The sequence below is a fragment of the Myodes glareolus genome, chromosome 2, assembly GCF_982192425.1.
Source record: "Myodes glareolus chromosome 2, mMyoGla1.1, whole genome shotgun sequence".
Lineage (NCBI taxonomy): Eukaryota > Metazoa > Chordata > Mammalia > Rodentia > Cricetidae > Myodes > Myodes glareolus.
In genome coordinates this window covers 80,570,022-80,840,016 of record NC_142027.1, presented here as the reverse complement: position 1 = coordinate 80,840,016, position 269,995 = coordinate 80,570,022, and the positions used below count along the sequence as shown (strand labels likewise).

The 269,995-nt window shown below is 43.6% G+C and overlaps 6 protein-coding genes and 2 pseudogenes across 8 annotated transcripts; 5 read left to right on the top strand and 3 right to left on the bottom strand.

Moving 5' to 3' along the window:
• Window positions 1–20,603: 20,603 nt before the first annotated feature.
• On the bottom strand, window positions 20,604–37,986 carry LOC125407545 (uncharacterized). Of its 2 annotated transcripts, XM_048445170.3 has the most exons (5): window positions 37,818–37,986; window positions 30,714–30,889; window positions 24,188–24,314; window positions 23,928–23,988; window positions 20,604–21,989 (listed from the first exon to the last, which is right to left on the bottom strand). In XM_048445170.3, the coding sequence occupies exons 2-5, from the start codon at window positions 30,714–30,716 to the stop codon at window positions 20,849–20,851; spliced, it is 1,332 nt and encodes a 443-aa protein (XP_048301127.3). In that variant the 5' UTR covers window positions 30,717–30,889; window positions 37,818–37,986; the 3' UTR covers window positions 20,604–20,848. The 2 variants fall into 2 exon arrangements, with proteins under 2 accessions (XP_048301127.3, XP_048301128.3); XM_048445171.3 differs by lacking the exon at window positions 30,714–30,889.
• A 15,063-nt stretch (window positions 37,987–53,049) lies between these two features.
• Window positions 53,050–54,897, top strand: LOC148123024 (cytokine-like nuclear factor N-PAC pseudogene; annotated as a pseudogene).
• A 53,407-nt stretch (window positions 54,898–108,304) lies between these two features.
• Window positions 108,305–128,648, top strand: LOC125396946 (uncharacterized). Its single transcript, XM_087902322.1, has 6 exons — window positions 108,305–108,892; window positions 108,985–109,460; window positions 120,006–120,411; window positions 120,499–120,662; window positions 121,065–127,363; window positions 127,480–128,648. Exons 1-5 carry the CDS (start codon window positions 108,530–108,532, stop codon window positions 121,096–121,098), a joined length of 1,443 nt encoding a protein of 480 aa, XP_087758448.1. The 5' UTR covers window positions 108,305–108,529; the 3' UTR covers window positions 121,099–127,363; window positions 127,480–128,648.
• A 20,332-nt stretch (window positions 128,649–148,980) lies between these two features.
• On the top strand, window positions 148,981–149,451 carry LOC148123023 (small ribosomal subunit protein uS8). The gene has a single exon (XM_087902310.1). It carries the CDS (start codon window positions 149,001–149,003, stop codon window positions 149,391–149,393), a length of 393 nt encoding a protein of 130 aa, XP_087758436.1. The 5' UTR covers window positions 148,981–149,000; the 3' UTR covers window positions 149,394–149,451.
• Window positions 149,452–149,557: 106 nt separating this feature from the next.
• Window positions 149,558–180,679, top strand: LOC148123022 (transport and Golgi organization protein 6 homolog). Its single transcript, XM_087897856.1, has 7 exons — window positions 149,558–149,755; window positions 155,717–155,925; window positions 157,611–157,740; window positions 161,496–161,677; window positions 162,347–162,356; window positions 171,313–171,447; window positions 178,393–180,679. Exons 1-7 carry the CDS (start codon window positions 149,558–149,560, stop codon window positions 178,888–178,890), a joined length of 1,362 nt encoding a protein of 453 aa, XP_087753982.1. The 3' UTR covers window positions 178,891–180,679.
• A 3,942-nt stretch (window positions 180,680–184,621) lies between these two features.
• On the bottom strand, window positions 184,622–221,379 carry LOC125397717 (cadherin-3). Its single transcript, XM_087897850.1, is given in 13 exon segments — window positions 184,622–185,828; window positions 188,891–189,115; window positions 189,864–190,473; window positions 192,171–192,356; window positions 193,830–193,958; window positions 194,819–194,972; window positions 197,538–197,592; window positions 197,691–197,835; window positions 197,936–198,091; window positions 198,139–198,213; window positions 198,256–198,381; window positions 199,337–199,419; window positions 221,268–221,379. Coding segments are annotated over 13 exon segments (2,298 nt in total). The 3' UTR covers window positions 184,622–185,586.
• Window positions 221,380–243,866: 22,487 nt separating this feature from the next.
• Window positions 243,867–269,733, bottom strand: LOC148123020 (ubiquitin carboxyl-terminal hydrolase CYLD-like). Of its 2 annotated transcripts, none has more exons than XM_087902306.1 (16): window positions 269,202–269,733; window positions 267,763–268,065; window positions 267,469–267,574; window positions 263,121–263,219; window positions 259,140–259,256; window positions 257,550–258,154; window positions 256,565–256,730; window positions 255,610–255,751; window positions 254,159–254,281; window positions 253,687–253,778; window positions 252,754–252,820; window positions 250,127–250,259; window positions 249,208–249,316; window positions 248,315–248,433; window positions 247,824–248,040; window positions 243,867–246,487 (listed from the first exon to the last, which is right to left on the bottom strand). In XM_087902306.1, exons 1-16 carry the CDS (start codon window positions 269,703–269,705, stop codon window positions 246,303–246,305), a joined length of 3,087 nt encoding a protein of 1,028 aa, XP_087758432.1. In that variant the 5' UTR covers window positions 269,706–269,733; the 3' UTR covers window positions 243,867–246,302. The 2 variants fall into 2 exon arrangements, with proteins under 2 accessions (XP_087758432.1, XP_087758431.1); XM_087902305.1 differs by lacking the exon at window positions 269,202–269,733 and adding an exon at window positions 268,523–268,632.
• LOC148123021 (small ribosomal subunit protein eS7 pseudogene) lies at window positions 260,936–261,487 on the top strand (annotated as a pseudogene).
• Window positions 269,734–269,995: the final 262 nt, after the last annotated feature.

The following is a 269,995-nucleotide window of genomic DNA, read 5'->3' as shown; positions in this document are numbered from 1 at the left end:
CTTTTCTTTTCTTTCTTCTTTTGTTTTGTTTTGTTTTTCGAGACAGGGTTTCTCTGTAGCTTTGGAGCCTATCCTGGAATTAGCTCTGTAGACCAGGCTGGCCTCAGACTCACAGAGATCCACCTGCCTCTGCCTCCCGAGTGCTGGAATTAAAGGTGTGCGCCACCATCTCCCGGCTGAAAGTATAAATCATTTTAAAGATGGAAATTTTACTTGTTTTATGTGTTTGAGCATTTTGCCTGTACATGTGTATACCACTTGTGTGTAGTGCCAGAGGAGGCCAAGAGGTTGTTGTGGCTCCTGGAACTGGAGTTACAGACAACTGTGAGCACAGGTGGGTGCTGGGAATCAAACCAGGTCCTCAGAAGGATCACTCAGTGCTTTGAAACACCGAGCCATCTCTTCAGCCCCCAAAGATGGAAAACTTGAATAGATCTGAGGCCTCTGTTTCAGGAGACCTCACTTCCTTGGCCAGTACTGAGGTGCACTGCAGTGGGAGCCCACTATAACTATCAATGTGCCTTAACAGACACATTGAAGAGATGAAGGCACAGAATGCCTGAAACTCCGAAGACCCACACCACAACAGAAGCCACAGAGGTTCCTGTTAGAAAATGAGTGTAAGGGAGGAGAGACAGCAGCGAGGGAACCCTTCTCTTCAGGGACAGCATAGCCAAGTGGCTCCCAGGGAGAAAATGGCCTTGGAGGCAGAGATCAAACCTCAGCAGAGAGGCCAAGCTACGGGTGCTGAATACCCCCAGTGTACAATTAGGAAAGAAGCCATGACTGGTCTCAAGTAGGCTTGTGTGGGCAGCATGGGATACTAGCATCTAGGATACCTGTGGCAAACATGGCCTTCCCTAATGCTCTAGCACTGAACTTGAAAAGATCCTATCCTGACCATCCCAGAACTTTAAGTAAGAACACTAAATATGTTTACAGTGCGTTTTACTCAGTGTCCGCCATCTGGGAAGCAGGGCAAAATCTGCCTTCAAAGTTTAGTCTTTTCCCTTTGGTCTTGTGTTCCTCCATTATCAAAGCCTCCCCCTCACTGTACAATAGGAGGAAGTGGTGACACCACCAAGTCTTGTATTCCTTCTCAGTGCCAGTTGGAGAATATCTAGGTTAATGTTAACTCGGAGCAAATAACAGTGTGTATGTGGTAAGGTTCTTCCACACTGAGCTCTTAGGACCCACCTGCCTTCTGACTCTTGACCAATGCTGAGGTTAGAGACGTAAACAGCCATGTCCACCACATGGGTGCTGGGGATTGAACTCATGCTTTTAGAGCTTGCATGCTTACCCACTGAATCATCTCCTCGATCCCAAGTGTGGTCTTGTAAAGTACTCCTGATCCTCTCTACAAAGGTCAGTAAAATGCACTCTCACAGAATATGGAGCCAGGGAGATGGCTTAGGGAGTGTCAGTTCCAATGGCCCATGTCAGATCCCTGATACCCACGTGCTAGAAAGAGAGAACTGATTCTCACAAGCTGTCTTCTGACTTCCATATGTGTGCCGTAGTATGTGTGCTTGTTCTCCAATGATAAAAAAAAAATGCTAAGACACCCAAACCTTAATAATACAGAATATACAGTGTCCCTATCATTCCCCACTGTTGTTAGTCTATAGGAGCTGCTGCCGATTCACACAGGATTAACATCTTGCCCCCGAGCGTCCAGACAATTGTTCAGCTCCTTAAACACATTGGGTATCTTGGGCACAACGCTGTGAACATGAGAGCACAGCACATAGAGCAACAGGTAGTTGTGCCAGGGATGGGGAAGTTGGGATGGTTTCCCCACAGCCAGCAATTCTTGGGGCCCAGGAGGTAACAAAGAACAGGTCAGTACCAAAGGAGCCTCCTTCTTCATTATGTCTCAGACAATCTCATGAACTGTTTTGGTTTTTTTTTTTTTTTTTTTTTTCCAACTGAGCCTTGTCTGACAAGTTAACACAGCACATCGCTTTGAATTTTTCCACCCGCAGTTACATGCCAGTAATAACGAACATGTGCTCCTATTTTCCAGGACTGCTCCCCTGCCTTGCCCTAGTTCCTGCCCAGTGCCCCAGGTGCCTGGGATAGGACATTTAAAGCTTTAACAGAGCAGAAAAGGCCATGAAATAAGATCTTGTTATGTATCCCTGCTTGGCCTCAAACTCACAGAGATGAGCCTGTCCTGGCTTCCCAACTCCTGCAGTTCAAAGCCTATGCCATCACACCCTGGAACATTCCACTCAGTGTTTAGAAGTCCAGTCATCAGCAGCATTACAAAGACCACCATAGAGACACGTGTCCTTTATCCTCACAGGTCGGTGGCAAGACTCTGCCCTCTGTGTTCTCACTCCTTGGATCAGGATGCCTTTGGGGGCAGGTACATTGTGAGTCTTCCCAGGCACAGGGATTCTGTGCTCTTCATTGGCACAAAAGAGTAAATCACCTCATCTTACCACACAACAGGAACCACCCACGTGGCTGCCTCAGATGACCCACAGCTGCCACCCCAGAGGTCGCATTACTTCTCCCTATGAGATTTTAGATAATTCTCAACACATCCTGTGAAAAGCAAGGAACTTGCTAATCTCAAGGAAGACATTCCCCATTCACTTCCAGTCATAAGTCCCCAGCTGTGATGTCAGAATTGGCCACAAGCTTTTTAAATGCTGAAATACAGTTTCGTTCTGTGGGCTGAGCAGAGCATAAACTCCCACAAGCACAGTAGAAGGGTCTGCTCAGCAGACATTTAAAACTCTCTTTAAAGGGGATGAAGAGGTGGTTCTTTAGTTAGAAACATTTGCTGCTCTTGCAGAATACCCAAGTTTAGTTCCCAGTATCCACGTGACATCTCACAAGCCCCTGTGACTCCAGTTCTAGGGGACCTGATGCCCTCCTTTGACTTCTGAGGGCTCCTTTCTGAATATGCAGAAAGGATATGCATACATTCTGGCACATACACATAACAAAATACAGGTAAATAAATATTAAAACAGTCAGGTGTGGTGGCGCATGCCTTTATTCCAGCACTCAGGAATGAGATGCATGCCAATTTCTTTGAATCTGAGGTCAATCTGGTCTACAGAGTGAGTGCCAGGTCAGCCAGGGCTACAACATAAGATTCTGCCTCAAAAACAAACAAACAAACAGTCTTTGCCAAGTATGTGTATACATTTTTGTGTCGGTTAAAAGGTATGCCATGGACTAGAGAGATGGCCCAGCAGTTAAGAGCACCTGCTGCTCTTGCAGAGGAACTGAGTTCAGTTTCCAGTACCTACAAGGCAACTCACAACTTTTTGTACCTCCAGGAGATCTGGTGCTCTCTTCTGACCTCTGTGGACTCTTGCACACATGTGGTGTAATATATATACTCAGGAATACACACACATACTACATACATACACCTTTTCAAAGTCAGGAACTAACTGTATAGCTTTTGCTGGCCTGAAACTCACTATGTAGACTAGGCTGCTCTCCAACTTGCAGAGATCCACCTGCAACACTGCACTGACTATAAATATTCTAAAAAGGTATGCCGTTGTCTTAGTTAGGGTTTCTATTGCTGGGAAGAGACACCACGACCGCAGCAACTCCATAAAGGAAAACATTTAACAGGGACTGGCTTAATAGTTTCAGAAGTTTAGTTCATTGTCATGGCAGGAAGCATGGTTCCATGCAGTCAGATGTGGTGCTGGACAAGCTAAGAATTCTGCATCTGGATGAGCAAGCAGCAGGAAAAGCACACGAAACTGGGCCTGGCTTGAGCATCTAAGACCTCAAAACCCATTCCCAGTGACACGCTTCCTCCATCAGTGCCCCAAGGTGTGGAGTAGGTGCCACGCCTCCTAATAGTGTCAGTTCCCATGGGCCTATGGGGGCTATTTTTATTCGAAGTACCGCTGATATTTTTGTTTAGACAACAAGGTGTTGATATGGCTATCCAGTATGAGTCAGCTAAGATATGGCTGAAACCTGACATTCAAGGACCTATATGAATCACCACGAAATGATAGACAGTGGATGTCAGGGGAACTCCAGAGTAAATAGTGATTGGTGTGTGATGTTCTACAACTAATTTTGTCGAAGTATCACTTCTGTGTAGTTAGGTATAAATAGGACCCTGAGGTCAGAAGCCTGGACCTGCCTCTTTCTCCCCACCTCTCTCTTTCTCTCTATCTCTTCCTCCCTCCCCCTTCTATGTGCGTGTGCACGCATGCATGCGTGCATGCATGAGTGTGTGTGTGTGTGTGTTTGTGTAGGCTCGCATACAAGCATATGTGTGCTGGATTATGCCTGAATGCCAGTGGTTTATGTGACAGATTCAGGTCAGAGTGAATAAAATATGTGTTATTTACTGGTGCCTCCTCATAATCCCTTCAATCTCCCATGATCCTCTTCTGTTCCTGACAGTGAAGCATAGGCCTCACAGCATTGTCCTGCTTGGACAAAGCACTGGTTATTAGTAAGAACACAGACATTACTGTATACTTAAAGACAATTTTAAATCTCTGGTTTACTTGGCTGTCCATGAATCTTAAGATGCCTTCTTCATCCGGTGAAGGCTGAACTCCAGCAAATCTTTCTGGTGTCATTAGAAACATTTTCCCCTGGGCGGTGGTGGCGCATAGTTGGGAGGCAGAGGCAGGCGGATCTCTGTGAGTTTGAGGACAGCCTGGTCTACAAGGACTAATTCTAGGACAAGCTACAGAGAAATCCTGTTTCGCAAAACCAAAAAATAAACAAATAAACAAAAAATAAAATAAATAAAAAAATCAGTATTTTCTCACTCAATTGGTGCTCTATCTGGTATGGTATCAGCTCCGCACTGTCACTTTGATTTGGAATAGTTTCTTTGTCACTTTGCAAATGTTATGATCATTTAAGAAAAATCCTCTGAATAGGATATAAGAACCTAGCAGCTGAGAATAGTAACAGCAGAATGTTTGCAGTCTCAGAGCAAACAGGTGCTTACGTGGTTTCTGTGTTTTTAGCCTTTTTCTGTTTTATTAAAGTGTTTTCTCCTTTCTTTTTTGTTGTTTTTTTTTTGTTTGTTTATTTGTTTTTTGAGACAGGGTTTCTCTGTGTAGCCCTGGCCATCCTGGAACTCTCTCTGTAGACCAAGCTGGCCGAAAAGTCAGAGATCCTCCTGCCTCTGCCTCGTGTAACACCATGCCTGGCTGCTTGCACTCTTTCTTAACTCAATCTTTCTTCTACTTTCTTGATAGAGGAACTCCTTATGTAATTCTGGCTGTCTTAGATCTCTCTATATAGACTAGGCTGACTTGAACTCACAGAGATCTGCCTGTCTCTGCCCACCAAGTGTTGGGGCACCACTGCCCAGCTAAAACATATTTTCAGGCAATATATTTTGATCATATTTTTTCTCTCCCCATTTTATTCAATCTGGAACATACATCAATGGGATTGTGTTCAAGGGCACGCTTCCCTCCTTGTCTGAGCATTTCTAGAAACACCCATAGATCCACACCTCTGTGTGTGTGTGCACGTGCGTGCTTGCCAGAACTGAATTATGAATGTCCAAAAAGACTAGAGACATTACTCATGGCAAACAGCACACGCTCCTGCAGAGGAGCCTAGTTTGACACCTGCATTTCAAGTCTTGGAGACTCACATCTGCCTGCAACTTCATCTCCAGTGCATTTGATCTCCTAGTTTGGCTTCAATAGGCACATGGACTCACATGTGAACAGACAGACAGACAGACAGACATGCACACACACACACACACACACAATTAACCATCACAGTTAGAATATTGAAAATACTTCTTTTCACTGAATTGTCTTAGACTTATTGCATTATTAAATCATGCTCTCCATCCTCTTGAAAATAACTTAGTTATTCCTAGGAATAATCGGGATCATTATTACCATAGAAAATACATTTTTCTCAGAATTCTGGATGTTTTCTTCATTTCAAAATTCAGATGTCATATATAATTTTAGTTGTGCTGAATGACAAAGCATTATGTGTGTTTGCTCTTTGGTGTTCCATATTTCTCTGGTACTATGTCTCCTTGACAATAGTCTGAAAATATTAGGAGTAGACATCGGGACCTTGTCTTCGAATAACCCACAGAGCTGCAATCACTCTGTGAAAGCTTCAGGAGCGATTCTACCGACTTTGTGACATGGAGGCTGCCAGGCATGATGACAGTGGCTGCCAAAGTGTAAGGAGCTGTCCTAAGGGTAATGATGCGTCTGATCCTTTTCATGAAGAAGGGTTCTTAGATAGGTAAGCGAAGGTTTATACTGTCATGAAAGGAAAGGAAGGATGCCATCAGTTCCCTCATTTTACAAAGTTGCCAATGCCAGCAAAAGAGCATGAGAACACATCCTGTTCTGACATTGTGGGGGGATTACGTCAGATAAGACTGTAATGGGAAACTATGCATGGATACAAAGTGTGCTCCAGGTAAGGCACACTGCCTATTCCTTTTCTCTTTCTTCTCGTTAGTTTGTCGGACAACCAGGACACCTTGATTATTAGAAATGTTTGATTGCTTGCTTTTTCTTCCTTCCTTCCTTCCTTCCTCCTCCTCCTTCTCTCTCTCTCTCTCTCTCTCTCTCTCTCTCTCTCTATCTCTATCTCTTCTTTCCTCCCTCCTTCCTTTCCCCTCTCCTCCCTCCCTTCCTTTTTCTTTCTTTCTTAGGATCATTAAAAACAATGACTTAACACCGAGGCCTCTGGAGGACAAAGCCATGCTCCACTTTCTAGGAGCTGTATTATTACCGTGCAGTTATTTCTACAATAGCATTATTGACTTCAAGTCTAAACGATGGATACAGTTTTATCAAAAGATTAGCATTAGCAAATGGGTTAAAAGAGAACAGGATTCATAACCACAAATATGTGAAAAATAACAAAAGAGGCTAGAACTCGCTTAATCAATAAAGATTTATATTCTTGACATTCCTTGGCTTGATAATCTTTTCCTTCATTGTTCTCAGTTACCCGAATTGAGATAAAGCTATAATTTAAGAACGTTTATATAAAGATGGCATATTTATGTTTCATCCAGCAGTGATTACAGAACACCCTCCTGACCAAATACCATGAAGCATCACAGTGTCCTACATAACCGACTATTGGAGGATGATGCCTAAAGTTATATCTGGACTTGGCAAGCTAGTTTTCCTGCCTATAATTTTCTCAGGAACTGGGGACCAGAATCCACAGAACTATGTCTGACTTCTCTTTCCCATTTTTCTTCATTATTCTACTGAAAACCTTTATCCAAAACCACTTACAGAATTTAACAAATTTTGTTTCAGCTTTCTGGTTTTGTCCGGAAATAAGAGAATTCTTCAACAAGAGATTGAACACAACCACTATGAACCAAGACAGGAATCTGAAGTGATGCTTTTAGGCTAGCGATTTGACTCGAGCCTTGTGTAAGCACCTTTGAGGTTCCAGTTTGTTCCATTTGAGTGCACCCGTCCTCCTTCCACTTTCTATATTCTAGAAAAATGTTGTTACAAAACATGTCTTCTGTCTTTCCAATCTTACCATATTATATTATAGTTTTTCATGTCTTACATTTATTAAATTTTACATTTTATAACACATTTATTTATTTTATAATAGATTTCATTCCATAGTTCGATTTTACAGTCTCGAATGTGTTCTTGACTCACAGTGGGTCTTTGAAGGATGCAATGTTTGACAGTCTGGCCTCACCTGGCAGCTCAAGTCAGAGTCACTTACATGTGTGTCAGTTGGATCCTGTCATCATTAGTTCCCATTGACACAACGTAATGAGAGAGGAAGTAGTACCAGAAGCAGGATAACTCATTGCTTTCAGTCTTCTGCTCACTTCAGTTTTTCTAAAGTCTCAGTGGTCAGAGTTCATCTCCCATGACCAAGTTTGCAGAGAATGACAGAGGTCCCTTAAAAGAAAACACAAGACCAACTATCTACAAAAGGGGAGGCTCCATCATTCTGGAGAGCCGGTGTTTGGAATGTGTCCTAGCTGACAACTCTAACTCAAGGCAGTCTCAGCATCATTGACATTCTTTACTCACTCCCCTTTAATAGGCTCTTTTGATGACCGTTTTAAAAGACTGTTGTCATAGTTCTTTGATTAAGTAAAAATAACTCGAGAATGATACACTTGGTGCATAGTCTCAGGATAGTCCATCATGTCAGAGACATCATGGTGGTAGGATCTTGAGGAAGCTGATCTCATTGCGTAAAGAAGATGAATGTTTGTACTCAGGTAACTTTTTCAGTTGTTAGGAGTCCAGGGCCCATGCCCAGGGTGGGGTGGATATTACCACTTCTACTACCTAACCATGATAGTACTTCACAGTCAAGGGCAAAAGCTAACCTAAACTAGTCACTCACAGCTGCGCCTAGAACCTTACTTCTTGGTGGTTCCATATTCTGTCAATTTGATATTAACCATCACAGATTTTTATTGCAAAAGTGGCAGGAACTACTTTTTTGTAAAGTTGTCCAAGTTTTTTGTTAAATATTCCTGTTTCTATCATTCGATGCCTAGGAAATTAGTCTTAGGAAACCAAGTTACAGCAGAAATGTTTTAACATCATTTTCTTTATCATACTTAAGGTATTCATGACATAAATATTTCGTGAAAAATCAAGAAAATAGCTTAAAATCATTACCTTTTAAAAATAATTTTATTTATTTATTTCTTATTACATACCAATCCCAGTTCCCCTTCCCTTCTCTCCTCCCACTTTTCCCTTCCCCCACTCCTCCCATCATCTTGTTGAGGCAGGACCAAGGCCCTCCCTGCCATGCCTAGCCTGAGCAATGTATCTCTCTATAGAAATTGGGCTCCGCAAAATCAGTTCATGCATTAGAGTTAGATCCTGGGCCCACTGTCAGTGGCCCCATATACTGCCCAAGCCACACCATTGTCACCTGTATTCAGGGGGCCTAGTTCAGTCCTTAGCAGTTCTCCAGTTGTCAGTCTAGAGTCAGTGATCTCCCACTAGACCCAGAAAGACAAATATAGTATGTACTCACTCATAAGTGGATGCCAGACATAAAGCAAAAAATAACCAGCCTACAGTCCACAATGCAGGAGAAGCTAGAACCCTCTTCCTTAGATATGTTAAATAATTACATTTATAGTACTTGTCCCATCAGTGCTTAGAGGACAAAGAAAGCCATAAGCACTCACAGATATGTAAATGACATATCTAAGAAAGATGAAGCCCTATACATGAATAGAGGACCTTGGTCCTCAAAACATAAGTGATCAAAATTGTTACCATCATTTCAAACATGATCATTGAAGTGTCAAAGGGAACCACCAGATATGTAAGATTCTTTAATTAGCAATAATTGTATCGACCAATTTTCCAGGATTAGATAGCGCTGAGAACAGACCAACAGAGGGCAGCATACATAAACTACACAGAGGCCTAATTTAAACATTCTGCTCTCTTTGCTAGAACGTATAGAAAGAACTTATAGAAAGTCCTTGAGAAACCATCAATTTCTTCATTCCAGGAAAACAGGGCATCTTTGTTTCTTTTCCTGTTAATGTGATATCAAATTGTGGGAAAGCAACTGATGTGAAAGCTTTTTATTATTGTTTTGGTGTTTGTTATTCTTGTTTTTATTCTTCTCCCATACATTACATCCCAACTACAGGTTTCCCTTCCCTCCACTCCGCTCTTCCCCAAACCCACTCCTCCTTAATTTCCCTTAAAAAAAAAAGAGCAGGATTCCAAGGGATATCAACTGAACATGGCATTAGAAATAACAACCAGGCACAAACCCTCATATCAAGGCCAAACAAGGCTTACTGGACTCTCAGTTGAATAACACAGTATATCATGGAAGGAAGTTCTAGGGGCAGAAACTTGATATTGCTCAATAACTCTCCATTCCAGAAGCATAAAACTAGGAATGGCTATGCTCAGATGACTCTCTGAATTCTGTGCAATATAATAAACAAGACCAGAGAAGCAAACTGCATAGTTTTAGGGTATATCATCACACCACAATATCTATGTTGCGATTTCTATCAGAAAATAAATTAGTGCATGGTCTTCAAATTCAGTTTGGCTTTAGTTCTTATGACAATGCTAAACGCACCTGGATTCCTTCCTAGAATATCACACATATAGCACATGGTCTGGTTCCTGATCAGATCTATGGTTTTTTTTGTTTGTTTGTTTTTTTGTTTTTTTTTTTAATGAGCTTGACTTCCAAGGGTCTCTCTGCATTCTTGTTTTCCAAGCTCACACGAAACTAGCCCATGAATTTTTGCTTCCAACACTCTAGGACTTTCTTGCCCAAACTCTCCACCTTCTCTTTAACAACATACAAGATAGTCCCAGGAACTCAAGTCCCACTTGTTTACTTTTACTGTAACAACGGTGTGAGTCTTAGCATCAAGTTTCTGTCAGAGCTGTGGTGATACAATGCTCTAGCATGTTACTCACATGAACACAGATTTATTTGATGATATACGAGAGCAGAGGACATCATTGTGGGGGAAGTTCTGTTGTCAGCAGTCAATGGGGTTGATCAAGTAACTTACTCAGGCAAGAAGCAGAGAACACTGAATGCTGACACCCAGTTAACTTTTTTCTTTTTATGAATTCCAGGAACCATGGGTAAGGCATTGTGAAGCCCAGCTTGGTTGTGGTTCTTCACACCTCAACTCAATCCACATATTCCTCACAGGCATGGGCAGAGCCTGACCTAATTGATATCCTTCCTCACTGTTGTGCATGGAGTCTGGTCTCACAGATGATTCCAGGTACAAGTAAATGAATAATAAAAAATAACCACCACACAGTGAAATTAACAATTGAATAAAATTTTTAGAAAATATCCAAGGCCCTGAAGAGATGGTTCATGTCTAAAGCACTTGAGACAGAAGCATGATAAGATGAAGTCAGATCACCAGAACTTCAGGACAAAACAAATAACAAGAGAATTGAGGACATTGTGGAACAGCATCTCTAAACCAGAAGCACCTACCCAGTGATAGGTGGTAGAGACAGGAGATCATTACAACCTGTGAGTGAGCTATCCTGGCAGCATATGAGACAGACACCCCCTGGCAATGCTTAAGCACGCATGGGCATGCCCATTTACATTGGGTTTTATGGTCTGAGTTGATGAGGACGACTGACCAGGTCTCTTCCTCAAGAAACACGTTCCACTGAGATACAAACTCAGATCCCTGGATTCAGAGTCCAGAGTGTTAACCATTACACCATGGGAGCTGGTACCATATGAAACATAGTGGAGGGGATCAAGTCCAGAGACATTGGTGGACCAGGATTGGGCAAGTGACCTGGGCTGGAGCTGGTGAACTCCACTGGAGCGGGTGCAGGGGAGCAGCTGCTAGACAAGTGAGACAAAGCCAGAGACCCCTGGGGGTTCGGCCGTGAATCAGGGACCTTTGAGGGAGTGGATCTAAGCCAGGACTTCTGTGAGTCTGGGCATGCGTCTGGGACCTCCGAGAAACTGGGCCTGGACCGGGTTCTCTGCAGATCTGGGCATGAATCTGGGATCTCCAAGGGAGTAGGCAGGAATCAGAGATCTCTGTGGGTCCCGAACATGAGTCTGGGACCTTAGAGGTAGTGGGCCTGAGCAGGACCTCTGTGGATCCCAATGTTGGTCTGAGACATCAAAGGGAGTGGGTGGGAACCAGAAGCCTCTGTGGGTCTGAGTATTAGTCTGGGACCTCTCTGAGGGAGTGGACCTGGGCTTGGTCTGGGTGCACCTGAGTCTGGGAACTCAAAAAAAATGGACCAGAGCCCGAGACATTTGTAAGCCAGGGACCCCTGCCGGAGCAGATCTAGACCAAGATTTACAGAACCAGGTCAAAGCTAGTAACCTAGGCTAGAGCAGGCCCTACACAGCAAACTCCAAGGAAATAGAGAAAAGCCCAGGAGGCTGAGTGACCTCCAGGAACACGGAGTGACCAAAGGGGTGACTGGAACCATGGCACTGACTGTACCACGAGGAGCAACCATCTGAGCCTTGGAATATAAATGGACTCAACTCACCGATATATCAAAAGGTACAGGCTAACAGATTGAATGTGGAAACAGACAATGGTCTTGTATTCTTTCACTTGTATTATTTTTAATAAAATGCTGATTGGCCAGTAGCCAGGCAGTAAGTATAGGCGAGGTGACCAGGCAGGAAGTAGAGGTGGGACAATGAGAACAGGAGAATTCTGGGAAGAGGAAAGGCACAGTCTGCAGCTGTCACCCAGATGCAGAGGAAACAAGATGAGAATGTCTCACTGAAAAAGGTACCAAGCCATGTGACTAACATAGGCAAGAATAATGGGCTAATTTAAGATGTAAGAAAGAGTTAATAAGAAGCCTGAGTGAATAGGGCAACCAGTTTGTGATTAATACAGACCTCTGTGTATGTCTCTAGGACCGAATAGCTGCAAGACCAGAGGGACAGAAACCTCAGTCAACACTTTATCGCAAAATGAGGAATGCCCTCCCTATGTACTCACTGTCTTCCTAGAAAGATTCCAAGAGAAACATTTTTAGACATTTAATTTCTGGAGAGAATATACAGTAAAGAAAATATGTTATCAATTTGCTGCATTACTTATATTTCTTCTCCTCACCATCCTCTTCTTCCATTTTTTTTTTGAGACTGAATTTCCCTGTGTAGGCCTGGGTGTTCTAGAACTAGCTCTGTATAATATGCTGGCCTCAAACCCAGAAGCTTTCCTGCCTTTGCCTCCCAAGTGCTAAGATTAAAGGCAAGTGCCACCATGCCTGTGATGTGGGATTCTCCTCTGTATATTGTGAATATGTTTCATTACCATTGGTTAATAAGGAATCTGCTTTGACCTATGGCAGGGCAGAATATAACAAGACAGGAAATCCAAGCAGAAATAGAAGAAGAAAGAAGGTGGAAGCAGGCAAATGCCACGGAGCCACCCAAGAAGCAAGAAGTAAGAAACTGTGAACCTCATGATAAGACATAAAATAATAGAAATAGGTTAATTTAAGATGTAAAAGCTAGCAAGAAATATACCTGAACCATCAGCTGAACAGTGTTGCAATTAACACTGTGTGATTATTTGGGTCCAGGTGACCAGGAAAAGAAAAAGCAGTCTCTGTTTACATAATGGCATCCAACGTTTGGCAAGGTACATCCACATAAAGCCTAAGAAAGCTTTTTAAAAGGGGGGGGTTCTAAGGAGATTAAGAGCACTGATTGCTTTTCTAGAGGTCCTGAGTTCAATTCCCAGCTACAAATGGCTCACAACCATCTAGAATGAGATCTGGTGCCCTCTTCTGGCAAACAGGCATACATTCCAGACAGAATGATGCATACATAATAAATAAAAAATCTATCTATCTATCTATCTATCTATCTATCTATCTATCTATCTATCTTCTATCTATCTATATTAAAAAGGGCTTCTAGACCCACAAAATCAGGAGTCAACTGGAGTTTCTTGGTAGCTGCATTTTTTCAGATAGGCTCTGTTTGCTCACTGTAAGCAGAGGCTCAGCTTCTTTTAAGATACAGCTTCCTGGTTCATACTGGCAGCATGAATAGTTCTGGCTCTTTTGGGAGGTCCTGCTAGAGAGCCCTTAAATGGGTTTTGTGAGCAGAGTGCTACAAGTTGATTAATGGCTACATAGACCTACTGTGTCCTTGGAGCTGGGGCAGTGAGCATGGCTTGTAGAGGCAGAAAACATGCCTCTACTATGTTGGAACTTGAGTTCAAGGTGTAGTAAGTAAATTTAGAACTCCTACAGTATCCCAAAGTTGCTCTTTGACCGAAGCTTGCTTTTGGGATCCATCCCCATCACCACAATCACCCACACTGCCATTATTGGTTCTTGGTCTTAAAGCTGGTTGCTTGTCATTGACACCTGGGTCAGACCCTCTTAGTGAATACTCTGCCAGCCTTCCCCAGACTCAGCTGAGCTTTGGGGCGCTTTTATCTTTGGAGACTTTGATGAGCCCATAATAAATTTAAGTTCTCTCTCCTCACCCTACCTCTCTCCTCTTCCCAGATCCACAGCAAAACCCATAGTGAAACCAGACACTCTGCAAGCCAGGGCTGTGAACCTTACAGATGCCACCACACCCAACTACTCTCTTTCTTTCATATTTTAATGACTATCATTTTTATTTTCTCTCCCAAGCCTACATATATTTTTAAACACACAATAAACTGTTTAGAGATTTTCTTCATCTTTGATTCTATCTGTACTGTATATCTCTCTCTTTCTGATGCTATGAGCCTTTAATTTGCTAAGCGATATGGTTAGGCATAAAGCCATGGCTTTGACTGCTGGATCCATCCCGTTCCTAAGCTTTCTGAGAGTCTAGCCTCATGATGGAGGTACTGGCCGGAGCCATGTTTATTGCCACAACTCTATAGTGTTTCAAGGTCCCTACCACCACCAAGAAGCATGCTATTGGCTACTCATAAACATCATTTAAGTGTTTGGTGCTGGGGCCTCTTAAAAGAATTGCAAGATTTTTGCTTCTAAAGTTGAGTCAGGAAGTCTCTCTTAAATGATGTACACTTGCCTCTGGCAAACAGAGCTCACCTTAGAAAATGCTACCAAGAAGCCATGTTCTTTTCTGTCTAGTATTATTTCCCAAACTCAGGTTTTAAGTGGATTTAACTGTCCATGTTGCCACCAATTATTGGCAGAAGTTTCTGTCCCACCCAGTCCCACAGATGTTCAGCCCCAAAGAAACACACAGAGGTCTATATTAATTATAAACTGATTGGCCTATTAGCTCAGGCTTCTTGAAACTGTTATACTTATATTAGTCCATAATTCTTGTCTGTGTTAGCCATGTGGCTTGGTACCTTTCATCATCTAGTGTGAGGCCTGGGAAAATCCCCACACATGCTGGTCTATCAGTTGATGTTTTCATTCTTTAAGACTCTTAGGCAATCAAGTTGTTGAGATTTTGTGGGTTCAGTTTCCCTCACATAAGAAGACATAATGCCCCATAATCCATCTGACTCTGACTCTTCCCCTCTGATGGAGGAGGGTCTTCTGTCTATGTGTTACTTTCATTGGTTAATAAAGAGACTGCCTTGGCCTTTTTGATAGGTCAGCCCTTAGGTGGGTGGAGTAGACAGAACAGAATTGTGGGAGAAAGAAAGCAGAGGCAGGCAGACACTAGAGCTCTCCTCTCCAAGATGGACACAGGTTAAGATCCTTCCCGGTAAGCCACAACCTCATGGTGCTACACACATTAATAGAAATGGGTTAATCAAGACGTGAGAGTTAGCCAATAAGAGGTTGGAACTAATGGGCCAAGCAGTGTTTAAATGAATACAGTTTCTGTGTAATTATTTCAGGGTAAGCTATCCAGGATCCGGGCGGGAACGCAGCCCGCTCCTTCCTTTTACACTCCTCTAAGAATTCTTTCTGATCTTTAGGTGGAAGGGTCACACTGTGCATGTACCAGGTGGGGTGGGCACTCCATAGTCATGTTTTCTCTGACCACTTATTGATTTCTCTGCATGATAAATCTCTTCATGTACAATGTCTGTTACTTGAAGAGAAAAATGTGAAGTTTTCTGCATTACAAAAAAAGTCCTCAGAGATTTTCTATTCTCTGGGATGTAAAAAAAGAAAGTGTTAACCATTTTATTTACCAAAATTAGTGTTCATGTTCTCATGTTTCTTCCACTTGCTCCTCAAATGCTAAAATCCAGCCATGGTCCTGATCTATGATGGATGTTTATTGTACATCTGTTCACACAAGGCCCTATGCTCATCACAAAAATGAAAGGAGATAATATTCCCACTCTACAAATATTTTCTGAATGAAAAGTATGCTCTTATTTTATTGAATTTTTCATAATATGTTCTGAGTATAATAGTTAGATCATTACAAAATGCCTCTCAGAATAATTTGTCCACAACTAAAAGTTTTGGTTTATTAATTGACTTTACTCTGATAAACAAACACAGACATTGTTCCTGTGGCACTGCAGCGAGGACTTCTGGAGGACTTTGTCTTCTCTTAGATTTGCATTGCTTGGTTTCATCTTGAGATTAAAATATATCTACCTTCCCTTTCCCTCCTCCAAAGCCACATTCTACTCTTTGTTCCCTTTAAATTCATGGATTCATTTTTGTTGTTGTTGTTGTTAATCCTTGTTATGTGTGAGACAGACTGACAAATATACCAAGAGAGACAGAGAGGGATACAAGATATAAAGATACACAGATGATAGTTAGAACCTGCTTCTATTTTGTCCCTGAAACACATCTATGTAGGCATTGGAATATAATTCATAAAGTTGTTAAATGAAGTGATACTGGATAATAAGATTTTTCTTATGAAGTACTTATTGCCCTTGTTAGGTTGCAAAGAGTACACAGGACAAAAATATAAGCAGACTGTGTCCACTTCATTTATAACACTTTTAGCTTGTTTGTTTTGGAACAAGATGCTATTGTTTTTCAGGGAAGCTTTAAAATTTTTGCACTCTTTTCAGAATCCTGTGTACTGGGAAAACAAGCATTAGACAAAACACCTGGCTGATTTTGGTTTTTGTATTGTTGACACAATTGTAAGTTTAGTCAACAGGAAACTATGTATAGAGAAAAAACAAAAAATATGTATAGAGAAAAAAAGACTGCAATCATATTGTTTAAACAGCATGCATTAATTTGTTAAGATCTCTTCTTCATATTAAGGTTTATAACAGCTTCGTGCCACAGGTCTCTAGAGAAATTCTAAGAACCTTTCCGTCATTGTGACACTTTAGGAGCCGAAATTTTTAGCTACATTTCCAAAAACAGCTCAGTTCTCAAGTGCGCATCAGCTGCTGATTGCCCTGCAGGCCAAGTTGTGGTTACTGTGTTCATTCCACAGCTTCCTGTGCCCTAAACATTGAATGCTGCTGTAATATTTGACCTAAACGTAACATCGCAAATGGAAGGAAAGGCAAGAGTTCACTGGGAAAGCAGGGATGACGTAGAAATTGATGAAAAAGGGTTTTACTCAATTCATAAAAAGGGGAAATCCGTATTTTAGTACAGCATCTTGGAGAATTCTTCGGAAGGAGGAACCAAGAGCATGAAGGTGCTGAGATGATCCAGCCTTATAAACTACTCTAGCTAGGACTTGGGACAATCCCTGCACTTTCTCATTACACAGAGACTAGGAAGCAAATGATAAAGCTACCTCTCCCCGGAGTTGACAATTAACCCAAATTTTCCTTCTCAAAATCCCCTAAAGATGTCATTGCCCCCAGACAGCAGAAAATAAATTTAAAATATGAAACTCATTCTCAAAAGGTGGGATGGGTGTTTTCTTGGTCATTCAATGGGTTGATGTGGGGTGTCCTTCTGTATTTGTGTTTCTTTATTGGGTGATGAATAAAGCTATTTTGGCCAATGGCTTAGCAGAGAAAAGCCAGGTGGAAAATTCAAACAGAGATAGAGAGAAAGTAGGCAGAGTCAGGGAGACACCATGTAGCTGCCAAAGGAACCTAATATCAGAACCTTACCCAGTAGGCCACAGCTTCGTGGTGATACACAGAATAATTAATTTAATATGTAAGAGTTAGTTAATAAAAAGCCTAAGCTAATAAGCCATGCAGTATTCTAATTTCATTGGTGTGTGATTATTTGGGTCTGAGCAGCTGGGAAACAAAAGCACAGTCTTTGCGTACAAAATGGCATGCCAACATGGACTAGATCCACATAAAACCTTGGGAAGGAATTCTAGACACACACACACACACACACACACACACCAGAGTTAAGCACAGCTTCATGGTAGCAGCATTTCCTTGGGGCTCTGTTTGCTAGAAGCAAGCAGTGGCATGATTTCTTTAAGAGAAGGCTTCCTGACTCAGCAATAGCAGCAAAACCTGCACAGCTCTGTTAATGACTTCCTGGTTCGTCTTGGTAGCAAGAATGAACTCTGGGTCTTTGGGGAGGTCTTGCACTTAAATGGAATAAATTGGATTTGTGAGCAGTGTGCTACAAGTTGCTTATTGGCAACACAGACCTGCTGTGGCCTTGGAGTTGGGGAAGTAAGCAGGGCTCACAGAGGTGGTGAAGATGCCTCCACCATGTTGGACTGAGAGAAGCAAACAAATCTGAACAGAGACATAGAGTAGGTGGAGTCAAGGAGACACCATGTAACTACCGAAGGACCTCCATGCCAGAACCTTACCCATTAAGGGTATACACAGAATAAAAATGGTTTAATTTAAGATGTAAGTGTTAATAAGAAGCCTGAGCCACTGGTCAAGCAGTGCTGTAATTAATATAGGTTCTGTATGATTATTCGAGTCTGAGAAGCTAGGAAAAGAAACAAAAGAACAATCTCCACTTACAATGAGTTATGGATAATTGTCATTTGGGGGGGTTGGTTATAAGTTGTTATTGGTTACAATCAGAAGAAGAGTTAAATAAAGTTGATTAGATTTAGGGTTCTTGTTTTGAAAAGAAAAAGGTAGGATATAGATATAAGATAACAAGGTAGTGCTATAAAACAAAAATATTATACAGTAATTACTCAGCCTTTTTTTCATGAGGTTAACCCATCAGAGTCAGGGATTCTCTTTTGGAAGAATAAACCAAGATGCAAGGCATGTTGTCATTATTGCCTTCTGAATGAATAAAGTGGATGTTCCTTGCTGTAAGATTTCTCAATGTAGCTATTCCCTTTCTGTACAATCTTGGGATTCCCACAGTTCAGCACTATTTGAGCTATGTGTGAAGACAGTCACTTAGTTTGCTTCTTACTACCAAGTCTTTGCTCCTCTCTCCTATGTAAACACAGATCTGCTGTCATACAATTATCTCTAGTGACAGATATTTGGTCAGCATTCAGGGTCCAGGAAAAAGCATTCTATTTAAGATGTTCGCAAGTATCCAAGGACATAGAATTACTACTTGCAAAAGTTATTAATTCATAATTGCTCACATAGAAACCTTATGAGTGTTCCCCTAGGGGAGTTTCTCAGCAGAGCTGCCATTGTTTCTTTCCTCCATTTCACTAGGGAGGTTCTGATCCACTCCAGAGACAGAAGGTCTTTACCCAAAGTTCACTCAAGAGATTTATCTGGGAGGGAGGAATCCAGGAGAGTGACTGCCTCTGCCAGTGTAGAAAAGAGCAGCTGCTAACTCAGCAATCACAGGGCTTCTATAGAGTTGCTTAGGGCAGAGATTTTCCAGGGATAATATTATCAGGGTAGGAATTGGTCAGACTTCAATTGTTCAGTTAAAACAAGTTCAGAGATTGGCTGGATTTCATGTTCAGGGATTGGTTGGTTTCAAACATATGGAGTGATTGATTTTGTGTTCAAGTGGTCAAAAGTAGAGTGTGATTTTTTTACTGGCTCTGGATTCAGGGGCAAAGCGTGTTTCCTTGGCCCTGGTTTCAAGGTTAAAATGTATTCCTATGGCTAACCTTTTAGCCTATACTCAAGGTATCAAAAATTCATGAATTCACATTTTCTATGAGTTTCACAGTGTACACAATATAAAAACAGACATCATAATCCTTGAAGAGATTGTTGACACTGTCAATTTATTTCTAGAGAAAAATTACTGTTGCTTAACTGATTGTAAGTTGTAGCACAATTTCTAATTAATCTCAGTAATATAAACCTGGACTCAGATATCAGGGTAAATGCTGAAAGATCACAGAAATAAAGGGGCGAGCCATCAGAGATGCCATTTACCTGTACCGAATCCTCAGAACACAGAGTATTTGTAGACCCTGCCTCTATAAATACTCAGTCTTAATGGGCTGATCTCCTTTCTCCTCCTGCCTTATGCTCTTCTCTCTACCAAGTCATTTATCATCCTGGTTCCACCTCCCTCATGCTAGAATTAATGGCACGTGGTTTACAAATTCCAATATTAAATATGTGAGCCACGACTGCCTTGGTGTTTCTCTTTTAGAGTGGTCAATCTAGTGTACCCAAGGTGGCCTCAAAATCACAGAGAACCACATGCCCCTGCCCCTTGACTGCTGGGATTAAAGGTGTGTGTCACCACTGCCTGTGCTCTGTGACTAACTACAGTCTGTCACAGCACTCTGACCTTCAGGTAAGCTTTACATGTTAAAGCACAAACAAAATATCAGCACAGTAAAAATATTGGCTAAAAAGACATCAGCATCCTTTCTAGGTAACAATGACAATTGTAACACACAAAGTCGTTATCAAATTGAATGTACACAAAAATTTTATGGCTGAAAACCTTTTTGAAACTGAGGACATTTATGGACTTTCAAAATTGGATGACTTTTTCTCATGATTTTGAAGACTGCACTGATGAAATCCAAAAGATTTCTCTCAAGTATGTGTTCTTTTATGCATTTGAAGATGACTATCATGATTAAAAAGGTTTAACCACATTGATTAGTTTTTCTCCAGACTGTTCTTTATGCCTTGAATATAACTGTGATCAGTAAAGGCTTCACCACACTGACTGCATTCAGAGTTTCACTCAAGTATGAGTCCTTTTATGCATTTGAAGAAGAATGTAATGGCTTTACCACACTGATAACATTTCGAGGGTTTCTTCCCAGTATTCGTTCTTTTATGCCACTGAAGATGACTGTTATTTGCAAAGACTGTAAGACACACATTACATTACATTCATAGGCTTTGACTCCACTATGTGTTTTTTTATGCATTCCAAGAACACTTTGACATGCAAAGGCTTTACCACATGGACTACATTCATGGGGTTTCTCTCCAGTGTGTGTTCCCTCATGATCTTGAAGAGAACTATGACATGCAAAGGCTTTACCACACTGCTTTCCTCATAATGTTTCTCTCCAGTTATGTGTTCTTTTATGCTTTCGAAGAGAGCTTTGACAAGAAAAGGCTTTAACTTCACTGATTAAATTTATAAGGTTTCTCTCCAGTATGTGTTCTTTCATGACGCTGAAGATGACTAAGACGTCCAAAAGGTTTACCACACAGATTACATTCATAGGGTTTCTTTCCAATATGGGTTCCTTCATGCATTTGAAGATGCCTGTGATAATGAAACATTTTACCACACAGACTACACTCATAGGGTATTTTTCCAATATGTGTTCTTTTATGGACTTTAAGCTTATATGGAACTGAAAAAGCTTTACCACAGAGATTACATTCATGGGGTTTCTCTCCAGTATGTGTTCTCTTATGAATTTTAAGATTAAATTTATATGCAAAGGGTCTACCACACAGATTACATTCATAGTGTTTCTCTCCAGTATGTGTTCTTTCATGACGCTGAAGATAACAAGGACGTCCAAAAGCTTTACCACACAGATGACATTCATAGGGTTTCTCTCCAGTATGTGTTCTTTTATGCCTTCGAAGAGAGCTTTGACAAGAAAGGGTTTTACCACACTGATTACATTCATAGGGTTTCTCTCCAGTATGTGTTCTTTTATGACTCTGAAGATGACTAAGACGTGAAAAGGCTTTACCACACAGATGACATTCATGGGGTTTCTCCCCAGTATGGGTTCTTTCATGTATTCGAAGACGACTGTGATAATGAAACCTTTTACCACACAGACTACAGTCATAGGGTTTTTCTTTAGTATGGATTTCATTATGGATTTTAAGTGTATGTTGAACTGCAAACGCTTTACCACACAGATTACATTTATAGGGTTTTTCTCCAGTATGTGTTCTTTTATGACTTTTAAGAGAATTGTGACGTGCAAAGGCTTTACCACACTGATTACATTCATAGGGTTTCTTTCCACCATGTGTTCTTTCATGACTTTGAAGATTACATTTAATTGCAAAGGCTCTACCACACTGATTACATTCATACGGTTTCTCTCCAGTATGTGTTCTTTCATGGTTTTGAAGATTACTAGGAAATGCAAAGGTTTTACCACACTGATTACATTCATAGGGTTTCTCTCTAGTATGTGGTTTTTCATGCTTTTGAAGATGACAACCATATGGAAAGGCTTCAACACATTGAGTATATTCAGGAGGTTTCTCTCCAGTTTGGTTTCTATAGTTCCTGTAAGGATAATTAGCACATGTAAAAGTTTTACCACATTCCATACAAATGTTGAATCTTTATAGGTATATGAACTAATTTTACAATTTGTTCCAATTTTAAAATAGAAATTAGACATTAAGGTTTTATTACTCTTGAAACTCATGTTGTTTCCCTTCATTAAAGGATGCTTTGAATCTTTAAGGATACCTTTATTACATGGTTCACCTTTAGAGAAACTTTTCCCTACATAAGGGCTATCACACATGTGAAGAGAACTTCAAATTCTCGGTACTGTACTACATTTATAGTTATCCACAAATTTTCTTTTATTCTGAATCATACTACACTTGTTAAGCGAGCTGGGACAACCAGAGGTATTTACACAGTCATAGAACTCATATGGCTTTTATTCAATATGAGCTTGTTGATGGATTAAAAATGAAGCTGGAAAACCAATCACCTGTATACTTGAATGAAATACTGAACGTATGCTCAACGTGAGGACTGCTTGCTACTTATCTTCCAATTGTTCTGTGAGAGAAGAATGTGGTATGGGAGGTCCTTCTGTATATTTGTTGCTTTTATTGATTAATGAATAAAGAATCCGCCTTAGCCTGTGATAGGGCAGAGTTAAGTTAGGTGGGGAAACTAAACTGAATACTTGGAGAAAGCAGGCAGAGTCAGGGAGGTACCGTGGAGATCCCAGAGAGAAAAGTGATGTGGGAGAATTGTCTGTATTCTGTCAGTCACATTTTAATAAAACGCTGATTGGCCAGGCAGGAAGTATAGGTGGGAAAGCCAGACAGGAAATAGAGGTGGAGCAAAGAGACTAGGAGTATTCTGGGAAGCAGGAAGCTCCCTCTGCAGTCCAGCCCAGACTACCAAAGAAGCAACATGTGAGCTGCCCAGCTAGAAAAGATACTGAGCCATGTGGCTAACGTAGATAAGGATAATGGGGTATATGTGTTATAAGAGCTGATAAATAGCCAGAACTAAGGGCCAATCAGTTTATAATCTTATGGAGTCCTCTGTGTGTGATTTTCTTTGGTGCTTGCCGGCTGTGGGGAACCGGCGGGACAGAAACCCCAACAAGCCAGCCCTCATGTTACAGAAAAGATGTAAGCTGCCTACTGGACCTTGCTTGTAGGCCTCACTGTAACAATAAAATATAAAATAATGGAAATGGGCTAGTCCTAGATGTAAGAGGTGGCTAGTAATATGGTTAAGTTATTGGCAAAGCAGTGAATTAAGTCATATTGCTTCTGAGTTATTTTGTGATATGGGGAGCTGGGAAAGAATAAGCAGCCTCCTACTACAGGTAAGAGTCCTCCTACTACAGGTCTTTTACATCTTTGCATATCCCTGTGCTCATATGACATGTATTCAGAGTAACATATGATATAACTGGTAAAGAAAAGATAAAAAAGTAAAAGGTTTACAGATTGAATTTACACAGTTTGACTTTCTGTTCCTCAGAGACTCATAGTGTAGTGATTAAGGTTTCTCTACAACAGCTGCACCTTGACCCTTGATTCTCACTGACCATTTCATTATCATAGCACAGTCACAACTATAAGAGTAACACTAGCTTGACTGTGAAACATTTCCTTATTAGACGGGTTGGAGATATATCTATCTCCGCTTCAATGTGGTATCCTTTGTAACATGAGTAGCCTGAAACAGATGCAATGGGCAGTTCTACAGCACAGCTCTCATGGTACTATGATTTAAACGGTGACATCTATTAAGGCGCTATCCTCTGTCTTCTTTCTTAAAAAATGCCTCGCAGATTCAATTCTCCTACCTAAATGGAGGTATATGGTTTTGCGAGAGTTTATTAATTATCAATGAACTTTAAGCTGTGGTTATTTACACTGTTGCTTTTGCTGAAAACTTCCAGGACACATTACAATTTCTTCAGAGCCACATTTGTATCTGCTTGCACATGAAAATTACCTCTCTTGTCTTCGAGAAATTTGACAATTTTCTTCAGTGTTATGATCTTCCGAGTCATATCCTAAAACATAGTATCAGAAATGTATGTTATACTACAAAAATTGTCTAAAATTTAAGTTACTATCCTCAGTAAACCTTAGAATCATGCCTGATTCATTCACTTCATCCTTCTTCTCTCTCAATCAAATTACAAAAGAACATCAATAATAAAGGAACAGTTGTCCCCTTATTTTAAAACCTGAAGGAAAATCGAGTCTTACCTATACTATTTAGGTTCCTGTAGGTCTCCAGCATCACATCTTTGTAGAGCTCCTTCTGGGAAGGATCCAGCAAAGCCCACTCTTCCCAAGTGAAGTTGATGTGCACATCATCATAGGTCACTGCATTCTAAGATGTAGACATGCATGCTCAGTTTACTAAGTAAACTCAGATCTGCCTTCCTGAAATTATCTTTATCAGCAGACAGTTAATTATTTGGTCAGTGCTTAGGGTAAATACAAGATAACTCCACTTAAGATATTAACAGATAGCCAAAGACACAGAATTACTACTTGACCAGAGTGGCTGAATTATAACTGCTCAGACAGACTGAAGACCCTGGCTGTACCTCACTCAAAAGATACCTAAGGCTTTATGGTCACTCTCACCTCAGATGACTTTAGTTCAGGAAATTTACAGGTTCTGTCTTACTCTCAAGGACAGCAGAAGAGATAATTAACTGTAAATTGGAGAAAAATCCGCAACACCCACGATCAGACTGGCTGATAACAGCCTAGCCCAGAATTAACGATAGAGGTCTGGGTCTCTTCTTTGCTTAGAGCAGTAAGACTAACTCCAAACCTCAGACTGTACAAATTGCAGCATCTTGTGTATGTGCTATCAGATTCAGGAGCCATTAGCTTCCCCATGAACATTTACTTAGGTTGTTTGTTTACTCAATTCTATTCATGCTGGTAGCAGTTACTTTGGGGTCACCTGAAGAAAAAGAGATCACAATTCAGATGCATCACTCACAAGCCAAAAAGATCACTCCAAAAAGATCAATGTGCCTACTGCAACAAAATAGGACACTGGGTCAAAAACTGCCTCAAAGAAGCCCAAACAGAAGAGCAGCTAGGACCAAGACCCTTGTCAGATACTAATATTGCAGAAGGGGCAGAACCGAAAAACAATAGTGATTAGGAGACATGGGATTTAAGCCCCCTCCCAAAACCCAGGGAAACCTTCAATGACTTTATGATAAATACTGGACCCCAACATTCTGTCATGATTCAACCCCAGAAAAAGTTGTCCTCAAAAAATTTTAGATACAGAGAACTACTAAAATAAACCAATACTCTTGGACTACCAAAAGAATGGTAAATGGGTTGGGTATCCCTTTCATTCATTCCAAATTGTCCCATCCCCTGCTAGGGAGTAAGCTCCTCACCAATGTCAGTGCTCAGATAACATTTAACAAAGACAAGGTCACCCTCACTGACCAGACAAGGCAGCCTACCCTAGTTCTCACCTTATAATTAGAAGATGAATACAGACTACATCTAAAACTGCTCAGCACCTCCCTCCCCCCCAGGGCCAGATGGATAAGGGAGTACCCATAAGCCTTTGCTGAGAGAACACATAAGCAGACAAAACACAGGGTACCTGCATTGGTGGAGTTTAAACCTGGCCTCTCCCCATTCTGGGTAACATAGTACCCTATGCCCTAAATAGCCAAGAAAGAGATTACACCCATATTAGGTGATGAGCGAACTTAGGGATTCTGATTCACTGTCAGTCAGTCTGGAATACCCCATGGCTTCCTGTCAAGAAACCTAACTCCACTATGTAGATGACCTTCTGATTGCTGCTGACTCAGAAGAAAAATGCTAGGTGAGTATCAGAGAACTATTTGAAGCTCTAGAAAACCTGGGTTATCAGGTCTCAGCTAAAAAGGCCCAGATTTGCCTAAAGAGAGTGACATACCTTGGCCACATCCTTATACAAGGTCAAAGATGATTCTCAGTGACAAGAAAAAAAGACAGTGATAAAGATTCCTGCCCAACCTTTCAAAGAACAGTCAAGGAATTACTGGGAATGGCAGGAGTCTGTTACTTGTGGATCCCCAGCTTTGCTGAGCATGGTCAAGTCTCTACAAGAAATACTGAACATATGGCTGCCTCCAAATGGGCCATGATCTACTGCCCAGGCCACCAGAAGGCAAACACAGTTGTTGTCCAGGGGAACAGATTAGCAGACCTAAAATCAGAGAAGCTGCTATAGAGACCACCCTCGTACTAATGCTGGCTTTCCAATCCAAGGACACCAATCCTCTCTAAGCACCCAACATAAACCCCTGAAGAACAATATATGATTAACTGGCTGTCCAAAGCCTGGGAGTTGCAGAGACCTGACAGTTGGTAGAGAAGAAACAGTGGATGCCTCATTTTACCCAGCAAGGTGGCAGAGGAACTCCTCCACCACCTTCACCACTCCACTCATCTGGGAACCAGAAAAACTGAATATTTGATCAGATAACCTCACCTAAAGATAGTTAATTTAAGACATGAACCAACAGATTGTTGAAAACGTGTAGCCTACAGGCTTACCAATACTGACAATAAGCTCAAAAGTCCCAAGTGTTGGGGACTCACTGGAAAATGGACTTCACTGAGGTAAAACCTGACAGATACAGACAGAGGTAATTACATATGATTATTGACAGGATGAAGAGAAGCCTACCCTCCTAACAAGAGACTGTTCCAGTCACCACAAAAATGCTGTTAAAAGATATCATTCTAAGGTACCAATCCTTTTGAGTTCAGACAACAGTCCAGCCTTTGTCTCACAGGTAGATTAACTCTTAACAAAAATGGTGTAGGAGGTCCTTCTTATTTGTGTTGATTTCACTGGTTGAATAAAGAAGCTGCCTTGGCCTTTTGATAGGGCAGCCCTTAGGTGGGTGCAGTAGACAGAACAGAATTCTGGGAGGGAGAAGGCAGGCAGAGAGAGCCACCATGGAGACTGGTTAGACTCATGCTGGTAAGCCACGGCCTCGTGGTGAACACAGATTTAATAAAAATGGGTTAAGCAAGATGTGGGAGTTAGGCAATAAGAGGCTAGAAATAATGGGCCAGGCAGTGTTTAAATGAATACAGTTTCTGTGTAATTATTTCAGGGATAAGCTAGCCAGGTGGCGGGACATAGCCTGCTCCTCCTTACAACAGAGTGGTGCCCCAACATGGTAACGAATTCCACGTAAAACCTGAGAGGACTTAAAATGGAATTCTAGACACAAATATAGAGTTTAGCACAGCTGGTGCTGTGCCATAGCTCCTTTAAGAGAGAACTTCCTGACTCAGCAGCCATAACAACAACAACAACAACAAAAAAGCCACGTCATTTTAAAACGCAGCTTCCTGGGCTGTGCTGCCATTAGAAATGCCAGCTATTAAGCATTTCAATGGCTTTTGTGGGACCGGATGTTTATGTGCCCATCTGGGATCAGGAAGAAAGTACTCTGAGACCATGCCAATGGCTCGCCGCTCCCCACCTGGCAGACAGCTGGATCAGGCTTAGGCAAGCAGGACAGCATGGTGGATTCCTACCACCACACACAGAGATGTTTCCAGCTGTGCAGTGCTCTGTGTGGCAGATTTGGTGGCCCCAAAGCTAACAGAAATGGTATGTTCACCATTTTGAAACTGGAGAGAGGTGGAGCCAACATCCAGTGCAGCACACGGCTCAGAGGCACAAGCGGCTCTGCCATGTTGGACTGGGCGGGGCAAGCAGGCAGTACCTGTATTTGACCTGGGATTGAGCAGCTTAGATTCTTAAGAGCTTAGCATTTTAAAAGCTCTTCAAGATAGTAGAGAATTAAAGACAATGCAATAGGTCAGATTCAGACATAAAAGACCTCGAAATGGGTCATAGTGTTAGAAAGACATACATAAGCTTGGGAGAGAGAAAAAAACAGTATTAAAAAGTCATAAAATAAAGTAAATGCTTTTAAAAAAAAGGGTAAAGTCTTTAAGGAGACAGAGTACAGATAGTCACAGATTAAAAAGAATAAAAAAATAAGCCACATAAAAATGGAAAATTCACAGAGAGCCTGGATTCTGTGTATTATTGTATTTTCTTTGAATTTCTTGACTGTGAAGGAGCTAAATCCAGAGAGATATTTCATTGTGTGGTCTGCTAAGCTAATCCAACATGTATATTATAAAGGTATCTTGACTTTAGAATGTGGGTCTAGGGATATGATGCTTTGGAAAAGAGGTTCTTCTTTTGTTTTCACAGAGGATGAGACCCTGTGAGAATTGCTTCTATCCCAATATGGTCTGATAGACCATGCCCTCCTGAAAGGTTACTGTAAACACCCACAAAAAATTACTTCACCCAACTGAAGACTAAGATAAACCTAGTATATAGGATATACACCATTAAGGACCTGATTAACAGCATCCCCATACAGCATGAAGTAGTTTGGAGAGAAAAACCTACACCCATATTCCCAAATATTGTTTATAAATGTTCTTTTACATTTAAAGGGGATATGATATAGATATGAATAATTTGCATTGATATGGATTTTGCTTTAGTGATATAAATTTAGGGTCAATTTTGTTATATGTATATGTATTTCTGATCTTGATTAAGGTATTGTGATTGTGTAGTTCATTGAAAAATGTAATGTATAATTAGGAAATATAGGTTGTTAATGGATAATCATCAATAACAGTCAAGCTTGTAGTAATGCTAGTTAGATTTTCTAGATATATAGAGATATATTTCAGTTAGATAAGTGTTCTTCATATCTTTCAAGGGCTTTTCATGACAACGAGACACGTCAGTTCCTGGTAGCACCAATCTACTTCAAGAGGAAGGTGGGCATCAAAGAGGCTCCTTATGGAGTTTGATAGACATTTGGGCAAGAAACTGCTCTTGCCTGGACTGTTGCATAAACTGGACATGAAGAACCCACAGAGAGAGGACTGCTGAACTTGCCTAAAGGTAAGATGATCCTTCGGGGTTCCCGATTCATGACAGTTTGTGAGACATTCTGCAGGATACAAAAAAAAGTGACTGAACTGTCTTTGAAATTTCTTGCTTCATGGAAATGTCTGCTGGATAATATGGGCCTGAAGGCCAAAGATGGATGCCCCAATGGTACAAAAAAACTTTGGGTGATTGTACAGGCAGCGAGATGTCTCTGTCAATTCTAGAGTTTTGGAAGTTGCTTACTTCTTGTTTACTTAGGTAATATTATATCCTTCTGGAGTCTTTGATGGAGTTGAAGAATAGATAGTTATAGTTATCATTTTCCTTTGTTATGATAAAAGATAAAATAGATATAAATATTGTAACTGTAACTCTTACTTGATAACTGTTACATTATATGTAATTTTACTATGTTAAAATGAAAGCCTTTCTTTTTTGTTTAAACAGAAAAGGGGAAATGGTGTAGGAGGTCCTTCTGTATTTGTGTTGATTTCACTGATTGAATAAAGAAGCTGCCTTGGCCTTTTGATAGGGCAGCCCTTAGGTGGGTGGAGTAGACAGAACAGAATTCTGGGAGGAAGAAGGCAGGCAGAGAGAGCCGCCATGGAGACGCCATGCTTCTCTTGCCTAAGATGGACACTGGTTAGACTCTTGCCGGTAAGCCACGACCTCATGGTGAACACAGACTTAAAAGAAATGGGTTAATCAAGATGTGAGAGTTAGCCAACAAGAGGCTGGAAATAATGGGCCAGGGAATGTTTAAATGAATACAGTTTCTGTGTAAATATTTGGGGGCTAAGCTAGCCTGCTCCTCTGTACTACACAAAAACACTTGGAGAAAATTGAAAATTACATTGTGCATATGACACCAGAGTTCAGAACAAATAAACAAATGAATAGAACTCTAAAAGAGACCCAACTAAATAACCATAGAGACTGCTGGTAACTGGGTGACTCTCCTTCCCCTTGCCCTCTACAGAATCTTTGTTTCCCATGATTGATGGTTGCCTGTAAGATTGTATTTGAGTAAGAAAATCAAAACTTTTTAAAACAAATTACAAGATGTCAGATTTTTAAAAAAAATCAGTGTATACCTAAAGCAACATGTTTTACTATAATTGCTTTATAAGTTACAAGTACTTTGAAAACAAGTTTATTGCTATTTTAGCATATGTTTGAACATGAAAGACAAACACTTCCATATGTATACAGGTGGCAAACAAAAATAGAGGGGCTCAGATGCCCTGAATCTGGAATAGTAGAGAATTATGAGCCTCCCAACTTTAATGTAGGTATCTGAACTCAGGTAATCCCCAAAAAGATCATGTGCCAAGGAACCTGTCAAGCCCCATAATACCTTTCATCCAATAAGCCAAAAAGTATTTCACAGATTAACAACAAAAATAACAAAACTTAGCTAAATAAAGAAGTAAAGGAGTGATCTTTGGAAACATAATGCATAAAAATTAAAATGTTGTATATGCTAAATTTGCACCACGGAATGAATACAATCCAATAATAATGCCCAACAATTTATAACAGGAAAGCTGATTACAAAGCTGCATTCACAGTGGAAACACTCCAAATGCTCAATGGGATAATGACTACACAGATTCAGCTCAAAGAGCAAAGTTATTCAAAGGCCTGGCCCTGGCTGGGTCCAGGAAGTTGCAAGGACCACAGGGGGCTTCACAGGACAGAGAATCTGGCTGCAGGTTCCACTCAGATCCGGGGAGGACTCACCAAACTGGTTCCCAAACCTCCCTATCTGCTCCACCCATCTGGGGATAGCAGGCCCTCACTCACCATGTTGTGGTTTCCCAGCTCGCCAAAGCTCTCCACTCAGCTCCCTGCAGCAGCAATGTCAGCACAGCACCAAACCCGCTGATGCAGGCTCCTCTTCAAAGTCAACCCGGAAGCCTGAGACCAAGAAGGGCCCTTCACCACTTCTGAGTGGCAGGTCGCCTGGAGGGTCTGATTGGCTAGTGAGGCAAGAGTGAATCTCCCATAAGTTTGCAATATGCTTTCTCCACCCCAAAGACCTTTTCTGGATCTACAAAGATATGCCGATTTGGCCGGGTGGTGGTGGTGCCCACCTTTAATCTCAGCACTCGCTTTTAATCTCAGCACAGGGGGCAGAGGCAAGAGGATCTCTGTGAGTTCAAGGCCAGCCTGATCTACAAGTGCTAGTTCCAGGACACAGAGAAACCCTGTCTCGAAAAACCAAAAAAGAAAAAAAAAAGATATGCAGATTTCAGTAGAGTTTGTTCCTGCCTCCAAAAGCCAATCCTGCCATCTTCCTGCACTCTATAGGCTGGAAGCTTGTCCCAGCTAGCTTGTACAGCCTGTACAGCCCTCTGTACTATGTCGGGTGGAGTGATTCCCTGTCACACTGAAGATGCCAGGAATAAATTACAGAAATAAAGGGTCTCGTCCAGGAATAGAGAAATATAAAGTTGTAAGCCCAAACACATTTTAGGAAAATTAAATAAATTAAGCTGGCAGCCACTGTTAAAACCTTTAACAAAGACTTTCTGCCTCAAGAGCAGACATCTTGACATCCTCTGTATACAGAGGTAAACTTTAAACTCTCCTGTCTCTCAGCTTTCCAGCAAGGCAGGTACTGGGGACAATGGTTAGCTTTTGACTATTGCCTCTATAGGACCCTCTGCTTGTGTTCCCTTCATTTTTAACTGTCCCCCTATGTGACTCTACTCTCTGCCTTGCATTCTTTCAGGGACAAGGAAAAACAGCGGTGTCAGCCACAGGCTTTCACAAACATCATAAGTTAACTCCTATGACCAAAAGACGTAAACCTTAAAATGCAATGTGACTTTAAGCATGACCTCAAGGTTGTACTGTTGGACCCTTGGGTCCAATTATGGAGGGGGAGGAGTTGCCCCAAGAGACCATCTTTTATATCATAGCTGATGTAAAAGCATGAGGATTTTATTAATTCTGTCATGACAGGGTCCTCCAGCAGTCGGGAGGCTAGAAGACCCCGAATCGCTGGTACAGGCTATTTTTAAAGCAATAAGCCACAGAAGGAAGGGGGGGGGGTGTCTGGGGGTTGTTCTTTAATTATTATGATTGGCTTATTTAAAAAGGCTATTTATCAGCCAGAGCTGATAAACTTTGTGTGCCCCATTGAGATTTTTTTTTTTTTTTGCAATAAAGTTTGCTTTTGGATTAAAGGACTTTGGTGGTCTGTTCCCCGTCTTTGCACAATACCTGGACCCAGCAACAGAGGTGGAAGGGTGCCAGGATATGAACAACTACAGAGAGATTTAAGGACACAAAGGACATGCTAGTTATGTGTCTTCACACTGAGGTCAGGTGAACTGGAGGTACTATTTCTCTGGTTCTCACAGGACATCAAACAACCAGGAAAGAAAAGCAGGAACTAGATCACACACAAAAAAGTCTTTCTCCCATCAGAGAGTTGAAAGATGGCTCCACTGCTTCAGAAGTTTTATTCCTGAAATTTAGAACAAAATGTTGGCAAATGGATAATAACAATAATAAGAGCAGTCTTCATGAAATGTTGAGTCCTGCGAGAATGATGGGGCTAGGAGGAGTGTCTTTATGAGCACCACAGTTATCCAGCACTTCTTCCTCCCTGGGTAGGAGAAGAAAAAAGACGCAGCTGCAATATTCAAGGCTATCTACATGAGCAGGACTGGCAGAATGACTCTCTCCATATATGTAGAAAGTGATGGATTTATTAGAATGTCTAACAAACTGTGTAGGCAGAGAATGCACATTCTTTTCACAGCCGTCCAGATCCGAGTAATAAGACAAAAACTATATTAATTACAATATTGTTTGACCAATAGCTGGGGCATATTTATAGCTAACTCTTACATTTTGGGCTAACCCATTTCTATTAATCTGTGTACCGCCATGATGCTTTGTCCTACACATAAGGTTCTGGCTGGCAACTGATGTCTGTCTCCTTCAGCTGCTACATGGCGTCTCTCTGACTCTGCCTATTTTCTCTCTATATGTCTGTTCAGATTACACACCTGGCTTTACTCTACTAAGCTGTTGTCCAAAACAGCTTCTTTAATAAGCAATGGTAATAAAACATATTCATAACATACAGAGGGGAATCCTCCATCAAAGGTGTAGTCTAGTGCAACCTGTGCAGCACCCAACTCCAGAGTCCAACTCCTCCTGGTTGGCAATTCATTTCTCTCCATCACTGAACATCTGGATGCCTTCTTTATGGTTTTATTTTGTTTTTATTTTATAATTTTCATTCTTCAAAAAGAAAAATCTCCTCTAACACAGTGGTGGGCTAAATTCCCTTCCTCCCCCAAAAGATGCTCTCATTGAATTCTTTCCTGTGCCTTTTATATAAGCCAGAGCTCTGTCTTCCCCCCCACCGCACCCTCCCGTCCCTCCTTATTCACTAAAGGAAAGATTGACAAAATCCCTTAGAAGATGAGTAAACAAGCGTGTGCTGATATGTCCCTCCCACTCTACCTTCCCAATTGAGAGTGTCCCTGTTAAAACTGCAAGGATCATGACCAATCAATTTGCCTGGAGAGCCCTGGCCACCTAGCCTTCCTCTACATTGACATTTCTCTCCCTTCTTCACTCCAGCTTCCCTACCCCCTCTTCTTTTTCTTTGTTTTAAAGAAAACAATCCTTTTACTATTTATTTATTTATTTTTGGTTTTCAAGACAGGGTTTTTCTGTGTAGCTTTTGTGCTGTTGGGGTTGGAGAGAAAAAACCAAGAACAAAGACAGAAAAATATAGTCAACTTTTAACCAAAAGACTTGACCAAGCAAAAGTGTGATCTTGACCAATGCTATGCAGCTACCCATGATTGTATGTGTATATAACACATAAATAAACACACACTTCAAAGTTCCACAAAATTAATTCAAAATGATCTTTAAAAATGTTGTTTCTGACCCTCCAGCTATTTCTTCCAAAGACATAAACTACATGTTCTAGAGTTCTCAGCAAATGCAGGCTGCTATGACTCTGTAGCCCCTTATGCCTTCTTCTGGTTTCTGTTAAATGCAGTCCCTGATGCCCAATTCCAAAACAACATAGAAGAAAATGAAAATCTGCTTCCTGCCACATGCATGATGGCACAAGATATGAATTCGGCCCTACCTATCTGCCCAACACCATGCACACCTGAGAAACCGCTGCAGATCAGAAACACCTTTTCTCCCCTGGAACTAAACTTCAATGAACCACCCTATTTCACCTGGTGGTAGCAGAAAGTTAAAAGCAATCTAAACCCGTGTTGCTGAAAGATGATCCACATCACTATCTTTCTACCATTTTCTAAACAATTTGTAACATTTCTAAGGCAAACCTGAAAAAGGAATCAATATTCAGAACATCTAGAAAGCAGACCTTCAGTTATCTAATCTGCCCTCCCACTGCACAGCAAAAGCAGTGTCCATGTGTGCACACTGAACAGTGATACTGCAAGCATCGTATCCTCCCGTGCCAGGGCTGCAGAGTCTCCCTCTCCCAAGGAAATTCATAAACAGGGAGATTCAGAGGACAAGGCCATTTCCCAACTCAACACATGCACCAAAGAACCACAGTCTGGATCATGGTTGATCCAAGTCCCAGCGGGAATGACAGCTCAGCAGACCTGCTCTGAGCACACTACACACACCACACCAATAGCAGAGGCAGAGGACAATCCCAGGAAAAACCCACCAGCTTTCTGCCACTAGTATTCCTGATTGCTAAGCCTTCCCAGAATCCTTCATTGGCTAAGCCACCCAGCTGCATCTCAGTATATTAGCAGCTCCCATACTGGGTGATCAGATCAAATGACTCAGACAGCACAGTGCTTCCAGCTCTGCCCTTCCAGCCCAGAAGACAGCACCCTAGTCTAGAAAGTGTGTATGTTAGTAGACATTCTTGCTCTCTCCTAGAGCACACCCTGTTCCTCATGCAAAGTACTGGGCCCTTTGTGTGCACCTTCCACTATACACTCAATGTCCAGTGCAGTCCACCTTTGCCTCAGAGCTGGGAAATCCTGCAGACAAACACAGGTCACATTCACACAGAAACTGTTGTTACTGTGTAGCTGTTGTTAAAGAATTACAGACCATGAACTAGAAAACAATAAGGGATCACCGAGGGCATGGAGGCCGGAAAGAAAATGTGATTATCTTGTAGTTATAATCTCAAAAATTATTTTGAAAAGCTGAAAAAGGCTTTATGATCATGTGCTCCAGAGATTGGGGATTTGTATTAGGGCACACCAAAATTTCTCATAAGTTTTATCTAAGGATGAACATGTTAAAACATAAAAATAACAGTCCTGTTAGGCAGGGCCACAACATTTTACCCAGATCTTCTATTTTGGTTGAACTATTATAACTATAGTAAACTGGTTTGGTTTCACAAGATGGTCAGACTTTGCCCAGATTCTTGATTGCCTTGCTCTGTGGATCACAAGAAATGTCCAAACAGGACATTCATGGAGCACCTAAAATTGATTACCTAATTCCACATTTCTAATCTCAACTACTGTTGAAGGAGGAAAGCTCTCACCCTCCGTCCTGCCTCTCCCTTTCTGGACTGTGACTTCACCAGCTTCAAAGTTGGTCAATGAACTCAATTCTTGCACAGGTGTCTCTTCATCTATAAGTCCCCAATAAAAGCCAGAGTGATTGGAGGTCACTCATTAATTAGTCCATTTTTCCTTCTTACTGACTAGTCAAGGCCCAGCCTGAAATGAATTTCCCAGCACTGGACACCAGAGGCAGGATTAGCTGTTCATAGCAATTCTCAATTACATAGCATAAGACAACCCTATGATATAGGAGATAGTGCTCTCCTCAGAAATCAATAATCAGCATCACTTGGGAGAAAGGAATGAAACTATATTAATGACCTGGAAACTTTGGAAAACAGAAATACAGAGATAAGAGCAATACTGCACTTAAAGAACTTATTTAAAAAAGAATTTAAGTGATTTTTCAAATGATATATATATATATATATATATATATATGATTTAAAAAAACCTTAGCTATGTAACATGAGGGCCTGCTTGAGAGGGTTTCTGTCCTGCCTGGTTCCAGCAGTCATTATATCCCCAAAGAAAATCACACAGAGGTCTCCATAAGATTATAAACTGATTGGCCCATTAGCTTAGGCTTCTTATTAGCTCTTGTAGCTTATATTAACCCATTATTCTTATATATGTTAGCCATATCTCTCAGTACCTTTTTCAGCGGGGCAGATCATCCTGCTTCTTAGGTGGTCTGAGCAGGACTGGGAGGAATGGGCTTCCTCCTTCCTAGAATTCTCCTGTTCTCATTGCCCCACCTCTACTTCCTGTCTTGTTGACCCGCGTATACTTCCTGCTTGGCCAATCAGTGTTTATTTAAAACACGATTGACAGAATTCAGACAATTCTCCCGCACCATATGTAGATTTTGAAAAAGAATAGGTTCTTCCCTAGTAGACGAAATGTCATTAATAAGAGCTAGATTGTGATGTTGTCCATACGCATATGTTGGCTACTGAGATCTGTAGCCTGACACAGAGAGTCACAGTCAGTGGCCTGTTACACAAATCTCTGGAGCTGACATAACAGTGTCGAGCAGGATTAACATGAACGCATAGGATAGTAGCCTAACTGCAAATTCAAAACTCACTGGCTGAAGATAACATTCCAGAAACGTTCACTCACACAATCTGTCCGTGTTCAATCACTTGACATGAATTAAAACATGCAGAGAAATTACAAAATCACCACCCCTACCACAACCAGGTTCTTTGTCACAATGTTGACTCCAGCAGCTGATTGCCTACCCCGTGTCCCCTGCAATGCACAGAGTAAACTCTTCCTTCCATTTTGTCTGAGGACAGAAGCAGTGCTCCACATGCAAACCCTTTTCCTGTGACTGCACTGGATAATCAACGACATGACTCAAATGGATGATTTTCATACTCTGAGGTGGTACAGTCATCTATATAAGAGTTTTTAACATTAATATAGTATAGAGGACAGCAAGGCCATTGCCCTGGAGAGCAACAAACTGAAACCAAGGCCACCTGAGTCAACAGAAGAGACCCTGTCTCAGGAATATTTGTCTACCAGGATCAAAATGTAGCTGCTCAGAACTAATTTGCCTTCCCACTGAGAAATCACTTCACACACTTAGCAGATTACTAGGAAAACTCTCTTTAAGGATGGTACGCATCCATCTCTGGCTAATCTGGCTAGAGGAGCCGCCTTAGACAGGTTCAGCATTCCATATCCTTAAGTGTCTTTTAGGTTTCAGGCTCCACGTTACACTTTGAACAATTTCAACAGAGACAGGCAACTGGCCGGTCTACACACTTAGGCAGATAGAAGAGTTACACAGCAAAGATAGTCCCAGAATAATTTCTAAAATAAGTCAGTGACTTGAAACAGAACGTTGTAAGGTGAAGGTCACAAGGGATGAGAAAGACAGGGCCAGAAGAAGGTAGAAAAGATAAAGCTGGGATGGCGAGGTCTGTTCCATGCAGTTAGCCTTTTTACAACCTGCACAAAATTTAACTATAAATGGATCTTATACTGAAAGGTTAAATGCAAAGTGCTGAACCTCTAGAACGTACTGGAGAAAGTAGGCGTCTCGGAGTTTGGCATCCAGTTATCCATGGAGACACCAAAAGCATGTTGAGTTGATTACAAAGAAGTTTCTACACACGGCTCCCTGATCCCCATGCTCTGAGCAGATTCAAATCAAAGAGCAAAGTTATTCAGAGGCCTGGCCCTGGCTGGATCGAGGAAGTTGTAAGGACCAGGACCACAGGGGGCTTCACAAGACAGGGAATCTGGCTGCAGATTCCCACCCAGATCCGGGGAAGACCCACTAAACTGGCTCCCCAACCTCTCCATCTGCGGATAGCAGGCCCTCACTCACCATGTTGTGGTTTCCCAGCTGGCGAACGCTTTCCGTTCAGCTCTGCAGCAGCAATGTCAGCACAGCACCAAACCCGCTGATGCCGGCTGCTCTTCAAAGTCAACCCGGAAGCCTGGGACCAGGAAGAGCCCTTCACCACTTCTGAGTGGCAGGTCGCCTGGAGGGTCTGATTGGCTAGTGAGGGAACAGTGACAAGAGCACCTCCCATAAGGTTACAGTACACTTAAAGAAGCAGCGCTGTGTTTCCTGGCCTTGCCCTCCACCCCAGACGGAGACATTTTCTGGCTCTGCAAAGATATGCAAAGTTCAGTAGTGCTTGTTCCTGGCTCCGAAAGCCAACCCTGCTATCTTCCTTCACTCCATAGGCAGGAAGCTTCCCAGCTAGCTTGTACAGCCCTGTAGTATGTGGTGTGGAGTGATTCCCTGTCACACTGAAGACGCCAGGAATAAATTACAGAAATAAAGGGTCTCGTCCTGGAATAGAGAAATATAAAGTTGTAACCTCAAACACATTTTGGGGAAATTAAATAAATAAATAAATAAACAAACCCGGCAGCTACAAGTAAAACCTTTAACAAAGACTTTCTGCCTCAAGAGCAGACATCGTGACATTCTCCGTATACAGAGGTAAACTTAAAACTATTGTCTCCTGTCTCTCAGCTTTCCAGCAAGGCAGGTACTGGGGACAATGGTTAGCTTTTAACTATTGCCTCTATAGGACCCTCTGCTTGTGTTCCCTTCATTTTTAACTGTCCCCCTATGTGACTCTACTCTCTGCCTTGCATCTTTCAGGAACAAGAAAAAACAGCCGTGTCAGCCACAGGCTTTCACAAACATCATAAGTTAGCATCCTATAAGCAAAAGATGTAAACCTTAAAATGCAATGTGACTTTAAGCCTGACCTGAAATTTCTACCTGCAACAAGCTTCATGTTTATTGGACACTAAGTAATGGAATAAGTTTCTCTGCCCGACTATTAACAATTCCTTTGTGTAGACAGTTTCTATTCAAAATGTTTCATTTTATGTCCAAGTATAATAATGTAAAGGCCAATGCAGGCAGGACTAACTGAATGTGCAGTGAGACAATAGTCCTCTCAGTATCCACTACCTGAGAATGGACTAGTTACTAACTTATGCATAAATCACATGTATTCTTGGTAGAGACTTGTGTGATAGGCATGGCCTACCAAATTCAATCAAAACCAATCTGAAACATGCATGCATGGTATTGTGTACCCAAGTTCAAAGGAACTCTTCCTTCCTTTTTTTGAACATTTCTAGAATCATCCATGCATCTCTCTCTCTCTCTCTCTCTCTCTCTCTCTCTGTGTGTGTGTGTGTGTGTGTGTGTGTGTGTGCTAGATATGAATTAGGAATGTCCAAAATGGCTGGAAAAAAGCATGGCAGAGAACAGTCAGACCTGCAGAGGAACTGAATTTGACCCCTTCATTTCAATTCGGAGGCTCACATCTGCCTGTATCTTCATCTACAGGGCATTTGATCCCCTAGTTTGGCATAGACAGGCACATGTACTCATATATGAACACCACACACACACACACTATTAGCCATCACAGTGAGCCTAATGATACTTTTCCTTATTATTAAATTGCCATATACTTATTGTATTATTAAATAATGTTCTCCATCCTCTTGACTATAACTTAGTATTTTCAGAAATGATCTAGATCCTATCTTTTCATAGAATGTAAGTTTTTCTCAGAATTCTGGATTTAATAATTTTCTTCATTTCAAAACTCAGAATTCATATGTGATTTTAGCTGTGCTGAATGACAAACATGATGGGTGTTTGCCCTTTGGTGTTCCACATTTCTCTGGAACAATTTCTCCTTGAGAACTTCCTGAAAATATTGGGAGTAGACATCGGGCGCTTGTTGTAGAAAAGCCCACAGAGCCGCAATCACTCTGTGAAAGCTTCAGGAGCGATTCAACCGACTTTGTGATAGGGAGGCTTCCAGGCAAGAGGACAGTGGCTGCCAAAGTGCAGGGATCTTCTTCATGAAGAAGGGGCCCCAAGGATGACCCCAGTTCCCTAATTTCACAGAGTTGCCAATGCTAGTAAGAGAGCATGCGTACACATCCTGTTATGACATTGTGGGGAATTACTGAGACACACTGTAAAGGGAAACTACACCCGCACATGTCGTGTGCTCCGGGGAAAGCCTGTGTGAGGAGCGTGGCACACTCCCTGTTGTCTTTCTTTTTCTTCCCCGGTCCATGAGACAAACAGGACCTGGGGTCTAAGAAATGTTTGCTTGCTGCTTGTTTTTTCCGTTCCTTCTCTCCTTCCTTCCCTTTCTCCTTCCATCCCTCCTTTCTCCTTCCTTCCCTCCCTCCCTTCCTTCCTTCCTTTCTTACTTTCAATCATTAAAAACAATGACTTGACTTAACACCCAGATCTCTGCAGGATGAAGCCATGGCCAATTTTCCAGGATTACATAGCACTGAGGACATACCAACAGAGGGCAGCATACATAAACTACACAGAGGCCTACATTTTGCTCTCTTTGATAGTGTAAGAACCCTATGCACCTTTTGCATTTACTCTAAGTTATATATTCACATCTGAAGATTTAGAGCTAGGAACTGCAGGTGAAAGAAAACAGGTGAGGTTTGTTTTTCTGTGTTCCTGTTTGCTCCCACAATATATTTTTTTCCATTTCCACCCATGTCCCTGAAAAGTTCATGACTTCATTTTTCTTTATACACGAACAGTATTCCATTGTGCATATGTATCACAATTTCATTATGCATTCATCTTTTGAAGGGTATTCCAGTTGCTCTATTTCCCACGTGTGTGTGTAGAGCAACAGTGAACATGGCTAAGCAAGTGTCTGTGGAGTAGAGCCTAAAGTTCCTTGGGCCTATGACAAGGAATTGTACAGCTGGGCCATATGGTAGATTTCTCTTTTTTCAGAATTCTTCCGAGTGGCTTCTCCAGTTTGCATTCCCACCAACAGTAAATGAGTTTCCTTGACTTCCCACACTTTGGCAAGCATGTAATGTCCTTTGCTTTGTTGAAGGTGGCTGTTTTGAGTGGGGTAAGATGAAATCACAAGCTTGTTTTGATTTGCACTTCCAAAATGACAGAGAAGTTGAACACTTTTTGAGATATTTCCTACTCAAAACTATCTTGTTTAAGTCTTCCTTGAAGATTGTATCATAGTGACTTTCATAAACAAAAAGTTAGAAAACTGTACACATAAAAATCTATATGTACGTATATTCATGTTTATACAAACAAATATTTCTCAATAAATACAACTGAAAATAAGCAAAATGAAAACAATGATTTAGTTACATTTAGGGAACTGAGTCTAGAATTTAACATAATGTAACTCTACACATTTTCTTTAAAATGTATCCTGTTGACTCTCCTGTTCACCTCTGTGTATCCTGCTGACCTCTGAATCTCCTGTTGACCTCTGACTCTCCTGTTGACTTTTGACTCTCCAGTCCACCTCTGGGTATCCCGCTGACCTCCTCCTACCCTGCTGACCTATGTTCTGTCAGTGTTTGACCTGTCACAGGAGAAGCCTATTTACTGACATGGATATTCTTTTTTTTTTGTCATAAACCAATTAGCACATTAGCTCGGGCTTCTTATTAAACCTTATAACTTATATTAACCCATTATTCTTATCTATTTTAGCCACATGGCTTGGTACCTTTTGTGGGGGCAATCACATCTTCTTCTGTGGCTGGGACAGGACTGCAGAAGAAACTTCCTTCTTCCCAGAATTCTCGGGTTCTCCTCTACCTGCCTCTACTTCCTGTCTGGTTGTCCCACTTATACTTTCTGCCTGGCTACTGGCCAAACAGCATTTATTTAAAATATAATTGACAGAATACAGACCATTTTCCCACACCACCTCCCCTTCTTTTTTTTTAAAGCAAGAACTCTGAATCTAATATCTCTTGTTTATCTTTTCTCCGATCATTAGCCATAACAATTTGTAACCAACATTCTAAACAAAGGAAAATATCCATAGCCCATTTTTTGGGAATGTGGGCATAGTTTTCCAGGCTACTTCCTGCTGGTTGGGATCATTGATCATCTTATGGGGACCTAAAGGAAATTTAGAATTATGATTAAGTCATAAGTGGAGTATCCTGTGAGGCTTGATCATCTCAGGCAGCAGTCTCGAATCTGTTCTGGATGTAAAACTCAGACATCTGGGCCATCTGTTCCTACCGGAGATCTCAGGTGGTCTTCCTTGTTCCAACTTGATTTTTCTTAACTCAGAATAAATCCAAAACTTCTCATTTTCTGTGGAAACAAAAGCAAAACCTCTTCTCCAAAGTAGCATATCTTTTGACTTCAATTTTGAAGTCAAGGCATTAACAAAATTTTTGTTTTATTAATCTAGCAGCATGTACATTTAAATTTGTTTTAGCAGCTGTTGCTCCTTCCTCAGCTATCAAGCAGTTCAAAGAGAACATAATCACATACAATGTCCAGACACTCTGTGTATTTTTTATCTTTATGTGGCTCTAGTCTAACCTCTATTTCTTTTATTTTTAATTTTTGGCTTTTGGAGACAGGTTTTCTCTATGTATCTTTGCCCTGGAACTCACTCCATAGACCAGGCTGTCCTTGAACTCAGAGATCTGCCTGCCTCTGCCTCCCAAATACTGGGATTGAAGGCATGTGCCACTACACCTTGAACTTGCAGAGGTCTGCCTGACTCTGTCTCCCAAGTATTGAGATAAAGGTGTGTACCACCACACCCAACTACTCTCTTTCTTTCTTTTTTATTTTAAGGACTTTAACCTTTTTCTTATTTCTCCCAATCCTGCATAAATTTTTATCACAGTGTAAATCATTTAGAGTTTTCTTCATCTTTGAATCTCTCTTTACTGTATCTCTCTCTCTCTCTCTCTCTCTCTCTCTCTCTCTCTCTCTCTCTCTTATTTTGACCACATGATTCTTTAATTTGCTAAGCAATATGGGTAGGATTAAAGCCATGACTTTGATGGCTGGATCCAGTCCATTCTTTTGCACTCTGAGATTCCAGCCTCATGGCAGAGGTACCGGCCGGAGCCATGTTTATTGCCACAACTCTACAGCGTTTCAAGGTCCCTGCCACCACCAAAAAGCATGTGGTTAGCTTTTCATCAACACCATTTAAGTTTTTCGTGGCAGGACATTTTAAAAGAGCTGCAAGGTTTTGCAGCTAAAGCTGAGTCAGGAAGCCTCTCTTAAATGAAAGTGCTTGCCTTTAGCAAGCAGAGCCCATCTGAGAAAATGCTGTTCTGAATAAGCCATGCTTAACTCTATTCTTTTCTGTCTAGAATTACTTCCCAAGCTCTGTCAGGCTTTATGTGGATATGGTTGTCCACGTGGGCACCACTTGTTGTCGGAGTTTCTGTTCTGCCTGGTTCTTGTAAATTATATATAAAACTTACGTATATATATATATATATGTAATATATATGTGTGTGTATACATATATATAACTTATATTAACCCATTATTCTTATCTATTTTAGCCACATGTCTCATTATCTTTTTCGTTGAGGCAGTCACATCTGCCTTCTTCTGAGATTGGAACAGGACTGCAGAAGGAACTTCCTTCTTCCCAGAAGTCTCCTGTTCTCAAGATGGAAATTCTGAATGGAAAATTGATAGCTGTGGAAATCAAGAATCAAACCCTGATATTCTATGGACCAGTGGAACTCAGAACAAGCAGTATAAATAAGAAGTGTCACCTGTATCTGTACAGAGGTTTCTTGGTTGGGACTAATAGTCAGTACGTGTTTACATCATACTCCATTTCACTAAAGGCTTCAAAGTGTCAAACTTACTGTGGAACAATTTAACAGGATTTCTCCCTTACGTTTTTACAAATGTTTTGATTTCTTATTGGTTTAACAATCGGTGGATCCTGCCCAGTGCCTGGCAGGAAATAAAATTAAGAATCTACACTAACTGCCATGCTTGACTACACATATCAATAACCAAACATTTCCGGGTGTTATTAGCATAGCAAACTAAAGGTGGTTGCAAAGTGGAGAAGAAACCGATTGCAACCTGGGAGAGAATGTTTGAGAATAAAACTCTGTTGTGGTACATTATTCATACTTCAAAGCAGCTTGTAGATTTAAAAATCCCATAACAAGCTCATGGAAACTGTCTACATGCTCTGAGTATAAAAGAGTATTTATTCCCAGTGCAAAAGCTGTTGGCCCTTGGAAGGAGGAAGCCAAGGCTGGATGGAGGAGAGAATTGCTTCCCTGAACTCTGCTCCCACAGAAATGCTTTAGAATATAGAGAAGTGTTGGAGAGGCCCAGCAGTTCTGAACTGTGACTGGCTCTTACCCTTCCCGGATTCAAACCCTGCCTTTGCTGCATTAGCCATTCTGGCCATTCCTCACCTAAAATGTGAGGCTAATAGAGGTTAACTGATGTTGCTAAAGATTAAATTGAACAAAGGTCATAAAAATTTTAAGTTTCTTAGAAAATAGCAGGTACCTATTTATGCTTTCAGAGAAGAACTAATGTCCTGGACTTTAAAAATAACTGTTGGTTTAGTTATAAGGAAACAGAAAACCTGAGTACTGTATTGAAATTTAAAAAAATTACTGAAATTATTGAAATGGATGTTTCCTCCCTATATATGAAAATGAATATTAATTGAAGTATGTTTCAAATACATAGTATAATCTATACTCCATGTAGATATGAAAAAGTTACTGTCAGAGGCAGGTTGCCCTCAGTGCAGGTTTTAAGGAGTGCCATCTGCCGCTTGCTGAGCTGTAGTGATAGAGGCAAATATGATCTTTGCTTCTTCTGTTAGCACAGATCCCTTGTTTAAGAAACAAATTAACAAAGGTCTTCTTTAATTCTTTTTAAAGTATAAGATAGCCTATAATATAAAATACATCAGCTCTCTGGCATCCCTCTGGATTAGGAACTGTGTGGCCACCGACTTAGTAGGCCCCAGTGAGGCCGGGAAATCAATTCTCTTAGGCTGGCCCATGGAGAACTTCACAGCCACCTTCCGGTAAGAACCAGAACTTGTTCCTTTGTTGGCACTGGCTGTCAGTGGTAGAACAGTATTGACTTCATATTTTGAGGTACACATAGATAATTTAGTGTATAAACTCTCCCAGAACTATAAAACAATGAATCTGTTTTAATCTGATTGTATGAACACTGTCTCTTTGTAACCTGCTGTGTTTGCACCTACTGGCCAACTATTTTCCAAGAGAAGATACAACATCTTTCCAAGTTGGGATGATTCAGTATGAATCACTAGGGAGCATCCTAAGTTAGAGACCATTGGTGTTTTGGTGGATGCTGATTTCCTGGTAGGAGCCTGAAAGGGTGTCAGCTTCTAGGTAAGGAAGTAGAGGGAAGAAGGCTCTGGCTTCTTTTCCAGTATTTTAGATAGAAGATCAGATGTTATCCTATTACATGAATATGTTTGGCTTTTGTTCAGTAATATTAAGTATGCCAGTTAGCATCAAAATTCCCCTGATGCTCCAAAAGAACAGGGTTTTACTGTACAAAATTATAATTCCATCATAAATATTGAGAACCTTGAGTATCTGTGTCAAGTTTACATTTTGGTACTACAGATGAGAGGTGAAGACAGGCATTAGAGTCAGAGGTGACTTGTGCAGACTGGGCTAGGTTCCCATTCTCAGGCTGGCATGAAGATAGAGATTGTTTCTGTATCCTATGGAATTCACAAGTCAAACTAAACTGAAGGACTCAGATCCTGTGGCCACCCTGCTGCTCACGACAGCCACACAGCAGCACGTACACTAGTTATTACACCACGGGTTTATCCATGGGCTCCACCCTGTGCGTCCCCCCCCATTCTTCCCCAGACCTTAAGTCTCCTTGCAGAGTTCCCTCATCTATCACACAGGACTTCATGTTTTGTAACTTTACTAAATGCGGCATCAGCCCAAGCCTCATCCCAGAGTTCTCTCAGCTACACACTGGCCTTTAGCTTTTCTTTTTTCTGTTTTTATTGAGCTACATATTTTTCTCTGTTCCCCTTCCTTCCTCTGCCACCCCTTCTACCCTCTCCCATGATCCCCATGTTCCCAATTTACTCAGCAGACCTTGTCTTTTAAACTTCCCATGTACATTAGATACATGTAAGTCTTTCTTAGTATCTTCTTTGTTGTCTAGGTTCCTGTGATTGCAAATTGCAAGCAGGGTTTCCTTTGCTATGTGCCTATAAGCCACTTATGAGTGAGTACATATAATATTTGTATTTCTAGGTCTGGGTTACCTCACTCAATATTATGTTTTCTAGATTCATACATTTACTCGCAAATTTCTAGATGTCATTTATTTTTTTCACTGTGTAGTACTCCACTGTGTAAATGTACCACATCTTCTATATCCATTCTTTGTTCTTTTGATAAAAAATTTCTTGAGGTCTTACTATATTTTTGAGATCACTCTGTGTGATGCGGGGTTGGTGAAGAGCTTTTCCCATTCTGTAGGCTGCCATTTTGTCTTGTTGATGGTATCCTTTTTTTTTTTTTTTTTTTTTTTTTTTTTTTTTTTTTTTTTTTTTTTTTTTTACAGAGGCTTCTCAGTTAAAGGGAGCCCCATTTGTTACTGTGGCTCTCAGTGTCTGTGCTACAGGGGTTATACTTAGAAGTGGTTTTCTGTTCCAATGCATACAGTTTCTCATTCTTTCATCTCCTCTTGCAGAAGCACATGCAGCTAACATGTTACATTATTCCCTGCTAAAGCAATGTTCTTGTATTCTCATGCTCAATTACATGTGATGAAAATCCATAGAATATCAAGCATGGTGGTGCATCCCTTTAATACCAGTGCTTGGGAAGCAGAGGCAGTCAGATCTCTGTGTGTTCAAGGCCAGCCTGGTCTACATGGTTCCAGGACAGCCAGGACTGTTACACTGATAAACCCTGTCTCAGGGGTCAAAAGAAGAAAAGGAAAACATAAGAATAAAACAAATAAGACAATAATTGAAACTCATGTTTATGGTCAAGTGCAAAAACAACATGAATTTTGATGTGTGTGTTTTATGTAAACACATTTAATAATTCAATGTTTATGCAATGTTTATATACCCATGAACTACTTGTTAATATCAGTTTCCAGGTGTGTTTACTGGCTGTTCTTTTTGTATTTTCTTTGCTAATTCCTACTTTTTCATATGAATTTTTTCCTTAAGGACAAAGTCTCAGTTATTGCTTAATAATGGGTTTGATATGCATTTGGAATTAGATCATGTGATTAAATCCATTTGCCCTGTGTTCTGATCCTGACCATTCAACAAATGATGCCTCGATTGATAAGAGGCTAACGATGACTGAAAGAGACCATGGATGAAGGCCATTTAATTACTCCTTTACTCATGCATTTTAATATGTGTGTGCAGGTGGGCACAGGTGTGTGTCATTCATACGTGGGAATGCATGCAGAGGACAATTTTGTGACTTTGCTCTCCAGGTGTGGAGACAAGCACCTTTTCTTGCTGAGCCATCTCTTCCTACCCTCTTATGCCATTTGCTTGAACATGTGTCCGTCATGTTTTGCTCTGCACACATCTTTCTTTAGGCTGTGAGGGAACTGCTGTGTTTGATTGGCATTGTTGGTAGCAGACATGGGCATGTGTGAGGAATCCAAGCACAACAGAAGAAGATCCAATTGACTTAGTCATTTTAAAAACCACTTTTGTAGCATCATTCTTAATAAGAGATTTTCATTGTGGAAATCCTTGTTGTAACAACATATCTAGTATTTATATTTGAATTTTTCAGAGTGATATGATTAAATCCCTTAGAAACTTCAAAACCATCATTATAAGGTATAATTAATCACTTCTACACATATGTATAATAAAGTAGCTATTTTAAGCCTACATATTTTTTCTGTTTTCTTTTTTTCTTTTTCAAGACAGTGTTTCTCTCAGTAGCTTTGGAGCCTGTCATGGAATTGTTCTGCAGACCATTCTGTCTTCAAACTCAGAGACATTTGCCTGCCTCTTCCCCCTGAGTACTGGGATTAAAGGTGTGTGATACCACTGCCTGACTAAGCATACAGATTTTTCTATTTTATAGTAGATATTTTTACAATGATATCCATAATGAATAATACATGTGTCTTTGTAAGAATGGACTGTTACAGATGAGTCATATGGTTCTCCTTGTGTACACTGACTGATAATATAATGGATGTCATCTTGTTCACATTTGAATATTATTCTGTATAAGTGGATCAGTCTCACCAGCAAGAAAAGCACTATTTTAATGTAAAGAGTCATGATCATTTGGCCACATTTGTATACATGATTTGTGGGATTCCAGTCTCATCTTTATTAGCATGTTCCAGAAAATGATTTTATTCCCTTTTGCTTCCTTTCTGCAACAATTTGGGGGACATCAGTCTCCCCCCTCTCTCTCATGCTCTCTGTATGTGTTTGCGTGTTTATGAGTGCATGTGTGTGTTTCACTTCCTAGTCCTAACTGGGTTGTCATTCTGAAAAACAAAACTGTAGTTTTCCAGGCTATTTCCTTCTGATTGGGGGCACTGATAATCTTATGGGTACCTAAAAAAATTTAGAATTATGGTCAAGTTCTGACTGGGATATTTTGTGAGGCTTGATCATCTCAGACAGCAGTCTTGATGCTGTTCTAGATGTAGAACTTAGACATCTGGGCCATTCACTCCCATCAAAGATATCTCAGGCAGTGTTCCTTGATCAAACCTTATTTTTCTTAATCCAGAATGAATCCACAGCCTTTCATTTCCTGTGGAAGTAAGGCAAAAACCTCTTCTCCAAAGTGACATATTTTTTTATTTCTTTTTTTTTATTCTTTTTTCCCCCTCCCCACCTCCTCCTTCGTACCTCCCCCTCACTCTCTAATCTTAAGAACAGTCAGAGTTCCCTGTCCCATGGGAAGTCCAAGGTCCTCCCCCCTCCATACAAGTCTATAAAGGTGAGCATCCAAACAAACCAGGCTCCCACAAAGTTAGTCCATGCAGTAGAATTAAATCCCAATGCCATTGTCCTTGGCTTCTCAGTCAGTCTTCATTGCCAGCCACGTTCAGAGTGTCTATTTTGATCACATGCTCCATCACTCCCAGCAAAGTGACATATTTTTGACTTAAGCTTAGAAGCCAAGGCATTTTCAAAATACATGTGTTGGATTAATTCAGCTGCACTTACAATCAAATGTCCTTTAGCAGCTGTTGCTCCTTACTCAGCAGTCAAAGAATTAAAGACAACACAATAATACACAGTATCCAGACTCTTCGTGTAATTTCCATCATCACATGACTTTATTTTAGCCTCTAATTCTTTTATTTTTATTTTTAAATTTTGATTTTTTTGAAGCTAGGTTTCTCTGTGTATCTTTGGTTGTCCTGGCACTCACCCTGTAGACCAGACTGTTCTTGAATACACAGGGATCTGCCTGCCTCTTCCTCCCAAATATTGGGAATAAAGATGTGTTCTACCACACCCAACTACTCTCTTTCTTTCACATTTTAATGGATTTATCCTTTTTTGTAACATGCAGGGTCTGTTTGTTGGGGTTTATGTCCTGCCCAGTTCTCCATAGCCAGCAAGCCCCAAAGAAAATCACACAGAGATCTCCAGATGTTATAAAACTGATTGGCCCATTAGGATAGGCTTCTTATTAGCTCTTGTAACTTATGTTAACCCATTATTCTTATCTATGTTAGCCACATGGCTTGGTACCTTTCTCAGCAGGGCAGGTCACATCTTGCCTCTTTGGAGTCTAGGCAGGAGTCTGGAGGAATGGGCTTCCTTCTTTCCAGAATACTCCTGTTCTCCTCACCCCACCTCTACATCCTGTCTGGTTGACCTGCCTATACTTCCTGCCTGGCCAATCAGCATTTATTTAAAACATGATTGACAGAATACAGATAATTCTTCCGCACCACTTTTTCTTTTCTCTTCCAAGCCTACATATGTTTTTGAACACACAGTAAACTGTTTAGAGATTTTCTTCATCTTTGAATCTATCTGTACTGTACATCTCTCTCTTTCTGATGCTATGAGCCTTTAATTTGCTAAGCGATATGGCTAGGCATAAAGACATGTCTTTGACAGCTGGATCCATCCCATTCCTAAGCTTTCTGAGAGTCTAGCCTCATGATGGAGGTACTGGCCGGAGCCATGTTTATTGCCACAACTCTATAGTGTTTCATGGTCCCTGACACCACCAAGAAGCATGCTATTGGCTACTCATAAACATCATTTAAGTGTTTGGTGCTGGGGCCTCTTAAAAGAATTGCAAGATTTTTGCTTCTAAAGTTGAGTCAGGAAGTCTCTCTTAAATGATGTACACTTGCCTCTGGCAAACAGAGCTCACCTTAGAAAATGCTACCAAGAAGCCATGTTCTTTTCTGTCTAGTATTATTTCCCAAACTCTCTCAGGTTTTAAGTGGATTTAACTGTCCACACCCCTACTGCAGTATCCATGGTTATCTGGGTCTTACAATCTTTCCCCCTCTTCTTCTACAATTTCCCATGAGCCTGGGCAGAGGAGTTGTGGTGCAGGTGGATTGCTTGGTTCTGAGCTCGCACAATCAGTTGTTCTTTCCATTGACTAATTAGAAGGCTTCCTGCTCCTGCAGAGGAAGCATCTCTGATGATGCTGAGATCTACACTTCTCTGTGGATGGAGAGACGAATGTTATAATTCAGTTGGAATTAGTTTAGTTTAGGAAATGACAGCAGTATGCTCTCCTCTGGAATTCGTGACCACATTACTGTGGAGTTGGCTAAGTTTTCAGTATCAGGCACATTTTCCCTCATGTTTATCAGACCCTTTTTTCCAATTAGACAACCACTGGGTACCACCATGATCTAAGTACTATTATGGCAGCCGTACAGATATCTCACCATGCTGGTCATCAGTGAGGTTCATAGGTCTTAGGCTGAGTGAACTATTGAATGTAACCCACTACTATAAAAAGTCTAAACCAGTGTATCTCAACATTCCTAATGCTACAACCATTTAGTACAGTTCCTCATGTTGTACTGACTCCAACAATGAATTTATTTTGATTTCTTCTTCCTAACTGTAATTTTTCTACTGCTAAGAATCATAAGGTAAATGTTTCTGATGGTCTTAGACAACTCCTCTGGAAGGGTTATCAACCACCAAAGAGGTCTCAATCCACAGACTAAGAACTACTGGTCTGAATGGAGGATGCTTTCAGGTCAGAAAGAATTCAAATCCTCAGAATTCATTTTCCAAAGTGTAAGGTAGACTCAGCAACAGAAATTAAATTTAACTTCTGGGAAGCATTGTTTATTTAGAATTTTATATGAGTAATGGTTTATATCATTGTCATTCCTTCTCTCTGTCTCCCCAGATGCTTTCCATGTCCCCCCCATTCCTCATAAAACACATTAGCTTTTCTTCTTTAATTATTCTTGCTACATGTATAAGCATACAAACCTCTCTAAACCTATTTAGTGTTGCTCATTTGTGTATTCAATTCACTGACATTGATAACCTCTCAAGAGCTCATCCCTGAAGATCACAGAATCTCCCTCTCTTCACAACCATTCATCGCCTATGGCTCTTCATCTGAGTGAGAGGCCTGGGAAAATCCCCACACATGCTGGTCTGTCAGTTGATGTTCTCATTCTTTAAGACTCATTTAGGCAATCAAGTTGTTGAGATTTCATGGGTTCAGTTTCCATCACATAAGAAGCCATAATATCCCATAATCCATCTGACTCTGACTCTTCCCCTCTAAGGATTCTTTCTGATCTTTAGGTGGAGGGGTTGCACTGTGCATGTACCAGGTGGGGTGGGCACTCCATAGTCATGTTTTCTCTGACCACTTATGGATTTCTCTGCATGATAAATCTCTTCATGTACAATGTCTGTTACTTGAAGAGAAAAATGTGAAGTTTTCTGCATTACAAAAAAGGTCCTCAGAGATTTTCTGTTCTCCAGGATGTAAAAAAGAAGGTGTTAACAAATTCCATTTACCAAATTACTGTTCATGTTCTCCTTACACTTGGTCCTCAAATGCTAAAATCCAGCCATGGTCTTGTTCTATGATGGATGTTTATTGTACATCTGTTCACCCAGGCCCTAGGCTCATCACAAAAATGAAAGGAGATAATATTCCCACTCTACAAATATTTTCTGAATGAAAAACATGCTCTTATTTTATCGAATTTTTCATAATATGGTCTGAGTATAATAGTTAGATCATTACAAAATGCCTCTCAGAATAATTTGTCCACAACTAAAAGTTTTGGTTTATTAATTGACTTCACTCTGATAAACAAACACAGACATTGCTCCTGTGGCACTGCAGTGAGGACTTCTGGAGGACTTTGTCTTCTCTTAGATGTGCATTGCTTGGTTTCATCTTGAGCTTAAAATATATCTACCTTCCCTTTCCCTCCTCCAAAGCCACATTCTACTCTTTGTTCTCTTTAAATTCATGGATTCATTTTTGTTGTTGTTGTTAATCCTTGTTATGTGTGAGACAGACAGACAGATACACCAAGAGAGACAGAGAGGGATACAAGATATAAAGATACACAGATGATAGTTAGAACCTGCTTCTATTTTGTCCCTGAAACACATCTATATGGGCATTGGAATATAATTCATAAAGTTGTTAAATAAAGTGATACTGAATAATAAGATTTTTCTTATGAAGTACTTATTGCCCTTGTTAGGTTGCAAAGAGTACACAGGACAAAAATATAAGCAGACTGTGTCCACTTCATTTATAACACTTTTAGCTTGTTTGTTTTGGAACAAGATGCTACTGTTTTACGGGGAAGCTGACATCATATTAAATAGCATATTAAATTGTTAAGATCTTTTCTTGATATTAAGGTTTGTAAAAGCTTCATGCCACAGATCTCCAGAGAAATCCTATGAACCTTTCAATCGTGCTGACAAGTTAGCAGCCATTTTTAGCTACATTTACCCAAGCACCCTCAGTTCTCAAGTATGCATCAGCTGCTGATTGCCCTGCAGGACAAGTAACTGCTACTGTGTGTTGCGTGAGGAGTGGGCTGTGTCCCCCCCCCCACACCCAGCTAGCTTAACACCCAAAATGACCACACAAAAATTGTATTAATTAGGGTGGTTGCGTGGTAAGATGGCGGCTGTGAGTCTGCAACTTGGCGACTTGGTATGGGGGAAATTGGGCTGGTATCCTCCCTGGCCTGTAAAGATTGTTAATCCCCCCCCAAGGACTTGAAGAAACCACGTGGAAAGAAATGCTTCTTTGTGAAGTTTTTTTTGAACAGAAGATAATGCCTAGATCAAAGTAGAACAGCTAAAGCCTTTTCATGCTCATAAGGAGGAAATGATAAAGATCAACAAGGGCAAACGGTTCCAGCAAGCTGTGGATGCTGTTGAAGAGTTCCTTAGGAGAGCCAAGGGAAAAGACCAGACATCATCCCACACTTCTGCTGATGACAAGAATCGGCGTAATTCCAGTGAGGAGAGAAGTAGGCCAAACTCAGGTGATGAGAAACGCAAGCTTAGTCTGTCTGAAGGGAAGGTGAAGAAGAACTTGGGAGAAGGAAAGAAGAGGGTGACTTCGGGTTCTTCAGAGAGAGGCTCCAAATGCCTTAAAAGAGCCCAAGAGCAAAGTCCCCGGAAGAGGGGTCGGCCCCCAAAGGATGAGAAGGACCTCACCATCCCTGTGTCTAGCACTGTAAAAGGGATGATGGCAGGACCAATGGCCGCATTTAAATGGCAGCCAACTGCGAGTGAGCCAGTCAAAGATGCCGATCCTCCTTTCCATCATTTTCTGCTGAACCAAACAGAGAAGCCTGCTGTCTGTTACCAGGCAATCACAAAGAAGTTGAAAATATGTGAAGAGGAAACTGGTTCCACCTCCATTCAGGCAGCAGACAGCACAGTGGTGAATTGCAGCATCACACCCACCGACAAAAAGATTTTTGGGCCTTGGCTTAAAGGGAAGTGGCAGTATCTCCAATTTGCTAAAAATGGGTCATACAGTGACTGTCTGGAACCGGACTGTGGAGAAATGTGATTTGTTCATCCAGGAGGGGGCCCGCCTAGGAAGAACCCCCGCTGAAGTCGGTTCAACTTGTGACATCACTTTTGCCTGTGTGTCGGATCCAAAGGCAGCCAAGGACCTGGTGCTGGGCCTCAGTGGTGTGCTGTAAGGGATCCTCCCTGGGAAGTGCTATGTGGACATGTCAATGGTGAATGCGGATACAGTCACCGAGCTGGCCCAGGTAATTGTATCCAGAGGGGGGGCGCTTTCTGGAAGCCCCAGTCTCAGGGGATCAACAACTGTCCAATGACGGGATGTTGGTGATCTTAGCAGCCGGAGACAGGGGCTTATATGAGGACTGCAGCAGCTGCTTCCAAGCAATGGGGAAGACTTCCTTCTTTTTAGGTGAAGTTAGCAATGCAGCCAAGATGATGCTGATTGTGAACATGGTCCAAGGGAACTTCATGGCTACCATCACTGAGGGGCTGACGCTGGCCCAGGTGACATGCCAGTCACAGCAAACGCTTTTGGACATCCTCAATCAGGGACAGCTGACCAGCATCTTCCTGGACCAGAAGTGCCAAAATATTCTACAAGGAAACTTTAAACCTGACTTCTACCCGAAATACATTCAGAAGGATCTCCGCCTGGCTATTGCACTGGGCAATGCAGTCAACCACCCTATCCCCATGGCAGCTGCAGCCAATGAGGTATACAAAAGAGCCAAGGCACTGGATCAGTCTGACGATGATATGTCTGCAGTGTACCGAGCCTACAGACACTAAGCCTTGCCCATCCATCCACCCCTCCCATCTTCTCACTGGCCTCTCTCCCCAATGTGGGGTCAGGGTTCTGGGACTTAGCTCTGGACCAGTCACCTGTCTCCATTTCCTTTTATACAGATGTTGAAACTTGCATCAGCACAGTAAACAGCAGCACTCTCCCTCCTTGAGGCCCTGGGCAGAGTTTGGAGGATCTCCACAGGTGACTGTGAAGAACTCCTGAGCTGGGCATTGGCCCTGGAGCAGGAGGCTGTATATTCTCTCTGTTTCTCTTGTGTTCTCTGTCTCTGTCTCTCTGTCTCTCTGTCTCTCTCTCTCTGTCTCTCTCTCTCTCTGTCTCTGTCTCTCTCTCTCTCTCTCTCTCTCTCTCTCTCACACACACACACACACACACACACACACACACACGCACACACTCTTACCCACCCCAGGATAGAAACTGCTACATGGCTGTTCTTCCTCCTAGCTTGTCTTATCTCAGCACCCTTCTGGTCAAGGGACTAGAGGAACTAGGATTGTCAGGGAGCACAGGAACCCTTCTCTCAACTTCCCCAGGAAAGAGGCTGGCAGAGGGTCCATGTCCCCGACTGGGCCCCTGGAAGGAGAGGCCTCTGAGCCATCATGAACCAGCAGACTCCCAAAGGAGGCTCTGTGGGCCTCCTCCTGAGGAGGATTTTCCTGTAGACACTACCATTATGCAGCACCTCCCCAGAACGCCTTTGTGAACTGAAGAGAGACCAGCATGGCCACACAGACAACTTCCGGCTCCATGACTAGACGGCTGGCTCTATGGCTGGAGCCTGCTCCTCCCAGGAGATTTTGTTCGGATTTGCATTCCAACCTGTGGGATGGGGTCTTGAGGGCACTGGGAAGGGTGGAGTGTGGGGGTGGCTCCTTCCTCTTTCCATTAACGGCAGTCTCTTCAGCCAGGCCACCTGTTCAACCTGCTCTACACAAGTTCCCTGCATGCCCCTCTTTCCCTTTTCCTCCCAGGGAGAAAGTATTTCTGTCACTTCCTCTTTTGGCCCAGACCCAGCCTGACTAACACCAATAATAAACTTTTCATAGATGAGCATTTCATAGGTTGGGCTTTTGAAGTGAAACCTCACTTCTGCCAGTTATCAGTGGTTTCAAGTCCTGGGTTTGCTGGGACAAAAGAGAACTGGGCCGCGTTCTGTTAATCTAACTGCTCCTCAGAGATGGAGCCAGTCCTCTGTAGCCCCCAGCATTTCTCCTTGGAGAGGGGACCGGAGAGAGAGGCTTAGATTGTCACATGAGAGGAATCACCTGAGGGGTGTGCCTTCCTCCTCATGAGTTAGGATTTCCAAAGCCACAATTTGACTTTTCCACTGGGAAGAACTTGGGATAAGGATCTCAGGACATAGACATGGAGCAACAAATGCTTTTGGAGTTCAGTACAATTGCTCATTCAATGCTGGGATGCTGAGCCTGTTTCTGTCTGAACACATCCTGTCTTGATCCTGGGGGCTGGGGAAGGGGAAGATGCTGCAAGGAAACCGGTTAGTCAATGTTGTCTTAATATTGTTGACAATTCTGTAAAGTTCCTTTTTTATGACTATTTCTGTTTAAGCTATTTCACCTTTTGTTTTGAAATTCTTCCCTTTTAAGGAGAAAATGTGACATTGTGAAAATGCTTGTAAGAAAGCCCCTTCTCCCCCTTTTTCTTTTAATGGCAAATCTAGGTGATTAAGGTTGTGAATTTTTATCTTCGCTTTGTTTTTAATGAGCATTTGTCTTTCAGAATAGGATTGTGTGATAATGTTTAAATGGCAAAAACAAAACATGATTTTGTGCAATTGACAAAGCTACTACAAGAAAAAAGAAAAATAAAACATTTCTTAGTACCACAGGAAAAAAAATGTATTAATTAAATTACTGCCTGGCCCATTATATCTAGCCTCTTCTTGGCTAACTCTCACATCTTGATCTAACCCATTTCTATTCATCTGTATTCACCATGAGGTCGTGGCTTACCTGGAAAGATCCTAACCAGCGTCTGTCTCAGACTGGAGTTTCATGACGTCTGCCACACTGCCCTTCTTCCCAGCATTTCGTTCTGTCTACTCCGCCTACCTGATTTCTGCCCTATCAAAAGGCCAAGGCAGTTTTTTTATTCACCAAGGAAAGCAGCACAAATACTGAAGAACCTCCTACACCAACTGTGTTTATTCTACAGATCCCTGTGCCCTAACATTGAGTGCTGCTGTAATATTTGACCCAAATGTAACACTGCAAATGGAAGGAAAGGCAAGAGTTCACGGTGAAAGCAGGGATGAAAGAGAAATTGATGTAAAAATCTCTAGGATAGCTTCCCCAGAGTTCTGCCTACCTTTCCACTAATAACATCAGAAAAAGTATCTGGCTCCAAGTACCCTAAGGTTGTCAAGGACTGTACATGGGAGCCTCTACATATGGCTGATTTAAAGGAAATTAAATAAGCAATTGTAGCTTCTGGACTACATTCATCCTTTGTTAGGGAAATGGTCAGAATGTGGGCTTTCAGTAGCAAAGCCACACCTCAAAATTGGTCACAGTTAATCTCAACAGTCCGAGAAAGTGGACTGCAATGATTTTAGAGGTGCTTTTTTAAAGAGGGTGCAAGAATTTTAGAGCTACATGAAAAAGCAAAAGGACTTGAGATTTCCCTAGATCCTCAGGATCAAGCTCTTTATGATGATCACACCTTGTCCCTATGTAGCACATCAGCTTAAAGTCTTGGGCAGTATTCAGGAACAAAGAAAGAAAGTTAAATAATATCTTAGGGTTAAACAGGGTCAGAGAGAACCTTTTAGTGACTTTTGCAAAGACTAACTAGGGCTATACAAATAGGGGTAACTGACCCAGAATCTAGATGTATAATAATTGAATCTTTGGCTTATGAGAATGCCAACATTGAGTGCAAAAGGATACTTGGGCTTTTAAAGATCAGATCAGCACACATGGATTAATGGGTCTTACATACAATGAATGCCAAGACACTTGACTATGGTACTAAAGCTTGGGTAGAAAAAGCAATTTCCAATGGTAAGAAAAGACATCAAAATACAAAATGTTTTAATTGTGGTAGAATGTGACATCTGAGAAGGGATTGTAGACAGTGGATTCCTAGAAATAATGTCTCCTGTGGGAGTGGCAGAAATGGGAGGACTCAGCCTTCAGGTATATATAGGAGATATGGCAAAGGCTGACATTGGGCCAATGAATTCAGGTCAATGAAAAATATAAAAGGCAACCCAATACCATCAGGAAATGCCATGGGGGGCTTCTCACAGGCCCCCATGATGAATGTGATCCAGTCATTTCCAGTTACTGTGGAGAATGTGTCTCACAGAAAAATTAAAATATCCGATGTCTGATGTAAAAAGCAGTACTGATCTGAATGATGGGTTAAATGTGGAGGATGAGTAAAAAACTCCAGTAGGACAGAGGAAATGTATATTCTGGCAGACTTCTATAAATGATCAAAGACCAAAGCTAAGAGTGTGTATAAATAGCATTTTTATTGAAGGCTTACTAGACATGGGTATGGCTGTAAGTATCATTACTCCAGAATCTTGGCATCTGAGTTGGCCTCTTCAAGAGGTAGATGTTCAGTTCCTGGATATTGGAACCCTATCTGGGGTAAAACAAAGCACAAGATGGGTTGAATTAATAGGGTCAGCAGGGCAAATAGAAAGACTAGGGCCATATATATCCATTATATTATAATCATTTATAAGAGTCAAGTTTGTAGTCATGTTAGTAAGATTTTCTAGATATATAGAAGTACATTTCAGGTAGATAGGCATTCTTCATATCTTTCAAAGACTACAGAATATGGCATTAAATATTTTAAAAATTTAGGACTTTTCATGACAGTGAGATATATCTGCCCCTGGCAGCAACAAGGTACTTTGAGAGGAAGATGGGCAATGAAGAGCCTCATTAGCCATTGAGGCAAGAAACTGCTCTTGCCTGGACTGCTTCACTGGACATGCAGAACCCACAGAGAAATGACTGATGAACTTGCCTAAAGGTAAGATGATCCTTCGGGCTTCCTGCTTCATGGAAGAGTGTGCAAGACATTCTGCAGGACACAGAAGAAAGTGACTGGACTGTCTTTGAAATTTCCAGCTTCACGGAAAAGTCTGATGGATATTGTGGGCCTGTAGGCTGAAGATGGAAGGCCCCATAGTACAGATGAACTTTGGGTAAATGTTCAGGCAGCAAGATGTGTCTGTCAATTCTAGAGTTTTGGAAGTTGTTCATAATGTACTTCCTGTTTACTTAGGTAATATTATATCCTTCTGGAATCTTTGATGGAGTTGAAAAATTTATAGTTATAGTTTTCCTTAGTTATGATAAAAGATAAAGTAGATATAAATATTGTAACTGTAATTTTTGCTTGTTAACTCTTTTGTTATATGTAATTTTACTATGTTAAAGCCTTCCTTTTTGTTTAAACAGAAAAGGGGAAATGGTGTAAGAGTTCCTTCTGTTTGTGTTTTGCTTTCATTGATTAATGAATAAAGAAATTGCCTTGGCCTAGTTGATAGGGTGGAACTTAGATAGGCGGAGAAAACAGAACTGAATGCTGGGAGGAAGAAGGGCAGAGTCAGAGAAGACATGGATCCTCCACCAGAGATGGATGCTGGTTGGAATGTCCAGTAAGTCACTGCCACGTGGTGATACACAAATTAATAGAGATGGGTTAAACTAATATGTAAGAGTTAGCCAATAAGAAGTTAGAGCTAATGGCCAAGTAGTGTTTTAATTAATACAGTTTGTGTGTGATTATTTCGGGTATAAGCTAGCGGGGTGTCTCCGGGATAAACAAGCGGCCCTCTCCCTTGCAACAGGTGTCTATCTGAGCAGGTGACTTGGTTTTAAAAGGCAATAACCTATGATTTCTGTATCAGAATCTTAGGAACATTCTCAAGCCAGTGACAATGTGCACTTGGTACGGGAGAGGTTGAAGGCTGGATGAAAGGGATGGCCTTGTTTTTGTTCTTAGCAGAGAAAGGAGGTCCATAGAAGTCAGAGAGACAGAGAAGTGCAGGAAAAGAGGCAGGACAGTGAGCATGTGTGGGTCCCAGGCCTGACAGTCCTACTTTACTGAGCCATGTCAGCACCTTACTTCATTTGGGTGCTGTTCAGGTTCTTCCTGTGCTTTCTGGCAGGGATACAGCATTAGATCTCTATCCTCTTGCTTGGGAAGACAAGGTGTATTTCAGAGTGTTCCCACAGCCAAAGAGAACAGATGCACCAGATAGGATGTGTAGGTACAAGGACCTGAGATCCCTCTATTACACTTTGGCTACCACCATCTGTTTATTCACCAACCCAGACATGACCACAAGAGCAGGGGAGCCCTTCACACCTGAGCAATGGCTCCATCTTTTTGTCAGACTTCTATTCTGAGTCCAAGGCAGTCAGATGGCTCCAGTCCTGCATCCCAAACAATCTCCAAATGGGAGGTTTGCAGCCCTGACCTGAGATGAAGGGGAGCTAGACCTGGGCCTGGGAAGGACAGATAAGGAATTGTCTGCCCTGTGCTTCCCTGAGGCTGTGACTGTCAGGTAGATGGAGACCAAAGCCACACTTATTCCAGTACCTGTGGAATGGAGGCATGATGAAGAGGTGGAAAGGAGTCAGACAGAAGGACCCTCGCCTGCTTGGACCAGTCTGTGATCCAGCAGTGCGATCCCAATGGAAGAGTCCCTGGAAGGTGAATTGGTCTGCAGACCCTGGGAGGAAACCCATAGACATTCAGAGTCAAGCCAGCCTGAGGTTCCTCACCCCTCCCCCATCCCTGCCACACTCCACCGGAAGCACTAGACACGCCTCTAACGTCCAATTCCTGATGTAGACAGGAATATGGTCACGGAGTCCTCGCCAGTGGCTGTTCAGCACACATGGCCTTCAGCATCTGGAAGACGTGGAGCGGAGCCACATCAGATTCGGCAAGTCCACCATGATCCTGGGAAAACAAAGGCCATGCTTAGTGAAACCTGAGAGCCTCATGGCACACCAGCTCCATGAGCTGGGCCAACTGGGTTACCGAACTGAAATCCCGTAAAGAGACTCGGGAGTTTTCAGAACAGCAGATGGGGGCCAGAGTGTGAGCTCAAACCCTGACCCTCGCCTTCTCACTTGAACACATCGGTGTCGAAGACAGCACCAGCAGCCAGTTCCGCCTCGCATAGCTCCTCTGTTCCCAGCACCTTCTTCGGCTAAAGGGCCAGCTTCTGTAGTGTCGCTGACTCCAGTCCTGTGGCTGTCCAGAGTCCAACCTCACAGACTGCGACTGTTCCTGCAGCCTGAATAAAGGTGAGGGATGGGCCCAAGCTGCACAGCGCCTCCTACCGTCCACTTGTTTCCATGCAGGGTCCCTGCAGGTCCCACACAGGCAGTTCCACCATGAGGGCAAGGTCCAGAAGGACGTTTTATAGTTGATCAATTGGGTGGTACTGAGCGCTTAGTGTGCACAGGGCAGTGTGATAGGCGTGGGGATAGTGTGGTGAAAGCGGCACTCAGAGAACCGTGCCTGGCATTCTGGGTTCTTAGTACATGCCTGTTGGATGAGGGGTTTCATGATTGCATGTAGTTATCTCCTCTGCCGAGGGTCCCTAAACAACTTTTGCTTTTATGCGCAGACACATCACTTGGCCCTGGGATGCATAAATTTAGGCCTAAAGGGGAGCTGACCTCATCATTGCACGCAAGTGCCATTGTGGCCAACTGCTCTTGATTCCTATGCTCAGTGGGGTTTTATATTGCACATGCGCATTTCCCTGGTGATAGAGCGATTTTTCCCACTAGGCAGGGGGTGTGGCATGATGACACAGTTTGATGATGTAATTTCCAGGTAGTGTGGCTGGCTGGATAGTGGCACCTGTTTGTGCATATGGGTGGAAACACATAATGATCAGAGGTGAACTCGGCAAGTCACTGAGTTTGTGCTTGTACAAGTATGATTTGGTGTACATGGGTTTGAGTGTAGGGTATGTGCTTGAAAGTATAATAGAGTGGTGTGTGCCTTTAATCATTTGACACAGAATGACTACAGACATGTAACATTGCCATGTATACACACAATCACACAGTCATACCTTTACACATTCTTCATACATCATTGCACATACTTACATACTCTGTGATAGTTGGTTTTTGTCAGCTTAACGCAAACCTAGACTTTAACTGAGAAAAAGAAATCTCAGTGGAGGAGCTGTCTCTGTCAGTTTGGACTGTGGGCACATCTGTGAGCCATTTTCTTAGTTACTGTCAGAGAAGGAGGAACCAACCCACTGTGCACGGTGCTGTTCTAAGCACATGGGCCTGGTCCATGTAAGAAAGGTAGCTGAGCACACCAGGAGAAGCGAGCCAGAGGAAGCAAACCAGTGATCTCCTTTACTCCATGGTTTCTGCTTCCAGGTCCTGCTTTGTGTTCCTCCCTTGGCTTCCCTCACTGGCGGATTAACCTGTGAGCTGAAACACACATTTCCTTCCCAAGTTGCTTTGGTTATGATGTCTATCACTGCAACAAAATGTGAATTGGTCATGATGCTACTCTTACACATTACAAAACACACACTCAATGTACATACTGCTGCTGACACTCGTGTGAACTCAGCCACTCTTGCATACTCTTCTCTCAAGCACAGCACACTTCATTCTGGGCTCACAAACACACATTCTTGCACGGGGTCACAAACTCCTTACATTTTGCACAGCTACTGCACTGACAATTTCACTCGGCATACTTATGTACTTGTCCATTGTACACTGTCACTTCTATGCATTATTTCACTAACACACACACAGGCAATGTGCGCGCGCGCACACACACACACACACACACACACACAAACACACACCACTCTATTACACCTCCAAGCACATACTCAGAGAAAGAAAATTCTATACTCAAATCCTTGTACATCAAATCATATTCCCCTCAGGCCTCAGAGATCTCTGCAGAAGAGGAGGCAGAAAGAGTCTAAGAGCCAGAGGGGATGGAGGACACTAGGAAATAACAGAGTCTTCTGTACACAGCAGAACCAGTGCACATACGAACCCATAGAGACTGTGGCATCAAGCAAAGGGCCTGCACGGGTCAGGGCCAGATGGGGTCCCAGGGCTGTGTGTGAGTGACTGCATCTACATGTGTTTCTTGTGCTTTTTCTTCTCCTTGTGTGTTTTGTCCTGTTGGTTTGTTGGTTTGTACTGCATCTTATTTTGTCTTACTGTATTATTATTTTAGATGCCTGTTTGTAGTGTTATGAGAGAAACACAGGGTGTGGATTTGGGTGGGATGAGAGGACACATGGGACTTCTCCCCATCAGCGTTGTACAGAATGGCACTGATTCCATCCAGAGTTCTTGTCTCAGACTGAGCCTTTAAATCTCATCAGCACCGAAATCTCACAGAATTTTGGCCAAATTGCTGTGAGGCGGAGTTTCTGGCTGGACCCAAACAAAGTAAGTGTGAGCCACTGCTTGTGCTGCTTTCCTTGGCAAGGTCACTACTACGTTTAGATTCACAAAATTTCTGAGGGGAACAATAAACAGCAAAGGGTGGCAAAACCCCCAAAACTCTGTGCTATAAGAATTCCAATTTATTCCCTTTTACTTTTCAGAACTTTATTGATATCATAAAATATAAAATGAGATATTCTCACCAGTGACCTATAAATTTTTTAAGTTAGTCTGTGGTCTGATAATTTTCCTTATGAGGACTGATCTAAAAATACCTTGACTATAGACAGTACCTTCCTCATTTTCTAGGTTAGACCTACTGTTGGCTTAATTAACATTATGAGCTCCTACCAGGCTACAGAGATCCACAAATTCCCCACTGAGCTATTCCTATATTCTAGAAAAAATAGAAACAGAAATGGATAAGATAAATAAGTTTATATTTTTTCAGAACATAAATATTAAAAATTTTTAGATTCTTTCAAAGAACATATCAAATCCACTATACATGTCTGTGTATGCGTTGTGTGTTGTGTATAATTTTAAAGAAAACTTGGTTTTAGAAAAGATATAAGAACTGAGATGTGTGAACTTTTAAGAGAGCCACTTAAGTAGTAGTGAGCTACACCCACTTGTCAGCTTATTAGCTGTAGCATAAGAAATGGTAAATTCTCAAAATCTATTTCATTCCACTAATATCAGCTTAAGAAACAAAGCCATGATTTCTTCCTTTAGCAATCCCTTCTGTGTTTGCTCCGTCTTCATTCCTCATTCCAGGATATGATAAGATAGGAGGAATTCTGGACTGGACAGGAAACTAACACCCAAGCCTCACAGACAAGCAACTAACTGGCCATTCTTCTATGGTGTACTGTAGCATGATTAATAAAAACCCAGTGACAGATATTAGAGAAAGGGGTTCAACCTAAAAGTCAGCAAAGCAAAACAGCCAGCCATTGTCTCTTACCCCTGTCTTTGTCCAAAATGGCAATCAGAATGAGACTGTGTGTGAAAGCTGTCCCCTTCCATCTTACGTTCCTCTCTAAAGCTGGGATTAAAGGTGTGCACAACTACCACCTGGTTTCTATAGCAAACTAGTGTGGCTCCTGGGCTTAAACGTGTGTGTCACCACTGCCTCTTCTGTAAGGCTGACTAGGGTGGCTGTTTTACTCTCTGATCTTCAGGTAGGCCTCATTTATAAAATATAAATGATTTACAGTGTACAGTATTTAGGTCTTGGGCATTTTTTCAGTGGTCATTCATGTCCCCAATGTCTTTATAGTGCTTGCCTAAGAAGCATTTGACAGGATGAGAGATTTCAAAATTTAAGAACAGGGAAATCCAGCTTTAATAATAATGGACCTAAGGGATCTCACAAAGTTACTATGTTTGATCTCTTCTCAACGCCATCAGTACACCTAGGAATCCAGGGCATCTGTGACACCCCAGACACCTCATTGTCTAGGGTCATCAGAACCCAAGAAGCTGCCCACCAGTGAAAGGGAATGTCTGCCCACTAGCAGTAGTTCCTCGGGCCCATATGAGCAAATTTCACATTCGACTAGCGATTATCCTTTCTATATATCACCTGCTATACAAGAAGGAAAAAGAAGATGAAGAGGAAAAAGAGAATTTATCCACTATGTGACAGGCTTTATAAGAATGATTTCAAGAATGTGTTCAGTGAGGCTCAGAGTCTGCTGTCCTCTTTGGGGGCTGATGAGAATAATATAGCTGGACGATTGGCCCTGGGTAGATTTGGAATCAAAGCTCTAAGTAAATGATCCCCTAGAACACTCTGGATGGTGTTAAATAGTGTAGTTGGTTGTTTTTTCAGTTTTTACTCTTTTGGGAATCCACCACTCAGCTCCCAAATGAATACACACGGAAGCTTATTATTACTCATTATCTCCACCCCCCCCGTCAGGTTTATCTTGGATTATTTCTAGCCATCTTTTCTTAACCTACCAATCAGGCATTTTCAATAGGGAAAGTAACACAGCTTCACAGAGTTAAACAAATCCAATATGAAAGAATGCAGCACATCTTTGTATCATTAAACAAATGTGCCACAGCATAAACAAACGTAGCATACCTTAAATTAATACTCGACAACAAGATAGAGTGATAAGTCTTTAAATGTAATGATGGAAGGAAATAATAAATCAGCAGAGATGGAGAACTAAGACTAGAATCCATGTTCCATTAAGGAAAAGGTCACTAGAATCATTGTCTTAAATATCTCTCCCCTTTAAATGCCTGGGTTGAAATATAACCCAATAGAGACTTTATCTGAAATCAGAGTCATTTACATGGAAAAATCTTGAATGGTTAGATGGGTGATCTTACAAAAATATCATTGGAGTTCCTGCTCTTGTTTCCTGTGTCAACAGTGAGAAGATACCATTTGTGAGCCAGTGTGGGCCCCCAACAGACTCTGGATCTTCTCGAATTTCCATTTGGTACTTAGCAGGCTCTATAATTATAAAATTTAGTACCTTTGATTTGTAAGCTTAGAATCTTCGAGTGAAACAAAGGAAGTTGGCTACACCAACAAAAACATAGACAATTGATGGTCTCATAATAAAAAATCCCAAAAAAGACACAAATTAACATCACCATCAATGATAACTAAATTAACAGGAGATAGCAATCACTGGTCATTAATATTTCTTAATATAAATGGACTCAACTATAAAAAGGCACAAGGTAACAGATTGGATATGAAAAGAGAATCCATCCTTCTTCTGCATACAAGAAACACACCTCAAAGACAGACATCGTCTCAGAGTAAAGGATTGGGAAAAAATATACCAATCAAATGAACCTAAGAAACAAGCGGGTGTAGCTATCCTAACATGTAACAAAATAGATGTCAAGCTAAAATCAGTCAAAAGAGACAAAGAAGGTCATTTCATGTTAGTCACAGGAAAAGTCCATCAAGAGGAAATCTCAATACTGAACATCTATGCCCCCAAATAAAAGGGCACCCTCATATGGAGAAGAAACACTTCTAAAGCTGAAATCATACATTAAACCCCAAACACTATAGTGGGAGACTTCAACACTCCCCTCTCACCACTGGACAGGTCAGTCAGACAAAAAATGAATAGAGAAATAAGGAAACTAACAGATGTTATGACTCAAATGGACTTAGCAGACATCTACAGAATATTCCATCCAAACAGAAAAGAATATACCTTCTTCTCAGCACCTCATGGAACCTTCTCAAAAATTGACCACATACTCGGTAGCCAAACAAACCTCAACGAATACAAAAAATTGGAATAACACAATGTACCTTATCATATCACCATGGTTTCAAATTAGAAGTCAACAGCACACAAACCACAATCCCAGAGAACTTAGACAACAATGAGGACACAAAGAGAGACATACATGAATCTATCTACATGAGAAGTAGAAAAAGACAAGATCTCCTGAGTAAATTGAGAGCATAGGGACCTTGGGTGAGGGTAGAAGGGGAAGAGAGAGGCAGGGACGGGGGCAGAAAAATGCAGAGCTCATTAATAATCAATAAAAAATAGTGGGAGAAGTGAGAACATTAGCTAAGTGTCAAGACCATGATGGGTACACCCACGGAAACAGCTTTCCTGAGCTAATGTGAGCTCACCAACTCTGGCTGGACAGGGAAGGAACCAGCATAGGATCAAACTCGGCCCTCAGAATGTGGGTGACAGTCATATGACTGGGACAACCTGGGGGGCCACTCACAGTGACACCAGGATTTAGCCCTACTGCTTGTACTGGCTTTCTGGAACCTATTCTCTTTGGACAGATACCTTGCTCAGCCTAGATATAGTAGGGAGAAAGTTGATCCTTCCTCAAAGTAATGTGCCTCACTCTCTCTGAGGAGTAGATAGTTGTGAAGTGGTGAGGGAGAAGGAGGGTCCGAGAGGAAGGGGTTGTAGGAACTGGTTTTGGTATGTAAAATGAAAAAAAAAGATAGCTTTTTGTTATTTATTAAATAAATAAAAAGTACATAATGTCTTCTTGATTAACTCTTTTCTTGATTGGGATGTTGTGTCCTTCTTTATCTCCTTTGATTTGTCCTAGTTTGAAATAAATTTTGTCAGCTATGAGGATAGCAATGCTTGACTGCTTTCAGGTCCTATTTGCTTGGAACATATTTTTCATTCTTTCACTTTTATAAGATGCCCATCCTTTAGATCTGCGTTTCTTGTAGACAACAGAATGATATATTTTGTTTCTTAATCCATTCAACTAATCTGTATTTTAGGATTGGGAATTCTAGGCCCCTAATATTTAAAGCTATTGTTGAAAAGTGTGTACTGATTTCAGGCATTTTGTTGTTGTTTGTGTGTCTAGACAGTTTGTGTTTCAGCAATTATAGCTTCGTTTTCTTTCCACAGTCTCTTGGCTATATTTATTCCTCTCTTCATTCCAAATTATTGCTTCCAGCAATCTCTGCTGGGCTGGCTTGTTGCTTATGAATTCATGTAACTTTCTGTATCACAGAAGTGTCTTCTATTGTACTCAACTATGATAGGTAGTTTTGCTGAGTATAGTAGTCTAGGTTGGCATTGTGTGTTAGAGTTTGAAGTACACTGCCTCAGTCTTATCTGTCTTCCAAAGTTTTATTTGAGAAATCAGTTGCTTTTCTGATGTGGTTTTTCTTGTGGCTTGTGTTTTTTCTCGTGTAATTTTCAATATTCTTTTTTATGTTGTGTATATTTAGTCTTATAAATATGATACAGCTCAGAGCTTTTTTCATCTTGTCTATATGGTATTCTGTGTCTTTCCTTAATTTGGGGGAAGCTTTCTTCCATGATTTTTTTGAAGATCTGGTCTATGCCATTGACCTGAACCCCTCTCTCACCTATGTTTATAATTCAAGTATTTCATATTTTCATATGTCAGAAAATTTCCTGCATACTCTTTTCTAATATTTATATTTTTTATTATTTTCTTGTATGACTTACTTCCTCTGCTTTGTAACATGATACTCTATTCTCTACATGTAATGTGTTTCCTGGAGTTCTGTTACTGGGAAATTGAGTTTTCAATTCTGCCTTAGCTCTCTTCAGTGTTTGGTTTTCAAATCCTGGATTGCCTTTTTTTTCATTCAGCCTTATATTTGTTTTTTTCTTGGACATCATTCAGTCTTTTATTCTCTTTGAGTTAATTTTCTTTATTTGTGTTTTCTAAAAATTTATCATTTAATTTGATTTAGTGTATAATAGTAATTTTAAAGATCTGTGTCCTGGGGTTTGAACTAAGTAATTCTCACCAGAGAACATTTCCCAAGGACTGGTGGATTTGCGGGTAGAGACATCCTGTTTTGACCTTTTTTTATTGTTTGTGTTTTTGTAAAGAGATTGAGTTATGTGTACTTTTTATTGTTTGTGTGTCTGATGTGGACACAGCAAGCTGGGGCAGGAGAAGGGCTCCTCAGACTGTCTTGGAGTGTGGGGTATGGTACTCTGGTTCCATCTGAAGATTGTGATGAGGGCAGGATTATGACCGTGAACTCAAGTAGCTGGGCTAGACTTCAGGCTAGGGTCAGCTTGGAGGCAGGGTATGACATGGGGAATGACATTATAAGATATGTAGGACAACAGTGAAAACACATATTTCATTTCTAACACACACACACGCACACACACACACACACACACAACCATCTTTCTAAAATCATGGGCAGGGTATTAATAGTAGTTAAAACGGCCTAACTTTTATTTATGGTCAGAATTAATTAAGTTCACGGTATTTAGTCAGTTGATGAAAATTAGCTAGAGGGAAATTTAATTTAGAATCTGCACTCAGTGATGCAAAATCCAATTAAACTGCCTGTGCATTGTTTTTATATTTGTGTAATTAATTTTCGTTAATTTTGGATCCGAGTATACATTCATAGTATTTGTTTATTTTATCTATATGTGTATGGTTCTATTTATCTTCATATATGCCATTTAGGGAGACAGATAAAGAGAGAAAAGAGGCCACCACCAATTTATAATTTAATACGAATTATTAACTTACGTACATATAAACACACTAATTCATTTGGATTTTATATGTATATACATTGGAGCATATTTTGAAATAGTTTTATTATTCTTATTTTGAACTTTTATTGTCCCTATAAGGTTATTGAGAATAATTTTGGTACCTGTCTTGTACATGCTTGAACTTACTTACATTTTCTGCTGCTGGCAATGGTGCAGACACACTTGTCCCTGTCTGTTGTCTTTTCAGTTTGTGAAAACAGTATGATATGTTGTTAGGTTTCTGATTTCTGTCAGTTCCCTTCTCATTTTAAGGATATTATGAAGATGTAAGTTCACAGTTAGTGTTTTTGTATGACACATTAGCAGTCACTCACATTATCACTTCACATCCTGTAAGGGCTGAGGGCCTTGTTTCGTCTCATAACACAGGACTGACAGAGTTCAAGTGTATTTTGCTATATTTGAGTGTGATCAGTGCTGCTTGCCTTGTGGTAGAACTTGGTTTTCCCAGCATGCTGAAAATCATAAGCCTGATTTAATTCATGTGCTCAGAGCACTTTTCTACGCATGCTTAATTTGTCCAACAGCACTTTGTCCTCTATGGAGGCTCCCAAGGCACAGATTGGTGCAGAGGCTCCCAGGAACTTCCCAAAGCCATGGATATCATTGAGTGTCTGACACAGCATCACCTTTTTGTCGGAGACAGACTTTTTAGCTGTAATTTGCTCCTGTGGATGAGACTGGGATTATGCAGAGTACTCAGACAGCTGTGACTGGGAAAATGAGTTCCCACAGGAAAGAGGTGACAGCCCAGCTGTTCCTTCTATGTTGTTTTTTTTTTTTTTTTACTAACTAGGTAAGTTGAGTTTTCCCATTGGTAGTGCCCTCTTCTACATTCCCAGGCCAGGGCTGCCCTGGTGAAGAGCAGGACTTGACTAGCAGTGCAGTGGGAGAGGAGAGGATGGTGCACCCTCCATATAACCCTATCTGGGGCCTCCCTTCACTTCATTCACAGAAAATTCTCAGGCTGCCTAGTGCTTATTTCTCTACTTCATTTGCAGTAAGTGCTTCAGACTGAAGACCTGGGGAGAGGCTGGGAGCAGTAGGATGGTTTCCACTAAAGCAAGAGAGCTGTGTCTGTCCAGGACATGGTCTGTGTGCTCACTGAATCCTAAGTACGTACGATCCACAAACAGAACAATTTCACAAAAGGTGAAAACCATACATTTGTAGTTTTGATAAGGGTTTTTATTTTTTATAACTTTCTTGAAGAATTAGGTTGGATTTATATTTTGACTTTTTGAATATACCTTCACGGTTTGTTGTAGTACAATTTATAAAAATCCAGAGACAGATGTTGGGGTTCAATCTGAAGGTCAGCAAAGCTAAACTGTCAGCCACTGGCTGTTGCCTCTACCTCTGTCCAAAATTAGGATTGACATTTTGGACTGAGATTGGGATAAGAGTCGGTGCTTGGTTGGATTGCTTTCCTGACCTTCACGTTGAACCCTTGTATCTCTTTCTAGGTTTTTATTTTTCATGCTAGTTTGTCTTTTTGTATGTAGGTATTTGCAATTCTTCTAGTAGAATACACCACATCTGACAGAATTCTGTGTACTGTAGTCATATTTTGAAAGTCAGGAAAAACTTAAAATCATTTTAATAAAAATTTCATGTGCACATTCATGGATTGTGTTATGTAATCCTTTCAAATTTTAAGGCTATTTTATTGCATCATTGTAAAAGTAAGATATTCTATTGCTGTCCAATAATTAGATATTGACCTGTGGCCAAAGAAATCTTTTTATTTTACTACATAATGATTATCAAGGTAACTTTTGATGACCATTAAATTATATCTAAATAAGATAATTTGTTATTAAACAATTTTGCAAAGTTTAAATATTTTTAAGAAACTCTGAGTATTTTATACACCAAATGGAACTTATAATACTGATCAGAATATTAATTTGGGTAAGGATTAAACAAATGTGGTAACTTTAATTTCAACCTTTAGACAAGATTACATACATTAGAGAAAACATAATATAGAAATATCTAGAACTTGATTGTTTTTTCACCCCAAATATCGGACTAGGTCCATTTAATAAACATGTATTCACTGGATCATAAGTTAAATTCCAGTTTCTGAGTTATAATGAGATTATTGACAATTGCTGATCTTAGTAGTAGTTTTCTAGCGTCTATGTCTTTAAAATGGAAGGCAGAGAAGTTGGTCTCATTTTGTAAAAGTGAAACAAAATGCCGTCACAGGATTGTCCATTAGATCAGGAGTTTGATAATCATGATACTCATTTAAGTTTTAAATGTTGCAGATTGTTGTTTGCTTTAAATTGTTAATGTGGAAAGTCTGTATTTTGTGCACTTAGAAGGATAATGCATGGAGCCAGGCTGCCCTCAGCAGAGATCCTGCAATGTGAAGGCTTTAGTGCTCCTTTCCCTCAAGTCAAGCATCTGACACAGACACTGGAGTCCCCTGTTGTCTCCATGGGGGTGGACAGGATGTGTGTCCTGGTTTGTGAGACCACAGTGTCATGCCCTATTGGTTTCCTGGTGTCCTGAGATTGTAAGGCTTTGAGAGAGCACTTTTTAGAGAAACTCCAACTTCACAGCACGGCTGCATTCGGGGTCCTGTGCTGGGTTTCTGTGTTCTGTCTCTACACTGGTGCTTCTGCTATCTACTTGTTTTCTCAGAACTAGAGCTGAGAGTGGCCACTCACAAACACTGTTTTCTGCAGCTCTGTGCCTTGTGGGCTAGCCTACAGGCTAATTCTATGGAGGCATTTTCTCGATTAAGATTTCTTTTTTCTGGATGAGGATGACATAAAAACTTGCTGGTATAGATAGTTTTCTGGTCTATTTAATAATGATACTTCTGATTTTATACATACGAATAGTATACATAAATATATGCATATTATATATATATATATATATATATATATATATATATATATATATATATATATATTACCTTAGAGTTAAATTAAATTTACACGAACTTTATGGGAAATCCAGAATTAGGAAGGTACACTTGATCTGCCTTACCCATCTCCTGAGAGTCATGGAGTTTCACCCTGAACTCAGCAATCTATGCTTCTTTCTTTTTGCAGTGAATGTTAACTGGTGTGTTTATATTTTGATTTCCCTAGTAACTTAAAGAGACTCATTTTTTCTATAGTACCAACCTATAGGTGACTTCTCTGAAATTGCCTCTAACCTATTGTTCTCACGTCATGGCCATATTATGAATTCCAAGATGCTTCAATGTTGAGAGCAGAACACAAAGTGAACTTTTAAAATTCAGATAATAAGCACAGAATACATGCATATTGCTTCCAAAGATCAGTTATTAGATCCTGTGGGTGTAGATAGATTTCCACGAGGAACCATAAAATGAGTATATGGTAGCTGATGCCTCTGCCCCATGGTAACCATGGTCTTTTCTTGCCCACGTTCAGCAGCCAGGACAGTGTGAACCTTAGGATGTCATCTGAGGACCCAGCAGTTCAAGCCTTTTCAACACCATTTACAGAAATGTGCATAACTAAAAGAAGTGAGTGAAGATCTTGGAATGACAAAGAAACATTATATTTGTTCTTTATATACTTCTAATTATTTTATCTCAGTTTAGTGGAGGCTTGTAATGTGTTATCTGAATGTGCCTATGTATAATTATATATAATCAGTTTTCCAATTTTTGTTCTAAAGTTTAATTAGGATAATTTGAGAAAATAATTTGCCTTCAATTCTAACAATATAGCACAATACAGTGCCTGCCATTTTTCTCTCAGTGACATTGTTCAAGGACTTAGACATTTAAAATATACTGCTAAAACATGAGGGGCATCATCTCTATTTGTTGAGGCCTGAGGTGTTTCAAAGGCAATAGAAGGGATTGCTATATTAGGGAGAGCCTCATAAAAGGCTTCTAGAAAATGACTTTGATGTGTACTCATGACAGTCATAAATTGCACATATGACTATGATTTTTGGATCCCAGCATAACACTTGATACCCTGAATCTGACAGAGAGAAATTAGATAATACAGTTGCTCATTTGATATGCAATTGTCTTTGAGTCATGTCTACTCCTGCAAGGAACCCCTTACCTCGATGCCTGTAAGTAAACACAATGAAATGCATTGGTTCATCATATTGGGTTTTGGAATAATCAACCAGTTTATAATTGTTTTTAAGACCAAATCTACAAAATGAAAATGTTGTGTAACATTATTGCTAAGGAGACATAAAAAATCATCTAATCACTCAAGACAGTGAACCAATGACAGAAACCACCAAAGCATGGGTGACAACTCACAAAACTGAACCTGGAACTCACTGCATGCCCTGCTTACAGCTCATGGGTAGAAAAATGTCCTTTCCAGGCTGTTCAGGTAGCCTCACTCTCTTTAAGGCAGGTCACCATTTCTGAGTGTGTGTCTCAGCAGACCTTACTGCTTCTATATGCTTGGGGAGGGAAGGGCCTGGACAGTTTGGCCAGTTTTCGAAAGTTCCTGAGGCTATTTTGAGTTGTTTGCTTCCTGAGCTTAAGCTTTCTTTCAGGAAGGAATGCATCAGCTCCTTTTAGGACATTCTGTTGTTTCTCCTCTCTGTAAAAATCCTGTCTTAAAATATCCAGTTGTTTTATATCTCCTTCAACATCCAGTGTTTGAAGGAGCTTCCCTCCAAGATGGAAGATCTTAATCGCTGAGGAAACTGCTATAGAACAGAAATTCACACCCGACACCATTTCAGGCTGGACAGTTCATGGGCTCTACTGCTGTTATTCTGATAAATGCTATTTTGCTAGTGTTAAATAGAATCCTGTTGACTACTTATTATCCACATGGGTTAATACACCTCTCAACTCTTCTAGACACAGTAGATGGTGATTAACACAGTCTCACACAAGAGATCAAAGTCTTGAGAGTGAGAGAATGAGGAATTCTCATCTGTAAAAGGTACATTTGTATCACACACTCCTCTCCATGCACGCAGGGGTCACTATGGGAGAGGGCTCAGAAAGAGTGCAAGAGCCGAGCTATTGGAGGATTAGAAGAAAACAGCACCTTCTGCACACAGCTAGATGGCCACAGTTTAAACTCACAGTTATGACAGCAGATGCAACATCTGTACAAATTTAAACCAACCAAATCCCAGAATGCAGAAGGGAGGTGGGGAGGAAGGACCATCCCTAGCAGAGGGTTTATAGGCAATAGATAGCTGTGGAGGGAGGAAGGGTCAGTTTTCTTAGGAGTGTAATCACTTATAAGTTACCGTGCTCCAGTGGAAGCTGAACGTCCAAGAGTATATGGGCATGACAAATTGAGCTTGATATGGAAGCTTCAGAGATGGCTCAGAAGTTAAGAGCACTGACTGTTCTTCCAGAGGACATGGGTTCAAATCCTAGCACTCACAAAGAGAACCACAGAAACCTGTAACTCCAGTTATAGAGGATCCAATGTCCTCTTCTGGACTCTGTGGGCATTAGGCACACAAGTGGTACACAGAAATAAATGCAGGCAAAGCATTCATATCTATAAATAAAATAAAAATTCAAATAGGAAATCATGGGCTTAAAAGGGGAACACATAGTTTGGCATGTAGTAAAGATGGGTGGATCAAGGATACCTGTAGGGGAAGAATATAATAAAAACATATTGTACAAAATTTTCAAAAAATTAGTATTATCTTAAAGAAAATCTTAAAGATGGCATTGGGTGTTTCCTTCCTTCTTTTTTCAACCCACATCTCTTTCTTTCTACATACAGAATGCTGTCCTCTGTCATGAAGATAAATGAGATATACACTCATATCATCATTAAGAATAATTGTTATTTTCAAATTGGCCTTCGAATTTCAGCCATCACCTTCCTTCTTTTGTTCCATGTCTTCATGGTTCTGCAAGACTGTAGAGCTAAGCCCACAGAGCTGAATACCTGTCACTTGGCTGGACTGTGATGCTGTTCACTGCATTAGATTTTTGGTCTCTGGACATGTTTGTGTCACTGAATTTACAGGATGACTTCAAATGCAAGGCATCTATCTGTTTTACCTGCAGAGGGTGATGAGGGACCTCTCCATCTGTATCACCTGTTTCCTGAGTGGGCTACAGGCCACCATCATCAGCCCAAGCACTGACTGGGTGGTTAAAACCAAACACACACTTACAAATTACATCAAGTATATTTTCTTGTTTTTCTGGTTCCTCAATTTGTCTTTCAGTAGTAATGTCATCTTGTTCACTGTTGCTTATTCCAACACAAGTCAGACAAATCCACTTGTGATCAGTGAATACTGCTCCATATCTTCAACTTCACCCATTATGAGGGGACTGTTTTTCATTTTGACATTTTCCAGGGATGTCTTCTTTGTGGGGCTCATGATGTTCTCTAGTGCATACATGGTGTTTCTGTTGTTCTGGCATCATAGGCGATCGCTGCATCTCCACAGAAGCAGCCTCTCTGTAAGACACTCCCCAGAGCAAAGAGCCACCTGGACCATCCTGGCTCTGGTGAGTATCTTTGTGGTCACATACTGGGTGAACCGTATCATTTTATCCTGCTCAACATTGCTCTGGAGGTATGACCCCGTCCTTCTGAGTCTTCAGAAATTTGTACTCAATGCCTATGCTAACGTGATACAAATGACTTTCCAGAAGAGAATACACAATATTGTGAGATTCGTGTACTGGAAATACAGTCGCTTTATAACAAGATGATGGTGGGATTTTTTCCCCTTGAATATTGATTATGTAACAATCAGTTAACTAATCAAGAAACACAACATTCTTTTTTTCTGGTTTAAATAAATAAATGGAAGTCATTTCAGTAAATATAAGTTTTAAGATGGTACCATCAATTACTACATTTTTTTGGTTCAATGCTCACTATAATTGATTTTTCTTTTATTTATTTTATTCATCTCACATATCAACCACAGTTCTCTTTCCCTCTCCCCTCACTTCCAACCATCCCACCCCCATCCACCCCTCAGAAAGAATAAGTCCTCTCATGGGAAGTCAGCAATAACCGGCACATCAAGTTGAGGCAAGACCAAGACACTCACCCCTCAAGGCTGAGTAAGGCATCAAGTCTGAGTAAGGCATCAAGTCTGAGTAAGGCATCAAGTCTGAGTAAGGCATCCCACCACAGGGAATTATTTCCAAATAGGCAGATTATTCACCAAGGGTAGATTCTGATTCCCTGCTAAGGGCTGCTCAAACAGACCAAGTTACAAACTTTTGCCCACATGTAGAGGACCTAATTTATTTCTATGCAGGCTCCCCAGCTGTCAGTCTAGAGTCTGTGAGCTCTCATGAGCTCAGTTCAGCAGTCTCTATGGATTTCCCCATTATGATCTTGACCTCACCTTGCTCATATAATCCCTCCTCCCTCTTCTTCAACTGGACTGCCAATGCTTGGTTGTGGATCTCTGCATCTGCTTCCTTCAGTTACAGGATATAAGTTCTATGGTGACAGCTAGGGTATTTATCCATCTGATTAAAGGGAATGGATAGTTCAGGCACCCTCTCCACTATTGCTAAGAGACTTATCTGGGATCATCCTTGTGGATTTCTAGGTATTTCCCTAGCACTATGCTTCTTCCTAACCCCAAAATGGCTCACTCTATCAAGATATCTTTCACTGTTCTCCCACTCCATCTCTCCCCCAATTCAGCTATTCTGTTACCTGGTGTTCTCATCTCCCATTCCCTCCCTTCTACCACCCCACCCCAGTTTATCCAGGAGATCTCATCTATTTCCCCTTCCTAGCACAACCCTTGCATCTCTCTTAGGATCCTCCTCAGCACCTAGCTTCTCTGGAGCTGTGATTGTGATCTGTTTATCCTTTGCTTTACATCTAATAGTGTCCACTTATGAGTGAGTACATACCGTGTTTGTCTTTCTGAGTCATGGCTACTTCACTTAGGATTTTTTTTCTTGTTCCTTCCATTTGCCTAAGAATTTCAAGTTTTTTTTTTACAGCTGAGTAATACTTCATTGTGTTAAATGTACCACATTTTCTTTATCCATTCTTCTGTTGAGAGGTATCTAGACTGTTTCTAGGTTCTGGCTATTATGAATCATATTTCTATCTATGAACATAGTAGAGCAAGTGTTCATGTAATATGATTAATGTTTCTTTGGGTATATGCCCAAAAGTGGAAATGCTGGGTCTTGAGGTAGATTGATTCTCAATTTTCTGAGAAACTGCCATGCTGATATTCAAATTGGTTATACAAGCTTGCACTCTCACCAACAGTGAAGGAGTGTTCCCCTTACTTCACACCCTCTTGAACATAAACTTTCATTAGTGTTTTTGATCTTAGCCAATTTGACAGGTGTGAGATAGTATCTCAGAGTAGGTTTGATTTGAATTTCCCTGATGACTAAGGAGGCTGAGAAGTTTCTTAAATGTCTTTTGGCCTTTTGAGGTTCTTCTTGTTGAGAATTCTGTTTAGATCTGTATCCATTTTTAAATTGCATTGCTTGGTATTTTGATGTCTAGTTTGTTGAGTTCTTTATATATTTTGAAGTTCATCCCTCTGTTGATGTTGGCTTGGTGAAGATTTTTCCACATTCTGTAGGCTGCTGTTTTGTCTTGTTATTATGTCCTTTGCCTTACTGAAGATTTTCAGTTTCAGGAGGTCCTATTTGTTATATTTCTCTTCCATTTCTTTACTCATTTCTTCAATCTTTTTGTTATACTTCTCTTCCACTTCTTTAAGTGAGTTATTCATATTCTGTTTAAGGGACTCTATTGTTTTCATAATGACACTGTTTTCCACTTCTTCCAGAACAGGGTGTTCAAGTCCTTCTGTAGTAAGATCGCTGGGATCTGGTGTTTTCATGTTGTTTTTCAGATTGTTGGAGGAATTCTTGCCTTGGCATCTGCCCATCTCTTCCTTCAAATGTTCTCTAATGGATCTTCTGGTACTGGGTCAGGTTCCCCACTCTGATGAATCTTCTGCTAGAGGATCAACACCCCTTGCTGGCCAGGATTCTTGCTGAGCTGATGCAGGGTCTACCTCTCCACCACCAGCAGGCAGGCTATTGAAATACAGGCACTCTCTCCTGCCGGGTTGCACTTCCAGCCCAGTCCCAGCCTGCAAGCCGGCTGAGCTGGATGATTTTATGGCCCCGAGGAGGAAGGGAGGAATAAAGGAAGGGGTTCCTGGATGAAAGGTGGGATGGGCTAGGAGGCAAGAGGGCTTAGCCCCTGCAGAGTGGCCAGGGAGTCAAGGGGGACCGGGGATGTCTGAGCTCCTCTTTGTCGGGCTTCTGTTCATGAGCTCAGCAGTCTCTGTGGATTTCCCCATCATGATCTTGACCTCACCTTGCTCATATAATCCCTCCTCCCTCTACTTCAACTGGACTGCCAATGCTTGGCTGTGGATCTCTGCATCTGCTTCCGTCAATTACTGGATATAAGTTCTATGGTGACAGTTAGGGTATTTATCCATCTGATTAAAGGGGATGGACAGTTCAGGCACCCTCTCCACTATTGCTAAGAGACTTATCTGGGATCATCCTTGTGGATTTCTAGGTATTTCCCTAGCATTATGCTTCTTCCTAACCCAATAATGTCTCACTCTATGAAGATATCTTTCACTGTTCTCCCACTCCATCTCTCCCCTAATTCAGCTACTCTGTTACCTCGTGTTCTCATCTCCCATTCCCTCCCTTCTACCACCCCACCCCAGTTTATCCAGGAGATCTCATCTATTTCCCCTTCCTAGGGCAAACTATGCATCCCTCCTAGGATCCTCCTCATTACCTATCTCCTCTGGAGCTGTGGATTGTGATTTGTTTATCCTTTGCTTTACATCTAATAGTGTCCAATTATGAGTGAGTACATACCATGTTTGTCTTTCTGAGTCATGGCTACTTCACTTAGGATGGTTTTTTCTAGTTCTATCCATTTACCTGAAAATTTTAAGATTTTTTTACACCTGAGTAATACTCCATTGTGTTAAATGTACCACATTTTCTTTATCCATTCTTCTGCTGAGAGGCATCTAGATTGTTTCTAGGTTCTGGCTATTATGAATTATATTGCTATGAACATAGTTGAGCAACTGTTCATGTAATATGATTAATGTATATGCCCAAAAGTGGAAATGCTTGGTCTTGAGGTGGCTTGATTCTCAATTTTCTGAGAAACCACCATGCTGATATTCAAATTGGTTATACAAGCTTGCACTCTCACCAACAATGAAGGAGTGTTCCCCTTACTCCACACCCTCTGAAACATAAACTTTCATTAGTGTTTTTGATCTTAGCCAATTTGACAGGTGTGAGATAGTATCTCAGAGTAGGTTTGATTTGAATTTCCCTGATGACTAAGGAGGTTGAGCAATTTCTTAAATGCCATTTGGCCATTTGAGATTCTTCTTGTTGAGAATTCTGCTTACATCCTACCCATTTTTAAATTGCATTACTTGGTATTTTGATGTCTAATCTGTTGAGTTCTTTATATATTTTGCAGATCATCCCTCTGTTGAATGTGGGGTTGGAGAAGATTTTTCCAGATTCTGTAGGCTGCTGTTTTGTCTTGTTATTATATCCTTTGCCTTACTAAAGATTTTCAGTTTCAGGAGGTCCTATGTTTTACTCTAAATGTCTGTGCTACTAGTGTCGTATCAGAAGACAATCTCCTTTACCCATGCATTCAAGGTTACTTCTCACTTTCTGCTCTATCAGCCTTGGTGTAACTGAATTTATGCTGATGTCTTTGATTCATTTGCACTTGAGTTTTGTGCATGGTGATAGATATGGATCTATTTGTATTCTTCTACATGTTGATATCCAGTTATGCCAGTACTAGTTGTTGAAGATGCTTCCTTTTTGCCCATTGTATAATTTTAGCTTCTTTGGCAATAATCAGGTGTCCATAGGCATGTGGATTGATGTCAGGGTCTTTAATTTGATTCTATTGATCCACATGTCTATTTTTCTGCCAATACCAAGCTATTTTTATTAAATTAACTCTGTAGAAAAGCGTGAATTCAGGGATGGTGATGCCTCCAGAACTTTCTGTATTGTATAATATTGTTTTAGTTATCCTGGGTTGTTTTTTTTTCCATTTGAAGTATTGTAAAGTATTGTTCTTTTGAGGTCTGTGAAAAATTGTGTTTGAATTTTGATGGGTATTCAACCAAATCTGTTGATTGCTTTTGGTAGGATTGTCATTTTTACTACGTTGATCCTACCTATTCGAGAACATGGGAGATCTCTCCATTGTCTGATATCCTCTTCAATTTCTTCAAAGACTTAATGTTCTTGTCATACAGGTCTTTCACTTGTTTGGTTAGAGTTATCCCTAGTATTTTATATTATCTGTGTTTATTATAAAGTGTGATGTTTTTCTGATTTATTTACTTATTTAATTTTAAAAAATTGCATTACTCTTAGTATCCTCTTTGTTAACAGCTTCTCTGGTTATACATTGCTTTACATCTAGTATCCACTCATGAGTGAGCACATACAGTTTTTGTCTTTCTGCGACTGGGATACCTCACTCAGGATGGATTTTCTAGTTTCATCCATTTGTCATCCTGTAATTGATGGCACCAGATGCAGAGATCCACAACTAAGCACCAGGCCTAGCTCCGGGAATCCAGTCCAAGAGAGGGAGGATAAAATGTATAAGCAAGCGAGGTCAAGATTATGAAGGGGAAATCTACAGAGAAAGCTAAACCAAGTTTGTGAGAATTCATGAGCTCTAGACTGACAGCATTGGAGCCTCAAAGGGCCCAAACTAGGTCCTCTGCATTTGGGAGACAGTTGTGTAGTGTGGGCTATCTGAGGGGCCTCTGATAGTAGGACCAGGATCTCTCCCTGGTGAGTGAGTCAGCGTGGCAGAGCCCATTCTGTATCCTCAACCTTAATGCAGGGTGGAGGGCTTTGATCCTCTCTCAACTTTATGGGCCAGGTTTTTTTTGACTCCCCCTGGAAGCCCCTACCCTTCTGTTTGAGTGGACATGGGGTGGAGTGGGGGAAATCGAAGGGGTAGGTGTAAGGGTAGGAGGGAGAACTCTAGTTGGAATGCAAAATGAAATTTTATAAAATTAAAAAACATGAAAATGTTGCTATGAACATAGTTGAGTAAATGTTGCTTCTGGTATGATTGTGCATCTTTGGCTATATGCCCAGGAGTGGTATTGCTGGGTCTTGAAGTAGATTAATAATAATTTTTCTGAGAAACCTCCCTACTGATTTCCAAAGTGGCTGTACAAGTCTGCACTCCCACCAGAAATGGAGTCTTCTCTTACTCCACATCCTCTCCAGCATATGCTGTCATCAGTGTTTCTGATCTTTGTCATTCTGACAAGTATAGGATGGTGTTTCTGTCTCTTCTTCCACAATGTTTCTGAAGCTTTTGTGAGTCTGATGTTAAAATAGATGTTTCAGTTATGGCTGAACACCCAGACTCTTATTTTCAGTACTTTGATCAATTATGAGTCACCACACTGACGGCTACCATTACAAAATGAAGCTTCTCCGGGTTATTATCTGCCCAGGTTTGTGGGTGTGAACATAAATATTTAGAAGGCAATTTAATAACAGGTCCATTTAGCAAAATAAAAACAGCGAGCTCTACCCTATGGCTTATGACTACACAGCTGTGGACTTTGTACTGGGGTTACAGTGTCAGGCAAATCCTCAGTTGTAGCACAGGTCTCCAATCCAACCGGAAAGCAAATGCCTCCCTTTTAACAGGTGTACCACTGTTCACCATCAGGAGTTTATTGCCAGGTGGGTATGGTTTTCCACATGTAGGATCCTGTACTGGATAAGGCCATTGACTGACTTCTTGCTCTCCTAGTGGCCTACAGTGTCCCTTCTGATACTATGCAAACTGGCCAGCATGGTTTGAGATTGATTTATCTATGCCAGTCAAAGGGCGTTGTGTCTGTATCAATGTCCTATGCAGTTATGGTGCAGTAACAAAAGGCAATGGCATTACCACATTATTTTGGAGTCTTTTGGGGCCTCCCTGATCAAAATATCCCAGAAATATAGCTCACGTCTTACTCTGTGACTTTCACCTAATAACCCATGTCTTCTGGGTATGGTCTTGTCTACACTTGCAGGTTAATCTGCCTTTGCAAATCACCATATTGAACTTCACCAGAAAGCTGCTCTTGGGTAATTTCAGTACCTCTAGCCCCACTTCATTGCAATCTGAGTCTAGCTTCCTGTCTCGACCACAGTTTCCTTTCATCCTTCCTCTTCTTTCTCTCTCTCTTCCTTTCTTCCTCTTTCCTTCCTTCCTTCCTTCTTTCCTTCCTTCCTTCCTTCCTTCCTTCCTTTCTTGCTTCATTCCTTTATTCCTTTTTATCCTTTCTTTTTGAAAAAGGGTTTCACTGTATATCTTTGGAGCCTGTCCTGGAACTTGCTTTGTATGCCACACCAACATTGAATCCTTGTTTTCAGTTTGCATTATCGATTTTATACAGCCCATAATCCCTACCCAGGAGATGGTCCACCCACAGTTTATATGGGTCTTTCTACATCAAGATAGCATCAATAATCTATTCAAGATAATCCCTCAAAGGCAGGCTCAGAGGTCTATCTCTCAGGTGAATCAACAACCATCCCATTATTCTACAGGCTCCCTATTAATAGGTTATAACACATAAACCGTGTTTTGATTGAGATTTTTCTTTTCTTAATGTTTAGTTATTTTTAGATTTTTTTAATATCTAGACACTAATCCTGTGTTAGATGTGTAATTGGATAAGATTTTCTCCCCTTCAGCTGTCTGTCTCCTCAATCGATTGATCATTTCCTTTCCTATACAGATCTTTCTCAGTATCATGAGCTCTCGTCTGTCAATTGCTGGTTTTATTTCCTTCACTCCATGAATCCTAGACAAAAGGTCTGTGCCTAAATATTGATGTGTACTCCATACTTTTTCTTCTACTAGTTTAAGGTGATCAGGTCTATGTTGAGGTACTTAATTCAGTTGGAGTTGAGTTTTATGCAGCAAGACACAAGCTTCTACTCTTAGTTTTGCACACTTTGAAATACAGATTTCCAAGTACCATTTGTTGAAGATGCTGTTCATTTCTCCAATGTATATTTTTGTCCTCTTTGTTAAATATCAGGTAGCTGTAACTATGTGGAGTTATATTTGGTTTCCAATTCTATTCCACAGGTTTGTATGATCATTTTTGTGTAATTACAATGCCGTTCTTAATACTGTGATGCAAAATTGATTCTTCTGATTCATAAGCATGGAAAGTTTTTGATCTACCAGTTTCTTCCTCAATTCATTTCTTCAATGACTTTCTTAAAGTTTTTAACATAGAGATATTGTCTTGAGCAGGTCTATTATAAGATATTTAATTATTTGTTTTATGCCTATACGGATATTTCCAAGATTAAAAAATTTGATAGCTGGAACTTCTGGCTCTGACTATATTATTGCCCTCTTTTGCATGATGTTCCCTGCTCCTTAAATGCAGGGTTGTGTTGCAGATGGACCATTTGGCATTGTGAACCCCATGGCCAGTTGTTCTCAATGTTTTTTTTTTTTTGCCCTTTGTTTTTTTCCAATCCCTCCTCCCATCCTGTTCCCTCCACCTTCTGCCCTTGGGCTTGGTCTGGAATATGGGACACAGCATTTCCGGCCTGGTACTGGGGAGAGGGGTTTGCAGGCCAGCCATTGAAGAGGGACCACAGCTTCTACTTCCTGGAAGTTTAAGGCATGACCAGCTCTGGGCAGGAAAGTTGTAGAGCACAGGTTACTTGCCACAGAGAATTCTGGCCCCAAAGAGGACATCTGTGAAATAGGGGGGCCCAGAATCCCAGGTCTCACTCGTCAGGGCCTGTCTGACCCAGGTGAGGACACTAGTGGAGGAGGGTTGCTCAGTTTACCAAGACTGTCTCACCAGGCCCTGTCCAGCCCTGTCACATCCAGTCACATTAGATGCTGTCACAGCATCCCAAGGCTTGAATATTAGGGCATGTCTGACCCAGTGGAGGCCACTCGTGGTAGAAGGGTTTGCAGTTTCCCCATCATGACTCCCCAGCACTTATCTGGTTTTACAAAGGCCAGTCATGGGAGAGAGGCTGCAGATTCCCTGGTTCTGCTCCCCAGGACATATCTGACCACATGGAGGCTAGTGGTGGAAAAGGAGCATGCACTTTTTGAGACCTAGCTCCCCAGGGCCTGTCTGCCCTATGTAGGCAAGCTGTAGAAAAGCAGGTTTCAGATTCCATGTACTGGTTCCACAGGGCCTGTCCAGCCCTGGGTAGGCCAACCGTTTAACAGTGGGGCAAAACTTTCTACAGCTAGCTCTTCAGTGCTTTGCCAGACTATGGGTAGCCAGCTGTGGATACAGGGGCAAACTTCCATGGGCTGCTTCCCCAACGCATTACCAGCCTTGGGGAGGCCAGCTGCAGAAATGGGGTGTGCAGCTTACAAGGCCTGGCACCCTAGGTCATGGACTGTGCTGTTGAGGCTAGCTGGGGCTCAGAAGAGGTGCCGCTTTCATGGCAAGGCTCACCAGGGCATGTCTTTCCATAGGAAGCCAGTTGTGCAACATAAAGACACAGGTTCCCTGTCTGGCTCAGCTAGAAAAGGGAGTTGCAGCATCCCCCAAAAGGCTCTCCAGGTCCTGTCTCTCCATGCAGAAGCCAGCCAGGGTACAGGATAGAACAGTGTCCCTGGCCTGTGTCTCCAGACCTGTCTGACCATAAAGAAGCCATCCATGGAACAATGGATCACAGCACTCCGAACTGTCTCCCCAGGGCCTTTCTGGTCAGGCATAGGCCAGCGTGGAAGATGGGGGTACAACTTCTGCATCCTGCCTTCCAAAGATATGACCAGCCCTGCACAAGTCAGATATGGAATAGGGGGTGCACCTTACATGGTCTGGCATCCCAGGATATGGCCATAGTTGGTAATACTAGCCGTAGAAGAGGGGGGCACTACTTCCCCACCAAGGCTACCTGGGACCTGTTTTTTTCTGGCAATGCCAACCATGGAAGAAGGGCGACAGTGTAACCAGACTTGCTCCCCAGGTCTTGTTCACATGGCCGGGCTTGGTCATCCTTGGGAAGCCCAATTGTGTAAGAGGGGACACCACTTGCCCTGCTTGTCAGACACTGGTAAGGCTAGACTTGGAAGAGTGAGAACAACTAAACTAGGGTGACTGATGTAGGTGGGCCTTCTGTTATGTGTTATTTTCATTGATTAATAAAGAGACTGCCTTGGCCCTCTGAAAGGACAGAAAATTAGGTAGGCAGAGTAAACAGAACAGAATGCTGGGAAGAGGGCAATGAGGCAGATGCCATGAAGCCAGCCACCAGGTCAGACATGTTGAATCTTTCCCGATAAGCTACCTATGGTGCTACACAGATTATTAGAAATGGGTTAATCAAGATGTGAGAGTTATCCAGTAACTAACTTTCTAGAGATAATGGGCCAAGCAGTGTTTAAAAGAATACAGTTTCCGTGTAATTATTTCGGGTAAAGCTAGCTGGGTGGGAGGCGGGAAGTGTCCCGCCATTCCTTTTACAGAGTGGCGCCCAGACGTAGATAACTGAATCCACAGAAAGCTTGAGAAAGCTTGGGAAAGAATAGAGTAAATCATGTTTTCTTGGTAGCAGCAATTTCTCGGGTCTGTTCTGCTTGCTAGAGGCAAGCAAGGTTCTCATCTAAGAGAGGCTTCCTGACTCAGCTTTAGCTGCAAAACCCTGCAGCTCATTAAGTGGTCCTGCCACGAAACACTTAAACAGTGTTGGTGAAAAGCTGAACGCATGCTTTTTGGCTTTCAGCCGTAGCAGGAAAAAAGCTGCGCCGTTTTAAAATGCTGGCTTTCTGGGCTGTTCTGCCAGGACAAACTCTGACTCTTTCAGGCAGGCAGCCCAATGAGTGTGGTCTGTGAACAGAATGCTGCAGTTTACTTGCTGGCAAGGACCTTGAAACACTGTAGAGTTGTGATGATAAAAATGGCTCTGGCGGCACCTCTGCCACGAGACTGGAAAGCTAAGGAATGGGCTGGATCTAGCCATCAAAGCCACGACTTTCATCCTCTTCTTAAAGACTCATGTGGTCAGAAAAAGAGAGACATACAGTAAAGAGAGATTCAAAGACAAAGAAAACCTCTTAATGGTTTACAGTGTGTTAAAAATATATGCAGGATTAAAGTTAAAGTTCTTAAAGTAAAAAGAAAGAAAGAGAGTAGGTGGATGTGGTAGTACACACCTTTAATCACAATTCCTGGGAGGCAGAGGTAGGTTGACCTCTGTGACTTCAAGGGGCAGAGGTAGATTGACCTCTGTGACTTCAAGGTGTGGTAGCACACAACTTTAATCCCAATGCCTGGGAGACAGAGCAGACAGGTCTCTGTGAGTTTAAGGTGTGGTAGCAAACACCTTTGAGCCCAGCACTGGGGAGGCAGAGACAGAGGGATCTCTGTGAGTTCAAGGACAGCCTGGTCTACAGAGTTATTCCAGGACAAAGATACATACAGAGAACCTGTCTCAAAAAGCCAAAAGTTAAAAGAAAAAATAAAAGAAATAGAGGTTAAAATAAAGCTGTATAAAGATGGAAAATACACAGAGAATCTTGATACTGTGTGTTATGCTGCTCTCTTTGAATTGTTTGAATGCTGAGGAAGGAGCAACAGCTGCTAAAAGATATTTGCTTATAAATGCTGCTGAATTAATCCAAGATAGATATTTTGAAAATACCTTGGCTTCAAAATTGAAGTCAAAAGGTATGCTACTTTGGAGAAGAGATTTTTGCTTTTGTTTCCACAGAAAATGAGAGGCGGTGGTTTCATTCTGAGCTAAGAAAAATCAGATTTGATCAAGGAAGACCACCTGATAAATCTCTGGTAGGAACAGATGGCCTGGATGTCTGAATTCTTTATCCAGAACAGATTGAAGACTGCTGCCTGAGATGATCAAGACTCCCAGGATACTTCAGTCAGGACTGAATCAGCGCCCCCAACCAGCAGGAAGTAGCCTGAAATACTACACCCACATTCCCAACAAATGGACTATGGGTATTTTCTTTTGTTTAAAAAAAAGAGAGGGAAATGGTGTGGGAGAATTGTCTGTATTCTGTCAATCATATTTTAATAAAACACTGATTGGCCAGGCAGGCAGTATAGGCAGGAAAGTCAGACAGGAAGTAGAGGTGGAGCAAAGAGACTGGGAGTATTCTAGGAAGCAGGAAGCTCCCTCTGCCATTCCTGTCCAGATCACCGAAGACGCAACATGTGAGCTGACAGCTGAAAAAGGTACCAAGACTTATGGCTAACATAGATAAGAATAATGGGTTAATATAAGCTATAAGAGTTAACAAGAAGCCTGAGCTAATGGGCCAATCAGTTTATAATATTATGGAGTCCTTTGTGTGATTTTCCTTGGGAGTTGCCGGCTGTGGGGTACTGGGCGGGAGAGAAACCCCAACAAGCCGGCCCCTCATGTACAGGTGACAAATGTGGAAGCCAGTAATGGAAGAGGGGCACAGCTTCTCTGTCCTGTCCTGCTGAATCCAGCTGTGGAAGAGGGGGTGAATCTCCCTCAGCCTGCCTCCTCAGGGTTTGTCCAGCTGTAAGAATGCTAGACAAGGAAGAGGGAACACATGTTCATTGGTCTGATTTGCTGGTATGTTCAGACCTTGCTAAGGACAGCAGTGATAGAAGGGATCGTAGCCTCCCAGGCCTGGATCCCAGGGAGTGTCCTGTATAGAGGAGACTAGCTGTCAGATCCTGGGGAGGTTCACATGAATGAGGGGTACATGTTCTACAGGCTTGGGGAGGCCTTGTGGATGCCAGTCATTGATGAGGGTATACGGGCCAGTTACAGCAGATGGAGGGGGCACCACAGAGGCCAACCATGGAAAACAGGAGTACAGATTCTATGGAATGGCTCCCCAAGAACTGTCTGTCATGGCATGTGCCACCTGTGAAAGGGGGTGGTGCAGCTTCTCTATCTTGGCTTCTCAGTACCTGTACTGCACTTGGAAAGGCCATCTGTGAAAGAAGGTCACACAGCATCCCCAGCCTAACTCCTCAGGAACTGTCCAGTCGTGGAGAGGTCAGCCAAGTAAGATGGGAACAAAATGTTATTTGTATTGCTCCCCAGGGACTGCCCAGTCAGGCAGAGGCCAGCCTTGAAAGATGGGGACACAGCTTCTCCACATTGGCTACACAGGCCCTGTCTGATCATACAGAAGACAGACATGGAAGAGGGTGAGCATTTTCTCCAGTCTGTCTGGCAGTCCTGGGGATTTTAGATCTGTTAGAGGGGGCATAGCTTCCACAGGTGGGCAGACCCTGGCAAAAACAGTTTTGAAAGAGAAGGCACAGACCAGCCATGGAAAATGGGGAACACTTCCCACAGCCTGGCAACCCCAGGTCATGGCAGGCCCAGGTAGGCCATACATGGGAGAGATGCCTCAGCTTCACAGGTTTGGTTCTCCAGAAAAGGGCCAGTTCTGGGAGTGGGGTAGTTGTGAACAGAGGTCTAGGTACCCCAACCTGTCTCCCCAGGGTCTGACTGGAATTGAGGAGGTCAGTCATGGAAGAGGGGGCTGCAATGCCCAGATCTGGTTCCCTAAGGTCTGTCTGGCATTGCATAGCTCATCTGCAGAGAGGCAGAAGCATATTCCCCATCCAGTCTTGCCATTCCTGTCTGCAACTGGAGACAGAGCAGCCATGGAAGTAGGGAAGTGCAGCTTACCTGGCCTGACTTGCCAGTGCTTATCTTTCCCTGTGAAGGCAAGCCATGGAAGAGGGGACTGTAACATTTCTCAGACTGGATTCCCAGAAACTGACAAGCCCTACAGAGGCCAACAATGAAATAAGGGGGTGCATCTTCCCAGTCTTGCTTTCCAAGGTCTGTTCACACTTGCAGAGTTCACACTTGGAAGAGGTGGCTGCAGAATTCCATGCCTTGCTCTCCAGGCCTGTCTGACCGTGAGGAAGTTAGTTGTGGAATATGGGGATACAGCCTTGTGAGTCTTGCTCCCCAGATCTTATTGGACCCTGCAGAGGAAAGGTGTGGAAAGGGGCTATGGAGCATTTTTGCCTTGGCTCCCTAGAGACTCTGAGGCCATGTGGAATCCAGCTATAAAAGAGTGGGGTGCAGCTGCCCTAATCTAGCTCCCCAGAGCCTGTAGGAACCTTCCTAGGCAGTCCATGGAGCACTGGACACAGATTGCTGAGTCAGGATCCCCATTTCTGTTTGCTCTTGTGGAGGCCATACATGGAATAGGAGGAGGCACAGCTTCCCCAGCCTGACTCCCCAGGGCTTTTCCGAACCTGTGGAGGCCAGACATGGAAGAATGGATCACAAGTTCCCATATCAGGCTCCCCCTACCTCCCCCTATCTGTAGAGGCCAGCTGTTGAAGAGGGGAAGCCCAGCTTCCCAGGCATGTCTCCTGAGGACTCTCCAGCCTAGCGGAGGCCAGCCGTGGAAGATAGGTTGCAGCTTCTACTTCCTGAGTCCCCATGGCCTGACAGGTCAGCCATGGAAGGGGGGGCACAGCTTCTCCTGCCTGGCACCCCACAGCCAGCCTGGCCCCAGGGAGACCTGCACTGGAAGAAGCGGCACAACTTCTCTGGTCTATCAGACCCTGGGGAGGCCAGCTGTGAAAGTGGGTGCACAACTGCCCTAGGCTGGTAGGAAATGGGGGTCAGATTTGAAGAGGGGCTTTATGCCAGCCATGTTTCAGGGACACAGCTTCTATGACCTGGCACACAGTAGCATAGCCAGATCAGGGAATACCATCTGTGAATGAGGCAGACACAGCTTCCCCTGCCAAGCTCTGCATTCCTCACTGGACCTGATGAGGCCAGCCTGGGAAGGGGATGCAGCTTCCTTCACCCTGGCTCCTAAGAACATGACTGGCCCTGGGGAGGGAGCCATGGATGAGGGGAACAAAGCTGCCCTGAGCTGGCTCCCCAGGACCAGTTGTAGAATATTAGGGTGAAGCTTCAGTGGCCTGGCTCGCTTGGCCTGCCTGGTCCTGTAAAGGTCAGTCTTGAAAAAGGGTGATGCAGTTTCCCTGGCCTGGTTTCCCAGGACCCATCCATCCCTTACAAAGGTCAGCCATGGGATAGGAGGGTGCATCCTTTTCAGACTGACTCACCAGGGTTTGTCAGGCACTGCATAAGCCAAGCATGGAAAGAGGGATACAGCTTCTCTGGCTGGATCCCCATGTCTGTTTGATCCTGGAAGAGGCCATAAATGAAAGGGGGCACCACTACATCAGGCTGGCTCCCCAAGGCCTGCCCTGCCTTGTGAATGCCAGCCATTGAAAATGGGTTGCATCCTCATGAGCCTGGATTCCCAGCACCTGACTGGCCCTGAGTTGGTCAGCCATGGAAGAGGGGAGAACATCATCCCTGGCCTGGCTCCCGAGGGCTTGTTTGATCCTGTAATAGCCAGCCATGGAAGAGGTAGATGTAGCTTCCCTAGGCAGGCTCTCCATTACTCAATAGGCACGCAGAGATCAGCCATGGAAGAGAGGGTCACAGTTTCCCTGGTCTGCCTTCAGAGCCTTGTGCTGTAGAGACCTGCAAAGAAGAAGGTTTGCAGCCTCCCTGGCCTGGAACCCAAGGGCATGACTGCGCATGGACTGGCCAGACAAAGAAGAGGAGGATGCAGCTTTTGTGGGCTCAATACTCAGGGCTCTCTGGCCCTATATATATCAGAACCATCATCCACCATGATCAAGTCAGCTTCACTTAAGAGATGCAGGGAAGGTTTAACATACAAAAATATGTCAATGTAATCCATCTTATAAACAAGCTGAAAAATAAAAACCACATGATCATCTCATCAGTGACCAAAAAAGCTTTTGACAAAATGCAACATCCCTTCATGATAAAGGTCTTGGAGAGAGCAGGGATACAAGGAACACACCTAAACATAATAAAGACAATATACAGCAAGCTAACAGCCACTGTCAAACTAAATGGAGAGAAACTCCCAGTGATTCCACTGAAATCAGGAACAAGAGAAGGTTGTCCATTCTCTCCATATCTACTCAGTATAGTTCTTGAGATCCTAGCGAGAGCAATAAGACACCAAAAGGAGATAAAAGGGATACAAATCAGAAAAGATGGAGTCAAACTCACACTGTTTGCTGATGATTTGATAGTTTACATAAGCGATCCCAAAAATTCTACCAAGGAACTTCTACAACTCATAAACACTTTCAGTAATGTAGCAGGATACAAGATTAGCTCAAAAAACATCAGTAGCCCTCCTGTACACAGATGATAAAAGGGCTGAGGAAGAAATTAGAGAAACAACACACTTCACAATAGCCACAAATAGCATAACATACCTCAGGGTAACTAAAACTGAACAAGTGGAAGATTTATATGACAAGAACTTGAAATCTTTAAAAAAGAAAGAAAGGAAGGAAGAAAGAAAGAAAGAAAGAAAGAAAGAAAGAAAGAAATTGAAGAAGACACCAGAAAGTCAAGGATCTCCCATGCTCTTGGATAGGCAGAATTAACATAGTAAAAATGACAATTTTACTAAATGCAATCTACAGATTCAATGTAATACCCATTAAAACTTCAGCAAAAGTCTTCACAGACCAAGAAAAAATAGTACTTAACTTCATATGGAAAAGCAAAAAATCCAGGATGGCCTAAACAATCCCGAACAATAAAAGAACGTCTGGAGGCATCACAATCCCTGACTTCAGAGTCCACTACAGAGCTACAGTACTGAAAACAGTCTGGTATTAGCATAAAATCAGACAGAAGGACCAATGGAATCAAATCGAAGACACAGATAATAATGCACACACCTTTGAACACCTGATTTTTGACAAAGAATCAAACAATATCAAATGGAAAAAGAAAGCATATTTAACAATATGCATAACTCGATATCAATGTGTAGAAGAATGACAATTGACTCATATCTATCCCCATGCAGAAAACTCAAGTCCAAATAGATCAAAGACCTCAACATAAAGCCATCCACACTGAACCTTATAGAAGAGAAAGTGGTAAATACAATTGAATGCATTGGAACAGGAGACCACTTCCTAAATAAAACCCCAACAGCACAGACACTGAGAGAAACCTGAGTGACCTCTAGGAACACAGAGTGACCAACGGGGTAACTAGAACTGTGACACTGATTGAACTATGAGGAACAACCATCTGAGTCTTGGATTCATTGGCACCTAGAAGATTAATAAACAGAATCACAGACAGCCCCAACCCTACCTATTAAAGAAAAAGATGAGTAGAAAAGGTAAGAACACATGCAACACTACAAAGAACAACACAACACCAGTAAAACCTAAAGATCCTACATCAGTAAAACTTGAACAACCAAATGTAGATGAAGCAGAAGAAAATGACCTAAAAGGTAACTTCAGGAGAATGTTTGAAACTTTTAAAGAGGAAATGAGTAACTCCCTCAAAGAAATGGAGAAAAAGACAAAGAAAAAATTGGAAGACATCAGCAAATCCCTTAAAACATAGCAATACAAAGCAATCAAACTTATGAAAAACTATTCAAGAGTTGAAAACTGAAATAGAGACAATAAAGAAAATACAAGTTGAGTGAATTTCAGAATTTCTGGAGGCTTCACAATCCCTGACTTCAAACTCTATAACAGAGCTACAGTCCTGAAATAGACTAGTGTTAGCATAAGAACAGACAGGAGGACCAATGGAACCAAATAGAAGAAACGGATATTAATCCACAATCCTTCAAAAACCTAATTTTGAAAAAGAAGCAAAAAAAATTAAATGGAGAAAATAAAGCATATTTAACAAATGGTGCTGGCATAACTGGATATCACCATGTAGAAAAATGAAAATGGACAGAAATAAAGAACAATCTCACACAGAGAATTAAGAACATCTGATAAAAGATGAATTTACCAGTAAATGCAGAGAGACTATGAGTGATGATAGTGAAATCTCAGAGGGGCTTGTTTAGCCTCAAAATCACAGACAGAAAAAAAGCAAACAAGCAACAAACATCAGTCAGACATAGCTCCGCCCACCTCCCAGGTCCCTGCTCCACTTCCCTAGTGGTTTCTTTTTCTTTTTCATTATTTTTTTATTTTTATTTAAAATTTCCACCCCCTCCCCTCCTCACACTTTCCTTCCCCTTCCCCTCTCCTCCTCCCCCTTCCTTTCCAGTCCGAAGAGCAGTCAGGGTTCCCTGCCTTGTGGAAAGTCCAAGGTCCTCCCGCCTCCATCCAGGTCCAGGAAGGTGAGTATCCAAACAGACTAGGCTCCCACAAAGCCAGTACATGCAGTAGAATCGAAATCCAGTGCCATTGTCCTTGGCTTCTCAGTCAGCCCTCATTGTCAGCCACATGCAGAGACCCACATTGGAGTACTGGACTGAGCTCCCAAGGTCCAAATGAGGAGCAGAAGGAGGGAGAACATGAGCAAGGAAGTCAGAACCACAAGGGGGCGCCCACCCACTGAGACGGTGGGGCTGATCTAATGGGAGCTCACCAAGGCCAGCTGGACTGGGACTGATGGAGCATGTGATCAAACCCTAGTGGTTTCTCATCTGGAGTGGATTCATGGCTTCCTTTCTTGATTCTGTCCTCATTTTCCACCAGCACTTCTTCCAATGACTTCTGTTTTTAATACCGAGGAACTCATATCAGAAAAATTTAGATGTAATTTTTGAGAACTTCTATTGCACCTCTTTAAATATGACTAACAACTTTTCTTTCTACTTCCAAGGGTTTTATCACTATGATTCTTTCTGTAATTTCTGTATAATTATTTTTAGTTTTGACACTAAAGAATAATTACACATCTTCCTCATCCCTCAACCACTCCAAATTCACCCCTTGCTCTCTTTTAAATCATGGTCTCATTTTCTTTCATAAAATGGGAATTGCTTGTTATACATAAATACAAACTGTGAATTCTATAATACACTTGTTACCTGTCTGTATATTTTGTTCAGATCTGACTGCTTGTTGTTGGATAGTCAACTGGGGGCTCTTCCCTGGGGAACTCTATTTCTCCCGCTCTCAGCATTTCTTAGTTCTTTGTAAGAACGTGGGACTCCATAATTATTCCCCTTCTCATGTAAGGATATGTGCTGGCATCATCCATGTTTAGGAAACTGTGTTGATAAGATTTCATGATTGCTGTTCCTTCTGACATTTCTAGGAGACATAATCTCAGAGGAAGCTTCATGGTCTCTGACTCTTATAGTCTTTCCACCCCTTCTTCCACTATGACCCCTGAGCCTTATGTATGGGAGCTGTGTTGTAGATGCATCCCTTATATCAGTACATGGGTAGGGCTAAGGATTGCTTCCCTCCCTTGGAAGTTTACACAGTATCTCCTGGTACCATGTAAGCTAGTCTGGAGCAGAAAGCTGTTAGGTCAAATTCAGCTTGTATCTTCCAGGTTCTGTATAGGAAGGACAGGACATGGTGTCCTCATCAATATGGACTTTTAGCCTATAACCTTTTGAGTGTCTTGAACAACCTTGACCAAGAACTCAAGAGGATTTTCAAGCTCAGTGTTAGAGGTGTGATTGAGGGTCTATCAGTCTTGAGGGAAGCATTGCCAGCCCAGGTGAGAAATGTTCATTTATATATGTATATTTATATTCAGACTCATGTGTATTGTATATAATGTAAGGCAGATTTATACTAATATGATTCTCTATGACACTTTCAGACATCCTTACTATTCTTGTATCTTTCACCCTCTTTTTTTCTGTATTGAATTTTTCCTCTCCATAATTAAAGACCTCCAGTTTTCCAATTTCCCTCTTAAATAACCTGTAAGCTGCTCTGCCCCACACTATTGACACCCTCCATAGTCCCTTTTGACTTCCCTGTTTTCTGTGTCTATTCACATAAGAAGATTTGGGTCTAGGAAAGACATATGAGAAAGAACTTATAATGTTTGTTATTCTGAGTCTTGGTTTTCTCACTCAGTAAAATATTTTCTAGACCCTTCCATTTACCTATAAAATTCAATATTTAGTTTCTTTTATAGCTAAATACTGTTTCTTAGTGTGTATGTACGACAATTTCATTATCTGTTTATCAACTGAAGGATGACATTTATGCTGTTTCCATTTCATTTTGTGAAGAGAACAGAAATGAACAAAGCAGGGCAACTATCTGTGGAGAATGATAGTGACCCAGTAATATTGCTATAGGCATACTTTTATCCGCATATCCAAATTTCTGAGAGAATTTTTTCTTGGATTTCTGGCTCTTCACTGTACCCTTGTTGACGTTTCAGGGACCATGCTCATAGAGAAAACTAACTCCCTCTCCCCCTTCAGATACCAACAGCTGCACCTGGCTAGTGGTGGGATTAATGGTCAGGTCCCCTTTCCATGTCAGGATTTTGTCTGGCTTAAACTTTCCCATGTCTTTTCCATATTGCCACAACTGCTGTGAGTTCAAAGGTGCACCTACCTGCTGTGTCCAGGAGGCACTTTCTTTGTAATCATTCAAAGTCTCAATGTCTTTCATGCTTTCTACTCTCTCTTCTGCAATGATCCCTGAGCCTCGAGGAGGAGCGTGTTTGGTATGGATGTTTATTTCGTATGCGCCTTCTGCTCTCACTTATTCTCTGCAGCGTGGGCAGCTGTGAGTTCTCTGTGTTAATTGTCATCTACTGTAATAGAAGCTTCTATGATGATGGTGCAGATATGCATGTATAGGTATAACAACAAGCAATTTGGAGTTCATCTAATACCATTTCCCATTAACAACAGTAATGTGGTCTCCCCTACCATCTATGACTTGTATAGTCATGTTTTAGCTTGATAATCATGCCAGGTATGGGTTTCAACTTCTGGAGTGGTACTTAAATTCAAGTAGAAAAATGTTGGTTATTCTTAGGGTTTCTGTTGTGATGCTAAAATTCCATGACCAAACCAATTTGAAAAGGCAAGAGTTTATTTTATTTACACATCAACATCAAATCCCCTCATTGAAGAAAGTCATGGCAGGAACTCAAGGCCGGAACCTGAGAGCAGGAACTGAAGCAGAAGCCATGGAAGAAGCCTGCTTACTGGCTTGTTCTCGTGCCTTGTTCAGCCTGCATATTTATATAACATAAGGCCACTTATGTAGGAATGGCAGTGCCCACAGTAAGCTGGGCCCTCCCACACCAGTTATTAATCATGAAATGTACCTACATGCTTGTCTACAGACAATCTCATTGCAGCATTTTCTCAGTTGAGGTTCCTACTTCCTAAATAAATTTAATTTGTGACAAGTTGACATAAAATTAACAGCACAGTGGCACAGATATACTACAGTTTCATAACTTTTTTCTTGCATTCACACAAGGAAAAGTTAATTCTTGATCTCTTTGTCTCAGACAACAAGTCCTACAGATACTGGTACCTACTTATCATGCTGTCCAGGGAAGAAGGTAGTGATCTTCAAATATTCAGTCTCTCTCTCTCTCTCTCTCTCTCTCTCTCTCTCTCTCTCTCTCTCTCTCTCTCTACCATATCCAATCCTCTAATCTCATCCCAGCTATACACACCTGTTATATCCATATTACACCTGTTCTATTACCTTCATTACACCTGTTACATCTCATCCCAGACAGCAAACTGCCAGAAGCAAAGACCTGTATTTTGAGATCTGTATTTTGTTTATGCCATCTTAAGTTCATAAGTAAGATATTCACTTTTGCAGGGCAAGGACCTAGGGAATTAGCCTAGTGAGACCTGCAGGCCCCAGGCTTTAGATGCAATTAGCATTTACTTTGTTAGTTAACAATCACAGACCCTCAGTATTTCCTTATTAGCTAGGGATGTCTCTAGGCCTGAATTCCAGCAGGCCTGACAGACCTCCCCTCTCCCTTGCCAATTTGCTATATAACAGCTTCTAAGGAATAAGAAAATCAGCAGCTTGATCAGAAATCCTGTATTGCCATCGTTTCTCATGTCTCTTGCTCCTTCCATTCCTCTCCTCCAGGTATTTCAGGGACCCCATTCATATAGCGCTGGCCAGGATAGCAGACCATCTTTTTTATGATCGCCTTGATCACCACCACTTCCCTTTGTCTCAGCCTCCAGCACTCACAGGCATTCACTGGGAACCATAGGCTTTGATGGACAGAGAAGCAGATAGGTCAGAGAAGCAGTATCCACACCTACAAGGATGTCAACCTAATTCCTGCCAGGCCACCCCAAAACCACCACATTCTCCTTAAACTAGAGAGGGAATCAGAAACCAAGGAATGAACTACCCAACAAACAAACACAAGACCGGATCTTCGCACCTAAATATAAATTCATCCTAAATCTAGATGCCTACTTCTGAGTGTAAAACACAATTAGTAACTGCTAGGACAATATATGTCAACCAACACCAGTAATCCTATTAAAGTAAGTCCTGAGAAATGTAATTTGATTGAAGTAAAAAATATGGTCTTGAAAATAGCCATTACTAATATGTTAGAGATAATTAAAGAGAAAATGTATAAATTCTTACATGAAATCTATGAAAATACAAAAACTAGGATGAAGGAAAAGAACAGTTTAGGATTTGCAGATAAAGCCTTGGAGATTCCAAGATGTTAGAGATATCAGAGCCATAGGCTATCTGCTGAGGAGAGCTGCTAACAGGGAGCAGAAACAGCCCAGAGAAAAGAAGTACTGTATAGTCAACAAAACTGAATGGAATTGGAGATCTGAAGAAAGTTTTGATATCACACATGGAGATGCAGAGTTTGGAAGTTGCCCAACAGAGATTGATCTTGCTTTGGTTCAGTATTTCCTCACTATGCTTGCTCACTCACCTATGTTTTGGAATGGTAATGTTTGTACTGTGCCATTATTTATTGGAATTGGTGATCTGCTTTTTGATTTTGATTTTACTGGGGATTACAGTTAAGAGATTGCATGAATTGCTGAGTGGTGGTGTTGCACACTTTTAATCCCAGCACTTGGGAGGCAGCGGCAGGCAGATCTCTGTGAGTATGAGGCCAGCCTGGTCTACAAGAGCTAGTTCCAGGACAGCTAGGGCTGCTATACAGAGAAACCCTGTGTGTGTGTGTGTGTGTGTGTGTGTGTGTGTGTGAGAGAGAGAGAGAGAGAGAGAGAGAGAGGAGAGGAGAGAGAGAGAGAGAGAGAGAGAGAGAACAAACCTAAGAAGGAACTTCAGATTTTAAGCATTATGGAGATTGTGATAAATTGTGGGTACCTTTGAAGTTAGACAAAATCCATGTTGTATTATGGTGCTGTCATAAGCTTTTGGGGGCCGGGGATCAGAATGTGGTGGTAATATGCTCATAAGTGTGGCACTATTTCGAGGTGTAGGTTTGTTAGAATAGCTATGAGCTTGTTGGAGAAAGTATTTCACTGTGGGTGTGAGTATGTGGTTCCCCCATATGCACATGGCATGCCCAATTGCTAGGTCTACTTCTTGTTTCCTTGTGATCAAGACATAGACAGCACCATGCCTGCCTGCATGCTTCCAAGTGCATCACCATAATGATAATGAACTGAAGCTCTGAACTGTAACCTGCTACCTCAAAAAGATGTTTTCCTTTATAAGAGTTGCTGTGGTCATGGTGTCTCTTCACAGCAGTAGAAATGCAAAAGAAAACACTACCTAACAAAGTAAGCAGATTGTAAGCCAAATAAATAAAGGACTGAGTTCATCCCTTCTGTTAAGTAAGCAGGAGACAAAACAGAATTACAAAGAGAAAAAGCAGATAATTTCTACACTTTATCTCTTGAGAGGTTTGTCCTGACTTCATTATTGCCAAAAAAAGATAAAGAAATCAATTCCCAAAGTATAGTAATGATGGAAACAAAGAATTTAATCAGAGGACAAGGATGGCATGGCTTTATCACCATCACACTAGAAATAAAGTTTTTATGTAGAGTTGGTGCAGAAGTTCCTTCTGTTTGTGTGTTGCTTTCATTGGTTAATGAATAAAGAAAACTGCTTTGGCCTGATAGGGCAGAACTTAGGTAGGCAGAGAAGACAGAACTGAATTCTGGGAGGAAAAAAGCAGAGTCAGAGAAGCCATGGATCCTCCGCCTGAGACGGATACTGCCAGTTAGCATCTTTATGGTAAGCCACTTCCACGTGGGAGTATACAGATTAATAGAAATGGGTTAAATCAAAATGTGAGAGATAGCCAATAAGAGGCTAGAGATAATGGGCCAAGCAATGATTTAATTAATGAAATTTCTGTGTGATTATTTCAGCCTAAGCTAGCCAGGTAGCTGGAATGAACAAGCGCCCTCCCCTTACAACATATAGTACTCTGGAATGACTAGACTTTCTCATTAATATTGTAACAATTAATCAGACTATTTTGTGAAATCTATGGATTCTGATGGGAAATAAGATCAGGGTTGTAGCATTAATAATAAAAACCCCGAGACAGAAATTGGGGTTCAACCTGAAAAGCAGAAAAGTAGCCAAGCCACTAAAAAAGTCTTACCTCTACCAAGGCTTGGCAACCACAGACTAAGCAGACTAAGCCTCTCTCCTCTCATTTTTATTGATGGAGGAGGGTTATCTGTCTATTGTGTTATTTTCATTGGTCAATAAAGAGACTGCCTTGGCCCCTTGATAGGACAGAAAATTAGGTAGGCGGAGTAAACAGAACAGAATGCTGGGAAGAGGGCTATGAGGCAGACGCCATGGAGCCAGCCACCAGGTAAGACATGCTGAATACTTCCCGGTAAGCCACCACCTCGTGGTGCTACACAGATCATTAGAAATGGGTTAATCAAGATGGGAGAGTTAGCCAGTAACTAACTCTCTAGAGATAACGGGCCAGGCAGTATTTTAAATGAATACAATTTGTGTGTTGTTATTTCTGGGGCTAAGCTAGCCATGCGGGAGCCAGGTGGGACGAAAAAGCAGGCCTGCCCGCAGCTCCTCACTACAGATGGCGCCCCACGTTGGGTGCCAAATATCGGCGAATCAATCCCACACCAGTTATGTTTTAAGGGGTTATTTATTTTGGGGGGTAAAACTTACATATACCATAAACCATCAGGAAGGGAGCCTAGTCGCTGGAGCAGGAGCCGGGACCAAGCGCCGGAACCAAGAGGGCCTGATCCGGGATCTGTGTCTCTTTTTAAAAGAGAAATATACCACACCCCAGTGGGCTGGTATTTCAGCGGCTATTGGCTGACAGAGCAGAAGGCGCTCCCTGCCACACTGTGGGCTCGTGCTTCAGCGACTATTGGCTGAGGCAGCAGAAGATACTCCCGCAGCATTTTATGACCTGTACTACTGGGATTAAATATGTGACTCCCTAGTACTCGGGTTAAAGGTGTGAGGCTCCACTACCTGGAATTGCTTGTGCATTGGTCTTGTGTAGTCCAGGGTAGCACTGAACTCTCAGAGATGTTTTGTCCTCTGAAAACCTAATCCTGGAAAAAAAAAGGTGTGTTTCAACATTACCTGAACTTTAGTGCTTAACTATGCCTCTGGTCTTCAGGCCAGATTTATTTATTAAAATACAAATAATATATCATTATATTGGTTCTTATGATACAATTATGATAAAGCTTCATCCTCTGAGGCCCACAGAGGTTCCTCACATGGCCTTGGTTGCATTGGAAACAGAGCATCTTGTTACAGAATCTCAGTGCCAGTGAGGTACCACATCTTTTAAATCCATCAGTCTAAGTTGAAAGCAAAAGGAATACTCTTGAGTACAGAGATGATGAGGATTGGAAAAACCAAATGTTGATACAGAATTATAGGTCACAATAATCAAGGCCATTAAAGAATCCTACATAACTAATTAAAACCAGTCTCCATAACCCAAGGAACCAGAAATCTTCCTGGGTCTATCATTTTCTTTGCCCTTATTTATCATTACCATTAAGGGTAAACGGTCTTTGTCATGGATTGAAAATGATAAATCCTCTACAGCCTTATATGCTCCTTAGGCAGTCCTGTTTGAGTAATTAGGGAACTCAGGGATGTGTGGCCAGGCTGGAGGTGGTTGGTCTTTAAAACCCCTGGAAAACTATCAATGCAGTGATAACAGTTGCCTAACACTCTCCTGTCAGGGCCAGAAGCTGAACCCAACACTAAGCTAAGCCTGGTAGTCAGAAAGCATAATACAAGACAACCTCTGCCTCTCGAAGTTGTATTTTGACATAGATTTGGGAGGAGCCAAGAAAAGAACTAGAAAATGGTGAAGGATTTTTGCTAGCTGTGATTGGTCCACAGCTTGTATGACCTCATAGGGAGCCACTGTGAGGAAAGAGAGTCCCCAGCCCGTATGAGGGACCAGCTTGGCCTGGACCTTGTCCTTATACTGCAGTGAAGCTGTTAGTAGGCTACAAAGCAGTGGGACTCAGAATTTTGTTCTGAGAGCGTTACTTTATTAGGATCCATCTTTGAAATAGAACATTGGTGATCGCCACTGACCTGAACACAGTGAGTTTGTTACCTGGGGCACTGGGGTTGGGGAGCAGTTGGTATAGACTTTGGTTTACTGTTTGTAGTTTTAGATTTACTTTGTGCATTTACTTCAGATTTTCTCTTTTTATTACCAACTATTTTCCACTATCTACCCATTTATCTTAGCCATTTTGTACATTGGTTTATTTCTAAACCTAAAACTTTTGTCAGTACATATTAGCTTTAGAAAATAGTTTGTCTATACTATGCAATTGGACCCAATTCAATAGCTTTGCTACTTCCCACAGCATTTCACTGGCCTTATGAATTCCCTTATCCTTGTAAGACTCATCCTCTGGCACCATCCTACTCATAAAATAAAATATGAATTTGGACATCTTGAGGAACAACACATTTCCTAATGGCATCACAGTGTTCAGGACAGTGTACCATATGATTCCCATAAGTGGGATTTAATAGAAAAAACTGAGTATCATGAATAAAGAAACAAGGAAGTCTGCAACAGCCAGAGTCACTAGAGAATTTGACAGTCTAGGTAAAAGCAATATTGACAAAGCCCATGTGATCACTGTCCAGTGAATAACCACATCTCTCACTCGGGTCAGCAGGCAGCTCACTGAGTCCATTCTTGGTGTTACTGCTATTCTCTTTATACTCAAAATGTTCTCATTAAAGTTTGTATGACAGAGATCTTACACTATCTCATATCTCTGAATTCCTGGTCTCTACAAGGGGGTGATATCTGGGAAGGTTGTGAAACAGCTGGGTGGTAGAACCCAAAGGAGATATTGGGTCATTACAGGCAATGGACCTCTGAAAAGCCATGCAAGCATGCTTGAGATCGACCTTCCCAAGTCTCCATTCATGCCTTTCCTGTGCATTGTGAGCCAGAGTATGCGTGTAGGACTTATGGAATTGATGTTGCTTCTTCTCAAAAACTGGTCATGACTAGGGAGAAAGAAATGAAGTCTGGGAGAAAGGAGGAGGAAAAAATTTTTTGGTTCTGAATAGCATGAGTGCCTTTTTGTAATGACATCACTGAACACATTGTGAGGTCTTGCAGTCCCCGCCCATTGAAGGTACTGTCCAGTTTGAGTCTTGTCCTCACACTGCAGAAAAGGTGTTGACTTGTTGGCTTCAGGGAATTTGGGCTCAGAATTTGGGTCATGTTCACATGGTTATTATTGATCACTTGGAAACAGATGTGTTGATCTAATTTGACCAAAAGAGTTTGTGTTTCTTTCCTGGATTGTTAGTTTTGATCTATATCTTTTGAATGGTGTTTGAATTAATTTGTGCTTTCAAATTAGTTTCTTGTTTTTAACCACCCTTAATTCTTATCTTGAATGAGCATGATATTTTGACATTTTTAAAATATTCTTTTCTGATTTTAAGTCTTAGCTAGTAGGAGATAATTGCAGAAAGTAAGCTTCAAAATGGTGTACACAGTAAACATCCCCAGTTTCATTACATCTTCCAAGCTTTTTTGAGCCCCAAATGTCACCTATTCTCTTGATGGCCTTCCTGAATTACCATGTCTCATCTACCACAAAACAAAACCATGCAATCTCAATTACGGACAACCCAGCGCACTGCTACATTAAATGAGGCCTACCATCTTTTAGATCCATCCATGAGTTTAAGAAAAAAATTGAATATTAGGTGTGTAGAGGTGATGATGTCTATCCTAGAAAGTTCTTAGAGAACTTATAGGCACAGTGAAAAAGTCACAGAAGCAGTTCCGACCTCAAGTAGTCCAGACCTGTAGAAGGAGCAGCGGACTGCATTCCCGCCCAGCTTGCGGCTAGCTTTACCTGAAATAAAAACTGTATTCCTTTAGACACTGCCTGGCCCATTAGTTCTAGCTCTTATTGGCTAACTCTCACATATTGACTAACCCATATCTAATAATCTGTATGCCACCATGAGGTCGTGGCTTACCGGCATGAGTCTAGCCAGCATCCACCTTGGGAAGCGGAATCATGGCATCTGCCTGACTCTGCTTCTTTTTCCCAGCATCCTGTTCTCTCTACTTCACCTGTCTAAGCTGCTGTCCTATCAAAAGTCAAGGCAGTTTCTTTATTAACCAATGAAAGTAACACATAGACAGATGACCCTACTTCATCATTTCCTCTTTTTCTGTTTAAGCAAAAAAGGAAGGCTTTAACTTTAACATAGTAAAATTACATATTACAAAACAGTTATCAAGCAAGAATTATAGTTACAATATTTACATCTACTTTATCTTTTATCATAACTAAGGAAAACTATAACTATCTATCTATTCTTCAACTCCATCAAAGACTTCAGAAGGATATAATATTACCTAAGCAAATAAGAAATAAGCAACTTCCAAATTCTAGAAATGACAGAGACATCTCGCTGCCTGGACAGTCACCCAAAGAAGTTCCTCTGTACCGTTGGGGGCATCCATCTTCAGCCTTCAGGCCCATAGTATCCAGGAGACTTTTCCATGAAGCAGGAAATTTCAAAGGCAGTTCAGTCACTATCTGCTGTGTCCTGCAGAATGTCTCACAGACTCTTTCATGAATCAGGAACCCCGAAAGACCATCTCAACTTTAGGCAAGTTCAGCTGTCCTCTCTCTGTTGGTTCTCTGTGTCCAGTTTATGCAACAGTCCAGGCAAGAGCAGTTTCTTGCCCAAATGGCTGTCAAACTCCATAAGGAGTCTTTTCGATGCCCATCTTCCTCTTGAAGTAGATTGGTGCTACCAGGAGCAGGTGTGTCTCATTGTCATGAAAAGCCCTAAGTTATTAAAACATTTAAAATTCCATATTCCGTAGTCTTTGAAAGATATGAAGAATGCCTATCTAACTAAAATATATCTCTATATATCTAGAAAATCTAACTAACATGACTACAAGCTTGATTATTATCAATGATTATCCATTAACAACCTATATTTCTTAATTATTACATTTTTAAATAAACTACACAATCACAATACCTTAATCAAGATCAGAAATACATATACATATAACAAAATTGACCTTAAAATCCATACCAATTCAAATTATTCATATCTATATCATATCCCCCTTTAAATGTGAAAGAACATTTATAAACAATATCTGGGAATATGGATGTAGTTATTTCTCTCCAAACTTCTTCCTGCTGTATAGGGGCGCTGTTAATCAGGTCTTTCATGGTATAACCTGTGTGAAAGGTTCCTCTCAGTCAGCAGTTGAGTGAAGTAGTTTTTGAGGGTGTTCACAGCAACCTTTCAGAAAGACGTGGTCTATCATGCCATATTGGGACAGCAGAAATCCACAGGGTCTCATCCTCTGTGAAAACAAAAGAAGGACCTCCTTTCCAAAGCATCATATTCTTAGACTCAAATTCTGAAGTCATAGTACCCTTATGATATCCATTCTGGTTAGCTTGGCAGCCCATATAATGAAATGTCTTTCTGTACTTCGCTCCTATACAGTCAAAAATTTTAAAGAATACACAATATACAGAATCCAAACTCTCTGTGAACTTTCCACTTTTACATGGCTTATTTTCTTTATTTCTTTTAATCTGTATTCTGTCTCTTTAAAGACTTTACCCCCCCCCTTTTTAAGGCATTAACTTTATTCTCTATATTCTTTTTCTTCTCTCTCCCAAGCCTATGTACAGTCATCTAACAATGTGACCCATTTAGAAGTCTTCTATGTTTGAATCTGTTCTATTGTGAATCTGTAATTTTTTTACTATCCAGGAGCATTTTTGATTTGCAGTTTTAAATCACTAAGCACTTAAAAATCTAAGCTGTGGCATTCCTAGGTCAAAAACAGGTACTGCAGGCTTGTCCTGCCCAGTTCAACATGGCAGAGTCACTTGTGACTCTGAACCAGTTGCACCTCTAAGCTGCAGAGCGGTGGGCTGCTCTGGATGTTGGCTCCACCTCTCTCCAATTTCAAAATGGTGAATGTACTGCTAGCTCTGGGTTCGCCAGTTATGAGCTACACTCAGCAGTTTAACTCTGAGACTGAGCGTGCAGCACAAAAACGCTATTCATCCAAGTTACATCTAAATCTGACACGCAGAGTACTGCGCAGCCTGGAAACAAGTCTCTGTAGGGTGGCAGGAATCCACCATGCTCTCCTACCTGCCTAAGCCTGATTCTGCAATCTGCCCAGGTGCAGGCAGGAAGCACTGAGCCATTGGCATGGTCTCAGAGTACTTTCTTCCCAATCCTGAGCAGACACACAAACATCCAGTCCCATAAAATTCATTGAAATGCTTTATATCTGGAGTTTGTGCTGGTGGCACAGCCCAGGAAGCTGCATTTTAAAATGGCACAGCTTTTTTCTGCTGTTGCTGGATCAGGAAATCACTCTACAGCATGCCCTAGCAAACAGCAAAAAGCTGTGTTAAACTCTATATTTGTGTCTAGAATTCTTTTTTAAGCCCTCTTAGGTTTTACATGGAGTTAGTTACCATGTTGGGCAATGAAATGTAGGGGTAGGAGCAGCGCTGAGGCCCAGCTCCCAGCTAGTTTTACTCAAAATAATTACATGGAAACTGTATTCATTTAAACACTACATGGCCCATTATCTCCAGCCTCTTATTGGTCAGTCTCAAATCGTGACTAACCCATATCTAATAACCTGTATGCCACCACGAGGTTGTGGTTTACTGGCATGAGTCTAGTCAGCGACCATCTCAGGAAGTGGAATCATGGCATCTGACTGACTCTGCTTCTTTCTTCCAGCATTCTGTTCAGTCTACTCTGCCTATCTGAGCTGCTGTCCTATCAAAACCCAAGGCAGTTTCTTTATTAACCAATGAAAGCAACACATAAACAGATGACCCTCCTACATCACAGACCCAAGTCCCTAGTCTAAGTCAACTCAGAGTTCCCGAGTCTGTCATTTTTCTAACTTGGGGCTTACCTAATAGTTGAAAAAAGTCCTCAAGGTTTGATGTGAAAGGACTTACAATTTCTCATGTGCCTGAATGCTTGGTCTCTAATATGGAATGCTGATTGGTTTGGGAAGTCATAAAGCCATAAAACACTGGAGAGCAGCAGGAGGAATTAGGTGACTGGATGCAGCAAGGGTCTGCCAAAGTCATGGAACCAGATGTTTCAGCCTCATCTTCCCCAGGCCAACTTCCCCATCTCCTCTAACTGTTCTCCCTGTCCTCAGAGGGCATAAGACAAGACAGTTCTTTTGTCCCTTAAGTTGCATCCTGTAAACAAAATGTTCACTGCCATGATAAAAAATAATGCAGTCACTAATTTTAGACAGAGAAACTACCTTGGATTACTCCTTGCTGTTACTGGTCTAACCTTGTCAGTTACATCACTTCTTCTTTGTGAGAAATGATAGGAATTTGTTCCTAAATGACATTCAGTGGGCTGGGTTTCATCCTGAAGCTGCAGAGAAACTCATGTTAGATGGAGAGCATTTGGATCTAGTGTTGATCCTGATACACTTGGGATTTCCCAGTCTCGCAGACCTTGACATTGGGTGTTTTCCTTTCTGTTTCCATAGGTTTCATGTTCTGTGCAATCTTTGGATTCACAGAGTCACTGCTGGTGTCTGAGACATTGATTTCTACTTGTGCCCATTTGACATTTTAAAAATAATTTGGCCCCTTTTCAATAATTTTGTTTGACCATGAGATACTGTCATTTCTTTAGGGTTTTTTGTTTGTTTGTTTGTTTGTTTAGGATTTTTTTATTTGTTTGTTTAATTTAAAACCTCAACTCTGAAAAGTATGAAATATCTCTTAGACATGTATGGGTACATATAGTGAGCATGGATCATTTTCATCTGCAGTGTTCCACTGCAAAAGCTCCTGGCATGTGCTTACTGAACTCCCCTATTAAGACTCCACAGACACATCCATGGCTCTAGTTAGGCTCGTGATATCTCTGGAATTTGCACAGTACAATAGACACTGTGTCCATGTGTATTTCAGAAAAATACAACATTTCATTATTCGTGGATGAACATGGACACTGGCCGCTGAACATATCTGTTAACTGATGATCAGTTCTTGTGTGGACTAATCCCTAGTACTCCTTGCTGAACATACTGAGAATGTGAGGTATCTCTATTTGTTATTGAACAGTGTTTATAGGGAATCTCATTTCAGATAATGGGAAACAAGGACATTATATTACACATTTTGAGTGGGTGAATTAGTGTGTGTGTGTGTGTGTGTGTGTGTGTGTGTGTGTGTGTGTGTGTGAGTCTGTGTCAGGGTGTGTGTTTGTATGTGTGTGCGAACCCATAAATGTGCAATGTGCATGAGTGTGTAGGTGTGGGTATATATGTATGTCTCTGTCAGGGTGTGTGTGTGTGTGTGTGTGTGTGTGTGTGTGTGTGCATTCATTGTTTTGGTATCAGGTACTACTGCCATCTTAGAATGTTTGGAATGATCTTTTTTGTCTCTGTTGAAGCAGATTGAGGATCATTGATCTCCATTGTATTTAAAGAAAGCAGGTATGATCTTTTATGCAATCTTTGGTCCTGGGCTGTCTTTTTAGGGAGAGGCTTATTATCTTTCAAAATTGTACTCATATAAATCTTAGCATATTTCATAAGATTCTGAATTCATCTTCATATTGAGGTGTAGCAGTGGGAAGGCAGCTGGTGGTGCATGTTTGATAACCTCTTATATCTCTGTTTGTGTCTGCTTTGTGAATTTAGGAATCTCTTTCTCTAAGGAATGTCAACACTTTGGAGTATAAGGTTTTCTCACAGGGCCTGGAGTTCCCTTGGATCTTACTCATCAGATATGTTCATTCTTTCAAAGGACCAGCTCTTGGTTTCAGCTGCCAAGTTATTTCTAGCTCTGTTCTTTCTTACACTTTCTCATAACAGTTTTGAGGCTGGAATGTTGTGCTTTGTTTGTTTTTGCATATTTGAACATCATGATTGCATCATTATGATGCTTGTGAGACTTTTGATTTATTAAAGTACAAACTGATCGTCATAACTTTATCTCCTAGTGCTGATTTTGCACTTTTTTCTTTCTAGCGTCCTGTGGCAGAGCCATTCCCTGCCAGAAAAGGTGGAGGACATGGCAGATGAACTCTCCTGGAGCAATGTCAATGATTACAGTTTCCTACCATCCAGGGAATTAGCATCGGAGTACTCCATTTCTACTTTAGTGAATACAACCTGTTCCCTCACTCATATTCTGGCTGAGGAGAACCTGGAAACAACTGTGCCAAACAGATTGCATGACACCTTGGCACAAAACGACTTGTTGTACCAGAGAAATCATATATACAGAAGGACAAGCCAACATCATCCACAGGTCTGCTACTCCAGGAGGCGTGCATTTCATCTCACCCTTTCTAGGTTTCCTTTGCAGAGGAGATGGAGTGAGCTGGCTCTGCCAACATTCATGACAGAAACCACAGAAAAGAATGGGCAGGAGGTAAATGAAAAAACTAGCAAGGGTTTCTCTAAAGTCCAGCTCCCCTGATTTATACATCAGATCTTAACTCACCTGTGAATTCTGCCCCACAGGGTGCTGACAAGAAATCACTAAAGACACACAAGGAAGCAGAAAATGCTGCGAATAAAACATCTGAGGGGCCACAGGAGGAGGCTAGGGTGGAGGACACCACTTTGACTAACACAAATTTTGATGTGTTAAAGATCGTGGAGGACATCAACGATGAAAACGATCTTGAGGGTGATGTTCCTAACATCATACAGAACAAAACCACCAGTTCTGACATCACCAGCCTGAAGACACAGGATATTTATGCTGTGTCTCCTCCACCCCCTTCTGAGCATGAAAACGAATATGAAATTATTGAGGACATCATGAGGAAGAAGGTACCATCTGAATCTCCAGATGAGCAGCTCCAGAAAGCACCCATAGCTGCCAACAAACACACTAGAAGGTGCTCTAAAGGTGTGAGGGGGAAGATCAAGAAGCTCTTTGAAAGACTTTCTTGCTGCCTCCCTACCCGAAGCAGGGAACATACAACATCCAGGTAAGGGATAACAAGGACTGGGAAATAGAGTTCCAAGAAAATGATGCACTTGGACCACAAAATTAGCATTTGTATTTGATATGTTCTTTGGAAGGCACTTTGCCACACGCAGGCTTCAGCCATTTATAGGATATGAACGTTAAGTTATCTGGCAACTTGGAAGAATTTTTCACACTGATTCCTGCTCATGAAGAGACTGGGGTGGTTGAGACAAAAGTAGATGGAACAGGGAGCTGGCCTCAGCTGGAATGCAGGGAGACAGGAGGGAGGAGACTTTATGAAAGGGACAACAGTTTAGGAAAGAAGAATCTTGTGGAGAGCTCTGGTACCACAGAGCAGATTTTTCTATTCTCTTTTTTTATTTCTGTATTTGCTTCATTTTTTCTCTCTTTATTACTAAGCATTTTCTACTATCTATGTATTTATCTTTGCTATTTTGTACATTGATTAATTTCTAAACCTTAAAGCTGATGTCAGTACATATTAGCTGAAATATTAAAGCGTTCGACAGCTTACCAGGCTTTTTACTTCCCACAGAATTTCCCTGGTCAGATCAGTTCCCTTCTCATTGTCAGACTCATCACACACCACCAGGCTACACATTAGATAAAATATTGCTGGAAATCTTGAGGGACAACACATTTTCTAATGGCATTGCTGTGTCCAGGACAGGCTACCCTCCCTATGATTCCCATAGTTGGGAATTTAATTAAAAAGGACTGAGTATCACAAGTAGAGAAACCAGGAGGTCTGCAGCAGTCAGAGTTACTAGAGAATTTGAGAGTCTAGGCGAAAGGAATATTGACGAAGCCCATGTGTTCACTCTTCAGTGAATAACACATCTCTCACTCAGGTCAGCAGAAAGCTCAGAGTGTATTCCTGGTGTTACTGCTGTTTGCTTTATAGTCAAAATATTCTCCTAAAAGTTCTAATGATAGAGGTCTAACACCATCTCATTATCTCTGAATTCCTGGTCACTACACGGGGGAGCTATCTGGGGAGGTTGTGAAACAGCCACGTAGTACAACATAGAAGGAGATACTGGGTCAACATTGGCAATGGATCCCGGAAAAGCCATGCGAGCATGCTTGAGATCCACCTTCCCAAGTCTCCATTCGTGCCTTTCTGTGCATTGTGAGCCAGCGTATGAGTGTAGGACTGATGAAACTTATTGTTTCTTCTCAAAGACTGGGTCAGGTCAGGAAGAAAGAAATGCAGTTCTGGGAGACACAAGGAGGAAAAGTTCTTTTGGTCCAGAAGAGCATGATTGTGTCCTTGCAATGACTTCAATGGACACATTGTGAGGTCTTGCAGACCCTGCCCATTGAAGGCACTGGCCAGTCTGAGTCATGGCCTCACATTGCAGAAAATGTGTTGCCTTGTTGCTTTCAGGAAATTTGGACTCAGAATTTGGGTCACATTCACATGGTTATTATTGATCACATGGAAACAGACATGTTGACCTGATTTGACCTGAGTTTGTGTTTCTTTCCTGGATTGTTAGTTTTTATATATATCTTTTGAATGGTGTTTAAATTAATTTGTGCTTTCAAATTAGTTTCTTGTTTTTAACCAGCCTAATTCTCCTCTTAAATAAGCATGATTCTTTGACATTTTAAAAATATCCTTTTCTAATTTTTTTAATAGAAGTTTATTAATTTATGAAAGTTTCCATTTCCGCCCCTCCTCCCAACACCCTCCCACTCCCCCCATTCCCTCTCCTCCTCCCTCTCCATCCCTAAGAGCAGTCAGGGTTTCCTGCCCTGTGGGAAGTTCAAGTTCCTCCCCCCTCCCTCCAGGTCCAGGAAGGTGAGCATCCAAACAGACTGGATCCCAAAAATCCAGTATATGCAGAGGAAACAAGTCCCAGTGTCATTGTCAATGGCTTTTCAGAAAGACCCCGAGCCAGCCACATTCAGAGAATCTGGTTGGATCACGTGCTCGTTCAGTCCCAGTCCAATTGGCCTTGGTGAACTCTCAATAGATCAGTCCCCTTGTATCAGTGGGTGAACACACTCCTCACGGTCCTGCCTTTCTTGTTCATGTTCTCCCTCCTTCTGCTCCTCATTTAGACCTTGGGGGCTCAGACCAGGGCTCCAATGTGGTTCTCTTGTCTCAATCTCCATCCATCAACGGGTGAAGGTTCCCTCTGGTGTTGCCTTTTTTGCTCACGTTCTCTTTCCTTCTGCTTCTCGTTTGGACCAAGGGAGTTAAGTACAGAGTTTCAGTGTGGGTCTCTGTCTCTATCTCCATCCATCGCCAGATGAAGGTTCTATGGTGATATGCAAAATATTCATCAGTATGGTTATGGGCCAAGGCCGGTTCAGGCACCCTCTCCTCTGTCCAGAGAACAATCTGGGGATCTCTCCTTGGACCGGGGATCCCCTTTATAATCAAGTCTCTTGTAAACCCTAAAATGACTCCCTTAGTTGAGAAATATACTTCCCTGATCCCATATCCATCCTTCCTCCCTCCCCCCATCCCATTCCCCCGAACTTTCCCCATTCCTCACCTACTACCTTCTCTCTAACCCTCTCCCCTTCCAACAATCCCCCCACCCCACTCCCATGCACCCGAGGTTGCCTGGCACTCTTGTCTACTTCCAATCTCCAGGAGGATAACTACATGATTTTCTTCAGGTTCACCTTCTTATTTAGCTTCTCTAGGATCACGAATAATAGGCTCAAAGACCTTTAATTATGGCTAGAATACACATATGAGTGAATACATACCATATTCCTCTTTTTGGGTCTGGGTTACCTCACTCAGTAAAGCATTTTCTATTTCCATGCATTTGCATGCAAAATTCAAGATGTCATTGTTTTTTACCGCTGAGTAAAACTCTAATGTGTATGTGTTCCACACCTTTTTAAACCATTCTTCTATTGAGGGGCACCTAGGCTGTTTCCAGGTTCTGGCTATTACAAATAGTGCTGCTATGAACATAGTTGAACAAATGCTTTTGTGGTATGATAGGGCATCTCTTGGGTATATTCCCAAGAGTGGAATTGCTGGGTCTTGAGGGAGGTTGACTCCCAGTTTCCTGAGAAACCGCCACACTGATTTCCACAGTGGCTGCACAAGTTTGCATTCCCACCAACAATGGATGAGTGTTCCCCTCATTCCACATCCTCTCCAGCATAGGCTATCATTGGTGTTTTTGACTTTAGTTAATCTGACCGGTGTAAAATGGTATCTCATAGTTGTTTTGATTTGCATTTCCCTGATCGCTAAGGATGTTGAACATGACCTTAAGTGTCTTTTAGCCATTCAAAGTTCTTCTGTTGAGAATTCTCTGTTCAGATCAGCACCCCATTTTTTAATTGGGTTAATTAGAGTTTTAGTGTCTAGTTTCTTGAGTTCTTTGTATATTTTGGAGATCAGGCCTTTGTCTGATGAGGGGTTGGTGAAGATCTTCTCCGAGTCCGAAGGTAGCTCTTTTGTCTTACTGATGGTGTCCTTTGCTTTACAGAAGCTTCTCAGTTTCAGGAGGTTCCATTTATTCAATGATTCTCTTATTGTCTGTGCTACTGGGGTTCTACCTAGGAAGTGGTCTCCTTTGCCTATGTCTTGTAGACTACTTCCCACTTTCTCTTCTATCTGGTTCAAAGTGGTCAGATTAATGTTGAGGTCTTTAATCCATTTGGACTTGATTTTTGTGCATGGTGATAGATATGGATCTACTTTCATTCTTCTACAGGTTGACATCAAGTTATGCCAGCACCATTTGTTAAAGATGCTTTCCTTCTTCCATTGCACACCTTTAGCTCCCTTGTCGAAAATCAAGTGTTCATAGGTTTATGGGCTAATATCTGGGTCTTCTATTTGATTCCATAGATCGACTTCTCTGTTCTTATGCCAGTACCAAGCTGTTTTCAATACTGTAGCTGTGTAATAGAGTTTGAAGTCAGGGATGGTTATACCTCCAGAAGTTCCTTTATTATATAAGATTGTTTTGGTTGTCCTGGGTTTTTTGTTTTTCCTTATAAAATTGATTATTATTCTCTCAAGATCTGTGAAGAAGTTTGATGGGATTTTGATGGGGATTGCATTGAATCTATAGATTGCTTTTGGTAGAATTGCCATTTTTACTAAGTTGATCCTCCCAATCCAAGAGCAGGGGAGATCTTTCCATTTTCTGGTATCCTCCTCAATTTCTTTCTTCAAATACTTAAAGTTCTTGTCAAATAGGTCTTTAACTTCCTTGGTCAGGTTTATCCCAAGATATTTTATGCTATTTGTGGCTATCGTGAAAGGTGAAGTTTCTCTGATTTCCCTCCCTGCTTCTTTATCCTTTGTGTATAGGAGGGCAACTGATTTTTTGGAGTTGATCTTGTATCCTGCCACATTACTAAAGGTGTTTATCAGCTGTAGGAGTTCTTTGGTAGAGTTTTTGGGGTCGCTCATGTATACTATCATATCGTCTGCAAATAACAAGAGTTTAACTTCTTCCTTTCCAATTCGAATCCCCTTGATCCTCTTATGTTGTCGTATTGCTATTGTTAGAATTTCAAGCACTATATTGAAGAGGTATGGGGAGAGTGGACAGCCTTGTCTTGTTCCTGATTTCAATGGAATGGCTTTGAGTTTCTCTCTGTTCAGTTTGATGTTAGCTGTCGGCTTGCTGTAAATAGCTTTTATTATATTTAGGTATGATCCTTGTATCCCCAATCTCTTCAATACCTTTATCATAAAGGGATGTTGGATTTTGTCAAATGCTTTTTCAGCATCTAACGAGATGATCATATGGTTTTCTTCCTTCAGTTTATTTATATGATGGATTACATTGATAGATTTGCGTATGTTGAACCAGCCCTGCATCTCTGGAATGAAGCCTACCTGATCAAAATGGATAATTTTTCTAATGTGTTCTTGGATTCGGTTTGCCAGCCTTTTGCTGAGAATTTTTGCGTCAATGTTCATGAGTGAGATTGGCCTGCGATTGGCCTGTAATTCTTTTCTTGGTTGTGTCTTTATGTGGTTTTGGTATCAGGGTAACTGTAGCTTCATAAAAAGAGTTTGGCAATGACTCTTCTGTTTCTATATTGTGAAATACCTTAAGGAGTATAGGTATCAGCTCATCTTGGAAGTTCTGGTAGAATTCTGCATTGAAACCATCTGGCCCTGGGCTTTTTTTGGTCGGGAGGTTTTTGATAACAGCTTCTAATCCTTCGCGACTAACAGGTCTATTTAGATTGTTCACCTGGTCTTGATTTAACTTTGGTAAATGGTATTTATCTAAAAACCAATCCATTTCTTGTACATTTTCCAACTTTGTGGCATATAAACTCTCGTAGTAAGATCTAACGATTCTCTGAATTTACTCTGTGTCTGTTGTTATGTCCCCCTTTTCATTTCTGATCTTATTAATTTGAGTGTTCTCTCTCTGCCGTTTGATTAGTTTGGCTAGGGGTTTGTCAATCTTTTTTATTTTCTCCAAGAACCAACTTTTTGTTTCTTTGATTCCTTGGATTGTTTTCTGTGTTTCTATTTTGTTGATTTCAGCCCTCAGTTTGATTATTTCCAGTCTTCTACTCCTCCTGGGTGAGTCTGCTTCTTTTTTTTCCAGAGCTTTCAGGTGTGCTGTTAAGTCTCCAGTGTGTGCTTTCTCCGTTTTCTTTAATTGGGCACTTAGTGCTATGAACTTTCCTCTTAGCACTGCTTTCATTGTGTCCCATAGGTTTGAGCATGTTGTGTCTTTATTTTCATTAAATTCAAGGAAGACTTTAATTTCTTTATTTCTTCGTTGACCCAGGGATGAATCAGTAGCTGACTGTTCAACTTCCACGCGTTTGTAGGCTTTCTGGTGTTCAAATTGTTATTGAATTCTAACTTTATTCCATGGTGATCCGACAAGACACAGGTTGTTACTAATATTTTTTGTATCTGTGGAAGTTTGCTTTGTTACCGAGTATGTGGTCAATTTTCGAGAAGGTTCCATGAGCTGCAGAGAAGAAGGTATATTCTTTCCTTTTTGGGTAGAATGTTCTATAGATATCTGTTAAGTCCATTTGATTCATTACCTCTAGTAATTCTCTTATTTCTCTGTTGAGTTTCTGTCTGATTGACCTGTTCATTGGTGAGAGAGGTGTGTTGAGGTTTTCTACTATTAGTGTGTGTGGTTTAATGACTGCCTTGAGTTCTAAGAGTTTTTCTTTTACATAAGTGGGTGCTTTTATATTAGGGGCATAGATATTCAGGATTGAGACTTCCTCCTGATGAATTGTTCCTGTTATGAGTATAAAATGTCCGTCTCCATCTCTTCTGATTGATTTTAGTTTGAAGTCAATTTTGTTAGATATTAGAATGGCCACATCCACTTGTTTCTTTGAACCGTTTGCTTGGAAAACCTTTTCCCAACCCTTTACTCTGAGTAGATGTCTATCTTTGTGGTTGAGGTGTGTTTTTTGTAAACAGCAGAATGTTGGATCCTGTTTTCGTATCCAATCTCTTAGTCTGTGCCTTTTTATAGGTGAGTTGAGTCCATTGATATTAAGTGATATTAATGACCAGTGGTTGTTGATTCCGGTTATTATTTTTTTGTGCGTGTGTGTAGTAGAGTTTGTGTGTTTCTTTTCTTTGAGTTGTGGTTGTGAAGGGTCACTAGATGTCTGGGTTATTGTAGGCAGTGTTGGCAATGTTGGATTCCTTGGGTTGCGATTTTCCTTCTATTACTTTCTGTAAGGCTGGATTTGTGGCTCCGAATTGTTTAAATTTATTTTTATCCTGGAATATTTTGTTTTCTCCGTTGATAGTGAACGATAGCTTGGCTGGGTATAGTAGTCTGGGTTTGCATCCATGGTCTCTTAGTTCCTGCAGTACCTCTATCCAGGCCCTTCTGGCTTTCATGGTTTCCATAGAGAAATCCGGTGTAAGCCTGATAGGTTTACCTTTATAAGTTACTTGACCTTTTTCCTTTGCAGCTCTTAATATTCTTTCTTTAATCTGGATGTTTTGTGTTTTGATTATTATATGATGAGGGGATTTTTTTTTTGATCCAGTCTATTCGGTGTTCTGTATGCTTCTTGAACCTTCATAGGAATATCATTCTTTAGGTTGGGAAAGTTTTCTTCTATAATTTTGTTGAATATATTTTCTGGGCCTTTGATCTGCAATTCTTCTCCTTCTTCAATCCCTATTATTCTTAGATTTGGTTTTTTTTATTGTGTCCCAGATTTCTTGAATGTTTTGTGAAGAGAATTTGTTGGTATTGTCGTTTTCTTTGATCAGAGCGTTTATTTTCTCTATGGTATCTTCAGAATCTGAGATTCATTCTTCTATCTCTTGTATTTTATTGGTTATACTTGATTCTGTAGTCTCCGTTCATTTACCTAGGTTTTGCATATCCAGCCGGTTCTCGTTTTGTGTTTTCTTCATTGCCTCCATTTCAGTTTTCAATTCTTGAACTGTTTCCTTTACCTGTTTGATTGTTTTTTCTTGGTTTCCCAGGGTATCATTTATGGATTTACTCATTTCTTCAAACTTTTTGTTATACTTCTCATCCATTTCTATACTCATTTCTTCAAACTTTTTGTTATACTTCTCATCCAATTCTTTAAGGGAGTTATTCATATCCTGTTTAAGGGACTCTAATGCTTTCATAATGGCACTTTTTTCCACTTCTTCTGGATTAAGGTGTTCAAGTCCTTCTATTGTAGGGTCGTTGGGATCTGGTGTTTTTGTGTTGTTTTTCAGATTGTTGGAGGATGTCTTGCCCTGGCGTCTGCCCATCTCTTCCTTCAAATGCTCTCTATTGGATCTTCTGGTACTAGGTCAGGTTCCCTTGTTGGGCAGGGACTTCACTGACAGAAGGCCTACCTTTCCTCAGGCAGGCTATTGAAACACAGGGACTCCTTTCTTCTAGGTTGCACCTACAGCCTAGGCCCAGTGCTCAAGGCAGCTGAGCTGGGGAAATTTTATGGCCCCAGGGGGAAGGGAGAAATATAGGAAGGTATACCTGGATGGAAGCTGGGATGGCAGGCGGGAGAGCTTAGCAGGGTGGAGCCACCACTGCAGGGTGCCCTGAGAGTCTAGGGGGTCGGGAAAAGCCTGAACTCTTCCTCGCCCGGCTCCTGCCACGGGCCAGAAGCAAACTTACCCCTCCGATGGCTGTCTGCTAGAAGTTGGTGCCCCTTGCTGGTCAGGAATGTCGCTGAGCTGATACAGCTCCTTTTCTGATTTTAAGTCTTTGCTAATAGGAGATATTAGCAGAAAGTAAGTTTCACTATGGTGTGCACTGTGAACACCCCCAGTCTGATTACATCCTCCAAACTTTTTTGAGCCCCAAATGTCACCTATTTTCTTGATGACCTTCCTGAATTACCATGTACCATCCACCACAAAACAAAACCAAGCCTTCTCAATTAGGGACAACCCACCACACTGCTATGTTCAATGAGGCCTACCACCTTTTAGATCCATCCATATGAGTTTAAGAAGAAAATTGAATATCTGGTGTGTAGAAATGATGATGTCTATCCTAGAGAATTCTTAGAGAATTATAAGCACAGTGATATGGCCACTGACACAGTTTCGACCTCAAGTAGCCCAGACCCAAGTCACTAGTCTAGGTCAACTCAGAGTTTCTGATTCTGTCCTTTTTCCGACTATGATGCTCACCCAAGACTGGGGGAAAACATCCTCAAGGTTTGATGTGAAAGGTCTAACACTTCCATATGTGCCTGAATGCTTGGTCTCTAGTATCGAGTGCTGATTGGTTTGGGAAGACAGAAAACCTTAAAGCACTGGAGAGCAGCAGGAGGAATTAGGTGACTGGATGCAACAAGGGCCTGCCAAAGTCATGGAACCAGCTGCTTCAGCCTCATCTTCCCCAGACCAGCTTCCCCAGATACTCCATCTGCCATGCATTCCCTGTACTCAGAGGATGAGTACATGAGACAAGGGAGTCCTTTTGTCCTTAAGTTGCTTTCTGATAACAAAATGTTCCCTGCCTTGATAAAAATAATACAGCCCCTGTTACTAGACAGAGAAACTACTTTGGGTTACTCCTTGCTGTTACTGGTCTGACTTTGGCAGTGACATCACTTGTTCTTTGTGAGAAATGAAAGGAATGTGTTCCTAAAGAATTTCAGTGTCCTGGGCTTTATTCTGAAGCTGCAGAGAAATTCATGTTGGATGGAGAGCATTTAGATCTAACATTGGACCTGATACATTTGGGATTTCCCAGTCTCACAGATCTTGACATTGGGAGTTTTCCTTTCTGTTGTCAAGAGATTCATGTTCTACACTATCTTCTTATTCACAGAATCATTGCTGGTGTCTGAGACATTGATTTCTGCTTGTGCCCATTTGACTTTTTTTCTAAATTTGATCCTTTTTCTATAATTTTTTTTGGCCATGTGGTACTATTTCTTTTGGGGTTTTTTTGTTTTATTTCAAACCTTAAACATGAATAGTATATTCCTTGAGACTTGTATCCATACATATAGTGAGCAAGGATCATTTTCATCTGCTGTGTTATATTGAAAAAATCCCTGGCATGTACTTAATGTACTCCCCTCTTAAGAATCCACAAACACATCCACGGCTCTATATGGGCTCAGGATATCTCTGGAACTTGCACAGTACATCCAAGGCTGTGTCTATGTGTATGTCAGAAAACTACAACATATCATTCTTCGTGGAATAACATGAGATATCTCTTATGTGTTCTTAAACAGTGTTGAACAGGGAATCTCATTTCAGATAATGGGCATAAAGAACTTTATATTATGTATTTTGTGAGTGTATGTATTAGTGTGTGTCAACATGTATGTGTGTATGCAACACAAATGGACAAGTGTGTGTGTGTGTGTGTGTGTGTGTGTGTGCATTGTTTTGGCATCAGGATACTACTGTCATCTTAGAATGTTTAGAACGATCTTTATTGTCTCTGGTGAAGCAGCTTGAGAATCATTGATCTCCATTGTATTTAAAGAAAGCAGGTATGATCCTTCATGCAATCTTTGGTCCTGGGCTGTCCTTATAGGAAGAGTCTTATTATCTTTCAATCTTGTACTCATATAGATCTTAGCACATTTCATAAGATCCTGAATTCATCATCATATTGAGGTACAGCAGTGGGAAGGCAGCTGGTGGTGTATATTTGCTAATCTGTTATATCTCTGTTTGTGTCCACTTTGTGAATTTAGCATTCTCTTTCTCTGAGGATTGTCAACACATTGGAATACAAGGTTTATTTTGCAGGTCCTAGAGTTCCCATGGATCTTACTCATCTCTTTCCTCTCTCAAATTTCAATAATATGTGTCTTCCTTTGGGGGTTCATATCAAGGGTTGTCAGATTTGTTCATTCTTTCAAAGGACCAGCTCTTGGTTTCAACTGCAAAGTTATCTCTAGCTCTGTTCTTTCTTTCACTTTCTCATAACAGTTTTGTGGTTGGAATGTTGTGCTTTGTTTGTTTTCTGCATCTTTGACCACCAAGAGGCATCATTAGGATGCTTGTGAGACTTTTGATTTTTTGATGTACCAACTTATCGTCATAACTTTGGCTCCTAGTTCTAATTTTGCATTTTTTTCTTTCTAGCATCCTGTGGCAGAGCCATTCCCCACCAGAAAAGGTGGAGGACAAGGCAGATGAACTCTCCTGGATCAATGTCAATGATTACAGTTTCCTACCATCCAGGGAATTAGTATCGGAGTACTCCATTTCTACTTTAGTGAATACAACCTGTTCCCTCACTCATATTCTGGCTGAGGAGAACCTGGAAACAACTGTGCCAAACAGATTGCATGACACCTTGGCACAAAATGACTTGTTGTACAAGAGAAATCATATATACAGAAGGACGAGCCAACATCATCCACAGGTCTGCTACTCCAGGAGGCGTGCATTTCATCTCACCCTTTCTAGGTTTCCTTTGCAGAGGAGATGGAGTGAGCTGGCTCTGCCAACATTCATGACAGAAACCAAAGAAAAGAACGGGCAGGAGGTAAATGAAGAAACTAGCAAGGGTTTCTCTAAAGTCCAGCTGATTTATACATCAGATCTTAACTCACCTGTGAATTCTGCCCCACAGGGTGCTGATATGAAGGCATTCAACACACACAAGGAAGCAGAAAATGCTGCAAATAAAACATTTGAGGAAACACAGGAGGAGCCTAAGATGGAGGACAACAGAAACCTTTTTCAAAGATTTTTCTGCTGCCTATGCATGCCAAGGACTAAAGATACAACGTCCAGGTAATGAATAACAAAGAATGAAAATGTAGTTTTAAGGATATGGACTGGGTGAGGCCAGTTATTCCACATATGATTTGAGCTGTCTTTTTGAAGGCACTTTGTCATGGGCAGGCTTCAGCCATTTACAGGACTCAAACATTAAGGTGTCTGGAACCCCAAAAGGTGCTTTCACACTGAATGCTATTCATGAAGATACTAGCATAATTTAGACAGAAGCAGACAGCAGAGGTTGCTGGCAGGGCTTGAGGATGTTGGGAGACAGGATTTAGGAGGGCTTTCAAAGGGACAACAGTTTAGGAAGGGAAGAAGTCTGTGGAGAGCTCTGGTTCCTCAGATCAGCTTTTTGCTAAGTCTTTCTATGTCAATATCACTAAAACAGTCCTTTGTTTCTCTCTTTTCAAGGGCTGAAGATGCGGCCCTGACCCGGGGTTCCTAAACCCCGGGTCTGTGTTCAGCCTGGCTGGGGCATAACAGCTTCTGGAGCAAGCCAGGCCAGAACATGAAAGGAGGTGTGCCCCAAACCTCTACCTGTTAGACAGCTCCAGCCACCAGGGCATGAGCTCTGTACCCCTCCTCTCCTACTGGGTGCAAGGGTGAACTTCATTTGTCCCCAGAAGAAGTAGCTGGACAGAGAAGCCAGTCACATCATCATGGGCGATGATGAGGCATCCATCCCGCTCCAAGTCCACATGAGAAAAGTTAAGTGTTCCAAATGACTCTGGGTCCCCATCTCCTTCTCCCCTCATTTCCATCAACCAAATCAATGAGCACATGTAAAGAAATGCTTGCACACTTTCCTCTTAGGTGGCAAGGAGGCACAGGAAGAGGAGGGGGGGAAGGAAGAGTGGGGCAAGCGGGGCATGTCAAGGGATAAAAGCAGTGAGAGAGGGCAGAAAAAAGGGCTTGCATCTGGATGGGGAGGAGGTGATTTCTCCAGAGGAAATTCCATTCTGGCAGCAGAAAAGTAAGGGATGAATGTGTGGGTGGTGAAAGGGTCCACAAGCAAGAAGGAGAGGAATAAAATTCCCCTGAAGAGGAGATTAGGAGCGAGTGATGCTTGGGTACCCCAGAAGAAGACCCTATCTTCCTCATGGGTTCCAGCTTGCTCCCAGCTGCAGCAGATGAGTGCTGTCTGAGAAATCTGCTCTCGTCCTGAGGTGCTCAGACAGGCTGTGGCTGCAGAGAAGAGAAGCCACATGTTTTCAGGAGCCTCTTCCTCTTTCTGCTTGACTGAGTCTTGGATTGATCTGGTAACATCTGCTTATGTTCACAGCCTTCATCTTTCATGCCCCAAGGTGCTGTTGTCCCATCTAATGATTATTCAGACAGATAAATTTGATATCCCCGTGGGGAATTCCTTGACTTTGAGTAAACAGCAAGATAGGTGTTTGTACTGGCAATAGGTAAACAGTGCTTAATAGGACTGGGGAACATCACTGTCCAGAAAAAAAAATCAACAAACTGGGAATATCTTTGAGCCCAGGGCCATCATCAGGCTTTAGTTTAGAAAGAAACCTGATTGCAGAGGAGCAGATGATGGCCAGTGGTATTGTGTGCAGCCTTGTTGAGCAAGCTGCTTGCAGTCTTCTCCTGCCCACCATACATACAGGGAGCATCTTCCTGGGTCACCAGGGGCAAGCCAGCTGACAAGGTTTTCAGGGGTCTAATCTTGAGAACAGTCAGGTGTAGTGAATTTGTGTCCCATGTGCATCTCCTTGTGGTAGATGATGAGTTTCTGTATCATGGTCTTGATGTACACCAACCATCCCAATTGAGCGCTCTTCTCTGCAGAGGATGATGGTCCTGTCCAGGTCAATGGGTGTCTGGTTCTTTGTGACAGCTTATCAGTTGTCCAGAATCCACTTCCTTGGCTACACCATGTAAATGGAATCTTGACCGAGTCCTATATGGTGCCTTGCTCACCCTAGTCATAATGATAGTCAGTATTAGCATAATCAGTCATCTTTTCTAATAATTCCTGCCATTACGTTACTTGATGTTTTTTTATTATACTTTTGAACATTCTTTGTTTTATTGTTTTGATTATATTGTGCCAGGTATGATTTGTTCAATGAAGAAGTCTATTTGGAGTTCTGTATGCTTCTTTTACCTTGATAGAAAGCTCAATCTTTAGGTTAGGGAAGTTTCCTTCTATTTTATTGGAAATAGTTCCTGTGTCTTTGACCTTGTTTTCTTTCCTTCTATTCCCCTTAGTCATGAATTTGGCTTTTACATAATCTCCCAATTTTTCTGGTGCCTTGTGATTGAAATTTTATTAGATTTAACATTTTCATTGACTGGGAAATCCATTTCCTTTTATCTTGACTTCAACGTCTGAGATTTTTGCTTCCCTCTCTTATATTCTGTCAGTAAGTCTTACCTCTAGGATTCTTGTTCCAGTCCCTTACACTTCTGTTTCCAGTTCTCCCTTGGTTCCACTTGTCTCTATTGATTTTTTTACACCCTTAACCTGTTTTCTTCATTCAAATCCATTGTTTGTGTTCCAAAATATTTCGTTAACACATTCATTCATGTTCTCCTAAGGTCCTCGACCATTTTCATATTAGCTATTTTGAAGTCCTTATTCTGTGCGTCAGCTGTATTGCCTTGCTCAGGAACTACTGAAGTTCTATTGATGAGCTCTAGTGGAGACACACTGTTGGCGCTGTTTTGATTCTGTCCTCATGCTGACATCCAGGCATCTGGGCTTAGAAGAATTTCACTTCCAGTAGTTGATATCTGGTCTTGCCTGTCTGTTGGGTAGGTTTTTCCTTCCTTAGTTTCTGTTGCCCTCACAGGATTTTTGGAGGGGGTGTAGTGGCTGTGGGCTGCCTATATAGAGAATGCTCTGAGTCTCTCCCAGGTGTGGCCACTGGTGGTTCCGGATGGACAGTGTTTCTAAGTATTGGGAGCTTGCAGGAAAGAATAGGATGAGCTAGACTGGCAAGTGTCTCAGAAGATACACAAGGAGGGAGAATAGTTTGGTCAGTCATATTGATCTCTAAAGTACCAGGGAGAAAGAGGGTGAATTCACATCCCTATCCAGCACGTGATCTGGTACAGGGTTAGGGATGTGACTGGGTGTTTGAAAATGAAGGACAGAAAGGAGAGGAAAGATTGCCTATTTGCTTCCATGGTCAGCATGGTCAGAAGTGCTGCAGTGACAGACTGTCTCCAGTGAAGGTGACCAAGACAAAGGGATGGGATGAAGAGAAGGTTGAGAGAGGATTTGTTTACTTTCCCAGGAATGGGAACAGAAAAAAAGAGAGTCCAGAACAGTTGGCCTGCTTCAAAACTGAGAATAAGACTGGGGAACTGGGATTGGAGGATGGGAAGGAGATTGAAGTTCACCTACCTGATTTCCTACTCAGCACGGCAAGTGTGTTCAGGGACATAGTGTCTCTGGTGTTGCTGGCTGAGACAAAGTGGTGGGAATTGGATGCAGTGGTGTAGGAGAAAAATGATGGATTTGACATTTGTCCATCGACTAGCGAAACATACAGACACTGGAAGTGAGTGCAGGAATCTCATAAATGAGTGTCTGATCATGTATGGGGCAGACTATTGTGTAGGCAAAAAGTCGAGCCTGTAGTGCAGTAAATTCATTTGATAGGTACTGGAATCTGTTCCCTTAATAATGAATGCTGTGACGAGCCCCAAACATATATCTTCATGGTAAATCACATACCCATGAAATAATCTGATACCATTCCCCCTGGGAGAGTTAACAATGTATTATTTCCCTTTATTTTTGTAAGAGTGTTAAAGATTTCTTCTGGATGTGGCAATCTTTTCAGAAGATCAAAGGATATGATCTAGTAGAATCCAGCTGGATTCTGAGGGCTGTGTGCTGTGCTGACTGATGACCCTGTTAGAGCTCACCCTGTGCTCACTGAGGAGACTCAGCAGTGCTGTCCTTCTGTCCTGTCAGAGCCCACGGTGAAAGGAGCCAGCCATAGCTAGTGATTACTGCTAGGACTCCCCAAAACTGAAAGCCTACCTAGCTCCTCCTCAGGCTACCATGGAAGCTCAGCTTCAGCAGCAGGGCTCACAAGAGTCTTGGCAGTCTCAGAAGAAACATACACAAAGGAAGAGCCACTTCTCTGCATGGGTGGGAAAGGGGGCCTGTGACAACCTAGACTCCCAGAGATCATCTTTGGTCTTGAACTGCTTCTTTCTCACTGCAGGGCAGCGACAGGCCTAAGAGCTCTGCTGTCACCCTGGCCATATCTACGTCATAAGCACAGATCACTACTACACTTCACCACAGCATCTTATCTACCATCTGTCATGGTCATCTGCATGCTGACCATGGAAGTCAGTTCCATAGTCTCTAGTGTACAATGCAAAAATGTCAGTTATCTATTCCTCATATCTCCTTGGATGCCCCTATGAGTCAATAATAACCAATCCTATAAGAAATATTAAATGATCATTTTTCTTGTCAAATACTATAAAACAAATCTTGTCTTTCTGTCAACCCTGAACACCCCTGTGCCTTACAGACTTTCTTCCTCCATTTCTGGATGTCCCATTCTATATGCCCCCTTCTCTTCAAGTGTTAGACATGTTCTTCCAGACAGATGAAACCAATTTCCTTTCCTTGATTGAAAAAAACCGAAATATCTATACATCCAGTATACACTCCTCTCCCCTCTGCCTTCTTCACTGTTCATAATTCTTTCCCAAACTAGCCAACTGTGGATACACTGTGAAGTTAGACCTCAGATCTTGCAAATAACCACTTTCCTTCCTTTGGTCATGGATAATAGTGTTAAAGGGGATAAAAAGTACAGCTTACTGTCCAGGTATGCTTGCTCTGCCACTTCTGTGAGCATCTACTCTCCTGATTAGAAGTTGCATTGCTAAGACTCTTTAGTTGGGAATGGTGGTCTCTTTCTTTGTGTTCTCAAGACCACTTCTAACAGACTCCAGCTCATTCTATGAATCTAACTATGCATCAGGTAATATAGGCACTGCACATACCTTTGAGTTGTGGCCTGATGGTAGACCTGGGTATTACATTCGAGTTTGGCACAGGTGAGTTTCTCAAGATGACAGAGACAAGAGAAGCAGTGCAGAATACTCAGCCTCCTGGGCCTTGATCCGTCTCCACACCTGCAACAGTTTTTGTCTACACTGCAGCCTTTGGACACAGCTTCTGCTTACATTATCTTTCATTCGTTCACATTCAATGATTCTAAATGATCATAAAATGCAAATACAACATTCTTCAAGGCTATAATTGGTTTACTAATCCAAGTACTTCTCATTGAACCTATTATTTAAAGGGAATCCCATGGAGTTGGCATTGTTCTCTTTAAAATAGAAATATCACCTGTGCTTGGTGCATTTTACTAACAGAAAATGATTCTGGAAAGCTCTATGCCTCAATAGATTTCTGTTTCCTCATTATCACGTCTCATGTGGTTAATCTGTAACTAATACCTAAGCAGGCCCTCAGACCTGCTTCATTTCCTAAGTCACGGTCTATGATCCATCCTGTATTCTGCACCATCACCTCCTTTCACAACTCCTGTTTACTGCATCACTGCTGCTCCTCCAATCTGTCCCATTTCAGCCTTTCCCTGGTTCTCAGCTGTTGGACTGTATCAGCCTCAGGCAAATGTATTCTTCAGGGCCCCTTCAGCACAAGTTCAGCCCATAACATCTATCAGAGTAGGGTGTCTAATGTCAGAAGAAACAATAGGCAGCCTTTTGGTTACATATCTCTTGAACACATTGACACGTTTGCCTTAAAGCCACACATGATGTCTTGGCATATTGCCTGATTCTGCACTCTGCCTGCCAGCTGCAGACCCTGTGTTGATATTTGATCTGCATTCTAGGCCATGCTGTGCCATCTCCTGTGACTTTTATCAAGGCCTGCTTTACTACATGAACCCCCTTTCACACACAGCATCCTGAACAAGTGGTGCCTCCTCTAAAATAAAGACCGATCTACTCATCCTTGATTCATTAAAGGCGACAGTGTTCCCTACACAGAATTGTTCATATTGTCAGCCTCATTTGTCTATGTTCAGGGTTTTTCACCCTCAGCTCCTGGGTTGGTCCCAAGCTCCCCTGTGTTGACTGCCCGTGTGCTGTCCCCATCCACATTATTCAGGAAATGCATCAGCGATGGCTCCACTAGGACACATGGCCATGCTCCCTGTAGTTTTCCTTTCATGGGTCTGAAATGTAAGTCTGAAACCCACCGCAGCTCTGGTATAGTGAACAACTGTGGAAGTGACGGCTGCTCTGGGACTCACAGGAGTGTGCTCAGTCTCTCTCTGGAGTTTCTGCAGGACAGGTGCCCACATGCGGTAACCCTAACAGACATGGGGCCCAATGGCTGGCTGAGTCCTCCGATTTGTGAGGAATCAGCAGCAGCTCACTCTCCTGTGGATCTGAAAGAGGTCTTTGCACACAGGCCTGGGTGTTTTACCATCTACTTTATATTCCATGGGAGAAAGTAATTCACTTCACCTGGCTTGCTCTTTCAGGCGCCCACACTGAATCAGCCACTAGGAGGAGTTAATGAGAACTCATTTGCTTGACTAGCACCTCTTCTTCTGTGAGGTCCAGATGATGAGATAAAGAGACAGCCCAGACAGAAGACCCTGGTCTAAGAAGAAGGTGTGCTGTGCGTGCCATGGCTTGGACTCCCCTCATCTTCATTGTTCCATCTCAATGTACAGGTACGGACAGGCCCAAGAGTGGGGAGAACTCCAACACTCAGTCAGTCCCTTCTGGTTGAAATCCCCAAAATGCTGTACCTCAGCTCTGCTGTTCACTGTGGTTTCTGCTTTGGCAGGTTCCTTTTCTCGGGCTATATTGACAGAAACACCCTCCGTGTCTGTGCCTCTTGGATCAACAGCCAGACTCACCTGCACCCTGAGGAGTGACATCGGCATTGGCGACAACAACATTTACTGGGACCAGCAGATGCAGGGGAGCCCTCCCAGGGTTTACCTGTGCTGCTGCAGAGACTCAAACATGTCACTGGGGCCTAGAATCTCTATTACATTCTCTGGATTCAGAGAAGCCTCAAAAAATGTTGCAAATTTGCACATCTCTGAACTATAGATGAAGAATGAGACTCAGCACTGCTGTTTTATCTGGGAAAATAGTGTTTCCCACAGTGATACAGGCAGATGGGCAAGTCGCCATCAATAGTAGCTTCTGCTAAAAAAAAAAATCAGTTCTGGCAGAGTGCATGTAGTGGCCACAGGGAATGGAGCAAAGAGGCTCTGCCAACATCAGCTGCCACAGCACCAGTTCTAAACAGTGCAGAGGCCCGTGGTATTGGTGTTGATCACCCAGAAAGATGCCCCCACCACATGGAGGGCAAACTGCATACAAGCATCCAGAAGGGTAAATATCATAAGGCACACGGGATATACCGGATGCTCTTCTTCAGATACATTTCCAGAAACAAGCATTCAGAATCCTGAGATCTCAAGTACTCAGGGGTATTTCTCTTCTTCGGTCATGGCCAGCAGAGCAGTGCAGGCTGACCTGACCATGCTGGTCCTCACATCCCTGGAGAAAGTAACGATGTATATAGCTGATGAACTGTTAGAGAACTGTAGAGCCAGCTACAGTGTTCAGTTTGATGGACCTAAATTCCCAAGAGCAAGTAGTGTTGGTGGCCAGAGCTCTGAAGTGGTCCAGTGGAGGATCTGAGAAACTGGGCCATTCTAGGTTCCACCAGCCCCTCATGCTGTGGGGTCTGCAATACTACTGTAAGTCTCAGTATTACTTCCTGCCCTCCCCTGAGGGCAAGGGCTGCACCAACATGACAGATAGGTACTCCACTATGCAAGGCTTCTGAAGCGGGTGGGTGAATTTGTGGCCCAGACTGTGTACAACTGTTTTTCTGTTTGAAAAACAAGAGAGGTGCACAGGTGGCCTTTACAGGGTGTGCACAGAAGGTCCTGTCCATCGAGGATCAGACACATTCTTTCTATCCCTGCTCAGCTTCATCTGACAAGCTGACTGTGCTCAGTGAGCACTACCTACTTCCCTACATCGGGACCCCATGTACAGAGTGTACCTGGACAGGGGAGCTGCCAAAGCAGACCTCCTCCAGAGAAGGCAACCTGGGAACAAGCTGAGCAGCCTGGTGGACTCCTCAGAGCAGGAGGATGGGGACGAGTGCTAGGATGACAGAAGCCTCATCAGCCTGCACAGAAGCTGCCTGGTCAGCATGGAGATGTCCGTGACCAGCACCACTGGGATGGATTCAGTGCCAGGCTGGGCATGAGGCCCCTTACACAGTAGGATCCTGTTCCAGAGCTGGAGGGACCACCTATTTATGGATGGAGGTCAAGGACTGTGTGGTCAGAACCAAGAACAAAGCCCAGCTTCTGCTGGGCACCCATGTTCCTTTACATCTCCCACAATAAAGCACAAGTCCTGCTGCAATCCTTGTCTCTGGTTCCTTGTGGAGGGCTCTAGTGGGACAGGCAGCCTGGTATCAGTAACCTGTATCCCTTCCTGTGTGTCCACTGTTGCCATGGCATGCCAGAGAAGTGGTGCTCACTACTGGGATCCATGCAGGATCCGTAATCCTGCACATGAGAGCGCTTTCTTGTTTGATTTCTGTTTGGACACAGAGTTGTTTTGCAATTGAGCTGAGCTCCTCAGGGACAGAATATGTTCTGTGGCGGCCAAGCACCTTAGAGGTAGAGATCAGTCATTCAAGCTACAGCCCTTCTGGTCTCCATGAGCCCCACGCTGCTGCTCTGCAGAAGTTTTAAAGGGTGTAGTAAGTTTTCATATCCTTCAAGTTGTAGTATTTTTTTCTGGGTGAGTAATTTTGCAATCTAATGTTTTAGGACTTAACCATATTAACAGTCCAGGAATGAGCAACCAACTCTATTACCACAGATAATGTCCACGCTACCAGTCTACTTTTAAAGGGAGACACCATATTTTTCACAATTAAAATAAATAAAATTTCTCGATTATAACACCTCTAATCTGCTTGTGAAGGAGGCAGATATGCACTATTTTCTATAAAATGGAATTTAAAGGAAGGTTTATAACATCAGTTGATTAGTTCTCAATTTTTTTCTAAAGGTCTGTTTACATTTTAGATCTCTTCGTGGTTTAATTTCTCTGATCCAGATATATCTAGAATTTTACCCCTTTTATTAGGGTTTCCTGATTCATAGATATCAGAACTTTATAACCTTGTCATTTTTTTTAAAAAAATTATTTCTTGAGATTATACTTACATCATATGCCCTTTCCCTTTATTCATCTCAATCCCTCCCATGTATCCTGCCTGGTTCTCTTTCAAACCATGGCCTCTTTTCTCACTCTTACACATATTCATTTATATACACATATATTCCTATGTACATAAACACAACCTGATCAGACTATATAATCTTTCTTGTATGCATGTTTTTAGATTTGACCATTGGTTTTGGGTAGCCAATAATAAGTGTATGCTCCTCATGAGGAAGACTATTTCTCCTACGCTCAACATTCTTTGGTTGAGGTGTTTTGATTTAGGTTTGAGTCCTTGTGTTTTAGCGAGTCCATACATGTTGGTGAGACACTTTGGGAAATGCTTCTGTTTTTACTTGGAGGCACAATCTCACAGCAAATTCCCTGATTATCTGGCCCTTACAATCTTTCCACCTCCTTTTACTCAACTTTCACTGGGGTGTGGGAATGTGGACTACACAACCCTGTCATTTGATTGATTGTGGTTTTGTGTAGTGGTCTCCATCTGCAAAGGGAAGTTCATTGATAAAGGGTGATGACTATAGTTATCAGTGAGTATAAAGACATGTTTATAGATTGTTGTTACAGATTATTTTCGTTTAGTGGCTATACATTCTCCTATAATAACCATAATTTCTCTAGGATTGTGTAGTTAGGCAGTTTTCCCCTACAAGGTATGGTATTCCTTTTGATGTATGGGTCTTAAAATCAATTGGAGAGCTGGTGGTTACCATTAAGGGATGTTTGTCAATAGTGCATCTTTAGGGTTATCATACCCTGCTGGTTATTGTTGTGGGTTCATAGGTATCAAGCTGGGTTAAGATTGTGTAGGTTGTTGCCTTCCTTTGAAGCTTGCCTGACTTCATCTGGGACCATGGAAGTTGGATATCAGAAAGGGAATGTTTGGGTCAGTTCAGATAGCAGGTCTCAGGGATCTTTTTCTGAAGTGCTTGGTGTCTTCACCAATAGGGAATTATCACACTAATTTTGTTTGTGAGAACAAAGGACAACATCACTAGGCTGTATGTTTTAAGAGTCTCTTGAGAGCTCTGACCAACAACTCAAAAGAGGGCTTCTCATATCTGGCACTGGCACCTTAGTTAGGTGGCCTTTGGTTCTTAGGGGAGCACAGCCTTGCATATGATAAAATCTCATTAACACTATTTCTATATATACTGACTAACATGTATATTTGTGTGTGTGTATGTGTGTTTAGGTAAATAGTTAATAGTATGATTCTTTGTGGATTTTTTAAACATTCTTATAATTGATTAACCAACATCTCTCAGTCTCCTCTTCTCCCCTTCTCTAAGAAGTCCCATGTTTCACATTTCTGCTATCAGATACCTAATATTCTATTTTCCTTTGCCCTCCTCACTGTATTAATCTCCCTCTATAATCAGCAATCCTTTCAGTGTCTCCTTTGTGGTCACTCTCACCCTGACATTACCCTCTCTTTGGCTCCCCAACCACATTCTTGTGAAGGAGATAACTACCCGATCCTGGTAATTAGCTCTATTTTATTTAGCAGAATATGTACTCACATGTGAAAATTTGGACCTAGGAGCCTCCAATAAGAGAAAACATGTAATGTATTTCTTTCTGTGTCTGGGTTACACAGACACAGAAGTTAGAATCTTTTCTAATTCCATCCATTTACCTGCAATGTGTATGATGCGAGTTTTCTTTATAGCTGAGTAGTATTCCATAGAGCACATGTATCACATTTTTGTATCCATTTGTCAGTTGTAGGACCCTTGGTTGTCATTTCCTAGCTCTATGAATAGGACAGCAATGAGCATGCCTGAGAAAGCATCTGCAGAGTGGATGGTTGAGTTCTTTAGGTACATGCCATGGAGTAGTATAGGTGTGTCATCTGGCAGATATTATTTTTTGTTGCTTTTTGAGGATTCTCCTCAGTGATTTCCAAGTGACCAAACCCATTTTGAATCCAGCAGCCGTGGATGTGTATTTAGTTCTTGGAATTACCATCTTTGTTCTCTATCCTAGTTTGGCCCATTAAGTACTACATACAGCATTTGACCACTTTTCAAAAGTCCCAAAGTCTTCCACATAAAAAAGTAAAACAACAAACAAACAACCAGACCAAACCAAACTAAGATTACAAGTTTAGATCTGTCAGCAGCTATTAATACCCCCACTCTCTGGCACTAACTTCAGTATTAGTTATTTTTCTATTGCTGTGATAAGTCCAAGGTAACTCATAGAAGAAAAATTGGTGTCAGCTGAGGTGACTGAGGAAAGCCTTGGTGGCTAGGCCTGGGCCTGCTCCCTCAACATTTCAGGACCTGAAGGATCTGCATGGGCCCAAAGGTGATGGTGGGAGCCGAGGCATGGAGGAGCAGAGAGAGGCCAACTCCAAATCACTGAATTGAAAGTCTTGGGAGTTGGAGCTGTTGGAAAAGCCAAGCCTGTTCTGGAGATACAGCTAATTCAGAATCAGTTTCTGGAGAGCACAACTGAACCAGCAACCTGGGCTGGAGTAGACCTGAGACAGCAAACTCCACTAAAGCAAGTATAGGGGAGCAACCACTGAATGAGTGGACCAGGGCCAGAGACCTCTACAGGCATGGGCATGAATCTGGTACCTTCAAGGAAGTATACCTGAGCCAGGACCCCTGGTGATCCAAGTGTGAGTATGGGACCTCCAAGGAACTAGGCCTGAGTCAGAACCTCTGTGGGTCTGGCCGTGAGTCTGGGACCTCCAAAGGAGTAGGCAGAAACCAGAGACCTCTGCAGGTCCAGACATAAGTCTGGGACATCTGACGGAGTGGGCCTGAGCCAGGATCTCTGAGGATCTGGGCATTGGTCTGGGACCTCCAAGTTGGTAGGCCTGAGCCAGGTCCTCAGTAGATTCAGGTGCACATGGGTCTGGGACCTCCATGGGAATAGATCAGAGCCAGAGACCTTTGCAGGACCAACCCCAAGCCAGGGACTTCTGCAGGAGAAGATCCAGATTAAGGACACTTACAGAAACAGGTCTGAGCCAGCAACCTAGGCCAGAGAAGTCCTGAGTGAGTGAACCCCACGGGAGCAGGACTGAGCCATTGACCTGGGCTGGTGCAGACCTGGAAAGGCTGAACTATACAGGAGCAGGACTGAGCCAGAGACCTGGGCCAGAGCAGGCCTGAGGCAGTGAATTCTACAGGAGAAGGACTGAGCCAGGAGGCTTTGCAACCTCTGGGACCACGGAGTGACCAATGGAAAAACTGGAACCATAGCACTGAGTGCACCATGAGGAACAGCCATCTGAGCCTTGGATCCACAGGTACGTGGAAGATTAATCACCAGAGTCACAGACAGCCCCAACTACACAAATTAAAGGAAAAGATGAGTAGACAAGGTAAGAACACAGGCAAAACAACAGAGAACAATATGACACCAGTAAAATCTAGTGACTCTACAACAAGACTTGAACAACCAAGTATCAATGAAGTAGAAGAAAATGACCTAAAAAATAACTTCAGGAGAATGTTTCAGATGCTTAAAGAGGAAATGAGAAATTCCCTCAAAGAAATGGAGGAAAAGACAAACAAAAAACTGGAAGGCATCAACAAATCACCTAAAGAAAACCAGGAAAAATCAAACATATGAAAGAAGCTATTCAAGACTTGAAAACTGAAATAGAGACAATAAAACAAAAACATACAAAACTATAGAAGAAGTCATGAGAAAACGATTCAGAATCACAAAAGCAAGCATAAAGTGATGCATTAAAAACACAACAAAAACCACATTTGGGATAATTACAACGAATGCTCTGTTTGGAAGACCTGACACTAATGAGAATGAAAAACATGTGATATTATTAGTCTACTATTGTTCTACTTGCTTTTTTCCATTTTAAGAATGCTCTTTTTCCGAGAACGGCAGCTATATCTTTGACCACACTTGACCATATTATATTAAAGAAATGCAGGGTTTTGTTTAAAATATTTTATACCTGCCAAGAATAGAGGTATTCTGGTTAGCAATCAAAATGGTTTATATATGAATGCAAACCATAAGAATAGTAACAACAACAAAAATAGAGCAATTTCTTCCAATAAAAATAGGCCAGTCACTAGAATGTCTCATTCGGTGAGGACAACATTTTTAAGCCCTAGTGAAAGGAGCCTATGGAATCCACCAACTGTTTGTTCTACTTCGTGGCCTCAAGAACCTTACAAAAAGCAGCCCCAAAACAATAGAATGACATTTGCTGAGAGTAATACTGGAGCGACAGACTGAGGTTCATTGCTATAATCACATTCTGTGTATTAAACTGTTACATCTTATTTATATAGCTCATTGATCCAATAGCATAAAAATGGAGAACAGCATCTCAAAATTTATCTCATTTCATGTTCAGAGGAATCTCTTTTCTAACTTTGTAGGTGATAAACACATCTCATACCTGCTTAGTCTGGATACTATGGTCTAAGTATCTCTCAGCTTTGCCACTGAAGCAAGAATTTGAGCAGTTTGTAATGTAGATATGTGCAAAGATTGGGAATGAAGCCTTAGTATCAAAAGGCACTTGGAAGTGGAAATCCATTGCTATTTTAAAGCTAAGAGGAATTTAATCTACTTGAAAACACACACTACACATAACATTTATTGTGTAAGTACTGGTTTAGGTATAAAAGAAACTTTTTCTCCGAAATGAATTTCTGTAGAAACAGAGTACCGAACTTGAAGCCTTTTTCAGCAGCACATCACTCTAGTCCAGACAGGCACAAAGCTTGCTGGACCACCAGATTTTACAGACTGCTCGAAGGTGAATGGATTGCAGTCTAGGGTAACATCAAAGAAGCTTACTTTGTGTTTTCTTGGGATTATTTGTTTTCAAAAAGATCTTTGGAATGTCTATAGCTAGTTAAGACCCGTCTATTTTACTTTGGACAGGAAATCAGATTATGGTGGTTATTCTGCTCTGAACAGATATATTAAAGTTGGAATAACCACCTGGATCTTATCAGATCACCATAATGTAAAGATAAAAATCAATAAAAACAAATTACAAAAAGTTTGCAAACTCATGGAAACTGGATAATGCTCAACTAAAATATGACTAGGTCAAAGAAGAAATAAAGAAAGAAACTAGAGACTTCCCAGAATACAAAAAAAAATAATGTACAACTTATCCAAATTTATGGGAAACTATGAAAACAGTGCTAAGAGGAAAGCTCATAGTACTAAGTACATACATAAAGAATATGGAGAAATCTCACACTAGTGGCATAACAGCACACCTGAAACATCTAGAACAAAAAGAAGCAAGCTCACCCAGGATGAGTAGATGACAGGAAATAATCAAACTGAAGACTGAAATCAATGAAAGAGAAAGTGAATAATATAAAGAATCAAAGAAACAAAAAGTTGGTTCTTTGAGGAAATAAAAAGAATGGACAAATCCAAACCAGTCAAAAGGCAGAGAGAGAATATCCAAATGAACAAAATCAGAAACGAAAAAGGAACACAGCAAGAGACACTGAGGAAATCCAAGAATCATCAGGTCATACTTCAAAAACATGTATGCCACAAAAATGGAAAATTTAAAAGAAATTGACATTTTCCTGGATAGGTGCCATATACCAAAATTAAATCAAGATCAAATAAACAATTTAAGAAGACTAATAACTCCTAATGAAGTACAAGCAGTCATTAGAGTCTCTCAACAAAAGAGCCCAGAACCAAATAGGTACCGTGCAGAATTCTAGCACAATTGCAAAGAAAAGCTAGTATTAATACCCCTCAAAATATTCCACACAGTAGAAACAGAAGGAACATTGTCAAACTTCTTTTATAGCTACAGCTATGCTACAGTTGTGCTGTGAAGCTACAGTTGTGCTGATACCCAGACCATAGAAAGCTGCAACAAAGAAAGAGTATTACATACTAATCTCCCTCATTAACATTTATGCAAAGGTACTCAATTAGCCAGGCAGTGATGACTGGCAACTTTAATCCCAGCACTCAGGAAATATGAACTCACATATCTCTGTGAGTTCAAGGCCAGCCTGGTCTCCAGAGTGAATTCCAGGACAAGTTCCAAAGGTGCAGAGAAACCCTGTCTCAAAACCATCAAAATACTCAGGAGGAGTCAAACTTTTGCTATTTTCAGATGATTTGATAGCATACATAAGTGACCCCAAATACTCTACCAGGGAACTCTTACAGCTGATAAATGTGACAGGAATCAAGCTTTACAAAAAAAAAACCAACCAAACAAACAAAAAAACCCTATAACCCTTCTTTATACAAATGATAAATGGGCTGAGAAAGAAATCAGAGAAAAATCACCCTTTATAATAGTCTCAAATAAAATATCTTGGGGTAACACTAACCAAACAAGTTAAGACCTGTATGACAAGACCTTTAAATCTTTAAAGAAAGAAATTAAAGATGACATCAGTAATTTGAAAGATCTCCCATGCTCTTGAATAGGCAGGATCAACATAGTAAAAATGGCAATGTTACCAAAAGCAACCTACAAATTCTATACAAACCCCATCAAAATTCCAACACAATTATTTACAGACTGCAATAGAGCAATACTCAACTTCTTTTGGAAAAACAAAAAACCCAGGATAGCCAAAATAATCCTGCACAATAAAGGAACTTGCAGAGACATCATCCTCCCTGACATCAATTTCTACTTTACAGCTATGATAATAATAATAATAAAGCTTAGTACTGGCCTCAAACAGACGTGGATAAATAGAATCAAAGGACCTAGGCCAGAGTGGGCCTGAGAAAACAAGCTCCACAGAAGCAGGAGTAGATTCAGTCCAGGGACATTTGCAGACCAGGACTAAGCCAGTGACCTGGGCCAGGGCAGACCTGAGACAGCGAACTCCACAGGAACAGGTGGGGGGGGCCACGGCTAAATGAGTGAGCCAGAGCCAGAGACCGCTAAGGGTACGGACATGAATATGGGACCTCAAATGGTGTAGACTTAAGCCAGGACCCCTGTGAGTCCAGGCATGAGTCTGGGACATCAGAGGGAGTAGGCCTGAGCCAGGACCTCTGAGAGTCTGGGCATTGGTCTGGGATGTCAAAGGGAATAGGAAGGAACCAGAAACCTCTGCCAGTCTAATCATGCATCTGAGACTTCTGAGGGAGTAAGCATGAGCCAGGTCCTCTGCGGGTCTAGGTGTACCCAAGCATGGGAACTCTGAGAGAGCAGACTGGAACCAGAGTCCTTTACAGGAGCAACCCCAAACTAGGGACCTCTGCAGGATGGATCCATATCAGGGACATTTACAGAAACAGGTCTGACCCAACAACCTAAGCTAGAGCAGCCCTTAGACAACAAACTCCAAGGGAGGAGAGCAAGCCTGGAAGCGCCAAGTGACCTCCAGGAACATGGAGTGACCAATGGTGTACTAGAACCGTGGCAGTGACTGTACCATGAGGAACAACCATCTAAATTCAATGGCACCTAGAAGATTAATCAACAGAATCACAGACAGCCCCAACACCGCCTATTAAAAAAAAGATTAGTAGATAGGTAAAAATGCATGCAACACCACATAGAGCAGCATGACACCAGTAAAACCTAAAGATCTTACAACAGCAAGACTTGAACAACCAAAAATGAAGCAGAAGAAAATGACGTAAAAGAATAACTTCAGGAGATCATCCCAGCCCTCATCCAGGTACACCTCCCTCTCTTTCTCCCCTCCCCCTGGGGCCACAAGATCTCCCCAGAGCTGCTCCCTGGCACTCTGAGCCTGGGCTGTGGGCTCAGCCAGGCAGGGGCAGTTCCTGTGCTCTGAGAGCCTGCCTGACAGGCAGGCCCTGAATCACCTCAGCCACATTTCTGGCCAGCAAGAGACAGTGATCTTCTAGCAGACATCCATTGGAGGAGGGGTGAGTTGCTCCTGGCCCGAGGACTTCGGCTAGGAGGAATTCAGACTTTCCCCACCCCCCTCGACTTTCTGGTTGCCCTGCAGTGGTGGCTATACCCTGCTGAGCTCTCCCGAATCCCATCCCAGCCCTCATCCAGGTACACCTCCCTCTCTTTCTCCCCTCCCCCTGGGGCCACAAGATCTCCCCACAGCTGCTCCCTTGCGTGCTGGGACGGGGCTGTGAGTGCAACCCAGCACGAGGGAGTGCCTGTGTTTCAATAGACTGTCTGAAGAAAGGTAGACATTCTGTCAGTAAAGTCCCTGCTCAACAAGGGAACCTAACCTGGTACCAGAAGATCCAATATAGAGCAGTTGAAGGAAAAGATGGGCAGACACCAAGGCAAGAACTCCTCCAACAATCTAAAAAACAATACGAAATCACCAGATCCCAACGACCCTACAATAGAAGGACTTGAACCTCTTAATTCAGAAGAATTGGAAAAAAATGCCATGATGAAAGCAATAGAGTCCCTTAAACAGGATATGAATATTCCCTTAAAGAACTGGATGAGAAGTACAACAAAAGGATTGAAGAAATGAGTAAAGAAATGGATGAGAAATATAACAAAAAGTTTGAAGAAATGAGTAAATCCGTGAATGATACACTGGGAAACCAAGAAAAAACAATCAAACAGGTAATGGAAACAGTTCAAGAATTGAAAACTGAAATGGAGGCAATGAAGAAAACACAAAACGAGGGCTGGCTGGATATGGAAAATCTAGGTAAACGAACAGAGACTACAGAATCAAGTATAACCAATAGGATACAAGAGATGGAAGAACGAATCTCAGAGTCTGAAGATACCATAGAGAAAATAAATGCTCAGATCAAAGAAATCAGCAAATCCAACAAATTCTCATCACAAAACATTCAAGAAATCTGGGACACAATAAAAAAAACAAATCTAAGAATAATAGGGATTGAAGAAGGAGAAGAACTGCAGATCAAAGGCCCAGAAAATATATTCAACAAAATTATAGAAGAAAACTTTCCCAACTTAAAGAATGATATTCCTATGAAGGTTCAAGAAGCATACAGAACACCGAATAGACTTGATCAAAAAAAAAATCCCCTCGCCATATAATAATCAAAACACAAAACATACAGATTAAACAAAGAATATTAAGAGCTGCAAAGGAAAAAGGTCAAGTAACTTATAAAGGTAAACCGATCAGACTTACACCAGACTTCTCTATGGAAACCATGAAAGCCAGAAGGTCCTGGATAGAGGTACTGCAGAAACTAAGAGACCATGGATGCAAACCCAGACTACTATACCCAGCCAAGCTATCATTCACTGTCAATGGAGAAAACAAAATATTCCAAGATAAGAACAAATTTAAACAATTCGGAGCCACAAACCCAGCCTTACAGAAAGTAATAGAAGGAAAATCGCAACTCAAGGAATCCAACATCGCCAACACTGCCTACAATAACTCAGACATCTAGCTACCCCTCACGAGCTTAACTCAAAGAAGGGACACATACAAACTCTATTAAACAAACAAACAAAAAATCATAATAACCGGAGTCAACAACCACTGGTCATTAATATCACTTAATATTAATGGACTCAATTCACCTATAAAAAGGCACAGACTAAGAGATTGGATACGAAAACAGGATCCAACATTCTGCTGTTTACAAGAAACACACCTCAACCACAAAGACAGACATCTACTCAGAGTAAAGGGTTGGGAAAAGGTTTTTCAAGCAAACGGACCTAAGAAACAAGCAAGTGTAGCCATTCTAATTTCCAACAAAATTGACTTCAAACTAAAATCAATCAGAAGAGATGGAGACGGACATTTTATACTCATAACAGGAACAATTCACCAGGAGGAAGTCTCAATCCTGAATATCTATGCCCCTAATATAAAGCCTCCTACTTATGTAAAAGAAACACTTCTAGAACTCAAGGCAGTCATCAATCCACAGACACTAATAGTAGGAGACTTCAACACTCCTCTCTCACCAATGGACAGGTCAATCAGACAGAAACCCAGCAGAGAATTAAGAGATTTATTAGAGGTATTGAATCAAATGGACTTAACAGACATCTATAGAACATTCCACCCAAATAAGAAAGAATATACCTTCTTCTCTGCAGCTCATGGAACCTTCTCGAAAATTGACCACATACTCGGTAACAAAGCAAACTTCCACAGATACAAAAAAATATTAGTAACCACCTGTGTCTTATCAGACCACCATGGATTAAAGTTAGAATTCAACAACAGTGCTACCCCCAGGATGCCAACAAATTCATGGAAGTTGAACAGTCAACTATTGAATCACCCCTGGGTCAAGGAAGAAATAAAGAAAGAAATTAAAGTCTTCCTTGAATTTAATGAAAATAAAGACACAACATACTCAAACCTATGGGACACTATGAAAGCAGTGCTAAGAGGAAAGTTCATAGCACTAAGTGCCCAATTAAAGAAAACGGAGAAAGCACACATTGGAGACTTAACAGCACACTTGAAAGCTCTAGAAAAAAAAGAAGCTGATACACCCAGGAGGTCTAGAAGACTGGAAATAATCAAACTGAGGGCTGAAATCAACAAAATAGAAACACAGAAAACAATCCAAAGAATCAATGAATCAAAAAGCTGGTTCTTGGAGAAAATCAACAAGATTGACAAACCCTTATCCAAACTAATCAAACGGCAGAGAGAGAACTTGCAAATTAATAAGGTCAGAAATGAAAAGGGGGACATAACAACAGACATAGAGGAAATTCAGTGAATCATTAGATCTTACTACGAAAATTTATATGCCACAAAGTTGGAAAATGTAAAAGAAATGGACATTTTTTTAGATAAGTACCATATACCAAAGTTGAACCAAGACCAGCTGAACAATCTAAATAGACCTGTCAGTCGTGAAGAATTAGAAGCTGTTATCAAAAATCTCCCTACCAAAAAAAGTCCTGGACCAGGTGGTTTCAATGCAGAATTCTACCAGAACTTCCAGGAAGAGCTAATACCTATACTCCTTAATGTATTTCACAATATAGAAACAGAAGAGTCATTGCCAAACTCTTTTTATGAAGCTACAGTTACCCTGATACCAAAACCACACAAAGACACAACCAAGAAAGAGAATTACAGACCAATCTCACTCATGAACATTGACGCAAAAATACTCAATAAAATACTGGCAAACCGAATCCAAGAATACATTAGAAAAATCATCCATTATGATCAAGTGGGCTTCATCCCAGAGATGCAGGGTTGGTTCAACATATGCAAATCTATCAATGTAATCCATCATATAAATAAACTGAAAGAAAAAAACCATGTGATCATTTCATTGGATGCTGAGAAAGCATTTGACAAAATTCAACACCCCTTTATGATAAGGGTGTTGGAGAGATTGGGTTTACAAGGATCATACCTGAATATAGTAAAAGCAATATATAGCAAACCGACAGCTACCATCAAATTGAATGGAGAGAAACTCAAAGCCATTCCACTAAAATCAGGAACACGACAAGGCTGTCCACTCTCTCCATACCTCTTCAATATAGTGCTTGAAGTTCTAGCAATAGCAATAAGACAACATAAGGGAATCAAGGGGATTCGAATTGGAAAGGATGAAGTGAAACTTTCGTTATTTGCAGACGATATGATAGTGTACATAAGCGACCCCAAAAACTCTACCAAAGAACTCCTACAGTTGATAAACACCTTTAGTAAGGTGTGGCAGGATACAAGATCAACTCCAAAAAATCGGTTGCCCTCCTATACACAAAGGACAAAGAAGCAGAGAGGGAAATCAGAGAAACATCACCTTTCATGATAGCCACAAATAGCATAAAATATCTTGGGGTAACTCTAACCAAGGAAGTGAAAGACCTATTTGACAAGAACTTTAAGTCCTTGAAGAAAGAAATTGAGGAGGATACCAGAAAATGGAAAGACCTCCCCTGCTCTCGGATTGGGAGAATCAACATAGTAAAAATGGCAATTCTACCAAAAGCAATCTATAGATTCAATGCAATTCCCATCAAAATCCCACCAAAGTTCTTCACAGACCTTGAGAGAACAATAATCAAGTTTATATGGCAAAACAAAAACCCAGGATAGCCAAAACAATCTTATACAATAAAGGAACTTCTGGAGGCATTACCATCCCTGACTTCAAACTCTATTACAGAGCAACAGTGTTGAAAACAGCTTGGTATTGGCATAACAACAGAGAAGTCGACCTATGGAATCGAATAGAAGACCCGGATATTAACCCACAAACTTATGAACACCTGATTTTTGACAAGGGAGCTAAAGGTATACAATGGAAGAAGGATAGCATCTTTAACAAATGGTGCTGGCATAACTGGATGTCAACCTATAGAAAAATGAAAATAGATCCATATCTATCACCATGCACAAAACTCAGGTCCAAATGGATTAAAGACATCAACATTAATCCGACCACTTTGAACCTGATAGAAGAGAAAGTGGGAAGTAGTCTACAAGATATAGGCAAAGGAGACCACTTCCTAAGCAGAACCCCAGGAGTGCAGACAATAAGAGAAACAATGAATAAATGGGACCTACTGAAACTGAGAAGCTTTTGTAAAGCAAAGGACACTGTCAGTAAGACAAAAGAGCTACCTTCCGACTGGAAGACCTTCACAAACCCCTCATCAGACAAAGGTCTGATCTCCAAAATATACAAAGAACTCAAGAAACTAGACACTAAAACCCTAATTAACCCAATTAAAAAATGGGGTACTGAACTGAACAGAGAATTCACAAAAGATGAATTTTGAATGGCCAAAAGGCACTTAAGGTCATGCTCAACCTCCTTAGCGATCAGGGAAATGCAAATCAAAACAACTTTGAGATATCATCTTACACCTGTCAGAATAGCCAAACTCAAAAACACCAACGATAGCCTATGCTGGAGAGGATGTGGAATGAGGGGAACACTCATCCATTGTTGGTGGGAATGCAAACTTGTGCAGCCACTGTGGAAATCAGTGTGGCGGTTTCTCAGGAAACTGGGAGTCAACCTCCCTCAGGACCCAGCAATTCCACTCTTGGGAATATACCCTAGAGATTCCCTAACATACTGCAAAAGCATTTGTTCAACTATGTTCATAGCAGCACTATTTGTAATAGCCAGAACCTGGAAGCAGCCTAGGTGCCCCTCAATAGAAGAATGGTTAAAAAAGGTGTGGAACATATACACATTAGAGTTTTACTCAGCGGTAAAAAGCAATGACATCTTGAATTTTGCATGCAAATGGATGGAAATAGAAAACGCTTTACTGAGTGAGGTAAGCCAAACCCAAAAAGAGGAATACGGTATGTATTCACTCATAAGTGGATTCTAACCATAATTAAAGGTCTTTGAGCCTGTTATTCATGATCCTAGAGAAGCTAAATAAGAAGATGAACCTGATGAAGATTATTCAGCTATCCGCCAGGAGGTCGGAAATAGACAAGAGTCCCAGGTAACCTCGGGTGCATGGGGGGGGGGTGGGAGGGTTGTTGGAAGGGGAGACGGTTAGAAAGAAGGGAGTAGGGGAGGAATGGGCAAAGCTCGGTGGACCGGGATGTGGGGGAGGGAGGAAGGATGAATATGGGATCAGGGAAGAATATAGTTCAACTAAGGGAGTCATTTTTGGGATTACAGGAGACTTGATTATATATGGGATCCCAGGTTCAAGGAGAGATCCCCAGATTGTTCTCTGGACAGAGGAGAGGGTGCCTGAACCGGCCTTGGCCCATAACCATACTGATAAATATTTTGCTTATCACCATAGATCCTTCATCTGGAGATGGATGACGATACAGACAGAGACCCACATTGGAGCACCGGACTGAGCCCCCCAAGGTCCAAATGAGGAGCAGAAGGACGAAGAAAATGAAAAAGGAAATAAGGACTGCGAGGGATGCTATCACCCACTGATACAAGGGGACGGATCTAATGAGAGCTTACCAACGCTAGTTGGACTGGGACTGAACGAGCACGTGATCCAACCAGATTCTCTGAATGTGGCCGGATTCTCTGAATGTGGCTAGCCCGGAGTCTTTCTGAAAAGCCATTGACAATGACACTGGGACTTGTTTCCTCTGCATATACTGGATTTTGGGGATCCAGTCTGTTTGGATTCTCACCTTCCTGGACCTGGAGGGAGGGGGAGAAGCTTGAACTTCCCACAGGGCAGGAAACCCTGTCTGCCCTTAGGGACGAAGAGGGAGGAGGAGAGGGAGTGGGGGGAGTGGGAGGGTGTTGGGAGGTGGGGCGGAAATGGAAACTTTTATAATTTAATAAAATTACTTTAAAAAAAAAGAATAACTTCAGGAGAATGTTTGAAACTCTTAAAGAGGAAATGAAAAATTCCCTCAAAGAAATAGAGGAAAAGACAAAGAAAAAATTGGAAGACATCAGCAAATCCCTTAAAGAAAATCTTTGAAAAAGAAATCAGACTTATGAAACTATTAAAGACTTGAAAACTGAAATAGAGAAAATAAAGAAAACACAAACCAAGGGAATTACAGAATTTCTGGAGGCATCACACTCCCTGACTTCAAACTTTACTACAGAGCTCCAGTAATGAAAACAGTCTGGTATTGGCATAAAAACAGACAGGAGGACCAAATCAAAAACCCGAGTATTAATACACACACCTTTGAACACCTGATTTTTGACAAAGAAGCAAAAAATATCAAACAGAAAAAAAGCATATTTACCAAATGATGTTGGAATAACTGAATAACAACATATAGAAGAATAAAAATAGACCAATATCTATCACCATGCACAAAACTCAAGTCCAAATGGATCAAAGACCTCAACATAAAGCCAGCCACACTCAACGTTATAGAAGAGAAAATGGGAAGTAGCTTTGAACACACTGGCACAGGGGACCACTTTCTAAATATAATCCCTGTAGCACAGACACCGAGAAAAATAATAAATGGGACCTCCTGAAACTGAAAAGCTTCTGTAAAGCAAAGGACATGGTCAAAGAGACAAAACGACAACCTACAGAATGGGAAAAGATCTTCACTAACCCCACATCAGACAGAGGTCTGATCTCCAAAATATACAAAGAACTCAAAAAATTTGCCATCAAAAGAAGACTTAAACAGAGAACTCTCCACAGAGGAATCTAAAATGACTGAAAGAAAATTAAGAAAATGATCAACATCCTTAGTCATCAGAGAAATGCAAATCAAAACAACTCTGAGACTCCATCCTACACCTGTAAGAAAGGCCAATATCAAAAACACTGATGACAACTTATGCTGGAGAGGTTGTGGGGTAAAGGGAACACTCCTGCATTGCTGGTGGGAATGCAAGCTGGTCCAAACCCTTTGGATGTCAGTATGGCAATTTCTCAGAAAATTAGGAAGCAACCTTCCTCAAGACCCAATAATACCATTTTTGTGTATATATCCAAAGGATGCTCAGTTGTGCCACAAGGACATGAGCTCAACTATGTTCAAAGCAGCATTGTTTGTCATAGACAGAACCTGGAAACAACCTAAATGCCCTTTGACCAAAGAATGGATAAGGAAAATGTGGTACATTTACACAATGGAGTACTACACAACAGAAAAAAATAATTACATCTTGAATTTTGCAGGCAAATGAATGGAGCTAGAAAACATCATTTTGAGTGAGGCAACCCAGACCCAGAAAGACAGTTATCATGTGTACTCACTCATAAGTGCTCCTTAAACATAAAGCAAAGAAAACCGTCCCACAAATCACAATCCTAAAGAACCTAGACAGCAATGAGGACCCTAAGAGAGACATACATAGATCTAATCTACATGAGAAGTAGAAAAATACAAGATCTCCTGAGTAAATTGGGAGCATGGGGACCTTGGAGAAGGTTGAAGGGGAGGTGAGGGGCAAGGAGGGGAGGAGAGAAAAATATAGCGCTCAACCAACAAAAAAAATCAATAAAAAAATAGAATCAAAGACCCTGATATTATTTTTATTCTTTCACATTTTCTTTTCTTCTTTTTCTTCCTTTTCTCTTTATTTTACATTCCAATCACAGTTCTTCCCCCCACCCCTCATCCTGCCCTCCCCATCTCCTCCAGCCCACTCCCCATCCTCTTATCCCAATAAGTAAGGGATACCATGAGGAGTCAACAAAGTCTGGTACATTCAGATGGGGCAGGATCATTTGCTTTCTCCCTGCATTAAGGCTGACAACGGCACCCACCATGGGCAATGGGCTCCAACAAGCTAGCTCATAAGCCATGCTTACTCTTTTGTAAATTTTTTATTTAGCTTTTAGTTTTTAAAAAATGTATGTGAGCTGGGCAGTGGTGGCTCACACCTTGAATCCCAGCACTCAGGAGGCAGAGGCAGGTGGATCTCTGAGTTTGAGGCAGCCTGGGCTACAGAGAGAGTTCCATTACAGCCAGGGCCACACACAGAGACCCTGTTTTGAACCACCCGCCAAATAAGATTTTGTGTGTATATGTGAGTGCTGGTGCCCATGGAGGCCAGAGGTTTCAGATCCTCTACAGGCTCGTAAGAGGCGATTGTGTGCCAACCTGTGTGTGTGCTAGGAATTGAGTCCCGTAAGAGCAGCATGCACTCAACCACAGAACCATCCTCTCTCTGTCTTTCTCTCTTTGGGTTTAAACGTATGCTTTTTGTGGTACTGGGTGCTGTATAGGAAGATTATCCACCTACTGGGGCGTGGCCTCTTATACTATGTACGTGGACACAACCTGCATCCGCCCCTGGAGCTGATAAAGTAAACGCAGCAAATAAAATGACGGGATCCTGGCGAAAATCAGTGTGTCTTGCTCTTGGTCTTTTGTTTGTTTTTATTTTTAAGCAGTGTCTCACTGTGGTCTAGATTGGCCTGAAACTGCCGTATAGTGTAGCCCATCATACTGTCCTTGAATTTGCAACCCTGTCTCAGCTCCCTGAGCACAAATGCCTGAATTGACTCTTCTTTCTTTAAGTCAGGAAGAAGCTGGTGTCCTAGTGTCATTCGGTCACCGTCTTTGAACACTGAGAAAGTAACTTGGGGCAGAAAGGGTTTGTTTGGCTTACACTGCCAGGCCACAGTCTATCGCTGAGGGAAGTCAGGGCAGGGACTTGGAGCAGAATCCATGGAGGAATGATGTCTACTGGCTGACAGTCGGGGTTGGGGGTAGGGGAGCAGGAAGGGTCTGAACTGTATAGCCCTGGATAACCTGGAACTTTGTAGTAATGGCTGGTTTAAAAACTCAGATCTGTTTGCCTCTACCTTCCAAGTGCTGGGATTAAAGAAGTCATTTCAGCTGGAAGCTCCCTTCTCCATGGTTTGGTTCCTTCCCGCCCACCCCGTCTTAGTGACAGGGTTTCTTTGTCCTGCCTCTGCCTCCAGAGTGAAGTGCTGGGATTAAAGGCATGCGCCACCACCGCCCCGCTCAAGTTGAACTTTCTTCCCCCATGACTGGCTACATGAGGAGTGTTTCTGCTCCCCAAGACTTCTAGCCATTAATTTGGAAGGGCAGGAGTCAGCCATGCTCCACCCCAGGGCTCCTCGGGGATGGTCAAGGAGCTTTTTACACTAGGTCTTGAGAGGGAAGTGGCCATGATAGAGGACCATGATTGGCCTTTGTCTTTTTTCCTTTTCCTCCTGCTTCAGTGCAGCCAGGGGTGTTCACTGGGGAGGGCACATGTACTAAAGAGTGTGTTCCCAGAAGCATTGCCTGGGGCAGGAAGAATACAGTAGGAGAGAGGAAGATGGACAAGGGGAGCAATAGGCTGGAGCGGGGTATACAAGCAAAGGACAACCGGGGTGTGTGGCATGCCATAATCAATTATCCTTATGCTAACTAAAAATCATTAATTAAAAATAAAAAGCATTGTCTTGGGATCTTTGAATGTCCCACCAGGAATTGTGCAGGTGAAAAGCCTATCTCTGATGATCTGAATCTCAAATTCTCTTCCATGTAAACATGACTTGGGGGGTTATGGTTTTAGTATAAAATGAATTTTCTAGTAATGCAAGAGCCATATAAATAGAACAAAAAGGAGCTTTACTAAGGACATTTCAGACCCTTACCATTGGGGATGCCAATACAGTTTATTGGCAGAGGGCATGATCTAGGGGCTCTGGCTTTAATCTCCGTCACCCAATAAACAAATACACATACCAATGGTGATGTTTGTAGCTATCACATTCATAGAGGATATATGTGTGTATATTTACTTTTAGAATTTTTAAAGAATTATTTTATAGTTACGTGTGTTTTGCCTGCAGGTATGTCTTTGCATCACATGTGTGGCTGGTCCTCTTGGAGGCCAGAAGAGGGTATTTGATCCCCCAAAACTGGAATTATAGATGGTTGTGAGGCATGATGTCGTGATGGGAATTGAACCTGTATCCTCTACAAAAAACAACAAATACTCTCTAAACCACTGACCCATCTCTCCAGCCCCATGTATATTTTTAAATGTCACATAAGGAAATTGATAATACTTAAATAGTTTTTGCTATTGTTGCTTTTTGAGACAGGGTTCTGAACCCATGATCCTCTGACCTCAGCCTCCTTGAATGGTGGTATCATTGGTGTGAGCTGCTCCTCCTGGTTCTATGCCCAACTGTGAACATTGTTTTATTGGGTTTCAGTACTTGAGCATTTTCATACTGAAATGCTTATTATTTTACAAGAAACTTATCTTTTTGTGGTTTTAATACTGAGGATTGAACTCATGGTTCTGTGTTCTATCGCTAAGCTAAGTGCTCTATCGCTGGGTAACATTTCCAGCCCTTTTAATATTTTTGAGACAGGGTCTCACTAAGATGTGTAGGCTGTCTTTGAACTTTTGATTCTCCTGCTATAGCCTCTATAGTCGCTGAAGTTAGAGGGATGTGCAAGACAAATCGTGCCCTTACTTAAAGATGTGTGCCACCACGCTTGTCCTTTCTTTTGTCTTTTCTATAGAAGTTAATTATATTTTCTTTTTAAAACACTTTAAATTATGCTTGTGCGTGTTTTTGTGTGCATCTGAGGTTTTATATTTCCCATGAACCTGGGTTTACAGGTTGGTGGCCGATATGGGTTCTGGGAATTGAACTTATGTCTTCTGAAAGAACAACACAAGAAACCGTGTTTTGTTTCTCATCATGCTCAGAGAAATAAAGGAGATCATAAAAAGCAGTTACAGGTTCCGCCATCTTCCCGCGCCGCCACCATGGTGCGCATGAATGTCCTGGCCGATGCTCTCAAGAGCATCAACAATGCAGAAAAGAGAGGCAAACGCCAGGTCCTCATCAGGCCCTGCTCCAAAGTCATCGTTCGGTTCCTAACCGTGATGATGAAGCATGGTTACATTGGTGAATTTGAAATTATTGATGACCACAGAGCTGGGAAGATCGTTGTGAACCTCACAGGCAGGTTGAACAAGTGTGGAGTGATAAGCCCTAGATTTGATGTGCAACTCAAAGACCTAGAAAAATGGCAGAACAATCTGCTCCCGTCTCGTCAGTTTGGCTTCATTGTACTGACCACCTCAGCTGGCATCATGGACCATGAAGAAGCAAGACGAAAGCACACAGGAGGGAAAATCCTGGGATTCTTTTTCTAGAGATGTAAAACAGAAATAAAAAGCCTTTATGGACAAAAAAAAAAAAAAAAAAAAAAAAAAAAAAGCAGTTACAGGGAAGGGGCGTTCCCGGCAGAGAAGGCCCCGCCCATGACCTCGGGCACACCCCCCGCCACACTCAACATGGCGGTCGCGCTGGTCCAGTAATGCGTCAGAGCGCCTCTCAGGAGCTGAGCTCCGCTCCAATCATGGCTGCTCCGCAACCTGCGGCGGCTGCGCCAAGCAGACTTCTGGAGACATGTGGTCTGGAGCCGATTCTGGAAGCGCTGAAGCTGCTGCTGAGCCCGGGAGGTGAAAGGACGAATCTTGGCACGAGGCTGGCCCTGAGGCTCGCGGGGCTGCGGGTCTCCTAGACTTGTCCTGGCTGCCACAGCATGCTCCCCTCAGGCCCTCTCGGGTTCTCCGTCCCACTCCCGGGGCCGTTTGGGCCCTGTCCAGCCTCACTTAAAACTTCAGCAAACCAAAGCTCCGGAGGGCCCGCGATCTGCTGAATGCTGATACCCGCCGAGGTCCATTGGGTGCCTCGCTGTTGGTCCCGCTCTGAAGCAAGGACGGTGGCGACACCTTCACACAGGTGTAATGTGAGGTCTCAGCCGCCAGAGGGCTCCGGGCACGCTCGAGATTTGTGCAAAATGCCTAGTGACCCGGAGATGCGGAGCAGGGGCGTTTTGACTGAGTTTGAGGAAGATGTTTAGGGGTTTCCATTCTGGTATCAGGGATGTACAGTGACATTTTCTAATCTTTTGTGTTGAGTTGACCCTTCCCAATTTAGAATCTGAGGGCACCTAGGGAATGGTGAAACCTTGCGCTACTCTTTCTTGTCGAGTCCCAGTTTGTGGTGGTTTGACTGCCTCTGCCTCTCAAGTGCTGGGGCTAGGCAGGCATCACCATTCTCCTTTTTTGTTTGGTTTGGTTTTCTTCCTTTTAGACACGGTATCACCCTTTAGTTATGACTGTCCTGGACATCACGCCCCAAATCACGTGGACTGACCATGGACCTAGAACTCAGTTCTGCCCAATCTCCTTCTCTGACTAAGGCAAATTATTCAGAATAGACTCTGGAAATGTAGGGAAGCGGGAAAGAAATAAGATCCTATTTACAAAAACAGTATGTATGGGCAGGGAGGTAAAGGCACATGTCAGGTGAATGCTCTCCACTTCAAAAGGCGATCCCAAACGTTACACAGGACTAGAGGGAAGTGAAAAGAAGTTAGTCACAGATGAACGTCTACTCAGTGGCAGCCCCCACAGTGTTCCGTTTATGTGTATCTCCTTTAGTCTCCTGACATAGGAAGTGCTTGCGTTCGTTTTTGCAGAGGAAGATTTAGGTGCATTGGGAATTGCCCAGAGTAAAATGAGTAAGTACAGTTTCTTTCACTGAAAGCATGATGAATATACTATATTGCCTCAGTTAAGAGTCTATGGCAGCTGGGCAGTGGTGTCCCAGCACTCTGGAGGCAGAGGAAGAAGAATCTCTGTGGGTTTGAGTCCCTCCTGGTCTACAGAGTGAGTTCTAGGACAGCCAGGGCTACACAGAGAAATCCTGTCTTGAAAAGAAACAACGAAACAAAAAGAGTAATGACAAAATATAGATGTTATTATTTTATTAGTCCTATGAATATGTGTGTGTACCTATTTCTGTGAGTGTTTTCATGTGCGCCATATGCGTGCAGAAGCCCGCAGAGGCCCTGGGGTCAGATCACCTGGGACTGGAGTTACAGGCAGTTGTGAACTGTCACGTAGGTACTGGGACCTGAACCTCAGTTCTCTCAAGAGCAGTCAGTGGTCTTAACCAACAACTGTCCCTCCAACTCCCATATTAAAAGAAAAAAAGAGGCAGGTGGATCTCTGTAAGTTCGAGGCCAGTCTGGTCTACAAGAGCTAGTTCCAGGACAGGCTCCAAAAGCTACAGAGAAACCCTGTCACTGCCTGGCTTTTTTTTTTTTTAAATCCCAAGCTGACTTTTTATTTTGTTTGGTTTTGGTTCTGGGCATACATGTGTATGTGTGCATTTGTGACAGGGTCTAGCTTTGTGCCCTTGGCACCTGCTGTGTAGAACATGTTGGCCTCAGACTTTGGGGATTTGCCTGCTTCTGCCCCCCAAAAATTCTCAGATTACAGTGCTGTGCTACTCACCTGCCTCTTTTTATTTATTTATTTATATTTTGTTGAGGGTAGATTTTGGGGGTAGATGGGGCAGGTCTTATTCTTTTCCTAAAGCTATCCTAGAATTTACTGTGTAGACCAGGCTGGCCTCGACTTGAAGCAATCTTTCTGTCTCATCCTTCCAAGTGCTACAGCAACAGATGTACATCTGTAGTCTACCTTGTAACAACTTGTTAAAGGAGAAATAACTGAGGAGGATCAGCATTATTTTACATGTTTAAATCTCTTTTTGTGTGTGATGCTGGAGATGAAACTTAGCACCCTGTCTCAATGTTTCTGTACTAGTCAGTTTTCATCTGTCTGTCTGTCTCCCTCTCTCCCTCTCTCCCTCCCTCCAACTTGATACAAGCTAAAAGGGAACCTCAGTGAGAAAATGCCTCCATTAGATTGACCTGTAGGCTTGTCTGTGGTGCATTTTCTTCATTAATGATTGGTATGGGAGGTCACACTGTAGGCGGTGCTACCCCTGGGCAGGTGCTCCATGGTTGTATAAAAAGCAACGTGAGCCGTGGGGAGCAAACCAGTAAGCAGCATATCTCTGTGGCTTTTGCTTCAAGTCTTGTCCCGAGTTCTTGCCTTGGCATCCCTAGATGATAGACTTTAACCTGTAAGCCAAAGAAACCCCTTCCTCCCCAGGTTGCTTTTGAACAGGTGTTTATCACAACAATAGAAGCAAACTATACAGTTATTATGGAATTCTTTTGTTCTTGCAGACGTCTTGGCCATAAGGGTCCCTTATGCCATATTTTAGGAAATGCTTTAGTATCAGGCATAGCACATGTCTCTAATCCCAGCACTCAGGAGGCAGAGGCCAGTCCAAGTTGTAACATGAGGGCCGGCTTGTTGGGATATCTATCCCGCCCGGCACCCCAACAAGTCGGCAAACCCCAAAGAAAACCAATCACACAGAGATCTCTATAAGTTATAAAGCTGATTGGCCCATTAGGTCAGGCTTCTTGTTAACTCTTATAACTTATGTTACCCCATTATTCTTATCTACGTTAGCCACATGGGCTCAGTACCTTTCTTAGTGTGACAGCTTACATGTTGCCTCTTCGGTGGTCTGCACAGGAGTGGCAGAGGAACTTTCCTGATTCCCAGAATTCTCCTGTTCTCATTGCATCACCTCTACTTCCTGTCTGGTTTTCCCGCCTATACTGCCTGCCTGGCCAATCAGTGTTTTATTAAAATATGATTGACAGAATACAGACAATTCTCCCACATCACCAAGTAGTGAGACACTTTTAAAACCATGCTGGGGTTGTGGGGAGGGAGGTGGGGTTTGCTGTTGATAAAGAAGAGCCCACATATTCAGGTATGTTTTACTCATCACCGTTACCAGTAGAGGGCAGGGCTGACTGCTGTATCACAAGGCCCAGGCAGAACTCCACCAAGCTCTTGCTTTAAATCACAGCCTTCGTACTTCACGCCTGGCCGCAGAAATCCTGTACCATAGGGAGTCATGGAGAGATTGACTGCTGACCTGAATGTTGGTTAGTAGCTACAGGCTCATGTTTCCTGTTTAGGTGTACATTTGCTGAAGGAACCGCATTTCAATGCTACTTGGCCTAGTCAGCCCTAGTTTTATAATCTTTAAATACTTTTTTATGTACAGAAGTAACGTGATTTACTATAGAAACATTTAAATGTAATTAAATGGAAAAAGCCTACTGGGCATATGTCTCATTTGGTAACATGCTTGCTATGTCAGCTCGAGGACCTGAATTCGGGTCCCCAGCATTCATGTGAAAAAAGCCGAGGGCAGCAGTTTGTACCTGTAATCTTAGTACCAGGGAAGAAGAGACAGGAACACTGAAAAACTCTTGTTATTCTGATTCTCATATTCATATTCCCAAACCCATCCATAGGTCTCATTTATAGCCCAGGTTAGTCCCAACTTCATGACAACCTTCGTATGTTATCCTATAGTCTCCCAAATGCTGGGACCACAGGTATAAACCACCTCATCCAGCTGTTTCTCACTATTCTTTTTTAAGAAAAAATTTTTAGATTTATTCATTTATATGTAAGTTTGTATGTATTTGTGTGTGTGTGTGTGTGTGTGCACACATATTGGTGCATGTACGTGTGTGTGTGTGTGTGTGTGTACTGAAGCAAGACGAGGGCTTCAGGTCATCCTCTATCTCTCTCTGCTTTTTCTCTTGAGGCAAGGTCTCTTTCGGATTTTAGGACTCATGTTTTTCTTGGCTAGGCTGAAGCCGGTGAGCTCTGGTAATTCTCCTGTCTCCACCCAATTTAGAACTAGGGTTACAGGCATAAGCCACACGCCTGGGCTCATTACATGTGTGTTGGGATCCAAACACAGGTCCTCAAGATTGTGTACTCAGATGCTCTTTACTACTGAGCCATCTCTCCAGCCCTGTGTCATTACTCTGAAGAACAATGTTGTAACTGTTTCTTTTTATTTATTATTATTATTATTATTTTCTTTTTTGTTTTTCGAGACAGGGTTTCTCTGTGTAACAGTCCTGACTGTTCTAGAACTCGCATTGTAGATCAGAGTGACCTCAAACTCACTAAGTTCTGCCTACCTCTGCCTCCCAAGTGCTGGGATTAAAGGTGTGCACCACCGCCGCCCAGCCCTGTTCTTTTTTATAAGAGCCTTTGGGCTTTACTATATATAAAGGGTGGACAAAAGGAGGGAAACTGAAAGAAGAAAATAAAAAAGTACTTTAATCTCATTATCTAGCTGTTACCATTACCAGAATTTTTTACTTTCTACAGAAATGAACTTATATACATAATACATAGTTTTATTACCTTTAAATAACTATGTACAGAAGCAATGTGACTTACTACAGAAAAATTTAGATGTAATTAAGTGAGATAAAGAAAAGCTCTGGGCAGATGGCTCATTTAGTAATGAGCTTGCTGTGCAAATGAGATTGGGTTCCCAGCACCCATGTAAAAGCTGGGGGCAGCAGCTCGGTGGTGGTGGTGCATGTCTTTAATCCTGCACTCGGAGGCAGAGACAGGTGGGGCTCTGTGAGTTCGATGCTAGCCTGGTCTACAAGACAACCAAGACTACACAGAGAAACCCTGTCGGGGGGCGGGGGGGAAGCTGAGGGCAGCAGTAGTTTGAGCTGTAATCTCAGCAGCAGGAGACAGACAGAAAGAAAGGGATCCTCAGGGCTCTCTGGCCAGCCAGTCTAGCCAAATTGGTGAGCTTTAGATTCAGAGAGAGACCGTGTTTCAAAAAATAAGTTAGAGCGATTGAGGAAGACAGATGATATTGAATTCCAGCCTTCACACACAGGTGCTTGTGTACCCTCCCACACATGTATACACACACATTTAAAAAAGAAGAAAGTAAGAAGAAAAACACAGGAAACCCTAGCATCTAGAGAATACTGTTTATGTGTGTGACTATGAGCGTGTGAGTGCGTATGCACGTGTGTGTGTGTGTGTGTGTGTAAGTGCATATGCACATGTGTGTGTGAGTGCGTATCCACGTGTGTGTGTGTGTGTGTGTGTGTGTGTGTGTGTATGTGTGGTTTTTAAGCCATCCCAGGCTGGCCTGATACTCAAGAACTTCCTGCCCCTGCTTCCCAAATGCTCTTATAGATTTGATTACAGCTTTCGGGTAACAGAGAAAGAGGAAACTGAGAACATTTCCATGCGCTCACTCCATTATCCACTGGAATCCCCGTTCCCCTCTTATTAGCATGCCTTAATGTTGTACATTTGCTACAGTCTCATCAAAGACTGACAAGGAGGGTGCCTGTATCAGTTCTAGCCCTTTGTACTTAGACGGCACTGATGACGGAACCATCTGTCTTTTGCTGATATGCTATTTCTTGGTCACCAGCTGTTGATACCATGAGAATATTTTTTTTTTAGGGCATGCTTTCGTTCATAGTGTCTTAGCACAAGTAGAACACACTTGAAGTAAAAAAATAATAATAACACGATGCTCATGTGGCAATCAGAGCTGCTTCCAGAGCCAAGGGTTAGGCTGTCCCTGGGTGACTTCCAGAGCATTTGTACTCCGAAATTTGAAAGATCCATGCTTCCTTCTCCTGCGTGTCAGCAGCCAGTGACAGGGCAGCATTTGGGGACCTGACAGTCTTTCTTTCTTTTTCCGAATAGCTTGTTAGCTGCATGGAATATGATGACAGGCTCATTCATTCATAACTGCTTTTTCTGCCAGGTCGCTTTGCCAAGAGATCTTGTTATGGATTCTGGTGAAGCTGGAAAGGAAGAAGACAATTGCCAGCCTGAAAGGATTCTCAGGGTTGGACAAAGCTGTGCCCTCCCTCCATCCTCAGTGTCAGTTTAGAGCTGCCATGCACGGTGGCGTTGTGGTTACCATCCAAGAGACCATTAGGTGAGCTCACCCACCCACCCTCTGATGTCAGGCCTGATAGAATTTTATATATTACATTGTTCTGTGAGGCAACCACTAAGGGGCGCTGCTGGGAAGGAAACCAGAAACAGGCAGCCAAGGCACTTGCTATTTATGATCGTTAAAGAAGCCAGAGCCTTAAATGACCCTCTGGGTGTTATTCCAAGGTGCCAACTAATAGTAGGTGCGGTTTACTGAAGCCTCACAGCTCCACATCACAGCAAGCCCGGTTATGGCTCACTGTTTGCCGTTGAGCCAGAGCAGAGGGCTGCTCACGTAGCCTCATAACACCAGAGCAATCCAGTTCTGTTTCTGACTCAAAAAGCAATATGGATTTGTATGTCTTTAGTGTCCTTTTTTTTTAAGTTAAAAAATTATTTATCCATTTATTTTATATGTATGGTGCTTTGTCTGTATGCATGTCTACATACGTGTCTTATGCACTTTTATGCCAAAAGAGGGCCTCAGATCCCACTAGAAATAGTGGTGAGCCACCATGTGGTTGCTGGGAATTGAACTCACTGGAAGAGCAGTCAGTGCTCTTAACTGCTGAGCCTTCTCTCCAACCCGTTTGTTTTTGAGGTAGGCTTTTTCTGTGTAGCCCTGGCTGTCTTGGAACTCACTTTGTGAACCAGGCTGGTCTTGAACTCACAGAGAACCACCTGCTTCTGCTTCTTGACTGCCAGGATTAAAGGCGTGCGCCACCACCACTGGGCTTATACTTTTTTATTGTTGTGTTCATTCACTTATTATAGTTTACTAGTCTTGAACTTACTATGTAGCCCAGACTGGCCTCAAACTTGAAACAATCATCCTGTATCATCCCAAGTGTTGAGATTATAGGGATGAGGGACGAGCCACCACACTTTTTTTTTTTTTAGACACGTGACACTTTTTGTTTTAAATTTTCAATGTTCATTCTGAAAGCCACTTCCTTTAGGAAGTGATACTAAGGTACTACAAAGTGTTGTACCTCTGCTTCTAATTTATAAATACTTTGCATTCTTCAGCATGGAGATACAGGAAAATATTTTCGGGGTCTACCTAATGATGATCTACATGGAAATAGTGCTGTTTTACAAGGTTACTGTGAGGTTCCAGGCTTCTGAAGACTCAGTAGGTAAAGCGCTTGTGCTCAGGCCTGAACCTGAGTTGATTCCTGGATCCCATAAGGTGTCAGGAAAGAACTGATTTCTGGGAATTGTCCTTTTACCTCCACATGCAACTTTATGCCAATGCACATGTGCCCTGGTAGTCAATCACACATGTGCCCCTATAGTCACACATGTGCCTCTGTAGTCACACATGTGTCCCTGTAGTCAGTCACACATGTGCCCTGGTAGTCAATCACACATGTGCCTCTGTAGTCATACATGTACCCTTGTAGTTGGTCACACATGTGCCCCTGTAGTCACACATGTACCCTGGTAGTCACACATGTGCCCTGGTAGTCACACATTTGCCTCTATAGTCACACATGTACCCTGGTAGTCACACATGTGCCCTGGTAGCCACACCTGTACCCCAGTAGTCACACATGTGCCCTGGTAGCCACACATGTGCCCCTGTACACACAAAAGAAAATAGACCTTTTAGAAAGAAAATGTTGGTTTCAAGAGAAAGTGCTGTTTAGTGACACTGATGTGAACTCTTCCCCAGTGTTGCAGCGATGATGACGATGAAGCCCTGTATCAGAAGGTGTCTTCGGAGCAGAGCCAGATTGAACATCTTGGGGACTTGCTGTCCCACTGCCAGCAGTGTGGTTTGGCAGGAGACTTCTTCATCTTTTGTTTGAAGGTAGGAGCTCACAGTCACATCTCTTCTTCATTCTTGGACAGTTGCAGGAAAGCCTTTGTCTTTTTAAGGCATTCATAATTTTAGGTCCTAAAATTTAGCTTCCAGTTTAGGGCAAATGAACAGAAGACAAAGAGTAATTCAGTTCCTGGTAGCTTTGGAGTTGTCAAGAGAAGGACACATCAGTGGGACCGATGTGCTCTGTCTCCTTGGCTGGGTAGTTTGCATTGCGATGTTAGACATGAACAAAGCAGCCTTGTTGATCTCTGAAAGAGTTAAGCTTTGCTCCGTGTTGACAGTAAGAACCCTTTTGAAGTTAATAGCAGGTTTTAGAGCCGCAGAGTAATCCCTTATCCTTTCTGACTGTTGTGCTGTCAGGTATTTGGAAAGGAGACAGCCGCTCTGCCTCCCTCATTTCACTCTGTAGCCACTTGAAACCTTTTCCGTTTCTTGCTGAGTGCCTGTTGTGTTTCCTTTGGCCCTAATCTCTAGATGTACCCCATAACACTAGCCCTGCCTGCTGTCTGCTGGAGACCTCCGGCTTTGCTTTTCCCACTTTCTCAAGCTGGCTGGGAATGCGAAGCTGACGTTTCTAGGACCTGCAGTAGGGCTGTTTCTTTTCTGTGCTCTCTCATCTCCATGTTCACGCTCCCTCCGTCTCAGCCACATGCTCTGCTTTTCTAAGCAGAGGTTCTCTTATTTGTCTGCTTTGTTTCCAGCTGTCCTTTGGTGAAGAGCACTGGCTGTTCTTCCAGAGGACCTGGGTTTAATTCCCAGCACCCACAGGGTGACCTACAGCGCTCTGGAATCCAGTGCCTATTACCTCTGTAGGTACCAGACACACACACACAGTGTACATTCATACATTCAGGCAAAACACTCTTACACATAAAAGAAAAATAAATGAATTTTTTTTGTAATGGTCCAAACCAGCCAGATGTGGTCGTCCATGTCTGTAATAGCAGCAGTCTGGAATCAGAGGCAGGAAGAGGGATTTTGAATTTCATGCCAGCACAGGTTACATAATGAAACTGTTTCCAAAAACAAAACAAAACAAAATACTATCACCACTACCAAATCAAAGTGCTATATTCTAAACCCCAGTTTGATATTTTGTTTGTTTGTTTATTTATTTTTTGAAGGGTCTCATGTAGCCCAGGCTGGCCTCAATCTAGCCAATGATGATCTTGAACTTCTGATCTTCTGGTCTCTACTTCCTGAGTGCTAGGATTACAGGCCTGTTTTATACAGTTCTAGGAATGGAACCTAGGGCTTTGTGCATGCTAGGCAAGTATTCTGCCAGTTAAGCTATATCCAGCCAACACAAGCCTCTTAAACTGTAGGTCATGACCCCAGGTGAGGTCACATAAGTGGATGGGGGGGGGTGTCACAAAACATTTGTCAACACTTAAAGGTTTTTGACCACAAAATAACCAAAACTTAATTCAAAATCTGGTGGGGAATGAGCTGGGGGCGTTTCTGACAGCTCTCGCAGCACGGTGTCGCTGGGGCCTTGGTTCTGAGCACAGATCACGTGCCCTGTGCACAGTGCAGGCCATCGTGTCAGCAGCTCAGCGCCAGCTGCACAGAGGTCGCCGCGTCAGTTACAGCTCTGTCTGCTTTTACAGAGACAGCGGTTTAACTGTGGAAAACAAAGACTTTTAATATTTTTCCAGTGCCCATTCCTCAGCAGGTAAATATCAAATTAGTTTCTCTTTTAATTTCATTGTGTTAGGATTTTTTTATTTTAAAAATTGTTGATTGTCAGGTGGGGGTGGCACATGCCTTTAATCCCAGGATCTCTGTGAGTTCGAGGCCAGCATGGTCTACAGAGCAAGTTCCAGGACAGTCTCCATAGCTACGGAGAAACCCTGTCTCAAAAAGCCTAAAAAAGAAAATAATAGTAATAATAAATTGTTGGTTGAGGGGCTGGAGAGAGCCTCAGGGGCTAAGAGTGCTACTCTTCCAGAGGGCTTGAGTTTGGGTCTCAGCACCCACGTCAGGCCTCTCCCACTGCTCAAGTGCTACAAGATCTAATGTCACCTTTGGTAGATATCTGCACTAACGTGAACAAACCCATACACAGACACATACATAATCATTTTTCTTTTAAATTGCTGACTGGGCTGCTATACTTGGTCTTTCATTAAAAAAAATCATTAAATGAATTTTGGCCTTGAATTATTTTAAATAAATTATTAAATTAAATTATTTTAAATAAATTCTGAAATGGCCCTCAACTGATTTTTCCAATTTTGCATTATATATTTAAGCAAACTTGAGTTTGCTGTATTGATGTTTATAAAATCAAAATGTTGATCTACTCTGAGAAACATTGAAGATACTGTGCATCTTGCCATATCAAATATTTAAGATTGATTTCTTCATGTAAAATTAATCAAGCAAACCCATCTTATTAGTGTGCAAATTAGTTCATCTTTAATAAATTGTAAAAAAAAACCCAGATTATGACAAAGAATTGTTTTAAAGTAAATTTCTAAATTTCTTTAGAATTTGTTACCTTTGTGTGCTTTACTAGTATACATATTCTACCCACGGCCACACATGGAGTTGTAGTAATCCCTCAGGGAAAAGAGGCTGCGAGTGGAAATGTTTGGGAAACCCTGCTTGGAACCAGGGAACTGTCACCTTGGCAAAACTGACACTTGGCTAGATAAATGTGTTATTTGGTGTGGTTGTCTTGTTCTTTGTAGGATTCTTAGCAGTATCTGTGACCTCTATTCACTAAATGCCTGCTTTAACCCCTAATTATGACAACCAAAATGTCCTGCAGACTTTTCAAAATGTCCCCCAGGGAGCGAAATTACCCGGGTGCAGTTGAATACCGTTACTCTCCGCGGTCAGCTACTCCAGCAAGCACTAATTGTTAAGGAACTTCAGGTTTTCCCTTCCTATGGGAATTCACACTGGAGAAGGGCAGTGGAAAGCTTACCAAACCCACAGTAATGAATTCCCCGTGAACAGATGTTTATTTCTGGCTTATCTTAAAGGAAAGCCATTTAAGGGTCTTTGAAAGGACTTTGACTAAGTTATATCATCTGAGGACTTAGTTCATGGAAGGCTAGTGATAGAAATCATGAAAATATTATAAAAAGTTTATTTATCAAACAAGTTCTTTTTTTACACTTATTTATTTGTGTATGTTTTTGTATGTGTATGTATGTCGGCGTGTGTGAGTCGCTGTGTGGAGGCCAGAGGACACCTTTCATGAATTGATTTTTTTCCTTAAACTAGTGCTGTGTGTGTGTGTGTGTGTGTGTGTGTATGTGTGTGTGTGTATGTGTGTGTGTATGTGTGTGTATGTGTGTGTGTATGTGTGTGTGTGTGTGTGTATGTGTGTGTGTGTGTGAAGTTCATATACACGGGATCAGAAAATGCATATTACTCTACAGCTTATGTTTTCTTTCTTTTCTTTTTCTCAGTACTGGGATTTGAACCCAGTGCTTGTATGTACTAGACAAGAACAACTCTGTCATGAAGTTATACCCCTGGTTCTTTTTACTTTTTAATTTTGAGGCAGGTCTCACTGAGTTGTCCAGGGTGGTCTTGGACTCCTCTGTAGCCTTGATGGGCCTTAAACCTGCAATCCTTTTCCCTCGGCCTCCCGAGTGGCGGAGACTACAGGCGTATGTAACAAATGCAGATTGTTTCCTTGGATGCGAATCCTTCCATATGTTTGCCAAGTCCTTAGTGCCAGTGGCTTTTCTGTCACTCTTTCTTTCATCCCCTGCTTCTAGGAGTTGTCTCATCTGGTAGTGGAAAATGAAGCAGAGTTCAAACCCACGCCCTCCTGTTATACAAGCCTGCTGGAACTGGAGCAACACCAGGCTCTTCTTACAGAAGAGCAGGAGCAGAAGCTGCCGGTGCTGCAGTTGCTGGCTGTCCTGTGCGGGAGGGTGTCTGAGCAGATATTCACCACGTATCTCAGGTTAGTAGCTGTCACTTTCTGGGTCCAACCTTCTGCTATTTTGGTGTCTTTGCATTTTTTCAAAAAATAAATGTTGCTTAGCCAGGCATGGTGGTACACACCTTTAATCCCAGCACTCAGAGGCGGAGGCAGGTAAAACTTGAGGCCAGCATTGTCTACATAGTGAGTTCCAGGCCAGCCAGGGCTATGTGCCGAGACCCTGTCTGAAAAACAGTTGTTTAGATTGGAACTTGGTGGCACCCTTTCCACGTTTCTTGGAGTTTTGGCTAAACATGAAGACTATTAATTAAAATTAAGCTCACACCTGTCCAGCTGAATCTGAGTCTTTCATACTACTGTGCTTGACAAGCTCCTGATGTGAGTCTCATACACAGAACTTCTACAACTGTTCCACATATTTGTTCTACTGTAGTGACAGTCAATTTTGAGTGCAAATAAAATCACTAGCCTTTATAAAATAGACTGCTACCTGGTTCCTTTCTAGAGATTTTGATTTAATATGCCCAAGTGGGAGCCTGAAAGTATTTTTTTAAGGTTTCATATGGGCCAAAGGTTGTAAATGAAGGGCTGGAGTGATGGCTCAGAGCACTCGTTCTCGACCTTCCTAATGCTGCAGCCCTTTAATACAGTTCCTCATATTGTGGTGACCCCCAACCAAAGAATTACATTTGTTGCTACTTCATAACTCTAATTTTGCTACTATTACTAATTGTAATGTAAATATCTGTTTTCTGATGGTCCTAGGTGACCCCTGTGAAAAGGTTGGTTGACCCTCCTCTCAAAGGGGTTGGGACCCCCGTGTTGAGAACCAGTGGTTTAGAGGGCGAGAGCGCTTACGGTACAAACATGAGAACTGTATCTGGATGCCCAGTACCCGTGTAAAAAGCTGGGTATGACCACACATGTGCCTGTGACCCAACTCTGTTCAGGGAGGAGATCACCAGCATAGGTTCAAGCTCAGCGAGAGACTCTATATCAAATGAATAGGGTAGAGAGGGAGAGAATAGGACACCTGACACCCTCCCCTGGACCTCTCATACACTTAGGCATGTGTGCTTAAACACATTTGTGTGCATATGCCACACACAAGTAGAGAATGATTGGAATTCAAAAAAAGTGTTAGTCTTGGTGTGGTGGCACACACCTTTAACCCAGCACTCAGGAGGCTGAGGCTGGTGGCTCTCTGAGTTCAAGGTCAGCATGGTCTACAGAGCAAGTTCAGCCAGGAACAGCCAGGACTGCACAGAGAAACTCTGTATTAAAAAACAAAACAAAAAAAAACAACCAACTAATTAAACAAACAAACAAAAAAATGTTAATAAGATCACTTTAAATTTTCCACATCCTCAGATTCACAGTTCATCTCCACAGCATCCTGTGCAATTTTAAGATATTCTAAAAACAATGGATTCTGGGTAGTGTTCCTGTGTGGGCCAGTTCCTGAATGTTGACTTTGACATTTTTACTACCCTTTTTTTTAAAAAAAATAGGATATAAAAGTAATAATGCATAGGCAATGCAGGGACCGTATTTACCACTTAACCAGAATTAGCTGTGCCTGGCTGAGGAAGAGTCATTTGTAAGATGGTATGACTGTCACACTTAATCTGATCCTCCAGCTCTTTGTATGGTTGTCATTGTCATCTGCTGTCCGTGTTGCTAAGCAGCATTTCGCTGGAGCTGCTGCTGACAACGTTAGCTGCTGCCTGTCAGCTCTGACTGAGCTTGCCTGTTTAATGGGAATTGTGTTCCTGATTTCTGCCCAAGCCCTTCACTCCTTAGTTCACTGACCCTGCGTTACTCGGCAGGGTGATTTGTTCCTGAAGACGTCCTCTTCCAGGTCTGTTTGTGTCTTAGGGTGCTGGGTGGAAGGGGGTGGTCTAAAAGCTGATGGAACTGAGCTTCTGCACTAGCCTCCGTCCTTCCTAGTTAAGGAGCGATAGTGTTGGACTGGGCAGCGGGTGAGGTGGCCCATTAACTCACCCTGCACGCAGGTTAGTTAAAATGTTCCAGAACAAAAAGTACCACCAGGAAGTACCAAACTGTCCTTTGTAATTTCACTGCTAGTAATAATATTAGATATTATTTTGAAGTACACACATACCCACACTCACATGCATGCACACACAAAAAAAATAAGTTATAAATTGTTTGGTTGATATTATTAGGAATGAAGATTTTTGATATAAGAAAAACATATAAAAACTAAAGAGCTATCATAAAAACCCTATACTCTTGAATTTCAGTTGGAAATGTTAGTGTGAATGCATGATTAATGTTTTTCTTTTTAGATAATGGATATTTTTCTAGTGTCCACTCTCAGTGCCAGGAACAATGGCAGTCAGCAGCAGTAATGCCCTAGCTCCAGAGTGGAGTCTAGAAATACCGTTTTCTACTCAGAGTGCTCAGAGCTCTCTGGGATAAAGGTTGATTTGAGGTCTAGGGCAAAGATTGTACATTAGAAGCTTCAAGGGAGTTCCATGAGCCCAGGCACAAGGACGCTATCTGAATTTAATGGGGTCGTGGCAGTAGCAGCCAGGAGCCACCTTTAAAGGACTCTTGTTGCAACACACAGCACAACTGCAGCATTCAGAGGAACAATGGCTTCAGTAGACACATCAAAGACAGAAAATGATTTTAAAAACCTCCCAGGATTCCTTAGAGATTGTTAGGGCATTTAGTCTGTATTTTATAAATTGATAATCAAAGGGAATGGGGAAAACGTTTGTCTTGCCTTTCCTGTAGCAATTAGATCCCAGCTCCGTCAGATAAGCAACAAAGGGCCGTTCTCTCCTCAGGGAAATCCCAGGGCCCGTGGTGTGGGTCAGACACTGGCAGACTGCTTGCCCTGTAGGACAATCACAGCCAAAACTATTCAAAAAGAACTAGAGAATTACATTTTGCAAACCTTTACGAAATCATAGATTTCATTGTCTGCCAAAATGGTTAGAAAGGCTGTGGATAGAAACTTTATGTGTTAGTCCCAGAATACCAGGGAAACTGTTTCCCCCATATTATAAAAATGTTCAAGTTTGAAATATTTTTCAGTAATTCTATTTATTTTTGTTTTTTAAGCATTTATTTTTATTTTTTAAGTGTGTATGTATGTGTGTGCACACACATTATGTGCTCACGTGTACTTATGTATGTACCTGAGCACAGGTGCCTGCAGAAGACAGGAGTTAGTTTCCCTGGATCTGGAGTTACAGGCAGTTGTGAGTCAGCTGCCGTGAACGCTGGAAACCGACATGGGACCTGGAAGATGAGCAGGTGCTCTTCACCACTGAGCCATCTCTCCAGCCCCTTGGTGGGTTGTTGTTGTTTTGATTGATTGATTGATTGATTGATATTTTGTCTTTCTGAAACAGGGTTTCTCTGTATTGCCATGTCTGTCTTGGAACTAGCTCTGTAGATTAGGCTGGCCTCTAATTCATAGAGATTCACCTGCCTCTGCCTCCTAAGTGCAGGAATTAAAGGCGTTTGCCACCACCACTTGGTTTGGTCTCTGTGACAGTGTCTCACTATGTAGCCTTGGCTGACCTGGAACTTGCTATGTAGACCAGGCTGGCCTAGAACTCACAAAGATCCTACTGCCTCTGCCTCTCCATTGCTGGGATTACATTTGTGTACCAGCACACCTGACTTTGTGTGTGTGTAAAATATATTAATTACACATATTAATAGAAAATATTTATTTATTGAAAGAATTTTGTAGTGAATACCTTGTACCCACTTTCTATATAGATGTTTACATCAGAATTTTATTATACTTTGTCGCATCTTTACTCATGATTTTATTCCTCTGCATCCTATTTTTCATGTACATTTCAGGGTTAATGCAGATAGGAGTGCATAGGGACTGTGCTAAGTATTTTGGCATGGACAGATTGGTCTTATGTCACCATTGAAGCAGACATGTGTTGTATGCCCCCACATACAGTGTGGTAGGAAGTATAGAGTACTTGGAAAAGATTCTGACCTTAGCACAGAACCTTCAACCTATATCTAATTAAGAAAATCCAGACTCTAAAATACTATGTTAAGCAAAGCCCTGAGGACACAATCTGCAAGATCCAGAATGTGAAAATCTACAGTGCATGTGTTTGCTTTTTCATCAAATAAATGGCATTAAAAGTGAGGAAAGAAAAAGAATCAAACTGGGTATGGTAGTGCATGCCTTTAATCCCAGCACTCAGTAGGCAGAGGTAGGCAGAGCTCTGTGAGTTAAAGGCCTGCTTGATTTACATAGTGAATTCTAGGACAGCTAAAGTTATGTAGCGAACCTGACTCAAAAAAACCTAAGTAAATAAACAAACAAATAAGGGAACCAGTACTGGGTTTAGATAAATAGCTGGGGGAGTGGAGAGATGGGTCAGTCAATAAAGTGCTTACCATGCAAGCATCATGTTTGAGCTTGGATTCCCAACATCCATGTAAGAAGCTGGACTTGGAAGAGAACATCTGTAACCCCAACACTTCTGAGGTTGGGGGAGGGTGGTGAAGACAAGCAGATCTCTGGCTCCTACTAGCCAGCCAGTCTTCCAACTGAGATGCCCTAATCTCATAAAGTCGAAAGCAATAGAGGAAAATACTTAAAGTCCTTCTTTACGCGTAGCCTGTATGCAGACAAATACATACACACATAAATTTTAAAAAATTATAGGCACATTGTGGCTAGGCATGATGGCATACACCTTTAATGACAGCACTCAGGAGGAAAGGGCAGGTGTATCTCTGAGTTTGAGGCCATCCTGGCCTACATAGAGAATTAGATTGCTACAAGCGAGTCAGGGCTATACAGTGAGACCTTGTCCCAAAAAGAAAGGAATTACATGTGGTTGCTGGGAATTGAACTCAGGACCTGTGGAAGAGCAGTCAGTGCTCTTAACCTCTGAGCCATCTCTCCAGCTCTAAAATTTTTTATTTATTATGTGGTACATATGTGTATAAGGTGGGAGGCCTCATGTGGAGGTCAGAGGATAGCTTTGTGGAGTTGGTTCTCTCTCTCTCTCTCTCTCTCTCTCTCTCTCTCTCTCTCTCTCTCTTTTTTTTTTTTTTTTTTTTTTTTTTTGAGATAGTAGTTTCTCTCCATAGTCCTGACTGTCCTGTGGACCAGACAGGGCTCAAACTCAGAGATCCACCTGCCTCTGTCTCCTGAGTGCTGGGATTAAAGGTGTGCACCACCACTGCCCGGCTCTCCTTTCATCTTTACTTGGGTTCTTGTGATCAGACTCAGTTGACTAGCTTGTACGGCAAGTACTTCTCTACCTGCTGAACCGTCTCGCCAGCCTAGAGGTTTATTCTTGCTCAGTGTTGAACTCAGGGAACTCTGACTGCGGGTGGGAGCGGCACACTGAAAAGCAGGAGACTTATTCCCATGGATGTGTCCTAGCTCATCTCTCCCCACCTGCTTGTGGTTCTACTGAGTCAACCGCTTAGAATTCCTTTACTCTTTAATAATAACATTAGGTATTTGCTGTTTACCAGGCTCCACCCTGAACACATGACGGGTATTAACTCATTTAATCCTCTTAGTGATCCTATGGAGATATGTAACTTGCTGACAAAGTGCTGACTGTTGATTTCGTGCATTTCAGCAGCCTGAGAGATGCTGAGCTCTAGAGCTCTGACTTGGGTGGTAGTAGATTGAAAACTCCCCTGAATTCCAGGAGGCTTCAGTCACTGGGACCTCTTCTTGGGTTGGCAGCCCCATCCCAACCACAGCAGGGTAAGCTGCTGTCTTAGTGGTGCTACAGGAAGGCAGTCTGCCTGGACATGGGAGTGATCCTAGCACTTGGGAGGAGCATCAGAAGTTCAAGCTCATCCATGGCTACACAGTGAGAGGCCAGCCTAGTGTGTATTCGCTATTCAGTGTCCTCCCCACAAACACCAAGGAAGTTTAGGAGAAAAGATATTTTGTTGATGCCATACATTATTACCTGGCCATTGCTTCATAGTTAATAGTTCCCAGGTTCTTTAATAATTCTTTTTATTCTTTGAAATTTTCACACATTTATGTAATGTATTTTGACCACATCCATCCACTGCTCCCTTCCTCCAGCTCCCCCAGTGCCCACTGACCTTGTGTATCTCAATTTCATGTTCTCCTGGTTTTCGCCCATTTGCTTTGTTTTTTCATGCATTTAAACAGAAAGCTTCTTCTCTAAGAATAGGATCATATTATTTGTTTTTCAACCCTTTTTTATAGCCTTTTTACTTCATTGTTTATTTGTTTGTTTTTATTTTTGTTTCTTTTTTTTTTTCCAAGACAGGATTTTCCTGTGTACCCCTGGCTGTCCTGGAACTTGCTCTGAAGACCGGTTAGCCTTTAACTCAGAGGTCTGCCTGCCTCTGCCTCCCAAGGGCTGGGATTAAAGGCAATCACCACCATGCCTACTTCCAGCCCTTTTCAAACAGTATATATAATGGGTTGGATGAGACGGCTCAATGCATAAAGGTCTTGCCACCAAATCTCACAGCCTGAGTTCAGTCTCTGGAGCTCATTTGGTAGAAGGAGAGAACAGATTCCTACAAATTGTTTTGTCTTCCACACAAATGTGGTGTGTTCCTGTGCATTCACACAAGAATAAACAAATGTAACAACGTTTGTCTTTGTTTGTTTTTTCGAGACGGGATTTCTTATAGCTTTGGAGCCTGTCCTGGCACTTGCTCTGTAGACCAGGCTGGCCTGAAGCTCACAGAGATCCGCCTGCCTCTGCCTCCCAAGTGCTGGGATTAAAGGCGTGCGCCACCACTGCCCAGCTATAAATGTAATGGTTTTAACATTAAAAAATACATCAGAAATAAACTTAGAAAAAGCTAACTCCAGCAATTAAACAATTCTTGTGCTAACATAGAAACTAAATAAAAACAAGGCACACTTTAAAAACTTTTCAGTAGCACAACCAAGTGACCCCAAATGGTATATAAATCAGTAATGTCTCAGGGTTAGAGAGGGAGGTAGTAGTTGTCAGCATTGTTTCTGTGCATGGAACATTTAAATAACCTTCCCAGTTTCCTGCCTTGTCCTAGAAGACAAGTGTTAACAGGCCATTCTCCCAGCTTTCAGCTGCAGTAAGGATTCTAGCATAGCATGTGATTTGTCCAGAGAGTGAAGCATGCAACCTTGCATGGTATTTAGAGGCTTATTACAACCTATCTCAACCTTCCCATTTACAAAATGATATCTCCCCTTCGAGTCATTAATCCTGAATATACACGTGTGCATGAGTACGTGCGTGAATGTGTTCTGCTGTTGTTTGTTCAAAGATGTTTGTGCTAGATGATTATACCAGGCTCTGTTCAAATGGTGCTGACCAAATTAATTCCTTTGAAAGGTTATTGATAGCCTACACTATATAAAATCTTGTGTATGAGCTACCTTAAGTCTGTGGAAATATTGAAACTTAGAATGCGACTCTGAATCATTTATAGATTAATGAAAGACACTGGCTTATAAATAAAATTGGGTATCGTCTTCCATATTCATTGCTTATTAGAATTAAGACTGGAACTGAGAAATCTCCAATAAGGAAACTTTCTTCAGATAACATTTTAAATGGTCAGAAAGTAATGTTTATTTTTATATATGTATTTTATCAAATACACACACATATATCTAATGGGCATCTATATCAAATGTATATATATATCAAATATATATCATATATCTATTTATATGTGTGTGTGTAGGTCAGAGGGTGACCTTGGGCATTGATTCTCTTTCCCTTTCTAGCTTGATTTTGAGGCACGTATTTTTTGCATTTGCTGCTGTGCTATATGCTTAAGGCAAGCTGTCCTATCGGGTTTCAGAAGCCTTTCAGATAGGACTCTGAAACTCTGTGATGTTCCTCATGTGCCTGGCTCCCATGTCACCGAAAGCGTTCTGGGGTTGCAGACATATGCTGTCGTTTCCAGCTTTTACAGTGGGTTCTGAGGATCTGAACCCAATCATCAGACCTACATGGCAAGTGCTTTTCCTCACCTACTCATTTCCCTGGCCCACAGTTTATTTTCTGTTTACTTAATTTACTTTCGTTTTGGTTTTTTTTTTTTCGAGACAGGGTTTCTCTATATCTTTGGAGCCTGTCCTGGAACTAGCTCTTGTAGACCAGGCTGGTCTCGAACTCACAGAGATCCGCCTGCCTCTGCCTCCTGAGTACTGGGATTAAAGGCGTGTGCCACCACTGCCCGGCTATCTTTTTGGTTTTTTGAGGTAAGGTTTCTTTGTATATCCCTGGCTGTCCTAGAACTCACTCTATCGATCAGGCTGACCTCAAACCTGGAGATCCACATGCCTCTGCTTCTTGAGTGCTGGGTTTAAAGGTGTGCACACCATTGCCCAACAAATTTTTTGTTTTGAGGTTTTATTTTTTATGAGTATGTTTGTTTGCCTGAATGTACATATGTGTGCCATGTGTGCAGTCTCTACAGAGCCCAGAAGGGAGGGCATTGGACTGGGACTGGAGTTACAGACAAATGCCAGGAGAGTGCTGGGAATTGAACTCAGTTCCTTTGGAAGAGCAGCCAGTGTTCTTAGCCACTGTGCCATCTCTGCAGACCCCAGAGTTTAGTTTATTTTATTAGATTTTATTTATTTATTATGTCTACAGGATTCGTGCCTGCAGGCCAGAAGAAGGCACCAGATCTCATTGTAGATGGTTGTGAGCCACCATGTGATTACTGGGAATTGAACTCAGGACCTCTGTAAGAGCAGCCAATGTTCCTAACCTCTGAGCCATCTCTCCAGCTCCCTGGAGTTTATTTTTAAGAGTAGTTTTAGGTTCACAACAAAATTGAGAAGATACAGAGGTTTCTCAGGTATCTCCTGTGTTTACATGTCTCTGACCTTTCCATTGCTGCCACAGAGCAGTGCCCTTGTTAGACATCTTTATCTCTTTGTGTGTGTGTGTGTGTGTGTGTGTGTGTGTGTGTGTGTGTGTGAACATGCATTTGTCTCCTGAGGACTTAACCTTTCCACCTGCTAGGCAAGCAGTCTCTACCCCTGAGCTACATTCCTGGGCCCCTTTGTTGTAATTGATGAATCCACTTGTACACATCATGCCTCCCCTGTGCTGGGTTTAGAGGCGTGTACCACCACCACCCGACTTCCTTCCAAACATCTTATATAAACTGGCAAATGTAAAACAAGTCACAAAAGTATAGAGCACCACTCTTGCTACACAGAAGCAGCTAGTATGTTTTCATGATGCTTAAGATGATGATGTAGACATTTGTAGACATAAGACGTATGGATTTTACATTCCTTTTATCGGCGAATCAATCCCACATCAGTTATGTTTTAAGGGGTTATTTATTTTGGGGGGTAAAACTTACATACACCATAAACCGTCAGGAAGGGAGCCTAGTCGCTGGAGCAGGAGCCGGGACCAAGCACCGGAACCAAGAGGGCCTGATCCGGATTTGTTTCTCTTTTTAAAAGAGCAATATACCGCGCCCCAATGGGCTGGTATTTTAGCAGCTATTGGCTGACGGAGCGGAAGTCGCTCCCCGCTGCACTATGGGGTCGTGCTTCAGCGACTATTGGTTGAGGCAGCGGAAATTACTCCCACAACATCCTTTCTTACCCCATCACTGACGCTAATGCTAATTTCCTTCTTCGGTAGGTAGTGGACTTTGTAGCAGCAACACTGCAGAGAGCGTGTGCAAGCCTGGCTCATGAGGCAGAGAGCACCGTGGAATCCCAGACACTGAGCATGTCAATGGGGCTGGTGGCTGTCATGCTGGGAGGGGCTGTTCAGGTGTGTTGTAGGTATGAGCAAAACTTGAATTTTTGAGTAGGGACGAGGACCTGCTGCCTTTCTTCCATACCTTCATGGAAAACAGGAATCGATATTGCACTCAGGAGAACCAGGATGACCAACTTGGGTTGTTAATGAGAGTCGTCTCTAACATGGACTACAAGCATGCCACTTCACATTGGCCTGCCAGCTTGTCACTGTCAAAAGGGTAGGGCTCTTTCCTGCATGGAACAAACTTGTTTGGGAAACTTTGAGTGTTTTGTGCCTGAGTCAGTTCTTTGACTCCAAAGAGTTGGTGGGAAATCCTTAGCAACCTCTTGGCTGCTCAGATGGCACCTGTTTTGCACAGTTCCACTTAGCTCAGGGTCCATTGTTTAGCCCATATAGTGCAATATACTCAAGCCTGCTGCCAGTCATTTTTAAGAGTTTTGTTTTGTCCGGGTGGTGGTGGTACATGCCTTTATTCCTAGAACTTGGGAGGCAGAGGCAAGCGGATCTCTGTGAGTGCAAGGCCAGCCTGGTATACAGAGCATGTTCTAGGACTGGCTCCAAAGCTACAGAGAAACCCTGTCTTGAACCTCCCTCCTCCCCCCAAAAAAAGAGCTTTGTTTTGTTTTATTTTGTTTTGTTTTTGTTTGAGGCAGAGTCTCATGTAGCCTAGGCTGGGCTTGAATTCAATATGACATTGATGATCTTCCTTCCTGCCTCCGAGTCATTAGGACAGCAGGTGTGCACCACAATGGCCAGCTTAGTTTATGTGGTTTTTACATAGTTAATTTGTAGTTTTTAAGATCTATTTCTATTTTTAAATTGTGTGTGTGTGTGTGTGTCTATGTGTACATGAGTGCAGGTGCCTGCTGAGGCTAGACGATGGTGTCACAGCCCCTGGGGCTGGATTTGCAGACAACTGTGAGCTACCTGATGTGGGTCCTGGGAGCCAAGCACACAGGTCTTCTGCAAGAGCAGTCCACTGCCATCCTTCCAGCCCTAATTCATAATTTTTTAATTTATTCATTCAGCCACTATTGATTGCATATTTGCCACATGATAGATCTGAGAACATAGCAATGGACAAGACAGACATGGCCTATACCTCACACCATAGTCCAGGAAGAGAGGCACACCCAGAATGTCCATTTTAAAATATGATTAGAATTGAATGGAATGCCCCCAAAAAGAGGGAAGGGGGCCATGATAACATAGCATCTAAGCTAGGCTGAGAGGTCTTCAGTGAGCGAAGGTCATTCCACTAAGACCTGAAGGAGGCATAGGTGTTTGAGTGTGGCGTGTATGGAAGAGGTGGAAGAAATCCTTTCAGTTAAGGAAACTCTGCAAAGGCACAGAAGCAGAGAAAAGCTTGGTTTTTTGAGCATTGATGGAAAGCCAGTGTAACTGAGCTGTAGAGCCCTGGGGACAGCACTGGCAAAGGCAGAGGATGGGCTGGGCTAGAGCACACTGGTCAGCGTGACGGGTTCAGTAAGTTAGGAGGCTGCAGGAAAGCAGGACAATCTCAGAGCAGGTTATGAAATTAGACTCAAAACCCATGAGCAGGGGCCCTTGAGGAATGCATTTTGAGTCTGAGCATTCAAATCAGATTTGATTCTTGATGTATTAGAATTTGCCTTTCTCTTATTTTTTCCACTCTGTGATTCTGGAGATCAAACCCAGGGCCTTTCACTTCCCCCTGTGTTACATCTCCAGCCTTCTAAGGAGCATGCCTGGCTATCAGCCTGTGCCCCAGACTACAACGTTATGTTTCAGTGTCAAAAGGTGGCTCCCTCCTGCCTGTTCTTAAGGAGAAAAAGACTTATCTGGGCTGATTGTTAGTGCGAATCCCATTTCTCACTGGATTTCCTTAGCATTCCTAATTTTATATTTCACCTGTCATTTGAAAAAATAAGTTTGGCTAAGGTTCCAGAGCCATATTAGATATGACAAGGAAGGGTTCACAGATGGAATAGCTTAAGTTGGATTGTTAGTGGATTTAATTAGCTTAGTTGAGTTTTGTTTTTCTTGTTGAATATTAATTTTGATAGTCTATACATTGAAAGCCTAGATTGTGTGCATGTGTTGTAGTTTAGTACTTATTTCAGACAATCTAACCCATGGAAAATGAACCACAGAGCTCTCCCTTCTCCCTTCTAGAAACTTCTTGTTGGAGACTGCTGTATTCACTGGCCAGGCCTGGCTTGTGGCATCTGGACAGCCCTTGCCTGTCCCTGCCCTGCTGTGAGCCATCCTGACTCCCTCGGCTCTGCAGTTTAAGTGAACATAAACACATCACCCTCTTTACTTATGCCCTAGATTTGCTTAATTTTTGTTTCCTGCTTGATTAATGCATTTATAAGGTTTTTTTTCCCCCTGTTTTTTTGAGACAGGTTTTTCTGTGTGGCCCTGGCTGTCCTGGAACTTGTTCTGTAGACCATGAACTCAGAAATCCATCTGCCTCTGTCTTCTGAATGCTGGGATTAAAGGCATGTGCCACCATACCTGGCAAGGGCTTCTTTTTACATTTTATTTTAGATTTATTTTATTTTATGTGTATGAATGTTTTACCTCCATATATGTATGTGTACCATATGTGTACCCAGTGCCCAAGGAGGTCAGAAGAGGGTTGTAGGAGTTCCTGGAACTGGAGTTTGGATGGTTCTGAGCCACCACATGGGTGCTGAGAATTGAGTTTGGTTCTCTGGAAGAGCAGCCAGTGCTCTTAACCGCAGAGCTCTCTCTCCAGCCCTGTAAAGTCTCCTTAGTAATGCTAGATTTTGTTTCATATTCACAATAAAGTAACACTTGAAAACTATGGGGTTAGTTGATTACTGTCACCCTAAGTCTTTGCTTTAGAGCCTGGAACACCGTGCTCTACATACTCCCTGTTAGGAGTCATTGTTTTGGCTAATGAAACAGAATCTAACAGCATCGGGGCTTTTCTTCATTCCTTTCTAAGTCATGTAATTAAGGTGACTATTAAAACTTCACGTCTGGGAAGAGAGTCAATTTGGAGAAAGTGCAGGTTTAAGATTGCTAACAAGATGACTGTAATTCCATACTCACTTTCTAAATTCCAGGCTTGGTCATCAGTAAAAGTAGCACATTGAGGAGTCTCTCCTGTCCCCTTAGGGAGCAGTTTCTGCTTGATGTTGCGGAGCTGGTGGGCCCACTGTTGCCCTGGTTATTGAAGCTGAATAGACCATTCTAGCTTTAGGATACACTGAAGCCATATTGTGCCAGGGTAGCAATGGAATGTATTGCTAAAGGCTGGACGCCTAGCCATTAAGACCAGATCTTGTGAGATTCATTAGCTAGACACCAAAGGTGTATCTTTTCTCTAAAGGGACAGCTGTCTTTAGCTATTTAGGTCTTCTTGTGTCTTTCCTTTCCCTTTGTTCCTTCCATTTATTCATACTTTCTATTTTCCTTTCTTTCCAAAGGCTATTACTTAAACTCTTTAGTAAAACAAAGTTTCCCTAAGGACTGTAGAGATGGCTCAGAGGTAAAGAGCTCTTGTCGCTCTCGTAGGATGGTTCCTGACACCCACATGGTGCCTCACAACCATCTATAACTCCAGTTCCAGGCTCTTTTCTGGCCTCCAGAGGCACTGCACTCATGTGGTGTGTAGACATACACACAAAACACTCATACACATAAATCCCAAAACATTGTGCTAAGCCTGTGCCTGTGTTTCAGGTGTAGTTGACTTATATTTCAGAACCATAGCAAATCAGGGATTCTGTGGAATAGTCGTGAACAAACTAGGGGTTCTGTCACAGAGTAGGAAAGCAGAGAGAAGGTATTCCTGCTGTGAGCCTGTTCATTCAGCTAGGAGAGTTGACTGGTTCCACTCTGTCCTTTCTTCCCTTCACTGGACTGGACATGCTCTCTATAGAACATCATTTATTCTTAAAATTGCTGTTGCCACTTGAGCAGGCATTTCCTGCTTTCTGGTCATTGTTAGTAAGCCTGATGCAGCAGCTAGTAAACAGCATGGACGGATGGACAAATGGCAGGGGAAAAAAAAAGAAAGGAGAAGAGTATTTTTAGGTAAGGAGGCAGTTTTGTTTTTTTCTTATTTTTTTTCTTCTTTTTAAATGTTTATCAAAGGGCATAGGCTTTTAAAAGTTTAAAAACATTGCTCTTTCCCTTACTGGGCAACTCTCAGACATCAGTACACCATGGATGTGTCGGGAACATTTGTCATGTGTTGCAGGGAAAGAAGATCCACACATAGTGTTTTCACGGGCGTTTTTGTTCGTTATTTCCCAGGAAGCCTGAATGTTTCTCAGAATTTCAAGCATTTATAGGTAGGTGGTCATTGCCTGTAAAATTTCTTATTTAGAGTGCACAGCACCGTCAACCAGGGCCCTGCACAAGCTAAGCTACTGCTGTATCCCTTGCCTTAATTTTGTATCTCCTTGTGACCATTTGTACATCAAAAGCTAAAAGAAGATGCTAGGTGTCTTGCTCTGTCACTCTCTGCCTATTCCCTTGAAGCAGAGTCTCTCCTTGTCTCCCCCTCCCAGCTCTGAGATAGCAGTCACATGTGCAGCCATTCCCAGATTTTACATGGCTGCTGAGGGTTCAAACTCCAGTCCTCATGCTTACTCCGTGAATGCTCTTACCCGCCGAGCCATCTGCTTAGTCCCTAATTTTACATCTTTTCAGAAAATGATCTTTCAACATCAATAATACGACTCAGCAGACAAAGACACTCTCTACACAAACCTGAAGACCTGATTTTAATCCCTTGAACTCATGTAAACGTGGAGGAAGAGAACCAACTCCACAAAATTGCCCTCTGACCTACAGTTGCATGAAGAGGCACTGTGCCCCACAGCAATGAGTATACATGAATACACATGTGCACATACACATGCACAAATATATTTTTAAATGATCTCTTAGTTATATAAGGACTAGTCTGCAATGCCTTCTGCATTTGAGATTAAGCCATCTAAATATGAAATTATCTTTATTGTGTTCATTTATAAACGTTGTTAAAGATTTTCAGAGCCTTATTTCTGAAATAAGTGTCAGAAATACCAGTGTCCTGCAAAGGTTTTTTTAATTATTATTATTGATTTAAACTACTACAGATTTGATGTAAATGCTTCCAAGAACTAGAGTCTAATCAGGTATGGTGGCACACACCTTTAATCCCAACACTTGGGGGGCTATGGGACAGAGGCAAGGAAATATCTGTGAGTTCAAGGTCAGTCTGATCTTCATGGTGAGTTCCAGGACCACCAGTACTCTGTAGAGAAACCCTGTCTCAAAAAACAACAAAGCAGCCGGACAGTGGTGGTGCATGCCTGTAATCCCAGTACTCAGGAGGCAGAGACAGGCAGATCTCTGAGTGCAAGGGCAGCTTGGTCTACAAAGCAAGTTCCAGAACAGCCAGAGCTCTTACATAGAGAAACCCTGCTTCCGAAAAAGAAAAACAAACAAACAAACACCCAATAAAACAAAAAGATATAGAATCTTTCAGGACTGCCAACACCCAAAAATCTAGCAGAAATAAGTATTTTTTAAAAATATTTATTCATTTATTATGTATACAATGGTCTGTCTGTGTGTATGTCTGCAAGCCAGAAGAAGGCACCAAACCTCATTACAGATGGTTGTGAGCCACTGTGTGGTTGCCGGGAATTGAACTCAGGACCTTTGGAAGAGCAGGCAATGCTCTTTACCACTGAGCCATCTCTCCAGCCCAGAAATAAATATTTTTTTAAAGAGTCATTTATTATTTATTTGTATGTGTATATAAGAGTGTGTATGCACATGTGTGTATTTATGTGTGTGCAGAGGCCAAAACGGTATGAAGTGTCCGGTATCACTCGATTTATTGCTTTGAGGCGGGTTCTCTCCGCTATGCTAGACTTCAGGGAGCCCTCATAATCCCCGTTTCCACCCTGCTTGGAGCTGGGATTATAGGTGTGCATGGAAAACGCAGTTTCTGTGCGGACGCTGGGATTCGAACTTTGGTCCTCTTGGTTATGCAGCAGGTGCTCTTAACTCTGGAGCCACCTCTTCATTCCCAGGAAGCAGCATTAAAGGATGGTTTTTAGGCAAAAATATAATTTTCCTTTTTATTTTATTTTATTTTCTTGAGACAGGTTTTCTCTGTAGCTCTATCCTGGCTCCAAATTTTGTAGACCAGGCTGGCCTTGAACTCACAAAGATCTGCCTTTCTCTGCCTCCTGAGTGCTGGGATTAATTAAAGGCATCCACCACTACTGCCCAGCTAAAATTTAATTTTTATATTCCAAAATATGACTTTTTATTTTATTTTTCTTTTGATACAGGATCCCAGGCTGTTTTAGATCTCATGTAGCCCTAGCTAGTCTTGAACTCAGGGTAGTTCTCCTGCTCCAGTCTCCCCGTTGTGATACAGACATGAGCCACACTGCCTGGACTGTAGCTTCTTCACTCTACACTATGTTCTGGTTTGTGATTCTGGGCATCCTTCTTTTTTTTTTTTTTTTTTTTGGTTAAATATTTATTTATTTAGTATACAATATTCTGTCTGTGTGTATGCCTGCAGGCCAGAAGAGGGCACCAGACCTCATTACAGATGGTTGTGAGCCACCATGTGGTTGCTGGGAATTGAACTCGGGACCTTTGGAAGAGCAGGCAATGCTCTTAACCACTGAGCCATCTCTCCAGCCCCTGGGCATCCTTCTTAAGTGTCTGTTTCAAATGTAGCAACTAATTGTCACTTTATCTCAGGTTACTGTTCTGTGTGCTTGTTAACTCAGAAAAGCGCCTGTGTGTGGACAGTGTTCAATGAATGTTAGCTGTAATTAGCTAGCAAATAGCTCTTCAGTGTTTGTCCTGGCACTGTGCTGACCGCACCATGAACATGGCATGACTGTTACTCCTTATATTCACTTCTTAACATTTTCCACATTAATTTTGACTTACTATTTTTAAATTTTCATTTTATAGTTGAAGTCAAGTGATTTTGCAGTCCTGAAGCAGCTGCTGCCTCTGTTGGAGAAGGTCTCTAATACATACCCCGACCCTGTCATCCAAGAACTCGCTGTTGATCTCCGAATTACCATCTCTACTCACGGAGCCTTTTCCACGGAGGCTGTCAGCATGGCTGCCCAAAGTACTCTGAACAAAAAAGACCCGGAAAGGAAAAGAGAACAGCAACATGACATACTCGCAGAAGTAGCTCAGGACCACCCGGAACAAGAGCAGGACCCTCCCAAAACAGACCAGGAATCTCATGAGCCTGGCATTGTGGCAAGTCAGCCACATAGAAATGTAACCTCAGAACAGTTCCAGGAGGTTCTCTTGTCAGCCTGTGATCCCCAGATTCCAACCCGGGCTGCTGCCCTGCGCACTCTTTCCTGCTGGGCAGAGCAGAGAGAAGCAATAGCCCTCAAGGATGAAAGGAAGCTTCTCCAGGTGAGTAGAACACACTGCCCTGACACGTGATGACACGGTGCAGACAGCAGCCCAGGAACAGACATTCAGTCCCGGGGGGCTTTGTTTGTTGTTGTTTTGGGACAGGATTTTACTGTGGAGCCCTGGTTGGCCTTGAGCTCACAGAGATGCACCAGTCTCTCTGCCTCCTGAGTGCTGGGATTTAAGGTGCATGTCACCAAGACCAGCCTAACTCAGGTATCTCTTAAACACTGATCATGTGTCTAGCACCATCCTGGATTATCCTCCAGGAATTTGTATTGTTGAGAGGTCAGATTGAGGTAGGAAGGGTGTAGAAGACCACATGGGATTGTTCAATGGAACGTGGATAGATGCCAGCATTTTATGTATGAGCAGTGTGGTGGGTAGTCAGAGGAAAATCTGGGAGAGGTTGATTTTTATATGTCTTGAACAAACTGGCCAAGTGTGGGCATGTAAAAGACAGGCAGTGGGCTAGCATGAGCCAATTCACAGAGATGGGAGGATACCCATCCTAGGTAAGCCTCACCTTGAACTGGATCTCTCTTTAGAGGGGCACCGGATCTAATTGACTCTCCTCCACTCTTTTGCCTCCTTCACAGAAAAAAAAAAAAACAAAAAACTGTCTTGATGTTCTAAACTAATGTAGCAGAGTGCATACTGCTTAGGTAGGACCTTTCTCTTTTATGGAAGTCTTTGGGACTTGAATGTGAGGTACAATAAGAACAAGGGTCCTAGAAACTACTGCCTAGGACCCAATCTCAATTTCCTGGACAGCACCTTGAACCTTTCTGAGCCTTGTTAGTAATGTCAGTGATCTAGCTATTTGTCTAGCCCTTGAACCGCAAATTATAATTCTGATGGAAAACATCTACTTTAGTTAGTGTGATCCTGGAAGTATTGTATGATGTTGTCTGTTCTTTGTTGAACAAGTCATGTGCCTTACTGACACTGTTTCTTATTCTCACAACTTCGATATTGTGTTATCCTCATCTTACAGATAAAATGCAGACATATGCTAAGGATTTTCTGTCAGGAAAATGATACTGAACTCAGAAATCTTTGAGTAACTATTAGCCCCCAAGGATCCTATGGAATACTAGTTTAGATAATGCATACTGGGGCTACCTATGGAATTTCCTTTACCTGCATTTCATCTCCATCTGTTATGTTCACTAAGTTTTGCCAATTGTTTTTTGCGAAAAAGTTCATAAAATATATCTCTTATTTGTGATTTGTATGTATGTGGGTGTGTCTGTGTGTGGCATGTATGTGTATGCAGGTATGTGCAGGTGTGGGGGCCAGATGTCAACTCTGGGTGTCCTCCTCTTCCACTCTACGTCTTACTTTTGAGAGTCTCTCGCTGGACCTGGAAGCTGCCTAACAAGCTTCTGTGATGCTCTGTCTCCACCTATCAGTGCTGCGCTTTGCAGGAGGGTGCTGAAGAGCTTTAGTCTTCACACTTGCTCCGCAGGCACTTTACCTACTGACTCATCCCCAGCCCCTAGTCCTCTCCTGTTTTGTTTTTCTTTTTTCTTTTTTTGAGACAAAGCCTCAGGTAGTCCAGGCAATTCTTGAACTTGGTACATAGCCAAGGGTGATCCTGAAGCCCAGATCTTCTTGCCTCTCTCCAAAGGACTGGGATTGCAAGAGTGTCCCATCATGCTAGACTTAATTTTGAGTTTTTGAAACAGGGTCTCATGTAGCCCAGACTGACTTTGAACTCCTGATCCTCTACCTCTATCTCCTAAGTACTGGAATTACAGGTATACACCAGCACACTCTTGTCCCTTTTATTTTTTAAATTAGTTTTTGGTTATCTTGCAAGAAAGTGTGTTTTATTGTAAAATTTTTGTATGCCCATATTATTGTATTTTATTTATTTATTTATTTATTTATTTAGGTTTTTTGAGATAGGATTTCTCTGTGTATCTCTGGCTGTCCTGGAACTCACTCTGTAGACCAGGCTGGCCTCGAACTCACAGAGATCTGCCTGTCTCTGTCTCCCTGAGTATTGGAATTAAAGGCGTGCACCACCACTTCCTGGTTGTATTTTATTCTTATTTGTCCCCTGCATTTCTTTTCTCATTGCTATGACAAAACACCTGAGAAGCAATATAAGATTGATTCATGGTTCATAGTTTGAGAATACAGACCATGATAGCAATGGAATCACTGGGACAGGTTTGAGCCACCTTGTGTCTGCAGTCAGGAAGCAGAGACAGGTGAATGCTCTGCTCCTTTTCTCCTTTAAAAAGAACAAACAAACATGTTTTTGTTACATTTAAATTTTTATTTTGTGTGGTGGGGTGGGTGAGGTGCGTGGGCCCCACAGTGAGTGGACAGTGACCAGAGGACAAATGGTCAGGAGCCGGTTCGCAGAACTGGATTCAGACGTCTCTCAGCAGCAGCCGTCTCTGCCTCTTTCTAGCTCAATGACTTACTTCCTTCCCTCCTCCTTCTCCTCTTCCTTCTTCTTATCATGAAACAAAATCCCTTTTTTTTATTGATATTTATTGAGCTCTACATTTTTCTCTGCTCTCCTCCCTGCCTCTTCCCTCCCCCTTCAACCCTCCCCCAAGGTCCCCATGCTCCCAATTTACTCAGGAGATCTTGTTGCTGGACTACTTCCAACAGGCAAGAGGGGCAAGCAGGTTTGTTTCCATCTCTGCAGAAGACAGAACAGAGTGACAGAGTGGAAGTTGGGGCTGAAGACCGTGTGTGTGTGTGTGTGTGTGTGTGTGTGTATTCATTCTCTAAGTTCTATTCCCCTAGAGAACCTTGATACTCCTCCAAGACCTCTCCAACGCTGGGATCACAGGATTACACTACCATATTCAGTCCCACTTAGGTTTAAGAGCCCTTCCGTCTCTGTCCTATAGGTCTTCACTTAATGTCACCTCCTCCTGGAAGCAGCATGACTCCAATCCTCCAACCATAGTCCTACAGTGTTTACCAAATCAGACTTCCCACTCTGGTGGTACGGAAGGGGAGCCCCCGTTCGTTGTCACCTTCCACCAGACTTAGTCACTTGATATCTGTTAAGTTATTTTATGGGCCTTGGTGTTTTGCCTACATGAATGTCTGTATGAAGATGTCAGATCCCCTTAACTGGGGTTACAGATGGTTGTGAGCTGCCGTGTGGGTGCTGGGGGTTGAACCCAGATCCTGGGGAAGAGCAGCAGGCGGTGCTCTTAACCGCTGAGTCGACTTTCCAGCCCCACCCATGCCTAGTTTTCTATGTGGTTCTGGGGATATAGTCAAAGGGTGCATGCCTGTTAGGCAAGCATTGTCTTCTTAAAATCCATTACACAGATTGGTACTCAATAAAGGAAACTTTGTTCAGCTAAGGCAATGAGCTATCTTCTGCATTTCTAGGTGATTTTCTACAATCAAATATCAATACTCATAAATTCTTGTGATGTCCGCCAGAGTTTACATGTTGTCAAGGTCCAGTTCTCTTAAAGCAGAGAGTCCTGGCTAATTTCAACTTAGTCTGAGAACCTGAACGATGTGGGGGTGGACTGTCTTATGAAGTCTTGCTTGTCCTTACCCCTGAGATGTGACCAGCACTGGCATGACGGTTAGTTTGCATGGTCAATGCAACACAATCTAGAATGCTCTAGGAAGAGAAACTCACAAAGGACTGTCTAGATCAAGTTTGCCTGTGGACAGGACCGAGGGGGATGACGTCGAGGTAGAGAGTGCTGCCCACTGTGGGTGGCACCATGTCTTAGGCAGGGGATCCTGAGCTGTACGTGAGTGAAGAGAATGAACGTTAAGTCTGCATGCATGCAGTTTCTCTGTTCCTTTATTTTATGTGTGTGGGTGCTTGCGTGTCTGCATTATGTACATGTCTGTATCATGTATGTCTGGTGCCCACAGAGGCCAGAAGAGGGCGCTGGTTCCCTTGGAACTGGTGTTCAGATGGTTAGGAGCCACCATGTGGGTCCTCTGGAAGAGCAGCCAATGCTCTTAATTGCTGAGCCATCTCTCCAGCCCTTTTCATCCCCCTTTTGAGACAGTCTCACTATGAAGCTCTGGCTGGCCAAGAATTTATGTAGATAGATTAGGCTGGCCTCAAAGTCCCAGAAGTCTACCTGTCTCTACTTCTGGAGTGCTGGGATTAAATGAATGTACCACTGTACCTGGTTGCTTCTCCCTGTTCTTGACTGTGGGTGTTACTAGATGCTTCAGGTTCTGAACTGAAACCTGGAATTATGGGTGAAGACAAACCTTTCTCCTTTATGTTGCTTCCTTAAGTTTTTTTGTTTCTGTAGCCCAGTGAGCAAATACCTTACCTGACTCATATGACTTAAGTGAACATTAGGGGGGAAATTGGGTGGTCGTGGGGAGTCTAGGGACTGAGGCAAGGGACAGGAGACCTCGGGGGTTGTTCCAAAATTTCATATTTCTCGTTGTTCAGCCCCAAAGGCTTGGTCTCAGTGCCAGTTCTTTCCTTCACACCAATCTGAACTCTTACCACCATACTGCCATCTTGGTATGGCCACCCACCATCTTCTTATCCGTAAGTTACAGCAACAGTCTCCTGCCTCTAGCCTGGCTCTGCACAGACTTTTCAGTAGGAATGTCAAAAAAGTTATCACATAGCACTTCGATGTTTCTAATCTTCTAGTGACTTCCCAATCACCCAGAGTCTTTCCAGCAGTCCACAGACCCATTACTCCTCTGACGGCATTTCCTACTTTCCCCAACACAGACATTGCAGTTCCCACCCCCCACCCCCTGTGTGTGGAACAGCATTGGCTGTTCTCACATCTGCATGGTTGCTCTTCTTCCCTCTCCCAGATCTTTTTATCTAACACCTCCTTCATGAAGGCCTGTTCTAGTCACCCTAGTTAAAACTCAGACTTCCTACCCTGTCCCTCCTCTTGCTTTCTCTCTCCCCAGCAGCACCCACTTGCCTGCTAAATGCTTGCTCTGGGCTCTCTGTGCTGCAACAGCCATTATGTCAGGGCAGCCCCTGCATGTTTTGCCTCTATCTTTACAGCAAAGAAACGTGGGGCTTGTATGTGTATGCGTGTGTTTGCCGAGACAAGGTTTCATTCTGTGGTCCAGGCTGGCATGAAATATGTGATCCTCCTACCTTAGTCTCCCTAGTGGTGGGATTACAGGTGTATGCAACCATACCCAGCTCAGATTTGCATCATCATCATCATCATTACTACGATTTTGGAGACAGGGTCTCACAATGTAGTTAGTCCAGGTTGGCTTTGAACTTGTGGCAATACTTTTGTTTCTGCTCCCTGAGTGCTGGAATTTCAGATGTGTACTACCATGTTCAGCTCTGAGAATTTTTTTTTGTTGTTGTTGTTTTTGTTTTTCAAAATAGGGTTTCTCTGTGTAGGCTGGGCTGTCCTGAAACTCATTCTGTAGACTAGGCTGACCTCAAACTCAGAGATCCACCTGCCCCAGAGTGCTGGGATTAAAGGGGTACGCCATCATTGCCCAGTCTAGAAATATTTATTATTACTATTTATTTATTTATTTATTTATTTATTTTTGAGACAAGTTTTCTCTATGTAACAGTTTTGTCTATTAATTATAAAGCTCGATATTTAGATCAGGCTGGCATTGAACTCAGAGATCAGCCTGCCTCTGCCTCCAAAGTGCTGAGATTAAAGTCATGGGTTACCACACCCAACTATTTATTATTTACATGAGCACACAAAGTAAGGGGTTTATCACGTCATCTTCATACATGTGCTACTGTACTTTGTGCTCATTTGTTCCTGCTCCCCTCTGCCCACCTGTGCTGGTCTCTTCCCACACGCTGCCCCTCCTGCTCCCCTCTGGCATGCCCACGCACTCACTCTATTACCTCTTTCTACTTCCTCACCTTGGAGTCCCCATTCTGGTTTCATGACCTGCAAACGCATACCTATGATCACACACATATATGCACATGCACACACATAAATATATTTACATATATAATCCTAAATCTGGGAACCACATGCAAGCAGATACATGTGGCAGTGTCTTCTTGAGTCTAGTTTACTTCATTTAGCATGATTTCCAGTTGTGTCCGTTTCCCTGCAGCTGTCATGACAGATTTGTTTTTAATGAAATAGTTCTGCTTTCTGGCCCATGGTGCTTACACTGTGGCATGGTTAAAAGCACTTCATGGCTTGTTAAAACACAGGTAACTTAGGTCTCACCTCTAAGTTTCTGGATCATTAAGTCTGCGGGAGGGCAGACAAGAGAATCTGCCTCTTCTTTTAAAAGCAGGTTTATTACGTATACTGCAAGGGACAGCCAGATGGGGTAATGAAAGGCTGCCTGAAACCGAGTCTGCCTTTCTAACAAATTCCCAGACTACCCAGAACCACTGCATAGGCTTCACAATGACTTGACAGGAAAACATTAGCCTGGCTTATTCTTCAAGCTCCAGAATCTCGCAATTAAATGATATTTGTGGAATTGAGAGTTTAAGAAATGAATGAGTTGGGGAGGAGACAGACAGATCAGCGGTTTAAGAGCACTGGCTACTCTTGAAGGGAACTGGGTTCGATTCCCAGCACCCACACGGCAGCTCAGAGCTGTCTATAACTACAGTTCTCAGTCATCTAACCCCTTATGGCTTGTATAGGCACACATGAGGTACTCATACATTCAGGCAAAAAGTGTAAAACAGAAGAAAGAAATGAAAGAGAAATATTGGATGAACTCTTAGTTTCAGAAATTCTGAGAAAAACCAGGTCTCAACTACCTAGTTGCACATGGAAGTTTATAGTACTCACTCAGCAGAGCCAGGACAGCACCCAGGATGGGGAGGACAAAACCACCCTTCCAGGGCTCGGGGCAGGTCACCACGTGGCCATAGCAGTCACACACTTTGGCTCTGATCATGGTTAGCTGTTCCCTGTTGCCTTGATCAGACAGAGAAAGGTGCAAATCATATGTGTCTTGCTTCAGGAACTTCTTCAGCGACAAGGCCACGGTGTCTCCTGGAGAGACAGATAACTTCTTAGTCTGGGAATGTCATACGTGGTGAGCACTGAGTACAAGATAAGGGGTGGTAAGAGCCTCAGCACCCGATGGATGAACAAGAGGCAGTCTTTGTCTAAGCGTAGTGCAGCGATGGAGTACCTGCTTAGCATCCATGAGGCTCTGGGTTCAAGACACAGAACAAAAAAAAAAAGCAAAACAAACAATATGTTCCCAAAACCCTGGCTAAAGTAAAATTTAACAATGTGAGAAGGAATACTGGATTACAAAAATTACTTCATTTTTTTAGTATTTTTTTCTTTATCATCTTATTACTACTTTTTTTTTTGGTTTGTTTGTTTGTTTTTTTGAGACAGGGTTTCTCTGTAGCTTTAGAGCCTGTCCTGAAACTCACTCTGTAGACCAGGCTGACCTCGAACTCAGAGATCTTCCTCTACCTCTCGAGTACTGGGATTAAAAGTGTGTGCCTCCATTGCCCAGCTGTTCTGTTATTTTTGTTGCTGGTGTGTGTGTGTGTGTGTGTGTGTGTGTGTGTGTGTATGCACACAGGCAATCATGTGTTATGAGGCACATGTGAAGATCAGAAGTGAGTCTTCTCACTTCTGGGAGTCGGTCTCCTCTTTCCACCTCTGATTTCTGGGAGTCAAACTCTGGTCCACCAAGTTTGTGCAACCCTTTCAGAAACATTGCTAGCCCATAAAATCTATCTCTCTATCTCTCCATCTCTATCTATCTATCTATCTATCTATCTATCTATCTATCTATCTATCTATCTATCATGTATATGGTGTTCTGTCTGCATGTATGCCTGCAAGCCAGAAGAATTAAACTCAGGGTCTCTGGAAGACAGCCATCTCTCCAGCCCTAGCTCCAAAATTAATTTATCTCTTTCTCTCTCTTTTTTTTAATGTGTATGGGTATTTTACCTCCAAGCATGTCTGTACATCTGCGAACCACGTATATGCCTGGTGCTCTTGGAGGCTAGAAGAGGGTGGTACTGGATTCGCTGGAACTGTGGTTACAGACAGCTGTGAGCTGCCATGTGGGTGCTGAGAATTGAACCTGGTCCACTGGAAGAGCAGCCAGTGCTCTTAACTGCTGAGCCACATCTCCAGCCCCAATTAATTCACTATTTTTAAATTGATTTAATTGATTAATTATTTTACAAGACAGAGTCTTGCTTTGTAGTCTGGGTTGGTGTCAAACTCATGGCGGTGCTGGGATTACAAGTGTGAGTTGCCATGCTTAGCTGTCATTTTATTAAAAACAAACAAGAAAGCAATTGTAGTATTAGCAAAATGGGAGGCTCTGGAAGTCATGTGATATTGGATTAATATTCTTGCTATAATCACCTGCTAGAGTATTCTTTGTCTCAAAAGAATACATTATATAAGCCAGGGAATGATGTCATATGTAGGTACCCAGGTCTTTTTCCCTTTTCTTCCTTGGCGATTCACAGGGCCTTTTGACCTCTGGCTCCCTGGAGATTCTGCACTAGCACTGGCTTGAGGGGATAGTTTAGGAAGAATTTGGCTCTCTTTTGTTATGGTGATTCCACCTGTAATCAAGGTTCTAGCAGTGGGCCCCATACGCCTGTCTCCCCCAGCTGATTCTGCCTGAGGCACCAGGCACCTGTAATCTCCTTCTCCTGCTCCTGATGGGAGGAGGCCATGCCCTTTTGAATCCCCTTGCCCACTGGTATAAATACCCGACTTGAGTTTAATAAAGTGGCCATTTACTCTTTGGTAAGTGAGCAGGTCTCTTTTTTGTGTGTCTGTTTTAACCCTCAGGACAGTCGTCCATTCTCGTGGACTCGAGTTCAGAAAAGCACGCGCCTGAATCGGGCCTGGGTATCCACAGAAAAGGCGGAGGCTTACAGTCATATGCTTTTAATCCCAGAACTCAGGAGGTAGAGGCAGGAGAATCTCTTTGAGATTGAGGTGAAGCCAGACTGGTTTACTAAGTGAATTTCAGGACAGCCAGGATTACACAGAGAGACCCTGTCTCAAACATTATTCTAAAAAGTAGCTAACTTAATTGGTTAATGCTCACATTAACTGGTTACCTATCTTTTTTGAGACAGGGTTTCTTTGTGTAGCCCTGATTGTTCTGGAACTCACTCTGTAGACTTAGGCTAGCCTCAGACTCACAGAGATCCACCACTTCTTCCTGAGTGCTGAGATTAAGGACATATGTCACCACTGCCCTGCCTGGTTACCCTTCTTTAAACAAATATTTATCTATTTTATTGTACGTGTATGAGTGTTTTGCCTGCATGTATGTGCACAAAGCGTGTGCTTGGTACCCAAGGAGGTCAGAAGAGGATGCTCGACCCCTTGACACTGAAGTTACAGATGATTGTGGGCTGCCATGTGGGTGCTGGGAATTGATCTCGGGTCCTCTAAAGAACAACACATGCTCTTTTATTTTCTTTTTAAATTTTATTTAATGGGTACAGGTGTTTCTCCTGCATATATGTCTGTGCACCACATGCATACCTAGTGCTGTGGAAACCAGAAAAGAACGTCTGAGCCCCTGAAACTGGAGTTGCAGGTGGTTGTGAGCCACCATGTGGGTGCTGAGAATTGAACCAGTGTCCTCTGGAAGGACAGCTAGTGTTCTGAACCACTGAGCCATCTCTCCAGCCCCTGAAACAGATGCTTTTAATGAATGAGAAATGTCTCCAGCTTTGGTTACCTGCTTTTGTTTGTGTTTTTATTGTGGATGCTGCTGTTTGCTTGCTCTTTTGAAACAGGGTCTCATACAGCCTTAGAACTCACCAAGGAGATCAGGCTGGCCTTGAACCCACAGAAATCTGCTTGCTTTTGCTTCCTGAGTACTGGGATTAAGTGTAATCATGCTTAGTTCTGTGTTTTGTTTTTGAAGACATCTTTTAGGGCTCCTGATATAAAGCTACGGAAGAGCACTTGATGCCCATTTTTGAGACCATCAATTCTGTGACCCCAGATGTGAGAAGAGGAATGTATGTGGTAACTACTGTGGGACCGACACCCACCCAGTGGAACTGGCAGCCTCTTGCTACCACAACTGAGTTAGTTACCTTTCTCGCTGACTTCTGCTGCCCAGTAGATGTCCGAATCATGTGTTAGCTGGGCCTGGAAAGGGGAGGAGTTGGGAGACAAGTCCTTGTCCGTGATGTTCAGCATTTGAGGCACAGGGCTTTGGTTACAGATGGTGATCTGGCGGGGTTCTGGGAGTGGGCCATGGTCGTTGATGTCGGTGAGTGTTAGCAGGAGGGTTCCAGTGCCCGTGGTGGGAGGGCTCCCTGTTCACAATTACACACGTGATCTCTTCAGTTTCTGCTCTTACTCTTGGTTGGTGAATGAACCAATGTTAACTTCCCCTAAGACCTACTTAATCCGCCTACAAATAGCTCCTGGTTATCACCCAGTTCTCCCCTCTTAAGCCCCTCCATGTGTTAACTTCATTGTAAAGTAAATTGGCAATGGCAAATCATGGCAATCACAGCATCATTCTCATTTGTGTCCACAGCAGACATTACTAATAAATCACATTGCAGCTGCAGCTACTGCATTCAGACAGCCATTATAACTGATCTCAGAGTAAAATCCACAGGCTACCTCATGCTTGTACAGTTAGTTGTCTGCCGATCAGCTTCAGGAAACCTGAAGCTTCAGAGAGACCAGCCTCAAGGCCTTGATTCACTAGCTGTTAAGTAGAGGCGGTATAATATCATAATCTCCCTGGTAGTGGTGCAACACTACTTTATTTGTGGGATTCTCAGCGATCCCTGTCAGTCAACCATCAGTAGAAACTGACAGGTCAATTCAGAGTTCAGTGAACTAAAAACAAGCGGAAAAGTGAGTCCTCGGTACCTTGCCTATCTCTTGGGATTCAGAAAACTTAGGATCATAGCAGTCAGGACTTTAAATCTAGACTGGTTTGTCAGTCTCCTCCCTACCAGCATCTCCTGCTAAGGAGAGAACAGACTGTGTCCTAATGCTCTGGGAACCATAGGCCTGCCCATGGAAGGACTTGCTAAAAGCTCTCACCATTGTCTGTGGCCAAAACCATGGCTTCATAGATGTTGTTCCTCACAAACCATTCATCCTCACGATCTAAGATGCCTGCAGCCGTGACTTGACCGCTGTCTGGGTCCATGGCTAGCCAGCCAGCTGGGTCTCTCAAGATGTGGTAGCTGGACAGAGAGTTGAGAAGGGTCACAGCGAGCACATGAGGAATCCTACTGCAATCATTCAGAGCCTCCTCAGACCAAGTGCAGAGCCTGCAGCCTTGAGCAAGGCAGGAAGGGTTTGGTGCAAGGATGATGGTACTGGTATTGAACAAACTTGATGGTGAAGGAACAAGCCACCCAAGCGTAGCTATGTATTGGCTGACCTGGTGCCCAGTCCCCAGGTAACTGATCTTCTGGTCCTCCTTGTCTGGGTCCTGGGCAGTATAGAAGCAGACCAGTTCCCCAACAGAGATGCCCTCCTAGACCTCAACGACTTTGGAAGGTGGGACAGACACAGGGGCCTCGTTGACATCTTCCACGTGGACCACTACGATGGCAGTGGCTGTCGGGAGCTTCACCACAAAGGGAGCCTTGTTGGTCACTTCTATGTACAGGGTGTGTTGGTTCTGAGCCTCAAAATCCAAGCCCTAGGAGAGAAGAGGAAGCTGAGGCAGCAGTTTGTGAAGTGGCCTGTGGACATCAGCAGGGTCACAGTAAAGCCACCAAGACTCTGGTCAACAACCATCCTGCCCTCCCACTCCCTGTTCCCCCCGTGTTTCCTAAGTGGAAATCTACTGGGGTCTCTTAGACCACCCCAAAGGCCTAGCGAGCCCTAGAAAGTTGGTTCCCAATGGGACGGTGCTGTCTCTAGGATGGCCGAGAGGCTGTGGGCATGTTAGTTAGGCCTCTGGTGACTAGCCTGGGTAGGATGCTGCATCCTATCAATGTTACTGACAAAGAACCACCTCTGTGTCTCCGGTGACTTGCCAGTGTCCCCATGGTCACTCATTTACTGGAGTGAGAAACCTGTTTATAATTGGAGCCAAGAACATGTTTGATACACAAAGCGTGCGTTGGTATGGTTTTAATGTAGACCGAGTTCTCGAGGAACGCTGCTTCTACTTTAATTTGTTCGGGATGTTTTCAGTTGTTTATCCCCTGTCTGAAGAGCAGTGGTGGCCATGCGTCACCAGGCCGACACACAGGAAAGGTCTACAAGCAAAGGCAAATATCTGACCACCTCGCTGTGCTTTCCGCTGTAGCTGTGCTCAGATGTAGCTCACACACCAAGAGAGTTAGGAACCTTTCCTTATATTTTATAATTATCTGTCTATATAGTTATAAGATACATAATAGTTTTGCCTCCTCCTACTTATTTATTTAGACAGTTCTACTATACAGTCCTGGCTGGTCTGTAACTTTTTTTGTTTGTTTTTTGAAGCAGAGTTTCTCTGTATAGCCCTGGTAGTCCTGTAACTCACTCTGTAGACCAGGCTGGTTCAAACTCAGAGATTTACCTGTCTCTGCCTCCCAAGTACTGGGATTCAAGATGTGGGCCACCACTGCCCAGCTTGGCCTGGAACTCTTAACCATTGAGCTAGCTTTCAATCCCTGGCCTGGAACTCGCATTATAAACCAGGCTGGCTTCGAAAGCACAGAGATCTGTCTACTTCTGCCTCCCAAGTGCTGGGATTAAAGGCGTGCGCCTCTACCACCTGGCCAGAACCTTTTAAATGGGCCCATATTCTCAAACCATCAAATGTTGTTATCTTTTCTGGTTGATCTAGCCTCACTGCATATATAGCTCTACCTGGCGTTGAACTTGTAAAGTAGCCCATGCTGATCCTCTTAGATGGTGGGATTACACACATGTGACACTATATCCACAGCTTGTCTCTTAAAGGACAGATTTTGTCTAAGCGTTTATTTATTTATTTAGGTTGTTTTGTAGCCCAGGCTGGTCTCAGATTGGCTACATAGCAGAGAATGAACTGAACTCCTGACCTTTTGGATTCCACATTCCAAGTGTGGGGTCATAGTGTGACCTACCCTGCCCTGTTCCCAAAGGTTTTTTGACCCCACCTTACTCTGTATCCTGATGAAAACCAGACCATAAAAGAAAAAGTCCCTGAGCGCCATCCCTGTACCACCATACTCTCCCAGCCCCCAGAACCCCCAAAACAAAATCCGTAGTAAGACCCTGTTTCAAAAGTTTAAAGGGGTTCTCAGCATAAGAGCTGGGGACAGTACCAGGAGTCACTGTCTTGGTGTAGTCCCCAGTCAATGGCCCAAGGGAAGCAGCCAGGCAGGACGTCCCTTTGTCCTCAAGCCCAAACGGACCTACCTTCTTGGTTGTCAGGATGCCTTGGTTGGTCTCTGGGTGAGTGGTGACCGTGAAATGGTCCCTATTATCATCTCCCACGATTCGGTAGGCGGCACGCCATGCCGGTGAGTCGGGGACATCCAGATCAGTCACTGTTAGACTCTGCACCTCATGGCCTACTGCGTTCTCAGGCACCCAGGCCTCATACTGTACAGGGAGAGGGACAGGACGCAGTGCAGTCAGAGCAGAGATCGGCGTCACCGGGCAGGCTGTTCATCCTGCTGCCGGGAAGCCCTGCAGCCTTTTCACACTTCTGGACCACCAGCCCGTAGAGATTTTTCAGGACACACAGGTACAGAGAGACAATCCCAAGCGACAGCACAGATGTGGGGACAAGGTCACATACCCAGACCCACTTCCCTTCTCCATGAGGGCCTGGAGCTCCGGACTCTCCCAGTCTGGGTGCCCAAGCCCCTACTGTGCATAGCCACCCATCTTAGGGCAGAGAACAGAGGCCCCAGAGAGATGGTCACAAGGACAGGCGGCTCACTGTGTCGGAGGCCTCGCCACAAGTTTAAGGGGAAGTTACAAAGACCAGGAAGTCAGCTTTCTTTTAAGTTTTAGGTTTTTGTTTGTTTTCTGAGACAGGGTTTCTCTGTGTAGCTCTGGCTGTTCTTAAACTCACTCTGTATACTAGGCTGGCCTTGAACCCAGAGATCTGCCTGCCTCTGCCTCTAGAGTGCTGGGATTAAAGGTGTTATGGAGTTGAAGACGACTCTGAACTACTGATTCTCCTGCCTTTACCTCCCAAATATTGTAATTGCAGGCATGTAACACCCTACTTAAGTCTTCAGGATAGTTTGTGTGTGTGCATGCATGCATGTGTGTGCACGCGCATATGCATGTGCCTGCAGGGGTGAGAGGTCAACTTCAGGTGCTGCTCCATAGACGCTGACCACCTCATTTTCTGAGACAAGCCAGGGAGCCTCAGGAATCTTATTTCTACCTCCCCAACAATAGAGTTACAAGTGTGGCCCTCCACACCTGGCTTTTTACTCAGGTCTCCATGCTTAAACAGTAAACACTTTACAAACTGAGCCATCTCCCAAGGGCAAATTTTTAACGAGGCCTACTAGCGTTCCGAGGCTAGAGATTTGTGCACATACACAGAGGAGCGTGTGTCACTTCAACTGATGTTGAGATTTTTTTTCCCCTTTTAATTTTTGTATTACATTTATGTATTGGGGTGAGGTGCAAGTGGCGTGGTGAGCTTGTGGAAATCAAAGAACAGGGCCAGTTCTCTCCTTCCACCATGTGGGTCCTGGGATCAAACAGGTCATTTGGGTTAGTGGAAAATATTCTTGCCCACTAAGCCATTTCTCCAGCAATGAGTTTTCTGTCCTGGCAGCTATGTAAGTTTAAGGAAGATGTGAGGTAGTAAGTTTCAAACGACATGAAGAGTGGACATGATCAGATCACATAGAAAACTTAGAACAATTTATCAGGCATTTATCATTACCTCCACTTCACAGATCAAGAAACTGGGCACAGAGAGACCTGGTGGTTTGCCCAAGGTTACACAGCCAGTGAGTGACAGACTTGGGACTTGGTTGGTTTCGGAGAAGCAGCCAACCTCAGTCCATTACAGGAAGGAGGAATGCAGGAAGGAATGGGAGTTACCTTTTGTGGCTCAAACTCGGGGGCATTGTCGTTGACATCAAGGATTTCCACAATGGCCACCGCTGTGGTGGTAGAGCCCTCTCCATCCATGTCTGTGGCCTGGATGGTCAGTTTGTACTCGGGGACTTTCTGGGGGAGAAAGGAGCACAGAAGGAGTCCAGTGTGAGGGGTTGTCCTCCTGACAACAAGAAACTGCCTGGGGGGGTATGGAGGAGACGCTGTTCTTCCTCCCTCTCACCGTTTCCCAATTCCTTGGCTCGCCCCTCACCCACTTCCAGGGAAGGCCGGTGAGGGTGCAGGGCTGGAGCCTCATCTCCCAGCAGCTCTCCTGTGGAAGCCCCAGCACTGGCCAACCCGCGGCTGCTCCACATAGGCAAAGATATTAATTAGGAAACAGAAGGTAATTCCAATATCCACGGAGCTAGTTCTCCTTTGTGGCACACAGGGGACAAATCTGGGCAACATGTAAACTAAATGAGCCGATTGGACAGGAAATGAGAATTGTTCAAAAGCCTGCGTTTTACAGCTGCCTCCCCACCCCCAGGGGATCCAGCCAGCAGGTTAGGCAGCAGGTCACTGGCCCAGAGAGCTGTGGGACAGCAAAAGTAAATGCAGGAGCAGCCACGTCAATGCAACCAACCTGGGTCTCCACGGCTGCCCGTGTATCCCACCTCTGGGTCTCCCTGGCTGCCTATGCAGCCGACCTGGGTCTCCACGGCTGCCCGTGTATCCCACCTGGGTCTCCACGGCTGCCTATGCAGCCGACCTGGGTCTCCACGGCTGCCTGTGTATCCCACCTCTGGGTCTCCCCGGCTGCCCATGCAGCTGACCTGGGTCTCCACAGCTGCCCATGCAGACGACCCAGATCTCCCCGGCTGCCCATGCAGATGACCTGGGTCTCCACTGCCTTTCTTTGACCTTGGGGCAGCCACAGAAGCTTCCACTCTGGCCAAGCTTTGGCACATAGTAACTTCCCAAAGGTCACTTACCTCCCGGTCCAGGCCACTGGAGATGACACTAATGGCCCCAGTGCTTTTGTGGATGGTGAACATGAGGTCATGTGGCTCCTTTGGTTCTTGGTTATGGATGAAGTACGCTATCACCCCATTGTAAGTGTGGATGTCACCTGCATCACAGAGGTGCCTGCAGGGGAAGGGGTCACTTAGCACCTTGTTCTCTCAGTCCAGTGCCAGGCTTGCCTACTCTGGAGCCCTGTGACGTTCTGCCAACACCACAAGGATCTCTCTCCAGCTCAGTGGCAGCCAGCTTCCTGGAACCCACTTGTCGTCACGCCCTTCTTTCCTGGGAAGTGGATCCTCAGTTTATGCTGGTCACAGCCAATGGGGACATTTTTCATATCTCTGAGCCTTCCAGCCACAGCTGTGACCATGGTAGCGACTTCCGATAAATTTGGAGAAAGGTTAACTCACGTTTATAATCCCAGGACTTTGGAGGCTGAGGCAGGAGCACTGCCCATGAGTTAAAGTCTGGCCATGCCTACAGAGTAGAGAGACTGTCTAAATAAATAGTAAGTATGTATGCTGTTCTTCAGCCTTCTGCTAAATGTAAGGGCTATGGCTCCAGCAGCCACAAGAGCTAGCCTAGGAACAACAGAATAACAAGACAGGAAACCTGGGCCTTTAACTGAAGCCCTATCGCCACCTGGATCAATTGTCTCAGGGCTTTCTCAGGATCAGGAAGGGAAGAGCAAAAATTTTCATCTTGTTAAGACTGTTTAGGCCAGCCTGATCTACACAACAGGCTCCAGGCAACAAAGGCTAAACAGTGGGACCATGTCCCAAACAAACCCACACTGCAACAGAAGACCTTTAGAAGCTGGGCATGGTTGCACATGCCTGTAATTCCAGCACTCAGGAGGCAGAGGCAGAGGCAGGTGGCTTTCTGTGAGTCCAAGGCCCGCCTGGTCTACGTGGTGAGTTGCAAGCCAGCCAGAGCTGTGCAGTGGGACCAACATTTTTACCAGTGTTGATGCAAGCTTGTACTCAGAAGGCTACGGCAGGAGGGTCACAAGTTTGAGGCTAGCCTAGGCTACATGGGGAGATCTTGTCTTAAAAAGTAATCAAAACAAGCAAATAAAAATAACCAATTATTTTAATGGTGGGAATTTCTGTTACTGGACATCTCTGATCAACTCATCTCTGAAACACTCAGCCAAACGGCCAAGAGGTGATCAGTCCAGACTACTCCAAAATGGGGGGATAGCTCAGTGGTAGAGCATTTGACTGCAGACTACTCCAAAAAAGAAGAGACCCCTGACCCTGTCCTTGTCCCCAGTGCCTGTCACTGAGTTTAGGAGCACACATCTACTTCCTCATCTTCTATTCCTCTTCCCTAGTGATAGCAGCCTATTTTTGCTTTCCCGCTAGGCCTGGCTGCTTGCCCTGTGGCTGCAGAACTTTGGCTGGGTCCTCCACAGTAAAGTGTAACACAGAAAAACCCCTAACAAACAGCCCCTCATGTTACATAATGGTGCCCACGTGGATAACAGCAACCAAACAAAGCCTGAGAAAGCTTGGGAAAGACTAGAGTAAAGCATTTTGGTTTTCAGCAGTAGCAGTAAAAAAGCTGCGCTGTTTTAAAATGCTGGCTTTCTGGGCCATCCTGCCAGGGAAAACTCTGACTCTTTCAAACAGGCAGTCCGGACTGTGGAAACACTGTTGCAGCTTACTTCCTGGAAAGGACCTTGAAACGCCTTAAGAGCTTTTGACTGTTGTTTTCTCCACATTCCTTAGCAAATTAAAGACTCATGTGGTCAGAAAAAGAGAAATATAAAGTAAAGAGAGATTTAAAGAGTAAGAAAACCTCTAAATGGTTTACATTGTGTTAAAAATATATACAGGCTAAAGGTTAAAGTTCTCACAGTAAAAAAAAAAAAAAAGAAAAGAAAAAGAAAAAAAAAAGAACAAGTAGCCTGGGAGGCAGAGACAGACGGATCTCTGGGAGTTCAAAAATAGCATGGTCTACAGAGGGAGTTCCAGGACAAAGATATGCAGAGAACCTGTCTCAAAAAGCCAAAAGTTAAAAGTAAAAATAAAAGAAATAGAGGTTAAAATAAAGCCATGTAAATATGGAAAATACACAGAGAATCTTGATACTGTATGCTATTATGCTCTCTTTAAATTGTTTGACTGCTGAGGAAGGAGCAACAGCTGCTAAAAGATACTTGCTTATAAATGCTGCAGAATTAATCCAAGATAGGTATTTTGAAAATACCTTGGCTTCAAAACTGAAGGTAAAAGATATATAACTTTGGAGAAGAGATTTTGCTTTTGTTTCCACAGAAAATGAGAGGCTGTGGATTATAATTTATAGAGATCTTTTGTGTGATTTTTCTCTGGGACTAAACAGCTGGGGGGCCGGGCAAGACAGAAACACAAACAAAGCAGGCCCCTTCATGTTAAAGTAAAGCCCTTTCTCTCTTCTGTGCGGTGCTGGTGCACAAGGCCTCTCATCCAGTCAGCAAGTGTTCCACCCGAGCTGCACCCTCAGTGGCGTGGGTTATTCCTAACCTTTACAGGCAGTATTTCAAGGTTGATACTCCCATTTGGGTTGAAAAGCAGAGATAGGTCATGGATGTACCCAAGGTCACAGGCAGTAAAGAGGCAAAGTCCAGATTTAACTCTGAGCTTCTAAGTCTGGCTGAGCCCAAGCTTCTGGGAAGTCCTCAAACGGGAGTAGCTCTGCCACAGGTCAGGCTTGATCAGAACTCCCGGGGACAGGAGGGGCGGTGTGATGAGGGAATCTGACACATAGCGAGGAGGTTCCGGGCTGACCTCCAGAAGCTGATCCCCAACTAGATCTGGACCCCACTGGCCCAGGGCAGCCCCTCCCCAATCTTACCCGGTGTTGCTCCCTCAAAGACCCTCCCTCTGAAGGTCTTCTGAGTGAACTTGGGCTTGTTGTCATTCTGGTCTGTCACGATGAGGGAGATGTTCATAGGCTCTTCCACAGAGGCCCCATTCTCAGACACGGCATGGCCAAAAAGCTGTAGGCACAGAGGTCTGGGGTCAGCTGGTGTTTCCCCCTCATCAGGCCTTGGCCTACCTCAGGAAAGACATCTACACTGGATACTAAAGGCTACTTACCTCATATTTGACAATCTTCTCCCTGTCCAGTGGCATATTCAACAGCAACCAGCCCATCTCCTTCTCTATGGTGAAGACACCCTCGGGCGGACTGTCTGCTCCAGGCCCAGTGATGCTGTAGAAAATCTTGGTGCCTCTGTCCATATTAGATTTGAGCTGGAAACAAAATAAAATGACAGCTGACAAAGTGATAGGCGCCTCACCTGGTGGCAAGGAGCCTTCTGCAGCCCCCACCCGGCAGCAAGGAACCTTGCTCTCAGGTCTTCAGACGATAAATCCTGCAGGCACCAGTGTGGCCCAAGCGGAAGGCACAGTCCTACCTGATTCAGCCTCTGAGGGAAAGGACCCTTGCCGTTCTCGGGGACGGATATCGGCAGCATCACCCACTCTCTCTTGCGTCTTCGTAAGATGCGTTTGGGCAGGGCACTCACCACGGGAGTCCCTGCCTGCAAAGAAAGGTGTGAATATGTTAGCTTTTACACGAAAGAAAAAGGGGGCAGGTGTGGTTACACACATAATCCACACTGGATCCATAATCCAGCAGCGCTCAGCAGGCCGAGGCAAAGATCAGGATTAAAGGTCACTCTCAGCCACCAGCAATTTGAGGAACTGGAGGACCGCCTAAATCATGAGACCCCGTGCCAAAAAAGGGCCCAGTAATAACACTTATAATATTAAAAATAAAGGAAAAGAAGAGGAAACGTCTATTTTTATTTGTATATACGCAAGTAATAATTGTCCTAAACGTGTGTGACACACAGAAGGGAACCAAAGGGACAGAATCTGCTCACCGTGGTTATCTCCGCCTTCGCAAGAAGATGGGCAGGGGTACGAGCAGATGGAGGCAGAGGCTCTCTGTGATATGGCTTTAAATAGTTTTGTTTCGAACATTTGACTAATCAAAAAACTAAAAGGCACTAGAAAGCAGGGTGGCAGCGGCACATGCCTTTGATACAAGCACTTGGGAATCAGAAGCAGTTGGAACTCTGTGAGTTCGCGGCCAGTGTGGTTTACAGAGTGAGTTCCAGGACAGCCAGAACTGCACAGGGAAGACACCAGGACGCATGGCCAAGTGCTTCACGTCTACAATCCTAGAGGTTCACAGGATTGGCAGTCCTGTGTTGAAATGACCTTTACTTGGGGTTAACATGGTAACATGGACCAAACCGGAAGGGAGGTACTTACGGAGCCTTAGTGAACAGGGTGCTGGCAGCCACGCCCCTCTTCCCACCTCATGGGCTGCCTCTCTAGTGCCTCCTACTGGGCAGCTTCAGCCACAGTCACTTCTCTGCTGGGGGGGGGGGGGTTACTTAGCGCTCACTGCTATACCAATCAGACTGGCCAGCAGTAATCTGAACGCAGCATCTTCCTTTTGTCCTGAAGACAGACATGGCGTTTTACCTGGACTGTCCCGCTGCCCAGCACAGTGATTTCTCCATGGTCAGCACCATGCATCTCATGTCCGGTGTGTCCAGTCAGTGCTACTGTGAGGAAAAGAGAAAGAGGGAATTAGAAAGCCGCCCCCTGACTAGATTAAGGACTACCAAGTGGTAGCATCCGGAGTCTCTGTCCAGCAGGTGGTTACAAGTCTCAGATGGCATTTCTACGTGTCGTCTTACCATTATTTTAAATATTTTCTCATTTGTATGTATATGAGTATAGCCGTGTGTGTGTGAGGTGCCCGTGAAGGACAGAAGAGTCAGGTGCTCTGCAGCTGGAGTTGCAGGTGTTGTGAGCTCCCAGATATATGAGTGTTAGGAACTGAACTCAGGTCTTCCGGAAAAGTAGTCCATGTCCTTAACCACTGAGCCTCCAGCCCCTCCATTTGGTCTTGGTGGAGGGAGGACCACCTCACCATCTGTCCCGCGCTACCGTCTCGCCAGCAAGAACCACGCGGTACACATAGGATCCTTCTGCAGAAAAGCTTTATGTCTCTTGGGAGCTAGAGCATAAGCCACATGGCGGAGACCCAGATAAGATGGAACCCATCCCTTATATAGGAAACAGACCCTGCTTCGGACGTGTCATTCTTGGATTGGTCAACTGCTCCCAGTCCCAGGTGATACCTTGGGAGTAGTGGAAAAATACCAACATGTGTGAGCTTTCTAGCTCACCTGGCGGTGCAGCGCCATCTATGGTGGAGAGTGTGGTTGCGGCCTTCTACATCTACCCCTAATTTTACTTCTTTGCAGAAAGGCAACTCCCTAGGAAGGTAAAGATAGAGGTCGCACTTCCCAAAATGAAAACATTAAAATGGGCTTACACGGAATCTGTCCCTAGGCTCATGACACCTGGAACCTATCCGGCCTGCCCTCTGTCAATTTTCTGGGAAAGGGAACATACGGCAGGAAACCCTTATGCAGGACGACTTATCTCTCAGAGAGGGCCATTCTCTGTGCGATGCTTTTTAGCTCCACAACCTTCAGGGCTAGCTAAGCCAAGCATTCCACCCTGTGCAATGGACCATAGTCCTAGGGGTGCAGGAGCTGGTTGGCTTAAACCTTATTGCTTTAACATAGATAACCACATATCAAAAGAGGCTCCCTGTTCCAGGGCAGCCAGCGCTGTTGCAAAAACCACTTTGTCCCTATGGCTTTGGGATTTGAGTCAGTAGACCATCCAGAGGAGAAACACTATTCCATAGCATAGGACTGTTCCAAACATTCCAACCCCCACCCATTCTTTGAAGTAGGAGATGAAGGACACAATCCAGGACTGGAATCCTTTGGCCAGGCTTATGTCCATTCGCGTGGAGTTGATTGTCATGATGGACCGTCTCAAGGAGGACAGCAAATCATCAAAATTCTCCTGCAAGATACAAAGACAATTCTTGGGACAAGTTAGCCACTTTTATAAAGTTCTCATATGGTACACTGGTCACACATAAGGCTGGAGTTTTCCATTCACAGTCCAATTGGGCAAGCTGTCATAAGATATCCACCTGTTCTTGTACTAGGTTAATTCTTTAATTAAGAATCATTATTTCACCTCTAATAGATGTATCTATGGTAGCCTGCTGATTCAGGGCTGTAGCCACTGTGGTAGATAACTGATTGAGGGTCTTTGTTTTCCATGGTATAGGCCGTGCTGTCATTTAAAAAATTTATAGTGAACAGAGCCATGGCAAATAGCCATTTTTGGCATCGGGGGCAGTTCCTTTATTATTCCCCCTTTTTTCAATTTTAACAAGAACTGGTAAGTTCTCCAGTCCAATTATCTAGAAGATAACTAGACAATTGCTTAATAATCTGGGATCGCAGGGGCACAACTCTCCAGCTGTATCAAGAAGTCTGTAGTATCCAATTTTTAATTTGAATAACCATGGCATTTTGTAACCTGTCTTGAAGATACCCATAGTGTTTAGCAGAAATAACTGACAGGATAAGGGAAACTGATAGCAAGCAATAACTGACAAAACAAGGGGAAATCCAGCAGCACAGCAATGGCACAGCAACAACAACATTGCAATGTATAGCAACAACAGCACAGCAATAACTGACAGACCAAGGGCAGGAGCTGGACCATCCCTCAGGAACCCGCCAGCTTCGCAGCAATCAGGCCAGACAGCTCCATAGCAGAGGCTTTGTCCTCAGGCCTCTGGACAGATGAATCCACAGCAAGAATGTCAGTAGATGTATGTCAGCATTCCTAGAAAAAAACATCTCCCAAAATAACATTTAAGAGTATTAAAAAACTCAGTGTAAAAATTTAGCACAGTCAGTACTGGAAGTAGGCTGGTCTTGAACTTAGAGATCTACAGGTCTCTGTTTGTTGATATTAGATTTAAGATTTATTGGCTCCCGTATTTCTTGCTGGTATGGTGGCCTCGGGCTCCAGAGTCCGCCCGCCATCCAAGGGCTGTGTGCGGCCCTGGGCCTGCTCGCTGCGCGGCTCCGCGTGTCCCAGGCCAGGAAGTGGTGGCTCCATCCCCAGGCGCCCCTGCCTTCCCCGCGGCTGTGTTGGTGGCGGAGTGTGGCGGGAGCCGACACTCAGACCGAGGCGGCACAGGCGGCAACATCTCAAGGTCCGCGCCAGAGCCGCTGCGGCTCAAGGGGCCGATGGGAGAGGCGGCGAACAGGGCCGCTTCCCTACTAGCAAACTCTCAACACCTGTGCCATAGCAAAAGCGGCTGTAAACTCTCACAGATCCAGCCAACGACCAAATCACCCCAAAATCCAAGGGCCCTTCGCATCTACCTCCCTGCGGAACCTGAAACATCAGACAAGCCAAGCGTATACACAGCAATCTTTCAGGAGGACTTGAGTTCTTAAAATGCTAAGCAGTTTTTAAAAACTTAAGTCGCACTATGTAGATGTAATATGGTACTGCCTGTTTACTGCGTCTAAACCTTAATTGCGCTTTTATTATGATAAATACGACCAGCCCTGCCTGAAGTCAGCATCGTTTAGCATAGCCAAATGGAATCAGAGCCATTTTTGCCTCAGAGACCCTCACAGTTTTAGGTACATTGCAAGCCTTTTGGCCTGGCAGCTTGTGGCACCGTTCTCATTCTCGGTACAGCTGTGATACCCTCCAGGCCAGGCACCAACTGAGCCGCACCAATTGAGCCGGCGCAACGTGCTCCCCACCATAGCCACAGAGCAAAGCTCCGTTCCAGCCGCCCTCCAGCCCCAGCTGCACCCATTCCGAGCCCAAACCGGTGCATGGAGCAAAGCTGAACTCAGAGAAGCAGGCTTGAAAGGACCTCATTTAATCTTTTAGGGAATTTGGGCGTCGTTAGTCTCTTTGGCTGCTTCCTGCTGTTATTGGGCTGCTGCATTTTAGGGGTAAACACTACAACATTTCAGGAGGTCTCGGTGATTCAAACCACGTGGATCTCAAGCACGTACTTAGGCTCCCATCCTCCGTGGAGGCGAAAACAGAACCTCTCCTCCAAAACATCATATTCTTAAGCCCATGTTTTAAATTTAAACTACCTTTTTTAGCAGTTCCTAAATTTAAATATCTTTCTCCTGTCCAGTACATAAAAAACGAATAACATAACATAAAGCTTTTGACCTTGTAAATCAGCCTTCTCCCCCATTTTTACTTTCTGTAGAATCATTGGGGGGTCCTTTTTAACTTATCTGAGTGTGCGCGCACAACCTCCCATTGCTGCTCAGTTTTTGATATGCTCTCTGGACTTTAGAGCGTACCTCTCTAAGCATGTATGCCTGCAGTTCTGAATCCTCCTTGTGTCCAAGGGGTCTCCGGCGGTGTAAAGTTCTTCTTCTTCTTCCCAGGTTTCAGCACCAGATGTCCCGCGCTACCGTCTCGCCAGCAAGAACCACGCGGTACACATAGGATCCTTCTGCAGAAAAGCTTTATGTCTCTTGGGAGCTAGAGCATAAGCCACATGGCGGAGACCCAGATAAGATGGAACCCATCCCTTATATAGGAAACAGACCCTGCTTCGGACGTGTCATTCTTGGATTGGTCAACTGCTCCCAGTCCCAGGTAATACCTTGGGAATAGTGGAAAAATACCAACATATGTGAGCTTTCTAGCTCACCTGGCGGTGCAGCGCCATCTATGGTGGAGAATATGGTTGCGGCCTTCTACAACCATCGGATTGTGTGTCCAGCCCCTTTGTTCACCAGGCCAGAGAACCAGGGCTGGGAGCATTCACGGCATCAGTTGCTGGTAGCCTTGTTGAGTTACATCTAAAGGAAGACGATTTCCTAGAGGCAATCTACACACAATAGGCATCCAAGGATGTGACACTGTGTGACCCTGTTACCCACAAACACTTTCTGCAGTTTCTGGTAATTTAAGTTTGTCATACTTCTTTTCAATTCTACCTGTAAGGCCCCTTCTCCCCCAAAAAGTTTTATTTATTTTTATTTTACACGTATGCGTATTTTGCCTGCCTGTGTGTCTGTGCACCAAAGAGGGCAGAAAAGGGATTCGGATTTCCGTGGTACTGAAGTTACAGGTGGTTGTGAACCACCATGTGGTTGTTGGGAATCGAACCTGGGTCCTCTGGAAGAGTGGCCGGTTCTCTTAATCACGGAGCTATCTCCCCAGCAGTTGGAGTTACTGACTACAAGTCCAAGCTAGCTATTAGTCCCAACCCCCTTGACTTTGTGTTGCTGGGGGTCAAGCCCAGGGCTGAGTGAATGCTAGACAATATGGAGTCGCACTCCCAGAGGGAGGATGTGGAGAAACCAGATGCCTCGCATGCATGGCTGGTGGGAACGTGTAAGTGAATAGCCACCATGGAAAGGTCTGGCCGAGGCGCTGGAGAGGCGGTCACTGTTGAGTACTAGCTACTCTTTCAGAGGATCTGGGTTCAATTCCCAGCACCCACACGATGGCTCACGACACCTGTAACTCTAGTTCCAGGAGATCTGACGTCTTCTTCTGGCTTCTGTGAACACCAAGTACGCATGCAGTGCATAGACAGACATGTAGACAAAACAACCACACACATGAAGTACTATGATTTGAAAAAAAATTAAAATGGAGTCACAAGGCTAGGCATGTAGCTCAGTAGTAGAGTGCATGGCCATGCACACACACACACACACACACAGAGAGAGAGAGAGAGAGAGAGAGAGAGAGAGAGAGAGAGAGAAATACGAATGCACTCACACTTATAGAGGGCTCACAATGGACCAAACACTTTACTGATTCCATTTAACGTTACATTTAATATGATCCACAGCAAGGTTTCTTGTGGGAAAGCAGGGTGGCGAGATGGACCACAGAAGGGTGAGAGAGGAAGGAATCTATTAGAAGAACAGGTGGGCTTTTCAATCCCATACAGGATGAGCAGATTTGACTGGAGCCAGAGGGGGAGCTATGTAGGACTTTCCAGAAACTGTTGTGGGAATTAACACCCTGCTGGTGCAATTGCAGGGAAATGTAGGCAGTATTCAAAAGATGGCGCCGTGGAGAGGGCAGAGAGATGGGGCAGGTGAGCAGGGAGAGGACGAGACAAGGGGAGGTCAGAGCCATGGTTGGGGACAGGGCTCTGTAAGGTTTGTCATGGCGGTGTCTTGGCATTTTATTCCAAATGTGTTGGGAAGCCGGAGGAGGGTGAGACTGGGTGAGGAGATGGTGCAACCCCTTCCCCCATTATCTGGACCAGATGCTAGTGTGGCAGATCTCATCAGGGCCCCGACAGAGGGCTGCTCCCTGCAAAGCTCTGTGGCTCTGCCCAGGGATGACCTTGTCACCTGATCCCCTCTCCCACCCCCTAACTCTATTATATCACACCAAAACCCCCAGCAGAACAAACTCAGAGCCTCTGCGGACAGACACACTGTACTGATCTGCATGTCTCTGGAGAGGGATTCTGATAGGCTCATTCTGGGCTAGGTGACTCCTCCCCTTCTACAAGGTCCCATCAGTGGAGGCTGGAAGTTGAGCCCAGCTAGTGAGTCAGGTCTTCTCCACCGCAGGTGGGGCTCCTGCTCCCAGTGACCCTGTCTAGTTTCTATAGGTCCTCCCTCATTCATCGAGGTTCTGACTTGACTGTCCAGTACTTAAGCTGAGCCTGGTAGACTGGGTGCTTAGCAGAAGTGTAACTCAGATGACCTCGGTGCCTGTCTACTCCTCCACCTGCCAGATGGACGGCCGGGTCAACCACCTGGTTCTCTGTCCTCTTCCAATCTGTACGAGAACAATAAACTATTCTCCTGCAGTTGGCAGGAGGAGGCCTCCCATTGGCGACTAAATAACAGGAGACTGGTATACTGAGCCCCTAGGAAGAGACAGAGCTGTCCCGTCACCTACCTTCTGGTACCATGAGCTGTCCTCCTCGCTGTCACCCCTGTCCAATGTCAGGAGCCAGTTCTCACCCTGTCACTTGCTTTCTAGTGTCAGGAGCTGACTCCTATCTTGTCACTGGGGCTGGAACTTGGTGGTGGGACATTAACCTAGCTTGGACAAGTCCCTGGGTTCACAGCCCCAGAATCACAAAGACACAAAGCCCTATCCCTGTCATTTATTTAAAATTTTTTGTTTTCATTTCTGTTTTTCGAGAAAGGGTTTCTTTCTGTAACTTTGTCCTGGAACTAACTCTGTAGACCAGGCTGGCCTCGAACTCACAGAGACCCACCTGCCTCTGTCCTCCTGAGTGCTGGGATTAAAGGTATATGCCACCACTGCCCGCCTCCTCTCTCTCTCTCATTCTTAAATGGATTTTTGTTTTGTTTTGTTTTGAAATACTAGATTTTTCAAGGCTGGTCTTGCCTTTTGTAGTGTAACCCTTGGTGAGGGCCATTCCCTGTGGGAGGGACAATGGCTTATCCATTCTTCACAAGTCCCACTGGTTTCTATTCCTTTCTGCTATGCTCTGTACCTTGCCTAGGCGCTGTATAGGCCTTCGAATCTGTGACATCGGAGGGCAAGTGCCCTGGGGGTGAAGGGAGCAAGGTCTGGCTTCGGGAGCTGTGGGTGAGTCCCCTCCCTGCTGTCTCTCCCTGTACTTGGCTCCCAGGCTGCCTGCTGAGGAGGCATCTCAGCAGGGGAGACCAAGGCAGGGCGCCCGTGGGGACGCTTCAGGGAAATAGAAAATATTTTCCCAGACAAAGTCAACACTGCTATTTGTTTTAGTTGCTTAAATTATGTGTGTTATTTATTTTCTAAGTGGTCTGTCATTATTGGTGAATGGGGAAGGCACCGGTCTCACAATGCAACCAAAATTCTCAATATTGCTATGTAGTCCTTAACAAATGAACATCTCATCTTTGCGAAAGGCTCTGTGTGTGCGCGGCCCTGGAGCTGGGAGTCTTGTGATTGGCTAATTACAGCCATGAAAAGGGCATGACTGGGAAATAGGCTTGGGGCGTTGCTGTATTTGCTATACCTTGTCTCCCCGGTCCATTTGTGTTCATACGGTCATTCAAAAATACACCTAAGTACTGACGGAGCTTTGGCAGTATGTGCGCCCAGCCTGTGCAAGGCTCTGGACCCTGAGCATCCTACATTGTACCTTATGTGCCTGTGGAAATGTCACACTGAAGCGTCCGGCTTCGCACTACTCAAGTATAACAACATCTTCAGAAAACTGCGTGTATCAGGTCCTCCTCGGGAAGTGCTAGTCCAGACAGAACTGAGAGCAATAAAATGAACAGGGAGAATGAAGGACTTCCAAGATGTTTGCTGTGTAACAGGCACTGGTAAGGGCTCTGTGCCGGTCAGCTCACCTCTCCAATTAGCCCTGAGAAGCAGAATTAGCCCCAGTTTGTAGATGTGGAAACTGAGGCACAGAGGCACACGGTATGCAGACTTCCAGTAAGAATGAAAAGTCTCTTGCTTAGAAAGAAGAAGCGGGTCAGAGGTCCAAGATAAACAGGGCTTGGGAGAGGCCAGCAACAACCGGCTGGATGACCAGGAAACACCGCTGATACATCACAGAAAGGTCCGAGGAAGAGAAGAGCATGTGTCAAGGCCCTGAGGCAGAATGAACGTGGTGGAGAGAGGTGGGAAGGGATAGGAAAAGAGGGGAGGTGGGTGGGTGAGTGGGGGTGTGTGGGTCTTTGATATAGAAACCTGATTGAGCTGTAACTCCAGTGCTCCCCAATGGAGGTTGGCAGGGGTAGGGATGGGTGGTCCCCTTAGATGCTTGAATTCAGTCTTGTGTGTGGATGTCTGGCTAAAGAAGTGTTTGGATGGAGGCTGGGTTTCTCAAAGCAGAGGCAAGACTGCCATCCCTTCCTTCCTACTCTATCTTCCATGGTGCCTTTCAAGCACACACAGATGCCAAAAGCTTGGTCCCCAGCTGGTGGCACTATTTGGGGAGGCGGGGCCTAGATGGAGGGAATGGGACACAGATGGCATGCCTGTGAGGGTCATCCCAGATCTCAGTCCCCTCCTTTCTCTTGGTTTCTTCCTCCACAGATTGCTGCCACCATTGAAGCATTCCGCCCAAGCACATCCAGCTGCACCACCATGCAACAACTTCTGAAACCAAGAGTAGCAATAATCTTTCCTTGTCTACAGCATTTCCTTGTACACAGTAATCACGGAGAGGACAAGATAAACCAAGGAGCGGAGACTCCCATGTCTTTATGACACTGAGTGCCCGGGTGCAGAGCTGTAGGATTCCCGCTCCAGTGGGAGTCACAGGATGCAGCAGCCCAGGACTCCTGAAGAAAGGTGAAGCTGGGTGGTGGCACACACCTGTAATCCCAGCACACAGGAGTCAGAGACACGAGTATCTCTGTGAGTTCGAGACCAGCCTGGTCTACAGAGAGAGCTCTAGGACAGCCAGGGCTACACAGTAAAACCCTGTCTCAAATCCCCTCCCCAGCAAAAAAAAAAAGAATTTCAAATCAATGGATTGTTAGAGCATGTGAAGGGATGGACCTACAGATCCAGAACAGCAGAATCCAGAACACAGGTCAGCAATGAGAACCAAGAGGAGCCCCAGTGAGAGCCCATTATTGGTGGTGCAGCAGAAGCCCGAGACCTGCAGTCAGACCAGTGACTCCTGGCAATAAACACTAGCAAGTAAAGACGAGCAGACTAGAGGGTGAACTGTGTGACTCGATGGGCCACACAACGCTGCCATGACAAGACTTCTCTTTATGGTTCGTTTTCTTTCTTTGTTTTGTTTGGTTTTTCTTTTAAATTTGAATTGGGTTTTTTGTTTGTTTTTTTGTTCTTTTTTCTTGGAGGGGCAGTTGCAAGGGCAGAGGGCAGATGTGAAGAGATGGTCGGAACGCATGATGCACAACCCACCAAGAATCAACAAGAGTTAAAAGAAAGAAAAGTGAAGGGGGCATTCTCTTTCTGTCTAGGTCAGGGCCTATTCAGAGGGCTCCTGGCGTCTGGGGTTTGTACGTGGGATAGTTCAGGGTAAGGTGACCAGGCTGGAGACGCTCTGTGCCTTGGGATGTTTAGTGACAGTTTTGGGCTAGAGTTGAAGGTGGGAAGAAGGCATTTTAAAGCTGAAGTCGCCTTCTGCAGGAATGCCTCTGGAAGGCAAGGGACATCTGCTGGGCAGCCCGACACCTAGCAGTTCAACAAGAACCCTCTTACACCACTGAGAACTGGCAGTTTGGGCATATGATTGAGTTGTTTCCCTTTCTGTTAGCCTCATTTATGAACACTTATAGTTATAAAACACTAACAAACTTGACTTCAGAACTGTACCCATTCATCAGCTGCCACCACGGCCTGTCTGTGGGCAGAAAAGTGGGAGAAGCCAGTAAACATCTTGGGAGAATCAGTTGACTGTAAGGAATGTACAAGCGTCAGACAGGATGTGTTTGGAAATTACTGATTTTGTAGTATGCGCTACAATATTTTTTCGCCAAGTCAGCTGTTGTACATTCTCATATTACTGTCTCCATTTCAACACCAACATGTCATAACACAGATTGCTACATGTGTTTCACACAGTGAGGCGGAAGCTCGGAAAAGTGTGTGTGTGTGTGTGTGTGTGTGTGTGTGTGTGTGTGTGTGTGTAAAACACATGGACTTTTATCCATCACAGCTCCAGCGAACCTCACCAACATATAGCTCCCAGCACCCTGACATTCCACACACTGGTACAAGCCTCCTAGAAAGCACAGTGGTCAATGACTCTCATATGCCTGATTCATAGCTGGGGGGACTATGAAGGCGAGCGTGCTGTTCAAAGCCTATGTCTGACCAGGGGCATAGGTGGCGCGTGTTCTCACGTGAGCTTCATCTCAGCCGCAGGGGACACTGAGAGGACCTCACTGGCTTTGTTCCACCACACATACCCACAGTTCCTAAGCATCCAAAAAGCCTGACATAGAGGAATATCAATTAATACCAGGACTTGTTAAACTAATAGAAAGAGACAGGCCCCGCAGCTCGGAGAGGAGACACGTGCTCTGAATGCAATTCCGTGAAGCCCCAGTACCTGGCCATGCCTGCACCACCCCCCCCCCTCCACTGGCCTGCAGTCTTGGAGCTGAGATCCTGGCATTCAAAACCAAGAGTCTCCAGAGGGCACAGGTACAAAAGGCACAGAGTCTGAGCTGAATGGGCCCCAGTTAATCGGCTAGATAGAGGCCACAGCAGCAGAGTCCTGGGCCCACCGTGTTGAAGCGATTTGCCCAAGGTGTGTGGCACTGAGGCCAGAGTCACTGGGCCCGCAGGTGGGAGAAGGGGATGCCCACTTCTAACTAGGATTGACCACATAACATGTTAGTAAGCTCTCTGGAGTCTTTCAGCTGTGACTCGGTTTCTCCATGGTTATCAGCTTTGTTAGTCCCCAAGTCCTGGAGACCTGGCTCTGAAGGGACAGCAGACTGGAGGTCATGATCCATGTGAGGTAAAAAAGAAACTCCACACACTCCACTTTCTGGCCACCACCATGGTAGTCTAGCTGGAGAGCAGCCCCACCGGGGAGTGCACTCCTGAGCCCCGGCAGGCTCTCTGAGAAAGCTACTGCCTCTGTCTTTCCCATGGATTTTCTTACACCTTCTTATGTGGCCTTAGCAAAAGTGGGGCAAGTTTGGCCCAACCTCCACATCCAGAAGCCCTTGGCAATGACCTCAGGCCTGCACTCTTCCCATCAGCTTAGGACATGCAGAGGTTGCTTGTTTAACTTTGCTATATTTTATTTTGTCACCTCTGTAATATCTGATTTTTTTTCAGCAATTGTAAGTAAAACAAAACAAGTCCCCAAATGTCCCAAGTGGGAGAATGAGTCACCCCGTTGTGTGACTGCACACATAAAAATATGCGGTGACTCAGAGGGCCCAGCAGAAGAGACCAGCCCACAGAAGGCCTCATTGTTCAGACTTTCAAGGTATAGGGGAGGGCGCTGAGTGTCTGCCGACTGCCAGGCTGCCTGGATTGTGGCTGCTGACACCAGCGTGGGTGTGTGATGGCTCCACATGTGCTGTGCCTCCCCCTCTGTTTGCTTTGCTGTTCTGCTTTGACACAGGGTTGCTTATAGCCCAGGCCATTCTCCAACTGACTTATGTAGCCAAAGATGGCTCGGGTCATCCGGCCCCTACTTCCTAAGCCCTGGGTCTACAGATAGACCCATACCACATCCTGATGACTTTCCTCTTCTTACAATAACAGGGGGAAGACAGATGACAGCATGGGGGTAGACCAGCAGCTACAAGCCATTGCTATTTTCAAACGGCGACGGGAGAAGAGCGAGGGGACCTCAGAAACAGCTAGCCCCTGGGATTCCAGAAGCCACACCAGGAAAAGCTGGAAAGCTGGTCTAGTCACACAGACCTGAGATCTCAGCACCCGGGTTGCTGAAGCAGGAGGATCTTCATGAGTTGGAGATGAGCCTGAGCTATACAGTGACATGCTGGGTGGGGGTGGGGAGTAAGTTATGAACAGGTATTGCAGGGCATGGCAATGCCTGGTGTAGGTACAGAACCTTAGGGAAGGGACAGCGATGGGATGAGAGTTTCCTGGGCCTATGACCCTGCTAGCTGGCTGGTCCCTAGGGAGACTTGTAGAACTGTGAGCACAGAAAGGTCTTAGAACAGAGGGTTTTTTTTTTTTTACCCCGAAGGGCTCAGAGCTGTAGGAGATGCTTCCGGCAACCTCTGAGTTAGAACTAATTTTCAAAAACTCTGGTAGAGGTGTCTGGCCAGGATGGGAGCCAGAGCTGCGTCTCCATTGATCACAGCACAAAGCTAACAGTCACCCGCCACCCAAAGTGATAAATTGGGAAGTCCTGACAAACAGTAAGAAGGCCCAAGAAAGCAAGATGGTGGGCACTACTAGACACGTGGTTGTGCAGCCAGCCACCTCCTTCTGGTAAAATCATTCCCTCCTGAGCTGAGAAGGGAGGTTTAGTCTCAATTACTGAGCTTATAGGGCTCAGGAATAAATCTCACAAGATGGGGAAACTTAGAAAGTTCCAAAGCTTTTCCACAAAACTATATAAACAGGGTGCTGTTGCTGGGAGAGAGGGAGGGACTCTCCAATGGAACTGCCTGCCGTCCTCACAGGGAACTCCAGGGTCTGGGCTTTCATGAATCCTCATTCACACTAGGGTTGGCTTTCCAGGCTGAATCTGCTTCTGAGTCTGTAACATGAAGAGGTCGGACCTGCTTGTTTGTGTTTTCTGTCTCGCCAGCCCCCCCCCCAGCTGTTTAGTCTCAGAGGAAATCACACAAAGATCTCTATAAGTTATAATGCTGATTGGCCCATTAGGTCAGGCTTCTTACTTGCTAACTCTTACATCTTGATTAACCCATTATTCTGATCTATTTTAGCCACGTGGCTCAGTACCTTTTTCAGTGGGGCAGCTTACATCCTGCTGCTTCGGTGGTCTGGGCAGGAGTGGGCGGAATCAGCTTCCTCCTTCCCAGAATTCTCCTGCTCTCCCTGCATCATTTCCACTTCCTGTCTGGTTTTCCCGTCTATACCTCCTGCCTGGCCAATCAGCATTTATTTAAAACATGATTGACAGAATACAGACAATTCCCCCGCACCACTTCCCCCTCTTTTTTTAAAAAACAAAGAAAAATATCCATAGTCCATTTTTGGGAATGTGGGCGTAGTATTCCAGGCTACTTCCAGCTGGTTGGGGACGCTGATAATCTTATGGGGACCTCAAGAAAATTTAGAGTTATGATCAAGTCCTAACTGAAGTATACTGTGAGTCTTGATCATCTCAGGCAGCAGTCTTGAACCTGTTCTGGATGAAGAACTCAGACATCTGGGCCATCTGTTCCTGTCAGAGATTTTTCAGGTGGCCTCCCTTGATCAAAGATGATTTTTCTTAACTCTGAATAAATCCAGAGCCTCTCATTTTCTGTGGAAACAAAAGCAAAATCTCTTCTCCAAAGTAACATACCTTTTGACTTCAATTTTGAAGCCAAGGCATTTTCAAAATACCTATCTTGGGTTAATTCTGCAGCATTTATAAGCAAAAGTCCTTTAGCAGTTGTTGCTCCTTCCTCAGCATTCAAACAATTCAAAGAGAGCATAATAGCATACAGTATCAAGATTCTCTGTGTATTTTCCATCCTTACATGACTTTATTTTAACCTCTATTTCTTTTATTTTTATTTTTAACTTTTGGCTTTTTGAGACAGGTTCTCTGTATATCTTTGTCCTGGAACTCCCTCTGTAGACCAGGCTATCTTTGAACTCCCAGAGATCTGTCTGTCTCTGCCTCCCCAGTGCTGGGATTAAAGGTGTCTGCCATCACACCTTGAATTTACAGAGGTCTGTCTGCCTCTGCCTCCCAAGCTTTGGGATTAAAGATGTGTATCACCACATCCAATACTCTCTTTCTTTCTTTCTTTCTTTCTTTCTTTCTTTTTAAGGACTTTAAATCATTAGAGGCTTTTTTTTAATTTCTCTTTACTGTATCTCTCTCTCTCTCTTTCTGACCATGTGGGTCTTTAATTTGCTAAGGAGTATGGAGAAAACAACAGTCAAAAGCTCCTAAGGCATTTCAAGGTCCTTGCCAAGAAGCAAGCTGCAACATTGTTTCCATAGTCCAGACTGCCTGCTTGAAACTCAAGAGTTTTCCCTGGCAGGATGGCCCAGAAAGCCAGCATTTTAAAACAGCACAGCTTTTTTTCCTGCTATGGCTGAAAACCAAAATGCTTTACTCTAATCTTTCCCAAGCATTCCCAGGCTTTCTGTGGATTCAGTTATCCACGATGGGCACCATTCTGTAACATGAAGAGGTCGGGCCTGCTTGTTTGTGTTTTCTGTCTCGCCAGCCCCCCCCCCCCAGCTGTTTAGTCTCAGAAGAAATCACACAAAGATCTCTATAAGTTATAATGCTGATCGGCCCGTTAGGTCAGGCTTCTTACTGGCTAATTCTCACATCTTGATTAACCCATTATGCTGATCTATTTTAGCCATGTGGCTCAGTACCTTTTTCAGTGGGGCAGCTCACATCCTGCTGCTTCGGTGGTCTGGGCAGGAGTGGGCAGAATCGGCTTTCTCCTCCCCAGAATTCTCCTGCTCTCCTTGCATGAGTCACCCACACTCTTGTAAAGTCACCCTTCACCTGTGCTCCTGGCTTGGGTGTACTTCTTTCGTTGGCAGCTTGCCAGAGCTCTATCTGGAGTTTGCTCACATTTCCCCAAGAAAACCCACACAAATAGGTAGAGAAGTGTTACTAGGAAGTTGAGCTAAGAACACAACTAAACATGTCTGTAGGAGAATCAATTGAAAACATCAATAAACATAAAACAGCAATCAAACGTAGATCATGCCCACGGGAATAACAATTGAATTATTGCATTTAATCAGACTGGTAAAAATTGTAATGTCCAACAAGAAGATGGGGAAAGGGCTGTTCTTGCTCTAAATGTTGTGACCTTGGAAGTATTTCATATTTATGTGATTTGAATTGATACCATCTCCCAGAAACATATCTAGTGAAGAGAAGCCATGCACCGGTGTTTGTCAGATGCTTATTCGTGGTGATGAGCTACCGACTTTGATCAGGAGATACCTGTTAGAAGAGAAATGGAGCTGTGCAGTTGCTAAACAAATCCTGTCAAGGCCAGGGAATGCTGAGCAAATTTTCTGCATCCATGACTTCAGATCATTCCTGGAAGCAGGCTGGGGATGAGGGATGCAGTTAAATCGACTTCAGAACATCCTACCTCTCTGCAGCACTTCACAAGAGGGTTCTGATGTGGGACAGGGATCCTCATGATAGGGTGCAAAAACAAGACTGGCATGTTTGACACAGTCGCAGTGGTGCCCACCCCTTGCACATGCCACTTCTTACCCCTCAACACACTAGAAGACAGTTTAAATATTGTCTCCTCCACACTAAAATTGTAGCTGTAGATGACTGAAATTTGTGCCTAGCGCAAACCCAGGTCCATATAAGCCACCCAATTAAACCCATTGAATGAATAGATGAATTCAACTGATGGATGGATGGATGGATAAATGGATGTATGGATACATGGATGATGGATGGATGGATGATGGATGATGGATGGATGGATGAATGGATGATGGATGTTGGATGGATACATGGATGATGGATGGATGTTGGATGGATGGATGGATGATGGATGGATGATGGATGGGTGGATAGTGGATTGATGGATGAATGGATGGATCGATGGATCGATGGATGGATGGATAGATGGACAATAGATGGATGGATGGATCGATGGATGGATCGATAGATGGATGATAGATGGATGGATGGATCGATGGATGGAGGAATGAATGAATGAATAAATGACCTTTCCACATAATTCAAAGTGGAACTAAAACCAAGAAAGACACCCACAGTGAGCTGAACAGAGCCCTGCCCTCTGAGCATCATTTCTCTCCTCATCTCCCCTCTGCCTTCCACAGGCTCCACCTGGCAAAACCTCATGTAGCCCCCAATCTTTCTAGAACCTTCTTCCGTCCATCTGTGATTCATTTAGCAGTCATCAAGCATACCCTCTAGGCCAGGCCTTGTGCAGGAGGGACACGGGCCCTAAACCCAGAGTGCTCAGTTGTATAATGGACACAGTCAGTCCATTCCCAAGGACTTACAGGGGAGCTTGGTGCCACCTCCCACTAGAATAAATGACAGCAACCACTAAAGTAATCATGGACAAAGGTGGGCAAGAGCCTCCTGCCTCACCCATCTGGGGAGGGAGCAGCATGGATTTCCCGGGTCTTCATTGTCCATTTATCCAGATAGGATCACTGTCATGGAAAGTTGCAAAGTCTGTGTCCCTACAGCAAAATGTCCCAGTGCTGGCATAATAAGGAGAAAGGCAGCAGGTGAAGGGAAATGGGAGGAAGTGCATCAAGGAAAAGCAAATAACAAGGCTGCTTCTGCAATGGCTCCAAGGCAAGACTCAGAGCCCACATTCACAGGGGGGCACAAATGACAGAGACAGCTTCCAACCAGAAAGGACCAACTGAAGCTAGGTTATTTAGTGACTGTGATGACTGTGTTCTGTCACCTTGATACAAACTTAGACATATCTAAGAATAAGGAATCTTAACTAAGAAAATGTCTCTACTTTCCACGAGCAAGCCAACGGGGCATTTCCTTGTTTGATGTGGAAGGGGCTAACCCATGGTGAGTGAGGCCATCCTTGGGCTGGGGTCCTGGGTTCTATAAGAAGGCAGGCTGGGAAAGCCATGATGAGCAGGCCAGTAGGCAGCACCCCTCCATGGCCTCTGCATCAGTTCCTGCCTCCAGGTTCCTGTCCTGACTTCCTTCAGTGATAGACTGTGATACAGAACTATATGCCAAATAAACCCTTCCCTCCTCCAGGTGCTTTTGGCCATGTGTTAATGACAGCAGCAGAAACACTAAGACCGTGACTGAAGGTGTCATTGGCCTGTAGTAGTTCTCTGCTTCTGTGACATAAAGAAGACACTATATGGGGCTCGTGGCTCCAGAGGGTTAGAGTCCATGACAGCAAAATGGAGGTAGCAGGTGGCAAACATCTGGAGCTGCAGGTCAGAGCTCACATCTGGAACCACAAATAGGAAGCACAGAAAGCTAGCTCAAACTGGCACAAGTCTTTTTAAACCTCAAAGCCTGCCACCCCCAGTGACATACTTCCTCCAGCAAGGCCAAGCCTCATCATCTATCCCAAAGAGCCGCCAACTGGGACTAAGTATTCAAATCCCAGAGTCTTACAGGACCACAGCGCTGTTCTCTTCTCTGGATGCCTGTATGGAGGGTGACAGATAGGTCAGAATGCTGCAGCATCCAGACCCGGGCAGAGAACGCAGGCTGCAGGCAGGCAGAGGATTTCTAACTCTAACTCCCCCACTCCTGTGGGAGCCCGAACCCCGGCTTCTCCGTCGTTCACCGCGCCCCATTCTCCCCGCTCTTCTCTTCCAGGCAGACGCGGGAGCCCCGAGAGCCCCAGAGATCCGTGTGTGCAGCGCTGGGACCCACAGACTGCTCGTGTGAGTGGCAGAGACTTGTGATTCCCGTGATTTCCCACTGTCTGTTTCAACCTGCTCGTGTAATAAAGTTATTGCCGTGTTCCCTCGCTCACCCGCATGCAACAGGACCCCAAAATAAGGATCCTGTCTGCCAAAATTTTTCATGGACTAGGGAAGCGCCCTCAAAACTTTTTTTTTCGATTTTTAATCCGCAGACTTATCACATTTATTATCGATTCAGCAGATTGATCATCGATTTATCATGACTATGGCAGGATTCTAACCCGCGACAGTTGGCACCAGGGCGACACCTGGCACCGGGACACAGCGTTAGGCGCTCCTACCTCTCTGAGCCACTGCTCGAGCTGGTGAAAGCTGGCCCCGAGTTTCTGGGACTTATAGACTAAAGTGGGCTGCAGATTGGGCAAAAGAGGCCTCCCAGACTGTGTGAGGACCGGCCTCCTGCCCCACGGAGGGACCCCTTGGGAATTATACTGTGTCAGAGAGGCTCCTGGCAGGACGGAGCTCGACTGGGGAGACTTTGGGGAGAAGCCAGGGACCTAGCAGGGTGTGTGTGAGAACAGACGAGCAGGACTGCAGAGTCACTGCAGAGGCAGACTTGGGAATCTGTCTCATTGCCCAGAACTCAAATCAATTTTTCTCGTAAAAGATGCTTTCTCTCGATTTCAGAGACTTCTTCAAAGTTCAAGCCAAAGACCCTCCTGGCTGTGACCCCTGTCAGCCCTCCCTTCTCTTCCTGGGTTATGGAATCAGGTAATGGGTACATTCTTCTCTGTTTGGCTTTTTTGAAAAGTGAAATAGATGTTCAGGGACCTGAGGCCGAATGAATGCTGGCCCCGTGCACCAGAAGGCCTGGCTCTGAGCTGCCCTAGAGCGGAGACCCCTGTACCTGTGTGTGCAGGCCGCAGCCATGGAGGTCAGAGGGCAGCTTTCAGGGCCTGGTTCTCTTCTTCTCCTTCTACCAGGCAGGTCCTGGGGCGAAAGCCAGGCTGTCCTCGGGTTCGGTTTACTCTCTGAGCCGTCCTGCCAGTCTGCAGTCCTGGCATCTGAGAAGACGTTATTTTCCCTCTATTCCAATCTGGTTCATTTAATTAATTACAGTCAGTGTTTCGGCCTTTTTAGGACTGCCATGTCTGTGACAGAGCCAATGATTTCTTTTTCATCCACAGACACTCCTCTGCACCCAGCACTCGGTATTCTGCACGGAGGACTCAGCACCCAGCACTCGGTATTCTGCACGGAGGACTCAGCACCCAGCACCCAGCAATCTGAATGAAGGACTTAGCCCACAGCACCCAGCTCCCACCACCCAGCACAGAGGACTCAGCACCCAGCACCTCGCATCCTGCCAGCCTGGGGAACAGCACACTCACTCTGCAGACCCCCGGGCACCTTCAACACATGCTGCTGGCATCACTGGATGTAAACATGTCCAGAAATGAAAATACAGCCAATGAGACTCAGTCTTTCTGCTCAGAGAAAAGGGCAGAAAAGGCAGGGAGTGGTTGAGTTGCAGTCCGTTCTTTACTGAAAATTAAAGCTCTGAAGAAAAACATTAAAGCCTGGAGTCCTATTTCCCGCGCTGGCTGTCCTTCAGCCGTGTTTGATGAAGGGTCACACGGCCAGGGAGACCAAACACTTCACGGTGTTGTCAGTCTGCCCTTGTAGCCCAGCAGAGCCGTGGCGAGGACAGGCCTAGGCCCTGGCTCTGGAGCCGTGTGAGAGCTGTGTGGGTAGAGAGGTTCCCAGTGGGGACCTCAGGGCAGGCCATGGCCTCGAACCCCGCTCCCGGGCGGTGATGGGCGGAGGGGAGGAGGCGCAGGGTCGGCAGCAGAGGCTCCCGGACTGCGGGAGGTGGGGAGGGGCCGGCGTCCTGCCCCGCCGTGGGCCCGTGGGGAACGACACCGGGGCCCGGGGTCTCCTGGCTGGGCTTTCTCACAGAGGACTCAGCACCCAGCACCCGGGGACGGTTTGGGGAGAGGGACAGAGGACTCAGCGCCCAGCACTCAGGGACGGTTTGGGGAGGGGGACAGAGGACTCAGCACCCAGCACCCGGGGACGGTTTGGGGAGGGGGACAGAGGACTCAGCGCCCAGCACTCAGGGACGGTTTGGGGAGGGGGACAGAGGACTCAGCACCCAGCACCCGGGGACGGTTTGGGGAGAGGGACAGAGGACTCAGCGCCCAGCACTCAGGGACGGTTTGGGGAGAGGGACAGAGGACTCAGCGCCCAGCACCCGGGGACGGTTTGGGGAGAGGGACAGAGGACTCAGCGCCCAGCACCCGGGGACGGTTTGGGGAGAGGGACAGAGGACTCAGCGCCCAGCACCCGGGGACGGTTTGGGGAGAGGGACAGAGGACTCAGCGCCCAGCACTCAGGGACGGTTTGGGGAGAGGGACAGAGGACTCAGCGCCCAGCACCCGGGGACGGTTTGGGGAGAGGGACAGAGGACTCAGCGCCCAGCACTCAGGGACGGTTTGGGGAGGGGGACAGAGGACTCAGCGCCCAGCACTCAGGGACGGTTTGGGGAGGGGGACAGAGGACTCAGCGCCCAGCACTCAGGGACGGTTTGGGGAGGGGGACAGAGGACTCAGCGCCCAGCACCCGGGGACGGTTTGGGGAGGGGGACAGAGGACTCAGCGCTCAGCACCCGGGGAGGGTTTGGGGAGGGGGACAGAGGACTCAGCGCCCAGCACTCGGGGAGGGTTTGGGGAGGGGGACAGAGGACTCAGCGCCCAGCACTCGGGGACGGTTTGGGGAGGGGGACAGAGGACTCAGCGCCCAGCACTCGGGGACGGTTTGGGGAGAGGGACAGAGGACTCAGCGCCCAGCACTCGGGGACGGTTTGGGGAGGGGGACAGAGGACTCAGCGCCCAGCACTCGGGGAGGGTTTGGGGAGAGGGACAGAGGACTCAGCGCCCAGCACCCTCCACAGAGGACACAGCACCCAGCACCCACGCTCTGCAGACGCCCGGATTTTTCAATAAATCCCCCGGGCTTGGACGGTGACCCCTCACAAGCACAGACACAGACATGGGGTCCCCTCCCCCGCCCTTCGAGAGGGAAAATAAAATGAAAGGAAAGGAAATAAAAACCCCAGGCCCCTGCTCTGCCTGCCCTGCCCTAAGGCCTCACTCACCCCCTATTAAGAAATAGGGAAAATAATATTTTCCCTATTAAGAAATAGGTAAAATAAAAATTAGGGAAGATAATTTAAGAAATAGAGAAAAGAATTTTAAAAATAGCTAAAATAATTAAAAAATCGGGAGAATAATTTTAAAATGGCGAAAATAATTTTAAAAATAGGGAAAAGAGTTAAAAATTAGGGAAGATCATTTAAAAATAGGAAAAATAATTTAAGAAATAGGGAAAAGAATTTAAAAAATAGAGAAAAGATTTTAAAAAATAGAGAAAATAATTAAAAAGTAGGGAGAATAATTTAAAAATGGGGCAAATAATTTTTAAAATGGCGAAAATAATTTTAAAAATAGGGAAAAGAATTAAAAATTAGGGAAGATCATTTAAAAAATGGTCAAAATAATTTAAAAAATAGGAAAAGAATTAAAAAATAGGGATAATAATTTTAAAATGGGGCAAAAAATTTTAAAAATGTGGAAAATCATTTAAGAGCTAGGTAAAATAATTAAAAATTAGGGAAGATAATTTAAAAATAGGAAAAATAATTTAAGAAATAGGGAAAAGAATTTTAAAAATAGGGAAAATAATTTAAAATAGGGAGAATAATTTTAAAATAGGGCAAAAAATTTTAAAAATGTGGAAAATCATTTAAGAGATAGGTAAAATAATTAAAAATTAGGGAAGATAATTCAAAAATAGGAAAAATAATTTAAAAAATAGGAAAAGAATTAAAAAATAGGGATAATTTTAAAATGGGGCAAAAAATTTTAAAAATGTGGAAAATAATTTAAGAAATTGGTAAAATAATTAAAAATTAGGGACGATCATTTAAAAATAGGAAAAATAATTTAAGAAATAGGGAAAATAGTTAAAAATTAGGGAAGATAATTTTAAAATAGGAAAAATAATTTAAGAAATAGGGAATATAATTTTAAATTTTAAAAATGGGGAAAATAATTTTAAAAATAAGAAAAAGAATTAAAAAATAGGGAAAACTGAAAATACAGCCCATGAGAGTCTTATGGCTCGTAGACAAGGGCAGAAAAGGCAGTCCGTTCTTGACTGAGAATTAAAACTCTGAAGAAAAACATGAAAGCCTGGCATCCTATTCCACACACGGTGAGTTTTTCACGGTGGCTGTTCTTCAGCCGTGCTTTATGAAGTGTCCCAGCTCAGATGAAATCGTCACACGGGTGTCAGCATGTCAAAAAAGGAAACTACAACCCACGAGAGTCAGTCTCACAGCTCATAGACAAGGGCAGAAAAGGCAGGGAGCGGCTGAGACATCGTTTTCCCTGGGTGTGTGAGGTCTGAGTCTTCTGTGGATCCTTCAGGAGGACACACACGAGAGCCTGGCATCCCAGCTCACGACAGAGCTCACACAGGAGATTTATTTCTCGGGCGGACAGCACCGGGAAGGGGGTTCTATCCCGGCCAGGGAGACCTGAGGAGGAGGAGACCGGGTCTCTGTAGACGTCCATGGGGACGGGGGTCACTTTTCAGGGCGCGCCTCGCTAGGGCGGCTGTCCATGGCGTCCCGCCCCGCCGTGGGCCCGTGGGGAACGACACCGGGTCCCGGGGTCCTCATAGCTGGGCTCTCCCGGGAGGGCGGGACGGCGCTGGGCTCGGGGAGGGTTTGGGGAGGGCCACAGAGGACTCAGCGCCCAGCACTCAGCAGCCTGCCCGGAGGACTCAGAGCCCAGCACTCCGGGGAGCTGCCTTGTCAGGCCTTATGAGGAGAGGAGGTGCCTCATCTTACTGCCCCTTGGGGTGCTGTGTCTGGTGGCCATCTGTGGGAGGGGCCCCCATTTTCTGCAGGAGGCAGAGTGGATGGGGGCAGAGGAAAGGGGAGAAGGGGACAGCTTCTGCTGCTGGGATGGATGTCATGTAGGGAAGAATAAATGAAAGATGTCATTTTTAATCATTAAACATAGCCAGTAAATCACAGAAGACAGAAACTATTTTAGGGAGGGTGCCTTTCAGGTGACTGACAGTCGGAATCTGAAGCAGATCCCGCTGCTTTTCTGTATTTTATCATTGCTTATTTTTTAGAATCAAGTGGCTCTGACCTTGTTGGAAGGTGACTGTGTTCCTGAAACCCCTGTGTCTGTTTAAACTCTGCCTTCTGTGCCTTGTAAGAAACGGTCTAGGTATCACCTTGTGTTCTTTTCCTCACTCAGCCTTGTGTGGGTGAGATTAAATCATATTATTTCTTTAATTTGAGGGTGAAAGGCTATCCTATTTATTGAGTGACTATGTCTTATGTTCACCCAGCACCCTTCACGGAGGCCTCAGCACTCTGCATTGAGGCCTCAGCACCCAGCAAGGAGGACTCAGCACCCAGCACCCAGCATCCTGCATACACAGGACTCAGCACTTAGCACTCAGCACTCTGCATGGAGGACTCAGCACCCAGCATCCTGCACAGAGGACTTAGCACACAGCATCCAGCACCCTGCATGGAGGACTTTAAAATACATGTGAGTCGTGAGCAGGCGCAGATGAATAGGAGGGCTTTCACATATGCAACTCTGACCTCTCTTCTAGGGCAGACGCTGTGCTCCACGGTGCCGGGTGAGGTTCTGATCTCCGTCTCCCACACCGTCGTGTTCACCGCTCTCTATTTCCCCTGTGACTCTGACCACACGTAGGATCCATAGTTTAGAATCCCGGGGGACCCTGCCTTCTCCAGGACGAGGGATGGAGGCCGGGGGGGGGGGGGGGGGTAAGCTGTTTCTCCTGCTTCTGTGGGACGTGACTCTACATTTTGTCTTTTTAATATCTCATGTGTTTATCTAGCTCGGGAAATACTTTCCATGGACTGCTGTTCCTATCCATGAATTTAGTCTATGAACCATGATTTTTATAGTTGGGAGTATCCTATTTTTAAACCTTTGAGTGCTGGGTGCTGAGAGCTTAGTGTTTGGTGCTGAGTACTAAGTGCTAACTAAATAAATAATAAAATAAATAATAAATAAATAATAAAAAATAAATAAATAAGATAAAATAAATAAGTGCTAGGTGCTGAGTGCTGAGTGTTTGGTGCTGAGTACTGAGTGCTAAATAAATAAATAATAAATAAAATAAATTAAATGAACGTATCTAAGGACATTTTCACAGCACACGTTGGACATCTGAACACGGAGGACGACACACACGTCACCGAGAGGCCCCACACGTGAGCGGGTCTCACACCGTGGACAGAGCAGAGAACAGGGGGACCGGAAAGCCAACTGGAAACGAGACAACCTGACCCACGACACGGAGGATCCGGGGGACGAGGCCCTCCGGGGACAGAAGGACGGACACGCGAGACACGCGGATGGACTCACGGAGGCCGTGGACGCCGGCACGGGTCCGGGAGAGGACGCGGACGGGGCTCTTTGGTGTTCACGGTGTCTGTGGTCTGCTCTCGTGGGACGGACGCGGGTCTCTGCCCTGTCCTCTCCCCTGGGTGTGAGGTCCGTCACGTTCTGGCTCGTTCACTGTGGCTGTATCTGATTTTATTCTGTGATGGCGTCAGTTTGTGATCTGATGGGAAAGGGGGGACGTGGGTCTGCGTGGGTGGAGACGTGGGGAGGAACCGCCAGGGGCTGGGGGTCTGGGGGAGGAGAAACCATCCTCAGAAGGGACTCTGTGGGAAAGCTGACTTTCCGTTAGAAAATAAGAATGGTGGCTCGTGAGAAACAGAGCATCAGGGGGACAGGAGGAGGGTGCAGCCGTGGGTCGTGTAGGATTGTGAGAAAATTTTATCTGCCAGGGAAAAGGATCCGTGATCAATATTCCCGGGCCTGGGTGATTATTTCCTCACAAGGAAATAATGCCACCTTCGTTCTCATAGATCATGGACCCACACAAGACGAGTCAGCTCCTTATAAAACGCGGAGGGGCTGATGACGACCAGAGAGGCTCCACCCGGGGGCCGCATTAACTCTCCTCACCCCTAGGAATTTTCCTGACGTGAGACACGAGTGTCAGGCTCCCCACACACCCGTTCCGCTGCGGCCCTCAGCAGCCGCGGGGGGGGGGGGGCCGAGGGCCGACCCGGGGCATGCTGGGAGATGTAGTTCTCCCGGGAGACTCCCGCCGGCTCCCGTGCGCGTCCGGGACCGCGCGGGTCTACACGGGGACGGGGAAACGTGTCTACCGGAGAGGGAGGGTGCGTTCTCCACGGGCGCTGCCGCCCACCACGTCCCCGGGGGACCGCGCGGACCTCCCCGCCCGCGGACGCCGAGCTCGGCCTGCACATGCGCAGACCACAGCCGCAGGAAAAAAGCGGCGCCAGTTTAAAAGGCCGGGGAGCTGGGGGGGGGGGGGGGGGCTGGGTCCGGCGTCACCGCCGTGGCCGCCGTCCTGGGGCCAGACACGGGGGAACACGCGGTCCGGAGAGATTCAGAGGGCAGCACGGCCTCTGAGTGTGCACAGGGCGTTAGAGAGCTGTGCGGGCTGGGAGTTCCAGGTCTGCAAGGACAGGAGGAGGAGGGCGGCGGGGTGCAGGGCGCACACGCCTTTCATCCGCAGGGACGGGGGGGGGGGGGGGGGGGGGGGGGCTCTGAGTTCAAGGGGAGGCGACCGGTGCACGCCTGTCATCTAGCACTGGGGAGATGGAGACAGGGGGATGTCTGTATGGACTGACGGTGGTCCGTGGTGTGTGTGTGGGGAGAGCGCTGCAGTCCGTGTGTCGGGGCGTCCGTGGGTCCCCCCGTCCGTGTCAGGGCGTGAGTCGGGAAAGGAGGTTTCACGTCCCACTTCTGCCCGTGTTTCCCATCTGGCCCACAGGACCCGGTGCCCCTCAAAGAGCGAGGAGAACCTGTTTCCCTCTGAGCAGCCCACGTCTGAGTCTGGGAGACGGACCGCAGTGACGCCTCCGCTGTGGGGACGTGACCGCCGCCGTGTGTGGAATCGGTCTGAGTGCCGGTGGATCTCCTGCGGAGGAACATGGACGTCTTTCCTCGCCCGTGTTCTTCGCGCAGACCTAGTCGTCAGCTCCGGGTTAGGGACAGGAGCTCAGCTCCAGCTCAGAGGCCAGCCTGCCTTCCTAGGACGATGATGATCATGTGGGGTCCTGAGGAGTGCGGTGATTTTAGCACGGAGAGGGTTTTTAGACCGTGAAGGCGGGAGTCCATCCGTGTCCCTATGGGGACGCTCGGCTCTCCCACGGCTCAGGCATTGACCTGTGCGCTCAGGCCTCGCGTCAGCGCTGCCTGGAGATTGTTTTCACTCGTCTTCAGGTTCACAGACACACATCTGTGGGGATAGATATTCAGGCAGCTCTGTGGGAAATTCTTCAAGCAGAGGTGACCAGACACAGGAAAACTCCAAGTGACCACACAGACTGTGACTAGGAATGTGGGCAGAGCTAGGGGTGTCTCAGATCATGTCACGGAGTGCTCACAGCATCCGCTGGGATGAACACAGAACGTGGAAGTCGCTGATTAAGTTCTGGGGCAGCTTTAGGAGGAGTTAGACCTGGTTGTCTGCGTTGGAGACGTCAGCATTCTGGGGCTCAGGCGACTCGAAGGAGGTTAGTTTTGAACAGGGAGCCCAAGGACCCCGCAGGCTCCCGTGTGGAAGCTCTGGGCCCCGGCCGGGGGTGGGATGGAGAGGAGACTGCAGACGGCCCGTCTCTGAGCGGTAGGCGTCTCTGAGCGGTAGGCGCTGTTCTCAGCCTCTGTCTCTGTCCCTGCTGACCGGGTGCCGAGAATTCTATGAATTTTAACTCACTCTGTATTCGGATAGGGTGACAGAGAAACAGGGAATCTCACGAGTTGATCCACAGTGGCCCTTCCGATAAAATCAGATCCGTTCACAGAAAGTGAGTTCTAGGTCTAGGACTAGGGTGACGTCTCTGAACTGCTTCACAGTCCTCAGAGAAATCAGTGGGCAGAAATTAGATAGGTGGTCCCTTATCCATAAGCAGTGCTTGTAAGACAATGCCTGGCTTCGTGAAGCTTTACTTTTATGAACACATTTTTTTTTTGGTAGAGTAAACTGATTAAAAATCCAACGCTTAACTTGGGAACGATCAAATTATATACTGTTATTTTTAGATTTTTAAAAAGCATTTATTGTGAAATTTACTAGATCCCATTAGCTAGTATCAACAACAATGAAAGGAAATTATATTTAGAAAGCAAATTTACCACATCTAGCTTTATGAATAAACTCAAAGACACTCATTAGATGCCTAGAAAATGATCATACTGTTGTGGTATTTTTAGATTTTTAAAAAGCATTTATTGTAAAATTTACTGTATCCCATTATGTTTAGCTTTATGGATAGACTCAAAGACACTCATTAGAGGCGCAGAAAATTCTAGGAGTCCCAGGATCCCTCGATGGACACAGCTTTTATTGCTTGATCTCTCTGTAGACACAGAGATCACAGTTCAGAAGGGATCTACAGCTCCCTTTTGGTTTCAGATCCTTCAGAGCCTTCCCAACTGTCCTCCACGACTCGCTTTCATTAAAATCACCAGTGTTATCTCATCAAGCAGAAAAGAAATAGACATCCCAATACAGCGAGTCAGAGAAAAATACAGAAACCAGCTTGGCAGACTCCATGCAGGCAACTGAACCGTCTCCCCGCCCCCACCGGTCAGAGTCCCTGATTTTTATTTCGCATTCATTAAACACGGCCTGATGTGTAGCTGTATACGAGGATGACGATCACTTTATGAGTCACAGGAGTGACTCAGGGGTGCAGAGAGGAGGGGACCGCGGAGGCCGTGGGGGTCCCGGCCAGGTCTCCCAAGGGCAGAGCGCGGAGGGGGAAGGGCGGGCGGGCGGCGCCCTGGGCACTGCGGGCGCCCGGAACTCGGATCCTCCTCCACTCTGCTCAGGGCTCCGGCCCGGAGCGGACGCCCAGGGCTGTTCTATGCAGGAATGGAGGCCGACCGGCCCGGCCTGGGCTCAGACCGCACCCCGGACCCGGACCCGCGTTTTTTATCAGAGATCTCAGCATTTCCAGGGCGGGGGGAGGGGATTCCTCGTGGACGCTCTCCCGCCTGGAGTCTCTCCTCCAGCGTGGGGAGCCGGGCGGGTTCACAGAGAAAGACGGCAGCGTCTATGGGGAGGGCGGAGATCTGGATTCCAGCCCCTCCTGGGCCACTCGTGAGATCTGGGAGACCGGCCAGGTCGGGTCCCACAGCGACCACAGCTTCCCTTCGAGGTTATAAACGATGAACACGCCACGTGAGACACCGTCCGTGTGCACTCTCCCTACGTGTCAGTGAACACGAGTGAGGGATGGATTTTCTTCAGGTCAGGGAGGGGATGGCTCTCACGGCTGTGGAAGGAAAGGAAACACAGCCCAGGTCACCCACACATCTCAGCCTGGGCTTCCCAGGCCCTCATTTTATCCACACATCCAGCCCGGCTCTCATCAGCTTGGGGAGAATTTTATGTCTCTAGACTCACCCTCCCCTTTTATCTGAGAGGAGGCCAGACGGCCGTTGAAAATAAATATAAAATAATATAAAAATATGATTGTATAATAATAAATATAAAATACGACCGTGGGGACCCTGGCACCCACCGGATCCGCTCGCTGGGACCCCCGGGGAAGCAAGCGGTGCCCGCGAGTGAACTTCTGAGACCGTCAGAGTGACCGCAGACACGTCCCTCCCCTCCCGACCCGCACCCCACGCCTTGGGGACGGAAACCGCTCCCGTCTGAGGTCACAGAGCCCCGAGTTCCCCGTGACGGCCTCGTCTCCTCCCCTCCGGGAGAGAAAAGCTGCTTCTCCCGTCCCCGGGCTGACGGTCAGCGAGGCCGTGTCTGTCTCTAAAAGATGTCCGCCTGCCGTCATCAGAGACAAAAAAGTCTCCATTTTAATTCTGCACGGCCAGGACCGGGCAGGCAGGGGCAGAGGTCTGAGAGAGAGGGGGGGACGGGGCGAGGGAACTTGACTCCCCGGGTCCTGGGTTCAAACTCGGCGCTCTGAGCCGCGCTCTGAGGGAGGCTGAGGGCGGGGGGGGGGGGGGGGCAGAGGGAGAGGGGCGAGCTGGGGGAGCCGAGGCCCGGCCCGCGGCTCCTCTCAGCGGTCTCTCTGCTCCGGGGCTCGGGCTCGCAGAGGGCAGAGCCGGCTCTCCCCATGCCCGTGTCTCTGGGGTGGGAATCGGCTGCTGGGTTGGAGGGCTTTAGTGAGAGCTGAAGGAGGTTGGGCGTTCCCGTGTCCTGTGTGTATGAGGGGCGGTCACTGCCTGATGACATGGAGGCTTTGTGTCACTATCAGGAGATATCTGGGGGGAAGGGGGGGACACTGGACGTCCTGTCTGAACCCCCCTGCCCTCCCTCTCTCTCTCTGAGGAGGCCCCTCTGACCGCCCCCGGCCTCAGGCTGGCAGTGACCAGGCTCCAGCCCTGCTCCTGCTTCTGCCCTCACAGCTCTGGGGGGGACGCAGACGCCTCTGTCCCGGCTCGTCTTCTCCCCCCGAGTGCCAAGGCTGCAGCCTCAGGCCCCCCAGCTCCGTCCCCCGAGGAGGCCTCTGTCTGGGTCCTGAGGCAGGGCCATGTTTTTATGGAGGGGAGACAGGGTCTCACTAGGGAGGATGGCTGTGAACGTGCAGACTAGGCTGGTCTGGGACTCAGAAATCCGCCTGCCCCTCCCCCTAGAATCCTGGGGTGAAAGACACGGACGGCCCACCTCCCCTGGCAGGCTGTGGTTTGTAAGAATAAAGATCTCAGGCTCGTGGGCCAAGGCCTGACGCTGGCATCCCCTTGATTCTGGGGATGGCTTTCTGGCCTGAAGAGTCCTGAGTGGGCACCAGGTCTCAAAAGGCAGAGAGAGCCGTGTCTCTGTCCACTGTCCACAAGTCTGGTCTCTATACACAGCCCCCAGGACACAGGGGTGGCCTTAAGGTTGTCTTACCCTTCTGTGTGCTGACAGCCACGTCACAGGCGTGAAGATTCAAGGTGCCTGTCACAGATTTATGGGGAATGTGGACTTGGAAATGGAACTGTGAGAAGGGAGGGAGGTTTATAAAGGAGGAGGTAGGGGGCCCTCAGAAGAGACTCGAAGATATTTGATATAAAAGCAGCCAGGAGGGGGCTGGAGAGATGACTCAGTGGTTAAGAGCATTACCTGCTCTTCCAAAGGTCCTGAGTTCAATTCCCAGCAACCACATGGTGGCTCACAACCATCTGTAATGAGATCTGGTGCCCTCTTCTATCCTGCAGACATACACACAGACAAAACATTGTATACATAATAAATAAATATTTTTAAAAAAAGCAGCCAGGAGGGCTTGGGGGAGGGTAAGACAGTCAGAGAGGGAGCAGGAGGGGGCAGGGGTCGACAGTCAGGGTCACAGCAGAACCCGGGACTTTATAGACTCATTTAAAGTGAAGGTCACACGTTGATTTTAGTGTGTTAGATCTCCCTGTGTGGCTCTGGCTGGTCTAGAACTCACGAGGTCACCAGGCTGCCATGGGGCTCACAGAGCCTCTGAGTTCTCTGTGGGTCAAGGGGATAGAACTTGGCTGTGGTCGCTTTTTTAATGGATTTAAAAAGGCCATGGAGAGAAATCACAGCAAGGATCCCCTAAGAGAGAGGAGGGGGGAGGAAGGGACAGAGAGGGGGGCAGAGACTGGTCACTGGGGAAAAGAGTGGAGGGGCAGAGAAAGAATACAAGTCTTAAGGAGTTGGTTTTTCCTCTGGCACATGGGTGGATCAAACTGAAAATAAAAATGTAGAAATAAAGAAATATAAAGTTACAAGTCAGGGAGAATGAGAACAGACTCTCAGCAGCTCTCTCAGCAGATCAAGGATCCTTCCTTCACAGTGAGTTATTTTCTCAGAGGCTTGGGAAGCTTAGGTCATTTGACAACTGGCTGTTTTATTTACAAGGCCAGAGCCCTACAAATGAAGAGCAGTGTCCTGACCATCCTTGATCAATGGCAGAAGCAGTTAATCCTCATGTATTCACCTTCCAGTGTGACAAGCAGCCCCTTTTCTGAGGAATTGCTAAAGATATCTGTTTTCTCCCAATTAGTGACTCTCGTTGTAATCTTCCCTAAAACATATTGCGTGCTGGCTACCTGATTACTCATGGACATTAGCACTCACTCCCCTCTTTAGGGTTGTGGGAATTGCTACCCCGAGTTATATTTCGCTGCCCCCATTTGAGGAGCTTATCTGCAAAGAATCTTAACTTCCCTCTGCTCCTGGAGTTGGATGAGGAAGTTTGAGTGCAGGTGATTCTTCCTTGATCCCTGCTGGGGTCAGGTGACAGTCCCTACTGGGGACAGGTGAAGGTGGAGTGCATGTGATCAGTCCTTGACCCCTACTGGGGTCAGGTAAGAGTTCCTCCTTGGGTCAGGTGACAGTCCCTTCGCAGCCCCTTCCCCATTTGGTGCCATGGTATAAAAGCTAGCCCCAGCAGTACAATAAACGAGCTGCTGTTTCACCTCAACCTCGTGCTCTGTGGATTTTATTCAACCTGGACACCCTCCGCCGAGACCGTGCTGGCGCGGTATAGGGTCCCAAGGGTCAGGGCAAGGTTGTAAAAATTCTTTGGTTCAGAGATCATGCCTGGTGCCCTGCTATAAAAAGTAGGTTCACAAACCGGCCTTTGGCCACAGCCTAACAAACACCATCTCTGGCTGTGGTCTCAGCTAGCTGACAGGCTTCTGTGTCCCGCGGTGTTTTATTTTTAAGTGTGCTTCTGGTTTATTAGACTCGGTGCCATAAACCAGGCTGCCGTGGAACTCACAGAGCCTCTGACTTCTGAGTTCTATGTGGGTGTAGGGGATGGGACTGGGGGCGGTCGCTTTTTGAATGGATTTAAAAAGGCCATGGAGAGAAATCACACCTAAGAGGTTTATGGGAAGAGAAGAGAGAAGGGGGGAGGAAGGGACAGAGAGGGGGACAGAGACTGGTCCCTGGGGAGACAGAGAGAGGATACAAGTCTTAATAAAATGAAATAAAAGCCGGGGTCCCGGGTCCTGGGCAGGAATCAGCAGACGGGTGAAGTGCGGATCCCTGAAAACTCCACCAGAGGGAGCGGTTTTGGGGAGAGGTCGGCTCAAAGGGGTGAGCTTCAGAGGGGGCTTCAGCGATGGCCTTCAGCGCGAGAGACAAAAGTTTTACTGGAAGGGAGACCCTCTCCTGGGTGGGGAGAGTGGACCTGAAATCTTGGGTCCTGAGATCCGACTTTGGACGGATTTTACAAGAGGCAGGGGTGGCTTTTAAGAACTCCGAGTCCTCAGATGTGGGTGGGAAGTGGGCAGAAATTAGATAGGTGGCCCCTTGTCAATAAGCAGTGCTTGTCAGACAATGTCAGTGCCTGGCTTCGTGAAGCTTTAATGTTATGAACACATATTTTTGGTAGAGTAAACTGATTAAAAATCCAACGATGAACTTGGAAATGATCAAATCATATACTGTTATTTTTAGATTTTTAAAACTCATTTATTGTGAAATTTACTAGATCCCATGATGTTTAGCTAGTGTAAGGAGTTGGTTTTTCCTCTGGCACATGTGTGGATCAAACTGAAGCCACCTGAGGCTTCTTCCTGCAGAAAGAAAGACATTAAAGTCTTCCTGGAATTCCACGAAAATGAAGACACGAAGGCACAACCTAGCCAAACCTAGGAGACACTATGAAAGCAGTGCTAAGAGGAAAAGACGGGAAATAATCAGACCAGAGGGGGGGGGGCTGCTGAAATCCACAAAACAGAAACACAGAAAACAAAACAAAGAATCCATGAAACACAGAGCTGGTCCTGCCAGGAGCAGAGACCTATATTTCGGTTATAGCCAGGTTAAGTTCACAGGTGAAGCCAGTCTGGGCCTAGGAAAACAATGCCGGGTCCTATCTGCCTGTCAGTTCTGCTGGCCACAGGCTGCAGGAGCCATTAACATTCCCTTTGTTAGCGGCTCAGTGACCTTGTGCTTGGAATCTGCCTGGTGGGAGGGGGCAGGGAAAGTGCTGCAGATCTGCCTTTCTAATTTTAAAAATTTTTTTAAAAGATTCCTGTCCCTTTGAAAATAAGGGGTGAGGGTCTCTCGAGGACATGGTCAGTTGAGAAAATTAACAAGGTGGACACACCCTTATCCCAACGAATCCAAAGGCATCCAAATGAACAAAATCAGGAATGAAAAGCCGGGCCTGACAGACACTGAGGCGATTCAGAGAATCATGAGGGCAAAACCTAATCATCAGTACAAAAACCTGGACTCTCCAGAACTGGAAAATGTAAAAGGAATGGACAATTTTTTTTAGATAGATACCAACTACCAAAATTAAATCAAGACCAGGTGAGCCAATTAAATAGGCCTATGAGCTGGGAGGAGAAAGAAGCTGCCATCAGAAAAAAACTCCAACCAAAAAAAGCCCAGGGCCTGATGATTTTAGTGCAGAATTCTACCAGAGCTGATACTCCTCAACGTGTTCCACATGTTAGAGACAGAAGGGACATTGCCAGACTCTTTTTATGAGGCTACAGTTGTCCTGAGACCAAAATCATAGAAAGCTGACTACAGACTCACAGAGATCATCTGCTTCTGGCTGCCAGTACACGGACAGTCCCTTAATTTTCTAACTGAATGAACAGGGTCTGTAGTAATTCCTGTGACTCATGAAAGAAGACTCATCCGTGATAAGAGGTATTCTGAAATCTGGCTGATAGGTAGCCAGAGTGAAAGAGGCAAAAAAAATATAGATACCAGCAAAACTTCAGATCCCCTGAGTCCTTTTCACAGAAAAGACTCCTTGAAAAAATTAAATCAAGACCAGGTGAGCCAATTAAACAGACCTATAAGCTGCTGCGAGGAAAAAGAAGCTGCCATCAAAAACCTCCAACCAAAAAAGCCCAGGGCTAATTGGGACTAATTGAAAAAAATCAATATTCTTCCTATCACCACAGAAATCCAGGCACATCTATTTTACACGTGCCAGTAAATGGGTTTGTAAAAATTCTGGCCTCAGACTCGATGGAGACTTTTTTAAAACTTCAAATTATCAAACTAGAAAGCTAGGACAGCTCTCCACTCGTGCAGAGACTAAAGGTTCTCGGGAGCTGCTCTGGGAACAATTTCCTAACACAGTGAAGAGAGAGTTCCTGGCTAGCCTGTCACTGAGGGGAACCATGATCTGGGCACCACAGGCTCCCCTCAGAACCAGCTTCCTGTTTCCCTGTCTACCCCCCCCCCCGAAATGTTAGGTCCAGGGGGTACCAGGAAGAGATGAGAAGACCACCAAGGCCTGAGAGACCAGAATCCAACTTGATTCCAGAAGCCAGATTCCAGGAATCCCAGAAGCAAACTTCCAGATAATAAAACAACAAACACTGCAGAGAGGGCACAGAAGTTTCTCAGTGAGCTGAGGCCACAGACAGACAGAGCTGGGGGTTCTGACGCTGGAAACTGCTCTCTGTCTGCAGAGAGAAGCTCTGGCCTTATAGGTAAAACAGCTGGTTGTCACATGAAATGACCTAAGCTGAGAACAGAGTGCACTGGTGGATCCTGGAAAAGCTGTCTGTGATTTGGGGGACAGCTTTCTTGCTCTGTCTTTCTCCCTACATCCTCAGCTTCTACCTTCCCATCTCCACTGTCTGTATTTCTGTTTTTATAGGATCATTCTTCTCTTCAGACCCTTCCTAGACAAGATACCAACTCAGGAATAAAAGCAAAACTCAAACTCTCAAAACCCAAAGCCTCCCCTTGCCAGAGATATAGGAGTCATGGAGACCTAGAGACCAAAGATGTGCCTACCTACAGACAGAAAGTCGGTCCTTTTTCATTTTTACAAAGTGATCACAGTTTCCCAGTGAGCAATGGGGATCTTTCCATGATCTGATGGCTTAAATTTCTTTAAAGTTCTTGTTATACAGGCTTTTCTATTTATGTCATTAAAATTACTCAAAAATATTTGATGGTATTTATGGCTATCTCATTTACCAGATATATAAAAAATACATGTTATTTTCAGGCATGGAATGTTGGTGAACGTCTCACAAGCACAGACACACACACAGACACGAGGTTCCCTGACTTCCCCACTCTGAGAGAAAATAAAATGAAATAAAATGAAATAAAAGCCCCAGGTCCGTGCCCTATTCACTCATCTGTGGACTGCAGCCATACACCGAGGCCTTAGGCCCATCATTCAGAAGCCCAGAGAAGCCAAATGACCCAAAGAGACAGAAACCTTTATTTTCAAAAATAAAGTGTAATTAGAAATCAAATAAAGTCAGTTTTTTGGAAATTGGGGGTTCCAAATCTCTCCAAACTCGCTTCTCTGGCTCTGTCTTTAATGATAGAGGAAGAGGGGGAGTAGATGGCGTTTGGGGTTCAGGACAGAGCTGAGCCTAGGGATCAAACCCTTGTTTCTGAGACTGGAGAAGAGGGGACCCGTCTCTGGGACCTCTGGGAGCTCAGGGAGCAGGGCCTCTGTGGAGGGATCGGAGGGGTCAGCAGTGTCAGTGCAGACAGGGAGGTGCAGTGAGGGGGTCCCCGAGGTGGGCAGCCGGGGGAGTTTCAAGAACGACTTTCCAGGGCCCCGGCCGCTTAGGGGACAGGGACGAGGGGGGCATCGGCCTGGGGAGGAGAATCGCGCCCGGTCCCCTAGGGTCTCGGGTCCTGGGCAGGGGTCAGCGGCCGGGGAGGTGCGGAACCCTGAAAACCCCAGCAGAGGGCGCGGTTCTGGGGAGCGGTCGGCCATCCCGAGGGGACAGGAAGGCGGCCCCCCCCCCCCCGCCGTCTGTAGTCCCGGAGAGGGACGCCCGCCATGTTTGTAGGCCGTTTGCCGACCGCCTGAGAACCCTGGGGACCCTGGGACGTTCCGCTCGGAGACGCCGCCGCGGGTTCGCTCCCCGCGACCGACCTCCCTCCCGCGTCTGCCCGGAGCCCCGCGGGCGGGCGTGCGCTTCGAGGCCGGACCCCGTGTGTCTGTCTGTCCCGCGTGTCTGGGGAGCGCGGGACTGAGGGGACGGCGGCGGCGCCCACGTGGCCGCGGCTCCCGGGAAGCGCGGGGGAGGAGCGGCGGCGGCGGATCCCGGTCTCCCCCCTTTCTCTCTCTCTCTCTCTCTCTCTCCCGCCTGCGTGTGCGTGTGAGGGGGAGACGGAGGGAGACGCGGGCGCTGCTGGCTGCAGCTCAGCGGGCGGGAGGAGCGTTTCCTCACACGTTCGCTGTGCCCCGCGTGGGGAGGAAGAGCCCCGCACCCACGCCGGCTTCTGGGTCCTTCCCCGTTCCGTTCCCCCTCTTCCCTTCCAGGCCCACGGACGCCGCGGGAGCCCCGGGAGATCCGTGTGTACAGCGTGGGGACGCTGCAGAGACTCGAGAGAGGGGGAGCCGTGTGAGTGGGGAACGTGGTGCTCGTGACTCTCACCCTGCTCGTGCAGTAAAGCTGCCGTGGACTCTCACCCGTGCTGCCCTCCGCTCACTCACTCACTCTCACTCACACGCAGCAGGCACCCCGGAATACTTTTTTATTTGTTTTATTGATAACAGCCTATCAATTTATCGTCTGTCTATCACCAGGTGGGACTCAAACCCGCATCCCCTGGCACTCACTAGGGCAGAGCCTGAGGCTCCCCTAGCCGCCAGCACCCAGCACAGAGGACCCAGCACCCAGCACAGAGGACTCAGCACCCAGCACTCAGCATCCAGAGAAAGGCCCAGGGAACACCAGGGACCAGCAGACTCAGTCTGCAGACGCCTGGGCACACTGCCAGGCCCGGATTTTTCAAAAAAATTCCACGGGCTGGCACGGTGAACGTCTCACAAGCACAAACACACACTCACAGACACAGACACGAGGTCCCCTGCCCTGCCCTCAGAGAGATCGCTATTTCATAAAATAAAATTAAATTAAATTAAATAAAAGCCCTGGGTCCCTGCCCTGCCCTGCTTTGCAAGCACCTGGCCACAGAGGCTTGGCAGCGTGTGTATGCGTGCGTGTCCAAAGAACCTGGGTGCCTCTCAGCACTCAGTATCCTGCATGGAAGACTCAGCACCCAACACTCAGCATCCAGAGAACGGAGGGCCGCGCGGGCGGGCGGGCATCACCGAGGCCCCTCGCTCACTCACGCCCGCTCCCGTGGGCCGAGGACAGGAAGGGCGGACGGACTGTGCAGCGGCTCTGTGTGGGGGCGGCGGGCACGACGAGGGCAGAGGCTCCCGACCCGCCCGCCCGCCCGGGTGGGGATCTGAGCGGCCGCGTTGGCAGAAGCCAGGGGGAGGTGGGAGGGGGAGGGGCGGCAGAACGGCCACCGTCCCACGGGCGGGCGCAGAGGTGAACGCCGTCCCCGTGCCCTGTCCACAGCAGACAGACAGACGGACATAGAGCGCTGGGGCACTGCCAGGGGACGGAGCTGATCTCTCCTCGGCCCGCGGCCCCGTCCCCAGGAACGAGGGGAGCCGCGGATCCCTCCTCCCTCCCTCCCTCCCTCCTCCCGCGTCCCCGGCGCCTGTGGGAACACTTCTAGGACTCCAGGCGGCCGTCAGACCCCACGCACACGGAGAGTAGGACACCCCAGCACATGCCGCTCTCGCCGCCGGACAGGGCGGTCCGACAGACACCCCACAGACAGAGAGATGAGAGAGTGAACGGGGGTGACGGAGCCCACGGACCCCACAGGCGTCTGTAGGACTTCCCCACCCGAATAGGAGGGGACAGATAGATAGATCTCAGGGTGCTGAGTGCTGGGTGCTGTGTGCTGAGTCCTCCATGCAGGATGCTGAGTGCTGGGTGCTGAGTCCCCCCCCCCCCCGAGAAGATGCTGAGCTCTGAGTGCTAGGTGCTGAGTCTTCCGTGGAGGATGCTGGGTGCAGCGTGCTGGGTGATGAGTCCCCCAATAAGATGCTAGGGGTCTTCCGTGGAGGATGCTGGGTGCTGAGTCTTCTCTGCACGATGCTGAGTGCTCGTGCTGGGTGCTGAGTCCCCCCAGAAGATACTGAGCTCTGAGTGCTAGGTGCAGAGTCTTCCGTGGAGGAATCTGGGTGCTGGGTGCTGAGTCCTTGCTGAGTGCTGGGTGCTGAGTCCCCCGAGAAGATGCTGGGTGCTGGGTGCTGAGTCTTTGCTGGGTGCTGAGTGCTGGGTGCTGAATGCTGAGTCTTTGCTGGGTCCCCCCAAGAAGATGCTGAGCTCTAAGTGCTAGGTGCTGAGTCTTTCGTGGAGGATCCTGGGTGCTGGGTGCTGAGGCTTCCATGCAGGACGCTGAGTGCTGGGTGCTGGGTGCCGAGTCCCACCCGAATAGGAGGGAACAGATAGACAGATGTCCTTCCCCGCACGCAGCAGCTCAGGGCACCTTCTCGAACCCCGACCCCGTCCTCGGTCCCGGAGCAGACTCCCCCAGCCCCACAGGAAGCGCAGTCCCCGCCCGTGTCCTGTCGGGTCGCTGCGGGTGATGGTTAGAACCCGACCGCGGGGCTGCTGCTGCTGCTGCCCAACTCCGGGGCCGGGCGGGGGCGAGGACACGGGACCCGGGACACGAAGGGAAGGGGCGGGAATGCCGTCCCGTGTATTTATCGGGGTCCTCAGAAAGGAGCCTCCCAGAGGGTGAGAACGGTGCCTGTCGTTAGGGACTCCACCAGCCACAGAACCCACCGCGTCAGTCTATTAATAAAGCTTTCAGTTCAGACGAGGGGAGGCCGTGAAAACAGTAGAGAAGTGGGAAATCAGCGTGGTTCATGATATTCAGAGGGATGAGTCTGATGATGGCTGACGTCTCTGACAAATCCAGAGAGAGGGGGAGGTGATAGAGGAGAAAGACTGAGTGAGCTGAGAGAAAGGGGGGCTGAGAGACACCCAGCAAGGAGTGAGGGGCCGGGGCTGGAACACAGCTGGGAGAACAACACTGGCCTGGTGTGGAAAAGGCCGTGGGTTTGGTCTCCAGCACGGCCTGCCTACACCATTGCGGTGGGGACAGCAGGAGAATCCAAAGGTCTCCAGTCATCCTCAGCTACACAGTATGTTCAGGGCAAGCCCGGGATACACGGTGCCCTGTTTCAAAAATCAAAACCACCCAGCTAATAGTCTGCAAGCACGTACAAATGAGTGTCTCTGTATTAATATCAGAGCAGGGAGACTTTAAAACAAAGAGTAATAATACGGATACAGATGGAATATTTCACAAAAGCGAAAGAATCGACTCAAAACAAATCCATGCAGAGGTTCATGAGATATCTGTATAGCTGCTCTTTTATTTTTCATTCAGTAGACACTGTTTCCGTGCCTGTTCTAGAACTGGCTCCTGTAGAACAGGCTGACCTTGACCTCATGGAAGCCCCACCTGCCTCTGCCCTCCCCCAGGGCTGGGATTAAAGGCGTGCACCTCCACCACCCCCACCGCCTGGCTATTATTCGGATTTAAAATACCGCTTTCCAAAGCACCCTCTCAGAACCCCACAGAGAACCATGATTCATAGCTCCTATAACACACCCTGCCTGACCCTGATTTTACAGCCACTGTCCCCCTACAGAAACGATGACTATCACGTCTACCGATGACTCGCTGTGATTTCACTTTCACTGAGTCACAACTGCACTGCGTCCTCACCAGACACCCGTGGGAGATGTCAGTGCCCGTGACCCAGAAGCCCCTGGAGGTGGATGGTCGCTGCCCAGAGATGTGGTGGGGAGCTCAGATGACTTCCTGAGAGGCCGGCTCCCTGCCCAGGTCCAATCTGCAGGGATGAATGACCTCACTGGGCAGAAATGAACGTGCAGAACAAGAGAGACACCCCAGACTTGTTTCTAGGGTCTGTCAAGACTTCCTGTGCCTGCCTGCCTCAGGACTGGTTCATTTTTCCTTCTCCCTGACTGACTGACCAGCCAAGGCCCAGTCCTGAAGAGATGGAAGGACTTTCTCCCCAGCCAGCACTGGGCAGCAGCAGAGACAGTTAGGCCATGAAATCAATTCTCACATGGGTCCCTGCCACATCATCTGTAAATTCCCAATCAAATCAGCTGACATTGGAAGATACTCATTCCCTGATCTCTTTATTTCTCCTTCCTTCACACGGACCAGTCAAGGTCCAGCCCGGTAGCAGCTGCTGCAGGCAGGACTGTCTTTCCAGCACTGGGTAGCAGAGGCAGGATGAGGGGTCCACAGCGATTCTCAGGGACCTAGTAGGATGCCAACCCGAGCTGAGGAGACATTCATCTAAATCGGTTGTTCTCAGCCTTCCCAGGGCTGGGTCTGCTTAATACAGCGACTCAGGAGGTAGTGATCGCTCCACCTATAAAGTTATTTTTAATGCTCCTGCATCACTATGTTTTTGCTACTGTTACGAAGGATACTATAAATATCTGTACTGTCTGGTGGTCTCAGACCAGGCCTGGGACAGGTTCGTTTGATCTCCCAAAAGGAGTCGTGGCCCAGCGGGTTGAGAATCCCTGCTAAGCAACGCTTAAAAACGGAACGAAATTCAAACACTGAAACACACTGGAACATAGATACAGAGATGAAATCAGACGAGTCATGGAAGACAATGAAATCTAAAAAAGGACAGCCAATGATTCCCTTCTGAAGATGGTAGAAATAACGGAACGCTCAGCGGTCCCGCCTTTGAAACAGAGCCAGCGCTTCCCTGACGGCTCTGTCCCGTGTACAACGGGAGCCGCGGAGTTTTCTAAGCTGACACGCGGAGTCACAGCCCACGGCCTGCGTCCCCCACCTCTGAGCTGACGTCCCCGTGTCCGCCGGGACTGCAGAGTTCGCTGACGGGAAACTAAACACTGAGGAGTCCAAGCTCTGCTCCCTAAACTGTGCACCCGCCAGCGAGCCGCCAGCGAGCCGCCAGCGAGCCTCGTGGCGGGAGTGCCCGCCAGGGACCTCGTTTCTAGGACGGGAACGGGGGGGGGGGGAACGTGAGGGACTGTGGAGCCCAGGGTGACATCTACCCGGCCTCCCTGTCTGCCCGCCCCAGCCCACGCCATCCCACAGTGACCGGTGTGGATGGATTCCAGTCTTCTTCTTCTGAGAGAGTGGGGTTCATCTCGGCCTCGGAGCGGGCAGAGGATGGGGAGAGAGAGCTGCAGGCGCGTTCTTTACACGGGACGGTTGGCTTCACGGAGAGAAAACCCTGGATATTGACTTGGGCAGCGCCAGTGGTAAATGGACAACGGATTCTCTCACGTCTCCTCGCCCACAAACCCACACGCAGTCGCGGGCGGCCCTGGCACCCGTGTGTGCGCCGCTGACTCCAGCGATCCCTGGCAGCGCTGACTGGCTCTGCGCGGGCTGGCAGAGGAGCTGAAGCCTCAGAGTCCACCGGGAAAGGGCTGGGGACAGACTGGGAGATTCTTCACTGGGTGACGGGCAGCTCGTGCCCTCTTCACACACACACACACACACACACACACACACACACACACACACACACACACACACACACACAGAGCCGTCTCTGCAGCTCTCACAGAGACCGATTTAAAAAGGAAAGGACGTGGCTGTTCTGAACGTTTCTCACAGAGCCCTAATAAACCCAGAGTCGAGCCCCACGCGGCTGGAGCCCAAAGGAGGAGCGGGACTCTGAGAACTGAAGTCATTTTCAGCACAGGACTGAGAAATTCCGTGCAGATCTCTGCAAACTGTGAAGGCTTAGAAAGCAAAGGGTCGAGGCAGGCTGCAGCGATCACGCCTGTCTGATCGATCGCCTGTCTTTGACAGTGAAAAAGCACAAAGAGGCTGACAGGGAAAAACACACCCAGGGGCTCTCGACCCAGCTTCAATATCCCACGGGCGGGCGAGCCAGAAACGCCCGCGGGAAGCGTGGTGGGGGCTCCGCCACGGACGGCAGACAGCACCCGGCTCTGCTCCTACCCCACGGGCTAGTGAGTGAGAGGACACCCGGGCACAGGCCACGCAGGGGCGTTTCCCACACGGGATGGATGGACATCCTCCCGGGAGAGCCTCGCACCCCGGGCTGTGTGTGTGTGTCTCAGACTGGGCTGCGCTCGCTACAACGGACACCCGGACCGAAACCTGGTGGGGGAGGGGGACGGGGCTGATTTCATCTCAGACAGCGGCTCCCCGGTGCTGATCTGCACGATGGCTCCCACAGTGTGGGTTTGCCAGCGGTCCCGGTAGGGTGCTGAAGGCCCGGGGGGGTCCCGGAGAGCTGGGGGGCTGGGGTTCTGTCGGTAGCCTAGGCGGGCGCCCGGGAACCCCGTTCTGGGCACTACGTCTCCCGTGAGCCCCCGCGGCCCGGGCAGGGAGCCCCCATATCTCACACAGGAGACCGGTCCGACCGGAAGCCCCCTTGCCTGGCCGCAGAGGAAGTCTGCCCGGGGGCCCCTCCCGTCCGTAGTCTTGGGGGGCAGACGCCGGCCATCTTGGTAGTCCTTGGGAAAAGGACTGAAAACTCGGGAAAAACTCGGATTTTTCGCTCAGAAACGCAGCCTTTTTGCTCCCCGCGACCTGCCGCGTCTGCCCAGAGCCCCGCGGGCGTGCGAGCCGAGGCCGGGACCCCGTCCCGCGTGTCTGGCGAGGGGGCGACCGGACCGGAGCTGGGCCACGTGGCCGCCGGCGCCCGGGAGCTGGGGGAGGGGCGGCTGCCGGCGCCCGGGAGCTGGGGGAGGGGCGGCGGCGACTCTCGCCGGTACCGGGGCCCTGAAAGCGGCGCGGCGGAGGCCGGAAACGGAAGAGGGGGGCTGGGGGGGCCGGATCTCCCACAGGCTGGCTGGCAGGCGTATTGGATTGGATCCGCGGCGGCGGGCTGCCATGTGCCTGCGTGTGTGTGTGTGTGTGTGTGTGTGTGTGTGTGTGTGTGTGTGTGTGTGTGTGTGTGTGAGAGAGAGAGAGAGAGAGAGAGAGAGAGAGAGAGAGATTGGGACAGAGACGCTGCAGCGTGCAGACCCGGGACAGGGAACGAACGCGGGCGGGCAGGCAGGCAAGCAGGCGGGATTTCTAACTCTTCTTTTCCAGGCGGACACGTGGATCCCGGCCGCGCCGCGAGAGCCACGAGAACGGAACCGGAGCCAGGACTGGGGAACCCCGGGATCCTGGGCGTGCACGTGGTGGCCCCGGCTGGTCCCGATCTTCCCCCTTTCTCTCTCCCACAGGCTGGCGGCTCCCGCGGCTGCGCGCGTGTGTGTGTCTGCCTGCGTGGGAGAGACAGAGACAGACGCTGCTGCAGCTCGGCCCTCCCTCGCGTCTCCCCAACGTCCACGGCGGGCTATGAGGATTTCTAACACGCTCGCTCCTGTGTGAGAAGGGCACCGAACCCCGGCTTTTGGCTCATTCACCGTTCCCCCTTCTTCTCTTCCAGGCAAAAGCGGATGCATCCCGGCCGCCACGTGGACAGCCTGGGGACCCGGGAGAGACGCGAGAGAGTGTGTGAGTGGCAGAGATTCGGGATTTTCGTGATTTTCCACTGACTCCTGTAATAAAGTTGCCGTGTTTTCACTCGATCTGCGCTTCCCTCTCACTTTCCACGCAACGGGAGCCCCGAAAAGAAGGGGGTGGTGGGGGTCCTGGGATTCGAACCCGGTTCCTCCGGACCAAAAAGGAGGGGTGCTAGCCGGCGGAGCCACCGCGGCTGAGGTGGGGAGCAGCGTGCAGTTGGGGTTCTTAGCTTTTAGCTCTGCCCCAGCAGCCTAAAAGGCAGGGGGACTGGAACTTCAAATGGCTGCGAGCCACCATGTAGGTGTAGGGGTTTGAACTCAGGTCCTGTGGAAGAGCAACCAGCGCTCTTAACCAGTGAACCACCTCTCCTGCCCTGTCAGTATTCTTTATTCAAACCTTCTCCCGCCTTGCTTCTAAACTCTCTCTCTTCTGCATCCAACACACACAACTTTCCCACACTTTTCTACTTCCCCTCTGGAACTCGCATCCATAGCCTGTCTTCCACCGGAGCAGAAGGATCCCAGTAGGGATGATGTGAGGATCGCTTCCCTTGAAAAAACTTTGTCCGTGAGTGGTTCCTACGTGACTGCACACGGGGCAGATACCTCCGAGTCACCTTCAGATATTCCCACGGGCCTACGTCCAGCCATGAGCGCCACAGGAAAAGAATCCTTAGCCAGGATGGAAAACCCTTACTGACAGTGCAGCTCTTCCTTCAGATTGTGTCAGGGAGCCTGGCCAGAGGTCAAGGGTAGGATCAGAGTTCCTCTGGCTAGGTCAACTTTCTTCAACAAAGATTGGTTTTCACTTGACTGTTCATATACACAGACGAGCAGCGCAATCCCTGTCACATCAATATGCCCAAACGCAAGAGTGAGATCTAGGAAAGTGTTTGCCAACCTCTGAATTCAGCAAGAAAATGTAGAGCTGCAGCATGCTGTTACCAGCATGGTCATGTTGTAAGCTGTGGGTTTTCTAAACAGAAACCTTGACGTATTACAACAGCAATAAAGCTCAGATCAGTCTAGTGTCTCTTCCTGTTTGCAGCGAGTGGCTTAGTCTCCAAGGAAGGAGGATTTCTCATGCATTTTATTTTCTGAAAGAAGCCTGGAGGGCTGGAGAGATGGCTCAGAGGTTAAGGATGCTGACTGCTCTTCCAGAGGTCTTGAGTTCAATTCCCAGCAACCACACGGTGGCTTACAGCCATCTACAATGAGATCTGGTGCCCTCTTCTGGCATGCAGTCAGAACACTGTATTGTGTACATAATAAATAAAAATCTTTTTAAAAGAAAAAAAGAAGAAGCCTGGAGTAAAAATTCAGTTCCTAAAATGTCATGTGATCATTCCCTAGGCATTACAGAGAAGCAACCACATCCTTGGCAGTTCTTAGGCCCAGCACGCACCCTACGTAATGCACAGCTCTGGGTCACATACCTGCAGGTGAAACGGCATCTTGGGAGGAGTAACCTGAGGCTGGAGGCTTAGAGATGGTGGTGATGAGCCATATCCAGCACATCTCCAGAGTAGGTAGATGCCACGCTATGGCCCAGGGTCAAATGGCAACACCCTAAAACATGCCCTAGACACGGTGTGTGCCTGGAAGCTTGACGAAGAACCATCTTCTATGTTCCCCCAACCCAAGACCCTTCCCCTAAAGAAATCAAAGAGAAAGAGCCATAAAAACTGCATTTTAATGATACAAAATAGTACATAGTATATTTGTTTCCACAGCAGCACTTCATTCATCTCTAAGTTTAACAAAATTAAGGCTACATTGGAGCATACTGACAGAAAGGGATTGTTTTATACAATGTTATTCATGTTTTCATAAACAAAAGTATTCTTCAGGCAAATTTTTTAACAAGATACAAGTAAAGGAAATGGAATACAAAATGTGTTCCTTTGGGTCAGCCTGATAATAATAACCACACACCCCCAGGGAGTATCCGTGGGATTTTTTTAATGATAACCACACACCCCCAGGGAGTATCCGTGGGATTTTTTTAATGAATACTTTTGAGTATGAGGGCGACTCTCCAGAATTAACATTCCACAGTACAAGGCTATTTCATAATATAAAACCAAAGACAGTTGTGTCTTCAGTATAATCCCCTTAGAATAAATAACTAGTGAACATCAACAATATTTAAAAGCACACGAGAACTGTGCAGAGGCCCATTTTGCCTGGAAGGATAATCCCTACATCAATAGCCCTTCTCCCTCAAATCTGTTAGGAAGAAAGTGAGAACTAAAATACGGTGGCCCAAAGCTGTCAGCATTGCCAGGGCCACCCACCAGCAAGGGTTTATCCCCAATATCCTCACTATTCACTACTCCTGGCCATCTCTGCTGCTCAGCTTATCACTGCATTTGGACCCAACAGAAACCCTTTAGGATTTAGAATAAGACAAAGCAAAGACCCTTAACAACTCCAGCCAGTCCACCACCTAATGAGACAACCGACAGAAGCTCACACAGGAGCCTAATTCCTTGCCAGGAAGTCACTTTGACAGGCCCAAAGCCACAGAAGTTTGCCTTCACACAAGTCCTGTCCTCTGCTGGGGCAGGTAGTTCACGGCCTCCTCAGGCCCCTTTCTGCTCACCAGCTTCTACCATTACATCCTCTTCTCCACCTATCCCAGCTGCATTAGGACACTAAACAACTATCTCCATGATGAAGAATTAGGGGTGGTGCTGGAATCACCAAGCCCAAGGAGGGCAGTCTTGTTTTTAAACAGAGGTCTCATGACCTACCTGCTCTGAGAAGGATAGCCTACTTAAGACATGAAGGCCTGTCATCTGTAGTAGTATGGGGGTGTAGGCAAAATCTTCCCAGAAGTTAAATGTTTACATTATTAAGTAGTAGAGAGAAATCAATTCAGTAATGTTTTTTCCCCTTCAGCATGAGAATTTTGTCTATTTCTTTGGCTTCCAGGGCCTCTATTTCTATAGAAATAGGGTGGAAGGAAATATCCAAGTAAGTACCATCAAATACCCTCCAAGATTTATGCACGTTCCAAAGACTGCTAATCCCTCTAGGAATAGAGCACTGAGGTCCACAGACCAAATGTACTTAATATAGAAGTTCACGTGTAAACACAGATAAACACAGAGTCCATGTCCACTTATTCACACTTACATAGAATGACTGCTACAGACAATAGCATTGTTTGATCCACAGTAACACAAAGAGAAGGTGTTTTTGAAGCCTTCAAACCTAATAGATCTCTTCAGGAAAATGGTAGGAATACCTCTAAGCCAACTTTATTTCTCTGTACTATGATCTGTATAAGAATACATTATCTATTACCACTCTAGTCATTTCATAAGTCACCGTGCCTTGCTCCATAAATACTTAAGAGCTCCTATAGGAAACCTGCCTGGTGACAGTTGCTATGACTGCGATGTTCCAATTGTTCTGTACCCTTAATCTTCGAAGTTGACATTAAAAATGGACATTTTATAACAAAGTTATTCATTTATCTCAAAGCCAGAACAAATAGAAAATAACACCATGAAAGGAATTTGAGCATGTTCTGCCCACTGCTGCAGGACACAGAACTCGGCAAAATACAGACATGCAGGAAATCAGTACTATATAGGAAAAATTAACAAACTCAGCACACCTTCAATAGCTGGAATAAAGGTAGACTCTTAATAAAACCATATTATTTCTTCCTCAAGGCTACAAAAGAAAAATGATTTAATAACCTTGGTCCATAAGAATAAATATTTACTTACATCCTCAATGGACTAAAAGAGATTTTAGACGTCACAATTAAAATTGTATGTTTCCAAAAATATGTTATCAATGCAATAAACTCAATAAACTTAAAGAAAACTAAACTTAACTTCATTTAAACTAAACTTCATTTAAATTAAACTTCTTAAAAAACCAACACAAATATACTTCCTAAAGTGCAAAATGCTTATTAAATACTTCAAGAACACAAAAGTAATTTGTTTAAAAACACAAGAATCCTTTGCTGAAGGGCCATCAACACAAAAGACACCCATTGCCGGCGATGGGTGTTGGACTAAACTGCCAGATGAAAGAAACATGGTGGTAAGCTTTGTTCTTGGCCTCGGCCCATTTCAGATGACCAATTATTTGTCCAAGCTCATGGTTGGACTCTGGTACATGCATATGTACGCATCACAAAGAAGTCTGCGTGCACAGCCTCGAATCCTTCTGGAATCCAAGGAGTGCAGTTCCTCCAGAGACATCTTCAAGTACTCTCCCACTTCAGGGCAGGGTGTCACTTGTGGAATGTTAAGGCCATTCTCACCCCCTAGGGAGAAAGAGAGCTCTCATTAGGGCAGCAAACTTCTAAGTCCTCTTGGCAGCCTGTCCCACCAGAACAATTTTACTATCCTAAAATTTAGTAAAGACTGACTCCCAGAATCAAAAACAAAACAAAACAAACAACAAAAAAAAAACTTTGTTTGACTTTCAGTTTCTAGAATTACAGTCTCCTTTGGCTTCTGAGAGGGTTCAGCAGAGAAAAGTGAAAAACAAAAACAAAACCCAACCTGGTAAAAGGACACGCACTTAGGAAAAGCTGCAGTCCTGATTTGCAGGCTGCTACTCTAGGCCCCTCAGACTTTTCTGTTCCTCCCAGACACTAGCAGCCTGATTCTTTTCCACAAAAAGCCAATTTTGAGTGTTACTGTTTCCCTACGTTTTAAGAACATACTTGCATACCTCTAGCACGGCTGATTTAGATACTGATTATCAGAATGCGCTCTATGGTCGGGTTTGATCTCCCAGGTGCTTTCCCAAATGTCATGCTGCTAATGCTAACTGAGTGAAGCACACACACAGGGGTGGGCTGTACCCTCAGGTATCTGAGAGCATACGGAGAAGTGGAGACCTGTTGGTCTACAGCTTGGGCCTCTGGTCAAGAAACTGTCACTCGGAGTCACACCTGAAGACCTGGGGAGCTAGGGCTTGGGAGAAGAGCTGTGGAGTAAATGGGGTATGTACAGGTACTGGGACAAGTACCTTACTACCAAGATCCCTGTCACTCAAGTGTGTACTAAGTCATGACTAAGTTCCCTAAAAACATCTCAATGAGTGAAGATTTCTTCCTGAAATAAAATGCATGAGATCAGAAAGACTGAGTTAAATACAAACCATGCAACCTTCACCACCTTTAACGTTAGCTTAGACAATAGGAAAACAGGCATGATTTCCATGACCAAAGTATTCCCACAGAGTTTGGCATTTATGTCCTCAATAAATGGCTACTCTACTGTATATAAAAATGCAAGGAAGCAGATGGTAAAATCAGCCCTAAATAAACTTTAGGATTTTTTTTTTTCTTTTGAGGTGGGACAAATTGAAACAGGTTCTCACTATGTAATACAAACTGACCTCTGATTCACAATTCTCTACTTCCCAAGTCTGGGATTATGGCTAGGATTCTTTAACAAATCCATGTAAGGACCAAGATGCCACAACATTATTGCTCCTTAGTTTGAGTATAGAATAAGTAATACCCTTTGAAGATTAAAGTCTGTCACACTGCGGTATCCTTTAGAGAATTTGCTCACAAAATACCCTATTACTACGAACACGTGCTCTCACTAGGAAGCATCTCACTCCAAAAGAAAAGTTTTAAATACCATCTCGATCAGCCATGCTGTCAAAAAAGAGCCATGCAGAATCATCCTTCCCATACTTCACAAACGCAACATAGTGGTTCGTTTCTATGCAAAGAACAGCAAACAATTCCATCTTCTGAGAGGGGATGCAGCCGTGTCTCCAGTCCCAGTCAGGCAAGTCTTTGGGAAGTGTTACTGGGTGATACGTATGATTCTTTCTCTTGGGATGGAGGTGAACCTAAAATGGACCATGAAGAAAATACCACAATTGAGCTAAATGCCATGTTTCAAGGGCAGACTCTAATCGCTTTCACTGACCACCACAGTCAAGTTCTATACACACACAGGCACACACACACACACACACACACACACACACACACACACACACACTGGCAGAAGAGACATGAACATTTCCTGTGAATGTTTAAAATGCCCTTTGACTCTGAAAGGCTCTCAAACCCTGCCTTCTGGACCATCAGTATCTGACCGGTGCAGGGCGTGTGGATCACCTGAGTGCAGCAGGTCTGACAGAACTGCTTGATCTTCCCAGGTGTGATGTCGGGGTCATCATAGCATTCTCTGCACTCGAACATGGCAAGTCCTCCGCAGATGCGGCACTCCCTCGGAGCTACGCAAAGAGGGAAGAGAGAAGCCTTTTAAAAAGACATTCTGTCATTAAAAATAAAAGCTATACTTTGAAAACAAGGATGCTTGAGGGCTGGGGAGAAGAAAGGCCTAGTCCTCTCTAACTCTCTTAAAATTTCATTTGAATTTTTTTGTATCTGTAGTATTTTTAAGGACTACACACACACACACACATATATACATATACATACACATGCACACACACACCATGTATATATATATATTTATATAACCATTATATATAACATTTTGTTAACCTATTCTACTATTCTAGAATTGTTCTTCTGGTCATGAAATGTTCAAAGATATAAAGGAAGTATTAAAGACTAATAGCATATATGATCTTAAGTCAGTAAGTAACAATCACTGCTATTGTGAACTTTCTCTAACAATTTTACGTATAAATATTTATATAAGTATGTGCACCCAGGTGCATGTGTATCTCAAGTTTCTCTCGTCTAGCCTCTCGATGCTTTCCCTTCCATCATAACTACCACACACCGTTTTCCCACAGGTCTATTGTTTAGACTTGTCTCTAATTTCTTGTCAGATAGTAAGTAAATTTCCATTTAAATGATTTATTTTTACCTCCTTTTTTTAAGAATAAATTCTAGCAGTCAAATTATTGAGTTAGTATGTCTAAGCTCTTCAAATACTGAATTACCTGTCAGAAGTATTATACCCATAACTAATGAAAAGTCCAGGTCAACTATCTCTAAAACAAAACAAAAAAACAAAGAAAGGACTATATACTTACTGTCTTCAAGCAAATCCGTTATATTTAATTCTAGGGAAGGAAAAATTTTTTCAAACAGTTTGAAGTCTCTTCCAAACCGAGGCATCTGAATAAACAAGCATGATGGTTCCTTAAAAGAAAAAAAAAAGACACATAGTTTTAGAAACCAAAGTCCTGAGGAACTGGGCACTTTGCTCATTATAGTGCTTACTTAGCATGTCCCAAGCCTTGCGTCCTAACCCCTGTACTAATGGAGGAAACGTGTAAAAGAAAAAGTTTCCCTATGGAACTGAAATAGTCATAGCTGTGAAACCTAGTAGTGGTGTCAGCAGTGCTGTTGGCCCGTGAAGCAGAGCCCACTTGTGAATGTACAGTGTGGACGCAGAGCAGCAATAAGCTACAGGTTTTCCGGACATTCCCGGAGACGAACATGACAAAACAGACCACAGCATGCACTGCAGAGATCACACATTCTGACAGTCAGAGACATTTCTATTGCATTCATCAGCAAACCCATACACAAGAATTTATTGGCATTTTATCTCTTAACAGAGGGAGAAAAAAATAACATTACCTTTGACATGTTTAGATACTATGCATGGGTAAAATGACAGCTGAACACATAAACATGTATGCACACATATCTTTGTCATTAAGCTACTTGAAACTTAAAAATTAGCTTTTGTTCCCTTTGCAAATCCAAAACATTCCAACTTAAGCTAAGCGGCTGTCTTTAAAAAGAACAAAGTTAGAATACCATTTAAAAAGAAAATGTGTCTTCTTAACTGTTTCTTCAAACTATTCTTGGTTAAAGCACAGTGATAGCTAGGTGTGGTTCAGTGAGGCAGCACTTGGGGTAAACAAAAGGCCTGAGTTTAATCTCTAGCACTTATAAGAAACAAAATAAAGTAGCAATACAAGTCCAGTAACAATCACTAACCTCTGCAAATTTCAGGTTGCTGTTGATAAAAGACCACTCTAGTAACTGTTGAACTGTAGGAACGCCAATTTCTTCGTTTTTTTCTAAAAAAATTTGATAAAAGTCGCAGTCCTGAACTTCCTGACCTGCTGATCTGGAAGCACACAGAAGGAAATGCACATAAGCCAGCTATCAAACGCCGTCTGATGGACCTGAGGCCACAACATCAAATGCTCATGTCGAGCTTTGGATCGTCCACACACCAGGTGAAAGACAATGATTTGGATGAGATAATTAAATGTGCTTATGCAGAAGACCTCATAAATTATTTCTTCTGCCTTATTTATAAATTATTCAAAAGTTCTCTTGCCATCACAAGAAAAGTGTAGAATAATATTCCAATCAAGAAACATTATATGAACAATAATCAGAAGGGAGGGAGGGAGGGGGAGGGAGGAAGAGGGCGGGAGGGAGGGATATTTTCCTAGCAAGTCAAAGCAGGGCAAGGTGTGACTCTCAAGAACCCTAACAAATATCCTCTAGGCTTTTAGCTACCAGCAGCTCTTTAGATGGTCACCCACCAACTTGACAAACACCAGGTAAATGGTCACAATGAAACATGAGGGTCCAACAACTCCCTTCCCTTACCAGCTTACTAGTAACCATTAAAACTAACTCTACTGAGAAAACTGTTTTTCATCTTTCAGCTTACCGCTTATCTTTTTTAGCCAGCTGTCTGGGTTTAGAATCAGATTATTTAAATGTATGTCTAGATTTAAAGAGTTTAACAAAAAACTGTCAGCAGTTTTTATCACAAAACTTCTGTAATTCAGGGAGCAGCCTATTGTGATCTTCAGCTGCCCCAAGCAAATTATGTCCTGAATTTACAAAACATAAAATCTGGTAACTAGTTAGAGCACCCTTGAGGACTCAAAGCTAACAAAAACAGATTATAATCTAAGAAACTAGCAGTTATTCTAGAATAACATTTCAATTGGTTGTTGATGACTACAAAAAATCATAGAAAAATTCATAGTTAAAAACAGCATAGAAGAAAAAACAAAAATAATGGAGGTAAAAAAGTCACACCCAGAAATATCAAGGATGGCCAGGAGAGGCATGGCAGCTAGTGAATGGAGGAAGAGATGCATAGTGCCCTAACACTGTAGCAGAAAACTGGGAGGAACAGCAGCCACTCAGAACTCACTTCCAGGGCCAGGCATGGCGGTGCACACCTTTAATCCTAGCAATCAGGAGACAGAGGCAGGTGGATCTCTGTAAGTTCGAGGCCAGCCTGATCTACAAAGCAAGTTTCAGCACGGTCAGGGCTATATAGAGAAACCTGTCTCAAAAAATCAAACCAAACCTAAAACGAAAAACAAAACAACAAAAATCACTCCTAAAATCATATGCACAGGGAAGTTTTTTAACCATAAAGAACAAAGTATGTCAGTCACAAAAAATGGATACAACTGGAAATACACATACTAAACAAATTAAACCAGTCCCATAAAGAGAAACAATGTATGTTTTCTTTCATTTATGATTCCTAGATTTTCTACAGATAGATAAAAAGCATTAATTTGTATATGACACGAAAGTAGACATGATGTTGTCTAAGGAACAAAGGAACTATGAGGAGGGAGACAGGGAAAGGGACAGAAGCGATGGAGGTACAGGGGAAACATACTCAGTATACAATATGGAGTTTATGAAAATTTTAGAAAATGATAAATATAATTAAAAAAAACCCCACAGCTAGTGTTTTAGAAGTCTGGAAACCTACAGAATCAAAACCAAGTTGTGAAACTGTACCAAGCCATGCTAGTTGGGTTGTATTTTCCACTAGGGACAATCCACAGGCACAAGAATACAAATTTGGTAACTTTTAAAAAGTGGATATTGACATTTTACAAACATTAATATAAAAACATTCATGGATTGATATGGTTTGGACCTGTCTTTGTGGTGCAGACCATAATAGGTGGGTCCTGAGGTCCTATACTCATCACAAAATCCTGTAGCTCTACGATGAACATGTGAAGCTTGTGACGACACTGCCCAGCTACAAGGAACCTGGGTCGCCCTGCCTTGACATTCTTGTTACTCTTGCTTTGGTCTGACCTTTCTTTCTTGCTCTGCCCCCAACTCCTTCCTTTTAGGATGAGAAGCCAACCCTGTGCCACTGTAAGCTGGAAGTATAAAACTTGCTTATTGGTTTTTCAGGAACTCATGGTTAAAAAGACTATTTTTGAACAGTGTTGAAACATTAAAAATTATGGAAACTTCTGAAGTTACAATGAATGTATTCTGCATTAAAGATGACCAAGAACCTATCGGGACAAAGAGTAGAAAGTAATAGCTTTAAAATCGTATGCTTAAGTCGGCTGTGGTGAAGCATACATTTAATTTCAGCACTCAGGAGACAGAGGCAGGCAGATCTCTGTGAGTTTGAGGTCAGTCTGGTCTACAAAGTGAGTTCCAAGACAGCCAGGAGCCAAGACTGTTACACAAAGAAAGCCAGTCTCAAAAAACTTGGGGCCTAAGAGACAGAGAGTTCAGCCACTAAAAAAACTAAGGCCCACACTGCAATGGCAGTGAAAAAGAAGGTCTACTTCTGAAATGTTTCTAGACAGCTTGAGACCTACCTTATTTTTAACAATGGTTCAACCCTTAAAATATCATGAAACAGGACACTTAGAAATTCTTCAGGGTCTAGGAGAAAACAAAACAAAACAAAACAAAAAACCTAAGTGAATCACAGAGAAAATTTAAAAACCATTCTATTCTTTAGGAGAGACATATTTCTACAATGAAATTAATTTCATTCATGTAATATTATTTTAAATAAAAATTTAGTTAGTTCGGGTTCTTCTGGCAAGAAAAAACTTATAGTAAACATTACCTTTTCATTTGTTGTCACGTTGTCATATATTAACAGAATATACTCATTCACACACAGTGAAATCATTTTTATGTCATTTGGGGGTTCAGTAGAATAATACCTGATATACGCCCTATTTTTTTCTTCTATTTAAGTACTAGCCATGTGTATAAATGCCACAGCTGATTATAGTGTACTGTTAACAAACTTAAATTCAGGAGTTGAATCTGAGCAAATTCTTCAGTTGTGAGTAGACAGAAGTACTGGCCAGCTGTTCCAGAGCCCCTTTCAACAGGGAGCACAGTGAGAAACTGAGCGCTGGGGATACTCCCTATCACAGGAAGAGAAGCAGCTCCAAACAGCACTGCTGGGGACAAGGATAGCTCTTTACTTGGTCATCTTCTGGAGAGCCAGTTGGCTGGCCTATTAAAGACTTCTTTCACATCACATCACTTTAGAAGAATCACAAAATCAGGAGAAATATGCATGTCACATAGAAAAGAAACTTTTTTCATATTTTTGCAGTGCTGGGAATCAAACTTAAGGCCTCTTACATACTCTACCAATGAGTATACTCCAAGCCCTCTCAAATAATTCTAACTTAAATTTTATCCTCTAAACTAAAATAGGTATATTTCAGGAAATAATTATCTTTCAAGTTATTTTCAGTGCATATATTATAAATTAAAAGGGTCACCTTTCTCTTCAGATGTAAATCCTGATCCAGCGTCAACTTTTTCAAGTATTTTCCTCAGTTTCATAGTTTTTGTGGCACACACATATCCATATCTGTTGATAAAAGTGAATTAACTGACACTGGCACAGTGAGTTATATGACACATCTTAATAACCAAATACTTTTCATACAATTCTAACATGTTAAAAAAACAATAGACAAGGAATTTATTTTTAAGAAACAACTGTAGGCTTCTTACAGAAGTTTGAAAAGTGAAAGTCTGAGAATTGGAGTTGTTCCCAGATACTATTAAACACCTTAAAAATAACTACCATGTACTAATACAATTCTGAACTTTTTATGAAGCCTGGGTGAAGCGATTTTTAAATGGCATTTGCTTATTATATTAAAACACTTAGTTTATAAAATAGGATATACAATAAAACAGTAAACAGAACACCAACTAAAGACAAAACACATGTCTTCTACTTACATTCTCAGAGGATTGACTATTTCTGTCCTTAGTATCTCTTGGGTCTCATTATAATACTCTACATCATTCTTTTCTTTGGGTCGAAGTAACACAGTATCCAGGACAGAACTAAAAGCAAATAAGCTGCAAAAGAAAAGAATATTTTCCTCATGTTATAAAAACAATAATATTTGAGAAAGATTCTTAAAGGAGTAGGAAGAGGCAAAGGGATAAAGTGTAGGGAACCACTGGTATAAGAACTCATGAACAGGGCTGGAGAGATGGCTCAGCGGTTAAGAGCACTGCCTGCTCTTCCAAAGGTCCTGAGTTCAATTCCCAGCAACCACATGGTGGCTCACAACCATCTGAAATAAGATCTGATGCCCTCTTCTGGCCTGCAGGCAGACATACAGACAGAATATTGTATACATGATAAATAAATAAATAAATGATTTAAAAAAAAAAAAAAAGAACTCATGAACAGACAGCACAGGCCCTATGCTCAGCACCCAGAGACCCTGCAGATCCGGACCAGAAACACCAAGACTGCACCATACACGTGAAGGTTGAAAACGCGCCAGAGAACATTAGGAAAGAAGCTTGTTTACATAAACCAAGAGGGGCCTGGAAATCGGTCACACACACACACAGACAACATAGGGAGAAAGGCAGAGACTGGTTAAGACCAGATCAGACTAGTCAGGACACATTCATCTCATTATCATAAGATAGGCATTTCCTTAAAATAACTTGTGAGTGATTAGCAATAAAAATTTGCTGGTATCAAAGAAAATAAATTTAGTTAAAATTAATTTTTATCAGTAAATCTAAGGAATATTATAGTAATGCTTGCTTGTTTGTTTAATCAAAAGTATTCCACCAACGAAAAGACCCACCTTTATTCTGCTGTCTACTTTTAAAATTCTAACATCCATACTAACTTCCTAACTCTTGTGGCACAGCCTACAGAGTGGCAGATCCAGTTAATTTAACTGGCAATGCACAACCCTTACTGCTACAGATTTAATCTTTATAGCCTAATGATCCTTGCTGTTCAACTTGATCCACTTTAGGGAAAACTACACAAAGGAGGGCAACAGTGATCCTATGGAAAGTAATTTTTAATATTAAGAATTTTTATGATCATCTCAATATTCCAGAACACACGCAACACGCAATGCCAATAGCTTGCTGCAGATTACTTGGCACACGTGCAATCATCTACATTGGAGGCAGATGTCCTCAGAGTATCTGTTCACTCATTATTCATTGCAGTATTTTTAGATTAGTGCTTTGGATCTAGGAATAGGATATGAAATTCTTCAGTCACTAAGGACCAAATCTTTCCTAACTCTGTCAGTTTCTCTACTTAAAGGCATCTGGCACCTTCTTTCACACACACACATACATACCTGTCTCCCTTCTACCCCACACAGCACTACATACACTTACTGCAGAAAATAGGAACTTACGAGAATAAAGTTGAGTCTAAGTAACAAGAATTGTAATAGCCCTGGATGCCTTTCTTCTTTCCAGTCATTATTTTTAATCCTTTTTTTCCCATCGTTGGTGGAGTATTTTCTTCCACTACTTTACTTAAGTAGCCTGCAAATGCTGAAAAGATAAAAAATAAAAATAATTCTTTTAAATCACGACAGTATATATTCATATGCATGTACACATATATTATTTAAAGTATATTTTGACATCCTCTGCATTTTTTACTTCAGTTAACTGATATTTATCTGGACTTATAAAAATGCGATATTCACTTTCAACATCATTCCTGTCATATAGAGTTTAGAAAATTAAGTCAATTAAGCATCTGTCAAAGAATATTTTGTTACTAGTCCACAATGTTTCATTTTCAAGGATAAAAAGAAAACAAGTTTCCAAAATACTCTTCAACATTAAGAAAAATGTTTTTCATAAAGATGGTTTCCCTATTTCCCTCCTGCTTGACTCTCACTATGGTTAAGGGAAAGGCCAGCATCAGCAAGCTAGTGACAATGAGAAGAATTGTCCTCCATCTGTCAAGCCAACTGTATCCCCAGACTGTATCAGATTTCTTCATGAGGACATCCTGAATGAGGGACTTAAATAGACGCGGAGGGGAAGTTTTTGCTAAAGGGACCACATTTTCATTTCTACCACTACTAGAAATGAAACCCATACTGCCAAAAATTTAATGTCTATAATCAATGAAAGAGAAGAAAAAACACTGCCTTTCACTCTTTAGATCCTAAACACTTTTCCTAACTCTTTTTTCAACATATCTCCTCTTAGAACAACTCTCTTATGCACCAAGTAAGAATCTTTACCAACTTCGAAAGTAAACGAATCATTTAACACTGTCACCTCAGGTACTGAACAGTAGCCAGAAACAGTCATTCCAGATGGGTAAATAAATGAAAAGTATCCAATTACCTAAAGAATTACATCTTTCAATTTGATTAGAGACGGGCTGCAAGGACGCAAACCTAGAGTCAGGCCTGCAGCTCTTCAGCTTCACGAACAGGGCCTTCTTCCGGGCGCAGGTGAAGTAGCGCCTGCCCTTGAACGTGCCATCTGTGCAGCCTGAACATTTCTCTTCCTGAAAAAGAAAGGTTTTGGTATGTGTTACACCGGGAAGAGCTATGGAGTTTTCACCTTTTCTGAATTTCTTTTTCAAATCTTTTCTGAACAGAACAGCACCAAGGAAAAGGGACTGACTAACTGGTGCTTTGGCCCTCAGCTGGTGGTTTAAGAAACTAATTCTTTAGCCCTCCGGGAAGTATTTGATGCATTTCTTTTCAAAATACATGTTTAGAACTTCCCTGGTTTACTGAGTTTCCCTGAGCCATTTCAAAAGTATTAAAATCAAGGGGCAGGAGTAAATAAATTAACTAGTTCCTCACCAGCAAGAAGACAAGTGAAAAAAACAATTAAAAACTATATTTAGGTAATAGCTAAATTTATTCAAGTTCTCCCTCCTGGTTGTGAAATATCACACAATATGCTTTTTTAAGACCCAAAAATAAAACCTTCCCCTCTCCCAAAGACTCCAAACATGATGATTAATTTTAAAGTCAGTCACATCCCTGAACTGACTACAATGGGAGGAGGATAAGGAATAAGAAGGAAAGCTGGTCACTGGACCGCTTTTTTTGCTGCATTCTGTTTGTATGTGGAGACCACATGTTCTAACCTAAAAATCAATCTATTCCTTGATCACAAACAAACATGAGGAATGAGTGGGCGAGAGCCTGAGGAATGGCAAAGGGTGAAGGTAAGCAATACTATAATATTTCCTCTACTACTGGCTTCTTTTTTTTGAGAAAAAATAACTTCCCAAGAAATTATCTAATAGAGGAAAACCTAGTTTTAAAACCTCATGAAGAAAAGTTGTAGATTTCAAGCCAAAATAAATTACCAGTTCCAGTCCAGCTAGCACGTCACTGAACCCAGGCGGCTGGCCAATCCAACGGATAACCCCATAGATTGGGGAATTCTTTTTCACTTCAGCCAGTGAGCCCACCTCTAGGCCGTATGCATTACCAGAAGAGATGGGCAAGGGCGGGCTCTCCTGGACAGATGTACTGTTCAGCTCGCCCATCACAGACTGCACTGACAACGAGAGAGGGCTGTGAGCAATGCTGCCATTAGTATCGGGCATCTTGGTCAGGCTGGACGGTAGAGAGTGAAATGTGTTCTCGCTGGATAAGGAATTCATGGACGGTAGAGAGTGAAATGTGTTCTCGCTGGATAAGGAATTCATGGACGGTAGAGAGTGAAATCTGTTCTCGCTGGATAAGGAATTCATGGACGGTAGAGAGTGAAATCTGTTCTCTCTGGATAAGGAATTCATGGACGGTAGAGAGTGAAATCTGTTCTCGCTGGATAAGGAATTCATGGACGGTAGAGAGTGAAATCTGTTCTCGCTAGATGAGGAATTCATGGAAGGAGGTTTTGGTGGAGGTGATGAATGTTCAAAGTCTGGAGACAGTTCTGTAAGTGACTTTGCAGGGTCTTCTGCAACTATGAAAAATTATCCTTAATTAGAAAAGGCTGTTCAAGAACATTAAATATAACGGCATCTCTAAAAACAATACAAAATTCTAGTCTAACTGATCACATGATCCCTTTGCAAGTCTGCTTGAAAGCACTGTAAAATTTCTATCTTAACACTCTGGGGGCTGGAGAGATGACTCAGAGGTTAAGAGCATTGCCTGCTCTTCCAAAGGTCCTGAGTTCAATTCCCAGCAACCACATGGTGGCTCACAACCATCTGTAATGGGGTCTGGTGCCCTCTTCTGGCCTGCAGGCTTGCACACAGACAGAATACTGAATACATAATAAATAAATCTTTAAAATAAAAAAAAATACATTTAAAGCACTCTGACTACAACTTCAAACAGGCAAGGAGCTATATCTGTTTTATTCTTTGTCATTGTAGCCTGAGAATGTCTCAATAACTATTTGCTGAACAGATGAAGGAAATAAATACATGAAAGGAGAATGATATCTAAGAAACAAGGAAAGGTAGGATGCTTTAAAGAAAGAAAGATAGGCAAGTCTTTAAATGAGTCACTTCATTTCTAGAAACAATTGATCCTAAGTAAATGTATTAAGACATAAGAACAGACTGCTGGGCATAGTGGTGTACACTTTTAATCTCAACACTCAGGAACCAGAGGCAGGTGAGTCTCTGTGAGTTCGAGGCCAGTTTGGTCAACAGAACAAGTTCTAGGACAGCCAGGACTATTATACAGAGAAACCCTGTCTCAGGTAAAAAAAAAAGCAAAGCAAAACAAAACCCAGACTACTAACATTTCAAATGTATCCTCAACCCTAATAACAGTGTAGTTCAAACTATGTTTAATATTTTAGTTCAGCAATATTGTCATATTAGCAATGATCTATTCACTGTTTCCAAAATTAACAAATATTGATGAAAAAGTCATTTCCCCTTACATATTAAACAGAGGGTATCATTATAAAGAGAACTAAAATTATAGATTACCTTCATCAATGTACCATTGATTTTTGGATTTGGATTGTTGTTGTAAGTCAACAGATGATCCATTTAAGGTGTAAAATAATTCAGATCTGCTTCTACTTCCAGGGTCTGAGGTAGATCCTATGGAACAAGAAAAGTTCCTTTTTAAAAAAGTCAATATGTTACAAAAAGAAATTTTATAAATAAATTAACATGTGTATGGTATAACAACTGCTCACACAACTAATATACACATACATAGTATTGTATTGTCTTCGGCTTTAAAAGTTTGGTAATTAGTCAACACAGAAGAGAGTAGGAGTTATAAAATTAATATAAAAATTAGCCATTGATATTAAAGCTCTAAGAAACCATTCTGGTAGTCAGTGGTGACACAAGCCTTTAATCCCAGCACTTAGTAGAGGCACGCATATCTGAGTTTGAGGCCATCCTGGTCTATTGAGCAAGTTCAGGACTACAGACTATCTAAAGAAACCTGGACTCAAAAAAAAATCATTCCATGTAATCTATTTTTCAATGTCACCTCTACTTTAATTTGATGAAATTATTGGCTCACAAATTTAACCTCTATCATCCATACCATATAACAGTGGTTTTTCCACCTTCCTAATTCTGCCACCCTTTAACACAATACCTCATGCTGTAGAAAACCCCAACCAGAAAATTATTTTCATTGTTACTTCATAACTTCAATTTTGCCACTGTTATGAATTGTAATATAAATATCTTTGTTTTCCAATGGTCTTAAACGACCCCAATAAAAGGGTCATTCAAACCCCAAAGAGGTCACGACCCACAGGATGAAACCCCATTGCAGTCAACAAAAGAACATCCAGCAGTGTTATAGAGCCTAGACATACACAAAGTTCTTTCACCAAGGTTTGTGAAGTGCATTCTACGATGGTCACATGATGTGGGATTCCCCTCTGTATGCTGTGAATACCAAGAGTTAATAAAGAAATTGGCTTGGCCTGATAAGAGTAGAAGAGAACTAGGTGGGGAAAACTAAACTGAATGCTGAGAGAAAGAAGGACAGAGTCAGAGAGAAGCCATGTAGCCCCACTGGAGACACCGGAGCTTTACCGGGTAAGCCACAGCCTCGTGGCAATACATAGATTAATGGAGATGGGTTAATTTAAGTTGAGTTAGCCAGAAATATGCTTAAGCTATTGGCCAAACAGTATTGCAAATAATATGGTTTCTGTGTGATTATTTTGGGGCTGAGCAGCTGGGAACAAACAAGAAGTCTCATACAATAGTCACAAAAAAAACAAACTGCCGAATGATGCACTTCTCAGAACTCATCCCATTAATAAGTGACTCATGATTATAATTTCCCTTCATAAACTTCAAATGTGACAATACAAATTGATGAACAAATTAAGTTAAAAAACATTCAGGTTTAGGGTGGGTATGTGGCTCAGTAGTAGAGTTCTATATTACTTTGTGTAAGATGCTAGATTTGATGCAAGCATCAAAAAAAAAATAAAAAAAATAATAAAAAATAAAAAAGTAATTTCAGTGTCTGGAACAATACCTGAGTAATAAAGTACTTGCCTAGCTTATGAGGTTTTGCTGACTTTGATCCCCAACATTACAAAAGAAATAATTTAACTTTTTTTAGACTTACAATATAAACATCTTAGAATTTTATTAACACAATTTCTTGTTCTTTGCAGTTTACCCTGTGCCCTCGGTAGGGATGTGGTGGAATATTTGGCCTGTGCCTGTCAATGGTCTGACAATGCAACCCACAACCCACATGATCAGTGGCACTTTCCTCCTTTCAGGAGAAGGCCATGATCAGCTCAAGCACCAAGACTATGAAGCCCAATGACAAGAAGACATATGACTTCGAGTCTAGCATCTCTCAAGCACTGCTCGAGCTGGAGATGAACTCAGATCTCAAGGCACAGCTTGGAAACTCAGTATTACCCACCACAGCCAAGGAAACTGAAGCTGGTGATGGTCAGAAAGCAATCCTTATTTTAGCACCAGTTTCTCAGCAGAAATCTTTCCAGAAAATCTAAGTCTGGCTGGTTCATGAATTAGAGAAAAAGTTTAGTGGCAAGCATGCAGTCTTCACTGCTCGAGGAAGATTCTGCCCAAACCAACTCAGAAAAACTGTACAAAAAAATAAGCAAAAAAGCACCCAAAAGCGGCACCCTAGAATCTGTACATGACGCCATCCTTGGGGACTTGTTCTTCCCAAGTGAAACTGTGGATACTCCGTGTGAATGGATGGCAGTCAGCTCCAAAAGGTTCATTTAGACAAAGCTCAACAGAACAAGCAGAACACAGGTCGAAACTTTTTCTGGTATGTATTAGAAGCCCACGGGCAAGGATGTTAATCTGGAATTCCCAGAGTTTCAGTCATAAAGAAAATAAATGAATTAAGTGTCATTCATAGTCAAAAAATAGTAATAAAAGTTCTAATTTTTCCATGTCTGAAAAAACAAAACACCATAATTTCTCACAAATTATATTTATTGCAGAACAAATTATACTAGAGACTAATTATGTGGGTCTTGATAACTAGATGTAATACAAGTTGAAGTTCAAAACGCTAAGTAAAACTTATTTCTCTTCCAGAAACTTCCCCATGACACCAGTAGAGAACATGTAATTCTCATTCTGTTAACTTCCACATACCTCATAGGTTTATAGCTGCAGTCCTTAACCTGTAGGTAGCGACCCCTTTGGGGGGGTCACATGTCAGACATCCTGCATATCAGATATTTACATTACGATCATAACAGTAGCAAAATACAGTTATGAAGTAGCAACAATGTTTGGGGAATCACCACAACATGAGGAACTGTATTAAAGGGTCACAACATTAGGAAAGTTGAGAACCATTGGTTTATAGGGTGACTGATAAATAAGGAGAAATTATACCTGCATCACAAACAGTTACAGACACTTCCCTGCCTCTGTATTAACTACAAGGACACTTCATGGTGATCAGTAGGAATTTGACAGCACATGGTGAAGCCAATTGTTTTTTAATGTAAAGCAAAAAGCTCTGTACCCCATAACTTTACTCATACTTTATGTGGGACACCTGTAGCCAGCTACTCAGAAAGCTGATCACCAGAGTTCAGAAGTTTAAAGTCAGCACAGGAAACTTAGCAAGGCGCTCAACCACAAACAAGAAATCTATAGCTTTTTTATATCTGAGAGTAGTGATCTTATGGTATCTTTTCTGTATGTGTGACATGTGGGTTTGTCTGCAGGTGTGTGTGTGTGTGTGTGTGTGTGTGTGTGTGTGTGTTAGTCCTCAAGAGCCATCTTGTTGATTTTTGCTTTGTTTTGAAGAGGTTCTCCATTAGCCTGAAATTTGCCAATTAAGATAGGCATGCTGACCAGCTAGTAATAGCTAGCAAATCTCAGTACTTTCCATGTCTCCATGTCCCTAGTATCAGATCCAAAGAAAACTCTATTTCCTCCAACCCCAAAGGACTATAGGAGGATTGCTGGTGGTTAGACAAAAAGCATTCCTTAGGAACCTGTGAAGTCAATTCCTCTCTACCAAAAGGAGTCATTTCCCTAACCACTGGCAGAAGAGACATGATTATCTGTAGCATCTATTAGTATTAGCAAAGTACATTCTCCCTCCTCCTCCCTCCCTTCCTCTCTCTAGGGTTTTTCCGTTGTAACTTGCTCTGTTAACCAGACTGGCCTCGAACACAGAGATCCACCTACCTTTGCCTCCTTAGTGCTGGGACTGAAGGCGTGTAACACCGCAGGCTGTTCTATCTCTCTGTTATCCAAATAAAAATCTCCCTCCACAACTCCTAGGCTGGCCATTTCGGTAGTTTCTCTACTACATCCTCACTTAAAATCATGTACATAAAATTTTAGTTTACATAAAGTGTAGGAACAAATTATATGTATGTATGAATGTATATATAGCTTATATAGCTTATTTAACATCTTGGAGAATCAGATTATCATGTAGACTACCAAGAATGTCCTCCATACCTGTAACCTTTGGTTTATTATGACTAGACGAGACTTTGTCACCAACACTTCTTGATATAAAGGCAAGTTTGGGAGGCCTCCTTTCCGGTGTCATGCTCTCTGAAACAGTAAACATACTTTTTAAATATATATGGAAGAAAAATAGTTTAGCATAAAAAAGAAATCTTTTCTAACAAAAAAAGCACAATCATTATAGTCTTACAGATTCTCTTTAAAGACTCCACAACTGAAAAGTAATTACTCAGGTGAAAAAAACATCAACACTGTACTTAAAAATGTAATTTCTGTAAGAAAATATAATCATCAGTTATCAAAATGCTTTAATTTTTGAAAAGTTATTCGGATGCAGTCAATTTTATATGAAGTTTTAAAAAGCTTTAAAGAAAACCTTATTCATAATTTTTGATACATTTTCCAGATCAGCATGCCCAGCACAACTCTACACATTATAGTGTTTTACACTCAAGCATTTATGGACCGTGCCAAGATAAACATGGACAATTTATTTACTGTAAGAACTGGAGCCTTTACATGCCCACGTGCCTGGATAACCTCTAAACAATGTGATGCACTAAACTGACTTGATAAAACTTTCTCAGCCACCCAAGTAAGTATGCTGGATCAGTGTATTTCACAGAACACAGCTTGATAAAAACCTGGGTAGGAGACAAATCAGAGTTAGGAATGCACTCAATACTAAGTATGTGTCCACCTTTAAACACATCATGCACCAAGAATAACACAGATAAGTATACAAACAAATGCAAACAGGAAAATCAGAGAATTACACACCAATCAATGATGCAGAAAGCCAGAGATACAGAACTAAATTTTTTGAAGAAAGCATTCCAAGTTTCACTTCAAAGCACAGGTAACAAAAAATTCTGGCAAACTTTTAAATTCAAAGATTTTCCTAAAGAGGAAAGGGTCCCACTAAATGACTTCCTTTTCAAATTTCTGTGAATGTGCACATACAGTATAGTCTGAGTTGTTGTTGATAGTTGCATTATACTCTTAACTTTCACAACGACAGACACAGCTCAATGTATTACTTTTAATGCATTACTCAAAGAAACGCATACTTTAGGAGTGTCACAAATTGGCATACTTCATCACAACTTTACAAACCTGGATGTGCTGTCACAGCAGCATTAAGGCTTTGGACCATCAGGAACAGCAGTGCACAGAGGGACACTTTTACAGTAGGGTGAAGCAAAGGTTTCCAGATACCAACAGTGAGAAATATTTCACTGGGGAGAATTCTTCCCAGATCTCACCAACTGTTCAGCTGCTCCAAAAACAATCTTTCCTACGTGCTAGAAATGTTAATTCTGTCCCACAAATGGATGTAATTGGGCAAGAAAAAATAAACAAACTGAGGAACTAAAGGAGACACTGTCACGTTTTTTCCCCTCAAGAAAAGAATGTTAATGATACAAAATATAGATGAAGGCTTATTCAAATATTCCAAATTAATTTTCATTTAAATAATTTTACTTTTTCAAAGTCTATTGCAAGCTTTATTTTGTTGGCAAATACATGTAATTTGTGTGTATAAAAGCAGTATCATTCCTAATTATCTACTATTCAAGGTTTATGAATATCAATAACTATGAAAGAGAAAAGGCATTCTCTTCCTTTCTTACCACTGCTCTAACCCAGCAATAATATCAACGACAAGCAGGAATCTTGAAGATCTTGACAAGGGACTCCCAAGTCATAAAACTCAAGTTTTGTTTTGTTTTGTTTTTTGTTATTTTAATTCTATACCACTGTTGAAATAGAAGATAATTAAAATATTTTTAAGGTGGGTACTGCTAAAAAATATCCTTGTAAGGTTACAGCCCAATTCCAAAAGAGTTTCACTTTTCTTCTTTCTATTTATTATGTGCTACTGCAGAATCTAAGACAATTTACAGTTCAAACAAATTTAGAGTTGGAATATAAACATATATTAGTCATATGCATACATATATAAAGAAAGAAAGCTGTAAATTTGGGGGAGGGAACACATCAATCTTTAATTTACAGAAGACTGAAAACACGCCACCAACTTTGCATCTCTGAGCTCCATAGCTCAGGAATCTTCTTCCTTCTTTTTTTTTTAATATTTTATTTATTTATTATGTATACAGTATTCTGTCTGTGTGTCTGCCTGCAGGCCAGAAAAGGGCATCAGATCTCATTTCAGATGGTTGTGAACCACCATATGGTTGTTGGGAATTGAACTCAGGACCTTTGGACGAGTAGGCAGTGCTCTGAACCTTGAACCATCTCTCCAGCCCCTCTTCTTCCTTCTTGAATGGTTTTACTAACAATGATTTTCCCAATCCCACAACATACTTCATTCAACTATAATATGTAAAACACAAAACAATGCAATTAAGATAGCTAAAAATTGATAATTATATTCACACAAAAATGTCGCAGGTTTTAAGCTTTCAAAAGCACCACTGGACAGTTCCCTGAAAAAAAAATCCTTAAAAAAATACTCAAACATACTTGTTTGCTAATTAAAGTGGAATTTGTGGGATATTGTGAAATCAGTGAGATATGACTATAGAGAAGCAGTATTACCCTGAATTGGCTCCTGTGAAAAAATTCATAATTAAAAAAAAGTATTACAAAGGCTTCTTCCCAGCCATTCAGCAAGTTAGCATTATAAAATCAGCATAACCCTCCAACTTTTAGAACAGGCCCTCTTAATTCAGCTCCAAATAATTTCTTGTGTGTGCTGCTCAAATGTCTCCTGCAGAGGTCTGTGGGAGCACACGAATGTGACAGGGCAGTACCCCATCTTCTTTACTCCTTGTTTGACCATTCTCCAGCCTCATCACCATCTTACTGACCACAGATTCTGTCCATTTACTATCTACATAATTCTGTTCATTTACCATCTATCTCAACTTATTAAATGAAAGTTCTACATAGGTATTACTTTATTTTAAAAATTTTTTAGTTAATTTATCACTCTGTGTGTGTGTGTGTGTGTGTGTGTGTGTGTGTGTGCGCACCCATGGGCCATAGCATGCATGTATAGATCTGATGACAATCTACAGGAGTCATTCTCTGCTACTACCATGTGAGTTCCTGGAATCAGTCTTGAGGGTAAGTGCCCTTACCCACTGAGCCATCTTGCTAGCCCTAATCATCACTTTTGTTCAGTGCTGAGACTGGAACTTACAGCTTCACTCAAGTATTCTAACCATGGAGCTACAGTCTCAACCCCAAGAATGCCTATGTGCTTTGCCTCCTAAATATCCACATCTAAAGAAGTCTATGTGAGGGCTTTCTACTATCTGAATGAATGGTGCTTTTACACTGTTGTATTTTAAACAATAAGCACTCATTGTAACATTAAAAAAACATTTTAATTCACAAACATCCCAAACTGTGCTGTCTATAAAACATGGATGAAAAAGTAAACACAACTAAATAAAATAAGGACACATATGTTTTCCCTGAATATAAATCATTTGTTTCCAAAAAGTAAGAAAAAGAATTAGGAGTGGGAGACCCAAGGGGAGCTGTGGGGTATTATAATCAAAATATATTATATGCATGCATAAAAATTCTCAATAACAAATATATCTTAAGAGAAATCAAAAGTAAAGTATGTCAGACTTTTTCAGAGCAGAACTGAAGTAAAGCTGTCATATGAACCTCATGCCTCTTGCTACAAAACTAAAAGCTGCGTGGGAAGCATGTTCAAACTGTAGAACAATTCATTTATGACTTGATACCAACAGGTAGACAGGAAGGGCAGAATGCAGGTTAGGAGCCTTCAGTTTCCGTTTCTATGAAATAAGAAATTCAGGGACTAAAATAAGCTCTCTGAACAGAAACAGAGGGGAGGTAACCAGGGCCGGGGGGTGGGGAGAATAAGAGGAGAGAAAGGAGGGAAAACTCAGATCACGATGTAAAATAGATGAAAAAATAATTAAAAACAACAAAAAGGAACTTCAGCCATCATTTAATAAGAATCCTGAATCCTCTGTGGAGTTTAGATGAGATAACCAATTTTTTAAAAGCTTCTAGCTTCATTTCTTACTCCAAGAGACAACATTTTTTGTATTTTTGAACCCTTCAATTGCAAGACAGGATTTCTTTCTTTATTAGAACGTCTTGGAGAAGACAATGTAAGAGATAATGTATAAACTTCACTATACTTACATACTTTTTAGAAATAACCTTTATTGCCTTGGTTCGGGAGAAAAGAAAGAATAGTCTATTAATGACAATTCTACAATATAAAGCCAACTTCAAAAGATCCATCTTTAGTATAAATTCACATTCTCATAACAAAATACATGAGAAACTATCTTCTGAGTACATAAAGGAGACATACCTGGAATGATATCATTGATGTGCAGAAGAATTGTTCTTTCAACATTTGCAAAACTGCAAAGTTGTACTCCATCAAACCTTCCATCCCAGTTGCCAATAGGGTTATCCTTGAAATGCCAAAAAGTAAACCTTTATACCTTTGTCAATAAAATATAAATATGAACACTAACATTTCATACAAAAGTATTACCTAAAATATCTTTCATAGAGAAATGTTAACTATTTTTCCCAAAAGAAAGGCTGTATTAGAAATTAATATATATATTCACAATAATAAAACTCAAAAAATCCTTACCATGTCCACACCAACAAAATATCCTAGACTCTCTATTCCTGGCAAAACATCGCAGAATATTACTGTTCCAGATTCCACACTTGCTCCAACCTCCACATAAACTCTTGAGTTTATTTCTAAAGGGGGAGGTTCAGTCTGCATTTTATCCCCCGGAGCTGCAGAATCATTTTCCAATTCATTGTCATCATCTTCTATGGGCTCCAGCTTGTCCGATGCCACCAACACGTCACAGTCTTCATCACACTGAAAAAGCTGTTTCCCTTGACATACCCCATCAGTGAAACCTTGGCCACGATCTTCCGCCTAGTTTTCAACATTTTTTTTAAAAAGAGATATAAAAAGATTATCCTTTAAAGGGACTTCAGGAAATTACTTTGAAAAAACTCTAAATTACATCCATAATAAGAAATATGACAAGCAGCTGCTGTTGGGTTTAGGGTGTTTAAAGAATAAAGAAGGTGTTTCTGATGATGAAACTAACTCAATATTTCAGATCATAATTCTTTTGAGAAAGAGCGAGGATTAAATTTACAACATAGTTCTACCATGACTTGTGTTATGAACAGACATTCAGCTTTAACCAAACCGCAGCATCAGCTCCATCCATTTACTGAGAACAAACTGTAACCATCTACAGCCATCCACCGTACAACTACTATAAGTCATGTGTGCTCTAAGCACTTCACAGATGAGGAACAAACAGATTAGGAGAACTTGATGTAGGTTAATTAAGTACCCTGGCAACCCTGCTAGTACATACCATAACTGGCTGTCGAAGCCTAATTATTTCACTGCTTGAAAAACCAAATCAAGAAGCAAGCAAAGTACGACCTCTCTCTACTCGTGAGAGTGTCCAAATGTGAACCAACAGTCAGATCGGAATATAGAATTCTTAGATATGTTGCCAAGGCAAATAAGTTCCAAGGCAGGTTATACATTCCAGGGATAAGCATGAGCAAACTGAAATTGTTGAAACACACTTCAAAATCTTACCTCTAAACTGTTATACTTAGTAGCATACACTAAGAACTGGGAATCCTGTAGGTACTATCACAAGATAGTTCACAATTTTTTAAGTGTTTATAATTACAATTGGTAGTGTTAATTTTTAATATAGGTAACTTAAAAACTTCTAAGATATGAAGTCCAGAATAATGACTTGTAAATTTCTACTGTAAGAGATAATTTTTTAATTTTTTCAAGAATTGTCTTTATATCCTCTCAATTTATCATTAAATAAATTTTGAGACTGAACTATATAGCTCAGTGGCAGAGGGCCCTGAGGTCCATCCTGAGAATTGTACTAAAAACAAACAGAAAACATAAATCTTATATAGGGGAAAATATGTGCTCGTGGTCTCTCGCTCACGTGCGCTCGCTTTCTCATGTGCTCTCCCTCTCTCCCTCTCTCTCTCTCTCAAATGTCCTATCAAACTTACCAGCAATTCTACTCCAAAGAAAATCCCCGAAACTGTCCTCTCCGCTAATAAAGGTCCTCTGAAGCGTACAACTCCTGGAAATTTCTCTTCCCCAGATCGCAGCTGTACCTTCACAGGGCTGCCCACGTCTACCTGGAGGCCTTGACTTAGTCGAATTCTGTTTCTAAATAGGCTGAGCCTCTCCTCACAGTTGGTAATTGCCAACAGTAACTCTGTACATTTCTCATTGATTTCTACAACATCCTTTTCATCAACAAAGAGAACTGCGTGCGGTTGCTCTAAGATTTGTATTCCAATCTGACTTTTCTTGCCTTTTGCAGAAGGAACTCTTGAATGCCCCACAGAACGGTCTTGGATGTACTGTCCTACACTTCCTTTGGGTACTTTTAGGAGTTTCTGTGTCTGTTTGTCTGTTACACTGCGTTCTTGAAGAAGCAGATAAAAAATCAGTTCTTCCCAGCAAGGTGAAGTAACCTTCTCTTGGCTCCATAGGCCTGAACTCATTGTGACAGGAACTTCAGAACATCAACTCACAAAAAGGAGCCACTAGCAAATCTGTCATAAAATCCCCAAAAATGAAGTTACTGGAAGTCCCAAAGCAAGCTGTTAACAACCTGGTGTCCATGCTGTAAAAAGACAGCAATTCAAAGTGCCTGGCAAACAAGCAAAACAAACTTTAGACTCTATTCAATACAACCTTAAAATAAAACAAAAGATTTTTTAAAATCTCATTTGACTATATAAATATCTCAGTGAGCTAAAAGACCCATATGACTTGTGTCCACTGTAACTGC

Coding starts and splice junctions, on each gene's coding strand:
- LOC125407545 (XM_048445170.3), bottom strand. Junction 23,989..24,187: donor CAGGAACCTAAATAGTATAG/GTAAGACTCGAT, acceptor ACTATGTTTTAG/GATATGACTCGGAAGATCAT. Junction 21,990..23,927: donor ATTTCTCGAAGACAAGAGAG/GTAATTTTCATG, acceptor TTATCCTTACAG/GAACTATAGAAACCAAACTG.
- LOC125396946 (XM_087902322.1), top strand. CDS start 108,530: ATGGCAGATGAACTCTCCTGGAGCAATGTCAATGATTACAGTTTCCTA. Junction 109,461..120,005: donor AGGGAACATACAACATCCAG/GTAAGGGATAAC, acceptor TTTTCTTTCTAG/CATCCTGTGGCAGAGCCATT. Junction 120,412..120,498: donor AAGAAAAGAACGGGCAGGAG/GTAAATGAAGAA, acceptor TCTGCCCCACAG/GGTGCTGATATGAAGGCATT.
- LOC148123023 (XM_087902310.1), top strand. CDS start 149,001: ATGGTGCGCATGAATGTCCTGGCCGATGCTCTCAAGAGCATCAACAAT.
- LOC148123022 (XM_087897856.1), top strand. CDS start 149,558: ATGCGTCAGAGCGCCTCTCAGGAGCTGAGCTCCGCTCCAATCATGGCT. Junction 149,756..155,716: donor TGAGGCTCGCGGGGCTGCGG/GTCTCCTAGACT, acceptor ATATGATGACAG/GCTCATTCATTCATAACTGC. Junction 157,741..161,495: donor TCTTCATCTTTTGTTTGAAG/GTAGGAGCTCAC, acceptor CCCTGCTTCTAG/GAGTTGTCTCATCTGGTAGT.
- LOC148123020 (XM_087902306.1), bottom strand. CDS start 269,705: ATGAGTTCAGGCCTATGGAGCCAAGAGAAGGTTACTTCACCTTGCTGG. Junction 258,155..259,139: donor TCAATGGTACATTGATGAAG/GTAATCTATAAT, acceptor AATTTTTCATAG/TTGCAGAAGACCCTGCAAAG. Junction 249,317..250,126: donor GCAACCTGAAATTTGCAGAG/GTTAGTGATTGT, acceptor TTTTCTTTTAAG/GAACCATCATGCTTGTTTAT.